Genomic DNA, 247,173 nt, shown 5'->3' with positions numbered 1-247,173 from the left:
TTCCTGATGAGTCTGGCTAAAGGTTTATCAATTTGTTTACCTTCTCAAAGAACCAGCTTTTAGTTTTATTGATCTTTGCTATTGTTTTCTTCGTTTCTATTCCATTTGTTTCTGCTCTGATCTTTATGATTTCTTTCCTTCTACTAACTTTGGGTTTTGTTTGTTCTTCTTTCTCTAGTTCCTTTAGGTGTAAGTGTAGTTGTTTATTTGAGATTTTTTTTGTTTCTTGAGGTAGGATTGTATTGCTATAAACTTCCCTCTTAGAACTGCTTTTGCTGCATCCCATAGGTTTTAGATTGTCATGTTTTCGTTGTAATTTGTCTCTAGGTATTTTTCGATTTCCTCTTTGATTTCTTCAGTGATCTCTTGGTTATTTAGTAACGTATTGTTTAGCTTCCATGTGTTTGTGTTTTTTATGGTTTTTTTCCCTGTGATTGATTTCTAATCTCATAGCGTTGTGGTCAGAAAAGATGCTTGATATGATTTCAATTTTTCTTAAATTTACCGAGGCTTGATTTATGACCCAAGATGTGATCTATCCTGGAGAATGTTCCATGTGCACTTGAGAAGAAAGTGTAATCTGCTGTTTTTGGATGGAACGTCCTATAAATATTAAATCTATCTGGTCTGTTATGTCATTTAAACCTTCTGTTTCCTTATTAATTTTCTGTCTGGATGATCTGTCCATTGATGTAAGTGAGGTGTTAAAGTCCCCCACTATTATTGTGTTACTGTCGATTTCCTCTTTTATAGCTGTTAGCAGTTGCCTTATGTATTGAGGTGCTCCTATGTTGGGTGCATATATAATTGTTATATCTTCTTCTTGGATAGATCCCTTGATCATTATGTAGTGTCCTTGTCTCTTGTAACATTCTTTATTTTAAAGTCTATTTTATCTGATATGAGTATTGCTACTCCAGCTTTCTTTTGATTTCCGTTTGCATGGAATATCTTTTTCCATCCCCTCACTTTCAGTCTGTAAGTGTCCCTAGGTCTGAAGTGGGTCTCTTGTAAACAGCATATATATGGGTCTTCTTTTTGTATCCATTCAGCGAGCCTGTGTCTTTTGGTTGGAGCATTTAATCCATTCATGTTTAAGGTAATTATCGATACGTATGTTCCTATTACCATTTTGTTAATTGTTGTGGGTTTGTTTTCGTAGGTCCTTTTCTTTTGCGTTTCCCACTTACAGAAGTTCCTTTAGCATTTGTTGTAGGGCTGGTTTGGTGGTGCTGAATTCTCTTAGCTTTTGCTTGTCTGTAAAGCTTTTGATTTCTCCGTCGAATCTGAATGAGATCCTTGCTAGGTAGAATAATCTTGGTTGTAGTTTCTTCCCTTTCATCACTTTAAATATATTGTGCCACTCCCTTCTGGCTTGTAGAGTTTCTGCTGAGAAATCAGCTGTTAACCTTATGGGAGTTCCCTTGTATGTTACTTGTCATTTTTCCCTTGTTGCTTTCAATAATATTTTGTCTTTAATTTTTGTCAGTTTGATTACTGTGTGTCTCAGCATGTTTCTCCTTGGGTTTATCCTGCCTGGGACTCTCTGTGCTTCCTGGATTTGGGTGGCTATTTCCTTTCCCATGTTAGGGAAGTTTTCAACTATAATCTGTTCACATATTTTCTCGGGTCCTTTTTCTCTCTCTTCTCCTTCTGGGACCCCTATAATGCAAATGCTGTGTTTAATGTTGTCCCAGAGGTCTCTTAGACTGTCTTCATTTCCTTTCATTCTTTTTTCTTTATTCTGTTCCATGGCAGTGAATTCCACTATTCTGTCTTCCAGGTCACTTATCTGTTCTTCTGCTTCATTTATTCTGCTGTTGATTCCTTCTAGTGTATTTTTCATTTCAGTTATTGTATTGTTCATCTCTGTTTGTTCTTTAATTCTTCTAGGTGTTTGTTCTTTAATTCTTCTAGGTCTTTGTTAAACATTTCTTGCATCTTCTCGATCTTTGCCTCCATTCTTTTTCCAGGGCCCTGGATCATCTTCACTATCATTATTCTGAATTCTTTTTCTGGAAGCTTGCCTATCTCCACTTCATTTAGTTGTTTTCTGGGGTTTTATCTTGTTCCTTCATCTGGTACACAGTCCTCTGCCTTTAAATTTTGTCTACTTTTCTGTGAATGTGGTTTTCGTTCCACAGGCTGCAGAATTGTAGTTCTTCTTGCTTCTGCTGTCTGCCCTCTGGTCTGAATAAAAGTTCTTTGTGAAAGAAATAGAAAATATCTTCAGACGAGATCTTAAAAGTTACCCATTATCTTTCCACTCAGAGAGGACCAAAGTTCTCTCAAACTTCATACCTATCCTTCCAGATTTTTTCCTATATACACACACATCAATTTAATTTTTGGAGGCTGATGCTATATATGTTGTTTTGGAATCTGCTCGTCTGACTTCATGAAGTTCTTTCAGTTAGGATTATTTTTGTTGTAACATAAAACCCAACCCAAACAGCATCAGCAGCAAGAACACGTATTGTCTCCCGCAGTGAGCTCCGGTGGGAGGTCGGTTCCAGGACTGCTTAATTCACTGGTCCGACAGTGTTGTTAACAACTCAGGGCCTCTGTCTTTCTGCGCAGCAGGTTGGTGAGGCCTTCCCTTGTCTCAGAATTGCTGCAGCAGGTCTGAGCACTGCATCCCCACATAATGGGAGGCAAAGGCCAGACCATGGGAAGAGGGTGCTTCCCTTCTTTGAGTGACTGAGTGTGAGGAAACAGTCCTGGAAATTCCCTAAGATGTTGCTTCATTCTTCTGTCGGAATTGGGCCAGAGGCCCATTCCTCAGCATTCTCAGGCGAGGGGAGTGGAATGACCATAAATGGCTTCATCTCCCCTCAGCTCCCCTGGGAGTCGAGTGGAGGTCACGGGGCCCTCAACTTTGTGTGTGACCCTCCCCTGCAGCTTTCTGGCCTCCAAGCAAAATACTACTTCCCTGGTTTGCTCCCCTTCACCCTGAGTGCTTTTTCTAGACATTGAGAAGGTTGAAATGTGAATGAAAATACCCAGTCCCACTCAGGCTCTGCTCACCTTTACTACCAGGGTTCCATTTTGTCCAGGCTGACACTCTGCTCATTTCCTAGCCTCCTCTGCAGCCATCGGTGGCCTGGGAAGATTCTGCTTTATATTTGCCAGAGGCCTATCACTCCAGTGCCACCTGTCATCCCACCTGCATGGTTTCATTAGGGTGGAGGAATCCTTCTCTGAACCCAGGTCTCCGTCACAGGCGGAAGGGAGCTGAGGGCCACGTGCGCCTCCTACCAGCGCTGCTCCCTGACCAGGTTCCCTGCCTGACGCCGGCAGGCATTGGTTTGGGTGTGCAGTTAGCAATCCAGGTAGAGGAAGGGTCCAGGATGTGATTTATTCTCCCCCCACCGTTCCTCCTTTGGCCTGGGGGTGGGGATGCATTGCAGGGTGGAGAGGAACTAAGAGCCCTGGTTCTGGCCTCCCTGTCAGGAGGCTCGTGCCTGGGGTCAGGACAGGTTCTTCTGCCTGGTTTCATTTATATCACATGTATTTTTTGTTTGCACCTGTTACCGTAAGTAGCTTCAGATGCTTTCTGGAAGCATGAGAGTGTATAAACAAACGGAGCCTCCAGACGCCCCACAGATACCGCCACCAGCTTCCATCTGACTCGCACGGCCGTGTGGGTTCAGAGCCTGGTTTCAGTCAAAGGCCTACCAGGGGCCAGTCTGCAACCCCAGCAGGGAGGAGGGCGGCTAGCCCAGAGAACCCCAGGGAGGACAAGTCCCTCGCACCTGTGAGGAAGCAGCTGTGGCTGGAGGCTGGAGGCTGGGCCTGAGCTGAGCCCTCCTGCTTGGCCTCACGCCCTCCTCACTGAGGGACTGTGTGCTCAGGCCATTCAAGATGGCTGTCCCCTGCTCTCTGCATATCCCCTGCTCGATCAGCCCCTGCTTCCCTCACGTGACTATCCAATCCTCTTAATCATAGGGCTCAATTAGTTCCTGGTAACCGAGCCCACCTGACATCAATCTCCCTGATGTGGTGAGGACTGCTGCCATGTCCTGGTGTCCTGTCCGATGGCTGCTGCACGCCGTGGGGTTTTGCTCCAGGACCGTGTGTTAAGATCCCTCTATCCAACAAACCGTTCATGTCTCTGTTGCTGTCTCTAGGCTCTTCCTCTGGTCTCAAGGCTGGGCAACTACAAAGCTTATGGGCTCACGGGGTCCAGCCCAACAGGGACAGAGGCAGGAACTGGGGCCCAAAGCCCGCACTCCTGCCCACTAACCACTGCGTTCTGCCAGGCTTCTGGCCGCGAGAGCCGGGCAGGCGTGGACAGAGCCGAGTCTAGGGGGGCATGACCCAGGCCTTTGCAAAGCCACGGAACACAAACACAGAAAGTGGGTCTGATTCAGCAGCATTCATTTTTATTTCTAAATAAGAATCCAGTGACATTACTGTTTTTCATCCATTTCTGAATTCTTTGAAGAGTCCAGTGAGACGAGGTAGAGGCTCCAGCAGAGCAGCTGCAGGTCCCTCCACCTCCGACCCACCTTCGCCTCTGCAACCCACAGCCCCACCAAGAGGAGCAGCATATTTCTCAGGAACCAGGACTAACGGCTGCCTCTCACATCTTACTTGGGGGAGGACAAAAGAACAAGCCTGACCTTCCCAATAGTCCTTATATCAAAAAGCTGTACTTAAAAAAATCCTTCATTTTTAAAAAGAAAATTACTCAAAAGAATACAAGATTCTGATTAATCTTGAGAATAAATCAAGCTTTGCAGGAGCTGTACTGGAGAAAACGCTAAAGCCTTTGGTAGCCACGAACCCCGAGTCAGCCGAGCGAGCGAGGAGCCTTCCCCGGCCCATGGGCCTCCGCGGCTCCTCAGAGCAGCGCTGGGGCCTGGAGAAGTGGCTCTTCCACGTGGCTGACCAGCTCCTTGGACAGGGGCCCATAGTGCTGACAGGTGACCTTTCTCTTGACCACCGAACTGCACAATCCCCATGGATCCCATGGCCACGGGGCCCGGCCCGCAGCTGCACTCCAAGGACTCAGCTCTCTCGCCCTGAAGCCAGGATGCTCAACGCGGAGCAGCTAGGAAAAGACCAGCTCCTGGGTAGGAAAAGCCACAAATTTTTTTTCCCTCTGGGATTAGGGACTGTGTCGGCTGGGTTGAGAAAGGGTGAAACGGGGTGGGGGAAATTAGAAAGTCTTCTTTCGTAACATGGGCAATGATGGTGGAAGTCCCTGAACATCTAACTCCATTTGTGTGAGAAATGACAGGAGACTAAGTGGAAGGGAGTGTGGCTGATTATCCGAAGCCGTCACTCTAACTGTGGTGTTTTCATTTAAAACATATTGCCTGGGGCTTTGGAGACCGGGTTCCTGGTAGAACAACTTCTTAATGATTCTGGCTGCTCTACCAGGAACGTTTCAGATAATTTCCTACCCACCACCCGGCAGGAGAATCACATGCCTGCATTCTGGAGGGAATGAGGAAGGAGCAAAGGATCTTTCCTCTTTTTTTGGCATTTGAAGTCCTAACTGACAGTCAATCATTGCTGTTGAGAGATTCCTCCTCCCACTAGAATCGGGTCAGTTCTAAGGCCACCCTAAGCCACGCCTACACCTTGCCGGACCTTCGATGGCCCGGACTTGACTGAGGAGAAGCCGGTCGCCACCAGGCCCCACCCTCACTCTCCCCACTGAAGCAGAAGAGGGATTCTGGCTGTGGCCTCCCCACTGGGGACTTTGCCACGTGTGTGGACCCCCATGGGAGTGTGGACCTGAGACCCCGGAAGGCCACCTTAGGTGAGGGCTTGAAGGAGAAGGCTCCCCACTCACCAGCCTTTCCACACTCCACTGCACACAGAGGAATCTGCAGGCAAATCAGGGCCTCCCTAGGTTGACTTGGGGCACTCAGGGGCTGCCAACATTCTGGGCCCCTGGCCTCATGTCAGCCGGGGCCCAGCAAGCATTCCCAGTGTGTGAAAAGAGGCAGCTGGCCAGGGGGACAGGGTCTGCCCCTGGGCTCAGTGAGCACCAGATGATGGAACTGAGCCACCTTCTGCCTGGCTCTGTTCCAGCTCAGCCCGAACTTGGTCTCTGGGGACCTAGGAAAAGCCAGCTTCTTTTCCTGTGAGGCCTCTCACTCCAAGCCTCTGAGCATGGTTAGTCCCAGAGGTCCTACAACCACAGGGCTGCAGAACACGTGATGAATTCCAAGTCCAAAATCGTAGGGCCTGCTGTGGAGGGGCTGCTGGGGGAGCCTTGGGGTGGGGCCTTAGCGCTACAGGACGCCCCAGCTCCCCAAGACGGCGTGTCTTCAGAGTTCACTGGCTAGCCAACCAGCTTCCCCAAAGGCACGCACTGACCTTACAGCCTTCACCTCCTCCTAAAGTATTACCTTCTCTCTGTGCTATACTTCTCCTGTCCCATGGCCTAGACCTAAAAGAAAACATGTGTGAAGTTATAGTTATGCTGGATATTTTTAATCTTCTAGGCATTTATTCCCCCAACAATAGAATTATTAGGAATGCTAAAGGTAGACAGCAGCAATTTTTGATTCTCAGGCAAAGACATCTGAAAAAAGTCCACCAGAAAAATCTCTCTCGATGGGCTTTGGCCTGTTCAAAGGTGATGGCTGAGGCACACGGGGCGCCCTCCTTGGCGGGGAAATGCCCTCCCACGCTGCTAAGCCACTACTTGGCCAGAAGAGGGCAGGAGCAGCTCACAGGACGCCCAGGCTGGCGCTGCTCCAGGCCAGGCAAGACTCTCCCCCAGCCACCTTCACACAGCCAAGCCTTGGGGACCTCGCCCCGATCCCGCGTGCTTCTCTACTTACTGTCACTCTCAGGTCTCAGCTAAAAGTGGAAGGACAGGTGGGACCTGGTGACAAAGGGCAGTCTGAACTGAGAAGATCCTGTTTTCATTATTTAATCTATGAACTCACAGCCCCCAAAATTTTTTTCCGGCAAGCTACTGAGTTTACAATGCAACTTACACCTCGGAGATCAGACTCTGAATTTCAGGGGGAAAGTCAGTTACTTACTAATTGGAGAATGAGAGAACAATCTGGCCTCTGATCCCTGCCCCCTCCCCTTATGGACAAAGGTCCTCTCCCTTTGACCTCTTCTCTCTTCCACTAAAAAGAAATAGGAAATGACGGAGACTGGAATTATGCATGGCATTAATCTTCCAGTGGGGATATTAGGTGAAGTAAAGTAATCCTATTTGGCTCAAATTATGGGGTTACGGTGGGAGATTACAAAAAGAAATCATATTTTAGCTCTATCAAGTACCAATTGACTTTTCATGCATAAAAAGGAAACCATGTGCCCTCCTGCCTGACTGGCTTTACGCTTACACTTCTGGGGCAAGGGAAGGGGTTAGGGCAGGGGTCTGGCCTCGTGGGCTGGGTACATGGGTCCTGGAGGGTCCCGAGGTCAGTCCTTCCTCACATCCAGAGCCACGCTGCCTGAGGCTGAGAAGATGGAAACATATTTGCTGCCAGCCCAAGGTCCATGCTGGCCCACTGTGTCCGAAACAGAACCAACGACATGCACATGATGAATTAAACCACGCCAGGGGGTGCTGAGTCCCAAGGCTCCAGCTGAGACCCTGAGCCACATATGGAAACTGCCAGAGGCCTGTAGATGGGCACAAGCAAGCAGGTAAAGACTTGTTAAAGGGCCGGTGAAAGGGGTGGATGCGGGGAAGTCAGAAACTCCATGTCCTCTGGACATGATTGGCAGCTCCTCACCTTGAGGTGGCCCAGGGGCCCGGACCATGGGGCCGGGGCAGGGGTGTGTGTATGTGTGTGTGCGCGCGTGGCCGGGGCAGGGGTGTGTGTGTGTGTGTGTGTGTGTGTGCGCGCGGCCGGGGCAGGGGTGTGTGTGTGTGTGTGTGGTGTGTGTGTGTGTGCGCGCGCGCGTGGCCGGGGCAGTAGTTTGTGTGTGTGTGTGTGTGCGCGCGTGGCCGGGGCAGGGGTGTGTGTGTGTGTGTGTGTGCGCGCGTGGCCGGGGCAGGGGTGTGTGTGGTGTGTGCGCGCGCGTGCGCAAGCGCTCTGTGAGCGAGTCCTGAGGGAGCAGTGGCTGCTCAGGGATTGCAGGTGAGACTCAGATGCATCTGGCTGCAGGCCACTGGAGCCCTGGGAAGGGGTGGCAGACGAGGAGCACGGGGACAAATGGGACCCAAGATGGTAGAGAATTGGGAGGGGAAAAAAAAAAGATGCCGATGAGCAGTGAAGGTGCAGCAGGTAAACGGTGGGCAGAGCCCAGGAAAAGGGGCCTCTGAACAAACAAGGACCACTGAGTAAGGAATCGAGGTCAGGGAAGGGACTGCTAGGCTCTCACCACTTTGTAAAAGTGCATGAATTTAAACTGAATTCAAAGACAGCAGCTGCTGGCCAGCATAAACCCTGAAGACTTTCCCTCTAGAGGGTGCTCTGACCCTACATTGAATAGGGTCACTCACCCCCAAAAAACCCAGGGATACGGCTTCCAATGGGGCTCTAGAGAGGTGCCTGTGCCCTCGTGCTCGGTTCCAGTGTAAACATTCACAGTATTCCCAGAGAAGGGCAGTAGCTGCCTGCTGCCCAGGGAGACAGCCTGTGAGGTGCCAATCAGAGGTAAAGAGAAAAAGGTCACTCAGTTTCTCTTTCTCAGGGAGTGCAAGCGACATCACGAAGGGGAGTGTGAGGTTTCCAAGGCCTCTGAGCCTGCTGCTTAAGTGAGAACCGCCGCTGCTGAGGGTCGAGGTGCCTTGATGACGCACAGGGAAGCGGCGGCTGGCCTCTCGCCCTGCTGCTACCGACACCCGTCCGGCAGGGAAGGGCCCCTGTAATGAAGGCAGTGGCCAGGGATGGCGGCAACGGCGCACCACGCTCCCGGGACGCCCTGCACAGTGGGTCCATGGCAGGATTTCTCCTCTCAGGCACCTTGGCGTGACAGATGACTATTCCCCGGCTACAGAAGCAGAAGGAAACATGTACCTGCAAAGGTGGTCCCTCCAATCCGCAGGCTGGGAAGCCACCCTGAGGGCAGAGGTCCAGCCCAGTGGGGAGCGGGGAGAGGGTGCTTCAGGGCAGCCGGCTGGCTCCAAAGGCCTGGGAGGTCCTGGGTTAAGACGACAGTAGCCTGTGCGTCACCCTGCTTCCATCCGCCCCAAAGAAGTGCCACATGCACACGCCTCGGGGGCCCTTGCTGGGTGGCCGTCCTGGGAGCCGCGGGGAGGCTGGATGGCAGTGCTGCGGCCCCGGTTGCCCGGAAGCCACGCGTCCTGGTCGGTCACAGCAGCTCCTGCTCGTCGTCCTCGGAGCCGGAGGGGCCTTGGCGCACCTCTTCGTACCACTTGTTGGTGAGGGTTTTCATCTGGATGCGCCCGTGGTGGAGGTCCTGGGGTGGGAGACACAGCAAGCCCTTGTCAGTGGTCTGGCTCAGGGTCAGGGCTGAGGAAGGGAGGAGACAGGAGGCAGGGGGCGCGGCCACAAGCAATTTCAAAGTGTTAACTGACTAACCGCAAGCTGGGATCATTCTCTGTTGGGGAGGAGATAACGGGAGGTGTCACCCTGGAACAGGAGTAGGAGGCAGGATGGCATGATGTTAAAAAACCTGGCCTCTGGAATCAGACACACTTGGGCTCTGCTTCCAGCTTTGCCAGGTACTGGCTGTGTGACCTCGGGGGGTTACTTCACCTCTCTGGGCCTCAGTCTCCCCGGCTATCAACTGAGACAACCCGCTGCATCTACTGCATGGGTTGCTGGGAGAATGAAATGAAGCAATCGTGAAAAACGTCTGGTGTAGCGCCTGGCTCACAGTAAGAACTCACGTGCTGACAGCGATCCTGACTGCTGAGGGAGGGAAAACGGGGCTCAGGACCAAAGCGGGGCAGCAGCCAGAACCCCTCCCCCACCCCGCACGGTGCAGGATGACGGTTTCAGCAAAGCAGGCCCAAGCTGGTCCCTGAGTGTGTCACTCACTGTCAGGCCAGTGGTGCCTGGAGGGATGGAGCAAGAGCCCTGAGCCTCGGGCCACTGTCCAAGGCCCTGGCAGGTCTGAAATTCCTCAGCTCAGATTCAGTAGCCGATCAATGTCCCAAGTCTATCATCCAGGAAATCCAAACTGGGTTAACAAGTCTATTATTAAACTAGCACTGGAGACTTCCCTGGTGTCACAGTGGTTAAGAATCTGCCTGTCAATGCAGGGGACACGGTTCGAGCCCTGGTCCGGGAAGATCCCACATGCTGTGGAGGAACTAAGCCCGTGAGCCACAACTACCACAACTACCGAGCCTGCACTCTAGAGCCCGCGAGCCACAACTACTGAGCCCACGTGTCACAACTACTGAAGCCCACGCACCTAGAGCCCATGCTCTGCAACAAGAGAAACCATGACAATAAGAAGCACGCGCACCGCAACGCAGAGTAGCCCCCGCTCGCCGCAACTAGAGAAAGCCCACGCGCAGCAACGAAGACCCAGTGCAGCCAAAAATAAATGAATTAAATAAATAAATAAACAAACCAGCATTAAATACGGCAGCGAAGGAAAAACAGCAGATGCAGAGTGCTGCAAGCATGTCCAGCCTGCGAGGCTGGGAAGGAGAGAACGCTGAGTGGGGAGAGGCCCCCACCCAGCCCGGCACGTGGGTCTTCCCTGCCCACCCTGCTCTTGGCCACTGCAGGCCCTGAGGGAGGAAGGCGAGGGACCCCTGGCCTGCGTCCCACCTCCTGGGTCAGCCGCCGCGTGAAGAAGGGGTTCAGGTACTTGGCATCCAGCCACAGGAAGCCTTTGAGGTCCTGCCGCCTGACGTAGTGGGCTTCGTACTCCTCCTCGGTGAGCTCTGACAGGTGCTCCGACTCGACGGTGTTGCCCTGCGGCGGGTGGGGGGAAGGCAGCCGAAGGCTCGTCAGCTGACACCTGCCTGGAAGCCCTCACACCACCCAGCCTACCTCCTCCGCAGCTCTTCACCCCGGCCCCTGTGTCCCCAACCCTAACGGTGGCAGCAAAGAGGCCTCCTGGGAGCCTGTAGGGAGGCGGGAAGGTGTGTAAGAAAACGATGGACATCCAGGAAAATCAGAATTGTGAAGAAGTTGGAAGCTCAGGGCTGGGGCTTGGTCTACTGTAAGCTCTCCAGGTGGCTGTCTGTGCGGCCAGGACTGGGAGCTCTTCTAGGCTGTCTCTTTACCAGTGAACTGAATGAGGGAGGCGGCTTTTGTCGTTTTTTGCCTGCAGAGGCCCATTCTGGGTACATCTGCTGGTCATGTGGATGCAGCAGGGAGGGATGTGGAGAGGGAGAGAGGGAGGGAGGGAAGGACCACCCACCCTCTGCAGGGGCGACCATAGGCAGTTTTGCAGTCGCCCCCAAGCGCAGGTGTACCCTGGGTGTAGGAGGTGGGAGAGAGGGAGCGGCAGGGAGGGCATTTCCCTGCCGTGGAGCAGCGCTTCTAAACTCGGGCCGGCGTCAGAATCACCTGGAGCTTGGGGAGCCACAAAATGCTGGGCCCACTAGGCCCACCTGCAGTTCCTGATTCAGCAGGTCTGGGAGGGGGCCCAAGAATGTGCATTTCTAACAAGCGCCCACCGATGCTGCTGGACCAGGAACCCCACCTTCACGACCAGTGATGGAAAGTGGGGTGGTTAAGAGTCTGTGTGACCAGGGCTGTGTGGTTTGGTCTCTGTGCCTCAGTGCTCTCATCTGCAAAATGGGAATCATGAGACCATCTGCTTCCTGCAGGTTATCAGGGACAGTCCAAGGACAGCGCAGGCACCACAGAAAACATGCCCTAAACAGCAGCTGCTCCCCCCGAGCACACATCCTGGTTCTACCAGAGCTGTGCTTGGCCAAGTGTGGCTGTACCTCCCGGCAACTCATCAGAAATGCAAATTCTTTGGGCGCCCACCCCAGACCTGTAAGACCCTGGAGCCCTCCACCAATCCTGACACCCACTAAAAGCTTCGAGAACCTATACTTGAACTTTGGTTAAAAACAGACAAGAAGGCTGGTGGATGGGGGTGGGGGGAGAAGGGCCACGGAGAGTGAGGAAAGTTCTGTGAGCCAGCCCTGTCTGACGTCATCTGAAGGTTCTCTCAGCAGCACAACTCTGGCTGGAGAGGCCGCGGGCAGAGACTGGAGGCCAAGATCCACCCAGACTGGACTTTCCAGAGTGAGAGGTGGGCCACATCCCCCTTCCCCACCTCTGGTTGAGGATTTCTGTGCCTTCCAGGGCTGAGTAAAGTTACTGATGGCCTTGAACAAGGGAACTAGAAAAAGATGCATTTCTGCAAAAGCATGTGCGTGGAGCAGGGAGTGGTGCAGGAAGGCAGGACCAGAGGCCAGGGCCCGAGGGAACACAGGGCAGGAAAGGCACAATCACTGTGACTCAGGGGAGGAGGGTGGCTTGGAGGAGGCAGAGGTGGGCAGGGGTCCGGGGGCCTCAGGCTCGCTGCAGATGGCCTTGGGCACCTCCACCCCCAAATCATGCCCTTGCCTGTCCTCATGGAGGGCCATCTCCTGTGACTCTCCAAGCCTCTGTGAGCACTTTCCCCTTATCTAGCCCCAACAGGAGGCTTTTTAGTAGATGCTAGGGAATGATACAATTTTGTCATTTTGTGATTTTGAAACCCTCCTTCCAGTCCCGGCCTGATGGGGCGGTGTGGTTACTGGCAGGGGAGGAGCATTCCTGGAAGAGTCTGGAAGGTTCACGTTCCCACGCCACTGCCTCCGTGGCTTCACGAGGCCGGCAGACAACCCACCCCAAAGAGTCACGCTTCAGACCCTGAGTCCAACCTCCTTGTCACTTTGGGAAGCTGGTGCGTGCGTGTGTGCATGTGCTGCGCGCCTATGCGTGCGTGCCCAGGGACGGATCATCCTCAGATCGTGTCTCGTTCCCCCATTTTCTGGCGGCGAGTGGGGACCCACCCTCTGCCCCTGCCCGCCCGGCCGGCACTCACCATCTTCTCGGTCTTGCTGAGGTTGACGTCCTTCTTGTTCCTGCGGCGTGCCCTGGCATCCTCGATGTCCGCGAAGCGGATGAGGGGCATGGTGCTGCCGCCCAGCAGCAGAATGGTGAAGAGCACGATGCTGATGGTGGTGGTGCCGATGAGCTGCCGCTTCTCCATGGGCTCCAGGTCCAGGTGCAGGCTCAGGGCGTAGGGGATGGCCCCCCGCAGGCCTGGGCGACAGTGAAGGGAGTAAGAGGGACGGAGGCAGGCGGGAGGGGGCAGCAGTTCGCGGGGGATCTGGGCCCAGCCCGGCACCACGGCCGCTCGACATCCTAATGCACCCACTGGAGAGTGCGAACTCAGCCTGTGAGGCTCTGGGGTGTGAGAGAAGCAGGCGCAAGGAACGGAGGCTCACCTCCGCTCCCACTTCTCAAGGCGGCAGAGCGGAGCGGGTGAAGTGACCTGTCCAGGCTGTGAAGCGCCGGGCGTGTGCGTGTTGAGGATTTATCAAGCCCAGCGCTTATGTTTTAGAAACACGACAGCTGGTGCAGACGAGCCCTCCCTGTGCTACGTGTTCCGCGGACATGACCTCATCCGATTGTCACAGCTGTAGAGCTGGTCCTGTTATTCTCACAGCGCACAGATGAGGCGCCGAGACTGAGAATGAGGTGTCCTCCCAGGGCCACACGCTTTACTGGCAACGTCACAGAATGCCTTTTGCCCAATGCCCACTGTAGTGGAGGATGCCACCCCCGTGGTGGCCAGCGGCTCAGGGGACTGCATCACGGCCTCTCCCTTACTTCCTGTTTTGGTTCCCTGGGAGGGTGCTGGCTGGACTGAGGGGTATGGACTGAGCCGGGAAATGGCACGTTCTCTCTAAAAAACTTCCTGGCTTGTCTGGTGCCATACGGGGGGACAGAAGCTCCCAGAGCAGCGGGGAGGAGAGATGTCAAACGAGGACTCGTGTGAGGGTGAGGGCCTGAAGGAGAAGGGAGGGCGGGCCGGGCACACAGCGACAGGATCTGACCCAGACGTGGAGGCCGGCGCATCACAGCATGATGGGGGGCTGGCTGCTGCAGCCCAGACCCTATATGGGGACACAGCAGGGCGGAGGGAAGGGGGTGGAATTAAAAGAGACACGGGGAGCAGAAGCAACAGGTCACAGGAGCAAGGGGAAGGTGGAGTGACCAGGGAAGGGAAGGGCCTGGAGGATGCCCGGGTCCTAGGAGGCTGGCTGCGCGACGGTCTGGGCACGGGGTCGGGAGTCTGGCTCCTGGGTCCACCCCTTGGCCTCCTGCTTTCCCTGGGGCCTCCCAGGCTGGCACGAGGAACGAGACACAGGGCCTGCCATGACGGCGGCCCGAGGATGAAATGCCTTGGCATAGAACAGCATGTGCGCAGAGTAAACACTTCGTAAGAGGGAGCCACGTGTTATTGTTTCCTGTGGAAGGAAGGGGGATGCTGGCAAACAAGCAGCTGGGGCAGGAAGGTAAGTTCCGTCCTAGACAATGAGATCGCCATGGCTCCACAACATCCAAGGAGGATTCAGACACTGGAGTCTGGATCCCAGAGGGAAGGCCTGGTCGGAGGAAACAGCTTTGGGAGGGTGGGAACCAGATGGAAGTTGAGGCCACAGGACAGGTGAGCTTGTGAGAGCGCAAGAGATGAAGCAGGTCTGAGGCTGAGTCCTGAGGAAGCCAATATTTGCTGAGGTGCCGGTAAAGGCAGATGGGGACCTGGACAGGAGCCTGAGGAGATCCCAAGGGAAAGGAGGGGAACCAGAGCATGGCCTGGAGGCCAAGGGAAGAGGAGAGGGTATCCTCCCAGTCAGAGGGCAGGTCGGTGGGAGGAAGGAGCCCCAAGCCGAGGAGGCGGGTGGGATGAGGGCTAACCGGTGCCCACCAGGTCTGCCTGGGGGAGGCTGCTGGTGACCCGGGCGAGGCCAAGTCCAGCCCTGAGGACAGGAGGGGAGGAAGTGGAGAAAATGGGCAAGAAAAGCTCACTCAAGAGGTCTGGCCACGATAGGAAGAGATGGGGAAGCAGCTGGAGGGGACGAGGAGCAGGGGTTTTGGCTGAAGTCGTTGGTTTTTTGCGGGGAAAAGGAGACTCTTCAACTGTGGAATGATGGCGGAGCCAGTGGGACAGGGTGAGGATCCAGGAAGGAGGGAGGGAATCAATGGAGAGAGGCCTGGACAGCCTGAGGACACCCGGAACCAAGAGCCCTCCCTGTTTAAAGCCACCGCCCACTTCCCTGTAGAGGTCTCTCACCGCACCCCGCGACCCCAGAGAGCTCACATACTTTGTAAAATGCCTGATACGTTTCTCAGATTTTCTCTCAGATTTTCAAGACCTTGGATCAACTACTTGACGATTTTTTTCCCTCACTGGCAAAAAAGATTAAGAAAAAAGTTTCTCTCACTGTACACACATATATACACACCTACCTACCTAGATCTGTCACACACACACCTATGAATATATTTTAAACAAGGTCTTTTGAAAAGGAAATCTGCGAGAAATTTACAGATATGCTGTTGGACAGAAAACAGCTTACAAAGCACGTTGCTATACCCTGACCCACACAGAAATATTTTAATTATAATATTTAAACAAGAAAGCACAAAGAACTGGATGTATTTGCTCCTAAGTAAATTTAAAGATGTCTACGGATCCGGTTCTTTAGGAGTCAAAGATTTATGAAATCATTTCGATCCTTTAAAAAGCAGAGGAATATGGGATTGAACAGCAACTGAAATGGTCAAATAAACTATCAGAACTTAGTAACTGAATAAAAAAAGTCCAAATCTAACCTATAGTACAAAAAAGTTTAAACTTTAACCTTTTTATTCTGAGCCCCTTGTTACTTCAGCCTAGAAAGCGCTCAGGTGGGAGGGGCGCCGTGCACACCTTGCCCTGGGCTACCCCGTCTGTCCAGGAAAGAGTGGAGGGAAGGAGGGCAATCCTGGCTCTGCCTCCTGGGGCCCCTCGTCCCGAGCAAGTCCTTTACCCTTGAGCCTGAGGTTCCTCATCTGTAGAGCAGACACGCACCACCCACTTGCTGCGCTGTGGGGAGGGGTACCGCCTGCGAAGGGCCTCGCTCAGGGCCTGTGTTATAGCAGGCGCCCTTAAACGGGAGCACGTGCAACTTGGGGCCAATGAGGCATGCTCGTTTCGCAAGGGCTCCGGGGACAGGCACGTGCATTCTCCGCAGGGCCTGTGCCTTTACAACACACATCTTCCCTCCACCGTTCGTTCAAGATTGGGCTTACCGCTGAACCACATGATGAACATCATCTTTGGTGTGATTTTATGATCTCGGAAGAAGTTCAGGAGGTAGGAGAGAGGGAAAATGTTCACCGCTCTGCCAAACAGCACAAGCACCTGTTAACAGCAACAAACTAAGTCTTAACATGGAAACCTCTGGTTCTTCAAGTTGAAGCTTGTTGAGGCTAACACAGACCTGGTAACACACCCATTATAAAGGCAGCATCCCCTTGTCATCAAAGACATGAACTCAGTGCTAGGCAGAGACCCAGGAGATGCCAGTTTCTATGTGTCTAGGAAAGGATTAAAGCTTTGTATGTTACGTTTCCATTGTCAGAAAGAGAGGACTAACAAGGTATCAATGACAGCTTCAGTAATGCCAAGAGGCCGTGCAGAAGTACCCAGAGATTAATTTAAGGGTAATCTGGCTCCTCCAAATGTGCTCCGCTGTGGGACGGGCCTGCACTGATCATTCCCAATGGGCTAGCTCTGGGGGAACAGACAAGGTATTCCTGCCTCTCCCATGGGGGCCCCACTCCTCAGGGAAAGGAGCGAAGACTGAAAAGCGCCTACCTATGTCCGTAAATGCTGCTCCCTGCGCAAGAGGAATGCACAGGTGGGTTCTAACAGGAGGTCACATACACCCTATCTAGCCAGTTGCTTGCCATGGCTTTTGGTTCCTAGCCATCTCCAAAGGCATGTCGATTTCAGCAAAATATAGCTTTATGTAAAGTCTAAATCTTATCTAAGTGGCTTCTTAGAACTACTTATTAATTTACTTCGTTTCTTCATCTTGGTTCTCACCATAACTAACTTGAACAGAATAATATGTGTGTGTGTGTATATATATATATATATATATATATATATATATATATATATATATATATATATACACACACACACATTCTAAGGCTCTAAGTTTATTCTTACAACCAGCATGAATTGAGTGTGCTTTGGACTGTTGTGCCTTGGAAGGTCAAGTTAATAATTACCCACAATCATCTAACATTTATATGCCACACAATGCTCTAATGATTTTATATGCATTATCTTGTTCAATTTACATCCTTCCAAAGGTCTCATGAGGTAGGTATTACTGTCTCTATTTTAGAGACAAGTAAACTGAGACAGCGAGAGGTTAAGTATTAAGTAACTGGTCCAAGCTGACGCAGGCAGGAAGTGGTGGAGCCAAGTCCCAAACCTGGCTCGGTCCCCAGAGCCCATGCCCTTGACCACTGAGTGAGTCTAAGGTAATCCATCTGAGCGGCACAGGCCATCTCTAGGAGTGCCAGGGCCAGACTGACCAGTTGCTCAGGGGAAACTGAGTCACTACCCCAGGCATCGCCTCATTTTTCTTTCCCTCCCAGCTCATGGCTGAGATCGCCACCTCCCTGTTTCACCCACTGAAATCTAATCCTCCATTCCCACATGTGTGTTTCAGGGTTGACCAAATGTGGCCCCTTTCACCCACTGACCACATTAAAGGCTACTATACTTTCTATAAAAGACTTTTGCTGCTGTTTTCTTGTCCTAAAACCTGAGTTTGGAGGACACATAACAGTGATAAAAGCAATGAGCTTGTGCCAACTAAGGCAGAAGCACCCAGATTGCAAGGGGAAACATCTTTTTCTTTAGGGTTCCTTATCTTCTCTGCCTCAGGTTCCCCATATGCCAAATAGGTAGGCCTCACTGGTTTGCACGTGGTAGGTGACAGTGATTTAAAAGAAAAAGCCTGCCTCTCAATAGCTGTGTTTTGTTAAGTGGAGCTGGTAATAAGAGTTAAGATGAATTATGGTAACTCAACAAGCTGTGCTTTGCAAGTGCCTTAAATTAACAGAGGATCTAAAAAGACAACAAACAGATCAAATTAGGGACAGGAGTATAAATCAGCAGGAGGACCTATGGGAGATGAGTTCACACTGACGGGACAGAGACACAGGAGGGACACAGACGAGGGACCTGGGAACACCAGGCTAATGCCCAAATGTTAGCCATTCCCGTCACTTTGATCAGATGCCTGAGGGAGCTGGACCTTTCTTTTAAATGCGTAAACATTTATTTTTCTCCCATTCCATTCCCAAGATCTGATTTGAATGCAAATGATTAAACTTCTATTTTTCTTTTTTAAAGGTACATTTTAACTTGTCTCCTACTGCCACCACCCCTCTCTCGTCCAATTACAACAGTTTCCCAAATCTTCTCAATGATAAGAATCACCTGGGATGATGATTCCTCCAGATGCATCTCCAAAGGAGGTAAGGGCCTCGTAATCTTTACCTTGAACAAGTGTCCAAGGTCATGCTTATAAATGGACACATTTGAAGGAAACCACAGCAAGAATTAGGTATATTCATTATAATCATCCAGAAAAAGTAGAAAAGAGAAAGAAATCTTCCCCCGTTCTACAACCACTGTGAACATTCGGCTGCATTTTCTTACATATTTTCTTTTTTCTATGCATGCCGTTTTTACATGGTTATGATCAATTACACATTTCAATTCTGAAATCTGCTTTTACTACCTAACGTTACAAACTGGTAAATTTTTTTTTTTTTTTTTATGGCTGCGCCTTGCAGCCTGCAGGATCTTAGTTCCCTGCTGACCAGGGATCAAACCTGGGCTCCCTGCAGTGGAAGCTCGGAAGTCTTAACCACTGGACTGCCAGGGAAGTCCTGAAAAAAATGGTAATTTTTAAAGAAGACTATAACAGTTCAAGGCCACTTAAAATTAAAACCAAGCAAGAATTCTTTTCTAGGGATATTTATTTACTTAATTCCATCCCTTCCCATTTATTGTATGTTCATGAATTTTTAACAAAAAGAAACTTCAAACAGAAGGTTGTCTATGTAGCTGTTGACTTTGACCAGTTAACAGTTACATAAATGAATCCAGAATATGTGGTTATCGATCTACAAATAAGTAGTTAAATAAAAAACAAGGAAAATACTTACTATGCACCAGATGACAAAGGAAATTTCAAACTTGTGAGGGAAACTAAAAATGGACAGGCCAAGAAATGCAAACACACATGTTTCTGAAACAAACCAAAGAATGGATTATTCAGCCTCAACTATTTTCTTCCAGTACAGCATGGGACTGTTATGCAAGCAAACATTCAGAAGTTAATCAGAATCCAGTATACCACTTTGCTTATTTTCTGGAAAATCCTGCAACCAGTACCTTGGCAAACTTGTCCTTTGATTCTCTCATTCTTTTCTATCACATAAGCACCAAGTGCTTGCTATTCAGAATCTCCTAATTTAATAAGCCAGCTGTCAAATACCCATGCAAATAAATACTCTCCCACCCGGGGACGGTGATAAATATATGAATCTGTCCATTTGCTGAACACTGTGATCAGCAAGGATCCCAACTGCGGCAAAGTGGCAAAAATTCAGAGCAAATGACTGCAGACGCCATGTGACTAGTGTGAAAGGGCCCTTTGTTAACTTCCTTGCCAGAGTGGACAAAGCCAAATGACTGACTTCACATATTTAATGTTGCCACAAAGTTTAGAAGAAGGCTTACATCCTGCAGGATTTGCAGGAAGAAATACATTTCAACTCTTGGCTCCACTCCACAAGTCAAAGAGAGTCTGGCATTTATTCTTGCTGTACAAGCAGTCACTTGTGTATCCTAAGAAAAAGCACCTTAGAAATTCCTAGCACCAGGCTCCCCGCTTAGACTGTAACATCCTCCAGAATAAACGTAGAGCCAGGGAGACAAAGACACTATTTTAAAAGTTGAGCATCATAAAACATCAAGGCTGTTTTGAAACATTTCAGCAATGTTTTTTTTCTTCAAATGTGTATCCTCTTAGAACAAGTCCACAAGCTGGACAGTATACTTACCCTTCTCCTCCTTGAATGTTTTTATCAAATATTTTTGTCATCTTTTGCAATCAGCTTATTTAGAACACATCCAGATCTATGTAATGCTTTTCCCTGGCAGCACGAATACTATTATGTGGACACGTCACGGTTAATTTAATGAATCCTTGATGGATATTTAGACTGTTTCTATTTCTGATATTGAAAAAGCAACAACAAACATCCCTGTGCACAGACTAAATCCCTGATGGTAGAATCGCTGGGTCAAAGAGTATGTGCCTTTTAAATTCAGACTGACGCTGCAAATGACTCTCCAAAAAAGATGGCATCAATGTATATGCCCGTCAACAGGGCCTGTTTTCTATACGTTTGTGCCGGAAGTGGGGAATCACCAAACTGAAAATCTGATGGGTACAAAATAGAATTTGATGGATGTTTTGCTTTACATTTCCTTACGGTGAGAGAGTCTTTCGCCATGACTTTCTGAGAAGGGTGCTGTGGAAACAATACCCACTGGGCCAGGAAGAGACAGACCGCTTCCAGACTCACTTCTTAGCCATAAGACAGTGCTCAGATCATGTGACCTGAGACTCCCTGTTTGTGGAATGAAGTCTCTGCACAGCTTGCCCCCGACTCCCAGCACGTGACAGTGTGGAACTGGTGCTTCGAAATGAGACAGCCCACAGAAATGCCAGGGGAGGTGCTGATGGTGACAGGCAGAGCACAGCCACTTGGGGGCCGGTGTAAAGGGACAGTGTGAGAGTGGTTCCTTCACTCCCAGGTGTAAACTAGGGGCAGGTACATGATGGGTTCATCAGACTGTGATGCATAACTGAAACTGCTTAAGAGAAACAGTCATCACGGTGTGGCCCAGGCCAACGATGACACCTCTAATTCAGGGTTTGCCTGAGACACATCCTTCAAGATGCTCTTGTGAACAAAGGATCCTGTGGACAAGTTTGGGAAATGCTGTCACTCTGTCTCTCTCTTAGAAATTCACAATGCACGTTGGCGGAAAAGTCTCACAAGTTCAGAAACTTGTTCAACTTTATTTACCCCAGGATTTCCCAAACTGTTTTTTGACTATGGAGTCTTTTTTCACTTAATTCTCATCAATATCAGTTCCAAGGAACGCATTTTTTAGAAACGTCACTTTCATATATTGCAAATACATGAGTCTCAAACGTTCGTTATTCGCAGTTCTCATTATTTTTTGGTCTTAAAATTACAGGCATCGAAAGTTCCATTTGTTAGGTATTAGGCTTACTTTATGAAATGTGAAAGCCAGAGTAACAAACAAAAGATAAGGGAGTGCAGTATCTGGCTCTGAGGAATTCTGCTGCCTCTTCTGTCAGGGAAAATCTCAACGGACTCCTGAAACAGGCTGAGGAAGAACAAGTAGCTCTGGGTAGGCCCACGCCACGTGGGACCACACAGAGGCAGAACTCACCGCACAAGAAGGCCACAGTCCGGAGGGTTTGCTGCATGAGGATCTGGGTGACTGGGGACAGGTTATGGTGTGTGTAGTGAGACATCACGATGCCTGAGAACAGGATGGCCATAATGCCTAGAGAGGGACAAAGGGGCAAAGTGCACAGACATGAACAGAACAGAAAAGCACCTTCCATGTGATAGGCAATAATGCCTCACACTTCCTACAAGTCCCTGGAGCCTATAGTATTAGGTGTTTTAAGAAAAAGGATGGGAAAATAATACCTGAGGCTTCCCAGAGGCTGCAGAGAACTGCTAAGGGCCCGTCTCTCTGGCAGCTTCATTACCGGCTGGGTGACCTTGGGCCAAGTTTCTTCCCCTCACCAAGCCTCAGTTTTCTCAACTGTACAGTGGGACTAATAGTACCCACGCTCATGGACATGTTAGGAGGGTAATGCAGAGAAGCCATGTAAAGTGCCCTTCACAAGACCAGGGCAGAACAGGTGTGAGCCGTCACTGTCATCCATGGATATAATAGGGGCAGGTGAACCACTCTTGGGGCAGAAAGGGAACATAAGAATCTGGGTATGGAGAATGGGTGGATTTTTATTTACTTTGTCATACTTTAATTTTGAATTTTCCTATAATCGCTTTCCTATAATCGCTTTCCTATAATCGCTTTCCTATAATATGATTATAATCCTATAATCATATTATAATTAACCTTATAATATGAAAAGAGAGATGTGTTATTTAAAAAAAAGTGATGTCTTTTCTTTAAAGGTCACCATGAGAGAGTCTACAACTTTTGTTGTGTACTCAGGATTTGAGTTTCAACTTTTGTCCACTGCCCCTAATCACTGCTGAAGCCACTTCCATGGGTTTCCTCTCAGTGTCTCCCTGGCAAGGCAGCAGCAAAGAGGTCTTTATTTCATGTAAGGAAGCTGAGATTTTTACAAAGCCATTAAACAAGCTGCCAAGATACATGAATTCCAAGTCAACCTTTATAAGCAAATATTTAACTCACTTATGCCATTTTGTAGAAACAGATTACTGGCTAACTTTCCATTTAAAAATGAGTGAAGCATAGGAGAATGTCCTACTTGGGAGGGCAGGAAGCAAAGGAACCGGACAGGAAGTGCGCTTGGGGGACAGAAGTTTAGCTTTGATAACTGAAGGCTGGGTCTCTTCAAAGAAGTCTCAAAAAGGGGCCCTGCTTCCAATTTCCCTCTTCCATTCCCAGAGCTAGTACAAGGCTTGGAAGAATGCCCTTGGTCTGTTGGTCCAGTGTTACCTGTCATCCATTTAAGTGTTCCCACTTTCAAGTGACAATCCTCTCCTTGGTCCTGCCATGGGCAGAGCATGTCTGGCATACTAGCCTGACTTTTACACCCTAATCTTGAGTTGAGGAAATATGCACAGGAGTCAAAGAGATGTCTTTATATCTGACTGTACATAAATGAAGTTTTGTTTTTTCTTTTTGGTGCAATAAAGTTTGTTTTGGCAGAAAACAAAATGATTGAAAAACACAGAATTGCGTTGGAGACATTTCAACTGCCAAGCTTGCTGCATAAACAAGACCTTACAAAACAGAGGAAAACCCCGCTCTTTGCGGTGCCCAACAGGTATTTGCTGGCCAGAGAGATAGCAGTAGCTGGAACGTGTTATCTCCTAGCCCTCTTGGGAAACAGCAAATTCCTTTGCTCTTTCATTTTTCCCAAAAAGGAGGCCAGACAGGGAAATTCCAGCAATGCTGCCCAAGAGCCACACCTGATGAGCCTGGAGAAGGGAAAGGAGAGGGCAGGAGACTTCTTTACTTGCTACTTCAGAGCAGTGAGAAGACTCTGGAAGTTACGAGTCATTCTGAGCCTCTGCTCCGCTAGATAAAACACACAATAACAACACCTCCGGCTGTCCCCTCAATTCATCTGCTCTTCTCAGTAAGTTCCTGCAGGCAACCACCCGAGAGCTTCTCCTTCCTGACTCTGCATCTAGACCACAGACGCCACAGGCAATGTGAGGTGAAACAGAGGGAAAGACCAGAACCGTCGAGGTTGGGGGAGGAGCACGCGGCACAGCACACTTCAGTTCCTATGGACTTGCTCCTAAGCCTCTCTCTTCCTTCCGTGCAGTCCAATGCTAGAGATGGCTCTGGCTTCTGCGCTCTCAAAGGGCTTTGTTTCGCCAGCCTGCTTCAAGAAGGGTTATCAATTCACTGCAAAGCTGAGGCTTTGGAGTTCTTACCCTGAAGGGAAAGTCAACCCCGGAGGAGCCTGAACCACTTAAGCTGTGAATCACAACCGCTTAAGTTGTGACACGAGTGGCCTTCCGCCCACGTCGTCATTCTGCCTACAGAACGAGGTCATCATAGCCCACGGGAGTCCCGGTATTAAACAGCCACTGCAGAAAGCCAAAGGTTCTGGAAAGTCAGCTCTGACAGTGAAACGTGGAACTTCCCGTGGGACTAGCATCAGGAGAGGCCACTGCCAGAGGCCCAGCAAGCTTTCCTCCACAGGAAACAAGGAGACAGGCTCAACGCAGCAGGCGTCTGGCTGGCCGCTTTAGTCTGGTGCACTGTAGGCTAGGGGTTGGAAACCCAAACTCCTCAGGGGCCAGACAATAAAAATAAAGATTAAAAACAATAAGCGGGTGACTGGCACATGGGCAGAGAAGGCACAAGCCCATCTATAAAGGGCTGATGGCAGCCCTGTGGATGGAGGCCTAGTGCTGGCCAGTCTTCCTTCCGGTTTTTGAGAAACTCCAGAAATCTGTTTCTTATGGGAAATCTTCCAACTTTTTTTTTTTTTTTTGGCCGCGCCGCACAGCTCGCTGGATCTTAGTTCGCTGACCAGGGACTGAACCCCGGGCCCCTGGCGGTGAAAGCAGCGAGCCCTAACCACTGAACCGCCAGGGAATTCCCAGAAATCTTCTGACTTTTAACGACAGCAACTAATTGAAGTGTTTAAACATTTTCTGTAGAGGTAAACAAATCCCATTTGGGGGCTGAATTTGGACCATACAGAAATGGGCCCTCTGGACTACAAGAGTGACCAGCCAGCCACGACCTTCATGCCAGTCCAGTCTGGGGTCGGGGGAACTCTCAAATCCCGGGGGCTAAAGGAAAGAGTCAGGGTCAGCAGTGGGTACAAAAGCTGCAGGGACAGCTCAAGTGTCTGCCCTACGTGCCCTCCCTAAGCCCAGGTGACTTTACCACTTAGACGACCCTCACCCACTGCAGCTGCCCCCGGCATAGGCTGCAAAGACACTGAAGGGGAAAACGGTCCAGCAGGCTCACTCCTGGAGATAAAAGGCCTGGGGATTTAAAACATGCCCTGGAATGAAGAATCCTGACACATTTACTTCTTTCAGAAGGCAAGTTCATTTAAGGAAGCAGACAGCAGTGCAGCAAGCGGTCAGCCTCTGAAGGCAGGCAGGAAAAGAAGAGAGGGAGGGAGGAGGGAGGAAATCCACTTCTAGTCTCAGTTAAATCCATTGTTTCAAATGTAATTAAGGAATAAAGGGATTCAAATCCAAAAGGCAGGAGTTGAAAGGGTATTGTGTACAATTTCTATTGCACTGAACTTTACTGCGGGTAAAACATGATGTACTTCTTGAAGGCTGAGTCAGGCCATAGTCAGTTTTGTTTGTTAATTACCCAATAAGGAACATATTTTGCTATAAAAAATCTGAACTCAGAGGTAAAGAGTAAAACAAGACTCTCCATTCACACCGCCTGCCCAGAGGTAACTACCATACAGTTCAACATGCAGATTGCCAGCTCTTTTACTATGCCATTATAAAGTTTATCTGTCTTTAAAAAAAGTAATAAACAGGGTCTTCCCTGGTGGCGCAGTGCAGGGGACACAGGTTCGGGCCCTGGTCCGGGATGCCTCAGAGCGACTGGGCCCATGCGCCACAACTACGGAGCCTGTGATCTAGAGCCCGTGAGCCACAACTGCTGAGGCCCGCGCACCTAGAGCCCAAGCTCCGCAGCAAGGGAGGCCACCGCAATGAGGGGCCCGCACACTGCAGCGAAGGGTAGCTCCCGCTTGCCGCAAGTAGAGAAAGCCGCGCACAGCAGCGAAGACCCAATGAAGCCAAAAAAAGAAATAATAAATATATTTTTAAAAAGTAATAAACAGTATCATACTACAGATATGACACGTATTACTGGCACAGTGATTTTTAAAAAGTCCTCCAACACTTGGCTTTGCGTGTGTAACAGAATGCCAACTCCTTCCCAGGCCTACAGAACCCTGCGGGATGGGGTCCTTGCCCTTCTGTTTCAGCCACGCTATCTTCCTGCTCTTCCTGGAGCAAGCCAACCTCCCTCAGATCTATCTGGGACTCTCGGCACCTGCTGCTCACGCTGCCAATCACTCCCTCCCCAGAGCCTCCGACGCTGGCTCCTTTTCACCACACAGGTCTTAGCCCCAGTGCCACCCCTCTGAGGACACCTTCCTGACCCCCTACCTCATAACGTTCCTGCCCCCGTGACACTCCATCACATTACTCTGATTTCTTTTTTTCACATCACTTCTTCCTACCTGAAATTACCCTATGTGTTTGCTTACTTGCTTATTATCTTCCTTCTCCAGGCAGAAACCTGATCTTGTCTTGTTTATTACTGTACCTCTGAAACCAAGGAGCGTTCTCCGCACAGGGTAGGCATTAAATAAATATTTACTGAATGGATGAGTGAAAGGTTTTTCTTTTTCTTTTTTAAATTTAATTAATTAATTAATTTTTGGCTGCGTTGGGTCTTCGTTGCTGCGCGCGGGCTTCCTCTAGTTGCGGCGAGCAGGGGCTACTCTTCATTGCGGTGCACAGGTTTCTCATTGCGGTGGCTTCTCTTGTTGCGGAGCACGGGCTCTAGGCGCGTGGGCTTCAGTAGTTGCGGCACATGGGCTCAGTAGTTGTGGCTCACGGGCTCTAGAGCACAGGCTTAGTAGTTGTGGCGCACGGGCTTAGTTGCTCCGTGGCATGTGGGATCTTCCCGGATCAGGGATCGAACCCGTGTCCCCTGCATTGGCAGGCAGATTCTCAACCACTGCACCACCAGGGAAGCCCCAGAGTGGCACTTTTATTATGTCTACTTCATGTGAGGAAGTAGAAGCTCAGAGTGGTTAAGTCTGCTCTCTGCAGTTACACAGCTAATGAGAGGTGGAGGTGGGATTCAAACCGAGTCTGTCCGGTGCCCTTAACCACTGTGTTCTAGACACACAGATTTAGGTAAATGATTCTTAGGGAGAACGTCCTGTTTGGTGGCTGTGGTAACCACTTCGTCCTTTGTGACAGTCAGGAAAAGCAGAGCACAAAGAGGAAGGAGGGGACCGCACCAAAGCCACCTTTCCTGTTTGTACCCTTACATTAACAGGGTGAGCCTCCCCTTCTCTGAAAACCCTGCGTGACAAACATCCCACCGGCAGAGTGTGGGCAGAGCCAGCCTGTCACCCAGAGGCGGACAAGTGTGTTCTTGGCTTGCATGTGCTCTTTTCGGCCCCATCAGCGTGCACGGCAGAGGTCCCCAAGGAAACGAAACCCCTACAAATAGAAAACACTGCCTCTCTGAAGAAAAGACAAGAAAAACACTCCCTGGTCTTAATCACAAATTTTAAATGGATGCAAGAAATATATCTTTGCCAACAGGTACTCAGTGTTCATCTCAAAGGGGTGGGGAATGATCTAGAAAAACAGAGGTAAAAATAGCTAGGCTAGAGCCAAATGACTCACAGGTGGTGTTTATGTAAGTGCCAAAATTCAGGAAAGGTAAGAGAGGGAACAGGATGGCAGATACCGGGATGAAATTATCCAAGAGAACTGGCTTGGGATTAAAAACAAACGAGACCCTGAGGTTTACAAAGTTCTCCAGGGAAAATGGCCAGAGTCCTCTCTGCCTCCTCCTTGGCAACACCTGCTCACAGAGGACCCATGTGTGATGCCAGACAGTGACCTGAGGGAAGGAGAATTCTGCTCAGCAGCAGAGGAGGAACAGAAAAAAACATTTCAAGAAACTGATAAAAACGTACTACATTGGATAAAAGCCATAAACTTACACAAACTACAAACCCATGAAGTTCAACAAATCCCGAGAGGAAGATAAAGAGAAGCACACCAAGGCACATCAAAACCAAACTGCCACATACCCGTCAGAATGGCTAGTGTTTAAAATTAAAATAAGTGTTGACGAGGATGTGAAGCAGCTGACACTCTCTCATACATTCTGGTGGGGATGCAAATGGCCCAGTCACTCTGTAAAACACTGGGCAGTTTCTGATAAAGCAAAATATACACCTACCATAAGACCCGGCAACCTTACTTACTCCTCGGTATTTATCCAAGATAAATGAAGATACGCACATTAATAGCCAAAATCTGGAAAAGTCCAAATGTCCTTCAAAGGGTGAATGGAAAAACCGGCTCAATAAGAATGTAAAACTACCGATACAGCAAAAACGTGGTGTCTCTCAAGAACATTATGAAAACTGAAAGAAACAAGTCACAAAAGACTAAAAACTACATGATTCCCTTTATATGACATTTATATTCTGGAAAAGGCAAAACTATAGTGGAAGAATGCAGGTCAGTGGGTGCCAGGGCCCAGGGACGGGCTAAGGGATTGACTGCCCGTGGCAGTCTCAAGGCCCTTCAGAGGGCTTGTTTGAGAGAGAGGCAACATTGGAAGAGATGTTTTGATCTCTGCTACAGATGGCGGGTAAAGAGAAAAGGTGACCCTGACAACACTGAGTTCCTGGATCCAGCCAGGTCTAAATCCAGATGTATCCCTAGAGAGCCAGTTAGTCCCCTTTACTGCTTAAGCTCTTCTGAGTCGTGACTCTCTTATGATTGAAAGTGACCCAATCGACATAACCTTTCACCAGGCAGGACCACGGACCATCAACCCCAGCATTTCAACACTCTCCGTCACTTACCTGAGAGTGAGATTCCTTCTGCGAGCCCATATGGAAGATAAGCAAAAATGATCATCATGCCAAACTCCAAGGAAGGCGTTTTCCTCAAGTCAATATGCTTTAGCACGTAAATGACAATTGTCAAGGAAAAAGAATCAAAGGACACTTACGGGCGGTCTAGAGAAGTCACAAAACTGCTGCCTTCCAAATAGAGAAGGTAAACAATGGATACAAAGATTTGGGAACATCTCAAGGTAACAGGTGAAAATTTGTCATTATGGATTTTTTTCTTTGCAGGGAGACTCTTGTTTTAAGGAAGGGCATCTGACAAAATACTAAGAGATGTAAATTCCTGAGACAAACGGTAGGGGAAAACTAAAGTCACCCTAAGTCATTTCATTTGGAAATGCTGACTTGGAGGGCTGGGAGCCACCGGGGGATGGGTGGGGGGCGGGCTGTGGGGAGCTGGGGCTGCAGACAGACTGAGGACACCCCATACTGCCAGGCCCCTTCCAGGGCCGTGTCCCTCTTCCACTCCACTGACCACATCAGCTGAGGTCACTAATGGGGTTTCCAGAATCCTGGGGACCCATTGAAGGACCTTCTCTCCTATTCCTGGACATTTATAAACTCATGTTCCTGTGAAAGGAGAATCTTCCACGTATTCAAATGTTGTTCACATGCCTGTGCTGGAGCCCACAGCACCCATTTACTGGGGCTTCATTAAAGAAGATGCTCTCCCCGCCCGCCCCTCCGCTCTTTTAAATAAAGAGATAAATACAGAGGAAAATACTGAACTAGAAAAAGTTTTCTTTTCCATTCCGTTTATTGATACAATATAAGAAGCTGTCAGCTGACTCAACAGCACCTTGAGACTTCTGGACATAGGAACTGAAGGGAAAATTCAACAGGATGGCAGACAAACACGCCTGTCTCAGGCAGAAGAGGCTTTCCTGGCCGGCCATCTGTGAAACAAACTGCTGGCGGAGGAGGGCCAGGTGGCCATCTCCCCAAGATGCATGCAGGCTTACGCTCACACAGAAAAGGTCTGGTGCCTGTTCCTGTTTTAAATGTGACAAATTTTCTACAGCAATAAAGGTGTCAGCGGCCTTAACAAGTCTCTTGGCTTCTATGGCTGGAAAAGCTTATGGGTTGTTAAGCCACAAAATCAGTGTGAATAACTTAGATGGAGCTCACTTTGAAAGTCTCTTTTCTGGTTCTTCCAGATAAATACTTTCAGTGGCGTAGAGATTTTCTCAATTTGACATTTTCAAAGGAAATTAATTTCCGATTTTCTTAATATGAAAAGTGAGACAGCAGAAAATGAAATTCATCTGAATGCAGTTATCACACTCTGGGAACTGAGAATACCCCAAAGTCAGATCTGATATTCAACAGTGTACATGTTTTTTAAGCTTTGAAAAGTGATATCCTAAATTTCTAATGTTAAATTTTAAAATCCTTGAGTTTAAATTAAAGTGTTCTTCAAACCAGAACTAAGCATAAAAGTCCTCCTTAAATATGACTTTAGACTAAAATTGGTCCCCTTAAGGAACTGGAGAAAATGAGGAGAGACGGATGTAATTAGGAATAATCTTCTCAGCCACATGTGTTCATCATATTAAAAGGATATTAATGCAGAGATTAAGCCAGTGAGAGTGCCGAGTGCTGCTGAGCCAAAGAACATTTTGAGGAAGTAGCCAAGGGCTTGTAAAAATGTTTGCCACCCACTGACATCTGACATATTTTTTCTTGTTAAACCTTCAGCTGTGCTAGGAAATAAAAGAAAAAAAAGAAAGAAGTTAAAATGTTATAGACAAAGTTATTAGAAATTAACTTAGAACTCAAAACTTATTTCTGGCTTATTCTCTCATTCATTCATCATTCAACCCATTAGTCAAACACTTATTTGTTCACCTACTTTGTTCCAGGCACTGTGTTAGTTTCTGGGGGTTCAGAGATGAGAGCAGGTGCCTGCCCTTAGGGAACTCTATAGTCTAATGAGGGAGAAAAACAAGATGGAGGGCTTCCCTGGTGGCGCAGTGGTTAAGAATCCGCCTGCCAATGCAGGGGACACGGGTTTGAGCCCCAGTCCGGGAAGATCCCACATGCCACGGAGCAACTAAGCCCGTGCGCCACAACTACTAAGCCTGTGCTCTAGAGCCCGTGAGTCACAACTACTGAGCCCACGTGCCGCAACTACTGAAGCCCACGCGCCTAGAGCCCGTGCTCTGCAACGAGAGAAGCCACTGCAATGAGAAGCCCGCGCACCGCAACAAAGAGTAGCCCCTGCTCACGGCAACTAGAGAAAGCCCACGCGCAGCAACGAAGACCCAACACAGCCAAAAAGAAAATAAAAAACTAACAAGATGGAAACTAGGACCATCTCAGGAAAGAGCAGAGAGCTGTAGGAAATACACGGTGGGCATCGAACTCAGACTGGTGGGGGTCTAGGAAGGTTCTTTATGACACATGGGCTGGGTTTCAATTTAGGATAAAGAAGAGCTAACCAGGTGAAGAAATGAGGGAATGCACCCAAGGCAGAGGGAAGAGCATGTGTGGAGGTAGGGAGCCCCAAAATACTAGCAGTGTATCTAGGAGCAGGAAGTTACAAAGACAACTGTGGACAGAACACAGGAACTGGCTGCTGGGGGAGGGGCTGGCGGGGAGGACAGTGGCAAGAGTAAGGCAAGAGCAGCAGGCGGGGCCAGGCCCTGTGAAAGGCTTTCGATGAACCAAGCTAAGGAGTTGGTGTTTCATCCTGAAGGCCCTGGGGAGTCACAGGAAATGTTTTCAGTGCGGGGTGGGCGTGGGGGAGTGGGGATCCTGTGGGATAAAACCCGAAACTGAGGCTGTGGCATGAAGTCAGACTAGAATGGAGCCTCCTGAAGAAGAAATATCAGTGGGTAAGGCCCAGAGTGGGGATCTGGGAGGAGACATCAAGAGGAAGAATTGAAAGGGCTTTCCTTTCACTGCTACAGAGCAAAGAAAAATGTCAGCAGCCATTAAATTCAACTGTTGGTTTTACCCCCAAGGGTAAAACCTTTATACCATTAAAAGAGTTATTCTCATTAAATCTCCTCCTCCTGCTGAGTCCACCTTCTCTCAAATCCATCCACTTCTCTCCCTCCCTCCCCTACTATCCTCCAGCTCAGGGCTTCTGCCTCACGGATCTCTCTCTCTATACATCCTGCTCTTCCTAGGAGAACCCATTCTCTACTCAGGGGCCTGAACGATCCCTTGAAAATGCACATCTGATGGAGTTACTGGCCTGTTCAAAACCCCTCGTCAGTCTCCTGCTGCTTTCAGGGGGAAGCTTAGGCTTCTGAGCCTGACGGACTCCTCCCCACCACATCTCCCATCCCATCTCCTCCTCATTCGGGCGGGGCTCCACTGTCACTGACACCTCCCGGTGGTAGGTCGTATGTCACTCTTCCTGGGCTCCAGCTGACTCTGGCTTGTTCTCAGCACACAGGGTCAGTGACACTCCCTCAGGGACACCTGCCTTCACATAGGCCAGCCCATTTACAGGCTCTCCTGGTGCCTGACTTCTCCACAGCAGTGGAACTAGTGAATCATTCCATGAGGACCATGCCTGTGTCCACCTTGTTCACTGCCATATGTCCAGGGCCTAAGCAGAGCCCAGCACACAGAAGATACTCAACAAATTTTTGCTGAATCAGTAAACAAAACAAAGAATTGTCAATAATAATGCTCAGCTTCATTAATTAGCGTTTCATGAACTGGTATAATTTTAAAGCAGGATAATTTGCGATAAAAGGGTGGCTCGGTCAGATAACCTCAGGCTTTTGTGGTGATTTACAGCATAATATAACATAATAAAGGTTCTGAGAAGTGCTGCAAAAAAGAAAACCAACTTTTTTCACATAAAAGTTTTCTAAACTCACCCCAATAGCCCCCATTCCCTTTCTTTCCCAGCAGATCCCATGTTAACATCCCACCTTGGGGAAAGCTGGGAACCAATAAGGTTCTTATTGGGAAAGTACTTTTGAAGGCTAAGATCACCTCTAGGTCCCAAATGGATCCGTGGGCCACGAGCATAGCATCCAGCCCCCTCATTTCATTACCACATCTGGGACACTGGCTGGTGTCACTGCTTTCTTTTCATGCAAAGGAGACTGAGGCCTAAAGAAAGTGGCTAACTGGGTGAGGTCACACCAATGGTTAACAGCAGACCCAGGGCCGAGGCCAATGGTTTCTGAACTCAAGATAAATGAAGGTAGAATTTGGACTCTTTCTAGCCTGGAAATGTCATGCATTTTACTTTTTCAGGTCATGTTCCTCACACCTTAAAGAATAAAAGACAATGTTGCTTCAGGATCCATTTCATGAGCTTTAGCTGCAGCTGCAGAGAACTAAAGGTTTCCTCTACCACAATTATTGTAAGAATAGATTGTCATAGTAACAAATCAAAGCTAAAAATAATTTAATTAAGGTTAATGAAGAAACAGAAGATACTCAGCTTTCTGGCATTTATGAAAGTGAAAACATTAAAAAAGGGGTAATTCATTCACATATTCAGTTACAAAGATAAATGTATCATCATCAGATCACTTTGAAAAACAAGATGTGATTCTTCCTTGTAACCAAGGAAAGCTGACAACAACTCCCCCCTACACTGCAAAAACAAGGCAGTCCTACCACATCCCCTTTCTCCCCCATCTCCCGCTTTCACCGGAAAATGCCTACGGACTCACGGGACAACCCATCTGAGTCAGAGACTTAGGTCAGTGACTCCTACCCCAGCCTGTGTACCGGTAAGTAGTGGAGGTAAAGGCTGGAAACCATATATGCATGTGGCCCCCTGATTCAATTTTGGAAACTGTCATCATAGGTGAACTTGGCCTTCAAAAGCACTTTTCCAGGAAGAATGTATGGCTAGTTACAATGACTCCATCCTTTCTCATTTTAAAAACAAAGTATCTCCTAACCTTTGGCCTTTCTGTGGCAAAGGAGACCTGGGAAAGCTCAGAAAAGATCCTACTTCTGCCAGATTTAAGAAAAAAATAAATTAGAGACAAGGCAGTTGAGTTTAGCTCCTCATGTATAACAATAACTCATGATGTCACCTCCAATTTAGGCACAATTCCTTATCACAAATGTTCAAATGCCCAACCAGGACACAAGCTAAAGGTAAAAACCAGAAAACTAAGACACTTTCAAAGTAGATCTTAACAAAAAATATCAGATTTTTTTTAAAAGCTCTTACAGCATGATATATAATTTCCTGATAAAGCTACAGAAATTTTTGCCAAGAGAAACATGAAAAAGCCAACAATAGGGAACTGGTCAAATAGATTACAGTAAATCCATAAACAGATCACAGTAAACCCATAGAAAGAATACTATGCAACTAGTTAAATGATGTTATAAATATAAATGATGTTTATCAACTCCATTCAATGGAAAAGTTACAATACAGTATATACCCATCTAAATAAATTACATGTACCTTCTACCAAATTGTTAACTGTAATTATCTCTTGGGAGTTACAATGCTTGCATTTTTTTTCTTTTCTTTCTTTCTTTGTAAGTTTTCTAAATTTTATATACAGAATATATGGATTATTTTAGAATATATACATATGTTTTTGTTTTGTTTAAGGGTCTGCTGAGCACCTCTTTCAATTAAGCAACACTTGGTAAGTTCTTCCTTCAAAAGCAGGACAAAAACAGGACAAACAATAGCTGGGGGACAGGAGCAGAAGAGGAAAGGATCTCACATTAACCGACGGCAGATGCTTTTCACATAGTAGATTTAACTACTCAATCCTCAAATCCGATTCTAGGCTGAGGCATTATCACCCTCACTTTACTGTTGAGACACCTGTGGCTCAGAGAGGTTAAGGAGCTGACCCAGGGTGTCACACAGCTGAGTGGCCATCACTGGAACTTGAACCCAGGTCAGCCTGACCCCAAGACCTGGGCTCTTTCCACGATAAAATGTTCTTTTATTCCAACATAAGAATGCTGAATATAGTCTATAGTAAGGCTTTTAAGAAAACCACAGAGTGGTTATGCTTTGCAAGGAATCCCACAACAAAGGAAACAAGTTCAAAATCAAAATGGAAAAACTATTCTTTAACAGAACACATAATGGCCCCCCAAATTCTCTTAGCTCATCTCTGATACATTGTCCAGGGCTCTTTTCTCCAACTGCTTTGACTGTCTGTACCTTCTTGTTTTTTGGTCAAACTGTCTGGGTCTCCTGTCCATACATGAACACCACAAACCTCAGAGTGCAAGGAAACAGCCCCGCATCCGACAAATGGATTTGAGATGAACTTAGACTCATTTGCTTTTCCCAATGACTTCTTGACATTTTATGGCTCATCTTTAATTTCGCAGATCCTATCAACAAGGGCAGTATACCAATGAACAACTGAAAAAGATCTGCAATTTCCAAAGTAGCTTTCACATAATAGCATCTTAAGGCAGGATGCCCGTGAATATCACTACCGTACCTTACAGTTGCGAAAAGGAAGGTGACGTGCACCAGCTCACAAGTGGGAGAACAGGGCCTCTGTCACATGCTTTCATCTGGAACAATGCTGCCCAAATACTGATCCCTCAACTGGCTGCTCCATCATCATCTGGGGACTCACCCCAGACCTACTGAATCGGAAGCTCTCAGGGTGGCACCTGGGAATGCTACATTTAATAAGCACTCCCCGTGATGCTGATGAGAAGCTGGGCTTTATTTATTTATTTAGGCCACACCCCATGGCATGTGGGATTGTAGTTCCCCGACCAGGGATCGAACCAACACCCCTGCATTGGAAGCGTGGAGTCTTAACCACTGGACCTCCAGCGAAGTCCAAGCTGGGTTTAATTTAAAAGCACTGCTAAAAGGTAGATCCCAAAAGGCAGATTCTCCTCTAATCACCCTGGGCCTTGACAAGATTCCTGGGGCACATCAAGGCTTGTCAGGCCAGAAAGATGGAGAAGCAGTGAACCAATCACCCAGAGGATAAGCAACTGTACACGCAGCTGCACGGAAGTATCTGCCCCTCTGATACAAGGCCCTTTAGTTCCGTCACTTGAAGAAAGCACACTTACTTGGTCAGGACAATGGAGACCGCATCGTTGAGAATGCTCTCTCCAAAAACCAGCATGTTGAGCACCGGGTCCACATGAAGTGCATTGAAAATAGCAATAGTAGCCACTGGATCAACAGCAGATATTAGGGAGCCAAATGCAAAACTGTCAAAGAGAAAAGGAAGGGGTAGTTCTGTAACGCTTAACCCCTGGTCCACATAGTAAAACATTAAACTCAGAGACGGTATTTAGTATAACAACAGTACACACTGTAGCTGAAGGAACTATAGAAGATGGTGGTTTTTTCTCCACTTAAAATACCTGCTAATTAACATTGTGGGTGGAGAAGTGAAAGTCCCACTCTACAAGCTGTTGTTATGAATGGCCTGGTTTTCCACTGAGAATACCAAGATTTTATTTTGACCAATGACAGAGGGAAGACTTTTGCTTAAATACATGACAGCCATCCCAGCCTTCTTGGTCAGAGCAGCTGGAACCATGGTGGCCCAGAGGGCCTCCCCTAAATGGCCCATGTGCTCCTGGGTCTGACCTCTGCTCTGCCCCTTGCCACCAGGCCACCGGAGTGCCATCTGTGACCGACGCCAGCCTCCACTCAGATCTGCAACATCTAGGAAAGTGCCAAAAGTCAGCAGCAACTGCAGCCTGCTTCAGGGGCTGCGCAGCCTGGGAGGCAGACAGCGACACCAGTGCTGCCTACCACCAGGCCAGCAGCTCTCACCCCAGTACTCACGAGGGTCTAACTACCTCCAACAAATGGGCATTAACCGCCTAACATGTTTCAAGCACTAAGGCTTTTTCTTAAAAAACATTTATTTATTTGTTTATTTATTTATTTGGCTGCGTCGGGTCTTAGTTGCGGCATGCAGGCTCTTTCGTTGCAGCGCGCGGGCTCCAGAGCATGCGAGCTCAGTAGTTGCGGTGAGGGCTTAGTTGCCCCACGGCGTGTGGGATCTTCGTTCCCTGACCAGGGACTGAACCTGCGTCCCCTGCATTGGAAGGTGGATTCTTAACCACTGGACCACCAGGGAAGTCCCAAGGCTTATAATAATAGCAAATATTTATGTGGCACTTACCACGTGCCAGGCAGTGTTCTGAGCACTTTACATATAGTAGCTCAATAATCCACAAAGCAACCGTATGAAATGGTACTAGTATTGCTCTGATTACATAGGAGAAAACTGAGGGACAATGAGGTGAAGGAACTTGCCCAAGGTCAGACAGCTAGGAGGTGGCGAAACCCGGATCCAAACACAGGCCATCTGGCTCAGAGTGGGTGCTCTTAGCCACTACACTGGATACAGCAATACCCGGAGGCCAAGGTCAACTTAGAAAAGGCGAGTGTTACACAGGAAGTCAGGGTGATGAGAGAAAGAGTAACATGGCGGGGTGGTGTGGAGGCATGGGGGTGGGGCCCACTTAGATCGGGGGGGTCAGGAAAGGCCTCTCTGAAGAAATGATGCTTATTTAAACGAGGGCCTACTTGACAAGAAGCAGATGGACAGGCCAAGACCTGGGGGCAGTGACCAGAGCAAGCTACCTCTGAGGTGGAGCAAGCTTGGTTGCCTGAGAAACAAAACAGTGAGCCTGGCAGCAGCGCAGTGAGGGCAAGTGGCTGGAAATGTTGGAGTCTGGGAGGGAGGCAGGGCCGGGTCACCCTGCGGGGCCTTGGGGGCCGCCTGAGGAGTCAGGACGATTATTCTTGCAGCCCATTTGTCTTCTTCCCCTTAGAGTTCTTGCAAGCCCTCGTCGCTTCCCTCAAAAGGCCTCGCCTGGCACTGCTTTCCTTCCAGCTCAGCAGAATGGTTAGGTCTGCCCCCTTCCGCAACACCAGGAGCCACGAGGGGACAGCCTCGGGTGGAGACGTGAGCCAGAGCCCATCCACCTGTTTCCCGCCCGCACCAAGCTTGCGGTCTGGGAGGGATGAGGAGCTACCTGGCCTGGGGACTGGAGCGTGCTCTGTCCACCGTATGTCACCAGCACGATCATCTGGCTCCAGGCTCAGGGAGAGGAGCGCTGGTGGGAAGGGACGTGTGGCTGCCCTGCCAGTTACAGTTCTCTTCATAAACCGATAATCTGGCGTACCGGTTTCCGTGGTGGCGCCAGAGGGAAATGTGAATTCATGCAGGAGAGCCTGCTCACTTCAAAGACGGCCTCAGCTCAGACTTCAGTTCCCAGACTTGCCCTGTCCTCACAGAGCTTGTCGCGTGCATTATGAGCTGTGACTTCACCTGCCTCTCACCTCACTGTGAGCGCCCAGAGATATTTGGGGAAGGCAGGCAGGAGGGAGGGGTCCGGGAGGGAAGAAAAGGTAACTCCACCGAACAGCTGCCAACCCGGGAGGCCATGATTTGTTGGCAGCTGGCCTGAAGCCCTTGCTCTGCAACCCACAGAGATTCTTCTCTCCCCTCTCCTTCTTTTATTCCCACTCTCATCACCCACAGCGACATAACAGAGGCCTCGAAGGAAGAAGAACATCTAAAAAGTACATCTTGGGGACTTCCCTGGTGGTCCATTGATTAGGACTCTGCTCTTTCACTGCCAAAGCCTTGGTTCGATCCCTGGTCAGGGAACTGAGATCCTGCAAGCTGTGCGGCGAGGCCTAAATAAGTAAAAAAAAAAAAAAAAAAAAAAAGTGCATCCCAAAGCAGGGTGGGAGCCTGGGAGTGTGCCGCAGGTTGTGTGCTGGGCGACGACTCCGTGCGGCTCGCGGGCCCCTCCCTCCATCCCTCAGCAAGCACACAGCGGACAGCACCCACAGCCCCACTGGGCTCCAATTTCCCTTTGTGGAGCCAGGCCTCCTCCACCTTCCATCCCTGTATTGCGTGGGGCTCTAGGAGTAGGCAGGGGACCCAAGCCTGGTCAGAGGTCCATCGCCAGGCATTTTACCAGGTCACCAGATATTAGGTTGGCCCTTTTGGCGGGGATGGCGAGGGTGATCGTGAGACGAAAGCCATTGGTGCTGCCACGTGGGGTGAGCACACCTGAGGATGACGTTGACCAGGGAACAGCTAAGACAGAGAGAGGAGAGGTTCCTGACATCACAGGCCCCCAGAGGCTGTCATGCAGGAAGCCATCACTCCGGGGACACTTCTGTTCTATGAGTCAACAAACTTCTTTTTTGCTAAAACGAGTTCGTGTTGGGTTTCAGTTGCACTGAAAGAGGCCTGACTGATGTTCTTTGTCATAGTTCCTGTGGCATCCTGAACTGAAAACCAAACAGCAGGAACCAGAAGACGGATTGATGAATGGACAGAGGGATGGAGAGATGGAAAGATCTGTGGTTAAAGCAAATCCAGTGAGAACAGTGACTGTAGAATCTAGGCGGTCACGTGCGTGTCCACTGTACAGTGCTTCACCTTTTCTGTGTGTTTGGAATTTCCATAATAAAATGTTGGGGGAGAAGTGCTTTGCATAAATTATGTAACACATTTAGCTTTGGCTGAGACTCTAAATTGGGGCACAGTGTTTCTGACAGTGAACATGGAAAGTCGGAAATATGAACTGCCTGAATCATGGAGAGGTCTGAATATAAGCAGGCATTGAATCTTGCCCGCAGCTGTTCCACATCACAGCTTATGACCCAGTCTTTTAAAAGGCCAGAAGCCAGTTCAACTGAACAATGTGTTTTCTTTATTCCATCATCTCAGAAGACAGCAACGTCAACAAAACAAAAAGAAAATGGACTGGGGGACTTCCCTGGTGGCACAGTGGTTAAGAATCTGCCTGCCAACGCAGGGAGCCCTGATCTGGGAAGATCCCACATGCCGTGGAGCAGCTAAGCCCCTGTACCACAACTACTGAGTCTGCGCTCTAGAGCCCATGAGCCGCAACTACTGAGCCTGCATGCCACAACTACTGAAGCCCGCACACCTAGAGCCCGTGCTCTGCAACAAGAGAAGCCACCGCAATGAGAAGCCCCACTCGCCGCAACTAGAGAAAGCCTGTGTGCAGCAACGAAGACCCAACGCAGCCAAAAATAAATAAAATTTAAAAATAAAAAAAAAAAAGAAAATGGACTGGGATGGTGAAATAATTTAGGGTGTATCTATGAGTGAATTAGCTCTCCAGAGGAAACACCAGTGAAGTAAAACCTTCTGTGCAAAAAAGTTATTTTTATGTTTCCTACCGTGCAGAGGTCCATGGGCCTCATGTTTGACCTGCATGGTGTTTTGAAAAATGGATCAAGTTGGCAACATTTAAAACAGGAAAATTCCCTATTAAAATCTAGAAACTTGGCCTCTTTTGGAAAAAAAAACAATTAAGTATCTGGCAATTCTGGGTCCATGTTCCCACGTGGTAATTAGCCGGTGGAGCTAAGAGGTGGCTGTCCCCTTCAGACGATGGGCTCTCCGGCTCACCACTGTCACCACCTCCAGACACACACCTCGCCAGCTCCCCTCTGTGAAGGGTTCTGTCAGGCCCTGCAGCTGTGTGGGTTTGCGACTGCTGGCTAATTTCCCCCAGAGCACCCCCCCATCTGTGGGACAGTCACTTTCTAACAGGAAAGGAAGTGTCTGCCCACACAGAGAGAAACTCCACCTGGTTCTTACTCTGCTTGTCTAAGGGCCAATTCTTTTATTCCTCTCTTCCTGAACATCCCAACCTCCGGTTCAATTCAATTACACAAGGATTTATCAAGCGTTTTTTGTATCTCTAAGCAGTTGCCCCCAAACAGGTTGAAGGACTGAATGCTGTGACATCTTCCTTTACATCCACTGGGTTTTGAACATTTCTTTTCAGTTGCAAAATACCTACAAAATGCATGGCATCAGTTCTGCTCGGCTTCACGCTCCCTATGGAACAGGGATGTGACTTTCGCTACTTGTTTGTATAGCAAGACTATCTTACAACAAAGGCTTTGAAATTTATGTCCCTGGAGAGAAAATGAGGCTGGACTTGATGCTATCAAAGGCACATTTCTCACGAAAAGGGCTCCAAGATTTTAATCTCCAAGTTGCTGCTGAAGGCTGTAAGCTCAGGTTGGCCCAGTGAAAGGGACCCCGGGGCAGAGCACTGGGTCCCACTTCCGAGCTCCCCAGCCAAGCACAAGACAGAATCCAGTGCTCCCGGGAGAGAAACACAGAGCAAGGCTGCATATTCACTGCACTTCTCAGAGACGGGAAACCAGGTCACGCTGTGTGTGTGCACTTTTTTAGCACTAGATCTGGTAACTTCGGCTTCCTAGGTTGCTTCTTGCTAAGCCAATTATGGAAATTTCTGGATTGGGCTCCTAGACAGCAGCTCTGAGTGCCCAATGGAGTAGCTGCAGCCTGAGAAGGGCGCCCACAACAGAGCACCTCCTTCCCCCTCCCCATCCCCACCGCCTTGGGGGGAATCCCAGAGTAAAGATTCACACCTCACCCCCGACTCCATCTCCAATCTCTCAAGAAGACAACTTTTCATTATGGCCATTGCAAAGCCTTAGAAATGAGCTGAAGATGATTCTTAATAATAAAAGGACAATGGTGCAGCGTGTGGTGTGTGTGAGGTGGCAGTTAACTTAACTAACCGAGAGTTATTCCCTTCAAAGCTGAAACTAAATCATTTCCATCAGCAACCCTCTGACTGGAGATCTTCAAAATTCCTCAATATAGTTTTGATTCATTTCAGAGACACAAATTAATTCAGAATAGATTCTACAGCAGAAATAGTCAGCAAAACGAAAAGACAGAATAGAGAAGTACCACAGCCAGGAATCAATGTGGAGAAAACTCGGCCCCAGTCTGAAAAGTAGCCACATGGGTGTTACAGTATGAAAGGTTTACCTGTCTGTCATGTTGAGTTTAGAGATTACATCAGCCTGTAAAATAAAAAACACAAACACACAGACACACAAAAAAAACCCCTGGAGAACAGCCAAGAAGATTAAAATGTCCATTAGTGCTTTATTACAAACTAATAAGGACATTAATCCTCAGTCCCCAAACCACTTGAAAAATACAGAAAACTCCTAAGTTTTAGTTTAGGCATGCATTCAATCATCATACACAGGAAGTATGAAAATGAACACTAATATTTGCAAGCCAAATTAACGAGTTTTCTTCTCTAAAGTTTATTCCCATTTGAAGCTGGAAGCTGAGCAATGAAGAAGGTTGCATGACAGACAGATTTATTCTGGTGCCATTGAGGCAGCAGTAAAGGTGAAAATCAGATGGAATATATGGGCTTTTACCGACAGCCATCAAAAGCAGCAGACACATCTGACACATGTAAGAGAAATCTGCCAGTTACCCCAAGGCCTGGATCTCAAACTGCGTTTGCAGAACTAGGGCGGAGAAACTTTCTGCAACTGACCATACTGGAAGAGAACTGTGACATGCACAGACGTGCATAATGCAAAGCTACAGATACTACCTTCCTAGGTAGGTCTGGTTTAAATTAATTCAAATTAATTTGAATTCAAAGTACAAAACACTCAGTTGATGACACCGGGAATTGGTTTAGCAATGGTGGAAAATCCAGGGAAAGTAATTCTACAGGACAGCTTAGAATTGAGTGAAGACATACAGAATTATCTTTGATTTTTAAAATGCAAATTTTTATTAAAGAAACAGTGTTTAACCTTGATTCAGTCGGACAACAGAATTGATACTGTTATAATTTGAAGATCTTGATGGTATATATTCTGCTTTATTTTTAGGTATTCCAACTTAAGACAATATTGGTTTGCAAATAATATCAAATACTTTTGGGGATTATGGAAAAGATTCACTCAATTCCAGACACCAAAGCTTCTCGAGGACACTGAGAGACAACTTCAGCATGCTTTTACTGTGCCTTGTTTGAGTCCGGATTTCTTTGCAGGAGAGCATTTACCTTGACTGTAAAACCCCCATGAGGTGTCACTACCCCACTGCCCTGCATGAGCTCTAAGAATTTAAGGTTTTCAAAGTTTTCAAAGATGTTTTCCTTACCTGACCCAGAAAGTAAATTCCTCCACCTACTACAAAAGCGGAAATTGCCGTACCAAAAACAGCAAATAGGGTGATGGAACCAATATTTTGAAAGAAGTTACCCTGTTTTAGAGAACAGAAATGAGAGGAATGATTAGAAAGGCTGGTCTGCTCAGTGAAGTCATGGACCCCACAGCTGGCCCTCCTCACATGCTTGATTCTCTGTAAAGGGCACCATCACCCACCTTGGTTGGCAAGCTCTAGAAACCTGGGCATCTTCCCTCACCCCCACATGCAATGCAGAGCCAAGTCCTGTGGCTTTTGCGTTCCCCACGTCACTCACATCTCCCTGCTTCTCTCCATCACCATCCCCACTGCCCTTGCCCAACTGCCATCATCTCTCCCCTGGATCACTGCAATAGCTTCTAACAAGTCTCAACCAGCCCTGGCCCTTGCCCTCTTGCTCTCCAAGTGCTTCCAGAATGATCTCTGCAAAAGATAAGTCTGACTGTGCTGCCTACATTCTGACCCCCACTTCCACTCAAAACGCAGTTAAAACCCAACCAAAGCCTGGATGGTTTGACCCCTCGAAGGCCTCTAACCTCCCCTTTGTTCTCTGGGTTCCAGTCACACGAGTAGCTTTTTGTTTTTCAAACACATCATGCTCCCTGGGCTTGGACCACTCTTCCTTCCCCTTCGCTTAGTGAACTTTAATCGTCCCAAGATCTCAGGACATTTTGACTCTTCCTGAGGGAAGCCTTCTCTGATCCCTTACCCAAGTCAGATCCCAGTCTATGCTCTCAATGCACAGTGACTCTCTCCTGGTAGCACTTGACATAGCTGAAACGTTACATTTATTTTATGTAATTATTTGGTATCTGTCTTTCCCACTAGGTTGCAGGCTCAATGGGGGCAAAGACCACATCTGCTTTTGTATAACAGTCACTGGCATACAGCCTGTGAGATGCAAGATGCCCCATGAATAGGTACTAAAGGAATTAACTGTGTTTCATGTCTGATTAAAGTCCGAAGTTTATATAATTATAATTTTTCAATTAATTAAGAAAAGGTACATTGCTACAAAGAATGTCAAGATAATAGTTTATACTATCAGAAGCTCCTTTTTGTAGTCCACATCTTTTAAGCAATTTTATTTCACTCTATTAGTATCATCAAATATCATAGATAAAATATATTCCCATCTATACAGCATTTAAGAGAAAATATTTGAGTCCAAGCAGTATGGTAACATCTTTCAAATTTCCATAAAATTTAAAAAATTAAGCTATTTATTAGAACCCTGTGGACTCTGTTTAGGAATAAGGCCAGGGTAACTTGATGGTCCGTGATTGTGGGTCTGGACAAGGAAAACCATTTTTTCGCTCAGAAATTGTCAAGCCATGAACAACAGGAACTGATACTTTTTTTTTCTGGCCACGTCATGCAGCTTGTGGGATCTTAGTTCCCTGACCAGGGATTGAAACCCGGGCCCTCGGCAGTGAAAGTGCTGAGTCCTAACCACTGGACCACGAGGGAATTCCCAGGAACTGATACTTTAAAGCTCACTTCAGAAGACTGTCCTCAGCTCAGCACTGACAACCCACTAAGCCTATCTCCTTCAGGAAGTTTCTTTGCTTCATTTTTTGCAATTTTGATTTGGCTGACCATAATCAGACATTCAATTACTTTGTTTGGCATCTCAATCTTTAGCACACAAAGAACTTTAAAATAGCTCAAGGCAAACACAATGATTTGGTTTTTTCCTAAACAAAAGGCTTTCATCTATGAGTTTTTCTTTGCAGAGAGCTGCTTAATTTTGTTATTTAAAAATAGATTACACTAAGCCTTGGTCTGTTTATAGGGATCTAATTCTGATATAACTTACGTCGTTGGCTAATATTAATCTGGATGTTGGAAAGTTACCCAAATTCAAGTTGCCCCACTATAAGAACTTCCCTTTGCTACATAAAGCAAATTTATCTGCTTCTCTCAGACATAATTTAAAAAATGTTCTATTCTTGGGCTTCCCTGGTGGTGCAGTGGTTAAGAATCCGCCTGCCAATACAGGAAACATGGGTTCGAGCCCTGGTCCGGGAAGATCCCACATGCCGCGGAGCAACTAAGCCTGTGCACCACAATTACTGAGCCTGCGCTCTAGAGCCCGTGAGCCACAGCTTCTGAGGCCCGCGAGCCTAGAGCCCGTGCTCCACAACAAGAGAAGCCACCGCAATGAGAAGCCTGTGCACTTCAATGAAGAGTAGCCCCCGCTCGCCCCAACTAGAGAAAGCCGACGCGCAGCAACGAAGACCCAATGCAGCCAAAAGTAAATAAATAAATAAATTTATTTTTTAAAAAGTTCTATTCTTTATATTAATAATTTAAAGAACCAAATAGCTGCCTACCTAATACATACCAACTGATGATAACTGTACTGAAATTTTTATTCCAAGTCCAAATTTACGTCAGCAAATATAGCAATATTAAAATAAAGTCAACTTCCTATCTTCTTTGGGGGTGGGTAGGCAGTGGACAGAAGTCTCTGAATTCCCATTCCAACTCACACTAGTCCCTTTCACATAAATTGTCACAGTTTCTGCTGTAAAGCCATCTTCAAAAATTTCTTCTCTTAAGAAACTACTATTTTCCTCAAATTTTGAATAAGTTTATTTCCCCTCCCTCCAAAAAATTAGAAAATAAAAAGTTTACATGTGCTAATATAATAACCAGTCTTATGTTTTTAAGTCAAAATCGAATCATTTTTTGGGAGTTCCCTGGCAGTCCAGTGATTAGGACTCTTGCTCTCATTGCCGAGGGCCCAGGTTCAATCCCTGGTCGAGGAACTAAGATCCCACATGCCGAGTGGCAGCCAAAGGGAAAAAAAAAAAATCAATCCATTTTCTTCAGCACTGTTTTGAAATATTTTCATAATCTGCTCAGTTCTTTCAAGATTTGTTCACAAAATTAAAGAGTGAGAGATACTGACCTTCAAATCCTTCTTGCTTGTTTTCTTTTTAACAATTATCTGATGTCAGTAATGGTTTATAAGATATGGGATTTTTTAATATTAAATTTCCTTTTCACTTTTTCTTTTGATTAATGCACAATAAAATAATAACTTAAAAAAAATCTGGCCTGAACATCTTAGAATAATTTTGCTTTAATATCCAGGAGGAAAATTAAAAATTTAATTTGTATGTTTTTACCAAAACTCTCATAACAAATTTAACTCAAGTTTATTACATTATTATTAATAGTAACACTAGTCATGTTATAATAGATAATAACAAGAAGCACTACCAATTATTTAATGTGGTGAGTGGTGCTTTGCATACACTTTCATCTAATGTAAATCTCAAAGCAACCTAGGAGGTAGGGTTTTGGGGATCTTTTTGTCCTCTGTTTTTAATTTCTACTCTACTCAAGAGGAACCTATAGGGGGCAGCGCATGATTAGGCCTAGGTCTCTCCGGCTCTAAAGTCCAGGCTCTTTCCTCTCTCCAAAGATATGCCGATCCTTAGTCTTTCCAACCTTCACAGTTTTTAAAAATCATATTTACAAAATAACTGTTGTATTACTAGTATTTTAAGTTGAATCACCTTTTTATTTTAAAACTTAAATACACTTATATTTAAAAAGAACTCATATGGACTTCCCTAGTGACGCAGTGGTTTAGAATCCGCCTGCCAATGCAGGGGACATGGGTTCGAGCCCTGGTCCGGGAAGATCCCACATGCCACGGAGCAACTAAGCCTGTGCGCTACAACTACTGAGCCTGCGCTCTAGAGCCCGTGCGCCACAACTACTGAGCCCGCATGCCACAACTACTGAAGCTCACACACCTAGAGCCCACGCTCCGCAACAAGAGAAGCCACCACAATGAGAAGCCGGCGCACCGCAATGAAGAGTAGCCCCGCTCGCTGCAACTAGAGAAAGCCCGCAGGCAGCAACGAAGACCCAACGCAGCCATAAATAAATAAATAAATAAATAAATAAATGTATTTAAAAAAACAAGTTTGCTACACAAATTAAAAAAAAAAAAGGAACTCATAGACAAGGAAAAGACTCAGGTACACACACAAACTGGCTTAAAAGCGAGAAGCTCCTGCCCAGGCAGAAAGAGCCCCACTGGAAGCTGGAAGACAGAGACCAGAAATGCCAGAGCAAAGCAGAGAACTGAGCAGGGGCCAGTGATGCTGCTCTCCAGGGTCAGGGAGCCAAGAATGAGCGGAGCAACTGTGGGAGTAGGTGGCTGGGCCAGAAGGAGGTGGAAGACTAGGGGGAAGGATGGGGCTCCAGTCTGGTGAGGAAAAGCACGGCCAGGGAGAGGGTGGGAAGGAATGGAGACTGGGGCTTAAAGGGCATAATGGCTGGGAGCTGAGGCCCAGGGCAGTGCCCTGAGAGGGGAGACACTGAAGGATGGATGGGCCCAAGGCAGGAGAAAGGCCCGATATGGTGACGTGAGAGAACCAGTAGGCCTGGGGCACCTGTCCCTGTCATCCCAGGACACAGTCTGTCCTCTTAACATGGGTCAGTCTGTGTCCAAGAGGAGTCAATGTAACACCTGTGTACCACCAAAATCACTTTGGCTATTTCTTTCTAGGCAAAGTACCCCTCTATGGAAAACACTAGTAAGCCACACTGCCTAAAACCATGAAAGCAGCCCACTGACCATGTTTGCTCCCTCTACAAGTCAGGCATGACAGTCTAGCTTCTACCACACATGCCAGGGTGTTCACACAGAGCCACCACTGCTAAATTAACACCTGAGCTTTTAAGGAACTTGCCTTACAAACACACGGAGCCACCCGGACCAAAAGCACTAATGTGTGCCTGAGTCTTACCTTGTGTAATGAATATCCTGACTCAAATATAATAGGTGGAAGCAAAAGGAGGAAAAACATATTTGGACGAAACATTTCTTCCTCCTGTAAATATAAAATGGATATTTTCAGAGGCATGAAATCTGTGTAATTAAGAAATAAATCCATCAATGAAAAGCCAAAGTAACTGTTCTCTTAGAACCTGGCCCAGTGGAAAAATACAATGCTTAAACCACCACCTGATAATAAAACCAAACAAAAGGAGCGACAAAAACAAACAAAAGGAGAGACAAAAACAAACAAATATACAAAACTCTCAAAACCTGCATTTAAAAATGTAGGACAAATGATTTTAAAAGGTGACCAGCAAAATAAATAGCAGAATGAACCACTTCCAAACATACAGCGGTATGTTTTTTATTCTTTACTAAGGAAAGAAAACTAATTTTAATATAGAAAACATTTCAATTCAAATAGAACGCTTTCAAAAAGAAGTCCACAAATTGGATTCCTCCAGGAAAAAGGTTAACGGTAAGCCCTAAAACAATCCACTTAGAGGAAGAGTAAACCCTACTCATGTTTAAAATAGCCCTGCCTTTTCTCTGCATGTCATAGACAACTATGCCATTTTCCTAAATCTGATGTGATGAAACAGTCCTCACCTGATGCCCTTGCAACCTGGGACATGGCTATAAAGCGAGCCCCTTGTCATGCTTTCAGATTCAAATATTAAGTACCATTATGAAAGGTATTTTTAGAATATGGCCACCTTTGGGGGGAATGGAATAATAATTTCATCTTCTATAGTAATACAGTTCTCTAGTTGTTGGTGGATTGGGGGAAAATACATACTGGTTCTCAAACCCAAAATGACTACAGGTAATACGCAGTCTATTTAATACTGCAAAATCAGGCCCTTTTCATATGAAAACTTCTATGTCACAATCTTGACAGTCTGACTTCTTGTCAAAATCCCTATTCAAAAGAATGATAAATGTATCCTTACAAATGTACGGCTGTTACCATAAAGACTAAAATAACATTCAAAAAAGGCTCAAAATAGAAGCAAATGATGACTTCTGAAAATGCCTTATTAAGTCTTAAAATAACCGCCTGTATCACAAGCTCATGACTCAGACTGGGGCCATGTGAAAAGAAATGGGCCGATCTCTGTGCTTTGTGGGGCAAGCTATTCGCAGGATCTGTGCAGTTGGGCCACTGCAGAGACTCTGGGAGTTTCAGAAACAAAACACCCCCTGGGAAAAAGGAGAACCCACCTGCAGTGGGTTCACAGTGTCCTCTCCTCCCTATTCATGTGACCTGGAACCTCAAAATGCGACCTGATTTGAAAATAGGGTCTTTGCAGATGGAATTAAGGGAAGAATCACAGCTGAGACCACACTGGATTAGGGTGGGCCCTAAACCCAATGACAGTGTCCTTAAAAGAGACAGAAAGGGACACACAGACACAGAGATGAAGGCACATGAGGACAGACTGAAGCAGAGACAGGAGTTAGGCTGCCATCACCAAGGAATGCCTGGGACCACCTGAAGCCGGAAGAGGCAGCGAAGGATTCTCCCCTAGGGCCTGGATTCACTCCCTTGAGGGAGTGTGGCCCTGCCAACACCTTGATTTCAGACTTCTGGCCTCTAGAACTATGAGAGAACAAAGCTCTGCTGTTTTAAGCCACCCAATTTGTGGTAATTCGTTACAGAAGCCACAGGAAATGCACACACCACCTTACAGTGAATAGTGTCACAGAAAGATCCCAGGTTCCTTTGGGCAGTATCTCCCCTGAAGTGATCTGATGTGGTTTTAGGTGGTACTTGAGCAATGTGTGTTGAATACCACTGACCCCACGGATTGAGAAAGTCAGCCCTTTTTGATTCTTTCTCAATCCCAATTAAGTCAGACGCGTCAGTTTGGTGCTACCGTGTTAAGCCTCTCTCCAATATGCTGATCCCCCTTTTTGACAAAGAGGACAGGCTTGTCCTCAGAGGCTTCAGCAAGCAAATGTACCACTTTGTTTTTATCGTATTTATTTATAAAAACAATATTGGTTTCCCACTTAAAACAGTATTATAATGTTTCCTTTAAAATAAATGTATATAGTACACCAACGTTCATAGCAGCATTATTCACGACAGTCAAAAGGTGGAAACAACCCCAGGGCCCATCAACAGATAAATGGATAAACAAAGTGTCGTATATACTGACCATGGAATATTATTCAGCCATAAAAAGGAAACAAGTTATGACACAGGCTACAAAGTGGATGAACCTTAAAAACAGCATGCTAGGGCTTCCCTCGTGGCGCAGTGGTTGAGAGTCCACCTGCCGATGCAGGGGACACGGGTTTGTGCCCCGGTCTGGGAAGATCCCACATGCTGCGGAGCAGCTAGGCCCGTGAGCCATGGCCGCTGAGCCTGCGCGTCCGGAGCCTGTGCTCCACAGCGGGAGAGGCCACACCAGTGAGAGGCCCACGTACCGCAAAAACAAAACAAAACAAAACAGAAAAAACACATCATGCTAAGTACTGATAAAATAAGCCAGATAAAAAAGGACAAATATTATATGATTCCACCCATTTGAGGTACCTAGAATAGGTAAATTCATAAACACAGAAAGTAGAATAGGGGCTACTAAAAAAATAGAAAATACTAAGAAAAATAGAAAGTAGAAAACAAAGTAGGGAGAGAGGAATAGGGAATTGTTTAATGGGTAGAGTTTCCGTCTGGGATGATGAAAAATTCTGGAAATAGATAGTGGTGATGATTAAACAACACTGTAAATGTATTTAATGCCACTGAATTGTACACTTAAAAATGGCTAAAATGCTAAATTTTATGTTACGTATATTTTACCACAATAAAAGCTTTTAAAAAACTGCTATAAAGACTTATATACACAAAAAAGCAAGTTGACTTAAAGAAACATATTAAGCATATGACAATATAGGTAGAAGGCAGGCCCAGCAGGACAGTCTGGAAACAGACCTACATGGAAAGAAAATACCCAGCAACTTCACTGTTTTTCTTACCTCCCCTGTTCACTGCAGCACCCAGTTTCCAAACAGATCCTACTTCCTGCTTTGGCTTCCACAAACACCTGCTCCTCCAGAAAGCCTGCCCAATGGTTTTAGCCTAAAAACCTCACCCGTTTCTGAGGTCAAGCACTGGTTGTCTAGATGGCTCTTCAGGGCACTTAATTACATTCACCACCCAACTGTGGTTCACTCATCTATACTATTCAATATATTATTATTATTTAACTTGAAAACTAACATCTGTTGAAAAATAAATTTAATAATACCGAAGCATATAAAACTAAAAATAAAAGATAACCTTTCCTCCTCCTGCTCGGAGAAGGGATCATACAGCGTTCCCCAGGGCTGCAGCTGCACTCAGTGCCTCGGATCTCTGCTGTGGGGAATGTGGGCCTGGTGTTGAGAGAGCTTCTGCTTCTTTGAGAGAAGCTAGAAGTTCAAATTTTTATGTGAGGACTTCCCTGGTGGCGCAGTGGTTAAGAATCCGCCTACCAATGCAGGGGACACAGGCTTGAGCCCTGGTCCGGGAAGATCCCACACGCCTTGGGGCAACTAAGCCCGTGAGCCACAACTACTGAGCCCGCATTCCATAACTACTGAAGCCTGCGTGCCTACAGCCCGTGCTCCACAACAAGAGAAGCCTGCTCATGACATCGAAGAGTAGCCCCCACTCACTGCAACTAGAGAAAGCCCGCGCGCAGCAACGAAGACCCAATGCAGCCAAAAATAAATACTTTAATTAATTTTTTAAAAAGATTACAAATTAAGCAGTTTAAAATATTAAAAAAAATCCATGTGAAATTTCTAGAATTTTGTATAGATTAATAACATTTAAAATAAAACTGGGGGCACAGTTCTTGAGGTGCTAACCTACTGTGTTCCCCCTTTGCCTGGCAAAGAAATAAAGCCACTCTTTCTTTCTCCTCCATGAAAAACAAAATAAAACAAAACAAAAAACTTAATGATTTTTTAATTGTTTTAAAATCGATTCCAATTTTGATCAATTGATTTTAAATCAAACAAAATGTGTTAGCAGGTGGTATTTACACATCAGGCTCTATCTAGTCTAAGAGTTGAGAAAGAGTGTACAGTCAGTTGCTCCTGCCCTAGAATGAGCCACTGTGAGGGGGGTTAAACTGAACCAGTTGCAGAAGCTACTGGGAGGGGGGTTAAACTGAACCAGTTGAGCTTCATACACAGCATGCTCCAGTGGGGCCTGCCTAGCCCCTTCCCCAGCTGAGGGTAGTTCTAGAAATATTCCAAGCTCAATGTACATTTTGAGAATTCATTTAATAAAATATATCCTGAACATTATTTATACAGCTTCAAATTGTGTTTTACGTCAGACCATGAGGCTTGTTTTGCAAATTTTTTTTTTTAGTTTACTTATTTCTTTATGTTTGGCTGCATTGGGTCTTCGTTGCCGTGTGTGGGCTTTGGGCTTTCTCTAGTTGTGGTGAGCGGGGGCTCCTCTTCGTTGCGGTGTGCGGGCTTCTCATTGTGGTGGGCTTCTCTTGTTGTGGAGCACAGGCTCTAGGTGCACAGGCTTCAGTAATTGTGGCTCGCAGGCCCTAGAGCATAGGCTCAGTAGTTGTGGCGCACGGGCTTAGTTGCTCCACGGCATGTGGGATCTTCCCGGACCAGGGCTCAAACCCGTGTCCCTTGCACTGGCAGGCGGATTCTTAACCACTGCGCCACCAGGGAAGCCCTGTTTTGCAAATTTATACTCTACAGTTCCACAGGTAAATTAATCCTCACACCTAGGAGCTGCGTCAAAGTAGGAAGGGCTCAAATGTGACACATTTTAACCATACAATTCTTTTAATATTTTGAAATGGACCTTATTTCCCTCCACAAAATCAGTTTTGTTACACACTTGTTAAACTCCCTACTCGATATAGATGCTCAAAGTTTAAGCTGAAACTTGAGTTTCAATTAGTCCTTGGACCTCACGCTCTAATGACCATTGTGTGAACGTAAGGGTGGGAACATCCACAAGTGAGGACAGCATGGTGTGGCAGAGAAAATATAGAACACATAGAACCAGAGGGTCTGGACACAAGAGCCAACCCAACCGCTCTCTAGCTCTGTGATGTTAGACATGTCTCAACCCCTCAGAGGTCACTTTCTTCATCTGTAAAAACGGGGATAATACGTGGTCAATCTGCCTCCATGGTTGTCATGAGGATGACAAAAGCTACAGTATATAAAGCGTTCTGTAAGGTCTACAGTGCTGGGCAGATATGTCTTATTGGGCTCAGCTGTCAGAATGGAATTAGGAGCAATAAACATTGTTTAATGTTAAATGCTAATTAGAGCCCTGTATACAGCAAGTTAGTCTAAGATTATAAAAATGCAAGTAAATAACAAAACATGGCATTGAATGCGCCTATGTTAATTTGAAAGTGTGAGATTTATGCTTTTTCAGAAAACTCAGATGTAATGATATCAACCCTAATCTACCAGAATGTTAAAAAATTAATGGGACAATATAAACTTCACTGACCGTCAAGGAATGATAAGAAAGCCACCATAATCAGTGTTACTAAACTTAAGAACCAATAAAAATTGTAAATATGTTAAAAAAAAGAACAATTGGGTAAACCTACCTTCCAATTTGCCAGTTTTTTAAACTCTATAATTTTTATAACTGCTCCCATGAGAATACCTAGAAGAGAAAATGTAAAGTTTAAAAAAATTTAAGATATAAGAAAGATTACTCAGGTTTATTATTCTAAAGAAACTGATTATTATTACGTCTCTAAATGGCATCTATGAATTTCTGTGTTTTACGTCTGAAAACATTAAGAATGGAAATTCGTGGGGAGTTTTATGAATCACGTGAGTTTCTCACTTGCATCTCAGGCAAACATACTATAAAGAAGTCCAGGGCTTCCCTGGTGGTGCAGTGGTTGAGAGTCCGCCTGCCAATGCAGGGCACACGGGTTCGTGCCCTGGTCCGGGAAGATCCCACATGCCGCGGAGTGGCTGGGCCCGTGAGCCATGGCCGCTGAGCCTGCGCGTCCGGAGCCTGTGCTCCGCAACGGGAGAGGCCACAACAGTGAGAGGCCCGCGTACTGCAAAAAAAAAAAAAAAAAAAAAAAAGTCTACAAAAATCTGGGGCTGGGGGTGGGGGTGGGGGGAGAGGTGAAAAAACTTTACAAAACAAGACCTAGGGATAGTTTGCCTGGCATGGAAGATTTAAGCATCTGTCATTCTTGCTATATCCACTCATTTTCGATTGAAATGGCAGAAAGCTAAGTTTGCCCTGTACTACCTATTCCTACCGTTTTCAAAAAGGAATCCAAGATCACTTTCTCAGGCTCAAATGGTAGCTCTATGTAGAGTATTTAGTTAGAGTTAAAGCTCCAATGCTGAAAATAACCTAAAGTGAAAATTCTGTGAAATTCCTGGAACAAAACAGACCATCTTAGTTCAGGCATGTTTCCACAAAGCTGACAGGCTCATTACTCTCTCATAAAGAACCTACCAAAAATAATTCTCGAAGAAGCATCATGGGTACAATTTATGATTGCTCTGTTACTCACTAGATTAATGATTCTTAACCCTGTGGCCTCATCAGAATCATCATGGGAGCTTTTTATGAAATAAAGACACCTGAGCAGAACTTGGGATCTGCAAAATAACGATCTCTGGTAGGGGGTGATACAAAGCAAGGCTGAAGACCACTATCACAGATGCTTAAAGATAGACTTCCCTTTCGGACTTCCCTGGTGGCGCAGTGGTTAAGAATCCGCCTGCCAATGCAGGGGACACGGGTTCGATCCCTGGTCCGGGAAGATCCCATATGCCACGGAGCAACTAAGCCCGTGTGGCATAACTACTGAGCCTGTGCTCTAGAGCCCACAAGCCACAACTACTGAAGCCCACGCGCCTAGAGCCCGTGCTCCGCAACAAGAGAAGCCACTGCAATGACAAGTCCGCTCACCGCAACCAAGAGTAGCCCCGGCTCTCTGCAACAAGAGAAAAGCCCGCATACAGCAATGAAGACCCAATGCAGCCAAAAAAAAGGACTTCCCTTACCCCTAGAGGGGAAGGAGCTTTTTCCCATCAACAACAGAAAGCTGACGAAACACACCTTATTGGGTGGGGTGAGAAGAACATACAAAAACACAGAGGTTTATTAGGAAAAGAAGCTGCACTAACACTAATTGTCATGGGGAAGGAGGGGTTTGAGGTGAAGAGAGGATCAGTTAATTTTAACTTTATAAACCTCTCTACTATTTGTATTTTTATATATTAGTAAAAGACCAACAAAACTTTTTTTTCTTTTTTTTGCGGTACACGGGCGTCTCACTGTTGTGGCCTCTCCCGTTGCGGAGCACAGGCTCCGGACGCGCAGGCTCAGCGGCCATGGCTCACGGGCCTACCCACTCCGCGGCATGTGGGATCTTCCCGGACCGGGGCACGAACCCGTGTGCCCTGCATCGGCAGGCGGACTCTCAACCACTGCACCACCAGGGAAGCCCAACAAAACTGTTTTGATAAAAAGGATATAAGACGAAATAGGTCTGAGCCATAAAGGGAATCAATGATCAATGACATTTTCCGAACAGTAATTGTACATTCACTTCAACGTGGCATGAAAGCACTGATTCTAACCCCTCTCTAGAGTTCCCCAGTTGCTTTCTTTTTCTTATATTTTTAAACTGTGTATATATTTTAAGGAGTTTTCATACAATTTTTTATTAACCAGATAGTTCATGAATACTTTGTAAAATGTTATAAATAAGACAAAAGTCCCTTTTGATGAAATCCCACCCCCACTAGTTCTCTCTCTCCCTGCCCCAAGGTAACCAAGCATCTTGATAAGTCTGGGGACTATTCTACCAGACCCTTCCCTATGCTCTTACATATTTATATTTACCATACAGTACTAGGGGGTGTGTGTATGTAACACATGGCACACATGTGTATTTATATAAAGCTTATGGTACTATAATGCATCTTTTTTTTTCTTGTTTTTGGCTGCCCGGCACGTGGGATCTTAGTTCCCAGACCTGGGATCGAACCTGTGCCCCCTGCAATGGAAGCACACGGGACCGCCAGAGAAGTCCTATAGCAGGTAGTTTCTACTACCTGCTATTTTGCTCAGTGTAATGATCAGGGGTGACTACATATAGATCTGCCTCATTCCTTTTTAACAGCTCTACAGCACAGCATAAAGATGCCACAGATTGAATAGACATTTCTCCAAAGAAGATACACAAATCGCCAATAAGCACAAGAAAAGACGCTCCACATCATTAGTCATTAGGGAAATGGAAATCAAAACCACAATGAGACACCAGTTCATACCCACTAGGACAGCTATAACTATTTTTAAATGGAAAATAAGTGTTGGCAAGGATATAGAGAAACTGGAACCCTTAATACATCAATGGTGGAAAAGTAAAATGGCACAACTGCTGTAGAAACGTTTGGCAATTCCTCAAAAAGTAAAACAGAATTACCATATGACCCAGCAATTCTACAAAGGAGAATAGAAAACCTATGCTCGTACAGAAACTTGTACATGGATGTTCATAATAGCATTATTAGCCCAAAGGTGAAAACAACGCAAATGTCCACCAACTGATGAATGGATCAACAAAATGTGGTATATCCACACAATGGAATGTTATCCGGCAGTAAAAAAGAATGAAGTACTGACACATATTGCAATGTGTGGATGAATCTTGAAAACATGCTAAGTAAAAGAAGCCAGACACAAAAGACATCTTTTATGATCCACTGATACGAAATATTCAGAATTGGCAAATCTATAGATTGCCTTTGTCTCTATAGAGACAGAAATGGTTTCCTGGGGCTGGGGAGGAGAGTTTCAGGGATGATAGCTAAAGGGTATGGGGCTTCTTTTTGGGGTGATGAAATGTTCTAAAATTGTTGTCATGGTTGCACAACTCTGTGAATATACTAAAACCCTGAACTGTACGTTTAAAACGAGTAACTTGCATGGTATGTGAATTATATCACAATAAAATGGTCGCCCCACCCTCACCCCCGAAAGGCCAGATCGTATGGTTCCATTCATATGAAATGTCCAGAACAGACAAATCTAGAGACAGGAGGTAGGTTAGTGGTTGCCAGTGGAAAGGGGAGGGGGAAAATAGGCAGTGACTGCTAATGTGCAGAGAGTATCTTTTTGAGGTGATAAAAATGTTCTGGAATTAAGATAGTGGTGATGGTTGCACAACCCTGTAAATATACTAAAAAGCACTGAATTCTACACTTTAAAATTATAAAGTTTATGTTATATAAATTCTACTTTACTGTTTAAAAAATTTTATTGAAGTATAGTTGATTTTCGCTGTCATGTTAGTTTCAGGTAAACATATATATATATATATTTTTTTTCAGATTATTTTCCCTTACAGATTATAAAATATTGAGTATAGTTCCCTATGCTATATAGTAGGTCCTTGTTGGTTATCTATTTTATATATAGTAGTGTGTAAGTGTTAATCCCAACCTCCTAATTTATCCCTTCCCTCCATTTTAATTTTTTTAAGTCACTATCTTTTTAATGTTCCCCCAATGATGGCTGTCTCCAACTGTTTGCCATTAACGGCTGCAGTGAACATGCTTGTATGTGCCTCTTTGTGTCTGAGTATCTCCCTAGGGCAGATCCAGAGACAGTGAATGGCATGAGCATTTTTATCTCTGAAAACGTTGCCAAACTGTCCTCCAAAGTGGCTGTGCCGATTTACACCCCTTGCACCAAAGCATCCTCACCAACCCTGGAAAATCATCAGACTTTAACACTTCTGCCAGTATGAGGGGCAAGAAATTGTACTTTAAGGTTTCGATTTGCATTTACAGTCAACCTGCACTCAGTAATCATTCCTGATTACTAGGAAGTTGGAACTTTTTTCACGATTTCAGATTTAATTTTTAAAGCTAGTGTTTTTCTGTGCTACTAAACCTCAACTTTCTTTTTCCTTTGTAAATGTACACCAAAAACGTTAATACTATGATCAATGCTTTTGTAATTAATACACATGAAGCAATTACATTTGAGAATCAGTGATTATTCTATTGCCTAAGCTTGTTTCTATATTATTATCAATGAGGCATTGGAAAGCTTTGTAAAATACAATATGATATTATTACTACTATTACTATTATTACTATTACATGAGTAATCCTTTTGAAATGTCCTAGGACTGAAATATGGTACAACATTAAATTGGCAAACTCCTCCTTTACCTTTTGAGATTGAAGTTAAAAGTTAGGTCAAATCAACCTAGTGTCCAGGATAAATTAATTTATACCATACAACCAGACACCCTGGAAATAATACCCTAGATACAATTTTGTATATTCCTATCAGTTAAAAGAATATGAGCATGCACCTTCAAGTTACAAATTTTTATTTTATTATTATAAAAAAAGTGCTGCTATATTAATGTATTTTAAAATAACACAGGGAATTGGCTGTCCAGTGGTTAGGATTCCACACTTTCACTGCCGAGGGCCCAGGTTCAATCCCTGGTCAGGGAACTAAGATCCCACAAGCTGTGCGACACAGCCAAAAATTAATAAAATAAATAACACAAAAAACAGAGATTGTAAGGGAGATTCAAATTAAATAGAAACGTAAGTTCTAATATTTCCTTTTGCCTCCTATGGACCTTCATACACACACCTCATTATGGATGCCACTGGATTAAGTCAAAGGATCAGGAGTAATTCATAATTATTTGTTGAGATCCTTCTCCCAGGGTCTGTCAGGTTAAATTATTCTTACTCCTCAAGAGAATGCTCCAGGCAGGAAGGCTCAAGAGAGCCTCTTCTGACAGCTCAGGGCCAGCAAGTGACAGTGGACTGCTGGCTCCTGGGTGCCTTCTACCACCTCTGGACGATGAGACACAGGGAGACTGCACTACTGCTACGAACTGCTAACACCCTTCCCACTCCCAGGGTGCACTGCTGGTCTACCATTATCGCTGTAAAATACAAGTATTCCTGAATATGAACAGTACAGGAAAGTGCCTAAAATGTATTAAGTATAATAATCAGGTTACAAAACAATATGTAGAACATGATTCTAGTTCCCTTAAAAATATATGTATATATGTATATGCACACACATTTATTAATTTGCATTGTGTTAAAAAGAAACACACACACACACTGTGGTGCTAGGCACTGCGCTACTGTATACAATATACTTTATTTAAGCTCATTCTCACGATTACCCTACAAGGTAATAAACCATAATAATATAAATGATAATAATATTAATAGCAGCAGCTAACAGTTATTGATTACTTAGCAGGGAGGCATTATACTAAGTGATTTCTATGCATTGCCCAGTTTAATATCTGCAGTCCTATGAAGTGAAGGCTTTGTCACCTGCATTTTACAGGTGAGGAAACCGAGGCTAAGGACAAGCATCACTGAGCTAGTAAATAGCAGATCCAGAATTGTTTTAAAAATGAATTACTTTATTTTTTACTTGATTATGTAACAGATGCCTATGGTACAAAATGTGAAAGGTATAAGAGAGTATGCAGTGAAAACTTAAGTCTCTGTTCCATTCTTGTTTTTTTCTCCTTCCCGTAGACCACAAACGTTACCAGTTTCTTGGTTATACTGTACATTTCTGCTGAGAGTGTCTGTACGTTTAAAATTATATACATGCATATGCATGTACATATAAAATAAATTTTAAAACAAATGGTAATACAGTATTTACACTATTCTGAATTTTTTTTAACTCACCACTACCTCTTAGAAACTATTCCATATCAACACATAAAGAGCTTCCTCACACTTTTTGTTTTGTTAGTGGCTGCAGTGTATTCCACTGTGCCATCTAACATGTCCCCTTGTAATGAGCGCTCAGGTGTTCTCCAGGCTTCTGCTATCACTGCCATTGCCATCTGAGTAAAAACATCATTCCACATGTGTGAGCGTATCCACAGACAAAACTCCTGAAAGAGGGGCTGCTGGGTCAAGGGTACAGGCATTTTTAATTTTGTAAAGAGCTCATCAGCTGCCTTCTGTGGTAGATGCTGTGAGGCTCGCCCACTCCCCTTCACTGGGCCCATCTGTGGGAGCTGCTGTGCGTTTTGGCTGCTAAGTGCTCACGGCTGTCCCCTTCTCCAGAAAACTGCCCTTAGCCGCCGAGAGGCACCTCATCATGGAAGCTGTGCCCGCCCCACACCAGCTCATAGTCAATGACTAACTGATGGGGGTCCACAAGTCCCACCCCCTTGGTTTAAGGAGAGACAGACTCTGCTGGGCGTTCTTGCCCCAGAGCCCTCCTGCTGAGGCTAGGCCAGGCCTACCTTGAGATCATACCCACCGTTTGGCTTTCTCCTTCCCTGGTCTTGTTGACTCCCTCCCTTACAGATTTGCTCTTGAAGAGCACCCCTCAATACATTACCTATCCCCAAACCCCTGTCTCAGATTCTGCTTTTAGGGAGCCAACCTAAGACCACTGGTTCCAGGAGTGGAGCGGTCAAAGGAAGCAAACTCGAGGATGGGGTTCTGGAGTTGGACCACTCAGCAGCTTCCGGGCAAAGAGGATCCCAACACTGCAGGTAAAATACTACTAGTCCCTCACCGGGGGTAGCAGTGCCATTGCTAAGACCTTCACTTGTGGCAGACTGGATCGGGACACTGGTGGAGGAGGCAAGGGCTCATGCAGTATCTCTGGTGTTAAAGAGGTTATGACGGAAATAATAACTGTAAGAAAAGTGGAATTGTGGTTGTTGCTGAGTGCCACCGATGCTCTGAAAAAAAGAAAACAAAAGGCCCGAACAATCACCAACTTTAAGCAAACGGTGAGAGTCAGAGGGCCTCCTTGGCAGCATTGAAACAGACCCTCATCTCCTGCAGCTGGAGTGCCTCTAGAGCTGAAGACTGGGCACAGGTCTTTACCGCAAGAGTGGCAGATCTTCAGAGAAGGCTGAACTCAAGATGATAAATCTCCTATGCCTTCTCCTAGCAGGTCCCTGATAAGGAAGAAGTGGGGCTCAGACATGGGATAGGGGTGCCTAGCGAGTTGCACATGAGCACCTTTAACCCTCAGGTTCCCGTGGACCTTCCAGGCCTGCAGAAGTGGCCCCTACCACACCATTGGAATACAGAGCTCCCAGGTTATTTCAAGATTACACAGATGCCCCAAATGAGGCAAGTGCCTTAGGTTAACTACTGCTTCCTGCATAATATAGTCCCCAAGGACACAGACCATATGGATGTTCCACAGGACAATACACTCCCAAGGGAAAAACACGACAAAGCTCCTGGCATGCTGTTGGGCCGTGGTAGAGACAGAGCATCTGAGCATGGGACGTCAAGTGCCCAGGTGGCCAGAATCATCTTTCATAAGTTGGGTTGCCATACCTGCTGTCAGGCTAGGTGGGCCCAGGAGCAATCCATTTTAAGATGGAAGTGTTACATTAGCGATCAGACTTGTGCCGATCTAAAAGGCACAAGTATGCTTTACTTGTGGCCCAGACCTCTATGTCATCTTTAGCTGTTACAGCAACATCTCTCTCAGCTCAGCTCCTACATACGGCCTCATGGGGAGCTCTTTAAGACCAGCTGACAGAGGAGAAAAAAAAAAACCCACGCGTGGTTCATGAAACACTCGGCCAGCCTCCGATGTTGGCCACTTCAGCGTCTGTGCAATGGGCTCATGAGCACAGTAGCCATGATGGCAGACGTGGAAGCTGTGCAGGGCCCCTACGGCATGAACTCCCTCTCACCAAGGCTGCTCTGTAGCCATTGCCACTGCTGAATGTATGACTGGAGAGCCACAGAGATCAACACGCATCACCTGGTGTGGTACCATCCCTTGAGAAGACCAGCCAACTGCATGATAGCACCTCGATTACATCAGACCCCTTCCATCCTGGAAAGGGCAGCAACTCATTCTGACTGAGGCTGACACATATGCTAGCACCACCGTCCCAGGGTCCATAAGTGTCTGAGCCACCAAAGTGGGATACTGCATAACAATATGTCAACAACATGTCAAACCAAGAGACTCACTTTTTGGCAAAGGAGGTGCAGAAGTGGGCATGAGACATGGACACCACACGGTCCTATCCAGAAGCTGCCAGCCAGCCAGAGTGGTAAATGGCCTCTTAAAAAAGAGCTGAGGGGCTTCCCCGGTGGCGCAGTGGTTAAGAATCCGCCTGCCAATTCAGGGGACACAGGTTTGAGCCCTGGTCCGGGAAGATCCCACATGCCGCAGAGCAACTGAGCCTGCGCACCCTAGAGACCGTGCTCTGCAATAAGAGAAGCCACCGCAATGAGAAGCCTGCGCACCGCAACGAAGAGCAGCCCCCGCTCGCCACAACTAAAGAAAGCCCGCGCGCGGCAACGAAGACCCAACGCAGCCAAAAATAAATAAATAATAAAAATTTAAAAAAAATGGAGCCGAGGCACCAGCTTGGAGGCGACATATTGTAAGGAATGGCATACTCCTCCAGGGTGCGGTATACTCCTGAAACCAGTGGCCATTATAGGGTGGTACATCCCCAACAGGCAAGCATGGGTACAGCACACAATGGGTACACCACTCACCACCACTCTCAGCGACTCACTTAAGAGTGGGGATTCCTGCTTGGAGGATTTCTGCTTCCTTAGCCTGAAACTTTAGGCTCGGTGGGTTGAAAGAACCTGGCTCCCAGAAGGGGACATTTCCACCAGAGTTCACATAGTAAGAGTTACAATGGCTGCTGCCTGGTCACTTTGGGCTTTTTGTGCCAACAGACCAGCAGGCCTAGAAACAGGCTACCAAGGCTACCACGTTGGCAGGGGTGACTAACCCTGATTACCATGAGGAGACAGCCCTGCTACTACAGGATAGGGCAGAAAGGAATATAATTACTTATGTAATATGTTTTTAACCACAAATGATTTTTTGAAAATACTTTAAAATATTGTTAGCACATTTTGTTAGCTATAATCATAGAATCACTTACGCTATAAGGTGATTTTGAAATTCCAGTCCTTGATGCTGCTACCTATACTAAAATAGATACTCCAAAGATAGTATTCTGAAAGACAGAAGACCTGCCAGGAAGATGAGAATCAGGACCCCAGAGCTGTCTCTCTGCTTTCTAGGGAAATGCTGTTTATATATTTTGTTTTTAAGGTAGCTTACTTTTTCAGTGGAATGTTGTTCCTTTCTGTTCTGTTGAGAACATTTATGTGGCGAAAGAGGAAATTTATAGAAATCAGCCCAGATGTAGCAAGTTTCCAAATGTAATCCTTTAACAACCTTTCTTCCTTTAAAGTTCAGACTACCTCACTATTCTGACATATCTAAAAGATTTAAGTATAAAATACAACTTTAAGATGAAAAAATGCTGAGCCAAGAGCGGATGACCATAAAACTAAGGAGAATCAGAGCAAGACTCCAGGCAAAAGCATATGCACTATTACAGAGCACACGTTTAGCTAACGGCAGCTAACGAGCAACAAGATGTTCCAAGAATAAATTGTCACCTCTCAGCCATGTTTCCAGAAACACAGAGGCTAAAAGTCTGCGGTAGCACTCTTCCTTGGAATGCGACAGCCCAGAAAATCCTTAGAGTCTAATGTGATCATTTTGTCAATGTGACAACCAATTTTGGCCTCTACCTCTGAGACAGCTACTCTAATGCCAACAAATGAATGCCCGTTTCTTCTCTAACAAAAATCAAAGTACCTGAGACTCAGGGAGAGTTCCCCATGGGACAGCTCAAGCTGCATCACAACTGGACTCTCACAGTCTAAAAAGTCAGGAAAGCTGTTAGAGTTATAGTCAGGATTCTTGCTTTAAGTTTTCTCTAAAAAAACCGTTTTTAGAACTTAAGTACAATTAGAATATAATCATTATATATATACTTTTTCCCAGAATTACCTTCAGTCAACAACTCAGGAACTGAGTGATTTTTTTTTCGTCTTCCACTCAAAACCCCCATTGACAAAAAGAGCCCTACTCTTAAAAAAAAAAAAAAATTTCAATCCTTTAGTCAAAACAAGGAGTTAATATAACCAAAAGCACAAACATAGTTAAGCAGGTTATGACAGGAAGCACATTTGTGTATTCCTATTTATTCAATGATTCAATCAAATCCAGTTATAAGTTAAAATACGGTTTTTCTAACTATCAGCAGTATTCAGGCTAAACCCTAGCATTTTGTAGTCAAATTCCATTCTTAACCCCATGCAGGCCTTTCCTCACTCTACGATAAAGTATGACTATGAAAAAAAAATTTATTACTATTTTTGCTATATACAACAGAGGACAGTAGGCAGTACAACTATTTCATTTTCACTCCTTACCAATTTCAGCCCAAAATATATGAACAGTGAATCAGCACTATATGGCCAATAAAAATAAATATGTGAACTTTACTAATACATGGAAAGAACAGTAAAAAGTGAAGAACACAAAAAATGATTGAAGCTCAAACCAAGTCAAGTCATCTGATGGGCATGTGTGCGTCTACACATGGTTTGGAAGAGAAGGAAGCATGATAAAAAGAGCTGGTTGTCAATGAAAAGGACTTTTCTTCTTTATAGCTAAGTGTGAAAAAATATATATATACATTTTTAAAAGGCCCGAACCACAGAATTCCCTAAGTATAGAAAGTATCTGAAAGCTTTGAACAAGGGCCAAGGAAATAGCTTTAGAACTTCATGTTGATACTATGCTTTTATAAAGAATGAAAAAAGTCTCAATTCATTTGAAAATACAATAAAATAGAAGAGCGGAAATGTGCTTTTTGAGTACAGATAGTCCTCTTCTATATCTACGATTTCTTAGGAACTCTGAATGCTTAACACAAAAGGCCAACAGTATCTCTAAATGACTGTGGACTAAAAAGTAACTTCTGGTTAGAAAAAGTAGGCTAGGAAAACTTACCCTTGAAAGAATGAAAACTCCATTTTCTCTGGCAGCTTCATCTAGATTCTTTTTGGCACAAAAGTTGGAAATTCTTGAAACGGTGGATATCTCAATATTTTGTTACACTTTGCTCCAGTAGGAGAAAAAAGTTTTCCTTCCATTTACATAGCTTTATGAAATACAGAACTACTTTGACAGCTTTGTCAGCATTTCTAAATTTTAACCAAATGTCCTCTAATATAACAAAAAGTCCTTTCTGGACCCCAGTACTCTCCCTAGAAGTGCTCTTAGTATTCCAATCACCTGAGTTAGCAAATAAGTACTGAAAGCAAGACTGACTTTCCATCACCCACTCCCAAGCCCTAGCTGTATAGGCTACAGTTATTTGCGCAACATCAGCAAAGAAAGAAACCTTGTGGACGGACAGCCTTTGCTGACCCCCAGCACTGCTCCACTACATGTCCAGTTCTGGGGTGGCCATTTGGTCAGACTTCATCCTACAACTTCTGGTGGAAGCAGGGGGAAGAGGAGGCCACCTTTCCCAGCGTGACTGCTACTGTAAGGACAGTAAGCCTGAAGCTGTCAAGTCTTACCATGTGGAGAGAGCCCGCCTGAGAGTGAAGCCAAAACAAAGGGAAGCACTGTTGAGAATGGAGAAAAACGGAGCCCGGGAGACTTGATCCAGCGAAGTCTGAAGCTGGCACTGCCTGTAGGGTTTTTGGTGCCATGAGCCAATGGGTGTGCAACTCCACCCACACCAATATCTGTTTTCTTTGAATCATTTTGAATTGATTTTGTCCATTGAATGGAAAGAGTCCTATATCAGTTAAGATGTTTTCCTCTGCAAGTAAAAGAACACCTGACTAAAAATGGCTTAAACAATGGATGTTTATTATCTCATGTAACAGGCAGCTCTGAGATAGGTAGTTTCGGGGCTATCAATTCTACAAAACAACAGTGCAGTCAAGAATCTGGGCTTCCCATCTGTCCCCTTGGCAAGCCTCAGCATTCCGGCTTCGTCTTTGAGCCACAGTGATTGCAAGATGGCTACCAGTGCTCCTGGCATCACATCCTCATACAACAGCATCAAAGGAAGGGGAAATTTCTCTTTTTATCAGAGAGGAAAAATGTTTCCAAAACTCATCACCCCAGCACACTTCCCCTCGGTCTCACTGGCCAGACCTGGGTTTCACACTGCCTGCTGCCTCCACCCCTTTGAAACAATTACCACGATGGAGAAAACCAATCTTGACCTGGAGGAGGGGCCCACCTTCCTTGACCACACTGTGGAAAGACACGGGGTCAAAGCGAGGGTTCTGTTTTCATGGAGGGGGAGTGGTCCTTAGGTAGGCACACAACAATGTCGCTGTAGTCCTTGTACAAGCACTGGTGTTCAGTGACCCGCAGTTACTGAAACATTCAAGAGACGGTGAAGAACCTGACATTCCAAACCAAATTACAAGAACCACCACTTAAATTTCCATGTGCACAATACCTAAATACATACCAACTATAGGTCTTATTCTTAAGAAACTATGTAAACTGACCACAAAACTGTAACTTCCTTGCAGTGGCTTTTTAAGTCTTTACTGAATGCCCCAGAATAATAGGTATTAGCTATATAGGTTATTTTCGAGGTGCCTAATATCAGGAAAAGAATGCTAACAAATGATCCTCCTCTTCTTAGAGCTCTAAGGCTCTTGTTAACTAAGTTTGTTAGAATCTGCCAGGATGTGTAGCTGAAGAGACTGCTCAATAGAGAGCAGGAACTCTGAGTAAAACTGATTTCTAACTCTTTACTGAAGATCAAAATTATCCAGTGGTACATCTTCCTTAAAATATGGCATCACCTGGGGGTTACGGGACTGAAATGAGATGGCAATGTGAAAGCTCATAGGCCAGAACCTGGCACTTAGTAGTACTGTGAAGTCCAGGGAAAATATAGGAGGGGCTGAAACAGAGTAGTAGGAATGCTGGTACTGGTAGGGGAAGGAGAATGAACAGAGTCTGATCATTCATTTCTAAAGCTAACCTAAGCTGCTGCTATATTGCAAAAAATACTAAATACTATACTAAACCAGATCTAAGGCAAAGAAAAGTAACTTATAAAGCACCAGTGGTGATAAGGAAAATTAAATATCATCAGTAGGCAAGTGGAAACTAGTAAAAGTAACTACAATATAATAGGCTGATGAAAGCTTGGCTGGCCTTAGTGAAACCCTATTTACTATCCTTTAAGCTTCCCCACCCACATCTTCATTTTAATACTTACTGAAAAGTAAGGTCCCTGCTTCATTAACCACTTCAATGGACTTACATGTGAGGTCAACTGTGATTACAGTGATTCATACATTCTAAATAGAGGCTAATTATCTTAACAGTTAATTGCCACAGGAAACAAAAGAGGGAAATATAAGTGAGGTAGAATGGAATGCTCTCTGAAGACCTTAGATCTGACTGACATTAAAGTGAGCCATTCCTCCATCCTAAACCTTAAAGTGAGAGCCTCTTCCAGCTGTAAAATTCAGTGATTCTATGAATTAACTATCAATTATTCGCCTTAGTCGAGTGACAGCACAGCCTAGTAGTAGACCTTAGAATAAACAGTGTGAATGTTCATTTCCAAAGCTAACCCAAACCATCGCTATATTGGGAAAGAATTTCTAAATATACTAAACCAGATCTACAAGGCAAAGAAAACTTATAAAGTATATATAATTTTATATATAAAATTAACTTAAAAAGCAGTGGTGATAAGAAAAAAATAAATATCATTGGTAGGCAACTTGAAACTAGAAATAAAGTAACTACAATATAATAAGCGGATAAAAGCCTTAGATGTGCCCTGAGGGTGGTTCTAGAAGTAGAAAGGGCTGTCAAGTTGGACAGAGGGGCTTCTATGTGACCTTTAGGAGGTCATCACCCCTGAGCCCCCAGTGTCCTCATCTGTAAAATGGGATCATAACACCCTCATGGCAGCTTGCAGTGACAATGAAATGAGCTCAGTATACACCACATCTCTTGTGGTTTCTAGCACTTTGGAGGCACTCAAAAAGTGGTATAGTTAGTGCTTTTATGATAAGATCACCAATAAGCACTTACCTAAAGAGACAACAGCAACGCTCTCTGGCAGGAAATGTAATCTGTATCGGATCAGTAGATGCACCAATATGATGCAGATAGCTGTGGGAAAAAATAAGACTTTTTTTTAAAATTATTTTTTTAACATCTTTATTGGAGTATAATTGCTTAACAATGGTGTGTTAGTTTCTGCTTTATAACAAAGTGAATCAGCTATAGTATACATATATTCCCATATCTCCTCCCTCTTGCGTCTCCCTCCCACCCTCCCTAACCCACCCCTCTAGGTGGTCACAAAGCACTGAGCTGATCTCCCTATGCTATGCAGCTGCTTCCCACTAGCTATTTTACATTTGGTAGTGTATATATGTCCATGCCACTCTCATTTTGCCCCAGCTTACCCTTCCCCCTCCCCACGTCCTCAAGTCCATTCTCTACGTCTTCGTCTTTATTCCTGTCCTGCCCCTAGAAAACAGCCCAACTTTGAATGATAAACACCAAGTCCAAGGCAGGGGTTATTTCTAGGAGGCCGCCAGGGAAATGGACAACTGACAATGACACAGTAAACTTCAGCTGTATTTTCAATTTCTTATTTCTTAACCAGGAGGTAGCTGCATGGTGTTCACTACATTTTCTCCGTATTTCTTTACATGCCTGAACCAGTTTGTTTTCCAGTTGTTGAAAGAGCAACAGACATCTACCGCTATTCTAAGCTGTAAACCTTATACAACCACTTAAAATTATTCAAATTTCCCTGATTCTGAGAAATGATCCTCAATGGTGAGGAGGAAGTTAATGAAATCAACCACTTTTATGCAACTAGAGCTGCAACAGAATATATGTTGACACAAAGTATCTTGCCACCACATGATTGTTCTCTTTTAACGCAGAAGGAAGTAAGGGTGTTTTAAAAAACAGAACAAAGTTAATATTAGTTTGGTGATAAGAGCATCAGAGACCTGAAGATGGGGTGTTTGCTCCCCAGATGGGTACTGGGGCTCCCACTGGTTGAGGGCTTCCCATGAGCCAGGCACTGTACCGAGCACTTCCCAAACGCTGTCTCATTTGACCCTCAACACCCCTCTCTGAATGAGCTGTTATCACCACTACCTCCTTTGATTCAAGATAAAAGCGGAGGCTTAGAGACGTCCCACTGCTGGTAGACGCCACAGGGTTGAGCTTAATTCTAACCCTGTGCCCTTAATCCTGGGCACCCACCACCTCCCTCCCTGTGGCCTTCATTCCTCAACCAGCAAAATAAGAATAATGTCTGACTTTCCTCACAGGGGTGTTGTCATGAAAGAAAAGAAACAGAAAGATGTAAAACTATTTGAAAGGAATACATATTTCTGAACAACAACAAAAAAAAGCACACTTTTGCATAAATAACTCCTAAATGTAATTTCAAGACCCAAATGTTAGTGTGCATGTCTTTTTCTCTTACTAGGCACCTAGGTGGTATGCCATCTCATCAAAGTATTACCTTGATAGTACTAAAAATAAATGTGTTGCCTTTTTTTTTTTTGTAAAAGGAAATGTTTAAACAATCTGCATGGCTGTGAACTGGCCACCCTCAGAGCCCACACTGACAAATTAGATTATCTTTAGTCCCACCAAGAAGCACCAGGTGGCCAGAGAAAGGAAACAGCTGGAAATACAGAAATTTTGTCCTCCTTTTATTCTGTGCTCTAAACTATCAATCTGTGATGTTATTTTATTATAAATATTTAGCCTAGTTAGAAAAATCCTACATTAAGTACTAACAGCAAGAAAAAAGTTCCAATGCATTAGTACATGTAACCAATGAGACCGCCTATTGCCTAAAAAGGCAGGCAGGTAAGCACATAAGTAGACAGAAAATTGATCTAAGGAGTGGAATCAGTTTCTGCTCTTTCTTTGCACCAAGCTGGATGAAAAAAGTTTACAGTTTCTTCTCATAAATCACACAACTATTTGCAGCTTTAAGAGCAAAAGAGAAAGCTCTATCAATGGAGAGAGCTACATATAAGAATGATCAATGCCAGGGAATGGTCTTCAGCTATAAAAAGAAGGAGATCTGCAAAGACAACCCATAGAATCGGAGAAAATATTTTTAAGTCATATGTCTGATAAAGGTCTAGTGTCCAGAGTATATAAAGAACTCTGACAACTCAACAACAAAAAGACAACACAATTTTAAAATGGGCAAAAGACTGAAACTGACATTTCTCTAAAGAGATGCAAATGGCCAATAAACACATGAAAAGATGCTCATCAGCATTAATCATTAGAAAAATGCAAATCAAAACCACAATGAGGACATCCCTGGTGGCGCAGTGGTTGAGAGTACGCCTGCCATGCAGGTGATGAGGGTTCGTGCCCGGGTCCGGGAGGATCCCACACGCCGCGGAGCGGCTGGGCCTGTGAGCCATGGCCGCTGAGCCTGCGTGTCCGGAGCCTGTGCTCCGCAATGGGAGAGGTCACAGTAGTGAGAGGACCGCTACCGCAAAAAAACAAAAAACAAAAACCAAAAAACAAAAAACCACAATGAGAAACAAAAAAAAACAACACAATGAGATAAAACTTCACACCCTAGGCTATAATTAACATAACAAGTGTTGACAAGGATGGAGAGAAACTGGAAATCTTGTGCATTGCTGGTGGGAATGTAAAATGGTGCAGCCTCTGTGGAAAAGTTTGGCAGTTCCTGAGAAAGTTACACATAGAGTAACCACTTAACCCAGCAATTCCACTTCTAAGTATGTACCCAAGAGAAATAAAAACATATGCCCACATAAAAACCCGTACAAAGGGGCTTCCCTGGTGGCACAGTGGTTGAGAGTCCGCCTGCTGATGCAGGGGACACGGGTTCGTGCCCCGGTCCGGGAAGATCCCACATGCCGCGGAGCGGCTGGGCCCATAAGCCATGGCCGCTGGGCCTGCGCATCCGGAGCCTGTGCTCCGCAATGGGAGAGGCCATAACAGTGAGAGGCCCGCATACCACAAAAGAAAAAAAAAAAAAAAGTACAAAAATGTTCATAGCAGCACTATTCACAATAGCCAAAAGGTGGAAACAACCCAAATGCCCATCAAGTGATGAATGGATAAACATAATGTGGAATACTATTCAGCCATAAAAAAGGAAGGGAATTCTGACACATGCCACAACATGGATGAAGCTTGAAAACATATGCCAAGTGAAAGAAGCCAGACATAAAAGGTCACATATTGTATGGTTCCAATTGTATGAGATATTCTGAGTAGGCAAATTCCTAGAGACAGCAGAACAGTGTCTACCAGAGACTGAGGGGACGGAATGGGGAGGGACTGCTTTTAATAGGAACTGGGTTTCCTTTTGGGGTGATGAAAATGTTCTAGAACTAGATAATGGTGATGGTTGCCCAGTACTGTGAATGTACTAAATGCCACTAAATTGTGCACTTTGAAATGGTAAATTTTATGTTATGTTTATTTTACCACATACACATCCTTTTTCTTAAAAAAAAAATGAAGTAGATACAAAAAGACTAACATGGAAAGATGTCCAAGACATTCTGTAAGATGAAAAGGCAAGTTATAGGACCCTACTTATATTAAAACAAACTCCAAACTATATGTGCCTGTTGGTGTGCATGTGCTTACGAATGTACACATGTATATATACACATACAAGTGCATGTTTTCAAGTACACTTGGGAAAAAACAGAGCAAGAAGGGACAAAAACTTCTGTGCCATATGGAGGGTATGAGTACAAATTAATGTTTCCAATTTTTCATGCCTGAAGTTTTAATTACAGAAAATATATTGAAACATAGGCATGTCAATTTTAACAACTCCATTAAATTTAATGGCCCATAAAATGTGTCAAATGATGCTAATAGTTAACTCTAAGTCAATAATAATGACTCACTATTGTCTCTGTGGAGTCAAAGATCAGCAAGGGTTAAGTGTAAGTCAACTGATTTCAAGCTTCTAAAAGTCAAAAGTAACCAGAGTTTTGGCATCCTTTCCATACAAAAGTTACAATTTCATTTGACCTGACTAAAATAGTAAACAAAAGTGGTAAATCTGTTCCAGGTTATGAGTTCCTGAAGTCTAGAATAATCTATGGACTATTTCCCGCAATTCACTAGTCTATATATTTAGTGAGCTGGCAAGTTACTTATTAACAGCCATTTTATTTTTCTTTATCAGATTTACACTGTTTGGACACATAATCACAAATAAATATACAAGATACTTAATAATTTGTTGATATACAAGAACAGAGGGAAAAAAATGCCTTCAAATTTACTTAGAAAGCATTCCACTTTTCTAATGTATGCTGACCTACACATAAAAAGTGGAGATACCAACTCAACTGATTAGGTGAAAACTGAAACCATCTGACATCAGTATGACTCTAAAGTATAGGTTTGATGATCTGTTTGAAGAGAAGACAATCCAATAGAAATATTCAGCACTACTAAATACAGTTCAGCCCTTTTTGGCCTCAAAGAGGCCAAAAGTGGGCAGGATTTTGTCTGGATTAAAAAGCACATCATAAAAACCTGTTTTGTGATCTCGGGCACAAGCTAATCCTAGACGCTCCACACCCTGAAAGTTACTTTGAAAGCCTTATCTTTTTCACCCTCCGGTGAAAAAAGTGATTACAAAACAGAAGTTTTTTTCCCCAAGGCTTGCCTTTTATATTCCCTAACATATCATGCTGACAACAATGTAAATAGACTAATAATACTCTTTCAGGTTTAAGGATTCAGGTACTAAAGACTTCTTGATCAAGGGAAGAACTGCTTTTCTTCTTTGTATTCAACTACTGTAACAAAAGGAAAAAAAAAGAAAACAAAACAAGATTCCTTGATTGTTAAAGTAATCCCCTAGAAGTAGAATTCAATTACACCGAAAGAGTAAAAAATTATTTGGGCATATCAAATCTAAATGGACATTGTACACTTGTGGTTTGTGTACTTTTTCAGTGTACAACTTAGAAGTTTTTTAAAAACTATGAAAGACAAGGATGAGTCCTGGGATTTTAAATAAAATTAGTATCTTATTAAAATTATTTAATTAACAGAGTCTGACTAGAAGTGTGAAAGAAGTTACACTTTTCCTCAAAAAAGCAGTCCTAATAGCCATCTATTATGGCTATGGAAATACTCTGCACTTTTCCATTTTTTTGTACCTTCCTTTCTTATGAAAAGATCTAATCAGAAATATGACTCAGTATCATTAAAGAGAAGCAGAAAATGTAAACGTTCCAACTTCACTCTTCAAACAAGAGTTTGGAGGGTCATATTTGAAGCTATTTCTTCTTTAGCTGATCCCAAGTGGTTGTGCAGTTTCAACTGGTCTTCTGGTCTAAAACAGGTGTCTACTGTCCATAGTCTCTGGGAGGCAGCTAAGTTACTGCCTTTTATCTAAACTTCTTGACCAATGTCTGGCAACCTGGATATTAGCCTCTAGTCTCCCCCAAACCAGGTCTGTCAATAATTTAACCTCTCTGGGCCTAAATTTCTTCACCTGTTAAAGGAGGAAGTCGAATAAAATGAGATTTTCAGTTTGAGAGAGTGAATCTGTTTAAAGAAAAACATTATATAGGTAAATAACAGCACAGGTGGTACACAGATATGGCAAAAGTCATGACCATGGTTAATGGGAATGACGGAAGTTAAGGAAAACAGTGTGCTAGGGCAAGAGTGTGTGATCTTTTACTCACAGCAAACCTCTTAACTAAGTAAAATTTTACGTGGAGGCCTAATGGGTACGAGGGACAAAATGCTGCTCTGGTCAGAAAGCTGGATGCTCTGCCATTTCAGGCCCCACCCCACCCCCTGCTCCCACCGTCACCTACACAGAAACACACAGAGACTCTCAGGAGCGGAGTCTGAAATACACTCAACTAGATGTTCAAAGTTCTCTCTAGAGCAAAAATTCTTTAATTCTTCCTTTCAAAGGATGTCTAAGATATATAAAGGGCTCTTCAGAATTGCTCAGCTCAATGATTTTATAAAGAAAAAGGAGTACCCTGTTATGATGTTATGAACAGACTGATCACTGACCCTCAGCGTTTGAAGTGAAAACCAAACAGGAGGAAGACTTGACCAAGTCAACAGTGGTTGACACGGGGTTGACCACACAGACAGCACACACAGACACTCGCAATGCCAGATGATGGTGTCTCCGCACGCACTCACCGAGGGCCGCACTCACCGCGGGCCGCACTCACCGCGGGCCGCACTCACCCCGGGCCGCACCCACCGCGGGCCGCACTCACCCCGGGCCGCACTCACCGCGGCCCGCACTCACCGAGGGCCGCACTCACCGAGCACCAGGAGGCTGAAGAAAATGGTCATGCCGCTCGACTGCTCCTCCTGCTGAGCCTGCTGCCCCGTCTGCACCGGGAGGATGGGCTTGGCGGGGCTCGGGCGCACCAGTTTCGTAGTGACCGCCAGGGTGGTGTGAAGGGTGACATTGAAACCTTCATGAGTTGTATTGGGGAACCTGTTGGAGAACATAAAAAGCAGCGGAATTAGACAAAGGAAAAAGGGCTCCGAATTACCAACACACACAAACCAGACAGAGAACTTCGGCACGGAGCCTGATGGGATTCACAACCCTTGCAACCAAGAGGCAGGCCTTGGAGAGAAACTGATTAGGAAGATTCCCTCCTGCTGCAGCACAAGGGCACCAGTGGCCTCAGGTACTCTGAACGCAAACACTTAGAGGACAGGGACAAGGGGGAATCAGGACCGGTGTAGAATCAAAGGCTGCCTGCTCTTTGGCACTTAATGGGGGATTTAAAGGGAGGCAAACTGGAGTCTCATCATATTCCAAGGTCCAACATTATTTACTAAGTGCCTTATTTCTCCAGTTTACATTCTTTTCCTTAGATGGTATCTGCAAGCTGAAGAAGCCACTGAATTTGCCCAGTTGTTGATCTGGTCAGAATGCTCTACCCTACTTTACAAAAACCTTCTCTGAGTTCAAAAAGCCCAAATGTAATCCCCTCTGTAATCCCCTCCTCCATACTACTGCTGTGTTCCTCACACTATCTCCTCACACTGTGTTGGGATTGTAAACTAGCACGATATTGACATAATGACCACCATAACTGTGATTATAACAGCTAATGTTTTTTGAGTACCGCTTAATTCCAGGAACCAGGTAACATACCAAGTCTCATTTAATGGGCATAATAAGCCTGAGGTGGACACTACTACTTTCTCTTTTTTACCCATGAATAACAAGCTCAGAGAGGTTGCAAAGCTTGGCGAGTATCAGTCAGTGGCAGAATCAAGCTTTAAGTCCAAACTTGAAATCACTGAGTCATACCACCTCTTTTGCTTTGTGCCGCTGAGGCCCAATTTAGTGTCTGGGACACAGAAGATGCTCAATAAGTAATGTGACTAAATGAAATGACCACCAGGCCAAAAGACATGCATGAAAAGTTGTCAGGTGAGGAAGTCAAAGTTCAACCATGGGGTTGGTTCCTTGTTCATTTTCACATACTCATTCCACAAATATAGATGGGGCACCTATAACACGCAACAGACTGTGCCTGGCAGGTATGTAGATGGACTAAGAGTGGTCCTTCCCCAGCAGCACCAGGAGGACAGAGGCACCTTCACCCCCCTTTATCTCATCTTGTACAGTTAGCTCCCTTGCTCTCCACACTCCAGCCATCCTGCCGTTCTTTCTGTCCCTCAAAAAGGCACTAGGCTCTTTCTTGCTCCTGGCCTTTTGCACCTTTTGTTTCCTCTCCTATCCCTCCTTCTGGTCACTAAGGTTTCATGTGGCACGTCACCTCTTCCCGAGAAGCCTCCCACACACCAACACCACTCCGTTTCCTCCAGAGCACTGAAATCATCTAGTCTATTTATGGTCTTCTTTTTCCACTAGAATGGAAGCTCCCTGAGAGCGGCTCCTGGTCGGCCTCCTTCACTACCATGTGACCAGGGCCTGAAACAGAGTAGATGGCCACCAGTTAACGAATAAATGAAACTCACTGAAGGAAACAGATGTGAAAAATAGTCATTACAATGGAGGAGGTGACTGGCTACGTAAGGGGTGCAGCTGGGGGACTTTCTGGAGGCAGCGAAGCGCTGCGTAATCAGCGGATGCGAAAACTAGGAAAGTGAAATTTGTCTTGCGGTTTCCGCAAGACGGCTTTCGAGACCTATGCTGGGCAGCCGATCCCTAGCCAGAGGGTCCAACCTCTAGGAGGCTGCACGGCCCAGGCCCGTCCCTCCAGCCCTCCTCGCAGGCGCCGGCATGGTCAGTCCTGGCCAACCAGCACAAAGAGCTCCGCCTTATGGGGCCGGAGGGCGGCCTGAGGTGCTCGCAGTCACCCGATGGGGCCCAGCCCTGCCGCCTCCGCCGCCCCGGAAAAACCCACTCACTCCTCTTCCGCCATCTTCTCCCCAATCCTGCGGAGCCTCCGAGACCACCGAGCCGCGGGGCTAGCAGGGCCCGCTTTTGCTTCCGGCTTCCGCTGGAGGCGCGGAACGGGGGGCGGGGTCTCGGCTGCGCAAGGGCGGCACTTCTGTCCTTTCGTCTCTATGGCCCGAGGGTGGGAGGTCTTCCGGGAACGTTCCGAGCGTTTGTCTGGCCTGAGTCTTTTGACCCTCCGGCCCTACGAGATTCCAGTTTTTCCCTTCCACAGGGTAGGGACATTTTGGGGGAAACTCCTGTGAGGTCACTGTGACTCACCCTGAAAGCAAGCTCTTTCTTCTCAGTGTCCAGGAATTCGCCATGCTGAAATTGGGAAGGAAGCTTCTAGCGTAAGCTGTGCAGAGGGACCCCAGATGTATACTTCCCCAGGCTCAGTTTTCCCCAGCTGTGAAGAGGCCTAGCCACCTGGGTTTAGCAGAATCGTGCGGTATTCTGTCTGCAAACATTTATTGAGTTCTGACCATATGCCTATCGTTAAAATAGGTGATGATGATCTAGGGATAGATTGTTCATTAATTTGTTCATTGTCTCAACAAATACTCATTAGACGCCTATATGAGCTTAGCAGTGGTCTGTGGGGTTGGGGATACAGGAAGGAACAAGGTGAGTTTGGAGGGGTAGGAAGAACCCCATCGGGAGAGCTGGTACACTGTTATGAGGCCTTTGGGTTTGACACCACCTCTGCTGCTACCTCCCTTCCTGGTCGAAACCATCGTATCTCAGCAGCTGTGATAGCTGCTTAAACCCTCTTTCTGACTCTGCTATTGTTCTTTAAGCTTTTCCACACATCGGCCTCAGTGATCCTTTTGAGCTGCAGTCACGCCGCTGCTCAAAATGTACACTGGCTTCCAATCTCAATCTGAGGGAAAAAAAAACTTGGAGAATCTCCAAGACTGAACCCTGCCCCCTTACCCCCGTGAGGTCAATCCCCTCTTCTCCTCATGCACACTTTCCACGATGGTCACAGTGGCTTCCTCGGGGTACCTAAAACACACCAGGAACACTTCCACCCATGTACTTGCTGAGCCCTTAGTCAAGGATACTCGGCTCCTAGGTTGCCCCTTGGCTCCCACCTTTCCCACTTTTGGGCTTTTTGTTTACCCTTTTCTTGTCCATTATACCTTCTCTGACCACCTTGGGTCTAAAGCGCAAGCCCTCTTCCCTTCCCTCTGTGATTCCCCTACAGAACACTGAACATATTAATAGTACGTTTTACTTATATATTCGTTTATTGTCCTTCTCTCCATGAGAATGTAAACTTCTGAATGCAGAAGTTTTGTTCTCTGTTTTATCTCCAGTGCCTGGAATAGTATCTGGCATATAGTAGATACTCAAGAAAAAATGATCCTTGAATAAATAATCCATTTTGAGTTTATTTTTGTGTATGGTGTTAGGGAGTGTTCTAATTTCATTCTCAGAATAGGAGAAAATATTTGCAAATGAAGCAACCGACAAGGGATTATCTCATGCAGCTCATGCAGCTCAATACCAAAAAAACAAATAACCCAGATAAAAAATGGACAGAAGGGCTTCCCTGGTGGCACAGTGGTTGAGAATCTGCCTGCCAATGCAGGCGACACGGGTTTGAGCCCTGGTCTGGGAAGATCCCACATGCCGTGGAGCAACTAAGCCCGCGTGCCACAAACTACTGAAGCCCATGCGCCTAGAGTCCAAGGTCTGCAACAAGAGAAGCCACCGCAATGAGAGGCCCGCGCACCATAACCAAGAGTAGCCCCCGCTCGCGGCAACGGGAGAAAGCCTGTGGGCAGCAACGAAGACCCAATGCAGCCAAAAGTAAACAAATAAAATAAAATAAATTAAAAAATGGGCAGAAGATCTAAATAGACATTTCTCCAAAGAAGACATGCAGATGGCCAAAAAGCACATGAAAATATGCTCAATATCACTAATTATTAGAGAATTGCAAATCAAAACTGCAAAGAGGTATCGCCTCACATCCGTCAGAATGGCCATCATCAAAAAAATCTATAAACAGTAAATGCTGGAGAGGGTGTGGAAAAAAGGGAACTCTCCTACACTGTTGGTAGGAATGTAAATTAGCACAGCCACTGTGGAGAACAGTATGGAGTTTCCTTAAAAAACTAAAAATAGAACTACCCTATGACCCAGCAATCCCACTCCTGGGCGTATACCCAGAGAAAACCATAATTCAAAAAGATACATGCACCTCAATGTTCACTGAAGCACTGTTTACAGTGGCCAGGACATGGAAGCAACCTAAATGTCCATCGACAGAGGAATGTATAAAGAAGATGTGGTACATATACACAATGGAATATTACTCAGCCATAAAAAAGAACAAAATAATGCCATTTGCAGAAACATGATGGACCTAGAGATTGTCATACTGAGTGAAGTAAGTCAGACACAGAAAAACAAATATCATACGATATCGCTTATATGTGGAATCTTAAAGGGTACAAATGTACTTATTTACAAAACAGAAGTAGAGTCACAGATGAAGAAGACAAACTTATGGTGACCAGGGGATAAGAGGGGGAGGGATAAATTGGGAGACTGGAATTGACATACACACTACTATATATAAAATAGATAACTAATAAGAACCTGCTGTATAGCACAGGGAACTCTACTCAATACTCTGTAATGGCCTATATGGGAAAAGAATCTTAAAAAAAAAAAGTGGATATACGTATATGTATAACTGATTCACTTTGCTGTACACCTGAAACTAACACAACATTGTAAATCAACTATACTCCAATAAAAATTAAAAAAAAAAAGTTGTTAGTTAACTCCAGAAGTGTTAGGAAACAGAAGGGTTTTGAAAAGAGGAGTGCTGTGGAGACCTGGGGGCAGAGGCAAGGATGGACGATCTCAGACCAGCTAAGAGGCCTTTGCAATAATCTGGGCGAGAGCTGAAGGCACTTTGGATTAAGTTGATACCACGGGTATGGCAGGAATGGTTGGACTGTGGGTGGTTATTGAAGGCAGGGTTTGCTGATGGACTGTGGTCCTTAAAAGAAAGAGAGGAGTCAAGGATGATGTCTTCTCCTTGAGGAGAAGAGCTCTGTCTGGCTCAAAGCCAGAGTCCTCTGCCACGCCAAGACCTCTTAAGGCTGTTGTCAAAGCTGAGAGAATGGGCTCTGTGGGTGTGGTGCTGGGCTATTGTTTCCTTAATTCCTTACATTTCTTTCAGGAAGAGATTATCATCAGTGGTAAACTGAAGCACAGAGAAGTCAAGCCACTTGCGTGAAGTCACACAGCTGGCAAATACTGAGTCTGGGATTCAGGTACAGAGTCTTTGGTTTTAACCAGTATCCCCTGTTGCTCCTCACTGCCTTAATTTCTCTGGCTCTAAAATGGGACTAACAGCCTACTTTCCTCCATTAGCACAGAGCCTGGCAGGAATGAACTGGCCCATAAAGGATTAAGAACTGGGTTCTCTCTGAGCCACATTCATTAACTGAGAGCTTGAGACTGTCACTCTTTTTCCAGCCTCAGAAAACCCCACCTGGCTGGAGTCGGGCCCCCCTGGGCTGGAGGTAGGCTTCCTTGCATTGGGCTACAAGCTGTGGGCCAGTCAGGATGAAAGCAGGGCACTGAATTCATCGAGGGCTGCCCCGTTCTCCCTGCCATGCCACAGATCCTGCTGTCAGGGCCAGATCTGGGCTTTGTGCCAGTCCTGGACCTGCTGCCAACAGGGGGGCTGTAGAACACCTGCTCTCAGGACCGTGAGCCAATCCCAGCCCTCCTCACCTATTCCTGGGAACGAATCTAAAATCCCCAGTCACTGTCCCCAGGAAGGCAAACAAAGTCTTTCAACATGCAGTTCCTGGGTTCATGTGCCATGCCAGGCTGAGAAGGGGCAGGCTCTTGTGCCAGGCAGTTTTGGCTCTCTACCCCGACTCGGGACCTGTGGGCTCTGACCCTGGGACACCACAGCACCCTCAGAGCCTCAGGGCCCCATCATAGTTTTGACAGAGCCCCTCTTTGGAAGGCTGTTGTAAGATTAGAGAGAAAGCTTTTGCCTTGGTTCTCTGATCTCTGCCCTCTTACCCCTAATCTTCCTCTTTCCTGCCATTCAGGTCTCAGTTTAAATGTCACCTCCTCAGGGAGGCCCTCTCTGACCACTCAGTCTAAAGCAGGTGTCAGCAAACTTTTTTGGTAAAGAGCCAGACAGTAAATATTTTAGGCTCTGTGGGCATTCTGATCTGTGGCAACAACTCAACTCTGCCATTGCAGTGGGAAAGCAGCCATCGAAGATTTAAATAGGCATGGCTGTGTTCCAGTAAAACTCTATGGATATTGAAGTTTGAATTTCTTATGATTTTCACGTGGCACACAGTGTTCTTTTTATTTATTTTTTCAACCATTTAAAAATGTAGAAGCCATTCTTAGCTCACGGGTCATATGAAAACAGGTGGCAGTCTGGATCTGGCCTGCCGTGGGCTGCCAACCCCTGGTCTAGTCTTAAACGTAAGTGTTTCTGAGACACTTATAACTATCAGATATTTTTTCCCTTCTTCCCTCCCTCCTTCCTTTCCTTCCTTCCTGTGTTTATCATCCGTTTCCCCCTCTAGGATATAATCTCCTTGAAAGCAGGGAGCTTGTCTCCCTCTCTCTCCTTTCTTCTGTCCTTTATCTCTTCCAACATTTTTTGAACACTTTGTACCAGACATTATTCCAAGTGCATTATGCTCAGTAATTTATTAATCCTTTTAATAACCCTGTGAGGTACACTGATTAGCCCAATTTCACGCATGTGGAAACTTGAACATCATTCCGTTGTTCCCAGAGTTTAGAAAATGCTGAAGGTGTCAACAAAACAGGGTTACCAATGAAAACTTTTGAACAAATATGATATTTCATATTTTTTTAAAAAGGGAATCAAAGTGGTTACCATCAAGTGGTTATTAGTCAAGATTCAATCAGAGAAGCAGAACCAACAGGAGATATTTATTAAGGGATTTATTGCAAGGCATTTTCCCAAAACAACACAGATTTATTATAATTCTATAGGTTAGAAGTGTCATGGGGCTAAACTCAAGGTGTCAGCAGGGCTACATTCTTTTGGAGGCTCTAGGGGAGAATGTGTTTTCTTGCCTTTTCCAGCTTCTAGAGGCTACCCACATTCCATGGCTTTTGGTCCCATCCTGTATCTTCAAAGCCAGCAATGGCATCACTCCAACCTCTGCTTTGATCATCACTTCATTTCTGACTCCGACTGTCCTGCCTTCTTTCCTTTATAAGGAGCATTGTGATTACCTTGAACCCACCCAGAAGGATCTCCCTGTCTCCAGGTTAACTGATTAACAACCTTAATTGCCCCTTGTCATGTGACATAATACATTTACAGGGTCCAGGGATTAGCATGTGGACATCTTTGGGAGGTATTACTCTGCCTCCCATGCCATGGAAAAATAAGTTCTGTGTTGGCTTTCCCTGTATTTTTTGTTATCATTTAGCATTGTGTCATATTCATTTACACATGGGGGAGAGTTGGGAATAATTTTTTAAAGCCTGTTGACATTAGTGTTTTAATCTGGCCCTGGCCACTTAGCAGGTAATAAGCACTAGAATTACCAGGCACAAATGAAAAAATTGGGCTTGTAGAATTCAGTGGAGTCAGGTGCAGTAGGTACTGCTGAGAGATTTTGTGAAAAAGTACAGATTCCAGTCCTATTACAGACCTGCTGGAGCTTGGGCATGGTGCCTGGGAATCTGAATTTCTGCTTGGCTCTCCCCTACCCTTACCAGACTCTGCTAGTGCCTGCTCATACCGTCTTGGAGGGTCTTACTGCTGCCTAAGGGCTTCTTCTCAGCACAGTACAAGCCAGCTGTGCTAGGGAGTTGATGCTGTCAGAGCACCCCTCAACCAGTAACTCGAAAGAGTTGGAGGATAAACACCCCCAATCCTTTGCCCCTCGCGTGGGGCAATTCTGCGGTCATATTCTAGTTTCCTGGAACCCCTCAGTGGGAGTAAGCTTCAGCTGCCCTCAATGGTGACCCACTTGAACAAACACACACACACACACACACACACACACACACACAAACACACACAGCCAGCCCTCCTTCATATCCTTGGGTTCTGCCTCCTCGGATTCAACCAATTGCAGATCAAAACTATTTAAAAAAAAATTCCGGAAAGTTTCAAAAAGCAAAACTTGAATTTGCTGTGCCCTGGCAACTGTTTACATAGCATTTACATTATGTTATGTATTAAAGTAATCTACAGATGATTTAAAGTATACCAGAGGATATGCCTGGTTATATGCAGGTGCTACACCATTTTATACAAGGGACTTGAGCCTCTATGGATTTTGGTATCTATGAGGGGTCCTGGAACCAATCCCGCCAAGGATACCAAGGGAGGACAGTGTGTGTGTGTGTGTGTGTGTGTGTGTGTGTGTGTGTGTGTGTGTGTGTGTGTGTGTGTGTGTGTGTTATGCTTGGATGATATAAACATTCAGGAGTTTAACTTTGTTTTGAAAATCTGCTTTGAGGATATCTCATGAGTTTTCACCCATGATACTCTCATTGTAGTTTCTTCTTTGAGACAAGATTTACTTAGGGAGTGTTTTAGAATTTCCTACTTATTGAGTGTTAAATGTAACTTTTGTTACTCATTTCCAATTTTATTATATTTTTACTCAGTAGTATATACTAAACATTTTCTGCTTTTTGACTTCACAGAGACTTACTTCACTGTCTAATTCATAAACAATTTTTGTGAAGTACACAGAGAATTGGAAAAGTTTATTTTTTATTTTTAGAGTATAGTGATGTTTAGTAACTCATTATTTAAATTCTATAAACATTTAATTTGTTTTTTAGATTATAGAAGGCTTTGAATACATAGGAAATGAAAGGATATATTTGATAAACATTAACATTCTGTATAGTAAACAATGCCAAAAATAACTTTCTTCCTAATTGTATTTTATTTATTTATTTATTTTTGGCTGCATTGGGTCTTCATTGCTGAGCACGGGCTTTCTCTAGTAGTGGCAAGCGGGGGGCTACCCTTCGTTGTGGTGCACGGGCTTCTCGTTGCGGTGGCTTCTCTTGTTGCGGAGCACGGGCTCTAGGCTCATGAACTTCAGTAGTTGTGGCTCGTGGGCTCAGTAGTTGTGGCTCACGGGCTCTAGAGCTCAGGCTTAGTAGTTGTGGCGCAGGGGCTTAGTTGCTCTGTGGCATGTGGGATCTTCCCGAACCAGGGCTCAAACCTGTGTCCCCTGCATTGGCAGGCAGATTCTTAACCACTGCGCCACCAGGGAAGTCCCCTAATTGTATTTTAATAAAAAATACATACTCTTAAAATACAGTTTATAAATGAAACTCTGAACAAGTTTACAATCATATTTTAATTGACGTGTAGTTGATATACAATATTGTGTTAGTTTCAGGTGTACAGCAAAGTGATTCAGTTATACATATTTTTTTTCAGATTATTCTCCATTATAGGTTATTACAAGATATTGAATATAGTTCCCTGTGCTATACAATAAATCCTTGTCACTTATCTATTTTATATATAGTGGTGTGTATCTGTTAATGCCACACTCCTAATATATCCCTCCCCACCTTGTCCCTTTGGTAACCACAAGTCTGTTTTCTGTGTCTGTGAAGTTTACAATCATATTAATTTCAGAGTCCTGAAATTAAGATTGTTTATGTTCTCCCTATAGACTTTAAATATATATATATATTGAGATATAATTGACAAACAACGTAACCTACACTGACTTCTCTGTCTTCCCTGTCTTAATTCTCCACTTCTGCATCTGGGCAAACTAAGACACTCCCTTCAAGAGTTTTTATGTGAATATCAAAAAAAAAAAAAAAAACACAGAAAAAAACAAAAAAACAAACAACCCAATCCAAAAATGGGCAGAAGACCTAAATAGACATTTCTCCAAAGAAGATATACAGACTGCCAACAAACACATGAAAGAATGCTCAACATCACTAATTATTAGAGAAATGCAAATCCAAACTACAATGAGGTATCACCTCACACCAGTCAGAATGGCCATCATCAAAAAATCTACAAACAATAAATGCTGGAGAGGGTGTGGAGAAAAGGGAACACTCTTGCACTGCTGGTGGGAATGAAAATTGATACAGCCACTATGGAGAACAGTATGGAGGTTCCTTAAAAAACTAAAAAGAACTACCATACGACTCAGCAATCCCACTACTGGGCATATACCCTGAGAAAACCATAATTCAAAAAGAGTCATGTACCACAATGTTCATTGCAGCTCTATTTACAATAGCCAGGACATGGAAGCAACCTAAGTGTCCATCAACAGATAAATGGATAAGGAAGATGTGGCACATATATACAATGGAATATTACTCAGCCATAAAAAAATCTGAAATTGAGTTATTTGTAGTGAGGTGGATGGACCTAGAGTCTGTCGTACAGAGTGAAGTAAGTCAGAAAGAAAAACAAATACCATATGCTAGCACCTATATATGGAATCTAAAAAAAAAAAATGGTCATGAAGAACGTAGGGGCAGGATTGGAATAAAGACGCAGACCTATTAGAGAATGGACTTGAGGACATGGGGAGGGGGAAGGGTAAGCTGGGACGAAGTGAGAGAGTAGCATGGACATATATACACTACCAAATGTAAAATAGATAGCTAGTGGGAAGCAGCCGCATGGCACAGGGAGATCAGCTCAGTGCTTTGTGACCACCTAGAGGGGTGGGATAGGGAGAGTGGGAGGGAGGGAGACACAAGAGGGAAGAGATATGGGAACATATGTATATGTATAGCTGATTCACTTTGTTATAAAGCAGAAACTAACACACCGTTGTAAAGCAATTATACTCCAATAAAGATGTTAAAAGAAAATTGTTTTTATGGTAGGGACTTCCCTGGCGGTCCAGTGGTTAAGATTCCACACTTCCACTGCAGGGGTCATGGGTTCAATCCCTGGTCAGGGAACTAAGGTCCTGCATGCCACGTGGTGTGGCCAAAAAAAAAAAAAAGAATTTCTTATGGTAATCACACTTGGTAACAACTGCTGAGGATGATCCTGTTAAAAAAAAAATCATCTCCGTGCTTACCATGTGGCAGGCCCCATTCTTGGCACAGGGAATGGAGAGATGAGTTAGGCATGGACCCCTGGGGAAGGAGGAAGTGGGATTTCAGCAGAGGTACAGAGCGTCATTTTAAGATTAGCCCATTGAGACTTTTGGGAAAACAGCTAGCTAAGCGCACACTTCTACTTTTGCTTTACCCCTTGGCTCCACTAGGTTGACAGTAAAGGGATTTATTATTTTTTTTAAAGGCATAAACCGTTAAGGACTGGAGAATGGGAAAGGAGACAAGAGTGAGAACATTTTGGAGAACAGAAAGCAGATGGGTTAATCGGCAGAACTGAGAAAACCCAATCCTCCGGCAGCAGAGGGGAAAGTCAAAGCCAACCTGATTTATCCCCCAAAATCCCTCCCAAAGGCTCGGGAATTGGTGGTACCAATTCCTGAAAGTAAAATTGGGGATAGGAGTGGGCAGCAGAGAGGAGGATGTGAAATAAAGGAAATTCCCTAAAAGTCTGTCTGAGGAGCAGTCAGATTTGCAGATCCTCCCAGCCCCCGCCCGACTCTAGGTAACTGGCCACCTACCTCTGCAAAAGTCTGCAGGTTTATTCTTTGGAGACAGTAGCACAGAGTATCTGGGCTTGGGGACCCCAGCACGTTTTCAGGCAGAGGTACTATATTGAAAGCAGGAGGATTAAGTGAAATCTTGTGTTTAGTTCCCCGGGACTGCTATAACAAATTACCACAAACTGTGTGGCTTCAAACAATAGAAGCGTATTCTTTCATAGTTCTGGAGGCCAGAAGGCTGAAATCAAAGTGTCAGCAGGGCCATCCTCCTTCCGGAGGCTCTGGGAGAGAATCCATCCCTTGTCTCTTCCAGCTTTTGGTGTCTGTCGGCATTCCTTGGCTTGTGGACATATCTCTTTCTGCTGTCGGCATTCCTTGGCTTGTGGACATATCTCTTTCTGCTCTGTTTTCACATTGTCTTCTCCTCCACGCTTCTCATCTCCCACTGCCTCTCTCTTATAAGGACACTTTTGATGGTACTTAGGGCCCACCTGAATAATCCAGAACTATCTCCTCATCTCAAGAGCCTTAACTTAATCACAGCTACAAAGAACCTTTTTCACAAATGAGATACCATTCACAGGTTCCAGGAATTTAACATGGATATACTTTTGGGGGCTGTTTTGGGGCCTGCACGCTGAGATATCCTATTCCAGTCCTTTGCCACATCTGCAGGGCTGGCCCCATTGCTCACATCCAGAGGCCAGGCAAATTGTATGTAGTGGTCTTTCCCAGGCCATTCCATTCCAGGTAGGAGACTGGAAGAATCTTCTCCAGAAAATCTGGCTAGACTCAGAGGAATCACCTAAAGATATTTTAACATCAGGGGGTTTCCCAACTGACACTGACAGTTCAGTGTCAACAGCCCACTTCCCAATATATACAATGATCAGCTTCTTGGTCCCCTACTCTTAAATATGAGCAGAAAATCAAGAAATATCAGACATCTGAGCGTACCCTCTTAAATGAAAAATCGAGAACAAAGCAAATAGAGAAAAGTAACTAAAGAAAACAGACAATGCAGGAAGGAAAAAAAAAACTAAAAAAAAAAAATCAAAAACAACTTTTCAGAGAGTTACCCTGAAGCAAGAACAAGATGCTATTAAAAATAGGAATATTTTGAGAACAAAGAGGGCTTCTTGGAAATTAAAAGCAGAGATATTAAAAATTTAATAAAAGAGATGGAAGATAAATGTGAGAGTTTGTCTCAGAAAGTAGGACAAAAAGACAAAGATAGAAAATAGGAGAGAAAAGATACATTGTTTCAGGGACCGGTCTAAAAAATCCCACATTTGAAAAATAGGCATTTTATCGAGAAAGAAGAGAAACAGGGTGGGGTGGGGGAATCATCAATAAAATAATTCACAAAAATTCTCCAAAACTAAAGGACATGTGTTTCCAGATTGAAAGTGTTTACTGAGTGCCCAGCATGCTGGAGAAAAATAGGTCCATAGCAAGGCACATCATTGTGAAATTTTGAAATACCAAGAACTAATTTGTGAAGAGAAGGAGAAATAGGTCACTTCAAAGTATCAAGAGCAGAATAACTTTGGACTTCTCCACCAAAATTCAGACATAAGAAGGTAGTGGATTAATGCCTTCAAAATTCTGAGGGAAAATGATTTCCAACATAGAATTCTATACCCAGCCAAACAATCATCAAGGGAGCAGATAGAATAAAACCATTTTCAGATATGGGAAGTTGAAAATTTTCTACTTCCCACACACCCTTTCTCAGGGACTTACTGGAGGCTGAACTTTTTGGCTACACCAAAAAGGGTGTGTGTTTGTGGTGAGACAAGGAAGAACAAGACACAGGAAACAGAAACACAGCACAGGGGAGAAGCAGGTGGAATCCCCAGATGATGGTGAACGGACATCCTAGGATGACAGCTGTGCACCAGAGTCGGTAACAGGTTAGATTCCAGCAGGTCTGAAGACTCCAGGGAGATTTCTTTAAGAAGGTGAACACATAGAGTTTCTGAGGCATTAGAAGGAGTTGAGAGGATACTTGCACCACTGGCACAGAGTTTGGAGTTGATAACAAATACTGAGAAAATTAGGTCAGCTTGGGTGGGGTCAGAGAACAAGACAATAATCAACTTTAAAAAAAAAACAAAAGTGGGACTCCCCTGGTGGCACAGTGGTTAAGAATCTGCCTGCCAATGCAGGGGACACGGGTTCGAGCCCTGGTCCGGGAAGATCCCACATGTCATGGAGCAACTAAGCCCAGGTGCCACAACTACTGAGCCTGCGCTCTAGAGCCCGTGCTCCACAAGTGAAGCCACTGCAATGAGAAGCCCACACACTGCAACGAAGAGTAGCCCACGCTCGCCGCAACTGGAGAAAGCCTGCGTGCAGCAGCAAAGACCCAATGCAGCAAAAAACAAAATAAATAAATAAACTAAAAAAACAAAACCAAACAAACAATATAAAAAACAAAAACGCTGTGGGGAAAAGCAAAAGGACATCATAGTTTACCATGGTGCTCAGTGGTGAATGTCACAATTATGTAATTAGTAAATATTGATCTCACCAAAATTACCATATACCTATCATGAGAGGATGGGGGAGTGGGAAGGGCATATACATATGTGCTGGGGCCAAGTGTAGGGAAGGAAAGAGAGCAGAACCCTCAGATCCTAGAGAGGGAAAGCAGTTCTGAAAACTGAAAAATTTAGAAGTGGCAATCAATAGAAGCATGTTATTTAGAGACATGGAATTAAATATAAAAAATTTAGCTTAAAGTAGTTGAAGTCATTGCCTTTGGGGAGGGGGAAATGGGAGGAAGAAGTGAAGTGGGGACTTCTGCTTTTAGAATATTTGACTTTTCAATTCATGTATAACCTTGATAAAATAAAATCTAAAACCAAAAAATAAAAAAGGACAGGCATACCAGATATTAAAATGTTATTTTGATAATGGCTGTCTCTGCATTGTGGACCATGGATAATTTCCCCCCCTTTTCTTACTTGTCATTATTTTAATAATTTTTGTCTGCAAATAACATATGGCATGAAGTGAGAAAAAAAATATTTTTTAAAGGGAGAAAGAAAAAAAGGTCTGCCCAGAGACAGCCTGGAAACCAGTGTTTCCATCTGTCACCAGGTCTCAAAGTGAGGAGAGTGAAAAGGATACAAAGGTGACGCGGGGCGGGCAGGGAAGGAAGAATTGACAGAGCTTGGTGACTCACAGAATAGGGAGGTGAGGCAGTGTCACAGAGAGAAATATCAAAATAACCATGGCCTTGACTTCCTGTTTTTAAATAAATATGACAAGCTGGCATATTTCTAGTTTGTGAAAGATGACTGAATGTTCCTAGTCACAGCACGGTGTCAAAGGGTGTTACTTACGAATACATTTTATGCTTCTACTTTTACTCACCTGCTATTTACTTTACATAGCAGTCCAAGTGATCCTGTTTAAGCATTCATCAGATCACATTACTCTTTTGCTCAAAACCATCCCATGGCCCCTCATTTTACTGTGAACAAAACCCAAAGTCCTCTTAGTTATCTACAGTGCCCAGTTTGGTCTGCCTCTTGCCCCTGCAGCGGTCTCTGACCTTCTCTTGTACCTTTTCCTCTGCACCCCAACTCAGTGGGCTTCAACTCATTGAATGTGGCAAGCTCATCCCCAGCTCAGCACCTTTGCACAGGCTGATCCTTCATTTCCCTTCCTCTAGATATTTATATAGTACCTCCTAGTCATAATTCAGGTTCCATCACAAGTGTCACTTCCTCAGAGGGGCCTTCAGGAACCACTCTGCCTGCTTACCCCAGCCAGCTACTATCTCTTGCAACATTTTACTTTCTTGTCTTCAATGCACATATCACCATGTGAAATTATCCTGGTTTTCTCTTTTTAAAATGTTTTAAAATTATTGTTGAGATATAATTCATTTAACATAAAATTCAGCATTCAAAAGCATACAATTCAATGGCTTTTAATCTATTTATTATGTTGTACAACCATCACCACTGTCTGATTCCCAAACGTTTCCATCACCCCAACAAGAAACCCTGTACCTGTTAGCAGTCACTCTCCCCTGCCCCCATCCCTGGCAGTAGAAACCAACCTACTTTCTGTCTCTATGGATTAACTATTCTGAACATTTCATATAAATAGAATCATATACGTGGCCTTTTTGTGTCTGCCTTCTTTCACTTATCATAATATTCTGTTTCTTATAAAAATTTGCTTCCTTATTATCTATCATCCCCTTTAGACCCTCAGAAGCTCTAATACCTAGAATAGTGCCAGTATACGTCATTAAATATGGATTAAGCACCTATTAGGTGTTATGCACACAGTAGCACAAAAAATCCTCTCCAAGGAAACTCTCTCTAATCTTTATTTTTTCCTAAGTAGTCTTCAAGTCTTCCCTCATGCATCCCCAAGGAGGGTGATGGGCCAAGACTTAGTAGGCTGGTTTGGGGAAGTCTCCCCATTCTTGGCCCAGCAGACACGATCCAGCTCTCTCCAGAAAGGGACACCTCACACCAGCACAGAGGCCCCAACCAAGACTGAAACAAAAGATAAGTCCCAACTGAGCACCAGTTACTAAGGGGTTTCCCTGTCCCTTTGGTTCTTATTCAAGACAAATCTGTGTGACAGTTAAGATAGTCACCTTAAATAAAAAGTGGAAGGGACCATGGGACAAGGAATACGGGAAGCATCTAACTGCACAGAGAATAGCCTCCATGACCAAAAAGCAAGGAAATCAGGACCTCAGTCCTACAACCACAAGGAACTGAATTCTGCCAACAACCTAAATGAGCCTGGAAGGGGATTCTTCCCAGAGCCTCCAGATAAGGATTTAGACAGGCTGCTGTCTAGACTTCAGCCTGTGAGACCCTGAGCATGGAACACAGCAGAGCCTGCATGGACTTAGGACCTAAGAACTCTGAGCTGGATGTAGTTTAAAAGACAAAAAAGGGCTTCCCTGGTGGCACAGTGGTTGAGAGTCCGCCTGCCGATGCAGGGGACACGGGTTCGTGCCCTGGTCCGGGAAGATCCCACATGCCGCAGAGCGGCTGCGCCCGTGAGCCATGGCCGCTGAGCCTGTGCGTCTGGAGCCTGTGCTCTGCAACGGGAGAGGCCACAACAGTGAGAGGCCCGCGTACCACAAAAAAAAAAAAAAGATATTCACCTTGCTGCCTGCAGTCTGCCACTAAATGCAGGCTTACTCTCAGGACCCCAGGGCTGGTTGGATCACTTGGGCCAGCTGGTAGACCGAGAGGCCGGTTAGAATAGGAGTTAAGAAACCAGATGCTGGAGTCAAATTTCCAGAGTCCAAACCCCAGCACCGCCACTTACTACCTCTGTCACCTGGGGCAAGTTACCCTCCCTGTGCCTCAGTTTCCCCAGAATGTATTTCAGAGTATTATTTTTAGATTAAATGAACTAATATTCATGAAGTCTTAGAATGATGCCAGGTACATATTTAGATGTTTCTCAAATTAAAATAACCCCTCCCCAGATAATATATGTATTCCTAATGGGGCAACTGCTTCCAAGTGATGCTGCACTCCTTTTTTTGCTTCTCCTGGGTTGGAAATACTGGTTGTTGTGACATCTAACCACAGTTTTGTTTTTTGTTTGTTTGTTTGTTTTTAACTTCATTTAAAGACCAAAAGGGTAATTCCTCTCTGTTTCCTAATAGGAGAAAAGTAGAAACATTCCAATTATTCGTTAATGGAAGAGTAAATGCAGACACTGAAAATGACTCACATGTATGGATATTAACTTAGGAAAGGGCCTGTGCTCTGCCTTGGTGATGTAGTATAGTGGTTAAGGTCATGGACCTTGAAGGCAGACCACCTATGTCTGAATCCCAGCTTGACTACCTATGGCTGTATGATGCTGGCTAAAACACTTAACCTCTCTGGGTCTCAGTTTCCTTATCTGTAAGGTAGGGTTAATAATAGTGCTTATCATATAGAGAACTATTGTTAGGATAAAATGAAGTAATACACCGAGAGCAACTAGCACAAGCATTGTAAGTATTCATTAAGCCTTAGCTGTTACTGTTTAATTTAAAAAAAAAAAAGCACAAATGGACTTTAGGATTTAAACATATTTCTATGCATTGAAAAAATCCGAGATAATTTATAAACTGCTCTAAAATTATAACTGTTTTTCACTCTCTTCTTCATGCTTTTCTGTATTGTCTGAAAAAAATTTTTCATAATAATAAGCCTATTATTACATACTACTTTTGTAACCAGAAAAAAAAATTTTAAGTTAATTCCATTTGGGGGTGGGGGAATTAATAAACAACTCCACCCTCCACTGCAGAGGCAATCAATGAGTTATTTGCCTGTCCTTGCCTTTTGTGTTTGAGGACTGTTTTTCCTGGGAAATTCTTGCTAGAACACGAAGTTACCCTTGTTTGCTTAACTTTTCTCTCTGTGAATCAGCCTGTTAAAGGCTGGGTGGGTTCTCCTTCCCCCTGTCTGACTTTGTTGCAGGGGAGGAGGTACTGACTCACAAAACCCCTGGTTCATCTGGCCATTTACTTCACTCACAGTCATTCAACAGAGTTGGGAAACAAACATGGCCCATCCAATCAACAGAATTCCATCGTTCGTCTCAAAGATCGAGACAGATTCATATCTATTACCCTGGAAAGATGTTTGTGATCACACCACTCAATGAAAATAAACAAACCAACTACAGAATGATATTTATTCAACAAGTAGGTATTGAATTCTTAGCCAGTCTGTTCAAGGCACTAGGGACACAGCAGTGGTGAGCGGAGAAAAACCCCTGCCCTGGTAGAGCAGAAATTCTGGAAGAAGAGAAAGAGAGAACAAGAAAACAAAGTTAATTTAGGTAATGAAAATTGCTATGATGCTGAAACAGGAGGGAAAGGGGCAGGGCACAACCTTTAAAAGAATAACAGCCTGAGGACAGGACATAAACTGATTAGAACCAAACAGGTCCAAGATGGCAGATGAATCAACTTCCACTAGACCTTGAGCCTCAGTATATGCTCATTGCAACACATCAGCAAGCGAAATGATACACCCACGGGCGCCATGACAGTTCCAAGGCCAACCATAAAGGTCAGAAAGTGGGCAGTGACCCAATTCCTGGGAATCTCCACCCCCTTCCCCAAAATAGCTGGAATAATCCTCCCACTCATTAGCCTGTGAAATTACCCACCCCTATAAAAACTGACAACCCCATATTCTGGTGCCACTCTCGCCTTCTGAGATGGCCCACGCTCTGTCTGTGGAGTGTGTTTCTCTCTAAATAAATCCACTTCTTATCTATCACTTTGTCTCTCACTGAATTTTTTCTGTGATGAGACATCAAGAACCTGAGCTTCATTAAGTCCTGAAAAGAGGCGTGTGATCTCAATTAAAAGACTGTGGGTTTTGGCTGGGTTCGAGTCCCAGCGTGTGGGTTCAAGTCCCAATCTGACGTCCACTGTTTTAATGCAAGAGAGTGGGAGGGAGGCGGAGCTACTTAGATGGGGTGGTCATGGAGGGCCTCTCTATGGAGGTGGTGTTTGAATTGAAAACATAGTGTGATTCCACTTTTGTAAAACATATTCCTCTATGTGTATATATGTCTGTTTACTATAAGCATAGAGGAAAAGTCCAGAGAGATACTCATCAGAATATTTCCGCTTTTAACTCCAGATATTTCTGGAGTTCTATTCTATGCATTGGCCTGGGAAAAATTCTCAAGACACTAAGCTGATTCAGGCAGGTATGGTCCAGCCCTCAGAGGACTATCTCCTTTTCTGATTCCCCACATAAGCCAAACTGGGCTGGACTCCAAACTCATCACTGCAAGTAACAGAACCTCAAACTAGTTTAAAGGAGAATTTATTGGCTCACATAAGGAAAAGTCCAGCGATATAATTGGTTCAGGCTTGGCTGTATTCAGGAGCTCAACAGTGTCAACAGGCCTGTGTCTCTCTTCATCTCCCATCTCTGCTTTCCCTTCTGTTGGCTTCACTCTCAGGCAGGCTCTTCCCATGAGGTGACCAAGACATCTTCAGCTTCTGTCCTCCCAGCTCAGCGATCCTAGGGAGAGAAGAGCACCCCTTTCCCTGGCAACACCAGCAGAGTATTAGAGCTGCCTGTCATTGGTTCACTTTGGATCACATGCTTTCCCTGAGCCAGTCACAATGACTTGAGGGATGCAGGAATCCAGGTGAGGATAAGGCATCTGCTCCCGGAGACAAAAGGGAGTCTCCCTCACCTGGACCACATCTACTGAGGAGGGGAAAGGACCACCCAAGCTGCTACTGGGAAGGCCAAAAAAAAAACAATGCATGATTAACTTTTTGCCACACAGTAATGACACGGGATAGGAACACTTACCACTTCCATTTTACAGAGTAGATTTGAAGCTTAGCAGCTTTCATAAGACCACACAGCTAAGAAGTGGAGGAACTGGTGTTTAATCAAAGTCTGTCTAATGCCAAAGCCCCCAAATGATGATCATGATGTTGATAATTATTGTGATAAGAACTACTATTAGTTGAGCACCTACGGAGTGCTAGGTTTTGCAAGCACGATCTCATTTCATTCCCCCTGCAACCGTTTGAGGCAGGTGTAATGGACAGTTGTAGTTGACTCCTTGATATCCATTCTAGCTCAGCCACAGGCCTGGGACCCAATTAATGTAAGGCAATCATGGGAATTGCATCCCCTTGCCAGAGATTGGTTTGGGAATGGGCATGTGACCCAAGTCTGGCCAATGAGAAGTGAGGAGACGTTTGCCGGAGGCTTCTTGGAAAGTTCTTCCTCACTTTCAGGAGAGGGTCTGGAAGTGACCCTCTTTTCCTACCGGACATGAAAGAGAATGCCTGTAGCCCTGATAGCTCTTGACAGTCATCCTACGATGACAAGGAGAACCAGCCTTAGGCAGAAACCAATACTGTAGATGGAAGAACAGAGAGACGGAAAGAACCTGAGTCCTTGATGATATCATTAGGTTGCTAGAACTACCTCTGTCCTACAGTTGGCCTGACCTGGACATCCTGTGAGGGAAGCAGGATAGCCTGTTCTAGTTAAGCCAATTTGTGTTTTATTGGTTCCTTTTTTCTAGCAAAAGGCATGCTAATGGACTTAGAATGGATTTTTAAATCTTTATTTCACGGATGGGGAAACTGAAGCTCAGAGAGATCAAGTGAGTTGCTCAAGGTCACACAGCAAGCCAGGCTTTAATCCAGGGTTTGTATGATTCCGGACTCATTTCACAGTGTGGTTTCCCCACAGTAGTAGCCGTCCTCCTGCTAGATATTTTTTGAGCACCATGACGCTGGATCCTCCTAACTACCCTGTGAAATAAGTGCTTTTATTATCCCCATTTTGCAGATCAGAAACATTCACAAGGGAGGGGACGTTGTTTAGCAGAGAGGCTTTTGGATCTGAGGCTTTCCTTTCAAGTTTATGATTCAGAGCCAAGGGCAGATAATAGTCAAGTGGAGTGGGATTGGGGAGTAAGGAAATCCTGAAGGTTGCAAAATGCTAGGATCTTATTTCAGCACTGCTGAAGTATTGAGCCAGGAGGATTGGGAAATAGAACCCCAGAAACTCATTTGTCCTCTCAGGATTGGCTCTTAATTAATTTTAAATTTGGGGTAAAAAAATTCATGTAGGGAATACATCACCACTTTAGAAAAAAATTGGAAACATAGGCAGATAGTAAGATAACATAATTTTAAAATCTTACCAATACTCCAGCTGTATAATTGTTGACAATTATGCTTAATCCCTTCATGCCTCTATTTCCTCTGGGGAGTCAGGAAAGCCGTTCTGAGGTGGTGGCATTTGAGCCAAGGCAAGAAGGATGAGATGGAGCCACCACTGGAAGAGTGTTCCTGGCAGAGGGAATAGCATATGCAAAGGCCCTGAGGTGGGAGTGAAGATGGCTGATGGAAGGGATGGGACGATGGCCAGTGGGGTTCATGAGAAACAAGGGAAGGGGGAGTCGAAGGAGATGAGGTCAGGGAGGTAGACTAGAGTCAGATCACAAGAGGGGGAAATGGTTTTGGGGACAGGGAGCTGCTCATGTGCCCAAAACACAGATGATCAGCCAGTAATCCAAGCAGAAGTTTTATTACTTAGCATCCGGCTTCTAAGAGGAAGGGCAGGTGAGAGACACTAGCAGGTAGTCAGTACATTTTTACCAAGTGGCTACTCTGTGCCAGGCCCTGCCTGGAGTTCTGGCTTCCAGGAACATTTGCTTTGAAGATCAGAAATTCAGGGGCAGCCAAGTCTATAAAGAGTCATTTTTCCAAAGAGGACACCTGACTAGCCAACAAATGGATGGCAAGAGCCTCAAGGTCCCTCCAAAGCAGGCAATGCAGGTTAAAACATTTAGAGACATTTCACAGCTGTGGACTGGCAACAATTTGAAAATCAAAACCCAGCAAACTGTAGAGGAGTGGTTAACAGCTCAGGCTCTGGAACCAGCTTCCTCGGGTTGGTACCATGCGCTGCCATTCCTAGCTGGGTGATTTGGGACTAGTTACTTCACCTCTCTGTGCCTCCGTTTCTCTATCTGTTGAATGGGGATGAGAATCGTCTTTAACTCAAAGTTTCTTAGGAGGGTTACATGAGCTATTTCATGTTAAATGTTGAGAAAGGTACTTGGCACAGACTTAGCGCCATATGTGATGGTGGTATTATTATTGGTGAGGAAGTGGGAAACAGAAACTTTCATAGACAGCAGTTTGGCATTTGAAAGGCATGCACCCTGTGACCAGCAATCCCACTTCCAGGTATTCACCGTAGAGAAGCTCTCACACCTGTAAGGATGGATAGCTTCACCCATAATAGGCCAAAAGTGATACCGACAGTATAGGTGTCAGCAGGTGAGTGGATATAACAAACTGTGACATATCCCCAGAAAGGAATATCAGTGAGCAGCAAAAATGAATAAACTAGATCTAAAGAGGTCTTAAAAATATAATGTTGAATGAGAAAAGAAACTTTCAGAAGTAAACTCTTAGTATGATACCATTTATGTAAATATTAAAGTCACAAAACAACATTATATGTATAGTAATACCAGAGGTGATATTGAAATATGACCTGGGCACCAAGTGATCAGAGCAGAGGCTGACCATGTGGGCCCCAGTGGGTGGTCCAGAAATGGCTTCTCCATGCTCACTAGCACCTCCCAGCCTCCCCACCCCTGTTCCGTCCATTCTATTGCTTATTAGCTGTATGATGTCAGGCAAGTTGATTAATCTCTCTGGGCATCCGCTTTTTCATCTGCAACAGGGGAACAATAGTTGCAAAAGCTAATACATACACAGTTCCCCGTGTGCCAAACCCTCATTATAATCCTCATAGTAACCGTTTGTGGTAAATTCTATTATTACTCCCATTGTGTATAAATGGAAACTGAGGCATAGAGAGGCAGAGAAACTTATGGTCATGGTCCATAGAACTTAACCTATTGGATTATTGCAAATATATAGTAAATAATACATGTTAAGAGCTTAGGAAAAGGTTTAGTACTGAATAAGTGCTCAGTAAACATTAACAGTTATTTTTATGTCACTGCCCTGCTCAAAAGTCTTCAGTGGTTCACCATTGCCCCTAGGAGACAGTTTGAACTCCTCAACATGGGCTACAAGGTCATGGCCTTTTCCCTTCCCACCCCTCTATCTCATTCCCCTGTTTCCCCCTGTTCTCTATTCTCCAATCAACTTTCCTTCTCTCAATTCCACCCATACCCCTCACCTTCCCTCCCACTGGACCTTTGCACATTCTTTCCCTTTGCCTGAAATGCTGCTTCCTCCTGCTCTTATTTTACCTGGTTAGCCTCTAAACACCTTCACAGTCATATACAGTGACACCTCTTTCAGGAGACCCTGTAGGAATGGGTTAGGTCCTCCTGGTCTGTGTTCTCATAACTTTGAAAACATGTCCCTTAAGTAATGCTTCTCCCTCCTGGAATTAATTCTTTAGTGTTGGTCTGCCTCTCTCAACAGTGAGCTCTTGGGAAGCAGGGAACTCCTCTGACTTTATCACTGTTGGTGGCCTGTGGCAGGCATTACAGTCTGGCTCACTCAACACTTGTCCCAATCCCCTTGTAATGTGGCTTCTTGTACTGTAACAGCTAGAAAATGAAAAACTAGATTTCCCAGACTTCTTTGAAGCAGGAGTGATTCATGTGGTCCAGTCTCCCCTGGTAAGCCTTAGAGGCAAAAATAAGCTGTGGGGATGCCAAGTGGTAGAATCTTCTGGCAAGCACAACGGTGGAGATATCTGGTCCTTCTAGGGAATAATAGTGGAGTTCTAGCTGCCAGCCCCTAGCTCCCTAAGTCCTGAGCACGTAGCAGAGGCAGCAGAGATGTTTCTGTTGGAATATAGTTCAGCAGTGAAGTTTTTTATTTCTCCTGGCTTTGATGCTCCTGGCTACAGTGGGGTTATTTAGCAACTGTGGTACCACCTAATACCTTTAATAAATCCCTTGTTCCTTAAGCTAGCTCTAGTTGATTCTGTTGTTTGCAATTTAAAATGCCTTGTGCACGCACTCAATAAATATCGGTTGAATGAGTGAATGAATGATGACCTCTTAGGAACCTCCCTGTTCCCACTGCTTTTATCCCCAAGTGGTAACATCACAAGTCCTAGACGGTTACCTTTCTTTCAAAGGTCAGGGACAGGAAGATGACGTGGAATGTCTTATCACTGGCAGGCCTTGTAGATGAAAGAGAGTCCTAGGAAGGAACTGGGGCTATCTCCTAGGGCTGCCAGGGGAGCTGGCTGGGGCCTCGGAATGACTGGGCTTGGAGAAAGGATGTTGTGTGAGGGAGAGGGAGTGGGCAGGGTGGGTCACCGAGCTGTCCCGGGGCCATCAGGGCAGGGGTTCTCTTATTGGGGCCCACCATACGTCAGTGCATGTACTGCTTTTCAGCTGAAAAGCACGTTGGAGAAATATAGTTATGAGCCAAAGATTTTCTAAGAAAGCTTAAACTGCATGTCAGCCAGAGCACTTTTGGCTGTGAGTGACAGAAAAACCGATCTTAGGAAATGCTTTGGTTGGGTTCCTGCAGAAGCAGATCTGAGATAAGGATTTGTGAGCAAGTAGTTCATCTGGGAGATGATTCTGGGAAGCGCTGATGAAGGAAGTGGTAAGTGAGACGGGGAAGGGAAAGAAGCCAATATAAGGGGAGTCACTGAGCAGGCAGTCACTTTAGGCGGCTGAGGCTCAACCCCATCATGGGACTCTGGGACACAGAGTAGAACACAATTCAGAACTGCCCACTCAGTGGGCAAGGGAGTCAGGGTATTTACCCACCGACTCCTGTCAGTCATTGGGGAGGGTGACCCCCCCCCCCAGCATTCTCAGTTTGTTTGTACTAAATGCTCATGCGGGGCAAAGCCCTCAGACAGAGAGCACAGAGGCTGGGAATTGGAAGCCATTGAGCATCAAAACAATGATTGCCAAGGGGGTATGGGCAGAGGATCAACATCATCTGCTACAGTGACTTAAGCCAAAAAAAAAAAAAAAAAAAGAACATTTAGCTCATGGAGAATAGCATGTCCCGGGACATGCTGGCTTCATGTACAGCTAAATTCAGGGACTCGTAAGTTATCAGGACTCAGTCTCTCTCTTACTCTCTCAATAGTGGCCACCTTTGAGCTTCAGGCTCTCTTCATACTGGTCTAGCCCAGCAGAAAGTAAGCAATGCTTTCCCAACGACTCCAGAAAAAACCTGAGGGTTGACTCATCGGTCCACCTGGGGCCCATGCCTATCCCTGAACCAGTCCCTGTGGGCAGAGGGATGAGGTATTGATTGCCTGCTTTAGGGCATTTGTACTCCCTTGGAGCCGAGGATGGAATTAGCTCCATCTGTTTCATATGGACAGGGAGTAAGGAAGGGGCCTCCCAGGGAAGTCGGGGAAAGATGGGGAATTGGATACCGAGTAGATAAAGCCAAGAGGACAGATGTAGTCCAAGCTCTCCATGTGTAGATGAGAACCAGCACCCCTGACAGGGGAAGGGACTTGCCCAAGGTCATTCAGTTAGGCAACAGCAACCTAGCTTCCTGTCTTAATCCAGCATCTTTCCACCAGGAGCCCGTGGCCTCTCAGTAAATCGGGTTGGCTTATCCAGTGCAAACCCTTTATATCCTCCCATCCTAGCTGCTTCTCTCGATCCATGAGAGCCGTGTGTGACTGTAACACATATCTCCCTGCTTTTATTAAATAAATATTTAATCCCTCATTTCCCAGGCAGAGAAACTGAGCGTTTTTAAAAAATGGTGTTAATTCAGGGGGTTAGCAAGCTTTTTCTGTAAAGGGTCAAATAGTAAATCTTTTAGACTTTGTAGGCCACGTAAGTCCTCTTTTGCATATTCCTCTCCTCCTCCTCCTTCTCTTTTTTCTTCTCTGCCTATTCCTTCTCATTTCTTCAGCCCTTTAAAAATGTTAAAACCATTTTCAGCTGCAAGGGCCAACAGGCCACAGTTTGCCAATTCCCAGTATAATGAAAGAACAAAAGACTTGGTGTCCCAGGGCTTCCCTGGTGGCGCAGCCTGCCGATGCAGGGGACACGGGTTCGTGCCCTGGTCCGGGAAGATCCCACATGCCACGGAGCGGCTGGGCCCGTGAGCCATGGCTGCTGAGCCTGCGCGTCCGGAGCCTGTGCTCTGCAACGGGAGAGGCCTCGGCGGTGAGAGGCCCGCGTACCGCAAAAAAAAAAAAAAAAAAAAAAAAAAGACTTGGTGTCCCAGAGGGTGGACTCTGGTGCTGATTTAGAGCAAATCACTTTGGCTCTGAGCCTCAGCCCCTCAACCATGAAGGAGAGACCATACTCCCTCTCTCTTGATGCTGATCTAAGAAATAAAGATTATGAACAGAAGATACTATATTATATTAAAGTACAAACTAGAGACCCCAAATAACCATGGCTTAACAAGGGAGAAGTTGTTTTTGTAATTGAGATAAAATACACATAACGCAAAATTCACCATTTTAAACACTCAAAAATGTATACTTCAGTGAAGAGAGCAGTTTTTAATTTCTTTTTTAAATCTATGTTGGATCTGAGGGGGTATGAGTGCTCCAGGGCCAGGATGGCTCCATGGGGTGGGGCCTAGGCTCCTACCTTGTTGCTCCTCCATCCCTAGAGAGGCATCCTTTCCACATGGTCCAAGACGGCTCCCCAACACCATGTCTGTCATTTCAGCCAGCTGGAAGGAAACAGTGAAGGGAAGAGCATTGCCCATTCCTTGTGAAGGTCACGACGCAGAAGTGGGTCCAGGGGATATGTAGCAGAGGAGCTTTCCATTAGCTACAACTTAGTCGCATGACTCCACCTTGCTGCAAAGAAGCCTGGGATATGTGGTAAAGCTGTGGGAAGCTGTGTGTCCAGCTAAGAGTCAGGTGTTCTCTTACTAGGGAAGAGGGGAAGGAACAGATATTGGGGGGAATCATTCATAATCTTTGCCCAAAGCATCTGGCTCAGAGAGGCTCTACAACTGCTATTGTTGTTGTCTCTTCTTTGAAAAACTCAGTAGGTGTATTTGAAAGATATACCTAAATACTGGATACTGATATCACCCTGCATTGGATTTTGGAATCAATACAGTAAGGTTTAAGTCTCTGTTTTCATGGCTATGTGATCTCTCCGAATCCTGTTTTCATCAGTCAAGCAGGGATAAAGGCATATTATTCATGCAGGGGCTGGGAAAATCAATGAGCGTAAAGCTCATGCACAATGTCCAGCCCAAAGGGGGTGCTTAGTAAAGGGTCATTTTATTGATAAGAAATGTGTATGATAGGTAAGAACATGAGCTCAGAGATCAAACAGACCTGGGTTCAAATGTAGACTCTTCTACTTCCTAGCTGGGCAAACTATTTAACCTGGCTGTGCCTCAGTGCTCTCATCTGTGAAATGGGAGCGGTAACAGCTCCAGCCCACTAGATGGGTTTCAGGCTCCAAGGAATTGCTGGCACATTGAAACCAGCAGCGAGGTGAGTTATTATTAGGTCCCCTTTCCCAGTTTGAGCTTGTGGAGGAAGAGGCAGGGTCAAACGCTGTTGCTGCAAACCTAATGTTGTGCAAAGAAGTCATACATGAAAGAATTAATGCTGTATTGTGCCAACACACAGAGTTCAAAACAGGTAAAAATAACCATTGGTGTTGGAAATCAGGGTAATGGTTACCATTCAGGGTGGCAATAGAGGCTGGAAGGAGGCTTCTAGGGGACTGGACAATTTCTGTTCCTTGGTCTGGAGGCTAGTTACCCTAGTGTGTTGCCTCTGTGAAAACGTATTGAGCTGTCACTTGTGTATGTGCACTTTTCTGTATGTATGTTACACTTCAATAAAAATTTCCCTCTAAAAGATAGTTGTAGTGTATTAGAAAGCCAGCAGTGGCTGAGGGGCCAAAAGGCACAGGTCGGGGCATCCTTCCTTGCCAGCCACCACAGTTTCTGTTTCAGCTCGAGGTACAGGCGTCAGCTTCCCCTCCAAATGCTCAGCTTGGCATCTACCACTGGAGCCTCTGGCCACAAAGTTCCCCTTTCCCTGTGATGTGGCCTGATTACCACATCTGGGTCCAGTCTGGTGCCAGCCAGCCTGACTGCCCATGTTATCAGCTCCTGGACCTTGGGAGAGACTTGTTTAGACAGGGGAACTTCCATAAGTCACCGGAACAGCAGCCTCATTTCATTGATCTTACAGCTGGGATTAGAGCTGTTCAATCTTCATTTCATTAATCCAGACACTATGTATGTAGCTCTTGACAAGGTTTGTGGTTGGTACAAAGATGTTTCATTCATTCATACAATAAATATTAATTAAGCACCTACGAGGCACTGTGCTGGGTACTGGGGATGCCTCTGTGTAGAAAACAGACATGGTCTCTGTTTACCTGGAGCTGACTTATTAGTGGAGGGAGATAGACAATAAATAAACAAATAAATATATAGTATGTTAGATGGTGATGGGTGCTATGGAGATGGAGATGGAGACAGAGATGGAGACACAGAGTGTAAGACAAGTTTGGGGACGGGGTTTGCAATTTTTAACAGTGTTCAGGGAATGCCTCCCTGAGAAGGTGACATTTAAGCAAAGACTTGAAGAAGAGGGAGTGGGCCAGGTGAGGATGGAAGGAAAGAATGTTCCAGCCAGAAAGGAGAGTAGGGAGCTGAGGTCAGAGAAATTGCAGGGAACCAGATCCCCTGCCTTGGGGGTCAGGGTAAGGATTTTGACTTTTACTCCAAGTGAGAAGGAAGCCATGGGGGGATTTGAGCAGAGAAGGGAGATGATCTGATTCTACCATAATGTTGGCTGCTGTTTTCAGAGTAAGTTATTGAGAAAAAAGGTGAAAGCAAGGAGACCGGTGAGGAGGCTGCTGCAATAATCTGGGTGAGAGATGATAGTAGCTTGGCCCGAGATGGTATCAACAGAGGAGTATGGATTCTGGATGTATTTTGAAAGTAGTGCCAAAAAAATTGCTGATGATTGGATGTAGGAGGCAGTGAGAGACAGAAAGGAATCCAAGATGGTGCTCACATTTTTGGCCTGAGCAAATAGAGGGATGAAGGAGACATTAACTAAGATGGTTAGAAACATGTTGGGGCAGTTTGGGTGGGGAGAAATTCAGGAGCTGGATTTGGGGCATACCCATTTTGAGATGGCTGTCAGATCTCTAAGTGGATATGTGGAAGGGGCAGATGGAGATCTGGGCCTGAGGTTCAGGACAGAGGTCTGGGCTGAAGCCATCCATTCAGGGAAGTCAGTGTTTAGATAGTATTTCAAGGCAGGCGATTAGATTGGAGAAGGTATCCAAGGACTAAGCTGTGGGGCACATCCAACATGGTCAAGGTCAGAGAGACAGGGAGAAAACCAGCAAAGGAATTGAACAGGAGCAACCATCATTAAAATAAAATTGATTCACCATTATTAAAATAATAACTACCCTTGGAAAAGATTGTATCAAGGTGGAATGCACTCCAAGATAAATTTTTACAAAAAAATAAACAAATCCGGGCTTCCCTGGAGGTGCGGTGGTTGGGAGTCCGCCTGCCGATGCAGGGGACACGGGTTCGTGCCCTGGTCCGGGAGTATCCCACATGCCGCGGAGCGGCTGGACCCATGAGCCATGGCTGCTGAGCCTGTGCGTCCGGAGCCTCTGCTCCGCAACGGGAGAGGCCACAATAGTGAGAGGCCCGCGTACCACAAAAAAAAAAAAAAAAGAAAAAGAAAAAGAAAAAAATATACTAGTAATCAATAAATATATTCCCATGAAGAAAGAGAAGATGATAAAACAAAGGTGTCAAAATATTAAAAATTGGTGAATCTGGGGCTTCCCTGGTGGCGCAGTGGTTGAGAGTCTTCCTGCCGATGCAGGGGACGCAGGTTCGTGCTCCGGTCCGGGAAGATCCCACATGCCGCGGAGCGGCTAGGCCCATGAGCCATGGCCGCTGAGCCTGCGCGTCCGGAGCCTGTGCTCTGCAACAGGAGAGGCCACAACAGTGAGAGGCCCGCGTACCGCAAAAAAAAAAAAAAAAAAATTGGTGAATCTGGGTAAAGGGCGTACTGGAATTCTCTGAATTATTCTTACAGCATTTCTATAAATTTGAAACTGTCTTGTAACCCGTAATTGTGGTTGCGTCTTGGGTGGAAAAAGGAACATGGAGGAAGGAGCCCCACTTTTTCACCCTTCTGTAGTTTTTGGAAGTATTACCTGGTTAAATAAATAACTAAAAAGTGAAAAATAACCAAAGTTCATTTATTAGACACATGTTCTAGGCACTGTGTTACTACTTACATGCTCCAGACCATTCTCATTTATTCCTCTCAACTATGCCCATTGCACAGAGGAGAAAATTTAGTCTCCAAGAAAGGAGGTGATTCACCCAAAGCAGAACTCAGAACCAGGAGTTAACCCAGGTCAGTCTCATCTCAGAGGCGTGAGTTTGGCAGGATCTTCATTGTTTAAAGGAAGAAAAAAAAAGCATCTGGCTCTTACTGTGTGGGTGTGGATTGTCCATTGTGAAGATTAATAAGGGGTGTAGCCATTTGACCAATTAGTCATTCAACAAACATTTATTGAAAAATCTTTATTGGGCTCAAATGCAGATTGACTATGATTTACGAGTACTGGGAGGTATTAGGAGTTCTAGAGTGTTCTGGGGTGAGTGAGGGGCAGCCAGGATGCAATCGGGAAGTATTTCTGTGTAAACTGCCTAAAGAGATTCCAGAGGAAGGGGTCTTGACTCTCCAAGTATCCAGTAATTTGAGGTGAGTTATTTTTTTTCCTTGTCAATAAATATTTTCTTACCTATTTCATATTTATAGATTGTGCTCTTTTTCTAAAATTACATGAACTTCAAAACCCATAACCACTAAGAATCGAAGAGGGATCTCACAGTCTGGAGGAGTTGAGCAGTTACAACACAGTGGCAGGTGCACTGCTGGAGGAAGTAGAGGTACCGTAAGTAGCCCTGATCCAGTCACTCAGAAGTGCCCAGGCTGTCCTTCCCATTTCCTCACAGTTGCCCCCAAACTCCTGTTTGACCAGCAATTGATATTTTTATCATCTACTTTCTTGCTGTCCCAAAAGTGACACGGGTAACTGGCGATGGCTCTGTAGCATGTGTGTGATAGTATCAGATAATATAATGAATACTTGTCTGCTAGGCACCCCCCAGTCTGAATTTACTGAATTCATCTCATTTAAGCCTCAGAACAGTCCTATGAGGGACACACTATTATTATCTCCATTTTACAGACGAAGACATTGAGGCATGGAAAGGTTAAGTACTTTGCCCAGGTCACAGTGGCATGTGGAGGAAACAGGAATCAAACTTGGGCAGTGTAGTGTTGCCCAATACTGTGGGCATCTGCGGCTCATACCCGCCCAGAATCCCAACTTTCCTTTGGGGATTCACCCACTTCCACTTTGGACCATGTGGTTTGGGTGAAACTGACCATGCCCCTTGGCTCTGGGGTAGGTCATGTCATCAGTCCTGGCCCATCAAAGCTAGCCACGGTGATTAATTCAAAGGCGACCACAACCAGGTCAATGGGAACCCTCCCTCAAACCTTTATTAAAACTAGGTGAAAAACGTACTCCCCAGGGTGGTGGGGATGGTAAGAGAGAAGCAGCCTAGAGCTACTGAGACCTTCTTTGTCACCTGCTTGAGAAGGAAGGCAGTACAGGCGAATCTGAGCATGACAAAGCCCCACTGACATTGCTTGAGTCCTGGATCCAGCCATACCTGAAATGCCTGTGGGCTTTTCCATGAAGTGAGCTAATATGTTCTGTCCCCCTCCCCCCTTTTGTTGGCTCAGTTAAGCACATAGTAGGAGCAGATGTTCAAACAGCAGTTGTGGTTGCTGTCATAGTCACAGGTCCATCCCCTTACTTCTTTTTTAAAACTTTCTTTAACAGCTTTATTGAGATATAATTCACATACCACTTAATTCACCCATTTAAGGTGTCCAGTTCAATGGTGTTTAATATATTCAGAGCCATGCTGCCATCTCCATAATTTTAGAATATTTTTATCACCGTAAAAAGAAATCTCGTATCCATTATTAGTCACTACCCATTTCCCTCCAATCCCCCCACACCACCCCAGACCTAGGCAACCAGTAATCTAACTTCTGTTTCTATACATTTGCCTATTCTAGACATTTCATATAAACGAAATCATATACTATGTGCTCCTTTGGGTCTTTCCCTTAGTACATTTTCAGGGTTCATCCATGCTGTAGCATGTGCCATTACTTCATTCCTTTTTATTGCTGAGTAAGATTCCCTTGTAAGGGTATACCACATTTTTTTTTCACATCTTTATTGGAGTATAATTGCTTTACAATGATGTGTTAGTTTCTGCTGTATAACAAAGTGAATCAGCTATACATATACATATATCCCCATATCTCTTCCCTCTTGCGTCTCCCTCCCTCCCACCCTCCCAATCCCATCCCTCTAGGTGGTCACAAAGCACTGAGCTGATCTCCCTGTGCTATGCAGCTGCTTCCCACTAGCTATCTATTTTACATTTGGTAGTGTATATATGTCCATGCCAATCTCTCACTTCGTCCCAGCTTACCTTTCCCCCTCCCCGTGTCCTCAAGTCCATTCTCTAATAGGTCTGCGTCTTTATTCCTCTGCTGCCCCTAGGTTCTTCATGACCTTTTTTTTTAGATTCCATATATAGGTGTTAGCATATGGTATTTGTTTTTCTCTTTCTGACTTACTTCACTCTGTATGACAGATTCTAGGTCCATCCACCTCACTACAAATAACTCAATTTCGTTTCCTTTTATGGCTGAGTAATATTCCATTGTATATATGTGCCACATCTTCTTTATCCATTCATCTGTCGATGGACACTTAGGTTGCTTCCATGTCCTGGCTATTGTAAATAGAGCTGCAATGAACATTGTGGTACATGGCTCTTTTTGAATTATGGTTTTCTCAGGGTATATGCCCAGTAGTGGGATTTCTGGGTTGTATGGTAGTTCTATTTTTAGTTTTTTAAGGAACCTCCATACTGTTCTCCATAGTGGCTGTATCAATTTACATTTCCACCAACAGTGCAGGAGGGTTCCCTTTTCTCCACACCCTCTCCAGCATTTATTGTTTGTAGACTTTTTGATGATGGCCATTCTGACTGGTGTGAGGTGATATCTCATTGTAGTTTTGATTTGCATTTCTCTAATGATTAGTGATGTTGAGCATTCTTTCATGTGTCTGTTGGCAGTCTGTATATCTTCTTTGGAGAAATGTCTATTTAGATCTTCTGCCCATTTTTGGATTGGGTTGTTTGTTTTTTTGATATTGAGCTACATGAGCTACTTGTAAATTTTGGAGATTAATCCTTTGTCAGTTGCTTCATTTGCAAATATTTTCTCCCATTCTGAGGGTTGTCTTTTGGTCTTGTTTATGGTTTCCTTTGCTGTGCAAAAGCTTTTAAGTTTCATTAGGTCCCATTTGTTTATTTTTGTTTTTATTTGCATTTCTCTAGGAGGTGGATCTAAAAGGACCTTGCTGTGATTTATGTCATAGAGCGTTCTGCCTATGTTTTCCTCTAAGAGTTTTATAGTGTCTGGCCTTACATTTAGATCTTTAATCCATTTTGAGTTTATTTTTGTGTATGGTGTTAGGGAGTGTTCTAATTTCATTCTTTTACATGTAGCTGTCCAGTTTTCCCAGCACCACTTATTGAAGAGGCTGTCTTTCCTCCATTGTATATTCTTGCCTCCTTTATCAAAAATAAGTTGACCATACGTGGTGGGTTTATCTCTGGGCTTTCTATCTTTTTCCATTGATCTATATTTCTGTTTTTGTGCCAGTACCATACTGTCTTGATTACTGTAGCTTTGTAGTATAGTCTGAAGCCAGGGAGCCTGATTCCTCCAGCTCCGTTTTTCTTTCTCAAGATTGCATTGGCTGTTTGGAGTCTGTTGTGTTTCCATACAAATTGTGAAATTTTTTGTTCTAGTTCTGTGAAAAAGGTATATCACGTTTTATTTATCCATTCATCAGTTGTTGAGCATTTGGGTTGCTTCTACTCTTGGCTATAATAATAATGCTGCTATGAACCTATGTGTACATGTTTTTGTGTGGATGTATGTTTTCTTTTCTTGGGTATATTCCTGGGAGTGGAATGACTGGGTGATATGGTAATGCTATGTTTAACCTTTATTATTATTATTATTAGTTTTTATTGGAGTACAGTTGCTTTACAATGTTGTGTTAGTTTCTGCAGTACAGCAAAAAGAATCAGTTATACATGTACATATAGCCACTCTTTTTTAGATTCCCTTCCCATTTAGGTCACCACAGAGCACTGAGTAGAGTTCCCTGCGCTATACAGTAGGTTCTCATTAGTTATCCATTTTATATAAGGTAGTGTATATATGTCAATCCCAATTTATCCCATCCCCCTTTCCCCCCTTGGTAACCATAAATTTGTTTTCTACATTTGCGACTCTATTTCTGCTTTGCAGATAAGTTCATCTGTGCCATTTTTCTAGATTCCACATATAAGTGATATTATACAATATTTGTCTTTCTCTTTCTGACTTACTTCACTCTGTATGACAATCTCTAGGTCCATCCGTGTTGCTGCAAATGGCATTACTTCCTTCTTTTTACATGTTTAACATTTTGAGGAACTGCCAAACTGGTTTTTTGAAAATGGCTGTACCATTTAACATTCCCACCTGCAATGTATGAGCCCCCCTACCCCACCTTACTTTTGCTGTGTAACTCTGGCAAATTGTTTCAATTCTCTGGGCCTCAGTTTTCCATATTTGAAATGGGAACACACCGTTGTGGGGATTAAAAAGAGATCATGCATATGAGATTTAGGGCAAATCTCTTAAGTTCTGAGCCTCAGTTCTCATCTGTGAAATGGGATAGCAAAAGCATTTCCTTCATAGGGTTTTTCTGAGGAGGAAAGGAGACAGCTGCTAGAGAACAGGACATAATCAATAAAAGGTGGCTGTATCCCTAGTTAGAATGTGATTCCCTCTTTCCAGTTGAGCAAATCTCTCCTGCACATCTGTGTGCTATGCACCGGACTGTATATGTATCAATGCTCCCTTGATTTTCTTTCTTTTTTTTTAAATTAATTAATTAATTTGTTTGTTTGTTTTTATTTTTGGCTGCGTTGGGTCTTCGTTGCTGTGCGTGGGCTTGCTCTAGTTGCAGTGAGCAGGGGCTACTCTTCGTTGCGGTGCGCGGGCTTCTCATTGCGGTGGCTTCTCTTGTTGAGGAGCACGGGCTCTAGGCATGCGGGCTTCAGTAGTTGTGGCGCCCAGGCTCAGTAGTTGTGGTGCATGGGCTTAGTTGCTCTGCGGCATGTGGGATCTTCCTGGGCCAGGGCTCGAACCCGTGTCCCCTGCACTGGCAGGCGGATTCTTAACCACTGAGCCACCAGGGAAGCCCCTCCCTTGATTTTCAAGTTGGAATTCCTTTGTCTTGTGCAACCCTGGAAGATTTGTGGGCTAATCATTGATAATCGGCTGACATTCAGGAACCCACAGAGTGTTTCAGTGGGGTGACATGATCTGCTGATGAATGACACATCCCCTTAGATATAGAAACTGCCAAGCTTGAAGCAGGAAAGTGTGAAAACCCCATGACTGAGTCATGATCCCTGGAGTGGGATGGGGGTGGGGAGGTGGGGGAAGGAGTGGGAGGGGGCTGGATAAAATCGCTGTTCCCTAAAGGCATCCGGTCTTTCTCTCTGATCTCATCTCTTCCTCTCCCTCCTCCTACAGTACCCATCAGTCAGAGTAAACCCCTCACATTTTCTGGAACAAGCAGTGCTCTCCAGACCTTCGTACACGCTGTTCCCTCTGCCAGGAGCACCCTTTCTGCTCCTTACCTCCCTGTCACCTATCATAGTCCAGTTCATCCTTGAGTTTTCAGATTGGAGGTCAACTTCTCCAGGAAGCTTTCTGCAGTGGGGATCTTTTATCTTGCCTATGCAACGTTTGTTTCCTCTGGATCAGAAAACAGCATCTCAATTTTCCTTTGGGGAGCCACTGCCTCCCCAGCTTTTATCCATGGGGTTCAGATATGGGCCCCTGGCTCCACGGGTGAGCCTGGCCAATGAGCATATCCCATTCCCCTGGCCACAGTGATTGGCTCCTCGATGGGCACGTCATTCCAGGGAGGCCAATGAGACTCACTGGAGTTTTGTTGGAATTTTTGGGAGAGAGGATCTCCCTTCCCAGTGGGGTTGCCAGTTACAAGAATTAAGCAAGCTTGGAGTTGCTTGTGGCCATCTTTGGCACCAGGTGCAGAAAGCCTGTCTGAAAGCAAATCCAAAACAGAGGAAAGCAGAGCTGAAAGGTGGAGAGAGAGATGAAAGGAGAGACAGAGACATGTATTTTTTGATATTGTTCCAGTCTCTGGAGTCATGCCTCAAGGCAGTTTTACATCTTGATTTCTTATAACTCAGTAAGTCATCCTCTCCCACTTTTATTTCACTAGTTTGGTGGGTATTCTCTCACTTGCAACATAAATACACCTGACTAATACTCCCTGATTCCATATACACCCTTGAGCTGGGATGGATACCCTTTCTGGGCTCTCCCACAGCTCCGTTCCCTCCATTTTCATTGCATTTAATAGATTGTAGTATAATGATCTCTTTGTTCGGTTGTATCCCCCACGAGACGCAAGGAGCAGTTGTGCCTTGTTTACTGCGGTATCTCTAGGACCTAGCCACACCCAGCACATAATAGCACCTCAATAGATTCAATTTTCATTCCTTTTTTAAAAAATTACAGACTAATTCATAGAAGCATATATACACACACACAAAATGATTCTATAATTTTCTATGGGTCTGTATGGAAATGCACAAAAAAAGTTTGGAAAGCTACCACCCATGCATCATGGTGTAAGTTACCTCGCATCACGGTGGTCACAGGGCGAATGTGCTTATGTATCACTCATTATTAAAAATTAACTAAAGATGAAGCTTAACAAACACAAGCGGCACAGGCTCTTTGTAATAACGAATGCAATCAATTCAAAAGTGTATAGTTAAAAAAAAAAAGTGTATAGTTAAAAGTGAGAGTTACCTAGCCTGTCCCAATTAATATCTGTTGAATTCAGGAATAAATGTCACAACTATAAATAGTTGATGAATGAATGATTAAATAAGAAAACAGTTCCGTCCAGAGAGACCTCAATTCAAGGTGACCTCCCTGTCGCCGCCCCCCGCCCAGCCCCTAAGAGGCCAGCTGGTTTCCCTGAAAGTCTGGGCCTTGGGCCAAGGTTTTAATTCTTTCTGGACTGGGCCCCCGTCTGGGAGTCCTTTTTCCCTGGAGCCTTGTAGAATGACTCACAGGGTTTTTTGTGGACAGAATCCCCTAGTGACCAGAGGGTCAGCTCCTATTCTTCAAGCAGGTGGGCTCTGAGTAGACTTCCCAAGGGCTGGGTTGGTGAAGGACAGGGGGTTCCTGAGTAACTGTGTGACCAGTGGCTGAGTGATGTTCCCTAGGAAACAGCCCCCAGTAGACAGTCCCCAGTTGTAACAGGCTGTGTGGAGAGACTGACAGCCCAGACAGTGGGCCCGAGGTCCAGTCCTGCCAGTTGACTTGTGGTGGGACCTTTCCCGTCCATGAAGTGAGGGAGGTATGCGGTGGACACTGGTGGTTGCCTAGCTAGTAACAGTCCTGCGCCTTCTTTCCTGCTCACAGACCCTCAGTGCGGGCGGTGGGGGAAGGGACTGGATTGCCATGTGTTTAAGGGGAAGGTTGGGCCTCTCCTTGTCCCCAATCCCCAATGTTTCTGTGTCCAAGTGAGTGTGCACACACACATGTATCTTCGTGTACACACACACACACACACACACACACACACACACGCACACACACACATGCACACACATGAATCTTAAATAGTCCAAGTGAATCATTTTAAGGCCGTAACATAGTAATGGGTTTAGCATGTCATAACACCTTCGGTGTGGTTTTGGACAAGTCACTTATTCTCTTTGTGCCTCAGTTTCTTCTTTAAAATGGGAAGAGTTCTTACTTTCCGATGTTTGTTGTGGGCCTTAAAATGAAGCCAGCTAAAGGGCCCAACGTCCAGCAGGAGTTAGAGTTAACAGTTCTTAGACAAACACTGTTGGCTTAATTCCCCGTTTGAGGACTTTTTGTTCTTTTCATAGGTGACAACTAGTGACGATGACTTTATTAACTCCATTTGCTAGTCCTACTTGGAATATGTATGAATTATTATGTTAAAGGCGCATTTTGTTCAATGAGCAAGGTGATCTCATAACATTGGGGGTGTGAATGAGGAGAAATCTCTAAGGACAGAGGATGTAGGCGGTGAAATATGGAGATTTACTTGTGTCTGGAAATTGCTGATGTCTGGAAAGCCATCCTGTGGGAAATATGGAATGCTGGCCCCTTCTCTACAGGTCCAGATGCAGCGGGGCCTCTGTTAACAAGAATTTTATCAGTTGAAGAATTTGGGAAACCGTGGTTTTAGAGATTCATTCTAATCCCCGATTTTACCCTTTACCATCTGGGCAAGTCATCCTATTTCCATAAGCCCTGGATTCCTCATCTGTAAAATGGTAATGATATAACCAACCTCAGTGGTTTGTAGTAAGAGTTAACAGTGGTTCCCAGCTGGGGGTGATTTTGTCCCCCAGAGGACATGTGGCTGTTTAGAGACATTTTTGGTTGTCATAACTGGATTGGTGAAAGGAGGGTGCCACCGGCATCTAGTTGAGTAGAGGCCAGGGATGCTACTAAACGTCCTACAGTGCACAGTATAGCATCCACTACAGATAATTATCTGGTCCCAAATGTCAACAGTGCTGAGGCTGAGAAGCTCCAGGTTAAGTCTGTTAATGGGCCTACAGAGGGTGTAGGCCAAGAAGACTTTTTTAATTGCCTTAGGACAAACAAAGCTGCCCAGTAAAGCAGAGTTAAGTGCAGGGTGTAGATAAGGTTGGAGAGCCAGAGAGAGCTCCATTGTTCTGTGTGAGCTGTGGTGGGGAGAGTGGCAGCGGTGCCAGAATCTCTGTGTGTGACCCACTGGGAGAAGCCAACTGGCTGCCAGGGGTTGCCAGGGCCTTTACTCCAAGCTGCATTGTGTGGCGAGTTTGAGGTTTTTACATAGATGGTATCTACAGCTCAATGGAAGTGACTCTGTTTTCTGAAGTGGCTTGTTGTTACATTTTATATAATATTAAGAAAATATCAATGGTCCATATCAGTGGTTCTCAACCAGGAGTGATTTTTGTCTCCTGGAGGCCTTTGGCAATGCCTGGAGACAATTCTGATTGTCACAACAGTGGAGGAGGCTGCTGGCGTGTAGTGGGCGGAAGCCAGGGATGCTGCTAAACGTCCTGCAGCACAGAGGACAGTCCCTTCCTCCCTGCAAAGAATTATTTGGCCCCAAATGTCAATAGTGTGGATATTGAGAAACCCTGGGTTATATCAGGCTGTTGTTGGTATTGTGTATTGGGGTCTAAAAGCCACCCCAGCTGTTAGAGGATGGGGGAGGGCAGGTGTGATGGAGTGGAAATGATAAATTCTGTTTGGACAGGTCAGGTAGTTCCTGAGATCATTTGGGAGCCAGAGGGGGACCCTAGGGGGTATTTCACAGAGTGCTTCTTGAGTGTTTCTTTTTCATGCCATGTCCTCTGCCCTCTGCTGACCACAAGGACATCTTAGAGAGAGTTCATCTCAGCTCTGGAGAAATGTCTGGTCAGTTGAATGACAGGCACTAAGGATTTTGAGGGTACAGAAGGAAGAGCCCTGGGCTGGGAGTTCAAGTCCTGACTTTGTTTCAGTGAGACCAGCAAGAGCGTCTCTCCTGTCGAGCTCTGCAAGCCCTGGACTCTCAGGGGCTGAGATGATAGGGAAACAAGATGGCGGGGACACGGGGAACTTGGGAGGAGGATGGGCACCACTGGGGTTCCCAGGACACAGGACACAGTTGAGGACCAGGGAGGTCCAATAGTTAGGACTTAGTGTAAGCAGATGCAGGGCAGGGCAGAGGCCTAGCCACCTTTTAGCCAGAGAGGAAGCAATGAAGGGAAAGAGAAGGTTGTCAGGGGGAGGAGGTGGTACAGAGGATACACCTCTCGAACTGGGTTAAGGTCTCAAGTCACATAGGGGTGGCTGCAGTTCCTGAAGTGGGTTTTAACACTGTGTCGCCAGAACCCCCTCAGTCCTAGGCAAACTGGGACAGTTGGGCACCCTGTTCAAGCTGCCCATTCCCAGTCCTCCTCCCTCTTGCCTTCCTCTACTAGAGAAGCCAGGAAGCTAAATATTTCATTTTCCTAGCCACCTTCTGGCCAGCGGAGACCATGAGACACAGTTCAGGCCAACCAGAAGTAAGCTGAAGTCCACTGGGAAGGCTTTCCTTCCGGAAAACAAAGACAAAGCCTTGCCAGGACAGGACGTTTGGACTTTCTCTTTCTTTTAGTAGCAAAATCCCTGAATTTTAGCTGGGTGGCCAAAGACTGCATTTCCCAGAACCCCTTGCAGATAGGAATGTCTGTGTGACTATGTCCTGGCCAATGGGATGTGAACAAAAGTGACATGCACAAACTCTGCTGAAGTTCCAACATTCACTCTGATTGGACTAATTGAGGTCATGGCCTATCTCAGAACCAATCACTGTCACTCAAGGGAGGCAATGCTTTGATTGTCCAGGACTGGTCACTTGTCTCTTGGGGTAGGGACAGTCTCACCTGAACCTCAGGGACTAGACATGGGGGAGGGGAAGTTCCCCAAAGAAATACTGGGTGCTGTGAGCAAACGATAGGGGGATGAATGCTGGACAGGAGAGGGGAATTGTTTTCTGTGTAGAATTCCTGTTCTAGGCCATATATCTCCCCTACGTGCTCAGGGGCTCTGGACTTCTTGGCACTGTTGTGCCAAGAAGGGTCCAAGCTGCCCTTTTGTCCAGATCACGAAAGGAGAACTAAGGCACTGACTTAGGAGACCATCAAAACCACGAAGCAGACTTTGTGGATTGCTTTATTCCCCTTCTTCCTTGCCAACAGAACCTAATTTTGTTGTTGAAGAGCAACATGCCAGGGCCAGAGAATGAATTCTGATTGGTCTAAGCCAGCCATAGCAATCCTGTCTCCCTTTGTCTTAGTCTCGGGGTAAGCTTGGGACCCAGTCCTGGCCAATGAGGCAGCAGGGAAAGTCTGCTGAGGGCTTCTGGGAAGGATTTTCCTTCTTGTTAAAAGAAAGAGAAGTTTTGTCCCCCAACCCCTTTTCTTTCACAGGTGTCTTGTTATAGCCTTTGGGTGTTGTTGTGACATTTGGAGCTGTAGCAGTCATTCTGAGACCATGAGAGAAAGACCAAGGGAATCCTCCAGAAGCTGACTCACTGCTCTAATACTGAGATGCTGAACTATCCAACCCTGAAACATTCCACCTGCCGGTTTATTGTTACCTGAGATTAAAAATGTCCTCATCATTTAAGGCCCTCTTAACTGAGTATACAGTTATCTTCAGCCCAAAGCACCCCAATGGATCTACCTTCAGCCTATAAATTTTAAGGCAAGGAGGTGGCCACTCCTCAGAGACTATTTGGTTCTAAAGCTGGTCAGGCCTCTCCTATTTTGCTCTCTGAATGTTCTATTATGAAGCTCTTGCACGTGATAAACATTAATAATTCAGGTTTCCCTCGTGGCTCAGTGGTTAAGAATCTGCCTGCCAATGCAGGGGACATGGGTTAAAGCCCCGGTCCAGGAAGATCCCACATGCTGCAGAGCAACAAAGCCCACGCGCCACAACTACTGAGCCTGCGCTCTACAGCCTGTGAGCCACAACTACTGAGCCCACGTGCCACAACTACTGAAGCCCACGGGCCTAGAGCCCGTGCTCCGCAAGAAGAGAAGCCACCGCAATGAGAAGCCTGCATACCACAATGAAGAGTAGCCCCCGCTCGCTGCAACTAGAGAAAGCCCGCGCGCAGCAACAAAGACCCAATGCAGCCAGAAGTAAATGAATAAATAAATTTTTTTTTTAAAAAAAACATTACTAACTCATCGGGACTCTCCCACCATGGACTGAGTATTGTACCTTCCTTGTAAGTCTCAAAGTTGCCTGAAGCTCTTTACAAGCATTCACAACACAGAGAGTAAGAGTGGGCTGGCCTGGGAGTCTGGTCTCTAACATTTTAATTTTTGTTTCTAATTTTTGAATTTGTTAATAATATCAAACCTACAGGAAAGTTAGTTGAATAAAAATAGAACAAAGTATATCTAGATACCCTTTACCCCAATGCACTTATTGTTAATATTTCTATAATTTCTTTATCATTTGTGTTCTCTCTCTTTCTGTCTCTGTGTTTACATAATTTTTTGAACCTTTTGATTGTAAGTCACATATATCATGGCCCCTCACCACTAAGTATTTCCTAAGAATAGGAATATTACCTTACATAAACCCAGTGCAGTTATCAACCTCAGTACCTTTAACATTGATAACGTTTTAATTTGTATTCCAATTTTGTTAATTAATTGATCCAATAATGTCCTTAAGTTTTTTTTCTCTTCCAGTATAGGGAGGGTCCAGTTTAGGGTGACATATTGCATTTAGTTGTCATGTCTATTTAGTCTCCTTTAATCTGGAACACTTCACAGCCTTTGTCTTTTGTGACATTGACATTTTTCAGTAATACTTTGGTCTTTTCTTTTTAAAACAATGTTTCTCATTTTGGATTTGTCCAATACTTCCTCATGATCAGACTCAGATTATGCATTCTCAACCTGGCCTTTAATTTTGATTCTAATAAAATCTGGCCATATGATCCTAAGCAAGTTATACCTCCTCTTTGAGCCTCAGTTCCCCTAAATGTAATAAAAAAGGGTTGATTAGAACCCCCTCCTAGGATTCTACTATCATTTTTCATATGACACCAACCCTGTAAATTCTTTCCTTCTTTTCTTCTAAAAGGAAAGAAATGAATAAAAGGAATTGATAAGAGAAGTATATAGCCACTGACAATTTGGGATTCATTCACTCAATAGATAGTTATTGTTCACCCATATTGACCAGGACTCTTTCAACTGGAAGGTACAGAAACTTAACTCATACTGGCTTGAACTACAAACAGAAGAAGCCCAGAGGAAGGTTTAGCTTCAGATAAAGGTGGGTACAGGTGATCAAGTGATGTCACATGGCGTCTGTGCCTCTCCCTTTCTTCATCCTGCTTTCTTTTCTGTTGACTTCATTCTCTGGCAGGCCCTCTCCTCATTGTGGGGAGCTGATCACCAGCAGCTCCAGGCTTGCAAACAACCAGCTCAGTAGCAGTAGTGGAAACGTTGCTTCTGCTTTCCCGTTGTTCTAGCATAAATCCTGGGGCGGGCTGTCATTGGCGAGGACTGGGTCAGGTGCCCATGCCTGAACCAATCACTGTGGATGGGAAAGTAGAATTATCTGGACGGGGGCCTGGATCATGTCTCCACCCAAAAGCCAGAAGATGGTGTCTGCCCTGGACTGTGTATCAATCAGCGGAGCAGAGCAGAGTCACTGTCAGTGACTATCCCATAGGATAAGGGATTTATTATAGGAAGTAGGTCCCCTACAATTGTGGGAGGAGTGGGGAAGTGAAGGCTTGGAAGAGAACTCAGCGGATCAAAATAACAGTCATCAATCAAATTGAGAGGCTAAGGCAGCTTTTGGTCAGCAGGGCCAGCAGTTAGGAAAAAGAGCTGGAAGTGGCATAGTGGAGAGCAAGAACAAGTCCACCAGTCATGAAAACAGACAATTACAATCTAGTTTGATAAGTGTTTTAACAGAGGAAAGCATAAGGTGCAATGGTACCCTAAGGGTTTACTGAATCCTGTCTAGAAATCAAGGAAGTCTTCCTGGAAGAGACAGCATTTGAGCTGCGACATGAAGAATAAAGAGAGGGCCAGATGAAATGGGGGAAAGTAGAAGAATTAGCACATGCAAAAGGCTAGAGCCAAGATAGGATATTAAAGAACTAAAAGTAACTTAGTCTGGCTGGGGCCTAAATATGAAGTGAGGAGGGTCAGGGGTGATGCCAGGAGGACAGCAGGGGCCAGATTGCAGGTCCTTACAATGAGAATTTTGAACTCCTAAGAGCAATGGTGAGTCATGGGAGGATTTGAAGCAACAGAGAAGTAAGTGTCATATTTAGGCGTTGGCAATTTGGAGACGGGTGGATTTTCTAAACATCGTTCCAGGAAAAGTCCAAATACCTCAGCTGGAACTCTGAGCTCTGTACCTTCAAGGGTTTGCTAGGTTTGGTTTCCTTCCTTGCAATTTGGGCAATAGGGCAGGGGTCCCCAACCAGCAGGCCGTAGACCAGTACCGGTTGGTGGCCTGTTAGGAACAGGGCCGCACAGCAGGAGGTGAGCGGCAGGCGAGTGAAGCTTCATCTGTATTTACAGCTGCTCCCCATCGCTCGCATTACCGCCTGAGCTCTGCCTCCAGTCAGATCAGTGGCGGCATTAGATTCTCATAGGAGCACGAACCCTACTGTGAACTGCCCATGCCGTGCAAGGGATCTAGGTTACGTGCTCTTTATGAGAATCTAATGCCTGATGATCTGAGGTGGAGCTGAGGTGGTGATGCTAGTGCTGGGGAGTGGATGCAAATACAGATTATCATTAGCAGAGAGGTTTGACTGCACCGAGACCATAATAAATCAACTGCTTGCAGACTCATCTAAACCCTATCAGCGGGACTTCCCTGGTGGTGCAGCGGTTGAGAATCTGCCTGCTAATGCAGGGGACACGGGTTCAGTCCCTGGTCTGGGAAGATCCCACATGCCGCGGAGCAGCTAAGCCCGTGCGCCACAGCTACTGAGCCTGTGCTCTAGAGTCCGTGAGCCACAACTACTGAGCCTGTGCGCCACAACTACTAAAGCCCGTGTGCCTAGAGCCCGTGCTCCACAATGAGAGAAGCCACCGCAATGAGAAGCCCGCACACCGCAACAAACAGTAGCCCCTGCTCGCCACAACTAGAGAAAGCCCACGCGCAGCAACGAAGACCCAACACAGCCAAAAATAAATAAATAAAATTAAAAAAAAAAAAAAAAACCTGTCAGTGAGTGGCAAGGAAAACAAGCTCAGGGCTCCCACTGGTTCTGCATAATGGTGAGTTGTATAATTATTTACTGTATATTACAATGTAATAATAATAGAAATGCACAATAAATGTAATGTGCATTTAAATGTAAGTGCACATTAAATGTAATGAGCTTGAATCATCCCGAAACCATCTCCCCACCCCGCCCCTCCCTGGTCCGTGGAACAATTGTCTTCCACCAAACCGGTCCCTGACACCAGAAATGTTGAGGACCGCTGCAATAGGGCATTGGGAAGGTGACTGCATTGGTTATGATATTTTCAACTGTAAGTGACAGCATGCCTGACTCATAGTGGCTTAAGCAAAGAAAAAATGTTGTTACCTTTTATAACAAAATGTCTGGAGGTTGGCAGCTCCAAAGATGTTGCAGTGGCTTGATGGTGTTCTCAGGGACCCAGGCTCTTCTCATCTTTCTTCTCTGTCATCTCCAGCAGTTGGCTTTAGTTCTCAGACGTATCACCCATGACAGCTGCTTCCAGTGCCCCACATCATGTGATCACAAGACACTGATCAAAGCAGGAAGGAAGGGGCAGGGGCAAAAGGCTCTCACCTCCTGAAGTTCTATGTTATTAATGAAGTTAATCCCCAGATTTCCCCTGACCTTCCATTGGGGTGAAGAGCTGGATCATGTGCCCATCCTGGACCAATCATTGCTGAAGGGGAATAGGATTACTGCTCTTACTTAAGATGAATCATGATTTATCAGCTGGGGTTGGAGAACAACCTATCTTTCAGAGATCAAGGGATTTCTGCCTCTTAGCTGAGCCCCAAATCAAGGTTCTTTGGTGAGGGAAGATGTAGAAGTGGAATGGGAATGCCTGTGGGGTAGCAAAGCGTGGTGTGTCCGTTCGGGTGCTCTGTGAAGCAGATGCTAAAGTGGAGTTAGGAATGCAAGAGGTTTATAGTGGGTGGGAGGAGTGTTATACTTATGAAAGATAAAACATGGGAGAAAGCAGAATTGATCAAGGGAGCTTCAGACTTCAATACAGATCTGACAAAGTCTTCATCAACAATGTGGGGAGCTCCAGAGCAAAGGCCGTTGGTTAGAGGAGCCCCATGTTGGGCGGAAATGGCTGGCCCAAGTTCCCCACTATACTCAGTCATTGCCTGGGGGCTACTCAGGAAGAGGCTGGCCTTGGCTTGAAGTTTAGACAGATCCCAAAGATGCTGCAGCTGGAGGCTGTCAGCTAACTGCACTCTTCACAGGAGAATAGCAAGTTCTTTCTTGAAGCGGTGCCCCTCCAGGACTGTTGTAGGGCGCCCAGCATCTGGCCTGGCTGTGTCCAAGGAAGTCAACTTTGAGGTGACAAATCTATTTCTGCCCAGATCAGCGTCAGCCTTTACAGAAGAAGTGAGAACAATTGAGAGATTAGGCTCAATTCAGAAATTGAGTTTCATTTTCAGACAACATTTTTTCCCACACATAGGCTATTTTCATTATAGTAAAATTAGAAATTGCACATATGCACAAAGAAGACAAAAGTCAGTTGTAATTCTTGCACCATTGATGAGGATGATATTAACAAGATAATAACAGCTAACATTTATGGAGTAAGGATTATGTGCCAGGTGCCGTGATAAACAATTCATATTCATCACTTCATTTAATCCCAACTCTGCTGCTTGAGTGAGTTGCTTAGCCACTCTGTGCCTCAGTGTGCTCATCTGCCTAATGGGGATATATGATAATATCAACCACATGGGGTTGTTCTGTGGATTCAACGAAGTTAATCCATGTGAAGTGCTTGGAACATGACCTGGCTCAAAAAATGCTCAATAAATATTAGCTGTTATTTTCATTACAAATCCTCATTCTTTTATCCACAATTCTGAATTTTTTTAAGTTATGAAAACCAACAGTTTCCCAAAAGTCTGGTGCCAAAGCTCATCTGGGAACAAACCCTGATGATCTGAGGTTATGTGTAGGCTTGTTGAACCCACTTAGTGTGAGTTTTCATGTGTCTCATATCAATGAGTTTGATTACTTTTCTGAAATGTAAAAATTTCTAAATTTTGAAACACTGATTTCTGATAATGGATTGTAGACTTGTGCTTTCAATCCTCGTGACAACTCTGTGAGGTGGGTACTAGTAATATCCTTGTTTTATTTTATTTTATTTTTATTTATTTATTTTTTGGGGGGGTGGTGTGCGCAGCATGGCTTACAGGATCTTAGTTCCCTGACCAGGGATCGAACCCGTGCCCCCTGCAGTGGAAGCGCGGAGTCCTAACCGCTGAACCAGCAGGGAAGTCCCAATATCCTCATTATACAGACGAGGAAGCTGAGGGTCAGGGTCATTATGTGCATTGCCCAACCCTCCTGGCTAGTAGGTGAAACAGTGAGATTTGAACACAGACTGACTCCAGAACTTCTGTTTGGGGGAAATTTTTTTTTTTTATAGTTTCCTTTACTGCAAGACTTTCCAGAGGCTTTAATCTGCTAACATGCTCTATAAATCTCCAGGAGGGGCCTACAGAAAGTGGCAATCCCCAAACTTATAGGCGTCAAGGTCACTTTTTCACAGGGGATTTCCCAGTGCTAACACTGAGAACACTGAGGGAGTCCCCTTGGAGCAGATAAGGAACCTGGGCTGACCAGGATCATCAAGGGGCCAAAGCAAGTGAACATGGGCAAGCAGGGAATCCTCGGCAACTCCCACCCTGTCACCAATTGACTGTGTGTGACCTTGAAAAAAAATCCTACTTCCTGACTTGTAAAACAGATGAGGGTTTTGTCCAGTCTTTGAAGGAGAGGAGGCAGACTAATGCATCTGAAGTATACATTCAAAAAGAACTTCAAGGAGGTGCAGCTCATTCCAGCCTCCTGGAAATCCTTTGAAACTCTAGGCGGGGCTGGTTGAACTGCTCAGTGGCAGGAAAGCAGGCAGGAGAAATTCCGAGCGTCCCTCGAGCTCTGCAGTGCTGAGTCCCAGATCACCTTCCAACCCCTTAACAACTGAATTTGTCAACATTTCTGTTTTGGCTGTCCTACCAGCCTCTCTCAGATTATATCGGTAAGGACCAGGCTTGCCAGATTAAATTTATTTATTTCATGCCTTTAAAAGAAATGTAAAACTCAATTGTTCCACTGGCTTTTGAAGTTTTATTTTCTAGTTTTTGAAATGGTAAAAAGCTGACCTGAGATAAACAAAATTTAAGCAGAATGAAAATATCCAGAAAAAGTAAGTCTTCCTCTCATCCTCTTCCTACTGCCTCCTGCCCCCTTCCCAAGAGCCATTCATTGCCACCACTTTTACGTATCTCCTTCCATGTAAACTTGAGACATACACAAGCATATATTGTTTTATCTATTGAGATGCTTTGGGCTGCAAAACACCCAACCTACAAACATATGATTTACTTATAAGACGTCTGGATGTAGAAACATTTTAAAGTTGGTTCATTTAAGGGACCAATGATATCATCAAGGGTCCAGGTTCTTTCCTTCTTACTGCTTAGGCCTTGGCAGTATGACCTCTGGCCCTGCACCTTTGAGTCTTGATACTGGGTGAGTCAGAGTGTGGGCAGCCAGAATATTCTGGAAGCCACTCCTATGCCAGGACAGCAGGCAGTATTTTCACTATGCATGGAAGAGCTTGTGAGTTCCGTGATCACATCCACTGAACCCAGACTGAATGTATCCCCAGTTCAGCTTCTCTTTAGCTGGTCCCCCCCAGTGCCTGTGCTTCCCCAGTGCCACCTGATGCCAGGGCAGGAAATGGGAGGAGGTGGAGAGACAGCGGTCTTGATGATTACAGTTAAAATTCCTTACTTTGCAGATGTTACAGAACCACAGGACCCTGTGGACACATTGAAAGGGCTGTGCGGCTGAGGGACCCTGAACTTTTCCTTCATTCTCTTCATGGTAGAGCTACCTCTAGATTTATAGGAAAGCCAGACAGGACTGAGTGATGGATTGGATGTAAAAAGTGAATGAAAGGCAAAAGTTGAGAGTGATTCTAATGAGCTTCTTAGCTTGAGCAACCAGATGTTCAGTAAGGGAGAAGTAGGTTTTAGAGGGTCAGAAATCAAAAGTTCAATTCTGACCGTATAATGTTTGAAATTTCTATTAGACATCAATAAGTAACAGTTGCACACATGTGACAGGCCTTTATTGTCTCCAGACTTCTTGATAAGTAAATCATACATTTGTAGGTTATTATTTTGTACTTGCAGCCAAAAACATCCCAGCAGATACAATATATGCATATATATATGTGTGTGTATATGTATATTAGGTATAGGTATACATATATACATCTAAATATATATACATCAATCTATTTCTTTCTCTCTCTCAAATTTACCTGGAAGGTGTTATATGAACCTAGGAACAGTGCATGCATTCTGGGGATGGGGAAGCTGGGGGCAGCAGGATGGACACGGGAGAGAGCTGAGAGACTTACTTCTCCTGCTTGAACAAGGTAATGGAGGCTCAGATGTAACTTGCCTGAGGTCTCACAGCAAGTGGGTGACAGAGCTGCCATTTGAAATGAGCTTGGCCTGTCCCTGGAGTCCAAGCTCTTTCTATGCTGACAGACTCACTCTGTTTTTTTGGCCATGCCTCGTGGCATGTGGGATCTTAGTTCCACTGCCGAGGATCGAACCTGCGTCCCTGCAGTGGAAGCACGGAGTCTTAACCACTGGACCGCCAGGGAAGTCCAGACTCACTCTTAATGGAAACGGAAGTGAGTGGCTTCAGGACACATGCTGGTCTTCTCATCTGCCTCTCCCAGGGCTGGCTCCTTCGTATGTCTCACTCTGGCACCTCCTGCGGTTGAACATCAGTAACTGACTGCCTGAGAGGATTCCTGTCTGTGACCAGGAAAGGCTTTGTGCTCTCTTCTCCCCTCTTTTATGGAAACCACAAAGCCTGTGGCTACAGATGCAAGTGAAAATAATCCTGGAAGGCCCCCAGACTACACACCTTCCCCAAATGGATGAATTTCTCCTGCCTTCCTTTACTTAAGGATTAGAGCTGCTTGGGATTCTGGTTGGAGAGGTCTAACATCAGTTCTACCACTGCTGGTGGAGCTGTGTGTCCTTGGGCAAGTTACTTATCTTCTCTGTGCCTCAGTTTCCTCATCTGCAAAATGACACTGAAAATAGTAGCTACCTCATAGGATTGTTGTAAGGGTTCACTGAGTCAGCAGATGTATTATAAATTGCATGGTTCTCCGCCTACCTGGGTCACCATTAGTCCACCTACATCTCTCCTGCCTCACCTACTCCCTTCCCCTACAAGGCCTTAGCACATGCTGTTCCCTCTGCCTGCAATGCTTTTCCCTTTCCTCTTTGCCTAATTAATGGCTATTTGTCCTTCAGATCCTCCAACATTTGACCATAACCTTCTTGAGGGCAGGATCATTTTTGCCCTCCACTGTGGTCCCAACACTCAGGACACACGTATTTGGCATATAGTCAGCATTCATTAAATATTTGTTCAGAGAGTGAGTAAATGACTAAACGAATAAATGAGGCAAATGATCTGTTAATGCTAATTCAGTCAACAAATGTTCGGTAAATGGGGAAAATAGGTACCTACCTCATTGTATCACTGTGAGGATTAACAACATTTTGCATGGGACTTCCCTACTGGTTCAGTGGGTAAGACTTCGCCTTCTAATGCAGGGGGTGCGGGCTCGATCCCTGGTCAGGGAGCTAAGATCCCACATGCCTTGTGGCCAAAAAACCAAAACATAAAATAGAAGCAATATTGTAACAAATTCAATAAAGACTTTAAAAATGGTCCACATCAAAAAAATCTTAAAAAAAATAGTTAGGCATTTAAAGTACCTAAAGTGATGCCTGGTAGTGGTGCCGAAGAAGGATTACTAGTAGCACTGTTTTGTATTGTTGTCATGATTATTATTTCCTGCAGGTGTTCTTGTGACTTCCTGGTGGGATCAGGCTCTCTTGGCCCTGTTCTGATTGGATGCTCCTCTGGGGACCCTGTGGAGCTCCACCGCAACAGCTGGGTCCACTTGTCCATCCAGGCAGCTTCATCCATTCCCCAGAGGCAAGAATTTGTCCTGTCCTAAGGAAACACAGTCTTGGTTTCCACACTGCTTCTGCAACTTGGCTTCAATCTCTTTGTACATCACCTCATCGGGATACAGAGCATCATGGACACATCATGTGGTACCTGCCCAGTCCATTGGTGACCTCTCTCTTTGAAACAGGTGTGGGCACCCCAGGAAGCCATGCTTACAACTACACGACGCTGTCCTCCAGCCAGAGTTGACTGGATAAAGATGGGTGCCTGATTACATGAGCCAATCAGATCCTTTCTCCTGTGAATCTGGGATTATGACCTAGTGACTTTTGTGGGTAGTTGTTTAAAGGAAGGGGTCGTGCACTCAGTTGCTGTGAGGCAGCCATGTTTGGTCATGGGCTTGGGGAAGAGGAGGAGAGAGAGAGGGGGAAAAGGGAAACAGAGGTCAAGGAATCTGTGGGCAGGGTGATAAAGGGATGCAGAATATTGCTCCCACAATTCCTGGTGGTTTTTCAGATGCTATTTCCAGAAATGTCTGAAGCTACTGCTCTTCCTGCCCTTGTGTTCGATATGATAACAGTGGTTCTAACATAAGGATAGCTGGGTGATGTAGTGGACACCTATTGTCTTAGCTTTTCAGGTCTTGATATTCCCCCTTCTTCCAGAAATAGCACCTTGATTTTCCCAGGGGAACTACCCCCCTTTTACTTCCTGTCCATGGTGTTCAGCAAAGCTGATTCCATCTTCACCTGACTCTAAGCTGGCCCCGTCATAGCATTTTATCCCCTGAGGGTGATAAGTGGTTCATAAATGGACACATGACCCAGTTAGAACCGATGAGGACTCCATTCTGGGAGTGAGAAGACAGTGAGAAGACAGACTCTATTGGTCCTGTGGTTGCTGAGAGGGCTGGAGCCACTGGTGCCATATTGTTCGCAGGAGGAGAGGCTCACTGCTGAGGTGGAGAGAATGTACCTGGACCATCATTTAAGCCTTAGATCCAGCTGTGCCTGAAGCTGGCACTCATCCTGGTCTTTTAAATTAAGTGAGCCAAATGACTTCTCTTTTTGCTTAACCCAATTTTAGTTGGTTTCTTCTGTCACTTACAAAGGAAATGCTCCTCTCTAATACTCCACACAGTAAGCTCCTCCTTTTCACTTGAGCTAGTTTGAGTGGGTTCTGTTACTTACGATCTAAAGATGTTGGACAAAGATTAGGATTGAGTTTCTATTCTGATGACCATGCTTCTACTCCTTTCCCAGTGACTGTTGGTTCTTTTTCCTTTCTCTTTTGAGAACCTGCCTGGGAAAAAGAGAAGTGGGAACGCCCATTCATCAAATGATTACAATTTTAATGGTAACTCTGAAGAAGGGATTGTAATCAGCCAGAAGTGAGCTGAGGATCAATGAAGGCAAGGCTGTACAGATGAGGAAGCTGAAGCTCAAACAGGTGAAGTGACTTGCCCCAAATTAGCCACGTAGTAAATCACTGATCGGGGATTTGAACCCTGATCTATATGACTTCAAAGCCTGGCCTTTAACCACCACCTGTTGCTGCTCAGCAACAAGAACACGCCCATGTACCACCACCTGCCAACATTATATGCATGGAAAGTCTCCAGGTTTATGCTCTTTGACCTGCAAATCCCATGTCAAAGTTCTATTTTAAGAACTGAAGATATGCTTCACAACTGAGAGTTGTGAGTGAAAACTGGAGACAACCTAAATGTCCCCAAATGGGGATTCGATCCAGTATGATATAATAAATTATGCTAGGAAAAGCTATATTTACATATATTACAGGGTTATGGTTAAGGTCATAGGCTCTGGAATCAGACTTTCTTGAGTTCAGATCCTAACTCTGCTGTTTACTAACCATACACTCTTAGTTAATTTACTTGATCGCTATGAGCTTCACTTTCCTCTTCTATAAAATGGGTATAATAATAGTCCCCACCACAGAGCATTCTCAGGAAAGATTAAATGAGTTAAAACAGAGACTGCCTAGAAATATCACTGAGCGTAAGTAAATGTGGGCTCTGGAACTAGACTCTCTGGGTGAGGGTTCTAGCCCTGCTGTTTACTTAACCTCTCTTCTTTCCCCATCTGTACAATGGGCCTAAGGATAGGAATATTGTGAAAAGTGAACACATACATACAAGTAAAGTGCTTTGGACAAGGCCTGGCGTATAGCAAGGACTTAATAAATGTTAGCTGTCCTGTGGGGCAGGGTCCTGGCTCCTCCTCAACGGATATACATAACAATGTGGTACATATCTCTGAGTTCTACAGGAACTAAGGCCCCCACCCAGGTGGAGGATGGTAGCTGCAGGCTGAGCACAAGCACTGGACCCCAGATTGGTTGGAACCAGAAGGCTGATGATTGAGATTCCTGGAACACCGCCCTGTTTCTTCACCACCAACCAATCAGAGGAAGGTCACACACCCTGCAGACCTCCCCTCAGATTTTGCCTATAAACACCGTTCCCTGAGAAACCATCGGGGAGTTCAGGTCTTTTGAGCACAAACCACCTGTACTCCTTGCATGGTCCTTGCAATAAACCTTTCTCTGCTCTAAAAAAATTTTTTTGAAAAATAAATGTTAGCTATTATTATTTTACCTGTTAAAGTCTTATAGAGTCACCTGTATCTACTTTTTACAAATTCTATGTGTTACTCTCAATATGATAATTGCTAATGTTCTGGAGCACTTATATGTGCCAGATACTGTGTTAAACTCTGTCCTAAGCCCACTGCCTGTTTGTTTGTTTGTTTTCCTAGATGGGCAATTCATATTTTGTTTCTCCAGTGACATATTTATAGTTGAATATAAATTAAAGGCCTCCTTGCACACCAAAGCCAGGTCCTTTGGGTGGACCTCACCTGTTTTTGTATGCCCATAGAGCTCAGATTTGTTTTTTACATTTTTTAATGGTTTAAAAAAATCAAAAACTGGGAGTTACCTGGTGCCCTAGTGGTTAGGATTCCAGACTTTCACTGCTCTGGCCCAGGTTCAATCCCTGACTGGTTAACTGAGATCCTGCAAGCCACTAGGTGAGGCCAAAAAAGAAAAAAAAAAAAATCAAAATTCGGTACCACATGAAAATTATATGAAACTCAAATTTCAGTGTACAAAAATAAAGTTTTGTTGGCGCACAGCTGTACCCATTTGTTTTTTTGTTGTCTGTGGATGCTTTGGCCTCTGATGGCAGAGCTGAGCAGTTGTGGCAGAGACTGTATGGCCCTCAGAGCTTAAGATATTTACTAAGTGACTTTTCCTAAAAGTTTTGTGGACCTCTGTCTTATTTGAGTCTTATAATGTTTTTATCCCCTTTGTACTAATCCCATTTTAATCTACTATCCCATTTTTATTCCCTTTCTATTAAGGAGAAGAACGAGAGGTTATGCCACGCCCAGGGTTATGCAGCAGGAAAAGCTCGTCTTGGAACACAGGTATCCTAGCTTCTGAGTTCTGGGCCTGCCCACTGGCCTAGAATCCTCCTCGTTAGCTGTGCCTGAGACTCACCCTGGGGAACCCCCAGCCTGTGGCCCATCATCCTGGTTACAGCAGAGGCTGGTCCAGCATGAGAGACTGCAGTGTCTCCTCAGATGGCCTCACGGGGCACCTCGCCAGGCCCTTTTTCCCTCTGGAGCTCGGCCTAGCTCACACAGGCTGCTCTGTGAGGCTGTGGGCAGGAGACCTCTCTTGCCAGCTGTGTGCAGTTACCCCAGTGACATTCAATTGTTCCTAGGGGAGGAGGCCCATTTTTGGCAGCTCCTAGACCTGGATTCCAGGAAGTTCTGCCCGACTCATTTTCTGTTTGTTTCCAATCAGCAAGTCGGCCTGTATCACTTTCCACTGGGTTGCGTAAGTCCGCCTGCCGCTCTCACTCTCTCTCTCTTGCTGTCATCTTTATTTATGCCACTCTGAGCTCACTGCCGGTCAGGGAGGAATACCTGGGGCCTATAAGGGGAGGGGACAAGATGCAGGGTGCCTCAGCAGGAGTTTATTGCTGCCCAGATAAACCCAAATGGCAGCTTGACCGAGCCCCAACATTTCCAGGGATGCATGTCTTACCCTAGACAGAGGAACCCAGGCTCTCAGCCCTGAGAAGAGATCCCTGAGGTGGCAGCTCAGCCCTGCAGGTGAAGAACCCATGTCTGTGTGTACACTGATATAGCCCCTCTACCCTCTGCATGGTAGTGTGGCAGGAGCTTAGAAAACTCCAGGTTGAACACACAACCCCAGAGGCAACTGTCCAAGTACAGATTCTAGCTCTGCCACTCATTGGCTGTGTGACTTTGGGCAAATTACTGAGCTTCTCTGTGCCTCAGTTGCTATATCTGTACTATGGAGATAATAATAAAACCTCCCTTATTAGACTGTAATAAGAATTGAATCAGTTAATACATGTAAAGGACTTAGTACTATGCCTTGCACATAATAAAGGCTCAATAAATGTAAGTGATTTTACTATAATTACAATAATAATAATTATTGCTATTCACCAGAGAGAAAAGTTCCTATTTGTGCCCAAGGAGATATGAACAGTAACATTTATTGAAGCACTGTTTTTAATAATGGTAAATTGAAAGCCATCTAAGTACCTCTCAGTAGAGAATGGCTAAACAAATCATGGTACACCCACACTGTGGATTTCTGTGCAGCAGTTAAAAAGAAAGGGGCAGATTAATATGGCCTGAGGTGTTTTCACTTCCAAAATATAGCATTCAGTGACAAAAAGCAAGAAGCTGAAGGATTTACAGACTTGAACACTGATGTAAAACACAAAAATGCAAAGCAGTGTGTGAGTAATATATATATGTAAATGCACACGGAACAATGTCTGGGACAGCACCGTCTGATACGGTTGTCACTAGCCTCACATAGCTATTTACATTTAAAGGTAAAAGTTTACTTAGTTATTTATTTTTGAATTTTACTTATTTATTTAAGTGTAAACGTTTATTTAAAATTAAATAAACAATTCAGTTTCTCAGTGGCATCAGTCACACGTCAAGGGCTCAGTAGTCACATGTGGCTAGTGGCTAGTGTATTGGACAGTGCAGATACAGCCTACCTCCATTACTGTAGAACGTTCTATCGGATGGTACTGGTCTAAATGGTTGAAAAAGCCAAACTGATAATAATGGTTAACTTGACATGGAGGGGGCAAGGATGGCAGGGTATCATTTATTCTTTTAACAGGTATCTACTGAGCACTAACTCTGTGCCAGGCACAGAGTGGTCCTTACACAGGGACCACGGTTATGAGTAAATCACTGAACTCCCTGCCCTCTTGGAGTTTTCGTTCCAGTGGGTGGTATGTCAAGTGGAAACTGGTGCTTTGGTGAAAAATAGAGCAGGCTCGTGGATAAAGAATGTTGGCAGGTGGCACAGGGTGGTCATTAAAGACATGTTTTACATTCACCTGCATTTTTTAAAAAGGAGGAGACTGCCTTACTTGTGTAATTAAAAACTGATAAAAGGAAACAAAAGTACCTCAGCCCTGGAGAGAGGAAACCTGGGTTCCTGCCCCAGTTCTGTCCCTAACCCTTGCGCCCTGTGCCTAGTGGTTTCAGCTTTCTGGTCCCCCAGTTCTGTATCTCGATGTGCATTAGATGAGGGCTCTGAGGCCCCATCGACCCCTCCATCCTGTGGTTGGATGTTTGCACGAGTCTCTTCATCTGTCCAGGAAGCCCATGGATCACTGGTGTCCTTTGGAAGTGTTAACATGTAAAGACTCTGCACGAACCTGTTGCAAGAATCATAACAAACCAAGGAGGAAAAGGACAGAGAAGAGGAGGAGGACAGGATGGGGGAGTGGGGGAGAGACAGGAAAGTGGGGAGACCTCCTGCCGTCAGCAGAGGCTTGGATTTTCAGCAAACTCAGCCTGAGAGCTGCTTCTGCATAGCCAGGTTAAATTAACACAGAGTTCTTATTATAGTAGTGCAGACAGACACTTTATAATCATAGCTAATGTTTATTGAGATTGATCATGCTGCAGGCACACTTTACGTGGATTAACTCCTTTAATCCTCACTACAGCTCTATGGAGGTCAGTACAGTTTATCAACCGCATTTTACAGATGAAAAACCTGAGGTTCCAACAAACTAAATAACACCCGATTGTTAGGTGGAGAGGGATGGACTTCAACCCCAGAGGTCTTATCCACCATGCTTCAGCTCTTGTGGCTTATAGTCAACTAGAACATGAAAGAGAAGTAAAGGCTTTTGCCTGTTGAAAGCAGTCCATGCGTGTGTTCTGGGGGCATAGACCAAATGGGGATTAATTCTGATTGAGGGTGTTGGGTCTTCTTACTTCTGCCCTTGCTAGCCACTCCCCAAAAGCTAAAGGAATCTTAAGTCAGATCCTGTCCCTCTGCACAAAATCTCCCACGGCTCCCAGCTCATTCAGAGTAAAAGCCTTTCTTTGATCAGCAAGGCCTTCTGTGATGGCCCCCACCCATGTTACCTCTGACCTCGGTCCTCCTGCACCACACCCCCCCCCCCCCCCCCCCCCCCCCGCAGCCCACTCCAGCCACACTGGCTGCCTCCCTGCTGTTCCACCTGGCAGGGTGTGTAGGCGTATTTAGCCTCAGAGAGTGGGAAAGGGAGGGGAGGTTTTCAGGGAAAAGGGGTGTGTGTTGGGGGAGAGAGGGGGGCAGGGCTCATGCAAGGGACATAAAGAAAACCAGTGACGTCCATGTTCCTGAGAAAAGAGACTGAGTGGAAAAAGGTGGAGGAGGAATGACAGGTGCCCAGAGATCAGTTCATGCAGGTCTTGGCAAATGTTAAGAATATTTGGATTCTCTCTTGAGGGCAATGGGGAGCTATGGAAAAAGGTTTGAGCAGAGGAAGGACACATTTGAATTTGCTTTTCCCCAGTTCACTCAGTCCTTCCTGGGGGCACGTTGCTGCTCATGGTTGGCTACAGGTGACCCTCAGTTTCACCTCCATCAGTAACTCAAACAATATATATATTTTAAAATTGTGTCTTTTTCCCCCTTGAGGAATGTGTTTGTGTACGTGTCAATTGTTTATTTTATTTTTTTAGTGCAGTTTTAGGTTTACAACAAAATTGAAAGGAAGGTACAGAGATTTCCACATAACCTCCCCCCTCCACCGTGCATAACCTTGCCCATTGTCAATATCACTCGCCAGAATGGTACATTTTTTTAAAATCAAAGATGAACCTACATGGACACATCATAATCACCCAAAGTCTACAGTTTACCTTAGCCTTGTATGTTCACTCTTGTACATTCCATGACTTTGGAGAAATGTGTAATGACCTATATACACCATCATAATATCATAAAGATTATTTTCACTGCTCTAAAACTCCTCTGCACTCCGCCTATTCATCTTTCCCCCTGCCCCCATCCCTGGCAACTACTGATCCTTATCTTGTCTCCATAGTTTTGCCTTTTCCAGAATGTCATATAACTGAGATCATACAGTATGCAGTCCTTTCAGATTTGTTTCTTTCACTTAGTAATATGCATTTAAGGTTTCCGTTTTTGGGCTTTTATGACTAATGCTGCTATGACCACTCATGTACAAATTTTTGTGTGGACGCATATTTTCATATATTTTTTGTGTATACCTCAGAGTAAAACTTCTGGGTTATGTGGTAACTCTATGTTTAACTGCTTGAGGAACTACCAGATTGTTTTCCAAAGTGGCTGCGCCATTCTGCATTCCCACCAGCAGTGTATGAGGGTTCCAGTTTTTTGATACCTTTTTATACTTTTTGTTTTTTTCAGTCACACAACCATATGAACATATAGAGAAAGAGGTGAAGAAAGGTGAGGATAGGGTGACCAGAGGGGGTTAGAGAGGATGGCTGGTTGGTACCTGATCCTTCTGGGTCCGTAGGCCTCAGTGAGGTGTTGACTTTTATTATTATTTCAGGGCATGGCTCTTGGAAGTTTTTAAGCAGGGAAGAAGCATAAACTGATATGCGTGTGTGTGTATATGTATGTGCACTTTCATTGTTTCAACATTTAATTCCTAAATGAGTAATGAATGATTCATATGGTTCCCTCCCCCTGCAACAGGTAATTACTATTTTATTTTTGTATGTGTTCATTTAGAGTATCTTTTTTTTTTTTTTTTTGCCATACTCGGGCCTCTCACTGCTGTGGCCTCTCCCGTTGCGGAGCACAGGCTCCAAACGCACAGGCTCAGCAGCCATGGCTCACGGGCCCAGCCACTCCGCGGCATGTGGGATCTTCCCAGACCGGGGCACGAACCTGTGTCCCCTGCATCAGCAGGCGGACTCCCAACCACTGCGCCACCAGGGAAGCCCCATTTAGAGTATCTTTTTGAATACATGTGCAAATACAAACATACAGTCTTGTTTTCCTACAGTTTTTATACAAGGTAGGTATCATCACACTTATTTTTTCCCATAACAATGTATTTTAGAGACTTTTCCATATCAGTACATAGAGAGCTTCATCATTCTTTTTTTTTTTTAACTGCTGCGTCGTATTCTGTTATTTGATAGATCACAGTTTACTTTATTAGTCTCCTCTCAATGGACAATGGGTTTTTGTTTCCTTTTTTTTTTTTTTCTATTATGGCCCATGTTTTTGTTAAATAATTTCATACAAATGTCATCTTTCACATATGCAGGGTTATTTGTAGGACAAATTCCTAGAAATGAACTTGCTGGATCAAAATGTATATGCATTTATCATTTTGATAGATTTTGCCAAATTGTCCTTCAGAGAGGTTGGGCCAATTTATACCCCAGCAGGAATTGAAGGTTCCTGTTGCCTCAAACTCTTATCACTCAGCATGTTATCAAGCTTCTGGAACTTTGCCAAAGTGATAGATGGACCATGGAGATTCCTATAGTTTTAATTTGCATTTCTTAGAATGAGAGAGGCTAAGCAGCTTTTCATATGTTTAACAGCCATTCGAATTTCCTTTTCTATGAACTGTATGTTTATATTCTTTGTTCGTTTTTCTATTGGGTTTTGTCCATTTTTCTTATCTGTCTCTATGAGCTCTTCTTACATGAGGGAGAGTATCTCTTTGTGGGATGAGTTGCAAGAATTTTTCTCTGGCTTGTCATTTGTGTGGTTTTTTTTGTTTGTTGTTTTTTGTTGGCCACTTTGGGTCTTCATTGCTGCGCATGGGCTTTCTCTAGTTGAGGCGAGTATGGGGGGCTACCCTTCATTGTGGTGCACAGACCTCTCATTGAGGTGGCTTCTCTTGTTGCGGACCACGGGCTCTAGGCGTGTGGGCTTCAGTAGTTGTGGCACGCGGGCTAAGTAGTTGTGGCTTGCGGGCTCTAGAGCGCAGGCTCAGTAGTTGTGGTGCACGCGCTTAGTTGCTCCGTGGCATGTGGGATCTTCCCAGACCAGGCATCGAACCCGTGTCCCCTGCATTGGCAGGGGGATTCTTAACCACTGAGCCACCAGGGATGTCCTGTCATTTGTGGGTTTTCTCTCTCTCTCTCTCTCTTTTTTTGCCGTAAGTTTTTATTTTAACATAGTCAGATTTATCAGTCCTTTATGGCTTCTGGTCATTGAATCATAATTAGAAAGCCCTCTTTCATATTTTCTTTTAGTATTTATAGTTTCATTGTTTATATGTTTTAAATTCAGCCTAATGTTATCCCCCTGTATGTCTCATTTTGTAGCTTGCTGTTCTCTCACATTATTGATATATAGAGAAGCTTTAGTTCATTCATTTTAACTGTTGCATGGTATGCCATCATGTGACAAATAAAACCAGTTTTTCCCCCGTTCCCCTAATAATGGTTTTAGGTTGCCTGTAATTTTTCACTGTTACACTCTATGCTGCAATCAACACCCTTGTATATATCCCCTTATGCTCACTTGCCAGAATTTCTTTGGAGTACATATCTAGAAGTAGAATTTCTGTCAATCTCTGGATGTAAAACAGTATCTGATTCTGGTTTTAGTTTGTATTTCCCTGATTAATCCTGACACTGGGCACCTTTCCATATGTTTACGGGTTACTTCTTCTCACAGAAATGCCTTTTAAAACCGTCTAGTCCTTTTTCATTGGGGTGATTGTCTTTTGTCTTATTGATCTGTAAGAGTTCTTTATAAATTCTGGATATAATCTCTTTGTTATATTGGTTGTGAGTATCTTCTCTGGCTTGTCCTTGTCTTTTCCCTTTGCGAGGTCTTTTGTCATTGAGGGATATTCAATTTTGATGTAGTCCAATTGGTTAATCTTGTCCTTTATACTTTGTGCTTTTCGTGCTTGGTTTAGGAAATCCTTTTCTCTCCAAGGTCATAAAGATATTCTTCTGTGTGTTCTTTAATCATTTTAGAGTTAGAGGGAAAAAATTTCTTTTGAAATCGAAATGATGCCAAAGGAGACTGAGGTGCTTTTATGTTCATTGAAGGCGGGGTATGGGTTCAGAAAATGGAAGAACAGAGCTCTAACCTCTGCCCATCCTGTGGCCTCTAGCTCAGGGCAATATTACATTTGCTGTCGTATGGGCTGATTGATTATAGCCGGGCTCTGGGATGTTTAGACCCTAGACTCAGACGTTCTCTCACTGCCTTTGGTCAACATTCCTGATTCCTGCCTGTGACCCTGGGGCTTAGCTGCCGCCACAGCTCCTTCCTCTGACCCCCATTACTCTGCTGGGAGTCATGCTGCGGGCTCAGAGGATGGGAGGGGGAGAAGCAGACACAGCTGTTTTTCCTTCCTGATACCATGACAATATCTGATTGCTCCAGGCACATGCCACAACATAATGTCCTTGGCTCACTGGCTTTCCCTGTTGCGGACATGGGCAGCCTTTCCTCCAATCAGTGGGTGATATTTGGAGCCCTGTCTGTCCCTTGGGAGTTGGGATATTTTCTTACCCCAGCAGAGAATGAACTGAGCCCAGCTCTGGAATGTCAGCATTCTGCTCAGGAGCTGGGCTGGTAGGGGCAGCAAGTGGCTTGGAGATGAGAGTCCTCTAACCTTCCCACGGGAACGTTCCAGCAACTTCTCCATCTAGGGTCATTTTAGGATATTCCTGGGCCTCTGGCATTGTTACTTTGTAAGGCCGCATCCACATCATATTAAGCATAACAAAATGCATCCCCATGGCTCAGTAGATACAGTTAGATGCAATCGTGTGAGTTCAGAGGTAGATGACTAGCTGATCTAACATTATATTTTGTAGATGTTTTTATTAAACTTAGACTAATTTCAATTTTTGCAGTTTCCTTTTTATATTTTGGAGTCAGTATTGGTCTCAAACATCTTTATGTGCACTTGAAGCATTTAGAGACTCTGGGCTCTGGCCTTTGGGGTCCATTGATAGAACTGCCCATCCCACAGCTTTCCTTTGTAAGATCAGATTTGCCAAGCCCACTACAGCCCACAGAATTCCCAAGCACTTGCCAAGCACTCTCCTGTGTATTAAGTAATGAACTGCTTCCAAATCCTCTTCCTGTATGTAACATCGAGGGACATTTGTAGGGATTCTTTGTCTTCTCAGCAGAATCAAGGAGTGTTTGCTGGACTCCCTTCATCTGTGTAAAATCTTGGAATGTGTTCCGAACCCTCTCCTACATATAAAATCACGACATATTTGCAGACTGCCCCTCCTCTGTGTGAAATCAAGGAATATTTACAGAATACCCTCCTATCTGTAGTATCATTAACTGCACACAGAGTTTCCTACGTTTGGTACCGTGGAATCTTTACAGAGCATTCCTGTTCTCAGTAGAATCAGGGAAATGAACACCCTCTTCTGAGTAGAATCATTAATTGTTTGTAGATCCCTCTCCAGGATCACCAACTGTTTGCAAAACACCTTGGAAAATCAAGGAAGACTCACACAGCCCTTTTTTATCTATAGAATTATGTAATATTTGTAAGTCTCTTCCTAGGTATAAAATCATAAAATGTTTACAGAGCACTCCCTGAGTATAGAATTTTAGGGTGTTTGATCAACTTTTCCTTCCTGTATATAGAATTATGAACTATTTTTGAGGAACACTCTTATATGTACAGAATCATGGAATGTTTGCAGAACCCCTTTTTGTGGCTTAAATCTTGTACTGTTTGCAGGACACCTGCTTCTATAAAATCATTGAATGTTTGCAGAGCCTCTTTGCTTATCATTATGGAATGTCTACAGAGCTTCCTCGTCTGTATAGACCCAAGGAATGTTAGCTGAACCCACTTCTTTTTTTTTTTGGCTGTGTTGCGTCTTTGTTGCTGTGTGTGGGCTTTCTCTAGTTGTGGCGAGTGGGGGCTACTCTGTGTTGTGGTGCACGGGCTTCTCATTGCGGAGGCTTCTCTTGTTGTGGAGCATGGGCTCTAGGCATGCGGGCTTCAGTAGTTGCAGCACGTGGGCTCAGTAGTTGCAGCACATGGGCCCTAGAGTGCATGGACTTCAGTAGTTGCAGTGCATGGGCTCAGTAGTTGCGGCGCGCGGTCTTCAGTAGTTGTGGCTCATGGCCTCTAGAGTGCAGGCTCAGTAGTTGTGGTACACGGGCTTAGTTGCTCTGTGGCATGTGGGATCTTCCTGGACCAGGGATTGAACCCGTGTCCCCTGCATTGTCAGGCGGATTCTTAACCACTGTGCCACGAGGGAAGCCCTGAACCCCCTTCTTCTGTGTAGAGTCATGGAATGTTGACTGAGCCCTGTACGGTGTAGAATCATGGAATGTTACTAAGCACACTCCTCAGTATAGAACCTGAAATACTTATTCTCTATCCCCACTTACATGTTGGAGAGAAGTAAGTGATACAAATGGTCATGGCCAGGTCATGGAGGGTCTCGAAGGTCAAATGAAGATTATGCTTTCTTCTATAAGCTATAGAGAGCCACCAAAGTTTTTGATAAGAAGAGTGACATGATGAAAATTATGTGCCAGGAAGTTTAATATACAGAAGGAAGTAAATGGGATAAGCTGAAGGGTGGTAGCTTAAAAAGTAATTTTTCAAAACAAAGTAAAAATTAAGGTACTGATGGATTTTACTAAGTGCAATAATCTGTAGTAAATACTTTGATACAACAGAGACTCATTCTCTAGTGCAGGGGTTAGCAAACTACAACTCATGGGCCAAATCTGGCCTACTGCCTATCTTTGAAAATAAAGTTTTATTGGAACACAGCTGCATGTCTATGGCTGTTTTTGTGCTACACTAGCAGAATTAGGTGGTTGTGACAGAGATTGTATGGCCTGCAAAACTAAAAATAGTTGCTATCTGGCCCTTTACAAAAGAAGTTTACTTACCCATGCTCTAGTGGGAAAAGAAATACCTTGAAACATTTTTTAATGATTGGACTTTGAGGGGGAATTTTTTTGTTTTCTTACAGTAGACTCAGATGAATTCATAAACATTTTATTCATGCATTCGTTTAACCAATATTTGCCAAATATCTACCATGTGCCAGGCCTTGATTTAGGCACAAAGGGTGCAAAGATGAAAAAGAGACATTTTCTTGCCCTCAAGGAAATGTATAATCCAGCCATAACTGACGCATAACTTATATATTAAAAAAAACCAGCTGTGTGACTTTGGGCAAGTTCCTTAATCCTTCTACACTTCAGTTTCTTCATCTGTGAATGAGGGTGGTGATAATACCTCCCTCAAGATGTTGCTGTAAGCCTTAAGTAAAACGCTTAGAACAGTGCCTGATGCAGCGTAAGTGCTATTTAATTGCTTGTTTTATTATGTACACATGTGAAAATACACCCATATGTATGTACGTACACATAAAGCAGTGTAATTGGTGCTCTCACAGAGGTGTCTACGATTATTCTACATCAGAGAATTTTGTGTCAGGATGTAGTTCAGGAAATAGAAACCACTCCAGGTACTTTAGTCAAAACAGGATTTGATACAGGATTTAGGTGCTTGCAAAGTCACCAGAAGGGGTGGAAGAGTGATCGGAGTGACCATTCTGGACTTCTCTCTCTTTTTTTTTTTTTTTTTTTGGCCATGCTGTGTGGCATGTGGGATCTTAGTTCCTTGATCAGGAATCAAAACCGAGCCCCCTGCAGTGGAAGTGCAGAGTCCTAACCACTGGACTGCCAGGGAAGTCCCCATTTTGGACTTTTGATGTTAAGGTTCCTCCACTTTAAGGTTCCTTCTGGTCATGCTTCAGAAGTCACCAAACTGCTGCTGCTCCTGCCATCACCACTGCCACATCCTCCTGCCTCACACCCTTCAAACTGGGGACTAGACGGAGGACTCCACTGCCAATGCTCCTCCCATCTTCCAGGACTGGCTGGTCAGGGGCCACAGCCACAGGAAGAGGACCACTGCCTCCCTCCCACCCTTCAGATCTCATGCAAATGCATCTAGTTGACAGAACTTAATTTACCACTGGCCTCCTTGCTGCAAGGGAGCCTGGGGAATGTCATTTTAAGCTTTTGAGCCTCTTCCAGTAGAAGGAGAGTGAAATGGAGGTCAAGAGCACCCATCTGAGTATCCAGACCAAGAATTCTGGGAGATATCACACTGGGGAAAAATATTTGAGCTGGGTCTTAAAGGATGAAGAGAAATGAGAACCCAGGGTTTCCAGGTAGCAGAAACAGAGTATGTAAAGTCATGAAAGCATAAAAAAAGCTTGGTATGGTCCACAAACGTCTATTGTTTTTGCCTACCCAGCATCTATTCCACTGGAGTAACTGCACCTTGGTCTCCCTTTGGGGAGTCAGCCTTTCCACTATCAGTCAGGTAGTTCATATGAAGTTCCTCTTGCCCCCTGGCTCTGGGTGTAGGCATGTGACCAGGTCCAGCCAATCAGCACACTCCATTCCCTTAGTCCCTGATTGGTTCAGGGATGGCCATGTGACTGAAACCAAGCCAATGAGACTTGATCATGAACACTTTTTTTTTTTTTTTTTTTTTTGCGGTACGCTGGCCACTCAGTGTTGTGGCCTCTCCCCTTGCGGAGCACAGGCTCTGGACGCGCAGGCTCAGCCGCCATGGCTGACTCCGCGGCATGTGGGATCTTCCCGGACTGGGGCAGGAACCCACGTCCCCTGCATCGTCCCCTGCACTCTCAACCACTGTGCCACCAGGGAAGCCCTGAACACTCTTTTTTGGGCAGGGATTCCTTAGCTGTGGGGACCACCTCCTTAGGGGGAGCAGGTGAATCTGATGAAGCCAACCCAAAGGAAAGCAGAGCTAAGATATGGAGAGAAATTGCGTGCTGATATTATATGAGCCCTTGGACTCAGCTATGCCTGAAGCCATGTAACCTTGCTTCAGGCCATTATAGTCATTTAAGGCAATAAATTTCATTTTTGTTTAAGCCAGTTTGAGTTGAAAGTCCTAACTAATACGTTATGTCAAGAGAGTAGTTTACTAGTACGAGAGCCACTACACTAAAGGCTTTACAGCAGCATTATTCATAGCAGTCTCCAGCTAAAAACTGCACAAATGCCTGGTAACAGTTGACTGGAAAATAAAATGTGGTATAGTCACACAATGGAATACTATGCAGCAGTTAAAATGAGTGACTTACAACTTCACTCCTCAATATGACTGAATCTCACAAACATAATGCTGAACAAAAGAAGTCAGACATAAAAGAATATATGATTCTATTTGTACAAAGTGAGTGCCAGTGATGTACTGCTTCTTTTTTATGTGAGTGCTTGTTAAATGGGTATATTCAGTTCTAAATATTCAGTGAGCTATACACTTGTGATATGTGTATGTTTCTGTATGTTATACTTCAATTAAAAATAAAACAAAACAAAACAGAAAAAGTTCAGCAGGTAGAAAATTTGGTGTGTGTGTGGGGGGGTGGGGGGTGGGGCGGAAAGAATGGCAGGCTAGGACTAGATGGATCCAGGACTCAAGTTATGTCATCAGGACTCGATTTCTCTTTGTTACTTGCATCAGTTTCTTTCCATGTGCCGGCTTCATCCCCAGGCTCCACACGTGGATAAAATGGCTGCCATTGCGTCAGCCTCACAACCTTTCATATTTATATCTAGCATGAAAGAGAAAGTTGGCTTCTCCAAAAGCACAAATTTAAATGTTTGGGAATTGAGTCTCATTGGCTCTGACTGGTCTACCCAACCCTGAATCAATTACTATTACCAGAGGAATACAATGTTCTGACTCGCCAGGCTGGCTCACCTAACAAGTCTGGAGGCAGAAATGGAGTCAACAACCTCAGAGAACCCCACAGACTGAAAGCAGAGGAGGAGGAAATTGGAACTATTGCAGAAGTGAGTGGAAGTTAAATATCTAAAAAAGTCCAATAAATATCTGGTACCTATACTTCTTCTCCTCCTCCTCTTCTTTCTTTTCTTAGCATTTGAAAAATGCCTGGCACCCACTTTGGTAGATATAAATACTTGCTGAATGAGAGAATCACTTCCATCAGTTGATACTCCCTAGGAGCCACCTGGTCATGCCCTAGGCCTTCCTGTCCAGGATAGAAAAGATAGTGTCAGAATTTAGAAAAGGGATATAAATCAGTCTTTTGACTGCAAAGCCATAGGTCTCTGTAGAATCAATGCTCTTGAAGGTCTTTTGCTAACTTTTTATGCCAGTTCCTCATATCTTACTCTCTTTCTTCGGAGGGGCTTCGTGGCAGAGAGACAGAGCCCTGGAAAAGTCTCATCATTAGCAGCCACGGTTGAGGCAGGAAGTCCTTGTTCACTGCTGCAGAGAGTGTAAATTGGCACACTCATTTCAGAGAACAATTGGGAAACAGTCAGTTAAACAGAAGATGTGCATATCCTACTGCTCAGCAAATGCACTCTTGTATGTTTGTGCTCTGGAGAAACTTTTGCCCTGGTGCGCAGGATATATACAGAAGAGCACTGTTGTAGGTACTATTGCTGCGTAGCAAACCACCCCAGACTTAGCGGTGTAAACAAGAGCCATTTTATTATGCTCATGGATTTGGAAAGGGCACAGTGAGGACTGCTTGCCTGGGGCTTCAGCTAGGAAGGGTTGAAGGTGGAGGATGACTTGACAGCTGGGGGCTAGACTGTTTAAAGGTTTGCTGTCTCACGTGTCTGGTGATTGATGCTGGCTGTCAGCTGGGACCTCTGCTGGGGCCTTGACCAGAGCACCTGGACGTGGCCTCTCCATGTGGCCTGGGCTTCCTCACAGTGTGGTGGCTAAAGGCTCTTAAGGTGGATGGTCCAACCAACAAGTCAGAAGCTGCATTTCCTCAGAAGTTGTGCATTGGCATTTCCACTACTTTTTATTGGCTATAAGTGATTCACAATCCCACCAGGTTCAAAGGGAGAGGAATTAAAGTAAGTTCCAGAAGAACATGGGAATGGGAAATATTGTTGAGGCCATCTTTGTAAATGACATTCTGCAAGAGATGTTCATTGCAGCAACGTTTTTACTGGGCCACCATCCCTCATCCAAACCCCTTTGGGGCCAGATATGTTTTGAAATTAAAAAAAAAAAATCTCAGAATTTTGAAAGGTAACATGGTACATACACTGAATATTTATATAACACCCCTTGAGAGGAAAGGGTCACCCTGTAAGTAAAAATCTAAATATTTTCTCAGTGGAACATATGATTATTCATATTAAGTATGATAAAGATTATAGATAGCTTTCTGTCTATTGAGGTCAAGTTTTGCCACCAAAGAAGTTCAGGTCAGGTCAGGTCGTAACTGACAAATAAATTATGAAAAAGCATTTAGGTTTCAGATTTTTTAGATTTTGAATTGTGGCTAAGGATCTATGGACCAGTAATAGAAAAAAAAAAAGAAACAAATTAACATCATCAAGAAATGAATAAACCTCAGTTACATGTTTCATTGCGGCTATACCTTATAAAAATATATTGAGGGAAAGCATGACGCACGCATATGCGTCATGAAAGCATGTATTCATGATGCAAGAGTATATTTGTGATCAGTTAGGATAAGCCAGGTTATGTTGTAGTAAAATAAACAGTAAAATCAGATGCTTAAAACCAAGTTTTATTTCTTGCTCATGCTATATGTTCATCACTGGCCTGATGGGCTCGGGGGAATTTTCTCCTCCCTTTGGGACTCAGCTGGTGGGGCAGCTGCTCTGTGGAACATTGATGGTCACTGTGGTAGAGGGATAAGAGGACACACCGGCTCTTAAAGCTTCTGCTCTGAGCCTCAGTTTCCTCTGAAAGGACTGCCTGGCTGGAGTTTACCAGGGTGAACGTCACAGTCAATACTCAGTCAACAGGAGTTTCTGGCACCAGAAGTAATCAATGCCAAGTCTCCTGGGGCCTGGAAAGCAGTTATGAAATGTCAACGACATTTATCTACTCACTGCCTCTGGGAGTTTGAATTCAGATAGTCACTGCTTTGTAATATTATCACAATACTGGTGATTGGCATTTATGGATTGTGCAATGGCTTCCTCGGGGCAGGTGCCTGGAACAGGAGAGTTTGAGGGGTTGGGGAGGGCATAGTGTTATTTCTGACTTACTTCAGGCTCTGGATCCTTTTCTTCGCGTGTTTTACTTGGGCTAGTCTGTAATTGAGTGTTGACAAGCATGTGAGGCCCAATTCATGCTCTCTTGGAATTTCTCAAGGGACCACCCCCCCACACACACACCTTTCTTTAGGCCACTCCTCTCCTCTAAAGCCTTCAAGGGCTCCCTATGGCCCACAGGAGAAAGTGTAAGAATAGGACAGCTCCCATTGATTGAGCGCCTGCTACATGCCAGGCACTTTATAGGTACTATCTCTAGTCCTCACAGCAACCCCAGGAGGAAAAACTATGATCCACATTTTACAGATGTGGAAATGGAGGCTCAGAGAGGTGAAATGACTTGCCAAGGTCACAGAGCGAGAGTGAGGAAGAGGCAGGACTGGTTGGTCATCAGATCTTTCTGACTCTGGGGCCCCTACTGAACTATAGGGTTAAGGCCCCTCTGATCTCACCCCATCCCTTTTCCTTTTCCTTGGAGTCACCAGCTGCTCCAGGCAGGCTGGCCTCCTCTCACTGCCCCTCGAGCAAGCATGTCTCACCTCCCTTTCAAAGGCCATCTAAAATCTCACAGGACACTTCCCCAGACTGCTGGTCATATGAGTCTTGCCCTCATCGCACTGTACCACAGTTACTCACTTTCCTGTCAGTCCTGCCAGTGGGCTGCAGGCACCTCCTCTCGGTCACCTCTGCATTTGCCATGCCCAGATGTGCTCAATGCACATCTGCTATTCATTCAGCATTCCTTCAATAATTACTGAGCACCTGCTGTATGCCAGGCACACTGCTAGATGCAAGGATTCAGCAGAGAATGAAACAGAATCCCTGACTGCATGGAGCTTATGTTCGATACAGGAGACAGAAAAGGAATAAATAAACACATACATGTATAATATAATGTCAGGGATGAAAAGTGACGTTGGTCTCATGCACAAAGGCAGAGGCATCTCTTCCCTCAGCTTCCAGAGCCCTCTGTTTCCTTGGCAGAGGCATAATTTTTGGCTCTGCCATTCAAGGTGGACTTCCTCCAGGCTCGGCTCTAGGCACTCCCTGTTATCCTCTGAATCAGCAGCCCACAGATGGTATTGAGGTGTGGTTTTAATTTGCATTTTTCAGAGGACAAATGAACGCAAGCAACTTTATGTGTGCTTATTGGCCGCTTGCATATCTTCTTCTATGAAATGTGTGTTCAAGCCTTTCCTTTTTTTTCCTTATTGGTTTGTTGGTCTTTATAAACCTGCGTGTGTTTTTAAACAATATTCTGGATATGAATTCTTTATCAGCCACATATTTCTAGTTCTTCTACTGTGCGGCCTATGCTTCCCCTTAAAGGTGTCTTTGGATGAAGAGAAATTCTTATTTTAATGTAGCCCAACTTATCAAAATTTTCCTTTTTGGCTGGTGTTTGATGAATCTTTGCCTACCCCAAGGACAGGAAGATATTCTTCTATGTTTTCATCTAAAAGCTTTTGTTCTTTTGTTTTATCGTTCGTATTTAGATTTACAATCCATCTTAAACTGATTTCATGGATAGTGTGAGGTAGGAGTGGTGTCTTTTTTTTTTTCCCATATGGAAGTCCAACTGACCCAGCACCAATTGTTTTGTTTCAATTAAACAAAACATTGAATGGTGGTGTATGGGTGTTTATGGTACCATTCTTTCAACTTCCCAATGGGTTTAAAAGTGTTTTAAATAACATATTGGGGGAGGGATGATGAAAAAAAAGGTAGAGGGACTATGGTAGATAAACAAATACTATGGAAATAATTTCAAATGCAATGTGTAAACCCTGATTTGATACTGTTAAAAAAAAAGCTATAAAAGACATTTTTTAAAGCAAAGGGTAAATTTGGGAATGGACTGGATATTACAGGTCATTGTGGTATGATTGTTCATTTTCTTAGGTGTGATAATGTTATTGTGGTTATGTAGGAGAATGTACTTTTTCTTAGGATTTCTGTGGAAGTATTGAAGCATGAAGTACCGATAAGGCAGCAACTAATTTAAATAATTCAGAAAAAAACTGTACATATGAATATAGATAGATAAATCTGAAAAAATAGGGGGAGGGGCAATATAGGGATGAAGAAGTGAGAGGTACAACCTATTAGATGTAAGATAGGCTCAAGGATGTATTGTATGACATAGGGAATATAGCCTATATTTTGTAATAACTGTAAATGGAAAGTAACATTTAAAAATTGTATAAAAAATTTAAAAAGCTGGAAAAATATCAATCCAAGTGGAGAGTGTACAGGTACTCCTTGTACTAGTCTTTGAACTTTTCTGTATGTTTGAAAATATTTGTTAAAGACAGAGCTGGGCAGGAGGCGGGAGCCATTGTATGGTCCAAACAAAAGTAGTGGCAGGTCAGATTATTCCAGCTAGTTTGAGATTTCTGGTCTAAGGCCTCATCTCTGCTATCTCACTTACTCTGCGTCACATCCCTATGGGGTAGGCAACACTGGGCCCATTTCACAGGTAATGAATAGAAGCTCAGAGGGTGAAGTGACTTGCTCAAGGTCACACAGCCAGTTGAGACCAAGCTAAGATTTGAACTCACATCTGCCTGAGTCAAAATTATTTGCTTTTCTTTTCTGTTGTTTAAGCCTCTTCTCTCCCATTCCGTTTCCCAGGGGTGTTGGTCAGCTGAGAGCCTGTGTGCATGTATTACTCAAATTCTCACAACCACCCGATGCAGTCATTACTAATAATACATGTCATTTTACTGAGAGGCCGAGAGGTTAAGTAACTTGCTTAAGGTCACTCAGCTAAGAATGGAAGAGACAGGAACAGGGAACAATGAACAGGAACAAGGAACCAGGACAGTCTGGCTCTAGAGCCCGAATATAAAGAGTCAAAGAAACACCATAAAAAGATAAATCACTTCAGGAATACAAAGCAGGATTATTGCTGGTTCTCACAGAATCCCTGCAAAGTCCTTTCTTCTCCTGACTGCTATGGCATTCCAAGGGGACACTTGCCTCCCCAGTTCAGCTGGCAACTTCTTGAGTTGAGGCCGAGGCAGGTTCTATTGGCCCTCACCTGAGTCTCTAGTTACTGCCTACTGCCATCAGAGGTCTTCTGGCCTGGGGCTGATCTTAAACCATTGTTTTGGATATGGCCGCACACTATCCTACGGAGCAGGGTACCGATTTGTCTGCAGGATGGAAATTAGGGTTCAGATGGAATGCTGAGGCACTTACAGCCTAGTGGTCAAGGGTGCCTTGGGAGACAGGTCGTTTTTTATTTAAGCCCTTATTGCAAGGCTTGGGTGGATTACTTCTCCATCTAGGAGCCTCAGTCTCCTCAGCTGTACAATAAGAATAATAAGAGCACACATCTCAGGCCTGTTGGGGTAATTTAATGAGGTAGGTAAAGCCCAGTGTCTCTCAAGGGCAAGTCTTCATATTGATAACTGTTATCATTAAGGTCCTTAGGAATCTTTGGGATATGGAACCTGCCCAGAGCTACAACCTCATCCCTGTCGCTCTCCCTGCCCCACTGGATTGTATCCATGCTGGCCTTGAGTTAAGCTGGGGTCAGATCAGGCTTTTTAACCTCAGGACCTTTGCATCTGATGTTCACTGTTTTATGTCATCCCTCAGTGAGGCCTTCCCTGACCACATTAGTCTGCCTCAAACATATTCTCCTGTTTTATTGTATTCATATCACTTATCAGTACCTGACATTATGAACTGATTTGTTTCTTTTTCTCCTCCCATTTGAATGTTATGTTCAAGAAGACAGAGATTTTGTCTGTTTTGTTCTATGTAGCATCCCCAGCGCCAAGAACGGTGTCTGGCATATGTCTGGCTTTCAATAAATGGTGAACTGAATGAATGAATGAATGAATGAATGGAGGTGTATACCGAGCCCTCATGCCTACAATCCCTGCTCTTCTGTCGCAGTGGGTGGCCAGCCGAGTCAGACATTGCATACGGCCCCTTGGCTCCCAGGTTGGGGGCGTCCAAGAGCGGACCGACGGGCACTTGAGCGACGTTCCCCAAAAGCCAGGGCGGTGGCCGCGCCGGTAGAGGGGCTGTCGCCATTTGGCGACTTTCCCTGCGGGCCACTGCGCCGCCGCGGGGGCCAAACAGGGGATCGCTCTGTGAGCGCGCGCGCGCGGGTCTTTTGCGACGGTGCCCGGCGGCGCTAGCCCCGCCCCCTCCCCGCCCCCGCGGCCCACCCCGCCCCGCCCCGCCCCCGCCGCTGCGCTCTCTACCGGGCCGCTCAGGCCCCCGCCCGCTTCATGTGGCCCGGCCAGCGGCGGCCGGCGGCTGGGAGCGGCGAGGCGGCGGCGAGCGGCGGCCGGCGAGGCCCGGGAGGTGGCGGAGGCCCAGGCGGCGGCGGCGGCGGCCAAGGAGGCGGCGCACGGAGAGCGGCGGGAGCAGGCCCGGCCCGGCCCTCGAGCGGCCGCCTGGCTGCAGCATGCGCGTCCGCCGGGGGCTGCTGCGGCTGCCGCGCCGCTCGCTGCTCGCCGCGCTCTTCTTCTTCTCGCTCTCGTCCTCGCTGCTCTACTTCGTCTATGTGGCGCCCGGCATAGGTAGGAAGGGGGCCTGGGACCCTGGGGGTGCCTCTCTGGCCTCAAGGGGACCCCGGGAACCCCCGCCCCGCCCTGAGGGGACCCTGGCTTTCAGAAGACACCCGGCTGGGAGGCGACCCCGAGCCTGGCCCTCAGAAGACTACGGGGACTCCGGCCCGACCCTCGGGAGACCCCACGCCTGGCCCTCGGGGGACTCCAGGACATTCCAGTACCCTGCACCCCGACGGGCTCCAGAACCCCCCTCCCCCCGCCAGCCTCCCGCCCACCCCCTGCCCTCCTTTAACCCCTTCCCCGCGGGAACCCGACCATGCCTTCACACACACACACACACACACACACACACACACGCGAGCGCGCGCGCGTGCTGGGACGCCCCCTTTCTTGCCCTGGCCTCCCTAGAACCCCCACTTAACGCTCCTCGGCTCGAGAACTGGCGCTCTCCCTCCTCCGGGGTCTCCTCCAGCCCCGGTTCCGGGCATTCCTCGGCCCCCGAACCTCCGCGGCCCGCCCTCCCCTCCTCGCGGAGCCCCTGTGCTAGGGTCTCCAGGAGTCCCACCTTCCTGGTTTCCATCCATCCTTCCCCTCTCTTCTCCCTGGTGACTCCACCGTTTCCTGCTCTCCCTCCTACCCTTTCTTCCCTCGACTTTCCCTTGTTACATCCACCTTCAGGTCCTCCTCCCCAACACACACATTCTCCTCTTCCAAGTGGCCAGATCCCTTTCCTAGCAGGGTGGCATCCCCCACCCCCCAGGGAGGTCCACCCCCTCCATTCAGTCTACGAACCCCTGAGTGTGCCACGCCTCCTCTGCATCCCCTCCCCCTGCCCCGCCTACCCCCAGGGGCACTCCCTGTCATCTCCTCTCCCTTATCTCCTATCCTTCCCCGAATCCTCACCACCCCCCTCTGGTCCTCAGGCACAGTTTCTTTCTGATTGAAGACTTGGGGAAGGGGTGCTGTCTGGGCTCTTCCTTTCTCCCCTTTCTTTAACTTCTGCCCTCTCCTAGCCTTGAGGGTAGAAGGTGGCCCTTCAGTAGTATCCTATGGGGCCGGGGGTGTGTACATTTAAATTGGTCCTAGAGGAGGAGATATGACAAGGGCCTTGGGGAAATGGTGCAGGTGGGAAGGAGCATGGAGAAAAGGTGGAATGGGGACTCATTCTTCTCAAAGGCATGTCCTTTAAAGGAAAGACAGCCCTGGAGAAACTGAACCCTGACCAAGCATAGGCTGTCTAAGAGCATAGAGCAGACATTTAGGATGTGAAGAAACATTAGAAGGAAATAACAGCATGAGGGTTAAGGTCAGAGGACATGGAGGTCAGATTTGGATTCTAATCGCTGCCCTTTATGACCTTGAGCAAGTTACTAAGCCTCACCTTTTCTTCTCTGTAAAATGGGGGTACTCATCCTAACCTTATAGGGTTTTAAGGATGGAAGTAGATAAGTTCCCTTTTAAAGCACTTATCATTGTACCTGATGCTTAGAGAGTTTTCAAAAAAAAAAAAAGCTATTATATGTAGCTTTCAAGAAAGAAAGGAGGGAGTAGATGGAAGGTTTAGGGTATGTATTTGCCTGACTTGGCATCACCATGAGGCCCTAGAGAAAACCTCAGTTTAAGGTGAAAAATGATCAGAAAATGCTGTTGGGGGTGGGGCAAGGAGAGTAAATTTTGCTGTAAAAAGTCTGGATCATTTGGATGTTAGGAAAGGGTTGATGGTTTAACTCTAGGGAAATACCCTTTAGGATTGTAGTAATGATTAGTGCCATTCTCTGTTGACCTGTCAACACTGAACTAGCTGAATAGAGAAATTTCCAGATAGAGCCGGAGATTGTCTCCTGATTTTTTTTTAAAATATATTTATTTATTTTATTTATTTATTTTTGGATGTGTTGGGTCTTCGTTGCTGCGCTCGGGCTTTCTCTAGTTGTGGCGAGCGGGCTTCTCACTGCGGTGTCTTCTCTTGCTGCAGAGCATGGGCTCTTGGCGTGCGGGCTTCAGTAGTTGTGGCATGCAGGCTCAGTAGTTGTGTCTCGTGGGCTCCAGAGAGCAGGCTCAGTAGTTGTGGCACACAGGCTTAGTTGCTCCGCGGCATGTGGGATCTTCCCAGACCAGGGCTTGAACCCATGTCCTCTACATTGGCAGGCGGATTCTTAACCACTGCACCACCAGGGAAGTCCTCTCCTGATTGTTTTTTTTAAAGAGCATATTTCATTTGATGGTAAATATTGATGATTTGTAGTACAAACTAGATCTAGTTTGTACTACAAAGATAGAACAGGTAATATCCTACTGCCGTAACATTTTATGAAATGTCTTAGGAAAAGCATCCCTCTGGGAAGGTGTTGTATGTGGCCTGATGGATCAGATGAGGGGATAGGAGTCTGGGCAGAATAAGAACAGGTGAGTAATTAGTGGAATTAATTGAGAAAAGAGTTCATTAACATATTGGATATTAGGCTAATAAAAATGGGTGTGAAATGATGGATTTGAACCTAGAGGCAGTCTTGAAGCCATATCCCCTTTTGTGAAAGTGATGGGTTTTTTCTGGTGTGGGTGCATAAATAAGCTATGTCGAAATGGAAAAATATATCCCACTGGGATAGTAAACACCCTCTTGATTAGAAAGATTAGAAGCCAGATTCTAAAACAGAGATGGAACGTAACAACTTAATTAAAACTCTTCAGCAGTAGATTTTTAGGTCAGTGGAACCCCAGTGAAAGGCAGTGGGCTTGGGGCTTCCCTGGTGGTGCAGTGGGTAAGAATCCGCCTGCCAATGCAGGGGACATGGGTTTGATCCCTGGTCTGGGAAGATCCCACATGCTGCGGAGCAGCTAAGCCTGTGTGCCACAACTACTGAGCCTGTGCTCTAGAGCCCGCGAGCCACAACTACTGAAGCCTGCGCACCTAGAGCCTGTGCTCTGCAACAAGAGAAGCCACCGCAATGAGAAGCCCCGCACCGCAACGAAGAGTAGCCCCCACTCCTGCAACTAGAGAAAGCCCGCGCGCAGCAACGAAGACCCAACGCAGCCAAAAATAAATAAATAAGTAAATTTAAAAAAAATAATAAAGCAATGGGCTTCTACCACACTTAGATTCCTACATCACTGATAACTGAGAAAGATGCAAAGCACTTAAATATTCACTAATTTCTTCTTAAATGTGGGTCTTCTAAAGGGCAGATCTACTTAAGATTCACTTCTGTTAGTTGGAAAGGGGAGTGGTGGGAAGGATGTGAAGTGGTTTTAGAAGGATACATTGAGCAGTTTGGTGATTTTATTTATCTTGGCTTTCCTGTTTAGGAGCTTAATTTTTTAAATAATCAGCTTTGGACAGAGGGTGGCAAATTTTTTCAAAAAGTTAAGGCAGTCTAGAGAAATAGAAGGTTTTATATGCCTTGGATTATGAAGACCTTATTTGAGACAATTGTTAAAATGAGCTTAGAAAATAATACTGGGTTGAACCACATGAAATTTCCATTTTTTGCAGGTCAAAACCAGTTGTATATTGGCAGTTTGATATATAGCTCAATCTAATACATTTCCAAATAATGACAATCCTGTTTTCTGGCATAATGGGAAGTGTCAGACTTGTATTTCCTTCCAGGTTTAATATTTTTCCAGTCCTGCTTTTGATTTACTTTGTATACCCTGTGGCCACGCTGTGCTCTACGGCTAAAGAGAAATCATCAACCTGAGAGTGTGTTACAGCTATATTTGGAATTATGTAGACTTGAATTTGAGATATGAGAAAAACCATGTTAGTTTTAAATGTTTTAAAGTTGCTCATGTGTAATATAGCCCAGCTACAATTTCAACCTAACTATTGTTGGTATTTTTGAGATCTAATGCTAGCTCTTAATGTTAGTGTCCCATAGTCTAACAGCAAAGGGAAATTTTCCTGGACTTGAGGGTCATCTGAAATGGAGGTAGTGGTACCATTTGGCTTAGAAAATTGGATGTGAGGAATATTACTAAATCTGACTATAATGTGTTTGTAACAAATACAAAGTGCGCTTAGCTACTTAAATAAACCCCTGCCAATCCAGTTAAGTAATTTAAAAATATGACTTCATTGGCCATTATGTTTTTGTTATTAAATCAAAAGTAGTGTTTTATATCAGCAGTTTAAAAGTAGAAATGAAAAGGATGGGGCAGAAAGTGTGAGGGAGGTGGTGGATTTGAAAAAGGAAGAGGAAGGGAATATGGTTATAAAAATGCATACGTGGGCTTCCCTGGTGGCGCAGTGGTTGAGAGTCCGCCTGCTGATGCAGGGGACACGGGTTCGTGCCCCGGTCTGGGAGGATCCCACATGCCGCGGAGCGGCTGGGCCCGTGAGCCATGGCCTCTGAGCCTGCGCGTCCGGAGCCTGTGCTCCGCAACGGGAGAGGCCACAACAGTGAGAGGCCCGCGTACCACACACACACACACACACACACACACACACACACACACACACAAATAAATGCATACGTGCCTCTTCTCTGTAGCACCCTGCCCTCCACAGCCTGAGTGATTATCGTTTATTTCATCACTTGTTTTACCTGCACTGTTGAAATATCCCTATTCCTTTCAGGGTTCCGAAGAGAACTTTGAACTTATTTATGATCCTTTAACTTAAAAAAAAAAAAAAAAAAACTAAGAGCTTGGAGTACCTCCATGTTCCAGTCTGACCAGGTCTTTTAGAAGATAAGAGAAGTGAACTATTTACAGATGGACATACATTTGAAGGGCTGATTTTAAAAATCTTATTAACTTTATGGTGCTGTCACATGGCAAGGTTGTATAGAGGTTACTGACCTTTGCAAATTGTTTAGTTACTGATTTTAAGAGAGATGCCTGTGCATGGTTAGAGGCAGTAGTCTATATACTGATGAAATTTTATTAAAGTTCCACTATTTAAATTAATTTTTCTTTTGTCTTGATTATTGAGGAAAGGAAATGGGGAATGATTTTTCCCTTTTGTCCTGCTTAGTTCCAAGAAAAGTTTGATTCATGGCTGGCTTTTGGAAGACAGGAATCAGTAATTCTAATCCCACCTGATTTGACCAAATGACCTTGAGCAAATCACTTGATTCTCTGATCTTATACTTGGCCAGAAAACAAAGCTGTTTGAAACACTAGAACTGCATCTTAGCCAAACTTTTAGTAAGAAGTTTTTTTTTTTTTATCTTTATTGGAGTATAATTGCTTTACAATGGTGTGTTAGTTTTTGCTTTATAAAAAAGTGAATCAGTTATACATATACATATGTTCCCATATCTCTTCCCTCTTGTGTCTCCCTCCCTCCCACCCTCCCTATCCCACCCCTCTAGGTGGTCACAAAGCACTGAGTTGATCTCCCTGTGCTATGCGGCTGCTTCCCACTAGCTATCTTTTTTTTTTTTTTTTTTTTGCGGTACGCGAGCCTCTCCCTGTTGTGGCCTCTCCTGTTGCGGAGCACAGGCTCTGGACGCGCAGGCTCAGTGGCCATGGCTCACGGGCCCAGCCGCTCCACGGCATGTGGGATCTTCCCAGACCGGGGCACGAATCTGCGTCCCCTGCATCGGCAGGCGGACTCTCAACCACTGTGCCACCAGGGAAGCCCTAACTATCTATTTTACATTTGGTAGTGTATATATGTCCATGCCACTCTCTTGCTTTGTCACAGCTTAGCCTTCCCCGTCCCCATATCCTCAAGTCCATTCTCTAGTAGGTCTGTGTCTTTATTCCTGTCTTACTCCTAGGTTCTTCATGACATTTTTTTTCTTAAATTCCATATATATGTGTTAGCATAGTCAGAAGTATTTATGTATAGAAAGTTGATAATTCATTCACATCCTATGCAAATTTTGGACCTAAGATTTTAGATAAGATACATGTTTTAAATAACTGAATGCAACTTTCTCTAATAACCCCAGGAAAATTTCAGATTCCCCCCTTGTTTTAAATATATATATGTGTGTATATATATATATATATATTTTTGGCTGTGTTTGGTCTTTGTTGCTGCGCGCGGTCTTTCTCTAGTTGCGGCGAGTGGGGGCTACTGTTCGTTGTGGTGCGCGGGCTTCTCATTGCAGTGGCTTCTCTTGTTGCGGAGCACGGACTCTAGGCGCGCAGGCTCGGTAGTTGTGGTAGTTGTGGCTCATGGGCTTAGTTGCTCCGCCGCATGTGGGCTCTTCCCAGACCAGGCCTCAAACCCGTGTCCCCTGCATTTGGCAGGCAGATTCTTAACCACTGTGCCACCAGGGAAGTCCCATCTCCCCCCTTGTTAAGTGTAGTATGAAAACAGCCTTTTTGTTGTTGTTCCTCACATGAAAGTGTCCTCTAAATGCTTCAGTGCACTTAGTTTCTGAGCTTTTCTGGAGTGAAATATGTCATATTGTGAATGTGGGTTATTTTATTTTAGAAAATTAAAAAGCCTTACCCTGTTTAAGGACCCCCTTCTCCCCACGTGTGCCTGTACGGACTCACTCACTCACTCAGATGTTTCCTTTGAGTATTGCATCATGTCAGTCTTCTTAGAAGGAAACCATATTTGGAGAACAGATTGAAGTTATAAAACTAAACAGCACCACTTTTGACCAGGATTTTGGTGATGTTTTATGTCCTTTCTGCCGCAGTTTGCTATGTCGGAAACAAAGTCTTGGGTTTGGAATTGAAGTCTCTTAACAGTGAAAATGTGCTAGTCTTGGACAGTCTTTGGAAGCAGCCGTTTGGCCAGTATCAGTTGCTGTTCCAAGGCATCGCTACTCTAGCCAGTAGATAATTCTGCCCCCAACCCTGACATTTCCCCGCAGAGCTTGACAGGCCAGTGAGAGCAGCGTATAACATCGTATAACATCGCCAGGAAGGAGGGTCTTCTTGTGTTGCCATGACTCTTTAGAGCTCTTTAAGAGAGGAAAAAGACGTAGAAGCCAAAGTGCTACTGACTTACTTGCTTCCCTAATTTTGCAGCGTTTTAGATCATGGAAGATACGTTGTACACATCCAACTATATAAGCAAACAGAACTTTAGTAAGCAAGAAGTAGGCAATGTGATGCTGCAAAGGCCTGTCAAAGAACTAGAGAAAACTAGTGGTTAACATTGGTCAAGATAAAGGTTAATCAGAAGCAAACAGATTGGGTGTTGGCTTAGAAGAAGTTAAAGGAGTTATCGTGAGAAGAGGCAGGCCTGTGTATACTATTAGTGAAAGGACAGTTATTCTTTAGTTTCTAATACTAGCTAAATAAGAGTATGCCTTCCTTTGCACACTGTGTGTATTTTTGTAGAAAGCTGTGAGAAAATTAAAGGAATTTAAGATCTGTGGGTCAATAATAATCCAGTATTTGAGTGTCTTCCTATCATGTTACCAGCTATGGGAGATATTTGGATTCTAGACTTTTGACTGCTGCTTTCATTTTACAGATGATTGTATAAGCCCAGGTTGAGTCATTAACTTGCCCAAAGTTGAGAATTACGAAATAGCTGTAAAAATAAATAAATAAATAAATAAATAAATAAGATAAAATACCTCTGCAGCATATACTATATGGTTGAAAATACAAGATTAATCATAAGAAATAACTAGAGAAAATAGAAAATAGTATGTAATCAATTGCTGACTTGTATGATACTGATCCTTAATGAGGTGAGAGATTCAGACACAGGCACTCATTCCTTTATTCAATAGGTAGTTTTTTTGGAGTGCCTCCTCTTGTCAGATACTCTTTTGGGTATCAGGCAATCTAGAAATGAGTAAGGCAGAATGTTTCTGCCATCCTGGTGATTTCATTCTAGTGGGACGTTTTTGCCCTTTGTGGTGTTTTACTTCTGATGGGGAGACAGCCAATATACAATATAATTTCAGACAGTGGTAGGAGTGACTGAGGGTCTATTTATTTATTTATTTATTTATTTATTTTTGGCTGTGTTGGGTCTTTGTGGCCGCGCACTGGCTTTCTCTAGTTCTGGCGAGTGGGGGCTACTCTTAGTAGTGGTGCGCGGGCTTCTCATTGCGGTGGCTTCTCTTGTTGTGGAGCATGGGCTCTAGGCGCGCGGGCTTCAGTAGTTGTGGTGCATGGGCTCAGTAGTTGCAGCACGCAGGCCCTAGAGCACATGGGCTTCAGTAGTTGTGGTGTGCAGGCTCAGTAGTTGGGGCCCTCACGGGCTTAGTTGTTCCACGGCATGTGGGACCTTCCCAGACCAGGGCTCAAACCCGTGTCCCCTGCATTTACAGGTGGATTCTCAACCACTGCGCCACCAGGGTAGTCCCTGAGGGTCTGTTTTAGATAGGGTGGTTAGGGAAGGCTTCATTAATGAGGTGATATTTGACTTGAAGGGGTAGAACAGGTCACAGGTCTGGGGATTGGGATGGTGATGGGCGTGTCAAGCATACGTGAAGGTCTTGAGGCAGAAATGCACTTGAGGGAAGGTTGACTGGATTTTTATAAGTGAGAAATGGTAGGAAACGAGCTTAGAAAGATGGTAGGGGTCAGGCCTTGTAGGACCCTATAGGCCATGGTAAGGGCTGTAGGATAGGAGTGAACATTAACTTAGAAATCAGCCAGATCTGGGTTTGAATCAACTCTGACTGAGTGGGCACACTATTTTCAATTTTCTTATCTGCCCCATGGAGGATACCATCTTTCTCAGGGTCGTTGTGAGAATTGAGTGGAATATGCCTTTAAGAGGGCTTAGCACAGAGCTTGACACAAAGCTCCATATGTTAATAATTATTATTTATAACCATAGGAGATGTCCTCTTGGCCTAATGCTAGTACTAAACTGAGAGGAGGATTGAGCTCCAGTCCAGCTTTACCAATAACTAGATGGAAACCTTTACTTCAGTTTTCTCATCTGTAAAATAAAGCAATGGACTAAAGTACAGATTCTAGGGTCCCTCTCAGATCTGAAGTTCCATGATTCTGAGCAAGTGTGAGTTGAACCTTGAAGGAGAAGAAGGAATAATGAGTTCTGTCAAGTAAAGACACCCCATTAAAAAAAATTCACATCTCCCATTCACTTAGTTTCCCACCTTTAGTGCAATACTGAGCCATGGATTCTGTGAAGTGTCGGTGTATAACCATCAGACTTAACAGTTTCACTCTGTAGGGTGAATGGAGAAATTCAGACTGTGCAATGCTATTGTTTGAGGACATTTGCCCTAAAAATGAGACAGACGTAGAATGTCTGCCTTGAAGTCTATCTTTGAAATCATTGTGTCAAAGAAACAACAAAAAAATGTGTGTTGTCTTGGTCAAAGGAAAAATACTAAAAGAATTTTATGGAAATATCTTTGGGATGTTGAGACTTTTTTTTTCCTCTTTTTTTCTCTGCTTTTTGTCCCCTGGGTAATCCTTTTAAGTTTTAACCTGCTAAATCAGTCTTTACCTCTAGCCTCACACTTTTGCTTTTAAGCATGAAATAGAGCCCTGGACTCATTAGCTCCTGCCCCATCTTCATTCCTCTAGGTAATTGGATGTTAAATGAGAAATGAATATTACATTTTGACCCAGTAATTCTTTTTCTTTTTTTTAACATCTTTATTGGAATATAATTGCTTTACAATGGTGTGTTAGTTTCTGGTTTATAACAAAGTGAAAAAGCTATACATATACACATATCCCCATATCTCCTCCCTCTTGCCTCTCCCTCCCACCCTCCCTAACCCACCCATCTAGGTGGTCACAAAGCACCGAACTGATCTCCCTCATCTCGCTGTGCTATGCGGCTGCTTCTCACTAGCTGTTTTACATTTGGTAGTATATGTATGTCCATGCCACTATCTCACTTCATTGCAGCTTACCCTTCCCCCTCCCCGTGTCCTCAAGTCCATTCTCTACGTCTGCATCTTTATTACTGTCCTGCCCCTAGGTTCTTCAGAACCATTTTTTTTTTTTTAGATTCCATATATATGTGTTAGTGTACGGTATTTATTTTTCTCTTTCTGACTTACTTCACTCTGTATGACAGTCTCTAAGGTCCATCCACCTCACTATAAATAACTCAATTTCACTTCTTTTTATGGCTGAGTAATATTCCATTGTATATATGTGCCACATCTTCTTTATCCGTTCATCTGTCGATGGACACTTCGGTTGCTTCCATGTCCTGGCTATTGTAAATAGAGCTGCAATGAACATTGTGGTACATGACTCTTTTTGAATTATGGTTTTCTCACGGTACAGTAATTCTTTTTAATATTGTGGCTTATATAGAAGAGCATTCATACCTCCTCTAGTGATCCCATGAATCCAGGGTTTTCCCAAGCCTGGGAATCACATTGAATAATTTAAAGTGCTGTCTCTTCTTAGATTCCCTCCCCCCACCCCTTTTGTTAGTTTGAGTAATTATTAGACTATAAGTATTGTTCCGCCTCCTTCCCAGGTTACAAAGATAGCCAGGTACTTTGCAATGACTAGAAGGGAAGCTGGGCATTGTTTCTGAAGTACCTTAGTTACCATCATCAATTATGAACAGTTCTCTGAGGCTTATTAGTGGCATAATTATGATTATGAAAAATGTTGTGGAGTGACATGTACAGGGAAGTGTAGATTGTAGGAAAACTCAGTGTTGTGTTTTAAAACTTAAATTAGAGGTGTGCTAGTGAGCACAGCTGTTTATTATTTTTATTAAAGAGCTGTAAAACATTTAAATACCAGTAAAGAGGGAACTTTTTTCACCATCTAAAAGTGTGATTAATAGTCATTTAAACTTTTTGCTTAATTCTCATGTGTTGAACAACTGTATGCTTGGAAAAATGGAAAAGCAGGAGTATTTTTTTTACTCATAGAACTAGTTACCCCATTTTGAGGAGTTGTGCTTTTAGGCACTAAGCCTAAATTATACTCATGATTATAATGTATGTGTTTTCAGATTGGTAGACCATTGGCTTTTGAAGGCTAGAAAATAGTATTTTCCTAAATGCTGTGTTGGGGTCATGTTTGTGTAGTTAAAAAAAAAATTCTTTCTTCCATTGCAGAAAAATGAAAACATTGCCAACTTAGGGAAGTTAAATCAGATGGATCAGAGATGATAGTAGACTGACTTTCTTGATGTACTTATTATGAATCTTTATATTTTAAATAAAACCATTTAATCGTTTAACTTTTAAAGAAAAACTCATTTTATCCACATCATCATAATCTATAGAGTAATGATAGGGGAGTTCTCTGGGTTGTAATGTCCTTTTGCCTAGCACGTTATATGCACTTAAATATTTATTGAAATGAATGAAGAAACTATTACCTGGTCAAGCTAGCCTCTTTGTTGTTGGATTGCATTTAATCTGGGGGAAGGATTGCTTCTTCTGTTAATCCTGATTTTGAAGTGATTTTGAATTCATTTTGCCCAAAACTACTTTGTCTTTTTTCCCCCTATTTCTTTGTGGTAAAATATTTATAGCATGAACTTTGCCATGTATTTTGGTAATTTAAATGTGCAACTCAGTGGCATTAATTACATTCACAATGTTTTGCAACCATTACAGCTATTTCCAAAAATTTCTATTGCCCCAAACAGAAAGTCTCTTCCCATTAAGCAGTAACTCCCCATCCATCACCCGCCCCCAACTGCTAATCTACTTTCCATCCTGTAAGTTTGACTGCTCTAGGTACCTCATATAAGTGTAATCATACAATGTTTGTCCTTTTGTGTCTGCTCTATTTCACTTAGCAAAATGTTTCCAGGGTTCATTCATGTCATAGCATGTGTCAGAACTGTATTCTTTTTATGGATGAATAATATCCTATCTTGTATATACCACACTTTTTCTCATCTGTTGATGAACACTTGAGTTGCTTCTACCTTTTGGCTGTTGTAAATAGTGCTGCTATGAATGTTGGCATACAAGTATCTGTTTGAGTCCCTGCTTTCAATTCTTTGGGTATTTACCTGGGAGTGGAATTGCTAGGTCATATGGTAATTCTGTTTAATTTTTTGAGGAATTGCCAGACTTTCCACAGTGGCTGCACCATTTTACATTCTCACCAGCAATATATTCCACATCCTTGCAGCCAACACTTATTTTCTGAGTGTGTGTGTGTTTTTTTTAAAGTGTAGGCATCCTCGTAGGTGTGAAATGGTAGCTCATTGTGGTTTTGGTTTGCATTTCCTTAATGACTAATGAGGTTGAGCATATTTTCATATGTTTATTGGCTATTTGTGTATCCTGTTTAGAGAACTGTCTATTCAGGTTCCTTTACCCTTTTTAAATTGGATTGTCCGTTGTTAAGAGATCTTTATATTTTTTGAATATTAAACCACTACCAGATATATATGATTTGCAAGTATTTTCTCCCATCCTATGGGTTGTCTTTTCACTCTCTTGGTAGGGTCCTTTGATGCGCAAAAGCTTTTGACTTTAACGAGGTTCAATTTATTTATATTTTTCTTTTGTTTGTACTTTTTTTTTCTTTTTTTTTTTGCTGTACGCGGGCCTCTCACTGTTGTGGCCTCTCCCGTTGCGGAGCACAGGCTCCGGACGCGCAGGCTCAGTGGCCATGGCTCACGGGCCCAGCCGCTCCACGGCATGTGGGATCTTCCCGGACCAGGGCACCAACCCATGTCCCCTGCATCGGCAGGCGGACTCCAACCACTGTGCCACCAGGGAAGCCCCTTTTGTTTGTACTTTAAAAAATATACTACTTGGTAAGTTTTTGACTGAACTTTTGCTCCCTACATTGTAGTCGTTTACTTTTTCTGCCCGTGAAAGTTTTCCCTAAGTTACTGATAGGCATATCTTACACAAGCTATTATTGAGCTGATTTCTGAGAAGCAGGAGGCAAGGTTTTTTGGTTTATCTTTCTCTCACTTGTTTAAGTTTGATGCTGGTTTCTTGATTTCTTTTTTTAAAAATTAATTAATTTTTGGCTGCATTGGGTTTTCGTTCCTGTGCACCAGCTTTCTCTAGTTGCGGGGAGTGGGGGCTACTCTTCGTTGTGGCTCGCAGGGCTTCAGTAGTTGTGGCTTGTGAGCTCAGGAGTTGTGGCTCACGAGCTCTAGAGCGCAGGCTCAGTAATTGTGGCGCACGGGCTTAGTTGCTCCGCGGCATGTGGGATCTTCCTGGACCAGGGCTTGAACCCGTGTCCCCTGCGTTGGCAGGCGGATTCTTAACCACTGAGCCACCGGTGGAGCCCTGATTCTTGGTCTTTAAAATGGTTACTGTCTTTGCCAAACTTGACATGCTCTGCAGATTCCATTAAATATTTCAAGTGTTTGAAGAGTCCAAATCTTATTGATGTCTTTGTTGATTATTTTGTTCAGTAGGACTGAAATGTAACTTAAATTTAAATGTTTTCTGTTTCTAATTGCAGTTCTCTGAAAGTCCATGTAAGACAGGGCCAGAAGTTGGCACACCAAATTTTTGTTGGGGACAATACAGTTTACTGATTAAACATATGATATAGAAGAGAAATTTAGAAAATATTATAGATTGATGAATATAGTCCATGAAACACTGGACTTATTTTTTTTTTCCATACAGAAATTAAAGTATACGATGATTTTGAAGATAGGGAAAAGTATATATCACTTGGCATTTTGTTAGCCTCAAATCTCCATTAACCAGCACCTTTTATGTTTTGCTGTTTAATAAGTGGTGATACTTAGAATGTAGACCCGGATGCATGACTTTGAGTTTGGTGTTAAGTATGATTTTTTTCCTTCTGATTGTTTGAAACAGAGCACTCTGTTTCCCCATACCTCCCCAGGCCACCACAGGCACAGGATGGCAGGTAGTGATGAGAAACAGCTTGCTAAGATGGTGCCTGGCTGACTAGGAGGTGTGTGATGTGAACACAGGATTTGTTTTTTCCCCTTATAACATTTTTTAAAATTATTTTGTAACATTTTCCCTTTATAACATTATCAGAAAGTGAAGAGAACGTTAAAGAACGAGGAAACAGAAAAGTCTAACGTGTAAAAACCTGCTGGACTTCTGCATCTGTGACATGGTAAAATTTGGCACTTTGATTTTTTTCCCCTGGTATCAGCTGAATTTCAAATGTATTTATCTAAATGTGAGTGATAATGGTAGTGATTAAAGACAGGTGGGTACTTAGAAAATGTTTGTGCTTTGGGGCCTGTGATAAAAGAAAAGATTTACAGACTTGCTTTGCATTTGCCTGTTTTGGCTGTTTTCTTAGAGCTAACTTAATCTTTATGTGTTAAACCCTTAGAGTGTGCTAGGTTTGGGGGTACAGTGATGGATGATGTGGACACCATACCTCTGTTATTTTTTAAGTCTTCAGCAAGGGAGCATGGCTTCATTTTAGTAAAAAATTTTCAGAATTTTGAGTGATTTTATATCCCCAGAAGATGTGTTTAATTGAGGGTCAGTTCAGTTGATGTTAACGTGCCTTAATTGCCAGGAATAACAGTGAATGTATTTTAATTGTAGACATTTAAGACAGCAAAAAAATTTTAAAGAAATTCTTGAAGAGTCATTTAGTTTAATTTTTTACCCCACTGGGCCCATTGGCTGTACATGTTCTTGGTGGTATTCATATTTACATGAATGTTTTTGCTGTTTATCTCCTGAACAGAGTCATGGCAATGGTGGTGAACAGTGACCTGAAGTTTCTTAGTAACATAGATGCTCTCTGGACCAGTGGCGGAAGGATGCATTTAGATGCTGAGGCCTCTTCCCTTCTACCTGGAAGAGTATCTGTCTTAGAATAGAGGTCTGGCACTGAGCAGGTGCTCAGAGAGCATTTGTCAGACAGGATCAGTCTGTCTTCTACTCTTCAGTGGCTTTCATTGCTTTTAGGATAAAGTTCAGATTACTTATTGTAGTTTATAAGAATTTTTGTGATCTGACCTTTACCTCCCTCTCCAGCTTCATTTATGCCACTTCTCTCCCTCCAGACACATGGGCCTCCCCACCTGGTTTCCAGCATAGACTAGGCTCTATCCTTAAGCTTTTCACTAGCTAACTCAAATATCCCTGCCCATCCTCAGACTTCTAAATCAGTGGCAAATGCATGGGCCTCATTTCTTTTTTTTTTGCGGGCCTCTCACTGCTGTGGCCTCTCCCGTTGCGGAGCACAGGCTCCGGACGCGCAGGCTCAGTGGCCATGGCTCATGGGCCCAGCCGCTCCGTGGCATGTGGGATCTTCCCGGACCGGGACACGAACCCGTGTCCCCTGCATCAGCAGGCGGACTCAACCACTGCGCCACCAGGGAAGCCCCAAGGGCCTCATTTCTTGTTCATTGTTGTATCCCTGCCTGGAACGCTGGTCTGGCACACTGTAGGTGCTCAATGAATATTTATTTGTTAAATCAGGGAAGTAAGGTGGAGGTGGACAGATCTGAGGTCCTGAAAAGTACAACTAGCCAATTCCCTGCTCATTTGGGTATGTTGAAGGTTGCTGTGCTAACTGCTAAGACTTCAAGGTGAAGAACTAAAAAGGATCAAATAAAAACACAATGGATTTGTAAAAATATTAATTGTAATTGAAAGTATGATTCCTAGCTCAGTCTCAGATTAATTATGTCCAATCCAGTCAGATGTTTGTTTTTGTGGGGGCCTGGTTTGGTGGACAGATGACAAGTAGGAGTTTTAAAGTTTTACCCATTTAAGATTCAACATGGATTTTAACCCTTTTAAGTGCTTTTTGTATCTTACATAGTATGTGTATGATAATGCTTTGAAATTGCAGATCACAAATGAATGTATTAATGGTTAGTCTTGTTCCTCAACTTGAAATCTAGATGAAAAAATTGATAAACAAGGAATTCCCTGGCAGTTCAGTGGTTAGAACTCGGGACTTTCACTGCTGTGGGCCCAGGTTCAATACCTGGTTGGGGAACTAAGATCCTACAAGCCGTATGGGGTGGCCAAAAAAAAAATAAATAAAAATAAAATAAAAATTAATAAACAGGAAAACACTCAGTCCTGATTTAGGAAGAAGTAGGTACAATAATTCTTATATATTGCTAGGAACATTGTTTCTAATTTTTAATTAGACAGATATTTAGGTTAATGGTTTTGGTGTTTTCAAATTTATGATAAAAGCTATACTTTTATGTCTTGAATATGCTTGTCAGTCTTTAATTTGAGAGGTAGTCTTTGCCTAGGAAATGAGAAATTGTTGTATATTTTACTTCTTCCAAAGAGCAATGAGGAAGAAACAAATTCTGGAATTGGAAGACCATATGGATGGTATGGAAAGTAAGTCTGTTATTCATAAACAGCTAGTCTCTTGTGCTCTACGCTGTTGGATGGAAGGTGGACATAACCTTGCCTCTGTTGCTGAGATTATTTTTGAGCTGACTCGTGCTAGGCTGGCACCCATCAATTGCTTTGTCTGGAAGGGACAACTGGAATCCTTCATTTTGTGTATGTGTGTGTGAATGTGAGTGGGAGGAAGTGAAATGTTTGGTTTTGGTATTGGCTTGATTTTTCTGTTTCATTGTTGACTTGGCATGCCTGGCTTTTTCATTCTGCTTTTAAGTATTCAGAAATCTTAAGATATGTGTGAATTAGAAGATTTGGATTTATTTGAATTTCATTTGGCACTATGGGAAATTAGCTTTAGGTAAGAGCTACTTTTTGGGTTGGCTTTATGTTAAAGATAATTTTTTCCCTTAATTATTTTATTTTATTATAGAAAATTTCAAACACATACAAAAGTAGAGTGAATAGTATACTGGACTCCCATGAACAAAGGTATTTTGATATGACCTTTATATTTGTGAAAAATATAAATGTGAAAGGGCACATAGACAGCCCCCATTCCCCCAACAAAACAAAACAAAAGTACAAGCTTAGGCTAATTAATAACCTGTATTTTTAAAACCTTTGGATAATTGGATTTCATTTTTGTTCAGATGTTTTGCTGATCCATTTACCTCAATGAGAGTTTCTTAATATGTCAAAAGGGAAGACTAAAAGTATATAAACATAGGCTTATTGTGAGGATTAAAGGAGAGAGTATTTGTCAGATGTTTCCATGGCTTGGTACCACTTAGATGCTCAACAGGTAAATGTCTCCTTGCCCTTTCACAGTTCCTCAATCACAGTGCTCAATTGGAGTAGAGAGGGGAAGGGACACGTGGATGAACTGGTACACGGTAGAGAGTTGATTACGGCGAAGTTTCCAGAGGATTTATTTATTTTTTCTATTACCCTGTCCTTCATTTGAACCCTTGAAGTTTAGAGCTGGAAAAACAAGGGTCAGATGTTTGCCAAGAATAAACCTTTCTGTACTGTGGTGGTACCTCGAAGGCACTCCTTAGCTTGAGGAGCAGGTGCTCTGGCTGAGGATGCTGAAGTCTCCGAGGTGCCCTGGGAGCAGATGATTACTGCTCGAGTGTGTAACACCTGTGTTCTTTTGCTTCTCTTGGCCTATTTTTCTGAGAATATATTGCTGAATTCTGTCGCTATTTACATCAGCTTTGACCAAAGCCAAGTGCCAAGCTTGCAAGGGAAAGAATGGCAAAAATACCTCTTTTAGGATCTGTGTTGGCACAGATTTTTTGCTTTGTGTTTAGTAACAAGTGAACAACAACACTGATTTAATTTTAGTATTATTAGTTATATTAATTTATTAGTTCTATAATTAAAAAAGTAAAACAGTCTGCATAGATTGAAGCTATAGTTTCGGGTTGTATGTGTGAAAAACTCTCTCCATTGTGAATTTTGAACAAACTTACCAGTAGATTATTTATGTAAGCTTGTGTCATCAGAAGCATTCCAGAATGAATCATGTTTAGTTAGGATCTAACAAATGTTACCACCCTTGTTCTGTTAAGCAATATTTTTAAACTATTAAATCAACTTTAAGGATAATAAAGGAAATTACAGTAATTTATTCATAATCATCTTTTCCTCAGGTGTTTTCATTTCATTGTTTCCTTCTCATCTTTGTATACACACACAGATATTTGAAAGTTTTGTACCTTATAGGAATTGCTAGGCTGAGAGAATTGATGTTAGAAGGGTGGCAGCAATTTAGTAAACGCTGTGAGTGTTTGATTTAGAATAATCTTGTACAGTCTTTTTGCTGTAACATCTTTTCCTGGTTAGTTCTGTTCTCTTCACTATAACTAAACATTGTGTCTGTTTTTTTTGAATTTTTGAATTTTATTTTATTTTTATACAGCATGTTCTTATTAGTTATCTGTTTTATACACATCAGTGTATATATGTCAATCCCAATCTCCCAATTCATCCCACTGCCACCACCACCACCACCTTCCCCCCTTGGTGTCCATACGTTTGTTCTCTACATATGTGTCTCTATTTCTGCCTTGCAAACCGGTTCATCTGTACCATTTTTCTAGATTCCACATATATGTTAATATACGATATTTGTTTTTCTCTTTCTGACTTACTTCACTCTGTATGACAGTCTCTAGATCCATCAATTTCATTCCTTTTTATGGCTGAGTAATATTCCATTTTAATATATGTGCCACATCTTCTTTATCCATTCGTCTGTCGATGGGCATTTAGGTTGCTTCCATGACCTGGTTATTGTAAATAGTGCTGCAGTGAACATTGGGGTGCATGTATCTTTTTGAATTATGGTTTTCTCTGGGTATACGCCCAGTAGTGGGATTGCTGGGTCATATGGTAATTCTATTTTTAGTTTTTTTTATTTTTATTTTTTATTATTATTTTATTTTTAGTTTTTTAAGGAAACTCCATACTGTTCTCCATAGTGGCTGTATCAATTTACATTCCCACCAGCAGTGCAAGAGGGTTCCCTTTTCTCCACACCCTCTCCAGCATTTGTTGTTTTGTAGATTTTCTGATGATGCCCATTCTAACCGGTATGAGGTGATACCTCATTGTAGTTTTGATTTGCATTTATCTAATAACTAGTGATGTTGAGCAGCTTTTCACATGCTTCTTGGCCATCTATATGTCTTCTTTGGAGAAATGTCTATTTAGGTCTTCTGCCCATTTTTGGATTGGGTTGTTTGTTCTAGCTCTGTAAAAAATGCCATTGGTAATTTGATAGGGATTGCATTGAATCTGTAGATTGCTTTGGGTGGTATAGTCATTTTCACAATATTGATTCTTCCAATCCAAGAACATGGTATATCTCTCCATCTATTTGTGCCTTCTTTGATTTCTTTCACCAGTGCCTTATAGTTTTCTGAGTACAGGTCTTTTACCACCTTAGGTAGGTTTATTCCTAGGTATTTTATTCTTTTTGTTGCAGTGGTGAATGGGATTGTTTCCTTAATTTCTCTATCTGATCTTTTGTTGTTAGTGTATAGGAATTTAAGAGATTTCTGTGCATTAATTTTGTATCCTACAACTTTACCAGATTCATTGATTAGCTCTAGTAGTTTTCTGGTGGCATCTTTAGGATTCTCTATGTATAGTATCATGTCATCTGCAAACAGTGACAGTTTTACTTCTTTTCCAATTTGTATTCCTTTTATTTCTTTTTCTTCCCTGATTGCCGTGGCTAGGACTTCCAAAACTATGCTGAATAATAGTGGTGAGAGTGGACATCCTTGTCTTGTTCCTGATCTTAGAGGAAATGCTTTCAGTTTTTCACCATTGAGAATGATGTTTGCTGTGGGTGTGTCATATATTGCCTTTATTATGTTGAGGTAGTTTCCCTCTATGCCCACTTTCTGGAGAGTTTTTATCATAAATGGATGTTGAATTTTGTCAAAAGCTTTTTCTGCATCTATTGAGATGATCGTATGGTTTTTCTTCTTCAATTTGTTAATATGGTGTATCACATTGATTGATTTGCATATATTGAAGAATCCTTGCATCCCTGGGATAAATCCCACTTGATCATGGTGTATGATCCTTTTAATGTGTTGTTGGATTCTGTTTGCTAGTATTTTGTTGAGGATTTTTGCATCTATATTCATCTGTGATAATTGGTCTGTAATTTTCTCTTTTTGTAGTATCTCTGTCTGGTTTTGGTATCAGGGTGATGGTGGCCTCGTAGAATGAGTTTGGGAGTGTTCCTTCCTCTGCAATTTTTTGGAAGAGTTTGAGAAGGATGGGTATTAGCTCTTCTGTAAATGTTTGATAGAATTCACCTGTGAAGCCATCTGGTCCTGGACTTTTGTTTGTTGGAAGATTTTTAATCACAGTTTCAGTTTCATTACTTGTGATTGGTCTGTTCATATTTTCTATTTCTTCCTGGTTCAGTCTTGGAAGGTTGTACCTTTCTAAGAATTTGTCCATTTCTTCCAGGTTGTCCATTTTATTGGCAGAGTTGCTTGTAGTAGTCTCTTAGGATGTTTTGTATTTCTGCAGTGTCCGTTGTAACTTCTCCTTTTTCACTTCTAATTTTATTGATTTGAGTCCTCTCTCTCTTTTTCTTGATGAGTCTGGCTAAAGGTTTATCAATTTTGTTTATCTTTTCAAAGAACCAGCTTTTAGTTTTATTGATCTTTGTTATTGTTTTCTTCATTTCTATTTCATTTATTTCTGCTCTGAACTTTATGATTTCTTTCCTTCTACTGACTTTGGGTTTTGTTTTGTTCTTCTTTCTCTACTTCCTTTCGGTGTAAGTTTAGATTGTTTAATTGAGATTTTTCTTGTTTCTTGAGGTAGGATTGTATTGCTATAAACATCCCTCTTAGAACTGCTTTTGCTGCATCCCATAGGTTTTGGATCGTCATGTTTTTATTGTCATTTGTCTCTAGGTATGTTTTGATTTCCCTTTGATTTCTTCAGGTGACTCTTGGTTATTTAATAATGTATTGTTTAGCTTCATGTGTTTGTGTTTTTTATGTTTTTTTCTTTGTAATTGATTTCTAATCTCATAGTGTTGTGGTCGGAAAAGATGCTTGATATGATTTCAGTTTTCTTAAATTTACCGAGGCTTGATTTGTGACTCAAGATGTGATCTATCCTGGAGAATGTTCTGTGTGCACTTGGGAAGAAAGTGTAATCTGCTGTTTTTGGATGGAATGTCCTATAAATATCAATTAAACATACCTGGTCTATTGTGTCATTTAAAGGTTGTGTTTCCTTATTAATTATCTGTTTGGATGATCTGTCCATTGGTGTGAGGTGTTAAAGTCCCCCAGTATTATTGTGTTACTGTTGATTTCCTCTTTTATAGCTGTTAGCAGTTGCCTTATGTATTGAGGTGCTCCTATGTTGGGTGCATATATATTTATAATTGTTATGTCTTTTTGGATTGATCCCTTGATGGTTATGTAGTGTCCTTGTCTCTTGTAACATTCTTTATTTTAAAGTCTATTTTATCTGATATGAGTATTGCTGCTCCAGCTTTCTTTTGATTTCTGTTTGCATGGAATATCTTTTTCCATCCCCTCACTTTCAGTCTGTATGTGTCCCTAGGTCTGAATGGGGTCTCTTGTAGACAGTGTATATATGGGTCTTGTTTTTGTCCATTCAGCGAGCCTGTGTCTTTTGGTTGGAGCATTTAATCCATTCACGTTTAAGGTAATTATCGCTATGTATGTTCCTATTACCATTTTCTTAATTGTTATGGGTTTGTTTTTGTAGGTCTTTTTCTTTTGTTGTGTTTCCCACTTAGAGAAGTTCCTTTAGCATTTGTTGTAGAGCTGGTTTTGTGGTGCTGAATTCTCTTAGCTTTTGCTTGTCTGTAAAGCTTTTGATTTCTCCTTCGAATCTGAATGAGATCCTTGCTGGGTAGAGTAATCTTGGTTGTAGGTTCTTTCCTTTCATCACTTTAAATATATCATGCCACTCCCTTCTGGCTTGTAGCGTTTCTGCTGAGAAATCAGCTGCTAACCTAATGAGAGTTCCCTTGTATGTTATTTGTCATTTTTCCCTTGTTGCTTTCAATAATTTTTCTTTGTCTTGAATTTTTGTCAATTTGATTACTATGTGTCTTGGGGGTGTTTCTCCTTGGGTTTCTCCTGCCTGGGACTCTCTGCACTTCCTGGACTTGGGTGGCTATTTCCTTCCCCATGTTAGGGAATTTTTCGACTATAATCTCTTCAAATATTTTCTGGCGTCCTCTCTCTCTCTCTTCTCCTTTTGGGACCCCTGTGATATGAATGTTGTTGTGTTTAATGTTGTCCCAGAGGTCTCTTAGGCTGTCTTCATTTCTTTTCATTCTTTTTTCTTTATTCTGTTCCGTGGCAGTGAGTTCCACCATTCTGTCTTCCAGGTCACTTATCCATTCTTCTGCCTCAGTTATTCTGCTATTGATTCCTTCTAGTGTATTTTTCATTTCAGTTATTGTATTGTTCATCTCTGTTTGTTTGTTCTTTAATTCTTTTAGGTGTTTGTTAAACATTTCTTGCATCTTCTCGATCTTTGCCTCCATTCTTTTTCCGAGGTCCTGGATCATCCTCGTTATCATCATTCTGAATTCTTTTTCTGGAAGGTTGCCTATCTCCACTTCATTTAGTTGTTTTTCTGGGGTTTTATGTTGTTCCTTCTTCTGGAGCGTAGTCCTCTGCCTTTTCATTTTGTATGTCTTTCTGTGAATGTGGTTTTCATTACACAGGCTGCAGAATTGTGGTTCTTCTTCTGCTGTCTGCCCTCTGGTGGATGAGGCTATCTAAGAGGCTTGTGCAAGCTTCCTGATTGGAGGGACTGGTGGTGGGTAGAGTTGGGTGTTGCTCTGGTGGGCAGAGCTCAGTAAAACTTTAATCTGCTTGTCTGCTGATGGGTGGGGCTGGGTTCCCTCCCTGTTGGTTGTCTGGCCTGAGGCGACCCAGCACTAGAGCTTACTCAGCTCTTTGGTGGGGCTAATGGCACCTCTGCAGGAGACCCTCCAACACCAGCAGGTAGGTCTGGTTCAGTCACCTATGGGGTCACTGCTCCTAGCCCTGGGTCCCGATGCACACACTACTTTGTGTGTGCCCTCCAAGAGTGGAGTCTCTGTTTCCCCCAGTCCTATCGAAGTCCTGCAATCAAATCCCGCTAGCCTTCAAAGTCTGATTCTGTAGGAATTCCTCCTCCCATTGCCGGCACCCCAGGTTGGGAAGCCTGATGCGGGGCTCAGAACCTTTACTACAGTGGGTGGACTTTTGTGGTATTAATGTTCTCCAGTTTGTGAGTCACCCACCCAGAGGTTCTGGGATTTGATTTTATTGTGATTTCACCCCTCCTACCATCTTATTGCGGCTTCTCCTTTGTCTTTGGACATGGGGTATATTTTTTGGTGAGTTCCAGTGTCTTCCTGTCAATGATTGTTCAGCAGTGAGTTATGATTCTGGTGTTCTTGCAAAAGGGAGTCTAAACGTAGTGTCTTGATATAAGATTATTTCTGGCAAGGGACTCTTGAAATGAAAGCTCTAAAGAAAACCTACTTGCTTTCTTTACCAATATGTGGAAAACTTGATGGGAAATTCTAGCCCTTATGGCGTCAAGTCAATATAATCTCATTCTTAAATACTATTAATAATGTTAAATAGAAGAACCTTAAGTTTTATTAAATGTTATAACAGTGTGGCTAATCTAATGTGAGAGTGTAGTATTTGATCTGTCTCCTCCCTTGATTGGATTCCACAAAGTAGAAATAAAGTCTTTCTCAGAAACCTATTTGTACTTAGTGGTTATTTTTCTCCAGTCTGATATTTTTTTCTCCAGTTTGTCAAGAGTAACTAAACTTTGAATGAGTAAGAAACTGTTCAAAGACGGATCAGATCAACTGAGCAGAAACCAAAGTGGGTAGGTTGGACTGCCGTGGCCACACTATAATTATATACATTATTGCCATTATTTTCTTTGTTTTTCAAGTGTAAGCTGTGTGACACAGCTTGCACTCTATATCTATAGTTAAAGGAATTAAATATGTAAAGTTAGTTTGTATGGCCTTCTCTAGATTGACCTGGGCTTCCTTTAGCCCTTTGGAAGATCCCACCTGGGAGATCCCCATACCTATATGTACAGAAGGGGGACACCATTGATGTCATGCAATTTATTCTTTTCTGTAAAGGTGATTATATCAAATGCAATTAGCTCTGCTCTGACATGACTTAAGTGTTTCTAAAAATCACTGTGCTGTACAAAATTGTTGAATAAAAACCTAGAGCTTATGGGAAAAATGGGGTTAAGCACACAACACTTAAAAACTAAATTAGTGTCCTATTAAAAAAGAAAAAAAAAAGGAACCTAATGAAACCAGTACAGTTTTACACATGTTAAATGGTTAAGAAACACCATAAGTAGGGCAGTTTATGTTGATAAAGACCTGAAGTTTGCTTGTGGAAGTGGGCATCAGAAGGATTGCAACTTGTGGGTTATTGTGGAGGAAGGAGAGTTGTTCTAAAATAGTACTGGATGTTGTAATATCCAGATGTGTATGGGATACTCACTTGGTGAACTGAGGTCACTGGTAGACATTTGAAGTATGTGCATAGGTGTGTGTCTGTTCAGCGAGTTGTAGTTTTCTGGGTGTCACTCATGGGTGGAATTGCACATAAGCAGATGCAAGTCCACTTACGCTCAGATTGTTCCCAAATATGTCAGTTGTGTTGGAACAAATGTGTACTTCCAAAATAAGCGTTATAGCGTAACTGACTGTGAGACAAAATATGATGTAATTTGTATAAATATGTGAAACTTAAAAAATATGATTAAAAAAAGTTTTGAAATCTCAAGCTTACGGAAAAGTTGCACAGGTAGTCCCGTGACTTTTTCTTGAACCATGTGGTGACATTATGCCCCTCACCCCCAAATATTAGAGTGTGTTTTTCAACAAAGAAGGATATTGCAACCAAGGACAATACAACCATTAATGTTAACATTGATACTTCACCTTTATGGCCATCTAATCCTCTGACCTCCATTCAAGTTTTGCCAGTTGCCCCAGTAATGTCTTTTATGTCAAAAGGATCCAGTTCAGAATCGCCCATTGTGTTTGTTGTAATGTTTCTTTAGTCTCCTTCAGGAAAATTTGGAAAAGTTCCTCAGTCTCTCTTTGAGTTTCATGACCTTGACACTTTTGAGGATGACAGGCTAGCTCCTTTGTAGCATGTCCCTTACTTTGAGTTTGTGTGATGTTTCCTTACAGTTCGATTCAGGTTATGCATCTTTGGCAGCAAAATCACAGAAGTGTATTACATCCTTCCAATGCATGTCAGGTGACACAGGATTGTGATTTGTCCCATTGCTGAGGATGTTTGCTCTGATCACTTGACTGAGGAGGTATCTGCCTCGTGTTTCCACCATAAAGTGACTCTTTTCCCTTCTGTAATCAGTATGTATTTTGTGGAGAGGTACTTTAAAACTATAAAAATATCTTTTTCTTCATCAGACTTTTCAGTGTATTTATTTATTTATACCCATGCTTTTTAAAGAGTTTATTATTACCAGCATGGGCTTGTGGTTTTAATCTGTTTACTGTCATCATCTTCATGCTCAACTGTCCTCATTAGGCCAATGGGAACCCCTTTGCCCTGGCATCTGTCCTTTTGTCCCTCTCATTCTTTTTTTTTCTTTTTAAAAATTATTTATTTATTTTTGGCTGTGTTGGGTCTTTGTTACTACACACGGGCTTTCTCTAGTTGCAGGAGCAGGGGCTATTCTTCGTTGCAGTGTGCGGGCTGCTTATTGTGCTGGCTTCTCTTGTTGAGGAGCACGGGCTCTAGGTGCACGGGCTTCAGTAGTTGTGACTCGTGGGCTCTAGAGCACAGGCTCAGTAGTTGTGGCACACGGGCTTAGTTGCTCCGTGGCATGGGGGATCTTCCTAGACCAGGGCTTGAACCCATGTCCCCTGCATTGGCAGGCGGATTCTTAACCACTGAGCCACCAGGGAAGTCCCTGTCCCTCTCATTCTTGAACGCTTCCTTACTTTCTGGGATAGCAAGGTGTTCTAGGCACATTTTATGCTTTTTTTTTTATCCCGGACCTGGAATCAGCTATTTCTCCAAAAAACTCTGATTCTTTTTAGTGGAGAATGGCTACTTAGAAGTCAAGATCCTGGTTCTGGATGTACTCATTGCTTTTGGAGTGTTGTGACTTTTAGGCTTTCTCATCAATGTATAGAGCTCTGGAATATATGTATGTATACACACACTCTTACACACCCACACATTACATCTATATTTATTTCTCCATTTATGTATATAGAAAATGGTGAGTTCACACCAATACCCACAATTTAAATCTGACAGCTAAGGGGTTCATTCTAGTTTTTTCCCTTTCCATATTTGTAATTCCTTTCTCTGACAGTGAGAATCCTAACTCCCATTTTCCTTACTGTATTTACTTATTTGATTAATTTCCCCATACGTAAGCATGCTGCTCTTGTCCAGTCCCTGTTTGGGCATGTTTCTCACCCCAAATGTAGTTCAGCTCTCTTAGCTGGGCTGTCTTCCCTCTTCATCCCACTTGGGTTCCTACAAGCCTGCACCAGGCTACTCCGTCCTCCCTGTGTGGCTCCTCCTCTCACCCCTGCTTCAACTCTGGAACTCCACCGTGGCATCCCCTCTTCCCTGTTGCATGCTTTTCTCACCCTTCCTGGCTCTGACACTCCATGCAGGCCAGCCCCTATCCTGCTGTGCTCAGACATACGTCCGTGTCTCCCCTGTCTACCCCTGGCACGGACATCTACCTAGCTTGGTCCCACCTAATAGCTTCCTTTAGGACTGAAAAATAAAATTTTTTTTTTTTTTTCAGAAAGAAAGGAAAAGGGGAAGGCACTATATAAAACTTCTTGATAAGTAAATTCACATGTGGGGGGAAAATTTTATTTGCCCTGACCATGTCACCTAGTTTTGCATTCTGAAAGTAGAGTCACCATAGCTGTCTGAAGTTCTTTTTAGGCTATTTTCTGTGTCTCCTGATGCACAGGTTACTCTTGATTTCTTCCTATAGACTCCACATTTTTCACTAACTAGATGGTGACAAAGTGACATTTAGCCCACATAATTATGATGACTCTTCCTTCCCTCCTGAGTCTTAGGGACTGGTATTTGAGAAACCCTATTTCCCAGAAGTGATTATCTCAGTGAGTAGTTTGTGTTCCGTCTCCCCTTCTTCTAGCTCAGCAGTCTTCCTCTGTCTCCCAAGGAGACAGTGGCAGCAGGTGCTGCTTCCATTTGTTGAGCCTTTCTAGAAGTGTTTTTCATATTTTATCCTATTAACACCCTAGCTCTGTGAGACCTAGATGTTTTATAGATGAGGAGACCAAGGCTTGGAGAAGTTAAACTGTTCAAGGTCACAGAGCTTGACTGTATTACTGGAATAGGCCCAAAGAAGTGGTAGGTGTGAAGCCTAGATAAACCCTTCCCCACCCCCACCCCACCCCCACCCCTATCTGGGCACAGTTCATCTCTTTGTACTTAGAAAAGGCACTTTGAAGTATGAGGATCAGAGCTTTTTGAACTTCTTTTGGGAAACTAATGTGAAAATTAAGGTCTTAAAAATTATACTTAGGGACTTCCCTGGTGGTCCAGTGGTTGAGACTTCGCCTTCCAATGCAGGGGGTGCAGGTTCAATCCCTGGTCAGGGAGCTAAGATGCCACCAAAAAACCAAAACATAAAGCAGAAGCAATATTGTAACAAATTCAGTAGAGACTTTTAAAATGGTCCACATCAAAAAAAAAATAAAGTATACTTAAGCTGTCTGTTGCTTTTTTAAGGAAGAGCAGTTTAGACGTCTGCTTATTTATCAGCCCATCCAGTGCCATCATTTTTTGGTGAATGGAATGATGTGGCTAATTGTTATGTTTTATTGTTGGGTTTTTTTTTTTCAGCTCCAGAATTTCTACCTGGTTTGTTTAAAAATTGTCTATCTCTTTTTTGATATTCTCATTTTGTTCATACATCATTTTTCCTGCTTTCCCGTAGTTTTTTTTTGGCTGCATTGGGTCTTCGTTGCTGCCCGCGGGCTTTTTCTAGTTGCAGGGAGTGGGGGGGGCTACTCTTCATTGAGGTGCGTGGGCTTCTTACTGCAGTGGCTTCTCTTATTGCAAAGCACGGGCTGTAGGCACGCGGGCTCAGTAGCTGTGGCTCGTGGGCTCTAGAGCGCAGGCTCAGTAGTTGTGGCGCACGGGCTTAGTTGCTCCCTGGCATGTGGGATCTTCCTGGACCAGGGATCACACCCGTGTCCCCTGCATTGGCAGGCAGATTCTTAACCACTGTGCCATCAGGGAAGTCCTAATTGTTATGTTGAAAGTGGGTTTCCATCATGTGGTTTTCAGTTATTTTCCAGGTACAGAGACAATTGCTTTGTGCCTTTGTCCCCCTTTACATCAGCTCTCCCTTGTGACTGGTGTGAGGCAGCTGTCAGGAATTGGGGAACTTCCCCCCAGGCTACTCCTTATGCAAAGAGTTGTTCTCTATGCAAAGCTGCAGGACTGCATTTGTGCTGCTCTCTAACCATGGAACTGAGCTAATCATATCTGAGCATAAACACAGTCAAGTCAGTCAGGCTTTTTGAAACTGGTGAGGAAAGTAAACTTGTTTCTTGATGATGTATAACCATGAGAATAATAAGGATGTTTATACTTAGAATTCCTAGAGTCCTAAAAATCAGAGGTATAGGATTCTTTCTTTCCTTTCTCTCTCTCTCTCCCCCCCTTTCCTTCCTCCCTCCCTGCCTCCCTGTCTCTTTCTGTATCGTCAGTCAATCATCTGGCTTGCAGGCCTTTTAGAAACACAAGTTATGTTGTACTGGCCCATTGTGCTCTATTTAGGACAAGGGGAATTCGCCTGCCCCTGGGAGATGTAAACCCGCAATAAGTTCTGGAGTCACACCTTCTGAGCTCATGTCCCATCTCTGCAGTTTGCTGGTTTTGTGACTTCAGGCAAGTTTACTGAACCATTCTGTACCTACTTCAGTTTCCTCATGGGATAATATCAGTTCCTACCCTATAGTGAAGTGCTTAGCAAGGTCCCCGGCAATGGTGAGCATGCCCAGTAAATGTTAGCTGCTACTATGATTGATAGTCTGCCTATTGGGAGATTGTAATCTTAGATGTGTTTTCAGGACTAAGTCACACATATAGGATCACAGCTTAAGAGAAGAGGATATTCAGGGTTACTGGAACAAACTCTGTATTGTACAGGTGGGGAAATGGAATCTGAGAGATGTTACAGGATTTACTCAGTCTCCCAGGCAATACCAAGACTAGAGCTGGTTCCCAGTCTGGTTGTACTACCAGGGATTTTCACCAGTCTCATCAGGGATTCTTATAAAGTTGGCCTTGAATGATGATGATATGATGATACCAGGATTTTTTTTTTTTTGGTTGGGGATAAGGCAGAGAGACATTTGTGTATAAATAGAAAAAGCACACTCAACATACCTATTGTTTTTATAATGCAGACTACAGCGAATAAGTTTAAAAAAAAAACTTGGCAGGTGGGAATATACCAAAGATAGTGAGAAAGCATGATTGTAGGGGGCATAGGTTTAAAACAGTTGAATTACCATCTGTTGTCCTTACAAACATGGGGTAAGTGGGATGTCAAGGTGCTTTGCTGCTGGGAGAACCAGGTTATATGCATCTTTGGGGTGAGCAGAAAGATAAAACAGGTACAAAGGGCACTGTAATCAGTGAGATGGGGATCATTACAGGTCAGTTGCTGCTAGGGTTTTTGTATTATTTTTTATTTTTTTAAGTATGTATTTTGGATTATAAAACTAATACATTCACTGTTTAAATTTGGAAAATACAGCAAAAGAAATATATAGAAAGAATATATATATATAAAAGAATATAAAAAAAGAATATATATATATAAAAAATATATATAAAGAATATATATATAAAGAAAATAAAGACAGCTTAAAATCTCAACCCAAAGATAATTTGCTATTAACATTTTGGTGCTCTTTCTTTCTTCTCTTTCTTTTTTTTGGTATGTGTGTAATTTTTCAAAAACATAATTGAGCTCACATTATGTACAGTTTTACATAATTAAAGTGTTAAAACAATCTAGAGGCAAAGTGACTGTCACATTTTCAGTCCTGTAAGAAAATCTGGACTTTACCATATGCCATAGAAGAACGTTCTTTGGTGTGTGTTTCATGCAGTAGTAATGCCTAAAGCAGGCTGATTGTGATGCACCTTCACTTTTATCAGAAAGACTCATATTTCCCCACCTATAGGAAATCTCAGAAATGAAAAGAATAGTAATTAATTCTCAAGGAAGTTTTGCCTGGTTCAGCTAGCACCATTTGATCACTTACTTACTTAGATCTTATCTGCTATCTGTCTAATAATATTCTAGGACCAGAATACAGGCATAATCTGTTAATTTGTGTTAAATTAACTGGTTGCTAGATAATGCCAGGTAACTACAGTTCACAGCAGAGAGAGCAATCCATTCTTGCCAAGAAAGATTCACTTTGGTCATATGCAGAAAGGAAAGCCAAATATTCAAGGAATGTAAATTACAGATAACATGGAAGTCTGAAAGTAAGGATTCTTCCCTAGAATATTTTGTGCTTCCATGAATTCATAAAAGTAGAATTTCAGAAAACAAGAACAGTTGTTAAATAATGGCTACATATGTTGGACATACCAATCAATGTGCCTTCTTCAGAGCTAAATATTATCACATTGAAAGATACTGGCAGTAAATTAGCTATTACTAATACCACACTTTAAGTCGGTTTATAGGAATTGAAAGATGTCACTTTCTTTCCTACTTTACATGTATAGATACATTAAATTTAACTTCAGGAATGTGCTTCCACTTAATATTTTATAATGAAAATGCTTGTCCTTTTTAAACATGACTTTTCTAAGATTCACTCTTTACACTAGAGACTTGAAAATGTTTAAAATGCAGTTCTGTAACATAGTGGGTTAAAAGTAACACTTGTTCTGGGAGGGGGAAGTGATCATGGAGATTGACTAGGAGGGGGCTTGAGAAACTTTCAGGGGTGACGGTTGTATTTCATATCTTGATAGGGATTTGGGTTACACAGGTGTGTGCATTCGTCAAAACTCAGCAAATGTATACTTGTTCATTTTATGGAATTTTACACCAAAAGGGGAGTATTTATACGGATATCGGTCTCTTATTAATGATATGTATGTTGAAGTATTTAGAAGGCAATATAGTGATCTCTGCAATTTGCTTGGAAATGCATGAAAAAATAAGATGAATTGATGGATAGATAGATGGATGTATTTTTGATGAGAAAGTTAAGATGAGGATTGGTTTGGGCGTTTGGGATTAGCAGACACAAACTAATATATATGGAATGGATAAACAACAAGATCCTATTGTATAGCACAGAGAACTATATTCAGTATCCTATAATAAACCATAATGGAAAAGAATATGAAAAATAATATGTATAACTGAATCACTTTGCTGTACTCTAGAAACTAACACAACATTGTAAATCAACTATACTTCAATTAAAAAAAAAAGTTGAGTTGAATCAAGATGGTGAGTATATGGGTGTTCACTGTAAAATTCTTTAAACTTTGCTATATGTTTGAAATTTTTCATAGTAAAATATTGGTTAAAAATGTTATAAATTAGTATCTTTTTTTTTTTTTGGCTGCACTGCTGTGCATGTGGGATCTTAGTTCCCCAACCAGGGATCGAACCTGTGCCCCCTGCATTGGAAGGCAGGGTCTTAACCACTGGACCTCCAGGGAAGTCCCATAAATTAGTATCTTTAAGGTTCTAGTTACCATAGGGCAGAAGTGGAGCCATTTGAATCTGACCACTGACTTGATCATTTTAACTTTGAGATTGATAGAGAGCAAGCTAAGAATTGTTATATTCTCCATCTTTACTGTGTTAAAGCTCTCACAGTCTTTCTCTTTAAGTCCAAAGATTATTTTTCTGATTATTATACTGTCTTGGATGTGAGCAAGTAACATAAATCCTGTATAATTGTCAAAGGTAGCATCTGTGTTCGTTTCTACATACAGTATCCAGTGGGTACATAAACACTACTTTGCCACGGCACTTTCTAAGGCTAGTGCTCAGTACAAACCTGTAGTTTTCTATTCTCCTCCCCTACTCTACAAACTTCAATCTGGATGTTTTCTATTGTCCTGACTTCTAGTTCACTAATTCTCCTTTTGTTTTTGCTATGTCTAATCCAATATTAAACCTGTCTACTAAATTCTTAATTTCTTAGCTCTTGAATTTTTATCTGATACTTTTTTTTTAAAATTTTTGGCTGCGTTGGGTCTTCATTGCTGCACGCGGGCTTTCTCTAGCTGCGGTGAGTAGGGATCATGCTTCGTTGCGGAGTGTGGGCTTCTCAGCGTGCGGGCTTCAGTAGTTGTGGCTCACGGGCTCTAGAGTGCAGGCTCAGTAGTTGTGGCGCACAGGCTTAGTTGCTCTGTGGCATGTGGGACCTTCCCATACCAGGGCTCGAACCCGTGTCCCCTGCGTTGGCAGGCAGATTCTTAACCACTGCACCACCAGGGAAGTCCCAATACTTTTTTATAGATTCCATTTATGGTGAAATTCTTCTTTTTTCTCCCCATCTTTTTTCTTAATTTTTTTCCTCTCTTTTCTCGAATGTACTTATTTTTAAAGCCCATGAGTGATAACTCCAATACCTGGATCACCTGTGGGTCTTTTCCTATTGTCTGGTTCTTCTTTTGATATTCAGTCATCTGGTGTCCTGCCACTTGGCATGCCTGGTAATTTTGATTGAAAACTGGATGTTGTGTATAAAAAATTGTAGTTGGCCTTACATGATTTTATTCTTTTCTAGAGAAGGCTCACTTCACTTGCTACACAAATAGGATGAGAGCTGATCCCATTTATCCTATTGGGCGGACCAAAGCTAGGGTGTGGTTTTTGTAAGGCTCCATTTACTTCTGCTTTGCCTGCTCTTAGGGAGTAGCCCTGCAGGAGTTACAGCTGAGAACCTGGGCTGTTTACCATGGCCCTTCCTCCATGGTGTGTCCTGAACTTTAATCTTTGTCTCCTCAGCACGTGGGATGGATTAAAAAACCCAGCTGTGCTCTTCAGAGGCTTTCGGCTTGGTTTCTTAGCCCCCTGACCTATGCAGTGTTGGGATTCTACAAAATCTCGCAAAGGGAAAACTGGCTCAGTTCTTTTCATTAGGATACTGACCCCTTAAGTCTCCATTTTTGTTTCTTAGACCTGAGATAACTGCCAAAAGCTCTCCTGGTTTCTCTGCCTCTTAGTAGTGGCTTCAGTCCTGTGCCCAGACTGTTTGCCTGCTTCTTCAGCCTTGTTCTTGGTACCCAGAACTGGTGAACACCTGGAGGAACAAACCAACTGCAGTGTGTGGCTCACCGCCAAGGGTTTCTCCCTTCTCCAGGATTTTGTCTCCTCAAGTCCTGGTTGCCTCAGCAACTCTCCAAAGTCTTCAAACTTTTTTCTTTTTGTATTTTATTTGGCTTTTCTAGTTGTTCTCTGAGGAATCCCTGGTCTACAGTAAGCTACTCAGTAATAGTCAGAAGCAGACACTACTTTATATAAATCTTGCTCATGTGCTTTTTCCTTACGTTGTAGAAAAGATGGTATTAGTCTTTGCTTCATTTATAAAGGAAGACATGTTCAGTTCAAAGGGAATTGAAAAGAAATATGATCTGTTTATTAATCTAAAAGTGGGGGCTTCCCTGGTGGCACAGTGGTTAAGAATCCGCCTGCCAGTGCAGGGGATACGAGTTCGAGCTCTGGTGCTGGAAGATCCCACGTGCCGCGGAGCAACTAAGCCCGTGCGCCACAACTACTGAGCCTGCGCTCTAGAGCCCATGAGCCACAACTACTGAAGCCTGCGTGCCTAGAGCCAGTGCTCTGCAACAAGAGAAGCCACCGCAATGAGAAGCCTGCACACCGCAATGAAGAGTAGCCCCCGCTCGCCGCAACTAGAGAAAGCCCATGCACAGCAATGAAGACCCAGCGCAGCCAAACAAATACAAAATAAATAAATTAATTAATTTAAAAAAAATCTAAGAGCGAACCAGACATTAATAAACTTACTTGTACATTACTACTATGCTTTTTGTCTAAAAATATTAATGGTTAATTTAAAAGTAAGTGTTAGGCACAAACAAATTAAATGATTTGTCTGAGGCAGAGTTTCTCAATACCGGCACTAGTGACATATCGGGTTGAGTAATTCTTTGTCGCTGGTGGCTATCCTGTGCAGTGTGGAGCGTTTAGCAGTATCCCTGGCCTTTTACCCATGAGATCCTATAGCACCCCCTCCCTCAGCTGTGACAACCAAAAATGTCTCCAGATACTGCCAGCTGTCCCCTGGGGAGCAAAGTCACCCCTGGTTGAGAGCCACTGGTCTAAGAGGAGGGATTAGTTTTCCTAATTGGATATATTACCAGAGAAGTGGAATTGAATTTTGAGTTACCCGTTATTGTCTTTCACCACTGGACTAATTTCCAACTTCATTCTTGCCTGCTCATTTGATGGTAGACACTGGGGCCTTAAAACCGTTATAAGAGTAAATAGATTTTGCCACCATTAGCTTGCCTGCTGTGAATTTGGAGCTTAGGTCACATGAGAAGACAGACTTGGCTTTCAGGTGGTAGTAACTGTCCAGCCCGTGTGTGGTGTCTCCTTGGGCTTCTGCAGAGCAGTACTGTTGCCCTCTGGTTTCACGGTGATCTAACACATGTACAGTCTAATCTTGACAGGAGCAAATTAACACAGAGAAGTCCACTCAGAATGTAAATAACCACTGGGAATTTAAGGGACACAGGGCATAAAGAGATCAGAATTAGGGCTAAAGCTAAGGGTTAAAAGTGGAAAAGACAGCTTAGAAGAAAAGTGAGTTGGAGTGGACATTTCTGACACTGGCAAAAATGATTTAAGCTGTTTGCTACTCTTTCTCTGCAGACATTTCCCTGTTTTCCAAATCATTCTGCTTTGATGCCAAGGCTCTTATTAATAATGCATGGCTTTTTTATGGTACTCCCATCGTGCCTCTTAGGTGCTGAGTCAGAGAAGATTGTTATAGCAGCAGCTCAGCACCGGTGAAGAGGAGAAACCCCGCTGCAGTGCTCAAATGCTGCCATCTTTCATGCACGCACATCTTGTAGCAGCTTTTCCACCTTAATTACTCTAAAGCTTCAATTCAGAGGGTGCTTTTTTCTTACTCTTAAAGGCTTTAAAAACTCCAGAAACGTCTATGACATAAGGTTTTTGAGAGCTCTTAAAAGTGGGTCTGAAAAAAGAAAAAAAAATTGGTCTGAATGTTAGTGTGAACTGCATTCAATTTCTCGGACAATAGCTGTTGTTTTCCCACTTTTCTAGCTATTGTCTGGATACGTCTCTTCTGAGCTCCCTAATTTCTATTTTGTAAAATTTAAAATGATATTTTTCACATTACCTTTATGATAGGCAGCTGCTAGGAGTCAGATATAAGAGAATAGAACAAGTAATTCGTTGCTCCGTGAGCACTAGGGTCCAGGCTTGGAGCCAACATTTTTCTGCCCTGCCTTTGCCAGCCCACAGCCTTCTGGATGGCCACTCAGAGTCTGACCTTCAAGAGCCCAGCCGCTGCTGTGCCTGCTGTTTTCAAATGCAGGTCTGTTTGGGCCACAGAGTTTTATTTCTGGTTGGTTAGGAAGTAACTATGTTAGGATGGGCCCTGGAGAAAAAAGGAATTTTTGAAGCCATTGGGTTTGTGGTATGGGTTGAGGGGATACCCCGCACACCTGCTGAAGCTCCTGTTGGAGATGGTCACGTGGAGAACGTGTAGCGAGGTCTGTGGTGAGCATCATAGCCTCTTACTCAGGTCAGCCTTTAAACCATGACACATCTTAACAAACTTGTGAAATCAGTTTATTGATGTGCTGTGGTGCTTTGAGTGCTTAAATCGGGATTTTCCCAGAGTGGTAGTCCTCATTGTTGCCATGGGTTTTCAAGGTAGCCTAGAAGCTATTTACCTCTCTTCACGATCAGAATAACAATATGGATAAAAAAGAAAAATTGTATGGGAACTCTTTGTAATATCGTCACAATTTTTCTGTAAAATTATTCTAAAACAAAAGGCTCATGAAAATAATAATAACTGTGACTCAGCAAAGGGCCACTTTGTTCTAATCACTAACTTTTGGGTCTGACATTTGTTATATCCAACCTTCACAAGACTGTGAGAATTTCAGTCTTGATCTTAAGACCACACTGCTGTGCAGGGTCCAGACTCAGACCTTGGTCTTATATGAGTGAAAGACTAATCCTACCCCATTTCGCTTCCTCTCTGTTTACTGGGGAATGAGGATAGAATTATTCGAACAAGTGGCTCTTCAGTGTGTCATTTAAGTCTACACATAAGCCTTGATTTTTTTCTGTTACAGCGCCACTAATATTGCATGGCACATAATTGATTTGCATGCTCATGTTCTCGGTATGTGGCCTCCATCAGTTCAGGGACCAACTTTTTCTTTTTTTCTTTTCTAATTAAAATTAATTCTAAGCTAACATGTGAGTGCTAGCCATACACAAGGTCCTGTTCTTAGAGCTTTGCATTTGTTACTCATTTTCCTTAGCCGATGAGGTAGGTGGTGTTATTTCCCTCATTTTATAGGTGAGGAAATTGAGGTACAGAGAGTCTAAGTAACCTGACCAAGGTTCTTCAGTTACCATGTGATGAAGCCAGCACTCAAGCCCAGGTAGTCTTATTCTGGAGGCCAGGCTCTTAAACACTAAGCTGTAGTCCCATTTTAATGTCTTTGGATCCCCATTGCTTCGTAGTAGACACGTAAATGTTGATGGGTGGTTAGATTAATAAATTAATGAATATAAAAGCAACTCCTTGGAGGGTGGAAACAATGAAATTCTGATTTTATAATGTATTTTCCTTTTTCAGTTTAGATCAGAGGGTATAAAGTCAAAGGCTCGTGTCTGTAAGCACTAGACAGGCCCTGGTGAGGATTAGAGTCAACTAAAAAGGTGTTTTCTGTTAAAAGGAGAGAGCCACTAGGCTACTCAGCACCTGATGATTGCATTAAGGTGGGAATTGCATGTCCATTTTTGCTAGATCTTCCAATATTTCAAGAAAATCTAGAAATCTGGACTTTTCTGTGAATAATAATAGCAAATTTTTAAGTAAATATAGTGCTTATTATGTTCTAGGCTTTATTTTTAGTATGTGATGAATATTAACTCATTTAATCCTAAATGAGGTAGGGATATTGATATCCCCATTTTATGGATGAAGAAACCGAGGCACAGAATGGTTACGTAATTTGCCCAAGGTCATTCAGCTGACTAGGATTTATCCCTAGGTAGTTGCTCCAAAATTGATACTTTTAACCACTAAACTCTCTGGCAGTTAATTCACAGTTTGAAAGTGAAAGGAAAACCGGAAGACACCTGATAGGCCAAACAAAACACATTTGTGTGTAGTTTGCAACTTCTCATCTGAACGTTAGCTATTTGTGAGATGAAAACAATTTATTTCTAGGATAATTGCTTCATTAATCATTTTCAGTTGAGAGTTTTTATCTGCTGTATACAAACTTATTTCTATATCATTTCTCTATATCTTTATTTTTCTCTTACAAAGGAATATAAGGTTACATAAAATGCAAACATTATAGAAATATATAATCTTAAAAAGTCAAAAATTCTGCGTAATCCCACCTGTTGCTCCAGGTAACCTCTATTTAAACAGCCTGCTACATGTTCTTCTAAGCTTTTTTCTAAACAAAAACTAATGTGTTATTAGTTTCTGAGCCATTTCAGGTATACTAGTGTTGTTAAATATCAAAATTGTATTTGTTAAACTCTCTGCCTGTAGGGCTGGTTTGTTACTTGGTAAATTCAAAACCTGGAGTTCTTACAGATTTCCTTTCAGGTTTTCTTGGTATTCTTGGTAGTGGGGCAAACAATTTACTATCATTCTAACATCCTTCACTTTACTTGCATGATACATTTTTGTTCTTTAAAATATTGCTTATAAAAACTAGAGTTGCCAATTTTGTTAGCACATGGTTGGTTGGTTTTATTTTGCAAACATATCATTTCTTTAACCTACTTCATCAAAGCAGGAGTTGTTTTTACTACTTCTGGTCTTTTCAGCTAAGAGGGTAATATGAAAAGCAGTATTAATGGGATATTGGAATAGAATAATAGGAAATGTATCGAATATTAATTAAAATGTCAACTTTTGAAGATTAAAAATAAAGTTCAGTAGGATATGAATAAATTGGAGATTACAGCTTAAAACAGGTTTCGCATTGTGAGCACATATGATATTTATTACTTAATTGCAACTCTAGACTGGTGTTTGATTTTTTAATTGAGAAATTTAACTGTATTTGGATGTGTTAGAAGCCAAAATTGTGTTTTCAGATTCTTTTAAAGTACAGATCCTAGTTTTTCCCATCTCTTTTGTTAATCATTTGATTTTTACTCCCTACGATTAGAATAGAAATCTTGAATTTAGCCTTAGGCTCACAAACTATACCATGCATACTCTTTGAACTATATTTAACAAATTTATTGGGCTGTTACAGTATGCCAGGCACCGTTCTAGGCACTGGGATACATGAACAAAACATACAGAAATCTCTGCCCTCATGGAACTAATATTCTAATGTACTGAGGTCAAGTCAGACAAAAAAGAAAATTACGTACCGTAATAGGTGATTGGTGCTATGGAGAAAGATAAACTGAGAGGGGCAAGATAAACTGGAGGGTGGGGCAAGGGCTGCAGTTTGAAATATAGTTGGGTTAGGGAAGGTTTTGCTCTAGTTGCACAAGCAAAACCGTGCCATTGTCTGCGGAAGAGCAGCCCCGTGTGGGCGGTGGCCTTGAGGTGCTAGCTTGCCTGGGGTACCCGCGGAACAGCAAGGAAGCCGCGGTGGCTAACTCAGAGTGAGTGAGGCAGACAGTGGAAAGAGATGCCGGCAAAGGGGCGAGGAGAGGTGCAAATCATTGCGAGCAGGGGAAGACAGACTGACGCTGTAAAGGGCCAGCTGTAAATGTTTTAGCCCTTATAGTCTCTATAGCAACCACTCAGCTCCGCCCGCCCTGTAACTTGTAGCGCTGAAGCAGCCATAGACAATACTTAAACCAGTGGGAGCGGCAGTGTTCCAATAATACTTTGTTTACAAAAATAGGCAGTGGACAGGATCTGGCCTCCAACGTTTGCTGACTCCTGATTTAGAGCCTTGTAGGCCATTGTCCAGAGTTTAACTTTACTCTGAGAGAGATGAGAATTCATTGGAGGGTTTGAAGAGGGAGGAGTGAGAGACCATTTGACTTCTGTTTCAAAAGGATGCTGCTGGCTGCCTGGTTGAGAATGACTGTAAAAGGGGGTGAGAGTGAAAGGGTAGAGTTACCACTAACCAGGACAGGACAACTACAGTGGAGCAGGTTTGTGGGCGGGAAGGACAGTGATTTGGCTTTTGACCAGTTAAGTTTGGGAGGACTGTTGGACATCCAAGTGGAGATGTGGAGGATGCAGTTGGTATACAGACAGGGTGTTTGGGGAGAGGTCCAGGCTGGCCTTACAAACCTGGGAGTCATCAGCATAGATGTGGTACGTAAAGTCCTGAGACTGGATGAGAGAAGCAGGGGAGCAGCGGTAGCTTTGTCTGCACTGTTTTGGCGCTTTGGGAGTGTTGATCCTTCTGACTCTTAAGTGGATTTTATTTATTTATTTTAATTTTAATAAAAATATTTTTTTGTTGAGGTGTAGTTGATTTACAATATCATGTAGGTGTCAGGTGTACAGCACAGTGATTCATTTATACATGTATGTGTATACTTTTTGAAATTCTTTTCTTGTATAATATTGAGTATAGTTCCCTGTGGTATACAGTAGGTCCTTGTTGGTTATCTTAAATGGATTTTAAATACAGAACTTTTATGCCCCTTTGGTTAGGTTTATTATTTATCACCTGTAATTTTATTGTTATAATTCTAGTTTTTACATACAGCTTTTAAAAAATTGTGGTAACATAAGCAAACTTAAAATTTCCCATTGTAACCACTTTAAGTATACAATCTAGTGGCATTAAGTACCTTCACACATTGTGCAACCATCACCACTGTCCATATCCAGAACCTTTTCATCATCCCAAACAGAAACTGCACTCCTTAAGCAACAATTCCCCAGTTCCCCTTTCTCCTGGCCTTTGGTCATCACATTTCTACTTTCTGTTTCTATGAATTTTCCTGTTCTAGGTACCGCATGTGAGTGGAATCATACAATATTTGTGCTTTTGTGTCTGATTTAGCATGTTTTCAAGATTCATCCATGTTGTAGCAAGTGTCAGTGCTTTTATTACTTTTTAAAACTTCTTTGAATAATTAATATCTCTTATACTGAGTCTTATTTCTAAGAGGAGTTCTTCGCTACAGAGCAACCTCAATAACCCAGTCTTGTGTCCCAAAATACTCATGGTCTGTGTGTCTGGAAAGCTTTAAGAGTTTGTGAAGTGCCTCTTCAGCCCATGCATCCTTCTTTCTTGCTTGTGCAGCTAGTGAAACAATGGTGTTGATACTGAGGAGCCGGATGACTTACTCTCTGGCCTACATGACTTGATGGATTTTCTGATATTATACGGCATGTTTAATCAAAGGATAAGCTTGTCTCATTTGGGATAGATAGAAAACCTGAAAAAATGGCAGCTTAAAGGCAGCAACCAAGTCAGAATAGATTCCTTCTGGTAATGGGCGGAGAGGTATTTGGGGGAGCGTAATTTTACGCCGGCTCATTTGACAAATTGCTGAGCTTGGGGCAAAGTCCTGTAAGTTTGCCTCTCCCTTCAAAGCAATTACAGTGTTATTTGCCATATCTCCTAAATAACCTCTTCACTCTGCTTGATAGCAGCAGTGTTTATGGCAGTGAGTGCATTGAGGAAAAATCTGGCTCTCCTTTGGGCTTGGGGATTGAGTCTGCTGCAACCTTAGCTGACATGTGAACATGGTGATGTTTGTTTAACCAACATTAGGTCTCATAGGCAAGACTCAGTGATGTTCCTGCCTGGAGTGAGAGAATGACTAAGGATAGAATGAAAATTAATGTTCAGCTTCACTTCGGGACTGGCAATTGCAGAAAAATCTCTGTTAGTTAAAAAATAAAATAAATTAACAAAATTGGAGGCAAGAAGTCTTTTTCAAGACGCAGTCCCCGTTTAGTCATTACCAGTGGGCCTTTCAGGTCATTTCCCATAGTTCACTGAGCCATCCCAGCAGTGCTGAAAACAGTCAGCTGTGATGAGAGTTGAAAAGGAAGATCAAAGTATCCATTGTTCTCTCCTTTTGAATTGTGGTTGGCTTTGGGTCTTGGCCCTAGGTTTTATTTTTTTTTAATAAATTTATTTATTTATTTATTTATTTTTGGCTGCGTTGGGTCTTCGTTGCTGTGCATGGGCTTCCTCTAGTTGCGGCGAGCTGGGGGCTACCGTTTTTTTTTTTTACCCTTTGTTGCAGTGCGCGGGTTTCTCATTGCGGTGGCTTCTCTTGTTGTGGAGCACGGGCTCTAGGCATGCAGGCTTCAGTAGTTGCGGCACGCGGGCTCAGTAGTTGTGGCTCACGGGCTCTAGAGCACAGGCTCAGTAGTTGTGGCACACGGGCTTAGTTGCTCTGCGGCATGTGGGATCTTCCCGGACCAGGGCTTGAACCCGGTGTCCCCTGCATTGGCAGGCGGATTCTTAACCACTGCGACACCAGGGTAGCCCTGTTTTTTTATAAAATGGAAATAATAATACTTCATCAAAATTAAATGAAACCCCTTGTCTCTTAATTTTCTTCTCCATCAAGGCTTGTGCTAGGACGAAGTTTGAGAGGAGTGTGTCCTTGTTACACTGTTATATCTGTCTCACTTTGTCCTTCCAAAGACCTGGTGAGCTCCTGGATGGCTTCCAGGGCTCAGCGATTATGTATCTTATCAAGTACACATTGGTAGGCATTTTTCAAGACCTCATGGCCAGCTGATTATAAGTCTTGTCCTTCAGAGGTAGTGCCCGCCTATACCAGAGGGTGTATCCACTTAAGGACTCCTGGCTGGTGTCTAGCTTGTGGCTACAATAGGAAGGCATTTGCATTCTTTGAACAGTAGATGAATAACTCAGGAAAGGGCCTAAACTCTTGTCCAGCCAAATTATTACCCACCTGTCCTGGGCTATAAATAATGCTATGATATGCATTTAATCCTATTTGAGTCCCAGGGTTGGTTCTGCTTTTCTGTCTTGCTTCCCTTGGGCTGTCTCTGGGAGATTAGTAACCAAGTTGACCTTCATCTTCTAATTTAGCCCAGGAGCCCTAGGCTGTATCTGATTGGCATCTGAGGAGGGGTGAGATCTAGGCTCTCTTCCAATGTCATCTGATTCTCCACCTTGCCATTCTCCTCTGCTCTGAAGAAATAAAATTTGTTTACCCTGAGTCCTAAGATGGAAAATGTCTTTAGAGCATATGCTAACATTTGATTTAAAAGATATTTCACCTACCACGTTAGCCAAATCCATATGTAATTTTGGAGAGTATGACTCTTGTATTGTGTTCTGGTTATATTTAATTTTTGTTTTATCTGTTCAGCTGCATCATAAAAAAAAGCAGTTTCAGCTCTTTTCCTCTGCAGAGAATTCCACTTCAGAAATCAGATAAAGATCAAATAGAATTTAAAAAGCCTGACTTTAACATAATCACCAAGGGTTTGCACCTAGCATTTGGGATTAGAGATTTGTGTGTTTACAGTCTAAATGGTGTGAAAGGGAATTAAAAAAAAAAAAAGAAATAATAGTACACTTTAGCCAGTGTTGAAGTTTCAGTGGATTCAAGATCGTGCTGTCCTGGAAATGCTGCTTTGGGGAAACTGGAGTGGAGGTGTGGTGCTGAGCAGGTCGGGGGAGGTGGGGTAGAAGGAGATTGTGAGCATCTTACCCTATTCAGTGTCTAAGGTGTGATCTTAGGGCCAGACTTTGGGGAGGGAGATTACTTTAAGACTTCTCATACTCAGGGTGAACTTGTACTTGAGTGTGGATCATCTTTGCATGATAGGTGGTGAGGCTGTGGTTATCCATGAAGCCTTGTGGTTCCCCTTCTAGCCCATGCTCCCTGACTGACATCAGAAAGTTGTAGCACTTTCTGGCTAATACTCTTAAGGTTCTTCTGAAAAGATTGCAGAAATGCCTCCAGGAACAAAGAAGTTATCAACACTGTAGCACCTTTTAAAAGCTAGGCACACACCTCATAGGGTGCTTTTAGGATACCGGAGTCCCATAATTAGAATGATGATGGCTTTTATGTTGTAGAGGAACACAGAAGTAACTCTTTGTTTCTCAGGATGACTCCCCTTCCTTACTCACCAGAAAGCAGCAGCAGCTAGTCATGTTAAACACAGAGGATGAATGTCATTGAACCTTATTCTTTTAAAGAGTGAAAACTATTGTTTGGTTTTTTTCTCTGTCCTTCCCTCGAGATGGGCCAGGACAGGCCGTTCACAGTCTTCTGTCCCTTGTGCCTCCCCTGCCTTCAGCTGGCTTCCTACTAGTTTTATGTGTGCCAGCTCTAGTCCTAGTACCAGGAGGCCTTCACAGACTTCACAGCCACTGCACAACTGCCAAGTGCAAAAAGTGTGCCCAGAAGAGCAGCAGGGCTTTTTAAAGAAGGAAGAGATCAATTGGCAGGTACATTTGCACAGGGTCTTGAAGGGACTCATTCATCCTTCTCTCTCTTTTTGGTTGGGGGGAAGAATGAGGTTGGCACAGTCTTCAATTAATAGCTTAACTTCATCTCCGCTTTTATTACTGCTCCCAGCATAAATTATTTAGCACAAACACAGGCATAATCTCATAAAATTACTTAGTATTAGTGTCCTGCTGTGAGCATCATTTTCTTGTGTTGTGCTCTAACCACAAATTAGCAAAAGACACTTCAAGACAGTCTTCTGTGGATCCACTTAGAGGGGTCATGTGGGTAGAAGGTTATGGTTGGTGCTGCCTGATCTTTTTTTTTTCTTTTAGGTGAATTTTTCTATTATTCTTATGTACTTCACAGCTCTCCTAGAACAGTTTTTTTCTTTTTAACTCACTTTTTAACCTGATAATATTTCAGTTCCTTAAAAATTTGCCAATGACCCCATCAGTAGACTGAGTCATTTTATGAGCAGGGATCCAGAAAGTGCCAGGCTTTGTTTGAGGAGCTAGAGTTGGGGTGCGGGGGAGAGGCAGTAATAAAACTCTAGCCAGAAGCCTCAGGGCCTACAGTTGAGTTCAAGAACTAGGTTTGTTTTAGGGTGGCCTCAGAGTACAGCAACCCTACTCTAAAGATGAGTCACTCACTCACCCCTTTAATGATTTGCTCGATCGTCGAAGTAAAGTCTAGAGCTGAAAATTTTGCTCCTCTTTAATAGTGATCTAATTGTGAAAAGCACAGATGGCCACCGACAGTTTATGAATGTTACGCGTTTGCTGATTTTATTTTATTTTATTTTTTGAATATTTATTTATTTGGCTGCATCAGGTCTTAGTTGCGGCACGCGGGATGTTCGTTGCAACATGTGGGATCTTCTGTTGTGGCGCACGGGCTTCTCTCTAGTTGTGGTGCACGGGCTTAGTTGCCTCACAGCATGTGGGATCTTAGTTCCCTGACCAGGGATCGAACCCGTGTCCCCTGCATTGGAAGGCAGATTTTTAACCACTGGACCACCAGGAAGTCCCGGCATTTGCTGATTTTAAAAATAACTGTGAGAAGGGAAAACCAAGGTGAGAAGAGAGACTAAAAATCAAATGGCTGCGTTAGATTGTGGATTGTCAGCAAAAGACAAAAAACAAAATCTGGGCAATTCTAAATTTGCTCAGGTAGTTATTTCTAATAGTTCAGGTTTTCCTCCCTGTACACTGAGCCCCTAGTACATTCATCGTAATAGGTTATTGGTCAGAGGCACCTGCTGACAAACCCACAGGGTTGTAAGCAACTTTGAACCCTGGAGAGCAGAGTTGTTGGGCGTGGTGAGAAATGTTAATTGGCCTCTGATAGGATTCTTATCCCTTGATAAACTTACTCCCTCTGGCAGTCTTGTTAATACTTAAAAATAAAGTGCTAAATCTATTACAAAGGACCGTAATTTAATTTTTTGACATTTCAGTGCTGTATGGTTGCCGGCAGAGGGTCAGTGTCATAAGGTCTTTGGACGTACTGTAGTGTTTTTGATTGTGGGGTGTGCAGGCCTAGGAATTGTCTTTTGTCTGTTAATAAATCCAATCTCAGGAATTAGCCATTTTTCTTTTGGCCACCCTACAACTGTAATTGAAGAGAACTGCAAACAAGCCAACCTAAGGAATATTTGAAGGGAGAGGGAGGCACAGCTGGGTTTGGTCTTCCCTGGAATCTTTTCTCCTCTCCTCTATTTTCATCCCAAGCACATGCTTTTTCTGTGATAGTTGATTTCTCCTGGGAAGCCTTCCTTGTTTTTGTGCCTTTAAGATCCAGGCAGTAGGAGCAGAGTTGTCTGAGATCCTGGAGAACTGCTGACGTCCATTGTGGCTGGAATTGGGGAGTGGCAAGATCTGAAATTGCAGAGACAGGGGAGAGGTTTTATGGACTCAAAAGTCATGCTAAGCATGAGGAATTTGAACTTGACCTTGAAGGTGGTAGAAAGCCATTCAAAGATTAAGTGAGGGAGCAGGAAGATTTATTTATAATTTCTCTTCAGCTTTCCTGAGGAAAAGAGTAAATGCAACTTTTGTTTCCAAAAAGAAAGTAAAGAATTAAGGAGGGGGGCATAGAATAGCCACTGAGGGGCTTCCCTGGTGGTGCAGTGGTTAAGAATCCACCTGCCAATGCAGGGGACACGGGTTCGACCCCTGGTCCGGGAAGATCCCACATGATGCAGAGCAGCTAAGCCCGTGCGCCACAACTACTGAGCCTGTGCTCTAGCGCCCACGAGCCACAACTACTGAAGCCCGCAAGCCTAGAGCCTGTGCTCCGCAACAAGAGAAGGCACTGCAGTGAGAAGCCCCTGCACCGCAACGGAGAGTAGCCCCCACTCACCGCAACTAGAGAAAGCCCACATGCAGCCAAAAATAAATAAATAAATAAAATAAATTTAAAAAAAAGAATAGCCAATGAATGCTTTAAGTTTTTATGTGACCATCACTAAGGGTATTTACTCCCTGTATTATAATTTTTGACCCACTTACAGAATCTTAGTATAGCATTAGTATACTTTAATTTAGATGTAGTTGGCAGTTGAGATACATCCAAAATCAGACTTCGCCCCCAAATTTTTATTATGAAAAAATTCAGACATACAGAAAAGTATACAGAATAACACAGTGAACACATTACCCTCCATCTAGAGTCAACAGTTATTACCACTTCGCTTTATTTATTTTAACTCTGGCTTTCTTTTTTCTTTTTCCTCTGAGCCATGTACAATTAAATTGTAAGTAGACATCAAGTTTTTTTTGTTTGTTTGTTTTGCCATGCCGTGCGGCTTGCGGGATCTTAGTTCCTGGATGGAACCTGCGCCCTTGGCAGTGAAAGTGTGGCATGCTAACCATTGGACTGCCAGGGAATTCCCAGCATCAAGATATTTAACTCTAAATACCTCAGCAGGCATCTCTTTAAAATATAAGGATATTCTCCTGTATAACCACAATACTGTTATTGCAACTAACAAAATTAACTGTACTTTCATAATGTCTTCTAATATCCAGTCCATATCCCAATTTCCCCAGTGGTGCTGAAAATGTTACTTATAGCTTTCCTCCCCTCAACTCACATTATTATATCATTATATTTGACTATGTCTTTTTGGTCTCAGTCTGTAGCTGCTTGCCCGGTCCTCCAACCCCCCAGTAACTTTCTGAAGAGTCCAGGCCAATTGTTTCATAGACTGTCCTACAATGTGGAATTGCCTGGTTTGAGTTTGATGTCTTCCTTAATCCCCTGTATTTTTTGTAAACCAGAGATCTAAAATCTTGATTAGATGTAGGTTAAAAGTTTTTTGGCAGGAATTCTCTTGAAGGTAATGTTACCTTGTTTTAATGTTAGCAATGCCCAGTTTGATCCCTTGGTCAAGGATGCCTGTCTAATCTCCCCATTGTAAATGTGTACTTTGCCCTTGGCAATCAAGTAATCTGTGGGAAGAATTTGTTTTTAATGTTCCAGAGTAGTCTTATAAGTTTTGAATACGATTTACACTTTACAGCATTCCCTTGTAGAGTAGGTTGGCCCTTCTGTTTCTGTGGACTTGGTGGGCCTTGCATTGCTGTAACATGTGAGCATCACTTAGCTGAAGAAAGAAGAGTTATTGTCTGATCATTCTGGATCAAGTGAAAGGCAAAGCGATATTATAGATGACAGCAAATGAGTGGCTCAGAAGACCCCTTTCTAGGACTACAGTTTGATGTTTGCTAAAGACAAGCCATCTGGTCTGGAGGGAGGGTTTCATACCCACAGGGTGTTAAGGGAAGACCTTGTTTTGCTGAGTGTTTATGCCTCAGAGTCAAGACATTTTCAAGTGCTTTCTTTAGTAATTTTTGTCTTTCTGTAGAAATCATGGCTCTGATTTCATGTGTTTGACAACTGGGTTGCTAATTTCAGCTAGAATGATGCCTTCTGGAAACACTTAACTTCCTAAAGAGTAGATAACCCTATTAGTCTGTTACAATCTTCTAGGGTAAAAATAATATGATTATCATATATTATCCCCATAGGACATGGAGAATAATCTCCTTTCCAAAAGAGGATCAGGAGGGAGACCAAAGAGCTGTCTACGGAAAAATACTTTGGGATCGTGGGATGGATGGAGAAAACTTGCTTGATGAAGTTACAACTAGAAGCACCAGAAGTTTTAGGATAATTATGAATCATATGGGGGTAGGCGGAAGTAGAATAATGGTTTGGGGTTGGGGAAATTATTGGGGTCTGGAGCAGTAAAGAGGGGGGGATCCTTAAGAAGGCAAAAGCTCGGATGTGTTTTTGTGTCCCTCCCCCATATAAAAATGTATGATCATTGTTTAAAAAGGTGAAAACATCATTGTTTAAAAAAATGAAAAAGACCATGTCCTAAGGCAGCATTCCTAGAGTTTGTTCCTAGATATTAAAAATAGGTGCTGTGTGAAAAAGGCATTCTTAGTAATTCTGGAAACTTTGAAATTTTGGATCAACTCAAACAGATTTGGTTACTGCAAGAATTTCCACTGCTGGAACAGAGACTCTCTTTATCATACAAGGGTTTTCTGACTGTCATGGAAATGCTGCCTCGTAACAGCAAAGGAACTATAGAAGACCCATAATTCTACTGAGCAGAAATGACACTGTGAACTTCTTGATGTACAATTTCCAAAATTGTTTTATGCATGTATTTTCCTCTGTGTCTTTTACTTTAACACAAATGTGATGTCCCGTATACATTGTTACACAATATGATTTCTTTTCATGAAGTAATGATTGCTTAGTTTTCCATGGTATGACCCTGCCACAGTTTTTTCCTCTAGTCCTTTTGTTGCTCATTTAGGTAGGTTTGTGTTTTGCTTTTATAAATAATACTGAGATAAACATCCTTGGACATACTTCATATTTGTCAAGTTATTTCTTTAGGATGAATACCTGAAAGTGGGTTTAAAGAGAGTGATCATTTCACTTTGACATAGTACATCGCCAGGTTGCCCTCTATGGGTTATATCAATTGATGTTCCCTTCAGCAAGGTAGGAGACACCTATTCTGCCACATCCTCACCAACATTCATTATTGTCAGTCTTTTGAATCCTTTAGACAAGCAACTTTTAGCCTGATCCTAAAATCTTATGTTATATATTTGCAAAGGGATAGAAGAAACTGAGTTGTAGGCAGATAGCATTTGAGTTAAAGAAATTCAGCTCTTTACTATAGAATTGTTTTCTTTTAAATCATCATGAAAATGCAATTTTTCAACATGGTCAGGGAGGAAGAGAGGAAATATAGGGAATTAGAAGCCCTGTGTGGACCCATGTTCCCTCTAGATCACTCCAGTGTGTATGGAGAAGGCAGTGGCTCTGGGAATGTGCTTTCCCATCTCATTCAGGGTCCACTCCCAGCTTTATCATGAAGAGGGCTAAAGCACCGTTGTTCTGGAAAGGAAGGCCGGGGTGTAAGGACAGCCAAACCCTACTCCCTATGGAAAAGAAGGAGTGAGAAGGTAGACAAATGTAAATCTGAGGTGTTTGTAAGTCAGTTTTTCCCAAATGAAGAGAGGAGAAGACAGTGAGTTTATAATTGTGGTATTTTGAGCTGAAAGAGACTTTGCAGTCTAGTGATTCTCAAGATCCAAAGGGAAGGGAGAAGAATCAGAATTTACAGGGGTTTGTGTGATTTGCAAAAGCACATTCAATATTATATAAGTTTATGTCTTGAAGATATTCAGTGTAAATATAAACATTTTTATTTGCAGAAGATCTCCTATGTATATCAATGATGGGGGTCAGGCTTGGTAGAAAAGGATAAGGAAACTGTATCCAGTTCAGTAATGCCATTGTACAGATGGGGTGGTCAAGGTCCGGAGAGGACCACAGAGCCAGCCAGGGACAGGACTCGAACCTCTACCTTTTTCCCTTAGAATATGAGGGGTTTCTTCTCCTTCCCCTCAGGTCTGTTGTTTGTGCAGTGTAGATATACTCTACTCCCAAGAGAGAAAACTAGAACACCTTGTCCATGCGTAAATTCTTGGTTTCTGTAGGCAATTCTAGTCTAAGAAGCTCTCCTGGCCTTCAAGGTAGGGAAGACTTAAGGAGAATGTGGCAGCCATTATTGGCAACCTTTCTAAAACAGAATGTGGATGTGGAGATAGTTCAAGTGTGGCAGCTGTGCACTTTATACACCTACCTACCCCCTCTCCCATTAGCCTGACAAGCAAAGAACGGAATTGTGAATATCTTGTTTATAAATGTCATGTTAGATAAAGTCAGTCTGGCTGGAGGAATCCTTTATTTTTCCCTACTGTATATTAACAACAACAACAAAAAGCTGTTACAGAGAAAATAGGAAAAACAGAAGAAGGAAAAGTCAATTCATATCAATGTTACCCCCTACCATCTAAGCATATTAGTAAATTTGCTTCTAGTCATTTTTTGCCTTATGCATGTGCTTATTCTTTAGCAATAATTACCATAATATAACAGAACTTTTTTTCATATTCTTAAGAGTATGATAGTCTATGCTAGGTGTTCCACATTTATTCTGTTTATAAGGTTTCATGGCTTTTGCTTGTAAAGTTGTATAAGATTCTACCAGGAAAATGTATTACTGTTAACCTATCTGTTCTTTAATTGTTGCTTTTGAGTTGTTTCCCAAGTTTTTGTTTTTAGGAATAATTTAATTAAAAACTTCGTGCATAGAATGTCCTCATATTTAGGATAATTTCCTTGAAATTGCTAGACCAGAGGATACGGGTATTTTTATGGCTCTTTGTTGAATTTGCAAATAGTTTCCCCAAAAGGTTATACTTTACACTTACACCAGAAAAGTTAGTCAAGTATCAGTTTCACTATGCTGTCTTCTGGCTTATAGAATCTTTCTTGTATGGTTGCAGAAAAAATAGTCTACTTCTCATTTGAGAAAACAAGGCTCACCTCCACCAAATGGCCATAACAGCATGCTGTGTGCTGAGCTGTAATTCAGTAATTTAATAAGTAGCTAAGTGTCTACTGTTTATCAGATATTGTAGATGAAAAAAAGAGTAAGACAGTCTGTACTCGTGAGGAGTTTACAGCCTGCTGGAAGAGATAGGCTCACATTTATAGGGGTCATGGTAAGAGTTTATCAGCTGGGAAAGAGTCAAGACAGTTCTAATCTTGGGGGTGGGATGATATCAGGAAAAGCCATGAAAAGAGCCATTAAAGCTTAGTATGAACAGGTGTCACCAGAAAGCATTCGTACAGAGGAGTGTGAAAATTGTCACACAGTTGCTCCAGAACGTTAAAATAGATGTGCCAAAGGGTGTAAATTTATTGTCAAAAAATTCCTTGCATCTTAAAAAAAAAACCCAAACAGCTTTCTTTTTTTCTTCAATGTTTGTCACTGTGTACCCACACCTTGGGTCTTCATCTCTCTCTGTATAGTATGAGTATCCAACATTTTAAGTAGATCTGAAATGCAGAAATTTGTGATTCATACTAAAGCTTCAAACTGATAAAATTTTAATAAAATTCTAGGGATGTACCAGACTATACCATGATCATTGGCACCACCACTGAAGTGGAATATTGGAGGCCAATCATGTATGAGTTCAAGGTAAAGATTCAGATGAAAGGAATCAGCGAGCAGAGTGTGGTGATGACAGCTGTGGGTTCACAGGACTCCTGGGCATCCAGAACCAGGGAGATGATAGAACATATTTGTTAAAAACCTGGACTCTGGAAACAAAGACCTGTTGGGAAATCTTGGCTCCAAATAGTGAAGTTACTTATATCCAGACCTCAGTCCCCTCATCTATAAAATGAGAGTAATGACCTACCTCTCGGTTTATTGTGAGGATGAAATGGGATAACGCAGAAGGTATTTAGAAAGGCACTGGCACATAGGGGACTCAAGAAATGCATTGCTTTTTACAGGAATCTGTCTCTTTATAAGCAGAATAAATGGGTTCGTTCTTTACAGAGCACCTATTGTGCGGAACAGTGAACACTGATAATCTCTGATTTGGGGAGTAGAGATCAGTTATTTTTCACGTTCTGGTATTTCTCAGAAAATATTGGTCCAAAAAAGCCATGCAGGTTTTTCAGATATTCTAGCATGGCAGAAATCAAACTTCAACATTCCTATGACATATTCTGTTCGTTGTTTCCCCTTGATTTTTATTATATCTCATTGGTGTATTTTATATATGGGGGCAGGAGGAGAGAGTGAGCAGCCTTCCTGTTTTCTTCTATTTATTCCTTTTCTACTTCTGTTCCTTTTATATGCTCTCCCTTTCCCCATCCTTTATTTTATTTTGAAATCATATGAATGTGAATGGTGTATAATCCTTGGTCCATTGATTTGTTCCATTGTTTTCCTGGAATGTACTTGACCCTGTTAGAAATCATACATTGTTTGGCCTGTAGGGGGTGTTCAGAACAAAGATACCAGATGTGAGTCAATCCCAGGAAAGAACACCTACTCTGATGGGCCCACTGAATGCCAGGCCCACCTTTGCCCGCCCCTGCCCCAGCTCTCCCCGGCTGTGTATCAGTAGTACTGGCTTTATATCTTGATGTCTTTCACTCCATCTGCTTGCTTCAAGATTTGGCAGACAGGGCATTCCTCCTGCTGCTTCATGTAGAGCGAAAATACAGTCTTTGGTAAGATTTGGCACCCAGCTTGTAGTAACCAAATGGGATTCTACGTACAGCACCTTATTCAGTTCATCCAAAGAAGTTTCTCCCTTTAAGGAACTTGGGTCTGGGTACTAAAACGCTCAGTCTTTTATCTGGAGCCCTGAAATTGAGTAGGGGTGTATTCACTTGTTTTGATTGATTCCTACTAGTTGGCCCACCTGAAATCTGATCCTGGACTGTTTCTTCCATGTCACGCCCCTAAGTATAGCACATAAAGCCCTTAGTGTTCCTGCGCCCCTCTGCTTTTCTAACTCCATCCCCACCCCACCGCGTCCTCGCATTTTGGCCATACATACCCTTCATTCCAGCCATACCCGACTGCTTTTAGTTCCTCAAATGTATTTTCTCCCTTTGTGCCCCTTCATTTGCTCTTCCCTTTCCTATTTCAGCGCTCTTCTTTCAAGACCATATCCTAGAGTCACCTCTTCTTGGGAGTATTTTCTGATCCCCCGCGTCACTTTATGAGTTACAGCCACTCTCCTGTTCCCCCTTACAGACAGCACTGGCTACAGTCTCCTTGTCTGGCTCTTTGACTGAAGATAGTGACAAGATCTGTATCTTATTTATAATTATCATTTTATTCACAGAGTGAAGGGCAGTTCCTGGCACACAATAGGTGTATAATGAATGTTTACCTGGTTTGCCTTTCCCGTTTCTTCCTATAAAAATATGTGTATAAAATTTCACCTTATGTCTTGAACAGCCAGCATAACATACACACACACACACACACACACACACACACACACGTGCGTGCGTGCGCGCGCACACACACACACACACACACACACACACATACTATTGATCTTTGCTTTTTTCCAGTTAACAATATATCCTGGGAATTAGTTCATAGATTTTCCTCATTCTTTTTTTTTTTTTTTTTGGTAAATGTTATGGAAGTATAGCATACATATTAAAATGTGCACAAGTCAGTGAGCAGCTTGATGACTTTTTCCAAAATGAATATACCTATGAAACCAGTATCCAGGTCAAGAAATAAAAGATGACCAGAAGCCCCCTTTCCAACCCTCCTCCCCTGCCCCACAGATAACTCTTCCCTGGCTTCTGACACTACAGGTTAGTCGTGCCTCTTCTGGGGCCCTGTGTACATAGAATTACGCCATCTGTGCCCTTTGGTGTCTTTGTTCCATGTGATGTATGAGACTCATCCATGTGGTTGCATATAGTTGCAGTTTGTCTCTTCCGGTTGCTGTATAGTTTTCCAAGATTCAAATAGGCTACACATTCTTAATCTGTTCTACTATAGATGGACGTCTGGGTTCTTGCCAGTTTGGAGCTATTTTGAATGGTTCCTCATTCTTTTGTGTAGCTTCACGGTACTCCATCCATGTGGATGTACAGTAATTTATTCAACCAGTCTCCTTTGGGTGACATTTAGTTTTTTTCCCCATTGTTTTCCTATTACAAATAATATTGCACAAGGTTTTGAATAAACTTGTGTGTTATATTAAGGAACATTAAAAAAACAAACAACTTCGTGACGAGTGAGAGTACCAGAGAACATTTTTAGGGAAAAGCTAATCTATTTGGCAGCTCTGCTCGGTTGATGAAAAGGAATTGCTGAACTTTTCTTAAGAACAGTTTCGTGCAATGAAGCTGGTTAACTCAAAGCATTTTGAGTTCCTCTCATAAAGGAGAGAGAAAGGCTTGGAATCCCATATCCACGCCTTCTTGGGCACAGCTGAGTTTGGAGGTCTCCACTGTTCATTGTCCTGACTTAGATACTCATTTATTCGAGTGTTCACTGTGCATCTTCTGTGTTCCAGACACACTGTTCTAGCCACCAGGGGCATAGATCCTTGCCCTCATGGAGCTCACATTCTAGAGGGTGATAACAAGACAAATAAGAAAAGGTGTAATAGAAAAATAAAGCCGGGAGTGTCTGGGTGTTGGTGTTAAGACAGATTTTAGACAGTGCTCAGGAAAGGAATGGCTTTCTTTTTCTGCTTCTTAATGCTGTTTTAGCTTACCAAGCCAGATGTAACAAACATTAAGGATACACATGTTTAGGTTAAAACAAATTGTGAACTCTCAAGTATATAGAATCTTCTAATTGTCATTTCCTCCTGGGTTCAGTTGTGTCAAATGATTCTGCTCCTAATCGGGAATGTCAGATTTCATTACCTAGTGGGGAATTTTTTATGAGTCAGAGTCATTTATTAATGTGTGTGTTCAAGTGAAAATCGTGTTACTTGATTCATAGGGATATGGAAGCTGACTGGAATTCTGATGGAGAGAGGAGATGGTTGCCTTCCTGTTAGGAGGCCTGGTGCTTTGCTCCCGGAAACTCTCCAGTTAAAGCCATGGCCCAAGGCTGCTTACATTGGCATCTGGACGGAAATTTCCAATTATGTAAACCTGAATGGGGCTTATTTTTCTCAGCTAAGTTATGATCATAAGAGATGCCTCAATCTAGAAACAGGGGCTGGATAATAATTACCATTTCTCGTGAAAGTGTAAAAAAGCTACTGGTAAGCCTGAATTGGTAGTAAATGTTATTTTAGCATTTATCACACTGCATTATACCTTCTTATTTAATTGTGTCTGTACCCTATTCTGTGTTGTCCTGCTCATCCTTGGCCCACAGTGGCCTAGAATTGTGTGTAAAAAAAATAAAAAGCACACAGGAAAGTAGGGGCTCAGTAGGTACTTGTTGACACAATTAAGGATTTAACAACCATGTGCCAATTAAAATTTTTTTTTTCTGTGATTCAGCTACAGTTGATCAGGAACACATTATTGGAAAGTACCGTTTTTCAAAGGAACGTTCATCAAAGTGGTATGGAACACCTAACCTCACCTCTCTCTGTTTTTGACTTCACTAACCATGTGACCTTAGGTAAATGACTTCTGGAGGACTTTACATCTTTATCTTAAATAGGAAATCAAGATGATATCTACTTCACAAAGATGTGACTTTTAAATGAGATCATTTAGATTGAAAGCAGCGCACATATACACTTCCTAGTTTAGGCCAGAACCATGGGCTAAATTTAGTAACAAGACTTTTAATAGGGACACTTGTAAAGGTCCTACAGTTTGATCTCTATAACCAACTGCATGAGCACAGAACAGAGGAAGTGTAGCTTAGCAGCTAAAAAGATTGAGTACTTTGCCTCTAGCAAGCTTAATGTGAATCAGTAATATGGTGTGACTGCTATTTACTAACAACACTCAGCAATTATCGATCGATTATCTACCATGTAATGGAAGTTTTAAATTCTATTAATAAAAATACCCAAAACAGAATTGCCCAAAGTGAGTTCTGCAGAGAATCACTTGATGCTACTAGTTACATTATGTGGGGGAAAAGGGGCTGGTTTGGGAAATGGTGGATTAGATTATTCAGCCTCTCCCCTGTAGAATTTCTTTGGCCTTGAGTTATTGTGCATTTACATCTCCAAGAGGAGGCTTTAGTTGACAGCGCTTTGGTAACAGATGGAATAGGGCTGCTGGTAGTTCTGCTTGTTTCTGGGCCCATCAGACTGCACCTGGACCACTGTCAGCCTGGGCACCACTCTTTGTCAAAGTGTAGACCACTGGGCGGGTATTCAGAGGACAGCAGCCAGGATGGGGAGGGAAGGTGTGGTGATGGCAAGGGCAGGGGGCTCACAGAGGAAGTGGGGCTATCTAGCATGGGGTTGCAGGAGGAGGTTAGGTGGGGTAGAGGTGAGGGTGGGGGGAGGTTGAAAATGCCTGTCTTCCAATATCTGAAGTGTGGGAAAGGGACTTTACTGTTCTGTCAAGGGGCAGGATGAGAACCAGTGGGTAAAAGTGGCTGGAAAACATTTTGGACCCAACCCAAAGTAGAATTTTCTTTGAAGATGGCTTTATTTTACTTATGATTCTGTGTTCTTGGAAGGCATAGTTTTTGGGTGGTGTATGAGGAGGTATTGAAAAGTGTTCTTTAAAATCCCATCCAACCCTGAGTCTGTGAATTTGTGATTATTTTCTTTTGTTTGGCAAAATTTATGTCTTCAGCCTTTTGTTTTTTCAGCCTTGTGCTAATTCCTGTGGATAATTAGAAAAAGCATTGATAATACATGGTTTGTGTAAATTTGTTAATTGAATGACAAGACTAACACACGAGACAGTTAGCAAACTAAGACAAAATGTAAACAAAAGGCAAAATTTTGACAATCTTTAACAGTACCACAGACATTCTAGAAGGGGAAGACTGGAGAATTATATAAACTGGGGTTTGAAGGATTAATGAGATTTGGATGGCAGAAAGGAGAGCAGAAGCATTGCAGATCAACAGAAGCCCAGGCATGCAGGCAAGAGACGTAGCGGGCTTTTGAGGAGCAGTGTGGCTAAATCTGTAATTAGGAAAGATCCACCGGGCTTCCCTGGTGGCACAGAGTCTGCCTGCCGATGCAGGGGACGCGGGTTCGTGCCCCGGTCCGGGAAGATCCCACCTGCCGCGGAGTGGCTAGGCCTGTGAGCCATGGCCGCTGAGCCTGTGCGTCCGGAGCCTGTGCTCCGAAACGGGAGAGGCCACAACAGTGAGAGGCCCACGTACCGCAAAAAAAAAAAAAAAAAAAATCTCCTTAAGAGCAATCATTTAAGTCATGTAGGTGTGTGAAATCTTTGAGGGACAGGTTGTGGCTAGAATATGGATGAGCAAGTTCTTAAGTTCAGTGATTAGAGCGTAGGTCCACCTGGTTCAAATCCATCCCTCAGTGACCTTGGTGAAGCAAGGTGGAGAAACTGAAGCCTAGAAGTTGACTCTAAGTTGGATGGTATTACTTGCCTCTTAGGTTATGAGGATTAAACAAGATAAAGAATTAGGTAATTAAGTGCTCAATAAATGTTACTCACTATTATTTATTAGGTAGCTGAAGTCTCCCTAGAGCCTTGGTTCTGGAAGTGTGGTCCTCTGACCAGCCACACTGGTATCACCTGTGAGCTTGTTACAAGTGCAAATTCATGGGCCCCACTCAGACTTACTGAATCAGGGTCTCTGGGGGTGGGAGGCGTAGAAGCAGGCTTCAGAAAGCTCTCCAGGCAATAGGCAGGGAAAGGTTTGAGAACTGCCCTAGAGGAATCCTACAGAACTAAGAAAGGGAGGGAATTTTTAAAAGAGGGGCTAACAACATTGCCCTTTACAGTGTAGAAGATAAAAAGCTCAGAGAAGATGAAATTCGGGAGAAAAGAGGTAGTGTATTTTTTGCAGTGCCTGACAGCTTTACACACAATGTTCAATAAATATTTGTTTCTATGTTATTGAAGACAACTGGTTTAAGTAGTATGTTGGGGATAGAAGGAAGATTTAATATAATATGTATAATATACATAAGTCTAAGTGATTAAAAAATATAGTACAGAACCATATTAGAAATATGATATTGGAAGAAGTTTAAATCTTAGGCTTAACTACCTACCTACCTACTATGACCGGGCACAGTGCTCTCTGCTGTAAATAGAAAATGAGATGCTACTGTTGTTTTCAGAGGCTTCACAGCATGGTACTTTCTTTAAGGATTTGAAGCTAATTTTTTTTCCTGTAACTTTTTCTTGCTACAGAGAGTAAACACTGTATCTGATCTATTCTCAGCCAGTGCCAGGAGTTAAGCATGCAGTTGTCTTCCAGTCACAGCCGGGCCTAATCTGAAACTGCTCCCTCATTTCTAAAAGCATTCTGAACATTGATTTCTTTTGTTAATTATTTTACGGCTCTGGATTTATCTTAGAGATGATTAGAAATCTTTTGAAAGAGTTTATGTCCCCGTTTAATGTGGGCCACCTGATGTTTTCCACATTGAGAATTGTGCCATTTGATTTGTCCCTGTCCCCACCCCCATCACAAGTACAAGCACCACACACAATAGCTTGAAATAAAGTAAATAGACTTCTAAGCTTCATCCATTTAGTCGTTATTTACTGCCCATTATGTGCAGGACACTGTGATAATAATGATGAGACAGTGTCCACAAAATATGTCTTGCTGAAGAACCAGGACCGCCCGAGGCTGGGTGTATTGAGTCTGGAGGAGTGGCCCAGCCTCTCTGCTGCATACCTGCCTGGGGCCTGGTTAGAGGTCAGTCAAGTGTTCAGATGATCCCTAGCACACGCCAGAGTTTAGACTTGTAAATGTGCCACCCCTGAGATTGCTTTCCAAAGATGACGATGATTGGGCGGTTAATGTGGTTAAGAATATGGGTTTTTTTGTTTCGCTTTGTTTTTATTGAGATATAACTTGCATATAACATTATTTTAGTGTCAGGTGCGCAACATAATGATTGGATATTTGTATGTATCATGAAGGGAATATGTTTTAACTGACACCTGGACCAAGCCCCCTGCTCCTTTCCCATTGCTTTGAACTTTGGGGCTGAGGTGGGTGGGTAGTGAGGACTGCTAACATTCTTTCGTTATTTTCTTCTTCTCTCCAAATAAAGCAAAGAAAAAGAGCTGGAACCTTCATCACCACTTTCGAAAGATAGCCAGGACCAGACCTACATCTAAGTGTTTCCAGAAGGCAGGGCAATTGGTGGTTTCCTTTCTCTGAGAATAGCGATTGAGTATTGAGAATGTGAACTTAAAGAGAGCGGAGATCTTTTTCAGAATGTTTTAACTGATCCATAAAGGTCTTTCTGATCATAACGGTGCTAGAATACAGCTTGGGTATTTGAAGACCAGGTAGAATATAATTTTTTTTTCATTTATGGTTTTTCTAAAACTGCTGAATATGGACAGAAATACCCCTAAGTTCTACTAGCTACCCAAGGAATATTGGTGTCCTGAAAACATAGAACCCAGTATGGAAAATAGAAGTTACAGCATTTGTAGGGTTTTAGAACTGAAAGAGGTTTCAAAAAGAAAAGGGGATAAAAAAGAAAGAAACCCAAAGTTATGTGGGGTTTTCTGTGTGTTTTACATTACTGATTGCTTTTGAATTAACCTCTTTTCCCTCCCCGTCTGTTTCCTGCAGTGAACACCTACCTCTTCATGATGCAGGCTCAAGGCATTCTCATCCGGGACAACATGAGAACGATCGGCGCTCAGGTTTACGAGCAGGTGGTTCGGAGCGCTTATGCCAAGAGGAACAGCAGCGTGAATGACTCAGGTATATTTTTAGTAAAGAGGTGGTCTGCTCAGAGGGCCTCCTCCCAGGAGTTCAGCTAAGCGGTAATGATGGACCCAGGAGTGAACATTTCTGCCTCAGTCTTTGGAGCTTTTACCTGTAACTTTTATTATCTTATAAGCACTAAGTATATAAAGAGGGGAAAAGAACATCGAGGTTAGATGGCTTTGCCCGACATTATATTGTAAGAACTTGTTCCCGAATCGTAGTTTTCACTTTAACTACTTTTACAAAAGACTGTACATAGCAAGTTCTTCACCTTTGAGAGGAGGCTGTCTTTTTTATGTCTCTCTTTTTAACTCTTCCAAAAGTTGAACAGAGGAAGTATTTCCAGATGGTTAAATGGGTCTGTTGTGAAGCCTCTCCAGTCTCCAGCCAGGGATGGTTTTTATTTAGAAAACAGATTCTGAGATTTCATTTTGCTTCGCATTCATGATTTGCCACTTCTTTCTTTAACTGAGGACTAATGTGCTTCCCCTGTGGCTTCTTAGTGATTTCACTCAAGCCTAGTATTATAAAATATGTATATTTTTAAAAATATTCTTTCCTCCAAATCAATCCTTTTTTCTTCTCGAGTAAGTTCTAAGATTGTCCAGAGCTCACCGTAGAATGTGAAATTGCTTTGCAACCGTTGCAAGTGAGAATTATTCTGGGGTGTTGGGATATCAAGAGAAAGCATTGCCTCTGAAAGGGAAGTTAAATCCTGAGAGGAACTGACCACGCCCTAATTTATCAGTCTGTCCTGCTGGCCAGTTTAGCAGCAACCAAGCACTACAGTTAGCAAACCCATAAGCTTTGGTACTTACTTCCTTTCTTCTTGTTCGCAAAGAGCGAACGATCAACTTTTCAGAGCTTTTCAGCCAAATTGTGGCCTCACGGGACAAACTGCCTGAGCTCTGTACCGTACCTGGAAGAGGAGTCCCTGCAGCTCCTGAAGTCAAGGGAGGAGGCCAAGCAGATTTTTGTTTCCTAATTCATCCTGTGTGGTGTTCAGTTTTAACAGATGATCCCACACACATTGTCTCACTTGACTCGGATATGGCTCCATCGGGTAGGCAGGATTTTGTTACTTCCGTTTTTCACATGTACAGGTAATCTTGGGGGTGTTGGAGTGGCTTGGTCATGTGACTTTCCCTAAACCCCGCCCGAACCTGCTTCTAGTTGGGTGATAAAACTCAGGAATACTTTGACCGCCATTCAGAGCTCTTTCCCCTGTATCACTCCAGATAAAGGAGCATGTGTGCTGTCATGACCTTTACCCAGTCCATGTGTTCATGCCTCTCCAAGGTTAGAGGTTGCTGGGGCTTCTCTCTGGGCCATTGGCGAGGTAGCCTGTTTTCTCTCAAAGTTAGAGGGTGCGCAGCAGGTCTCCATCCCTGCACCACTGCTGGTCTTGCAACACAGGTCATGCTAATTCCCTGAGGGGTTATTGTCCCTGGAAGTTGAGCAGAGAGTGAGTTGCACCCTTGGAAGTCCTATCCAGGGACCCATTGTTACTTGAATTTGCATGTGTTTATCCTCAAATTATCATACACTAAAATAATTCTTCCCAGCATCCCTCTGGTTGGACTAGTTGATCATCCATTTTGTGTTTAATGTGTCTCTCTTCCTCATAAATCGGAAGTCTTTGCTGTCGGGGCCTGCTTATGATGGGGTAGATGATTTTTTTTTTTTTAACTTGGAATCTTTATTCTTTATGATTTTGTAATAGCTTATCCTTAGTTTGGTTAAGCAAACTCTAATTTGGCTATGAGAACTCTTTCAAATTTGCTAAAGGAACTATGATGATAAAATTACACAACAAGTTGGGAAAAATACCCGTGAAATAACACAACTTTTTATAAAATTGTCAGGTTTCAATTCCAGTAACCCATAAGACAGGGCCTAAAGCCAATTCATAGTCACATCATTCCAGAATGAGGGGCTATTGCCAGAAACTTTTTATGGGGTGGGAAAAGGAATAAAAGATGGTCAGTGCTGATAAATACAGGTTTAATGATACAGTGCTCTCCACAGACAGCTACAGAGACTATAAACTATTATCCAGAAACTTACAACCATACAACACAGATCACTTAGCCAGATCTAAAATAAACTGGCTTCTTGTAAATACTACAGCCCTTCTTCCATCCAAAAATGACCCTAATCTCACATGAAAACAGTTACTGTAGGGGAACCAGAAACCCAGCTTTGTGGCCCAAAGTAAAAACCAAAGGAAAAATAGCGATTCAGTGGCTAGCTGGTGAAAATGGGAGATCTGGTGCCCTTCACTGCGCTGCTTTGCTCTTCTTACTCTTTTTGTCCCCCTTCTCCAGCCCACCCATGTTAGCTCTCAGTAGGCTTGAACAAGCCATCTGAAACTGAATCATTTCTTCGGAGCTCACCACAGTGCTGATCTTCCTTTTCCCATCAGTAGCTCTTAACGGACACTTGTCATCTGAGGACTCAAAGCCCTCCACAGAACCCTTCCTTGGAACGGCTTTATTAGTTCTATCATCATCTGCTCGCTCTCCAGCGGCACCATCCTGGCGCTGCTGGCTCCGCTCCGTCAGCATAAACGCCCTGGGGTAGATGATTTGCTTGCATTATCTCATAGGCTCCTCACAAGAACTCAGTAAGATAATGACTGTGTCCCCCTTTCAGGGATGAAGGGGTCGGAGTTATAGGATTCTCTGCAGCTGTGGGGTTGGGACTTGCTGACCTCTGAACCCCAGCAGCGCTCCTCATTGCCTGTGTTGCCTTTGTACTACCCCTGGTACCTGGTACACTGCCTAGCACATAGGAGGCATAGAGTAAATGATGTTTGAGTGTGTGAGTGGATAGATTTAACAAGAAAACACATTTTAAGTGTTGTAACCTAGTTCTGAGATTACCATCTTGATTGGCTTTTATTTTATTGGCACATCCTTGGTGAGTAAGTGTTGAAGAGGAAACATCATTTCATTGGAAGTTATCCAGTAAAAACCAACTATTTTTATTCATTTCAAAGTAATTTTCTGCCTAGCACAGTCAGAAAGAGCATTTGGGGCCTAAAGCTGCTGAGATAGCCAGATGGCCACTCCCGCCAGGAGCACCGTGGGTTTGGTAAGAGTAGCCTGGACTGAGGTAGTTCATGAACTGTGTTGCCCCGCTCTGGAAAAAAAGTGCTGTGGCACACACCCATGTTCAAAGGCCTTCAGGAGGCCAAGGGTAGCTAAAAAGCTAGTGTGTCGTTTAAGTAATGCTAGCTTTCTTTATCCTTGAAAGCTAAAATGGCTACTGCCTAAAAAGAAAGTACTTTGAGGGACCAGGACTGTGACCTGGAATTAAGCCTGAAATAATGACCTGGAGAAGCTTCTTGTCACTGAAAGCCTTTGGTATGTGAAATTGTGAGTCCTGTAAAATTTACCCAGAGCACCGGGGGGAGGCGCTCAAGAGAATATTGGCATCAGAAGAGAATCCCTGGGTTAATCCAGTCCAGCCACTTAGTTGTATATTTGAGGTGAGTGGTTAGGTGGCCTGGCGTTTCTCATTCCTAAGTACGAATTTCCAGGTGTCATTCTATGCAGTCACTTTTACCCAGAGGGAGATTTCTTCCCTCTGTATTCACGTGCATATGCACACAAACCTTCCCGTGCTGATGGCCTCAGTCCCCTTCTGGTCACATACTCAGGAAAGTATCCTGTTGCCCACATCCTTCAAAACAGGTCTGTTGTGGTAGACAAATAAAATGAACTGAGTCACTGCCAGTACGTTTCATACTTTATTCCGTGAGGTCGATGTTCTTTCTTAACCTCTTTCTCTCTGGTTTTTGCCTGCTCAGCCCATAGTTGTCTTTTTGTCTCCTCTCCCAGCAGGTGGTCAGCCTTAAGCGAGCTAACTCTCGAAGAATGCAAATTCTTTATATTTTACAAATGCTTGTCCTGATGGCATCTTTCTAATATATATATATTTCCACTTTTTTTCAGTCAAGAGAGGCAAGGGTTTGGCCTTTTCTCAAATGGGAGGAGAAAGTAGTGATTCTTCCTGGCATCTGTTACTCAGCACTTTTCAGTCCCCGCTCAGCTGGATTTGGTAATTTGAGGGAGAAAGCAGAATTTTCCCACCACCGTGGACTGGGGTAGCCGTGTCAACCTGGAAGCACACTGGACTCCCCTGGGCAGCTTTACAAGATGCTGATGCCTGCCCCCACCCCCGACCCCCAGAGGGTCTTATTTAATTAGTCTGGGGTATATCCTGGGCATAAGGATTTTTAAAAAGCTTCCTAGATGATTCTAGTATGCAGCCAAGGCTGCTGAACCGCTGATGTAAAGCAAAGTTGACCGAGCAGGCCATTTGGATCTGCAGGTAGGAAGGATGTCTGTTGTGGTCCCATGTTATAAATGTAAAAGCAGCTGCCTTCTTTGCCGTCTACCTCCCTTGCTGGAAGAACATGTCCTGATTCGAAATGGATTAGATTTAAATTAAAGAGTAAAACCGTGACCATAGAAATTCAGCAGGCTGGCTTTTTCTCTCAGCAGTTCCCTCATTCAGTAGGGTTGTGCTTTAGAAGACTAAAAAATGGGTGTTTGGGGCTTCCCTGGTGGTGCAGTGGTTGGGAGTCCGCCTGCTGATGCAGGGGACGCGGGTTCGTGCCCCGGTCTGGGAGGATCCCACATGCCGCGGAGCGGCTGGGCCCGTGAGCCATGGCCGCTGGGCCTGCACGTCCGGAGCCTGTGCTCCGCGACGGGAGAGGCCACAGCAGTGAGAGGCCCACGTACTGAAAAAAAAAAAAAAAAAAGAAATGGGTGTTTGGAACCCCTGAAGAGAGTATGCAGTATAGTCCTCCCATTTCTAGGCGGCTGGAGGAGAGCTAGGACTCCACAATAACCAGGCACAGTTTTACCAGGTTGTGAGCAATTAATTTCCTCTGCCTCTTCCAGTTTAAAAGGCTTCTACTACTAGTGGAAAGGTAGATTTTGTTTAAATTTTTATGTAAAGAATTTAAAATTAGAAATGAGGAAATTTGTGTTTGTTGGGGGTGGGTGTTCTCCACGGTGTAGGGCAAGGTTATGGAGGACTTTCACTTAGGAGTTGTGTGTTTCAGGTTTTCTTTTTTAAAAATGACATTATTAATTTAGTAACCAGAAGAAAAGAATAAGTGGTGTTTTGTTTCATGCTAGCTGCTAACGAAACAGGAGGGAAGGGGGCAGGGCACAACCTTTAAAAGAATGACATAGCCCTTGGGATATGACATAAACTGGTTAGAACCAACTAGGTCCAAGATGGCGGAAGATTCGACTTCCAGTAGACCTTGAGCCTCATAATATACTCTCCGTAATACATTAGCTAAATGACACACCCACAGGCGCATGACAGTTCCGAGGCTGACCGTAAAAGGTCAAAAATTAGGCGGTGGCCCAATTCCTGGAAATTCTGCCCCTTCCCCCCAAAAGTTTGAATTATCCTCCCACTAGTTAGCCTATGAAGTTACCCGGCTCAGAAAGACTAACAACAACCCCGTATTTCGAGGCCTCGCACCTTCTGAGATGGTCCACACTCTGTCTGTGGTGTGTGTTTCTTCCAAGGCCATTCTCACCTTTTGCAATGGACTGCATTCTTCTGCCTATGGAATGTGTATCTCTAAACAAATCCACTTCTTACCTATCACTTTGTCTGTCACCGAATTTGAATTTCTGTGCTGAGACATAACCTGAGCTTCAGTAAGTCCTGAGACCAGGTGTGTGATCTCTGTTAAAAGACAGTAGGTTCATGGGACTTCCTGGTGGTCTAGTGGTTAAGACTCCACGCTTCCAATGCAGGGGGTGCGGGTTCGATCCCTGGTCAGGGAACTAAGATCCCACATGCTATGGGAGTGGCCAAAAAAAAAAAGACAAAAGACAGTGGGTTCAAGTCCCAATCTGGGTTGCACAGTTTCACTACCAGGCCTATTGTATATATATCAGTGTTGGAAGGAAGTAGAAAGGAATTTATCTGTGTCCCCAAACAGACCCCCAAAGTAGGATCATTAAGGTTAGACGGTGTCTTATCTCCTCTCCCACATGTTTTTTTAACTTCTTGTTCCCTACTTAGGTTGTAGCTCTAAGGCTTGGTTCTGTCTTTGCCCAGAATTATTATTCTGTTTTTGTTGATTTGCTTATGAAAATGCCTGTTGTAATACTTCTGGGAATTTCTTTGCCTAATTACTGTGATGCCGTTTCTTTTTTTTTCCCTTAAAAAGTATTTATGTATGTATTTATTTCACACACACACACACACACACACACACACACACACACACACTGTATTTTATTTTTACAAGAGATAAATAAACTGACACCAAGCATTGTAAATGGATGACCACAACAGAAGCAAAAATGATTGCAATTACCAAACACGAAACACACTCACACTATGTCATAATATTGACATTCAGTCCAGGAATCCTCCACAGTAACAGCGCCTTTACTTTGCAGTGAAAATTGATTTGTATATTTGACATGGGACTGAGTGAACTGATGAGGATGACTGTAATTTTTGTGATGACGTTTCTAACCAGCTTCTCCCTCCACACATGCACACATCACAGACATACACGTTTTCTAGAACACATGAAAACTGCTAATTTTTTTTCTTAAAAAGAATCATTTTATGTACAAAAAAAATGTGTGTATATATATGTATACAATTAAGCAAAATGAGAATCACCCAGAGTAATGATTAGCATTGGAGGTTCTTGATGTAGCTTTTTGAAATGTTAATACCTTCAGAAAGGGCTGGACTTAGGATGGATTTGCATGTGTGAACTGAGGACTTTGGGCTAATTTCTGTGTAAATGTAATTTTACCTTTAGTGTTCATGCTGACTTGGTTTATGTCTTTATATAAATGCAAGCTTATTGTTTTTCAGGAAAGCTGCAACTAAAAAGGACAGAAAGCATTCTGTCCTTTCCTGCCCTGTTAAGAGACTTAAATATTATTGTATTTACGAGATGATATGAAACCTATTATATATATATGAATCCTTGTATTCAGCCATATTTATAATAAATACTCATAATATAAAAAAAAAAGAGACTTCAAATTCTCTTCAAGTTGCCTCTCATTGAGTTTCGTCCTCCGAGTACTTGTAGAATAGGCAGCCATGTGTCTGTATAAAAGGACTCACTGTATTAGCCATTTGATTCTTGGAAGCCTTTTCATAGTGCTTTTTAAAAACTATCCATGTTGAAGATTCTAGAATTCCAGGGTGCAAAGTGAATGTGAATAGGAAGTTTTAATTTTCATAGAATCAGCATGAATCCAAAAGGACTGGAGAAAGAGATTTTCATACTCTGAAAAAATAGGGCAGTGTAATGGAAAGAGTTCAGTCGGGTCTCTGTTACGCACTAGCCAGGTCTCCTTGTACAAGTTGTGTATACGGTGCCTCACTTTCTTTATCTGTCAAAAGATAAAGAGGTTGGAGGACCCCCTTCATACCTCCCCCTAGGAAAAAGGCCTCTGCTTTACTCTTTAACACATCACTAAAATGACAGTAGATTTTGTGTGTGTGTGTGTGTGTGTGTGTGTTTAATGGCGTAAACCCCTGTAAATGAGAACAAGAAAGGAGACCACAGCAAAAAATTTTTCAAGTTGGAAAGCAGATGGACCAGTGATAAAGGACTTAATGGACCCAAGAAAACTGACTGCTAATGTGGCAGCAAGGAAAGCCAGCAACCACTGCAGTTTATACCCCAGAATCCCTCAGAAGCTCAGGAATCAGCAACATCAAGTACTTTTGGAGATAAGAATAAAGGTGGCAACTAAGATAAAGGTTGGTTGAAAGCTGTTTAGAAAGCAGTCAGATACCCAGATTCCTTCCCCCGTCCTGGCAAAGTACGAGAGACTTGATAACCTCCAGAGATGGCAAAATAGAGGGTCCTTCAACCGGGGGGACCTGGCTTGGTTTAGGGTACCCTAGCCTTTTCCTCTTCCTCAGTTTTAGGGTGCTTGCAGCAAAGAGCATGTGATTCTGGCAGGAGATTAGAATAGACTTCTCTGGGGAACCTGACTGGACCAAGAGGAAAGACCCAAAGATATTGACACCGGAGGTTTCCAAACCAAACTTTTGGCCAGAACACCCTCCGATGAAGAACCTCAGTCCAGACCCTTCCAGTTAGCTTTCGTTCCCCACTCCTAAATATTAGCAGATGGCCAGGGATCACTGTGCTAGAGACCAAAACAAATAAGAAGCAGCAAATTGAAAGAAACAGAATATACTGGGAGGAAGAAACTTAACTATCACATATGTTCTCAAGGGTCAGAGGAAAAGGATTGCAAACATGGAACAAGACATTGAAAAAAAAATGAACATTCAGAAAATTAAAGGGACACTTTGAAATAAAAACTCTAACAGCAGAAAATGATAATTAGAAGAAGGACTGGGTGAACTTGAGGAAATCTCTCAAGGCAGAGCAGAAGAACAGCAAGATGGAAAGTCGTTAGAAAAGATGAGAACATTGTAGGGCCAGGAAGCCCAGCATCTGAGTCCTATTTTCTGTTCTCCAGAAAGATAGCACAACACAGAGGGGAGGAAATCATCATCACAGTAATACCTCCTCCTCACCCCAAAATTTGAGAACAGAAAATGAATTTCCAAACTTTAAAAGCCCACCAAAAGGTCAACACGGTGGGCTAGGCACACCAGTATGAAATTTCCTGAAGAGAAAGTTCTTCACACTTCCAGAAAGAAATTACTTCACCTTTTACAAAGATAAAGAATGGGAATGGCTTCGGACTTAACAGGCACAGGGGAATCTAGAAGGCAGTGGGAAAGCACCTTTACAATTATTTCCAGCCTTGAATTCTATAAAACCAACCAACCGTGTATCAAGTGAGGAAGAATGAAAATAATCAGCTATACAGGGTTTCAAAATCACTGCCCTTTCCCCCTTCTTAGGAAGCCACTGGAAGAATGTGCTCTACCAAGTGAGAACAAGGGAGAAGCTGAACTTAGGAAAACTGAGGTTCGATACTATAGGAAGATGAAGGGACTCCCCAGGACACTGAGGAAGGGAGATCCCAGAGTAGCATGTGCACATCAGGCTCACAGGAAAGCCTGTCCAAACTGGAGTGGATCGGGAGGTGCTGGACCTTCTTAAGGAAGAGGAAATTGAGGGAAGACCTGATGCCTGTGTCTTCAGGGGAAATGAAGTGGCAAAGGGCATGACGTCAAGTTGTCATCATTTCACATAAAACTAAGCAAACAGGAAAACAAGACAGTCGCTCCAGGAAAAAATAATTATGCAGGAAAGGAAAAGTAATCGTAACTTTCCACATTTCTCAGCTACAGCGATCGTCATAATATAAATACTGAAGTTTGTCCTAACCACGATTATCATATTTGACTGGAGGGAGACTGGAGGATGGAAAGCGTATGTGTGTGGCGGGGGCAGGGGAGGGAGGGAGCGCAGTCTTCAGCTCCCGCAGTGAGAAGTCAACAGATGGACCTAAAACCGAAGCATCGAGGTTGGGTGTGCAGGCTGACGGAGATAAATGCTGAGGTAGTAGGTGAGGAAGTGAGAGCGGCTCCTTTAGAGAAAGACATGCGAGGGGGCCCTGTGTTTTTTTTTTTTTAATTATGTTGTAAGGTTATTTGACTGTGAACTGCCTGCATATAAAGCTATAACAACAGTAAGAATAGAAACACTGGTAAACTAGTATCATCTGGTTAACATTTTTATTGACAGGTTCAGATTTTAGCTGAAGAGCTAGGCCAGCGGCCTGCCTCCCCAAAAGATGATATCTAAGAAAAATACTCCTTTGGTAGGCATCGAAGAGTTGTAGGAGTGATGACATGTACCAGTCTGAGTTGCCTTTTTTTCTTACCTCTCTAGATTATCCTCTTGACTTGAACCACAGCGAAACCTTCCTACAAACCACAACTTTTCTTCCTGAAGACTTCACCTACTTTGCAAACCATACCTGCCCCGAAAGGCTCCCTTCCATGAGTGAGTAGAGCTCTTGCTTATCTTCCTCTGCTTTTGAAACTGATGCCTTCTCATTTGAGTAAACTAAAAGGGAGAGTGTTCTTGAGCTGTCGATGTCTACTTACACAGATTGTAAACGCCTCCCGGATGTTGGGAACGGGGATTCTGAAAGTTACTTGTGCCCTGGCTCCTCTTCAGCACTTCTGTAGGGTGGCCTGTGTTCCTGGTGCCATTTTCTACCACATTTTTCACTCTCTGCTTTACACATGCCCCCCTCCTTTGTAACTCGGGGTCTGTTAAGATGTCCTAGAGAAAGTGTAGGCAACCAGCTTTGTCTTTTAGTATAAATCTCACACTGATTATATGACTTGCTCGCTATGAGGGAAGTTATTTTCTTAACAAAGTGCTAGTTTAGGAAATTCTTGGATCTTTTCTTTCTCTTCCTTTTTCTTCTTCCTCTCCCCTTCCTCTTCCCCTTTCCTTTCCTTTCCTTCTTAGAATCTCATGTATAATCTGAAACAATGACAATGTACTGTTACACCTTTTCTGTACTTTGGGGCTTCTTGGACAGTCCTCTTCTGGACTTGAGTCCGAGACGATGAGAGTTCTGAGTTTGGACGTGACCAGTCGGGGTCACTGATCAATGAATTGGGATAGTGTGTCTATACATGCCTCAGGAGCACACAGCGACGGTGCCAAGCTCAGCTACTTTCCTCCTTCCATTTTCAGAAGTTCAGCTGCTGTACACCCTTGGCAGAAGCAGAACTCAAAGGCTCAATTTCTTGATTTGCTGCTTTACACAGTAATAGTAATAGTGATTTGCTGAAATGCAATGAGTTGGAAAGCAGAGGAAGGGACCCCCATCCCTGTTAAAAACACCACCCACTGAAAAAGCACTGAACTGCTCCAGAGATTACAACCCTGAACATAGGAATAAGAATACCATTTTCTGGCCTCTTAATTATTATTTTTTTCCCTCCTCTGTTCAGAGGGCCCCATAGCCATAAACATGAGTGAAATTGGAATGGATGCCATCCATGAACTCTTCTCTAAAGACCCAACCATCAAGCTCGGAGGTCACTGGAAGCCATCGGATTGCATTCCTCGATGGAAGGTAGGGGGTGAGGTCAGACCCCAAGTGCTGGAAGCCTACCTGCCATCATCTGAATCACCATGGGTTTCACTCTGACCTTTTGTAATTTGCACCCTACTTACTACTTAATGCAAAATATTTGCATTTGATGGGAACATACTGGAGGAATGGATTTCCCTGAGGACTCTTCTGTAGCCACAGAAATTCACATTGTTCTGATGACTGAGCCAGGACCCTTTTTCTTCCTTACAGGAATATTGGCTAAGCAGGGGGTAGGGGGTGGTAGGTCTCTTGTGACACATTTGCAGAAGCCATCTTCACAAATTCAGTGCTTCATGCCTTATTTGGCATTGTTGCCGTGAGTCTAGTGGAATAAAAAGTGGAGTTATCTAGCCTGACACTGAGAATTGTTTAGTTTTTTTCTGCGTGACTCTAATCAGGAGACATCGGTAGTGTGGATCAAGCTTATGGCACTGGCTTAAGTCCATTCTTTCAACAAGTATTTAGTAAAGTGCCTGTTCTGTGCCAGCCCTATGAGATGCTGTGGTGCAGCAGTGATCAAAGCACGTCTGGAACAGATCAGTGTTTCCAGCCCATCACTGGGTTGTAAAATCAATTTAATGAGCAGCATTTAAAAAAATTTATGTATATATATAAAAGTGCATTGCATGTTTTAAGGGGAAGTACTGTTCTGTGAAGCGTGTTTTAGTTGTATGTCTCTATATTTGTGTACTGGGTCACAGTGAATATGAATGTATGTCTTTCTCTGGGTTGTGGTCTCGAATTCATTTGCAGGCCCACTGTGTACATGGTATGGCACATGTAAGAACGAGGTCCACTTACTTCCAAGGGTCGACTTGCCACCATAGGTCTTCATTTAGAGAAGCTGAGGATAAGACAGCTCCCAGAACTCCCCAAGAGCTGGTCCCCGATTCTGCAGAAGTGCCCTGCTGCAAAGCAACAGATGAGGGGACCAACAGGGCGGCCTCTTTTGCTGTGACCCATTGCAGGTGGCAATCCTTATCCCCTTCCGGAACCGCCATGAGCACCTCCCGGTCCTGCTCCGACACCTGATTCCCATGCTCCAACGCCAGCGCCTACAGTTTGCATTTTATGTGGTGGAGCAAGTAAGTGGTCCTTCTCTCTTCTTTCTCTTCTGAGACAGCAGTTTAGAGAGCTTCAAGCTAATGCATCCTTGGTGTAAAGATCCAGTAAAACTGAAAGCTCACAGTCGACTGAGTCGCCCTGCGGCAGGAAGGGGAGCAGAGACCAGTCCTGCTTCTGGTTTGAGATGTTGCTCAATATCAGCAGATTTGAGTGCAGCCTGGAACTTGTTTACCCTGAACAAAGGCCTCTTGTGGGCTGCTTTTGCTAGAGCTGCTTTAAGTGTTGTCTTTAGGCCCCAGACCCAGGAAATTCCCCTTAAGATAAGGAGCCACAGGTCGAAATGGCAGTGTTGTTATTCCTTCCGTATATGGGGCTGGGTACCCTTCTAAATGCTGTTACATGGCTGACCGTCTGCCTTTACAACAGCCTTGGGAGAGAGGAGCTTGGGTTTATCTTTATCACCCCTTTTTATTTCCGAGGAAGTCAAGGCCAGAGGTCAAGTGATTGTGAGTCAGTGATGAGCTGGGCAGGACCCACCTCCCTTCTGGCCCAGGATCTCTCAATAAGCTCTCCCTTAGGCAGGGCTGAGGCAGCAAAGATTGTGCTTCAAGAGTCCTTTTAAAAATAAAGGTCTGCTTCTTTTAGGTTGGCACCCAGCCCTTTAATCGAGCCATGCTTTTTAATGTGGGTTTTCAAGAAGCAATGAAGGACTTGGACTGGGACTGTCTTATCTTTCATGATGTGGATCATATACCAGAAAGCGATCGTAACTATTATGGATGTGGACAGATGCCAAGGCACTTTGCAACTAAACTGGATAAGTATATGTATCTGTGAGTATCATTTCCCCTTAATTAAAGAGGTTAAATCTAAAAGGATGGTGAGAGATGCAAAGATGCCAAAATCCAATTAGCTCCAACCTGAATGGCAATCAACTGATGAATGGATAAACAAAATGTAGTATATGCATCCATACAATGGAATGCTATTTGGCAATAAGAAGGAATGAAGTACTGATATATGTGACAACATGACGAACCTAGAAAACATTATGCTCAGTGAAAGAAGCTAACTACTAAAGACTGCATGTTATATGATTCCATTTATATGAAATGTCCAGAATAGGCAAATCTGTAGAGACAGAAAGGAGAATAGTGGTTGCATAGGGTTGAGGGGAATAGGGGGAAATGAGTGACTGCTGATGGTGGGTACAAGGCTTCTTTCAGGAGGGTGATGAAATTAATTAAAATTGTTGGTGGCCATGGTTGCACAGCTCCATGAATATACTAAAAACCATTGAATTATACACTTTTAATGGGTGAATTATATGGTATGTCAATTCTGCGTCAATAAAGCTGTTATTAAAATAATCAATTAGGAAAAAGTTCAATTAGCTACTCAGATTGATGCGTCTCGTCCTGAGGAAACAGTTTCAGGTGGTTCAGGGCAGTAGCACAGAGAGTATTGTTTTACTTAAGACTTAGTTCTCCAGTGAGATGGCCTGTTCTAGGAGAAAAAAATCACCCTTTAATGCACAGATGATTGATACCATACATCTCCTTTTAGGCTTCCTTATACTGAGTTCTTTGGTGGAGTGAGCGGCTTAACAGTGGAACAGTTTCGGAAAATCAATGGCTTTCCTAATGCTTTCTGGGGTTGGGGTGGAGAAGATGACGACCTGTGGAACAGGTACTACCTTCTTCTGATGTCTTCTAGAAATGCTACCTTAGACTCTCCAGACTATCACTGTCTAATAGGAATATGATGTACTAAGCCATGTATGTAAATTTCAGTGTTCTAGTAGCTACATTTAAAAAGGTTAAAAAAGGAAAAGGTGAAATTAATTTATTATATTAATAAAAATATTTTTTAAATTATATTTATCATAGTATATCCAAAATAATACCATTTCAACATGTAATCAATATAAACTATTAATGAGATATTTTACATTCATTTTTTTCTGACTAAATCATAGAAATCTGGTGTGTACTTTACACTCACAGCACATTTTACTGAAACCTCCGCAAACCAGAGGTCAAATGTTTGTTATGTGTACACAGATTTGTCCATGCCATCAGATAAGGCTTGTATTATGTAAGTTTGTATGAACAATCCTGTGTGTGATCAGTGTAAAGTAGTATTTTTACAGAGTAAGTAAATAGTAACCTAATAAGGAACAAATAACCAAAAGAATTTCTACCTTGTATCCACTTTCTATCTCAGCTTTGAAAAAAGAAAGGGTGTGTTGGTTGTTAATACAAAATAATATTTTCGGGTAAAAATTCAGATGATACAGATGTGTCTAAGCCAGGGAGTATAAGTCTTAATCCCCATTGTTACCCTGTTTCCTTCCCAGGAAGTAGCCATTTGAACAAGCTGTTTCTTTCTATAGACTTCTTTCTATTCATACATAAACAACCCAGACACATCCCTTCTCCCCTTCCAACCATGTTAGAGAGCCACTTCATTATTTTTAACAATTGCATGGTATTTCTTTATGTAGATAGACAACAATTTATTTTAATCCTCTCTTGTTGATGAACATTGTTTAATTTTGAACATGTTTTGTTCACATGTGCAAATATATCTTTAGATTAAATTCCTAGTTGCAGAACTGCAGAGTCAAGAAGTAAATGCACTTTTAAAAAAAAATTTTTTTTATTAATTAATTTATTTTTGGCTGTGTTGGGTCTTTGTTGCTGTGCGTGGGCTTTCTCTAGTTGCAGTGAGCAGGAACTACTCTTTGACGCAGTGCGAGGACTTCTCACTGCGGTGGCTTCTCTTGTTGTGGAGCATGGGCTCTAGGCACACGGGCTTCAGTAGTTGTGGCATGCGGGCTCAGTACTTGTGGCTTGCGGGCTATAGAGCGCAGGCTCAGTAGCTGTGGCACACGGGCTTAGTTGCTCTGCGGCATGGGGGATCTTCCCGGACCAGGGCTCGAACCCGTGTCCACTGCATTGGCAGGCAGATCTTAACCACTGCGCCACCAGGGAAGTCCCAAGAAGTAAATGCACTTTTAAATTTTGATAGTTATTGTCACATTTTCCTCCAGAAAAGATTGCAAAAATATTCTGACCAACAGCACATTAGCGTACAAGTTTTCTTACACCACCAGCAACATTGGATGTAAACAACCTTTTAAATGTGTGCCGTGTTTCAGCTCTGTAGTAGCTCCGTGTGGCTTGTGGCTGCTGTTAGGCAAAGCAGCTCCAGACAGTTCTTTCTCCGTCTGTTAGGTAGAAGTGGCATCTCATCCTTTTAACTTGGGTTTCTTAGGAACCTAGTGAGGATGAACAGCTTTTCCAGACATTTAACTAAGTTTGACTGGTTTTTGAATCCAGTTGAGCTCCCCCAGGATATCTGCCATAACTCTCGTCTTGCTCTTTCCTCAGCTCAGCAAGGAGCCCCTCAGTGCAGGAACCTACAGCTGATTTTCCCCAGCGCCCCACACAATTCCAAACACACAGTAGGCATTTCATATATATTTATCAAGTGAGAGTGAAAACACATCTTCACACAGTCGGCCCTCCGTACCCATGGGTTCTGAAGTTGAGGATTCAACCAACTACGGAATGAAAATATTAAAAAAAAAAATTCCAGGAAGTTCCAAATCGCAAACCTTGGATTTGCCACATGCTGGCACCTATTCTCATAGCATTGTATTAGGTGTGATAAGTTAGCTAGGTTTGGTTTAAGGTATCCTGGAGGATGTGAGTGGATTATATGCAAATACTATGCCATGTTACATAAGGGACTTGAGCATCCACAGATTTTAATATCTGTGGGCCCAGTGCTGGAACCAGTCCCCCACCCAGAGACTGAGGGCTGACTATATATCAAAATGAGAGTATAATTTGGAGTCGAGGAGGATGTTGAAATATGAAAATGATCATAAATATCGCATAGATATCCAAAGTCTACCCCATGTATTGCGTATTTCTTGGAGTCCTGTCAAGTTTCCAGTAAACCCAGCCTGGGAAATCTTATATTTATCATGTTAAGAATAAATATCCTGAACACCTCCTCTAAATTCTTCTTCCCTCATGGTGACTTTTCATAAATTGTGAAGTTTTACATCTATATCGGAGGACATATAAATTAGCTCGTCTCCCTGGTGATGGGGGAGGTGGGCGGAGACATAAGGTCTCTCTAGGGGTGACACACAGTGACTCTGACTTTGCTGACTTGCTCTGTGGTAGGTCATGGAAGACAGGTGTGCCCACCAGGGAGAACATGTTTCTGATAGGACCCAAACAAGCCGGCCCAGAGGGAGTGTGGTTGTACCTGTCACGGAGACCCTGTGTCACACCTCAAGAATTTTGAATTTCTTTTTGAATTTCAAATTTCTTTTTGAATTTCAAATTTCTTTCCTTCTTCAAAACGTTTTTGTATTGTAGACTTCTTTTCTAAAGCTGTGAACTTATCCAGAGGGGAAGCAACATGAATATTTAGATGCAGAAGTTCTGTTGTTCAGCTTGGGGTCCTTCAGCCTCGGGATGGGTTTGGTCACCTATGGGACTTGATCATTTTACCCAAAAGCCCACCCTCTTTGTCTTGGACAGAGTGCAGAATGCAGGCTATTCTGTGAGTCGGCCAGAAGGTGACGCGGGGAAGTACAAGTCCATTCCTCATCACCACCGCGGAGAAGTCCAGTTTCTTGGAAGGTTGGTGCAGTTTATTTATTCCTTGTACAAATATCCTGTATACTTCGCATTTCCAGGTGTCCCCGAGCACTGCAGCCCCTGTCTTGCTCCCCACCCCTCTCCAGGGTCTTGTTCGGACAGCTGTTTTAGAGTTCCTATATATATTTTAATTTAAGTGTGAGGCAGGCGTTTGGGGGCAAAATCATACCATTGGTGAAAATTTTTGACAGTAAGATCTTTTAAGGAAATCACTCATTCTGTGTCTTAAGCTTTGTCGTCTCCTCTGTAGCCTTCAGGGAGTTGGGGAAGAATCCACTCCGGTAAAGGTTTCTGTGTAACTCACAGTCACATGACAGAAAGTTTGGCACCCTCTCTGCAGGCTCTGGTTCTGGAAGGGTGTCCCTCAGCTTCTGTTTGCGTGGTTGCAGCTGCTTTATTACCCTCTGTACGTTCAATAAAGAAATTCCTGATCGGACTGAGCGGGGCATGTGGGTGGAGTACGTCTCTGCGTCCTCAGGAGTGGCTCTTTGTGTCTTTTGTTAGTAGTGGGGAGCACTATTCTCTAGACAGTCGATCTGGCTGCGTGAACTCTGTTTTCATGGGAGTAAGCAGGCACTGAATACAGACTGAACTTTCTCATCCCATGTGTTTAGCAGCTTACCTCCCACTTCCCCACTCTGTGGTTTTGGGAAAACCAGTTAATATTGAGAGCCTTGGTTTCCTCATCTGCAAAGGGGCAGGCACATTAAATGAAATAATGCTGTAAGTAAAACACCTCGCATGAAATAGGACGTGTTTCTAATTCTAATGATGACGTGTAGCCTGGAGGAGCTGAACGGCCAGTCACCGCCATGTGGGGCAGGAACATCGTTTGGGTTGTGCCGCCTCCTGTGGTCTGCCCTGCCCCGTCCGTGTCGTGAGGAGCTTGGACCCTCGCTCAGAGCCACCCCTCTGTTCTCTGCTTAACAGGTACGCGTTGCTGAGGAAGTCCAAAGAGCGGCAAGGGCTGGACGGCCTCAACAACTTGCACTACTTTGCAAACGTCACGTGTGACGCCTTGTATAAAAACATTACTGTCAATTTGACACCCGAGCTGGCTCAGGTGACCGAGTACTGAGACGAGGGGAGAATATATGTTTGCTTCACCCCCCGCCCCCAAGAAAGCAGCCTGACGCCATGTCTCGGGGCTCCGCAGAGGAAGAAAACAGAAATCCAGTGTGGATCCATGAGGGATCACAGGGTTCAAGGAAAAAATGTGAACAGAGCACACGCACATAACGCCTTCACCGTTTGGACCCACTGGACTTGAGGGAGTCAGCCGGGAACTGACTTGCTCTTTTCACAAGACAGACGTCTGTCCTGCTGCTCTTCTCCCTCATCTTCTGCCCTGACGTCCCATCTCCTCCACAATCTGCAGAACCGGAACTGTGATCCGCCACCATCCCGCCACGAATGGCCTTGGGAGCTTCTTGCCCTTCAGAGCAAAGAGGCAGACCCACCACAGGGCAGCTGTGTTTTAGGAAGAGCAAAGGCAACTCCACACAACCATTCTTCTACATCTCTGGTGTTCTCTTTGGTTTCATTAAAAAAAAAAAAAAAATTACCTGCTTTGGGTGGGGATGAGGGGGGAGTGGGGGAGGGATTGGGGAAGATAAATAGACATATAACAATCACTTCTTGAAGAAGTATAATTGTAAATAAGCCATGTAAAATGCCTTTTTTAAATTTAATTTTCTAGCTGGCTCCAATTCAAACCGAGGGTTTATAAATTAGATCCCGTATTTGTTTGGCAGATGCAGGAACTCAGCTCAAGTGGAATAACATCGTCTCCCAAATTGCTGTCACTCTGGAAGGGAGTGGTTATAGGGCATGGCACAGGAGAGCAAAACAGTCCAATCTTTATCACCGGTAGCTAACTTCTTGTGCCCCCACCCCGTCCCCTTTTCCAAAAGTCTTGCTCCCGACTTTGGCTCTGGAGTCTCTGCCCTGCTGGGCACGTCCACTCTCATCCCAGTCTTGTGCTGAACACGAAGCTGCTGTGTTAGAACACTGCTCTCCCGCTTGAAGCAAACCCGTCAGGTGGGCCCACTGTGCGCACACCCCTGGATCTCTGGATTTCCTGTCTTGTCCTTCCATCATCGTAAAGAGAGAGTGTGGGTGTTGTTTTTCCCTACTTCCGTCTCTCTCTCTCTCTTTCTCTCTCTCTCTCCTTCTTTCGCTTGCTCTTATGGAACTTGGCCACAGTTTCTGAAGTCTGTGCCTAAATTACCAACCAGCTTCAGCGATTCCTTTGAATATTTCCCATTTTGGTTTCTGGAAAGCTTTGTCGTTAACACTATTAACTAGGACATAGAATGATGAGCAACTGAATTATGAAGAATTCAGCCAGGGAGCAGGTGACACTCGTGTGCTATGGGTCAGCTGGGATCCAGGTTAGACCAAATCCAAGCTTTGGGATTAGACTAACAAAGCTGCCGGACGGCGGCCGCAGGAGCCCAAGTGCTCCATTCACACCCCCATGTGCTTTCTGAAGTCAGATTCTCAATCACATTTGAAGTTGTGCCTTTGTGTTTTCGCCTGAGCCGAATCCCTCACCTCATAGTCCCCTTTGGCTTCTGCAGAATTCTGAAAAATGCCAGGTTTTTCCCCTCCTTTTCCATAAAACATATTTATATATCATTATTAGGAGTACTTTCTGAAGAGTACTTCATGTTTTTTTTTAATTGCCTTGTTTGCCTTCAACTTCCTTAATTTTCATGGTTTACATGGGTGTGTGTAGAGGCTATATTTGTTTATATACACATGGGTTGGGGGTTTATTCCATTGCATGTGTTGGTTCCCTGGACGTATGATCCCCACACGCTGTGGGAGTGATTGGCCAGGCCTTGTTTTTTTTGTTGTGTTTTTGTTCCTTCAAAGAGGAGAATGCTATTTAGAAAATAAACTGCATTGCAAAGCTCTTACCAGCTCATATGAGAGAGCAGACTCCTGCCCTTGAACACGCTGGTAAGTTGTATCATAATGTTTTAAAAGAGTTTTTTTTTTGAGCATTTCTTGCTTTAAAAAACCTTCACGAGGAACATGACACACAGACGTTCTTTTGGCTTTCCTTTGATGTATGGTGCAAATAGCAATAAAGATTTCTTTCCCCCCTTCCTTTGAGCACCCCCAGGCCTCTGGGCTAGCCTGGCCTCTTCTCTCTGAGGGCTGTGAGCTGCTTTCAGTGTGACAAAATTATGATGTCATTTGGAAGAATTTGCCAGGACAGACTGATTCTTGGTCAAGAATGGCTCGTGTACACTCGGCAGCATTGTAAAATGACATTGTTTGAAGCCTTTCATTAACACATTTACCATCAAGAACAAAATGTTGGCAAAAGGCTAACACCTGATTTGAAAAAGAAAATGCTGATTTGAGGACAAAAGGAAAAGTCTCTTTCCACTGCTCAAAGTAGGGTCATTTAAATCATCTTGCAGTCATGTGTGAGTTTGTTTTATTCATGTGAAATCTCTTGCTGTGCACTGTAAGTCATTTATCCACCAAGCTGAGTATCGTGTGGGGAAAGGTAAAAGTTAAAAACACAGCCAGGCCTGTGTGCTGTTAATAGTGTGAAATTCTCACGTTAAGAAAAAAAGAACAATAAGAACCAAATGTGACCTTGCATATATTTGACAGCTGAAATTCTTTAAGGCTACCAACGAATGACCCCTTAAATCAGTCTTGTCTTTTGATTGCTGCGTATAGGAAGAAGTTTTCCTTTCACGCTGTTTTGTTTTGGGGGGGGTTATCAGCAAAACTATTCATTCTGACATTACAGGGCCTCTTGTGAGAGCCTCTCTACCACAGACGTTAAGAGCTAAGCAGCAGCACACGTACTGATTGTATCCACTCACCAATGACCATTACATTGAACGTAGCTCGCTTACTTCCATCACTACGAGTTTTTTGAGCTTGCTCTTATGTTTTAAGAGGTGCCAGGGGTACATTTTTGCACTGAAATCTAAAGATGTTTTAAAAAACACTTTTCACAGAAAATAGTCCTTTGTCATTACATTATTTACTCATGTGTTTGTACATTTTTGTATGTTAATTTATGAATGATTTTTTCAGTAAAAAATACATATTCAAGAACCAAACCTTGGTGGTTGTCTGTCTTTGTCTGGGACAGTTTGACTTCTTAGAGCCTTGGCTTCCACTTTGCCGGGCTGAGCTCCAGGTAGTCCTGAGAGAAGTACTGCCAGCCCGAGCCCTGCAGTCAGACCACTTGAGTGAAAAACGCTGCCCATGTAGCCAAAGCATCGAACCCCACTGTGCTACCAGGCATCCGCCCACACTTGGGTTTTCGTTCAAGAACTGGCCCAGGCGATGCCCATCAAGTCGAATAAGACACCTGGGCAAGGGGTGGGGCGAGGGTCGATGGAGTTTGCCTCCAGGAGGTCCTCTGGGGCCAGTCCACAGTTTGCCGTCTGCCTGATACTGCGTGGAGTATAATCGTAGCTTCTTTTTGTTGAACGTTTACCACTCACTAATATTTATTGCGTGGAAAGTTCTGTGCCCAGGTGCTAGGGATATAATGATTAGCAAAATAATAAAGGGTCAGTGGCTTCATAAAGTTTACTATCCTTTTCTCCTCCTGCACTCCCAGATGGAGGGTATGATTTAACTACAACCACGGTAAGTGCTATAAAGGAGGTAACTCCGGACCATGAGTGCACGGTAGGGAAGGCGTCCCTGAGGTGCGGTGGGTGAGCTGAGGGGAGATGAACAGGGTACCCCGGGAGCTGCAAGAACAGAAAGCCGGTAAGGCGGGAGCAGAAAGAGCAAAGGGGCACAGCGGGCAGTGTTAGACTGGGGAGGTGGACGGGGCTGGACCATGCAGTGCAGGGCCCTGTGAGCCAAGGTAAAGCTTTCAGGTTTTATGTTTAGAGCAGTGGATTCAAGCGCTTCCAGTAGGTAGGGCTGTGTGTGATGTGAGTTGAGAGTAATTTGAACAGAGGCCTCTGGCTGCAGGGAGAATGGCGGATTGTAGAGAAAGAAGTAGGAGGACCAGGTAGGTGAATGCGGTCATGGTGGGGCGTGGTGTGCAGGACGGAGGAGAGGAGATGGAGGGATGCTGACGTAATACTCACAAGACCTGGACATGGATTGCTGTTGGGATGGAGGAATCCACTAAGCTGGCTTTGCCACTTGTATGGATGGCAAGGCCATTTTCATGAGATGAGGGCACTGGATGGCATTGGACCAGGTTCACGGGGAAGGTCATGAGATCAGTCATGAGTGTGCTGAGTTCAGGGGGTTTTGAGACAACCAAGCCGAAACAGCAAACAGGCCGTTCTGCGTATGCTGGCTCGGGGACTCAAAGGAATAGTCGGGACCACAGATGGATTTGTGAGTCTCTGGGGTAGGAGATTAGTGAAAATCTAGGAGTGGATGAGATTGTTTAGGGACGGAGTAGAACAGGACGCATAGAGGGAGAACAGAAGGTGGTCTTGACCCAAGACTCTAAGATCTCCATTAATAACAGTTGGGAAGAAGAGGATTAGCCAGTGGGGCAGACAGGAAGAGCGATAGGAGGAAGACAGGAGTGGATAGGACAGGAAGGTCAAGGGAGGAGACATGTTCAAGGGGGTGGTCAATAGCACTGAATGCAGCAAAGAAGTGATGAAAGATGAGGCATGAAAATTAAGGATTAGCAGCGGGGAGGACATTGGTCGAGGCTAGAGCCATTCTGCTGAAGTGGAGGTGCAAGGGGAACCACACTGGAGAAGACCAAGAAAGGAGGGGGTGGAGTAGCAGCGAGTGCAGGCGTTTCTTGAATTTCCTATAAAGGGTTGAAAAAAGAAGGCTGGTACCTGGAGGAAGTGTGTGAGGCTCAGGGCAGGTTTTGATTTTGGCTTTCCAACAAGAGAAACTTCAGTGTGTCTTTGAACCCCAGGGAGATGCCCACCAGAGAAAGATAGCTGAATATACGTGAGACAAGGAATACTCCATCAGGAATGCTCCCGAACTAGTAGCAGGGGGTGAGATCAAAGCAAACACCAGGAGGAATTAGGAGCCCTTCCTATGCCATCTCTAATTGGCAAACAGCCCGTGAAGACCCATGTTGCTGTTAAAAGATCCAGGTTCCTTTCTAGTAAGTCACGAGAATCGGAATTTGGCCGAATTGATTTCTGGTTCTACCACTTCCTCCCCACTCAAAAATTATTTTAATTTGGGGGAAGTCCAGTGATAAAAATAGTAGTTTCCATTTATTGAGTGCTGCTTCAGGGTCAGGTGCTGTGCTAATTAAGTGCATTGTGCACTCTTAATCTTCAGCCCTGCAAGGTAGACTCTGCCCCTTTCTCTAAAGCGGGGTTTCTCAGTCTCGCCTCTTGACACTTGGGGCCGGATAATTCTTTGTACGGGATGGAGAGGGGAGGGTTGTCATCCTCTCTGCAATGTAGGCTATTGAGCCGCACCCTTGGCCTCTACCCTTTAGATGCTGGTAGCATAGCACTCCCTCCTCCCAGTTGTAACAACCAAAAATGTCACCAGGCATTACCATGTGACCCTGGGGAGAGCAAAATCCCCAATTGGGAACCATGGCGCTAGAGGTGGGGAACGGCAGCGACCAAGCCACCACTTGCCTGAGGTGACAAAACTAGCCGATGGGGCCAGCCAGGATTTCAACACCAGGTCGTTTTTACCCCAAGGTAAATGCTCTTAACCCCTAGGCTACTTGTGATGCAACTTCTTTTTCTGCATATGTGCTCTTACTAGCTTTTGTTCACAAACACAACTTACAAATATTTTTATTATAAAAGTAATACATGAGCACATGCTTGCTGAAAAAAATGTTTCAATTCTCCCTTTAATTTTAGCAGTTTAGCTGGTGTCTGTATGTACCTATATGCCTACGTGCATGTATAGGGAGATAAAGACATGTATACTTTTTTTTTCTTTATTGGAGTATAATTGCTTTACAGTGGTGTGTTAGTTTCTGCCTTATAACAAAGTGAATCAGTTATACATATGTTCCCATATCTCTTCCCTCTTGTGTCTCCCTCCCTCCCACTCTCCCTATCCCACCCCTCTAGGTGGTCACAAAGCACCGAGCTGATCTCCCTGTGCTATGTGGCTGCTTCCCACTAGCTATCTACCTTACGTTTGGCAGTGTATATATGTCCATGCCTCTCTCTCGCTTAAGACATGTATACTTTTAAAGAAACTTAAATTGTATTACTTTTGGCTTTGTATATTACTATTTCTTGGTGACCTCTTCTCTGTGAATGAAGAGCTGTCCCAGAGTTCAAATGTCACTCCCTCCGGGAGGCATTCCATGGGCACCCAGTCTACTGTGCGTCAGCCCTCATTCACCTTTCTTTTGCTTCACAAGATCTCTTACTCTGAATCCTACTATATGGTTATTCGTTCTTTGTTCACTGACTGTCGGCCCCACCCAAATGTAATCCCCATGAAGGTAGAGACTGTTTTATTCCCTGCTCTATTCCCAGTGCCAAGAACCAGTCCTGGCACATAGTAGGTGCTCAATGAATATTTGTTGAATGAATGAATGAGCAAACCTATATTATTCCTGTGAATGGTCGCATGTAATATGGATGGATGTAATTTATTTACCTATTCTACTCCTGAGGGACATGGAGGCTGTTTCCAGTTTTCCACTATCACATGATATGCACCACAGTGAACACAGCTGCCCATAAATTCGGGTGCATATATGTAAGCAGGTCAACTTGAGAGAGTCCAAAAAGTGGAATTACTGGGGCGAAGAATTTGCACATTTTAAATGTTGATGGAATACACCAGTTTGTCCTACAAAAAGGAAGTCTGAATTAACCCTTCTACCATCTATGAATGACCATGCCCTTTATATCTTTAATCCCCTGTAATTGATTTTGTGTATGAGATGAGGTAGGGGGGAGGGTCCAAATTTTTTTTTCTGAATGGACTGCTAATTGTCCCAATATTGTTTATCATAATATGTAATTTCCTCATTGTTTTTGAAATACCATGTCTCATACATTAAATTCTTTAACAAGATTCTTTTTTTTTTTTAGTTAATTAATTTGGTTGCACCGGGTCTTATTTGCAGCAGGCAGGCTCCTTAGTTGCGGCTCATGGGCTCCTTAGTTGCAGCTCACTGGCTCCTTAGTTGTGGCATGCAAACTCTTAGCTGCGGCATGCATGTGGGATCTAATTCCCTGACCAGGAATCGAACCCGGGCCCCCTGCATTGGGAGCTTGGAGTCTTAACCACTGCACCACCAGAGAAGTCCCCTTTAGCAAGATTCTTGCATTCCACCAAGTTCTTTGTCTCATTCTGCTTTACATAGTTCATATTTATCCCTATAGTATATTTTCAAAAGACAAGTATCTCTCATCTTCCATATACTCCTCGAACTTTTAAATGTAAGCTTTCCTAGAAGTGGAGTTTACATACGGAAGAATCCATAAATCATAAGTGAATAGCCCTTTGAATTGTTAGAGTGAACATATCCATATAACCTCATGATTGTTTATTATTAAAAATTTCTTGGATATTTTTATGTATTTTCTTAATCCAGTGAAATTTAGATTCATTTTGTCAAGTTCTATTAAAAAATCGATATAGGATTATGATTGACATGACATTGAAGTATTAATTTGGGAAGTCTTAGTATCTTTACAGTATTAATTCTAATCTCCAGAATTACCAAATCCTTTTGCTCAGAGAAAACATGAACCATTCCCTCTAGCTGTGACCAACTCATGATCCTAAAACTATGGGGTTTTTTTGTTTTTTGGGGTTTTTTTGCGGTACGCGGGCCTCTCACTGTTGTGGCCTCTCCCGTTGCGGAGCACAGGCTCCGGACGCGCAGGCCCAGCGGCCATGTCTCATGGGCCCAGCCGCTCCGCGGCATGTGGGATCTTCCCAGACCGGGGCACGAACCGGCGTCCCCTGCATCGGCAGGCGGACTCCCAACCACTGTGCCACCAGGGAAGCCCTGCAACTATGTTTTTATTAGTCAGTGGATTCACAACAAAAATACTATGAAAAAAGAAAAATCCCTAAATGATAGGCAAACAAATCTGATGGCATCTTTCTATTTTGTTGTATTATTTTGTATTTCATTCCATTACAATTTTTCTTTTGACAGATATGTCTGTGGTCTTGTCACCAGCTAGAAATCTTGGCTCCAAGTTACTTCTCCTGTGGGTAAGTTGGTCTTAAGAATTAGGATTTACTAATAGTAAGAACACCTTAGGTTTATATACTGCGCTTCCTGGTGAAGCTGCCATGATGAAGGACGCTCCGTTGGCTGACCACCTATTATGCGTCAAGCATTGTGCTAAGTAACCTACATGTCTTCGCACTTACCCTTCACAATGACATCATATGGAAAGTATTGTGACCTCCCTTTTGCAAAAGAGAAATCAGGACTGGAGAAATGTGACTTCACTTAAGGCCCCAAGCTCCTGAGTGGGATTCAGAGATGGGTGTGTCTGGCTCTTTCTACATTCATCTTATCTCATCTGATTTTTTCCATGTCAAATTGAGATGGTTCATTCTTTTGTTCATTCAGGAAATTTTTGAGCACCTACATGATACCTTAGGTCCTGCTGTATACAAGTCCTGGACTGGGTGCTGGGGATTGAGCAGTGAGAAAAACAGAGTCCATATTCTCCAATCCAGTTGGGAAGAAAGACAAACACAAACAAACCCACTTCATAGTATCTATCAATATATCATGTTAGGGAGTGACAGGGTACAGCTAAGGTTTCAGTTCTAAATTGTTTTGCCTCCAATAAGTGTTGACAAGGATGTGGAGAAATTGCGTCCCTTGTGCACTGTTGATGGGAATGTAAAATGGTGCAAATGGTATGGAAAACAGTCTTTCTTTGAAAATTTAAAATAGAATTACCACATGACCCAGCAATTCCACTTCTGGGTATATATCCAAAAGAATTGAAAGCCTCAGAGAGATAGTTGTACTCCCATGTTCATAGCAGTGTTGTTCACAATAGCCAAAAGGTGGAAGCAACCCAAGTGTCCATCAACAGAGGAATGGATTAGTAAAATGTGGTACATATAATGGAATATTATTCAGCCTTGAACAGAAATTCTGACACATGCTATAAAATGGATGAACCTTGAGGCTATTATGCTAAGTAAAATAAGCCACTCACAAAAAGACAAATACTCTACGATTCCATTTATATGAGCTTCCTAGAGTAGACAAAATCATAGAGACAAGAGCTAGAATGGTGGTTGCCAGGGACTGAAGGGAGGGGGAAATGAAGTTTTGCTGTTCAGTGATAATAGAATTTCATTTTTGCAAGATGAAAAGTTTTGGAGGTGGTTGCGCAACGGTGTGGATATACTTGACAATACTGAACTGTACATGTGAAAATGGTTAAGATGGTAGTTTTTACAGTATGTATATTTTACCACAATTAAAATTAAAAAAATAATCATAAAATTCTGCTTCTCAATAACCCCATCCAATAAGAACTGCCATTTTCCCCACTTTAAGTCTTGGTAGCCCCTAACATAGTAGGTCCTCATTAAATATTTGTTGAATCAATTTGTAAATTAAAAAAAACTTTTGCCTCTGTTCTATTTTTGATCGTCTGTTCAGATGACAGACATAAATGTTTGTCAGACATAAAATGACAGACATAAAGACAGAATGACAGACAAAAGCACCATGTCCCCCATTGCTCTGAATCTCTGGTTAGCTCTCTCCAGCCGTGGGCCAGGATCAAGGAATGGACAGTTTAATATTGTAATCGGCACATCCTTCCTGTGGTGCATCCTTTCTTCACTATCTGGCTTGCTTTTCCGTGTTTCTGTCACTCTTCGCTGTCACTTCCTTTTCCTTTGTGTTGACAGAGCTTAGCATGTTTGTCTATTCTTGTTGGGCGGTTTGATCTCCTTCTGCGGGATTGCTATTACGTGTTACATGGTGATAAACTGGCCAGTACACATTGTTAGCTTTATTTTTCCCGGACTTCTTTTTGTTCTGTGATCTTCCTTCACCATTCATATTTCTGTTAATTTTTAGCCTAATTTTGTTTTTCTTTTTTTGGGCACGCCGCTCAGCGTGTGGGATCTCACTTCCCTGACCAGAGATTGAACCTGCACCCCTTGTGTTGGAAGCACAGAGTCTTAACCACTGGGCCACCAGGGAAGACCCTTTAGCCTAAAAATTGACAAAGGTTGGCAAACTCTGGCCAGCCAGCCTCTGGTAAATAAAGTTTTATTGGCACACAGTCATGCCCGTTGGTTTACCTATTGTCTACGGCTGCTTCAAGTTACAACGGGAAAATCGAGTGGTTGAGTTGTGACAGGGACTACGTATGGCCTCTAGAGTCTAAAATATTTACTATCTAGCCCTTTACAGGAAAAATTTTGCCAGCCTCATGGCTAATTAATTCAGTTTAAAAGATTAAATTTTGTAGGTATATCTGGCATATCTTAGGTAGGGTAGTAAGTCAAGAATTGGAGTGCATTTAAAGGTGACACTGGAGACGTTAGCTTTGGGGAAGATTTTCTCTTTTTCTTCCCTCTGCTGGGAGCACTCCATCAATTTCAGGTGTCTTCCCTAAACACCCAGTTTGGAGCAGCCGACTGTCCCAGTTGTGTGTTATTTTTCTTTCCACATCACTAGATGAATCTGCTTGTTCATTTATGTGTTCACTGGTTTATTATCTTTCTTCCCCCTCTACATTGTAAACTTCTGGAGGGCAAGAATCTCAGGTCTCCTTGCCATCCAGGGTAGGGTGTGACAGTAGATGGTCTTAAAATATTTGTTGAATGAGAGAGAGAGAGAGAGAGAGAGAGAGAGAGAGAGAGATGCCTACCCAGCTACCCAGGCTTCTTGGCTTTTCAATTTGTCCTTCTTACAAAAATCTGAACCACTGCTAAGGAAATGGAGCCCCCGAGACGTGAAATGACTTCCCCAGGCTGTGGAGTTCTAGCTATGGAGCTAGTGGTAGAACTGGAATCCAGCTATAGAGCATCTTTCCCAGTCCCTCTTCTTTCTAGAATTAAGAGCAGAAGATTTACATCTCCCTCTCCCCTATTCCTTCCCCCCGCAAAGCAGGGACCTGTTTCCCATTTGGCTACTTCACCAAGCCACCCACCATTGTCCCGGAGATTAATCACACAGCGCCTGTCAGTGCCACATGCAGTAGTAGTGGGCAGCTGAGGGGGGCAGGGCAAGGTGGTAGGGAGGGAGAGAAGGTCGCAGAGCTGTGCTCTCTTGAGCTGCACAGCTCATAACCTCTCAAGGAAGTTTTCTGCCAGAATGGGGAGCAGTATTCATTTCACAAGTGGCATAAATTACCCTTAACAAGTTTCCCTTGAAGCTAATTCACAGGTGATGGTAAATATGAATCGTTAATCAGTCATCATGATCGTTAAAGGAACAGCTCACCCCCCACTGTAGCGTGGGGTCCTGGGGCCAGGTTAGGAGGGAGCGTTGGCATCTGTCACGTCAGGCCTGGGGTGTTATCATGGTCAGTGGTAGTGTCAAGGGCTGGCATCAAGGGCTGTGGGAAGTGCCTTTGGCTCTTCCCCGTAATTTCAATGCCTCCAAAGCCACTCCAGATACACACGCACCATAAGACCAGTTTGCTAAGCCACAGTGGCTTCGCATAGCTGCTTCTCCTCCATCCCAGCTCTGCTCCCATCCCACCTGCAAATCAAGAGATTTGAAAGGGTCTGAGAGGTGTGCAAGGACCAGAAGAATGCCGCAAGACCGTAAGTCCCAACAACCTTCACTGCCAGGGCTGTGGGTCTTCATGGTTTTGGTCAAAATCACATGAGAGTGTGTTTTTACTAATCTGATGCTGCACAGCTCTTAGAATTGGAGGATCTGATAACTATCATTCAAATCATCCCTTCCTGGGACTTCCCTGGTTGTGCAGTGGTTAAGAATCTGCCTGCCAATGCAGGGGACGCAGGTTCGAGCCCTGGTCAGGAAGATCCGTCATACTGCGGGCCATCTAAGCCCGTGCGCCACAACTACTGAGCCCGCGTGCCACAACTACTGAAGCCTGCACGCCTAGAGCTCGTGCTCTGCAACAAGAGAAGCCACTGCAATGAGAAGCCCATGCACCACAACAGAGTAGCCCCCGCTCACCACAACTAGAGAAAGCCCACGCATAGCAACGAAGACCCAAAACAACCAAAAATAAATAATTTAGGGGAAAAAAAAAGAAAAAAAAACCAAATCATCCCTTCCTGAGAGACACTGCTGGGCTGATTGCTGGTAGTTTTCAAAATTTCCCTGTTACCACAAAGCCCCACCTCTACATACTTTTGAAACCCTGACCAGGAGCAGTGACCTGAAACAGTGAAACTACTCCCATATTCTAAATTTGGAAAGTGCCGCTCTCTGAGTCTGAAGCTTCCTGCATCTGAGCCTTCTCCCTTGCTGGCTCCCCAAGTCACAGTGAGGCCACTTTCTCTCACTCACTCACTAATTCTTGTATTTATTCATCAAACGTCTCTGATGCTGCTGACAAAGGGCTAAATGCCAATAGACCAAGATGAAGACCGCCAAGACCCCACTCTCAGATGGCTCTGGGCAGGGTGTGGGGAGACGGACACCTAACCGATCCACTTCCTAACAGGCCACGATGAATGATTTATCTTCTGGGGGTGCAGTGAGCACCCAATGTGGGACCAGTTCAGAAAGCTTTGAATGTCACAAAGAAGGGTTTGCCGTCCACTCTGTAGACAGTGGGGAGCCAAGGAAGGTTCTTGAGTGGGAGAGTGGCAAGATTAAATGGGTAGTTTAGGTTCATTTTTCTGGTTGTGTGAATTCACCCATCCATCCAACAGATGTTTACTGAGCATCTACTCTGTGCTACACACTGTGCTGGGTACCTGGCTTCCGTCTATAGCAGCGAACAAGACAGATATAAATCCCTGCCTTCGTGGAACCAACTTTCCGGGGAGGAAGGGTGGGTGGACAATAAACAAGTAAACAAATAAATGAGTTCCAGATGTGCTTAGAACTGTGAAGGAAATAAACAAGGAGATGGGGTCGAGAATGACCAGGACACAGGGTGGGGCTCCTTCAATTGGATGGTCGGGGAAGAGACCCCTGGGAAGGTGACAGTTCAGCTGAGGTTTAAAAGAAGGGCAGTTATGACAAGAACAGGGGAATGGGAAAGAGGAAGTGCAAACGTCCTGAGGCAGGAGAGAACTTGGCTTGTTGGAAGAAGTAGAAGGAAGCCAGAGCAGCTGAAGGGGAGAGGAGGAGGCAAAGACGGGGCTTTGCGGGCCGTGGTGCGAACTTTGGTGATTGCGGAAGGGCAGCCAGGAGCCACTGGAAGGTTTCAGCAGGCGAGTGACATGTTTGGATTTACGTTTCCAAAAGTTCCCTCTTGGGAGCTCCCTGGCTGTCCAGTGGTTAGGACCCGGCGCTTTCACTGCCGAGAGCCCAGGTCGGGGAACTAAGATCCCACAAGCCGCGCGATGTGGCCAAAACAATTTAAAAAATAAAGTTCCCTCTGGCTGCTGTAGGGAGCTCTGTGGCAGCGGAGAAACAAGCAAGGAGGTTGTAGGTGAGGATGGCGGTGGCTTGGAGCGAGGTGGTGGCAGCGGAAGTGGACGATTCAGGACACATTTTGGAGGTAGCAGTGAGGGGCACAGAGGAATCAAGAGTGATGCCTGGGGGGTGGGGTGGGAGGGAGGTCCAAGAGGGAGGGGATATGTGTATACATATGGCTGATTCAGTTCGTTGTACAACAGGAACTAACACAGCATTGTAAAGCAACTCTACCCCAATTAAAAACAAAAAAATAGTGATGCCTTTGGAGCCTGAGCCACTGGGTAGTGTCACCAGGAGCAAAGACTGGAGGTTTGGGGTGGGGATGGGGGAGGAATAAGTGTTTGGAGAAACGCAAGATGTCTTCTTAGGATGTTTCAAGTCGGCAATTCGATATTCCAGTCCAGAGCCCAGGAGAGATCAGGATGCTGATAGGAATGTGAGATTCATCACGCATGTTTATTTCAGGCAGCAGAATGGGTGAGGTCACCAAGGGAGGGAGAGGAGCGCCGCCGGCAGGGGTCCAAACGCAGGACTCTGGGAGGACATTGCTGAGAAATGATGTTGCTGAGAAATGATACTGCTGAGCACGGATGCCACGGTTGGACTTGGCAACAAGGATTGTGACATTGAGAGCCATTTGGTGGCACAGAGGGTGGAAGCCTGGTTGGGGGACACTGAGGAGGGGGTAGGGTGTGGAAGTGGGCCAGGGAGTGTGGACTGTCACCAGGTATGTGGGGGAGTGGAGGGAGGGGAGCTCATGGTAAGGTGATGGGGTCAAGGGAAGGCATTTTATGTTTTTTAACATGAGGTCCTGGGAGTGGGGAAAACTGAGGCTGCACAAAAGAGGCAATTGTTGGAAGACTATCCTGAGTGGTCAGGAAGAAAGGACACTGTACCCCCTGTTCCCTGGCTGTGTCTGCTCTCCCCCGGTGTGACCCTGGGCAAGTTACAGGCAATTTCTGGGCCTCCCACCCCAAAATGGGCCACACAGGCCCCAGATAACTCCTATGTTGAGATGAGCTCCTCCTGGGTGGGTTGGGTCCCACGGACAGAGTGGCCTCCAGCATGATGGCCAACAACCCCAGGGAGGCCACCAGGCTCCCCCAGGCCCACCTTGCTGCACTGACCAACCCTGCCCTGCTCCAAGGTCCACAGCCAGGCCTGGCTGGCCCCTGGAGGCTCAGTCCAGAGTGCTGTACTTTGTGGGGAAGAAAATGAAAGCTTAAGAGTCTGAGGGGCTACCAGGCCCAGTCAAAGGGGCTCTGGAAGGAGAAAGGCCTGGATTTGATGCTGGCTCTCCCCCTTCCTGGCTCTGGGACTTTGAGAGAAAACTTTTCCTCTTTGGGTTTTAATTTTCTCATCAGTAAAATGGGTATCATCATCATCATTGGTTGTTATGAGGATTAAATGAGATGATAGCACTAGAATCCTTCCTTCCTCCCTCCATCCCTCCTTTCATCCCTTCCCTCCTTCTCTCCTTCCTTTCTTCCCTCACTCCCTCCCCTTCTCTCTTCCTTCCCTCTTTCTCTTATAGAAGCCAAGTTCTGCCACAGGAGTCTCCCTCTTCTTGGGTCATGTTATCTGTGTGGGACCTGGGCCCCTGAGCTTCTGATGAGGTAGGCTTGGCCTCTGCTTCATCCACAGGAGTCTGGCCTAGTGGGGCCCACAGGGGCTTCCCACTGCCTGCATTTATCTGTCCTGCCCTCTGCCCTCAGGCCTGGGCCCAGTATCAGCAATGGGCCAGGACTCCACACGGGACAACACGCGCACTGAGGGCTGAGGTAGTGTAGCCGGAACTGCCGGGGAATCAAAAGGGCAGGGATGCACTTCACAGCCACTGGGGCAGGCCACCAAGGAGTGACCCTGCGAGGGACACCTCCCCGGGGCAGCTCTTGGCTGCTAGAAATTAGCTCTGGGCCCAACCTGGTGACTCAGGAGACCTGTGTTGGGTCCAGCAGGTGTCTTTCAATCCGCCTCCAGCCCTGCAGGCCCCAGAGACAGACGGGGTGGGGAGTGGGGAGGGGGGCGTTGAGCCCTGGCTCTGCCTCTTATTGGCCATATGACCTAAGGTAAATCATGCAGACTCTGGAGCCTCGGTCTCCTCATCTGTAAAATGGGGATGATGATAATGGTGGAGCCCTTTGACTAGGAGGATATAAAAGGTGAAGGAGACCAAGCCAGTTCCCTGCTCACAGCCCTCCAGGGCGCCCGCTGCGTACGGAGGGAAGTCCTGTCTCCTCGCCCCACAGGCCCTGCAGGCCCTCCTGTCCCTTCATTTTCCCTCCTCAGCCATTAGGGCCTCCTCGCCGCGACTCCCTCTCACTGAGCTCATTCCCACCTCAGGACATTTGCACTTGCTGGTCCCCCGGCCTGGCATGCCCTTCCCTCAGCTGCTCCCATGGCTGTTCCTTCAACTATCCCCTCAGAGCCACCTCTTCAGAGAGGCCAGCCTGACCCTCACCTGATCACTCTGTCTCACTCCTGTTTCATCCACTCCAGAGCACATCACGTCAGACGCACATTTATTTGTTTACCTGTTCCTGGTGTGTCACCGAAATGTGAGCTCCACAAACGCAGTGACTAGACCTGTTTAGTTCTTGGCTCTTCCTAAAACCCAATAATAGATGCCCTATAGCTACTATAATCTTTTCTAGAGCTATATCTAAGTCCCTCGAGGTATGTAGTGCTGTGTGGGTGGGGAAAGGCAGAATAAGGGCAGCTGTCAAGTGGCTGGGTTCCATGCGCTCATTATTTCATTTATTCATTCAAAACCATTTCCCTGGGCACCCACCATGTGGCAGGCTCCAAGCTGGGTGCAGGGGCTGAAGCTCCGAAGCGGAGAATCCTAACTACGTCAAGTCTCATGCAAAGAGCAGTTGGGCCCTCAATTCCCAAACCTTCCATGGCTCCCTAGTGCCCCAGGCCGAGTCCACACCCCTTATCTCCACATGTCCGCTCTCCTTTCTTCGGGTGCAGCCAGCTTTTCTAGTAGGACCTGAAGCATCCATGGCCACTGTGTGGTTTTCCAGCCTCAGGTTCTCTTCTCTTGCTGCTCCCCGGCCTGAGATATGCCTTCTCACCCTGATCCGCGGCCGAGCTCTCAATGTGTTCACACAACACGCGGGTGTTGCCTCCTCTGCCCCACGGCCCTTCCGGGTCCTGCTCGCTTCCCCGTTCCCCTCCCAGCTCCTTGGAGCCTTGATGCCTCCTCAGTGATGGGTCATCAAAGCGGACCCTCAGCCTGTCAGCCATTCTTTGTGTGAACCTTCTCCCATCAGGACCTTACACCCACCCCATGGCCTAGTGGGGATGATCTTACCCCTGTTTCACAGAAGAAGGCACCAAGGCACAGAGAGGTTTCGTAACTTGCCCGAGGACACACAGCTAGTACGGGGGACTTGAACGCAGCAGGCTGACCCAGATGCATCATTCTTCTGCCATATCAGCCATTTAGCCGGGCCTTTCCAGAAACCGTTCCTGTTGTCAGCTTGTAGGGAACATGCCCCTACACTTCCCACCTGCCCTCCTGAGGCTGCCCTCTGAAGCCCTGGACCCCACATCTATAACCACAGGCCCCCATGCTGGGGTCTTTATAGCCATCGTCCTGTGTCTGGCTCTCATTATCCCTTAACCGAGGCAAGGAGCAGGGAGATCACACCTGCCCCAGGCTGGAAAGCAGGAGAGCTGGGTCAAACCCGGGCTCTCTGAACCGGAAACCCATGCCATGCTCCCCTGCTGGTCTTCATACTTAGTACCACCATAGCCAACCGCCACGGCCGGCCACCTGCTATCAAGCTCCTACCGCATAACACCTGGTTCCCACGTGGCCTCACACTGTCCTGTTTTTCACCCCATTTTAGAGGTGAGGGAACTGAAGCCCAGAGAGTGGGATGATGTGGCCAAGGTCGCTCAGCTGGCGAGGGGTGGGGGGCTGGACTTAGAATGGGGCCGTGGGACCTCAAAGCCTTTACACAGCTGCCCAGTGTGTCCAAGTGACCAGGCTGCCCGTGTTTCTCTCCCCGACCCAGGGAAACTTGAGTCTCCTGGGAAGCTCCAAACTTTCAATTGTTTCCAGCCAGAGCTTCCTGGGAGCTGACAAGAGGGAGCCAACCACTTGGGCTGCCCTGTGTCCTTCCCATCTGGCCGTGAATTAGCCTTTGTGTGCCCAGGTGTAGCCCAGTCCCTGTCCACACCATCAGGCTTCCTGATGACTCAAGTGTTGTCAGCTGTGCGTGGCCTGGGAGCTCACCACCCAGTGAGCAGACAGGCCTGCTCCAAGGCAGGCTCTAGGGGTTCATCAGCCCCCGGGCCTTTGCACTTGCTATTCCTTCTGTCAGGAGAGACCTTCCCTCAGTTTCTCCCACAACCAGTCCCTTATCATCCTTCAAGTCACAACTCAAATGTCACCACTTCAAAGAGGCCCTTCCTGACCATCTGGCTCACCAGAACTTGAGCTCTAAGAGGGCAGGGGTTTGTCTGTTGTGTGGGGGAGATCCACAGTAAAGGAATTAACATTTTAACAGTATCCTTTCTGCTAGTGATAATGCGCTGTAAAAATATTCAGGTAATTGGGTAGAGAGCGTCTGGGACAGGGGGCCTTTGAGGTGGTGATATATATATATTTTTAAGTCTTTATTGAATTTGTTACAATATTGCTTCTATTTTATGTTTTGGTTTTTTGGCTGCCAGGCATGTGCGATCTTAGCTCCCTGACCAGGGATCGAACCCGCACCCCCTGCATTGGAAGGCAAAGTCCCAACCACTGGACCACCAGGGAAGTCCCTGACGTGGTGATATCTGATCAGAGACCTGGATGAAATGGAGGAGCCATGACAATATCTTGGGGGAAGAGAGTTCTAGACAGAGGGAACAGCAAGTGCAAAGGTCCTGCAGCAGGAATATGCAGATGAGTGGGAGGAGCTTCGAAGAGGCCAATGTATCTGGCACAGAGTGGTTGAGAGAAGAGCAGGGGTAGATTTTTCCCTCTAGGAGATGACCTGGCAATGTCTGAAGACAATTTTGGTGCATTTGCTGGTCCCCCGGAGCATCGGGGTGTGCTGCTGACATCGAGTGATCGGAGGCCAAAGATGCCGCAGTGCACAGGACAGCTGTCACCACAGAATGAGCCTGTCCAAACCTGGCTGGTTGAGAGATGCTGGCCTGGGATGCTGTGTCCCCGGGTAAGCAGCCTCAGGCCTGCCTACTGTGCGCTGGTGCCACCTGGTGGCCTCCTGAGACACTGCAACAGCTCCCGGAGGAACCAAGACTTCAGAAATGATCCCTCCAGCATTCCTGTAATAATAATGCCAGTAGTATCGAGCAAGCGCTTGCCCATGGCTCACGGTGTGCCAGGTCAATGCAAGATGTTTTATCCAGATGAGCCCAAACTTCACATCCACACTAACAGGCAACTTGAACGGACGCATCTGAAACTGAACTCTTCCCCCAAACACTCAGGGAGTCAGTTGTCTCTGACTTCTCTCTGTCTGTCACCCCCATGTCCCTCTCCTGCTCAGAACCTTCCATGGTTCCCACTTCTCCTTCACAAAGAAATCCAAAGTCCCTAAATGGCCCCAAAGGCCCCTGCCCTTCTGTTTAAAATCAAAAGACACTCCAGCCTGCTTTCCCTCCCTTCTCACTCCATTTTTTATATACAGCAAGAATCACCAAGTGATATATATTTATTTTGCCCATCTCCTCTATGTGAACAGCTCCCTGGGGGCAGAGGCTGTCTGTTTGGTCACTGTTCTCTCTCCAGCATCCAGCTTCGTGCCTGGTACCCAGTAAGTGTGCAACAAATATTTGTAGAATGAATGAATGGATGAATCTGCACAACCCTTCCCACCTTGCACTAGAACTTTGTGGGGTTTAGTATCACTTCCATAACCAAGGTTGTGTGACCTTGGACAGGCTCCTTAACCTCTCTGGACCTCAGTTTCCTAACAAGAGTAAAAACAGTACCCTCCTCATTGCATTCTGAGAGCATTAAGTGTGTTCCTCCACAGGTGTTTAGAACAGTGTGTGGTGCCCAGTGGGTGCCTAATAGGGGCAGTCCTGTACTTCAGTCGCCATTCCCGGCCTCCTTCATCCTCCCCTCTCCACCCCTTCAGCCCCTGAAGGGAAGGACTTGAATTTCAGTCTCCTTCTTTGTCCTTTGCACATAGTAGGTGCTCCTTAAATGCTGGTGTTGAAGGAAGGACATAGATGATTGAGTGCCTCCTGTTTGCCATGCACTGTGAGGCTCTCCTAACCCATTTTATGGGTGAAGAAACTGAGGCTCCCACAGGTGCAGAAGCAGGACCTGTCCCTCGAAGCTGGCAAGGTGCCCTCCTCCCGTCCAGCTCTGAGGATGAGGGTCAGGGACCTTTGGGAGCAGAGGGAAGGAGTGTCATTCTGCAGAGTGACCAGCAGGGGGCAGCAGAGATCTGGGCCTCCTCTGAGGCTCCTGGGAACTGGGTCTTCGTGGCTCTGAGAGTGAGCGCCTCCTTACATTTCGCACCCTAGGCACCTCGCTTGCTTCACCCTAGTCCCAGCCCTGGTCTGAGAGGTCCTGTCCTACCAAAGAGATGTCTTTCTCCTCCCCTGCATCGAGCGCTGTGCTCAGGGCTTCCCACATACGTTAACAGCCCTTGGGACAGCCCGAATGAGGCGGGCACTGTTATTGCCACATTATTCAGAGGCGGTAACTGAGGCTGGACAGCTGAGGTCGCTAGCAGAGGCGATGCTGTTCCACAATGCGTCTTCAGTGTATGGAGGCAGATCGCGCACCTTGGGATCATAAGCTATGATTGTACTCATTAGACATTTGCGTGGTCTCCTTTGGGGAGGGAGTGAGTGTATCCACACAGTGAAAAAAGGGAGGCAGACATTGTGCCAAGAGCATAATTATTTGTTTAAAATATTCATGGACCCTCCATATCAGAGAATCAGAAACTATGGGAAGACTGGGGAGCTGGGATGGCCCAGAGAGGGGAAGCCTCAGGGGATGCTTCAGGGGAGGGCAGGAAGCCTACCTGATTTTTCCGGAGGAGCAATAGTTACCCATCTGGAAGCAGGAGGATATTTCAGACGGAAGCGGCAGTGTATACAAAGGCCCCGGGGTGGCTCAAGGAACCTCAGTAGCCAAGTCTGGCTAAAATAACATCAAAAAGATGGGGCGGGGTAGGGGGGGACTTCCCTGGTGGCGCAGTGGTTAAGAATCCGCCTGCCAATGTAGGGGACCCGGGTTTGAGCCCTGGTCGGGGAAGATCCCACATGCTACGGAACAACTAAGCCCGTGCACCACAACTACTGAGCCCACGTGCCATAACTACTGAAGCCCGTATGCCTAGAACCTGTGCTCCGCAACAAGAGAAGCCACTGCAATGAGAAGCCCGCACATCGGAACGAAGAGTAGCTCCCGCTCGCCACAACTAGAGAAAAGCCCCCGGGCAGCAACGAAGACCCAATGCAACCAAAAATAAAATAAATAAATAATTTTTAAAAAGATCGGCAGGGAGTCAGGATGAGGTAGATGTTGGGGCTCAATTCACTGTGACTGAGAGGCAGGGACAGACACAGGACACGCAGTGTGCCATGGGGTCTCAGAAGGCCACCCTCCACCTCCTGCGGGAACCTCAAAGGACTATCAATGTCCCCCTCTTACAGATGGGGAAGCTGAGGCTCAGAGAGGCAGGGCAGCTTGCTCAGCCAGCCAGTAAGCCGAGGGCTGGGATTTGAACCTGCTTTTTCAGGAAACATCATGAACTCAGGAGCAACGTTCAATGAATTTTGGCTGAATGAATAGAATGGGTCCTTCGTGTGCCTGCTGAGTGTTTTCCCAGCAATGTCTTATTGAATCCTCAGAAATAACTGTGATACTAATGCGAACCTACTGTATAGCACAGGGAACTCTACTCAATGCTCTGTGGTGACCTAAATGGGAAGGTTTTATATATTCACTTTGCTGTACAGCAGAAATTAACACAACATTATAAAGCAACTGTGCTCCAATAAAAATTACTAAAATAAAGTAAAAGTTTCCTCAAAAAAAAAAAAAAAAGAAAGAAAGAACTGTGATGGAAGTGCTATTATTTTCCTTTCTTTTACAGATTAAAAACCCCAGAGCTCAGAGAGGGCAAGTGATTTTCCCGAGATCACACAGCCCACAAGCGTCAGAACCAGGATTCAAGTCCAGGCCCTCAGGCTCTGGAGTCTGCCCTCTTAACCGTGGCACCAGAGTCTCCCAAACTCTGGTCGGCTCTGAGTTTTGTGTTATATGTGCTCCCTGCCTTCCTTAATCTATATTTTAAAGGGACTGCCCACCCACCTTTCTTCTAAACTAAACCTGTTTCTGTACAAAGGAAACTATATATCATTAGCAGAAATGGAAAACCTGTGTAATGAATTGAAGATAATGATGAAAATAAACACAATGAGAGCTAAACAACACCATTGCATCCTTGCCAGATGCTTCCTCACCCAGTCTGGAAACAGAGCCTGCTGGAACTTTATTAGAAGGGATGGGAGGGTTAGCTAGATGATAAGGAGCTGTTAGCAGCAAGAAGCATTTTCCTTGAGGTGCTCGGAGCAAGAGAATCCCTGTGGGGAAAACCGCCTTCCTCTCTGGGACCTGATGTCCCATGTGACCTAGAACAGCCCACAGCTCGATCCCAGCCCAAACTCTTCCCCTCTGGTCATCCAGGCCCTCCCAGGCCCTGCATGCAGAGTCTGTGCCCAGGGTGGGATGGGGGATCCTGGGAACAGAGCCTGACTGTCCCTCTCACCTTCTGCTCCTCCCTGGCAGAGCCCCTCAAGGAGGGTATACAGCTGGCACTCAGCCAGGCCTCCAGAGCCTGGCCTACAATAACTCAACGTTCGGTGTCTGATCTCATTTTGTTGTTTTTAATAGAAAAATGTTCCCTGCACCACCAACTCTTTCCTGGGCGGGGTTTGGAATCCATTTCC

General features: G+C 44.1%; 2 protein-coding genes and 2 long non-coding RNA genes across 12 annotated transcripts; 2 read left to right on the top strand and 2 right to left on the bottom strand.

The window, feature by feature from the left end:
• Positions 1-4,363: 4,363 nt before the first annotated feature.
• SLC9A8 (solute carrier family 9 member A8) lies at positions 4,364-75,664 on the bottom strand. 7 transcript variants are annotated; one of them, XM_067708416.1, is made up of 16 exons: positions 75,522-75,664; positions 73,445-73,623; positions 67,164-67,244; positions 52,792-52,850; positions 47,157-47,240; positions 42,337-42,438; positions 41,188-41,267; positions 35,423-35,566; positions 29,976-30,114; positions 28,364-28,469; positions 21,451-21,567; positions 19,122-19,204; positions 16,173-16,284; positions 12,913-13,133; positions 10,686-10,832; positions 4,364-9,357 (listed from the first exon to the last, which is right to left on the bottom strand). In XM_067708416.1, the coding sequence occupies exons 1-16, from the start codon at positions 75,533-75,535 to the stop codon at positions 9,250-9,252; spliced, it is 1,776 nt and encodes a 591-aa protein (XP_067564517.1). In that variant the 5' UTR covers positions 75,536-75,664; the 3' UTR covers positions 4,364-9,249. The 7 variants fall into 7 exon arrangements, with proteins under 7 accessions (XP_067564517.1, XP_067564518.1, XP_067564522.1 ...); XM_067708417.1 differs by having other exon boundaries at positions 41,188-41,222; XM_067708421.1 differs by lacking the exon at positions 10,686-10,832.
• Positions 75,665-75,685: 21 nt separating this feature from the next.
• LOC137207981 (uncharacterized) lies at positions 75,686-126,373 on the top strand. Its single transcript, XR_010935418.1, has 3 exons — positions 75,686-75,785; positions 78,755-78,848; positions 124,647-126,373. It is a non-coding gene; the product is annotated as an uncharacterized lncRNA (long non-coding RNA).
• On the bottom strand, positions 91,891-119,356 carry LOC137207982 (uncharacterized). The gene is made up of 3 exons (XR_010935419.1): positions 119,088-119,356; positions 93,035-93,223; positions 91,891-91,974 (listed from the first exon to the last, which is right to left on the bottom strand). It is a non-coding gene; the product is annotated as an uncharacterized lncRNA (long non-coding RNA).
• Positions 126,374-128,148: 1,775 nt separating the features above from the next.
• On the top strand, positions 128,149-227,818 carry B4GALT5 (beta-1,4-galactosyltransferase 5). Of its 3 annotated transcripts, none has more exons than XM_067708428.1 (9): positions 128,149-128,212; positions 206,759-206,893; positions 216,744-216,857; positions 217,826-217,950; positions 218,940-219,056; positions 219,682-219,869; positions 220,603-220,725; positions 223,602-223,703; positions 224,652-227,818. In XM_067708428.1, exons 1-9 carry the CDS (start codon positions 128,164-128,166, stop codon positions 224,797-224,799), a joined length of 1,101 nt encoding a protein of 366 aa, XP_067564529.1. In that variant the 5' UTR covers positions 128,149-128,163; the 3' UTR covers positions 224,800-227,818. The 3 variants fall into 3 exon arrangements, with proteins under 3 accessions (XP_067564529.1, XP_067564530.1, XP_067564528.1); XM_067708429.1 differs by lacking the exon at positions 128,149-128,212 and adding an exon at positions 140,942-140,960; XM_067708427.1 differs by lacking the exon at positions 128,149-128,212 and adding an exon at positions 147,505-147,727.
• The last annotated feature ends 19,355 nt before the right edge of the window (positions 227,819-247,173 follow it).

Source organism: Pseudorca crassidens, chromosome 15, assembly GCF_039906515.1.
Source record: "Pseudorca crassidens isolate mPseCra1 chromosome 15, mPseCra1.hap1, whole genome shotgun sequence".
In the NCBI taxonomy this organism is placed as follows: domain Eukaryota; kingdom Metazoa; phylum Chordata; class Mammalia; order Artiodactyla; family Delphinidae; genus Pseudorca; species Pseudorca crassidens.
The sequence above is the reverse complement of the archived record's forward strand: the minus strand, read 5'-3'. Positions and strand labels throughout refer to the sequence as shown.

Excerpts from the sequence above, each read along its gene's own strand:
- B4GALT5 (XM_067708427.1), top strand. The coding sequence starts at position 147,613 with ATGCGCGTCCGCCGGGGGCTGCTGCGGCTGCCGCGCCGCTCGCTGCTC. Across the intron at positions 216,858-217,825 it reads CGAAAGGCTCCCTTCCATGA|AGGGCCCCATAGCCATAAAC; the intron begins GTGAGTAGAGCT and ends TCCTCTGTTCAG. Across the intron at positions 223,704-224,651 it reads GAAGTCCAGTTTCTTGGAAG|GTACGCGTTGCTGAGGAAGT; the intron begins GTTGGTGCAGTT and ends TCTGCTTAACAG.
- SLC9A8 (XM_067708416.1), bottom strand. Across the intron at positions 52,851-67,163 it reads CGTTGCTGTTGTCTCTTTAG|GTATTCTCATGGGAGCAGTT; the intron begins GTAAGTGCTTAT and ends TTTCTCTTCTAG. Across the intron at positions 30,115-35,422 it reads GTCTCCATTGTCCTGACCAA|CACAGCTGAAGGTTTAACAA; the intron begins GTAAGTGTGCTT and ends TTTATTTCCTAG.